Genomic DNA, 288,358 nt, shown 5'->3' on the forward strand with positions numbered 1-288,358 from the left:
TTATATGTATTCGTATATATATTTTGAAACAAATTTACATTGTTTTATATATATTTTTGAATATCTCTTTCAATACAAATTTACCTTACTGTATATGCATTTTGTATATTTATTTCAATACAAATTTAAATATTTTATGTGTATTTTGGTATTTATATTTTTATAAAAAATGGGATATTTTTTGGGAATTTTGCATCTTTATTTTCATAAAAATTTACATTATTTTATTGATATTCTGTGTATTTATTTTGATACGATTTTACATTATTCTATTTGTTTTTTGTATATATTTTTTATACACATTTACATTATTTAATGTGTATCTTGCATATATATTTTATACAAATTTACGTTATTTTAAGTGTATGTGTTTATATATTTTCATTCAAATTTACATTATTTGATGTGTATTCTGTATATGTATTTCAATACAAATTTACCTAATTTTATGTGTATTTTGTATATTTCTTTTCATACAAATTTAAATTATTTTTGTGTATTTTTGTATATAGTTTTATACAAATTTAGGTTATTTTATGTACGCATTTACATTATTTAATGTGTGTTTTGTATATATATTTTGATGCAAATTTACTTTATTTTATGTGCTTTTTTGTACATATATTTTTATAGAAATTTGCGTTATTTGTATATGTTTTCTCATACAAATTAACATTATTTTATTGCTATTTCTTTTATTTATTTTGATACGAGTTACATGAAAATATGAGTATTTTGTACATATTTTTTATACGTATTTACATTACTTAATGTGTATTTTGTTTATATATTTTTAAACAAATCTACGTTATTATATGTATTTGTATATTTTGATACAAATTTACATCCTTTTATGTATTTTGTATGTACATTTCAATTCAAATTTAGTTTATTTTAGCTGTATTTTGTATATCTATTTTTATACAAATTTAATTACTTCTGTGTATTTTTGTATATAGTTTTATACAAATTTACGATATTTTATGTGTATTTTGTATATTTATATTTATACAAATACACATTCTTTTATTGGTATTTTGTTTATTAATTTTGATATGATTTTACATTATTTTATGTGTATTTTGTATTCATTTTTTTTATACGTATTTACTTCATTTTATGAGTATTTTGTATATATTTTTAATAGAAATCTACGTTATTTTATGTGTATTCGTATATATATTTTGAAACAAATTTACATTGTTTTATATGTATTTTGCATATCTATTTCAATACAAATTTACCTTATTGTATGTGCATTTTTTATATTTATTTTAATACAAATTTTAATATTTTATGTGTATTTTGGTATATATATTTTAAAAAAAAAGCGTTATTTTACGGCTATTTTGCATCTTTATTTTCATACAAATTTACATTATTTTATTAATATTCTGTGTATTTATTTTTGATACAATTTTACATTATTCTATTTGTGTTTTGTATATATTTTTTTATACATATTTACATTTTTTAATGTGTATTTTGTATATATATTTGATACAAATTTACGCTATTTTAAGTGTATATGTTTATATATTTTCATTCAAATTTTTATTATTTTATGTGTATTTTGTATATGTATTTCAATACAAATTTACCTAATTTTATGTGTATTTTGTATATTTATTTTCATACAAATTTAAATTATTTTTGTGTATTTTTGTATATAGTTTTACACAAATTTAGGTTATTTTATGTGTATTTTGTATATCTAATTTCATACAAATATACATTCTTTTTTTGATATTTTAATTATTTCTTTTGACGCGAATTTACATTATTTAATGTGTATTTTGTAAATATATTTTTTCATGTATTTACATCATTTCATGTGTATTTTTTATATATATTTCTATAGAAATCTAGGTTATTTTATGTGTATTCGTATATAGATTTTTAAACAAATTTACACTTTTATGTGTATTTTGCATATTTTTTCAATACAAATTTACCTTATTGTATATGCATTTTGTATATTAATTTTAATACAAATTTAATTATTCTATGTGTATTTTTGTATATGTATTTTTATAAAAATATGCTTTATTTTATGGGTATTTTGCATCTTTATTTTCATACAAATTTACATTATTTTATTGATATTCTGCTCATTCATTTTGATACGATTTGACATTATTCTATGTGTATTTTGTATATATTTTTCATACAAATTTACGTTATTTTATGTGTATTTGTTTATATATTTTAACACAAATTTACAATATTTTATGGGTATTTTGTATATATATTTCAAAAGAAATTTACCTAGTTTTATGTGTATTTTGTATATCTATTTTCATACAAGCTCAAATTATTTTTATGGGTATATTTCAATACAAATTTTACTTATGTTATGTGTATTTTGTAAATTTATTTTCATTTAAATATATATTATTTTATTTGTATTTTGTTGATTTATACTGATACGAATTTACATTATTTTATATGTACTTTGTATATATATTTTTATACGCATTTACATTATTTAATATTTATTTTGGATATTTATTTCTATACAAATTCATGGCATTTTATGTGTATTTGTATATATTTTTTCACATAAATTTACATTATTTTATGTGTATTTTGTACATATATTTCATTACAAATTTACCTTATTTTATGTTTATTTTGTATGTGTATTTTGTACATTTATATTTATACAAATACACATTCTTTTATTGGTATTTTGTTTATTTATTTTGATTCGAATTTACATTATTTTATGTGTATTTTGTTTACAATTTTCTATAGGTATTTACTTAATTTTATGTGTATTTTGTATATATATTTTTATAGAAATCTACGTTATTTTATGTGTATTCGTATATATATTTCGAAACAAATTTACATTGTTTTATATGAATTTTGCATATCTATTACAATACAAATTTACCTTTTTGTATGTGCTTTTGTATATTTATTTTAATACAAATTCAAATATTTTATGTGTATTTTGTTATATATATTTTTATAAAAAAATGCTTTATTTTATGGGTTTTTTGCATCTTAATTTTCATACAAATTTACATTATTTTATTAATATTCTGTGCATTTATTTTTAAACGATTTTACATTATTCTATTTGTCTTTTGTATATATTTTTTTATACATATTTACATTATTTAATGTATATTTTGTATATATAGTTTATACAAATTTACATCATTTTAAGTGTATTTGTTTATATATTTTCATTCAAATTTACATTATTTTAAGTGTATTTTGTATATGTATTTAAATAAAAATTTAACTAATTTTATGTGTATTTTGTATATTTATTTTCATACAAATTTAAGTTATTTTTGTGTATTTATGTATATAGATTTATACAAATTTAGGTTATTTTATATGTATTTTGTATATCTATTTTCATACAAATACACATTCTTTTATTGATATATTGTTTATCTATTTTGAAGCGAATTTACATTATTTAATGTGTATTTTGTATATATATTTTTATACGTATTTACATCATTTCATGTGTATTTTGTACATATATTTCTATAGAAATCTACGTTATTTTATGTGTATTCGTATATATATTTGAAACAAATTTACAGTTTTATTTGTATTTTGCATATTTTTTCAATACAAATCTACCTTATTGTATGTGCATTTTGTATATTAATTTTAATACAAATTTAATTATTCAAAGTGTATTTTTATATATGTATTTTTATTAAAATATGCTTTATTTTATCGGTATTTTGCATCTTTATTTTCATATACAAATTTACATTATTTTATTGATATTCTGTTTATTTATTTTGATACGATTTTACAATATTCTATGTGTACTTTGTATATATATTTCATACATATTTACATTATTTAATGTATATTTACGTTATTTTATGCGTATTTTTTATATTTATATTTATATGAATACACATTCTTTTTTTGGTATTTTGTTTATTTATTTTGATAAGAATTTACATTATTTTATGTGTATTTTGTATACATTTTTTTATTCGTATTTACTTCATTTTATGTGTATTTTGTATATATATTTTCATAGAAATCTACGTTATTTTATGTGTATTCGTATATATATTTTGAAACAAATTTACATTGTTTTATATGTATTTCAATACAAATTTAAATTAGTGAATGTGCATTTTGTATAATTATTTTAATACAAATTTAAATTTTTTATGTGTATTTTGGTATATATTTTTATAAGAAAATGCGTTATTTTATGGGTATTTTTCTTCTTAATTTTCATACAAATTTACATTATTTTATTAATATTCTGTGTATTTATTTTGATACGATTTTACAATATTCTATTTGTGTTTTCTCTATATTTTTTTTATACATATTTACATTACTTAGTTTGTATTTTGTATATATATTTTATACAAATTTACGTTATTTTAAGTGTATTTGTTTATGTATTTTCATTCAAATTTACATTATTTTATGTGTATTTTGTATACGTATTTCAACACAAATTCACCTAATTTTATGTGTATTTTGCATATTTATTTTCATACAAGTTTAAATTAATTTTGTGTATTTTTGTATATATTTTTATACAAATTTAGGTTATTTTATGTGTATTTTTTATATCTATTTTCATACAAATACACATTCTTTTATCGATATTTTGTTTATTTATTTTGACGCGAATTTACATTATTTAAAGTGTATTTTGTATAAATATTTTTATACGTATTTACATCATTTCATGTGTATTTTGTATATATATTTCTATAGAAATCTACGTTATTTTATGTGTGTTCGTATATATATTTTGAAACAAATTTACACATTATTCTATTTGTTTTTTGTATATAATTTTTTAAACATATTTACATTATTTAATGTGTATCTTGCATATATATTTCATACAAATTTATTATCTATTATCTATTTTCATACAAATACACATTCTTTTCATGATATTTTGTTTATTTATTTTGACACGAATTTACATTATTTAATATGTATTTTGTATATATATTTTATACGTATTTACATAATTTCATATGTATTTTGTATATATATTTCTATAGAAATCTACGTTATTTTATGTGTATTCGTATATATATTTTGAAACAAATTTACATTGTTTTATATGTATTTTTGAATATCTCTTTCAATACAAATTTACCTTACTGTATATGCATTTTGTATATTTATTTCAATACAAATTTAAATATTTTATGTGTATTTTGGTATATATATTTTAATAAAAAATGCGCTATTTTATGGGAATTTTGCATCTTTATTTTCATACAAATTTACATTATTTTATTGATATTCTGTGTATTTATTTTGATACGATTTTACATTATTCTATTTGTTTTTTGTATATATTTTTTTATACACATTTACATTATTTAATGTGTATCTTGCATATATATTTTATACAAATCTACTTTATTTTAAGTGTATTTGTTGATATATTTTCATTCAAATTTACATTATTTGATGTGTATTTTGTATATGTATTTCAATACAAATTTACCTAATTTTATGTGTATTTTGTATATTTCTTTTCATACAAATTTAAATTATTTTTGTGTATTTTTGTATATAGTTTTATACAAATTTAGGTTATTTTATGTACGCATTTACATTATTTAATGTGTGTTTTGTATATATATTTTTATGCAAATTTACTTTATTTTATGTGCATTTTTGTACATATATTTTTATAGAAATTTTCGTTATTTGTATATGTTTTCTCATACAAATTTACATTATTTTATTGCTATTTTGTTTATTTATTTTGATACGAATTACATGATTATATGTGTATTTTGTACATATTTTTTATACGTATTTAACTTACTTAATGTGTTTTTTGTTTATATATTTTCAAACAAATCTACTTTATTATATGTATTTGTATATATATTTTGATACAAATTTACATTAATTTATGTATTTTTTATATACATTTCAATTCAAATTTAGCTTATTTTAGCTGTATTTTGTATATATATTTTCACACAAATTTAACTATTTTGTATATAGTTTTATACAAATTTACGATATTTTATGAGTATTTTGTATATTTATATTTATACAAATACACATTCTTTTATTGGTATTTTGTTTATTTATTTTGATAAGTTTTTACATTATTTTATGTGTATTTTGTATTCATTTTTTTATACGTATTTACTTCATTTTATGTGTATTTTGTATATATTTTTATAGAAATCTACGTTATTTTATGTGTATTCGTATATGTATTTTGAAACAAATTTACATTGTTTTATATGTATTTTGCATATCTATTTCAATACAAATTTACCTTATTGTATGTGCATTTTTTATATTTATTTTAATACAAATTTTAATATTTTGTGTATTTTGGTATATATATTTTTATAAAAAATGCGTTATTTTATGGCTATTTTGCATCTTTATTTTCATACAAATTTACATTATTTTATTAATATTCTGTGTATTTATTTTGATACGATTTTACATTATTCTATTTGTGTTTTGTATATATATTTTTTTTATACATATTTACATTATTTAATGTGTATTATGTATATATATATTTGATACAAATTTACGTTATTTTAAGTATATATGTTTATATATTTTCATTTAAATTTCCATTATTTTATGTGTATTTTGTATATGTATTTGAATACAAATTTACCTAATTTTATGTGTATTTTGTATATTTATTTTCATACAAATTTAAATTATTTCTGTGTATTTTTGTATATAGTTTTATACAAATTTAGGTTATTTTATGTGTATTTTGTATATCTATTTTCATACAAATACACATTCTTTTATTAATTTTTTGTTTATTTATTTTGACGCGAATTTACATTCTTTAATGTGTATTTCGTATATATATTTTTATACGTGTTTACATCATTTCATGTGTATTTTGTATATATATTTCATTAGAAATCTACGTTATTTTATGTGTATTCGTATATACATTTTTAAACAAATTTACACTTTTATGTGTATTTTGCATATTTTTTCAATACAAATTTACCTTATTGTATATGCATTTTGTATATTAATTTTAATACAAATTTAATTATACTATGTGTATTTTTGTATATGTATCTTTATAAAAATATGCTTTATTTGATGGGTATTTTGCATCTTTATTCTCATACAAATTTACATTATTTTATTGATATTCTGCTCATTCATTTTGATACGATTTGACATTATTCTATGAGTATTTTGTATAAATTTTTCATACAAATTTAAGTTATTTTATGTGTATTTGTTTATATATTTTGACAGAAATTTCAATATTTTATGGGTATTTTGTATATATATTTCAAAAGAAATTTACCTAGTTTTATGTGTATTTTGTATATCAATTTTCATACAAATTTAATTACTTTCAATATAGTTTTATACAAATTTACGATATTTTATGAGTTTTTTGTATATTTTTATTTATACAAATACACATTCTTTTATTGGTATTTTTTTTATTTATTTTGATACGTTTTTACATTATTTTATGTGTATTTTGTATTCATTTTTTATACGTATTTACTTCATTTTATGTATATTTTGTATGTATTTTTATAGAAATCTACGTTATTTTATGTGTATTCGTATATATATTTTGAAACAAATTTACATTGTTTTATATGTATTTTGCATATCTATTTCAATACAAATTTACCTCATTGTATGTGCATTTTTTATATTTATTTTAATACAAATTTTAATATTTTATGTGTATTTTGGTATATATATTTTTATAAAAAATGCGTTATTTTATAGCTATTTTGCATCTTTATTTTCATTCAAATTTACATTATTTTATTAATATTCTGTATATTTATTTTTGATACGATTTTGTTTATTTTTTATATTTATTTCATTCAATTTTCTATTATTTTATGTGTATATTTGTATTTGTATTTAGGTTATTTTGTGTATTTTCTTTATATATTTTCATCCAAAATTACATTATTTTATTGGTATTTTCTTAATTTAATTCTATACGAATTTAGATTATTTCATAGGTATTTTGAAAACATATTTTTTTATTCATTTAAATTATCTAATGTATGTTTTGTATATATATTTTTATGGAAATTTACTTTATTTTATGTGCATTTTTGTACATAATATGTACAAAAATACACATAAAATAACGCAAATTTCTATAAAAACATATTATATTTTTATAGAAATTTGCGTTATTTTATGTGTATTTTGTATATGTTTTCTCACACAAATTTACATTATTTTATAGGTATCTCGTTTATTTATTTTGATACGAATTACAAGATTATATGTGTATTTTGTACATATTTTTTTATACGTATTTACATTTTTTAATTTGTATTTTGTTTATATATTTTATATTATATTATATATTATATTATATATATTATATTATATTATATATTATATTATATTATATATTATATATTATTATATATTATTATATATTATATTATATTATATATTATATGTGTATTTGTATAAATATTTTGATACAAATTTACATTATTTTATGTATTTTGTATATATATTTCAATTCAAATTTGCCTACATTTTTATAAAATATATATACAAAATACACATAGAATAATGTAAAATTGTATCAAAATAAATACACAGAATGTCAATAAAATAATGTAAATTTGTACAAAATACAGAAAGAATAATTAAATTTGTTTCAAAATTAATATACAAAATAAACAATCTATATGGTAAATTTGTATTGAAATAGATATGCAAAACACACGTAAAACAAGGTAAATTTATTTCAAAATATATATACGAATACACATAAAAAAACGTAATTTTCTATAAAAATATATATAAGAAATACATATAAAAAACACACAAATAATTTAAATTTGTATATAGTTTTATACAATTTTACGTTATTTTATGTGTATTTTGTATATTTATATTTATACAAGTACACATTCTTTTATTGACATTTTGTTTATTTATTTTGATACGAATTTACATTATTTTATGTGTATTTTGTATACATTTTCTTATACGTATTTACTTCATTTTATGTGTATTTTGTATATATATTTTTATAGAAATCTACGTTATTTTATGTGTATTCGTATATATATTTTGAAAGAAATTTACATTGTTTTATATGTATTTTGCATATCTATTTCAATACAAATCTACCTTATTGTATGTGCATTTTGTATATTTATTGCAATACAAATTTAAATATTTTATGTGTATTTTGGTATATATATTTTCATAAAAAATGCGTTGTTTTATGGGTATTTTGCATCTTTATTTTCATACAAATTTACATTATTTTAATAATATTCTGTGTATTTATTTTGATACTATTATACATTATTCTATTTGTCTTTTGTATATATTTTTTTATACATATTTACATTATTTAATGTGTATTTTTTATATATATTTCATACAAATTTACGCTATTTCAAGTGTATTTGTTTATATATTTTCATTCAAATTTATATTATTTTATGTGTATTTTGTATATATACTTCAATACAAATTTACCTAATTTTATGTGTATTTTGTATATTAATTTTCATACAAATTTTTAAAAAAAATTTGTGTACTTTTGTATAGAGTTTTATACAAATTTACAATATTTAATGTGTATTTTGTATATCTATTTTCATACAAATACACATTCTTTTATTGATATTTTGTTTATTTTTTTTGACACGAATTTACATTATTTAATGTGTATTGTGTATATATATTTTTATACGTATTTACGTCATTTCATCTATTTTTTGTATATATATTTCTATAGAAATCTACGTTATTTTATGTGTATTCGTATATATATTTTGAAAGAAATATACATTGTTTTATGTGTATTTTGCATATTCTTTCAATACAAATTTACCTTATTGTATGTGCATTTTGTATATTAATTTTAATACAAATTTAATTATTATATGTGTATTTTTGTATATGTAATTTTAAAAAAATATGCTTTATTTTATGGGTATTTTGCATCTTTATTTTCATACAAATTTACATTATTTTATTGATATTCTGTGTATTTAATTTGATACGATTTTACATTATTCTATGTATATTTTGTATATATATTTTATACAAATGAACGTTATTTTATGTGAATTTGTTTTAATTTCATACAAATTTACATTATTTTATGTGTATTTTGTACATCTATTTAAATACAAATTTAACTTATCATATGTGTATTTTGTATATATATTTTCATAGAAATTGAGATTAATTTTGTTTATTTTTGTATATATTATCATTCAAATTTTCCTTATTTTATGTGTATTTTGTATATTTATTTTCCTACAAATATTCGTTCTTTAATCGGAATTTTGTTTATTTATTATGATACGAATCTACATTATCTTAGGTGTATTTAGTATATATATTTTCTTCATTTTATGTGTATTTTGTATATATATTTTCATTCAAAATTACAATATTTTATATGTATTTTCTTAATTTAATTCGATACGAATTTAGATTATGTCATAGGTATTTTGTATAAATATTTTTATACTCATTTACATTATCTAATGTGTGTTTTGTATAAATATTTTTATGCAAATTTATTTTATGTGCATTTCTGTACGTATATTTTTATAGAAATTTACGTTATTTTATGTGTATTTTGTATATGTTTTCTCATACAAATTTACATTATTTTATTGGTATTTTGTTTATTTATTTTCATACGAATTACATGATTATATGTGTATTTTGTATATATTTTTTTATACGTATTTACATTATTAATGTGTATTTTGTTTATATATTTTTATACAAATTTACGTTATTATATGTGTATTTGTATAAATATTTTGATAAAAATTTGCTTTATTTTATGTATTTTGTATATATATTTCAATTCAAATTTAGCTTATTTTGTGTGTATTTTATATATCTATTTCCATACAAATTTAATTATTTCTGTGTATTTTTGTATATAGTATTATATAAATTTACGTTATTTTATGCGTATTTTTTATATTTATATTTATACAAATACACATTCTTTTATTGGTATTTTGTTGATTTATTTTGATACGAATTTACATTATTTTATGTGTATTTTGTAACCATCTTTTTTTATACGTATTTACTTATTTATGTGTATTTTGTATATATATTTTCATAGAAATCTACGTTATTTTATGTGTATTCGTATATATATTTTGAAACAAATTTACATTGTTTTATATGTATTTTGCATATCTATTTTAATACAAATTTAAATTAGTGTATGTGTATTTTGTATAATTATTTTAATACAAATTTAAATTTTTTATGTGTGTTTTGGTATATATATTTTTATAAGAAAATGCGTTATTTTATGGGTATTTTTCTTCTTTATTTTCATACAAATTTACATTATTTTATTAATATTCTGTGTATTTATTTTGATACGATTTTACAATATTCTATTTGTGTTTTCTATATATTTTTTTTTATACATATTTACATTATTTAGTTTGTATTTTGTATATATATTTTATACAAATTTACGTTATTTTAAGTGTATTTATTTTGATACAATTTTACATTATTCTATATACAAAATACATATAAAATGATGTAAAAAAGTATAAAAATATATATACCAAATACACCTAAAATAATGTAAATTCGTATCAAAATAAATAAACAAAATTCCGATAAAAGAACGTATATGTGTAGGAAAATAAATATAGAAAATACACATAAAATAACGAAAATTTGTATAAAAATATATACAAAAAAAAACACAGCAATAATTTCAATTTGTATGAAAATAGATATACAAAATACACATATAATTAGTTAAATTTGTATTTAAATACATTACATTACATTATTTTAGGTGTATTTGGTATATATATTTTTATACTATTTACATCATTTTATATGTAAATTTGTGTGGGGGGGCTCCACTCACACAGCTCTTCTGGACATAGTGGAGGCAAAGGCTCTTCGTCTCATCAGCTCTCCTCCTCATACTGATAGTCTTCTACCTCTTAAATTCCGCCGCAATGTTGCCTCTCTTTCTATCTTCTATCGATATTTCCACGCTGACTGCTCTTCTGAACTTGCTAACTGCATGCCTCCTCCCCATGGCCCCGCTGCACTCGACTTTCTACTCATGCTCATCCCTATACTGTCCAAACCCCTTATGCAAGAGTTAACCAGCATCTTCACTCTTTCATCCCTCACGCTGGTAAACTCTGGAACAATCTTCCTTCATCTGTATTTCCTCCTGCCTACGACTTGAACTCTTTCAAGAGGAGGGTATCAGGACACCTCTCCTCCCAAAACTGACTTATCTTTCGGCCACCTCTTTGGATTCTTTTTAGGAGCAGCGAGTAGCGGGCTTTTTTTTTATTAATGTTTACTTTTTTGTGCCCTTGAGCTGTCTCCTTTGCTGTAAAAAAAAAAAAAAAAAAAATTCATATGTATATTTTGCTTCTTTATTTTCATACAAATTTACATTATTTTATTAATATTCTGTGTATTTATTTTGATACGATTTTACATTATTCTATTTGTGTTTTGTTTATATTTTTTTATACAAATATACGTTATTTCAAGTGTATTTGTTTATGTTTTTTTATTCAAATTTACATTATTTTATGTGTATTTTGTATATGTATTTAAATACAAATTTACCTAATTTTATGTGTATTTTGTATATTTATTTTCATACAAATTTAAATTATTTTTATGTATTTTTGTATATAGTTTTATACAAATTTAGGTTATCTTATGTGTATTTTGTATATCTATTTTCATACAAATACACATTGTTTTATTGATATTTTGTTTATTTATTTTGACGCGAGTTTTCATTATTTAATATGTATTTTGTATATAGATTTTTATACGTATTTACATCATTTCATGTATATTTTGTATATATATTCCTATAGAAATCTACGTTATTTTATATGTATTCGTTTATATATTTTGAAACAAATTTACACTGTTTTATGTGTATTTTGCATTTTTTTTCAATACAAATTTACCTTATTGTATGTGCATTTTGTATTTTAATTCTAATACAAATTTAATTATTCTATACAAAATACACATAAAATTAAGTAAATACGTATAAAAAAAATGTATACAAAATACACATAAAATAATGTAAATTCGAATCAAAATAAATAAACAAAATACCAATAAAAGAATGTGTATTTGTATAAATATAAATATGCAAAATACACATACAAAATAAACATAAAATAAGGTAAATTTGTAATGATATATATGTACAAAATACACATAAAATAATGTAAATTTATATGAAAATATATATACAAATACACATAAAATACCATGAATTTGTATAAAAATATATATTCAAAATAAATATTAAATAATGTAAATGCGTATAAAAATATATATACAAAGTACATATAAAATAATGTAAATTCGTATCAATATAAATCGATAAAACACCAATAAAATAGTATATATTTGAATGAAAATAAATTTACAAAATACAAATAACATAACTAAAATTTGTATTAAAATATATACAAAAATACATAGAAATAATTTGAGTTTGTATGAAAATAGATATACAAAATACACATAAAACTAGGTAAATTTCTTTTGAAATGTATATACAAAATACCCATAAAATATTGCAAATTTGTGTGAAAATATATAAACATATACACATAAAATAACTTAAATTCGTGTGAAAAATATATACAAAATACACATAGCATATTGTCAATTCGTATGAAAATGAATGAGCAGAATATCAATAAAATAATGTAAATTTGTATGAAAATAAAGATGCAAAATACCCATAAAATAAAGCATATGTTTATGAAAATACTGATACAAAAATACACATCGAATAATTAAATTTGTATTAAAATTAATATACAAAATGCGTATATAATAAGGTAAATTTGTATTGAAAAAATATGCAACATACAGGTTTACTCATACAAATTTATATTATTTTATTGGTATTTTGTTTATTTATTTTGATACGAATTACATGGTTATATGTGTATTTTGTACATATTTTTTTATACGTATTTACATTATTTAATGTGTATTTTGTTTATATATTTTCATACAAATTTACGTTATTATATGTGTATTTGTATAAATATTTTGATACAAATTTACTTTATTTCATGTATTTTGTATATATATTTCAATTCAAATTTAGTTTATTTTGTGTGTATTTTGTATATCTATTTTCATACAAATTTAATTACTTCTGTGTATTTTTGTATATAAATTTATATAAATTTACGTTATTTTATGTGTATTTTGTATATTTATATTTAAACAAATACACATTCTTTTATTGGTATTTTGTTTATTTATTTTGATACGAATTTACATTATTTTATGTGTATTTTGTATACATTTTTTATACGTATTTACTTCATTTTATGTGTATTTTGTATATATATTTTTATAGAAATCTACGTTATTTTATGTGTATTCGTATATATATTTTGAAACAAATTTACATTGTTTTATATGTATTTTGCATATCTATTTCAATACAAATTTACCTTATTGTATGAGTTTTTTGTATATTTATTTTAATACCAATTAAATTTTTTTATGTGTATTTTGCAATATATATTTTTATAAATAAAAAAAATACTTTATTTTATGGGTATTTTGCTTCTTTATTTTCATACAAATTTACGTTATTTTATTAATATTCTGTGTATTTATTTTGATACGATTTTACATTATTCTATTTGTGTTTTGTACATATTTTTTTATACAAATTTACGTTATTTGTATGAAATATATATAGAAAATACACATTAAATATTTATTTTATGTGTAAATTTGTATTTGTAAATACGTAGAAATACGTAGAAAAATACGTAGAAAAATATATATACAAAATACACATAAAATAATGTAAACTCGTATCAAAATAAATAAACAAAATTATAATAAAAGAATGTATATTTGTAGGAAAATATATTTTCAAAATACAAATAAAATAACTAAAATCTGTATAAAAATAAATACAAAAATACAGAAAAATAATTTCAATTTTTTTGAAAATAGATATGCAAAAGACACAAAGTTGGGCAAATTTGTATTGAAATACATATACAAAATACACATAAAATAATGTAAATTTGTATGAAAATAAATAAACAAATACACATAAAATAACGTAAATTTGGATAAAATATATATATAAAGTATACATTAAATAATGTAAATATGTATAAAGATATATATACAAAAAACACATAGAATAATGTTAAATCGTATCAAAATAAATCAACAGAATATCAATAAAATGATTTAAATTTGTATGAAAATAAAGATGCAAAATATCCATATAATAACGTATATATGCATAAAAATATATATACAAAAATACACATGAAATAAATAAATTTGTATTGAAATAAATATACAAAATGCATATACAATAAAGTAAATTTGTATTGAAATACATATGCAAAATACACATCAATAATGTAAATTGTATCAAAATATATATACGAATACACATAAAATAGAGTAAATTTCTATGAAAATATACACACAAAATACATACAAAATGATGTAAATAGTATAAAAATATATATACGAAATACACCTAAAATAATGTAAATTCGTATCAAAATAAACAAACAAAATTCCGATAAAAGAACGTATATTTGTAGGAAAATAAATATACAAAATACACATAAAATAACGCAAATTTGTATAAAAATATATACAAAAAAAAATCAATTTTTATGAAAATTGATATACAAAATACACATATAATTAGTTAAATTTGTCTTTAAATACATGTACAAAATACACATAAAATAATGAAAATTTGTATGAAATGAAAACAAATACACATAAAATAACGTACATTTGTATTAAATATATATACAAAATACACATAGAATAATGTAAAATCGTATCAAAAATAAATACACAGAATATTAATAAAATAATGTAAATTTGTATGAAAATAAAGATGCAAAATACCCATAAAATAACGTATTTTTTATAAAATTATATATACAAAAATACACATAAAATATTAAAATTTGTATTAAAATAAATATAAAAAATGCACATACAATAAGGTAAATTTGTATTGAAATAGATATGCAAAATACATATAAAACAATGTAAATTTGTTTCAAAATATATATACGAATACAAATAAAATAACGTAGATTTCTATAAAAATATATTCAAAATACACATAAAATGAAGTAAATACGTATAAAAAAAATGAATACAAAGTACACATAAAATAGTGTAAAATCGTATCAAAATGAATAAACAAAATACCAATAAAAGAATGTGTATTTGTATAAATATAAATATACAAAATACACATAGAATATCGTAAATTTGTATAAAACTATATACACAGAAATAATTAAATTTGTATGAAAATAGATATACAAAATACAGCTAAAATAAGCAAAATTTTAATTGAAATGTATATACAAAATACATGAAATAATGTAAATTTGTATCAAAATATTTATACAAATATATATAATAACGTAGATTTGTTTAAAAATATATAAACAAAATACAAATTAAGTAATATAAATACGTATAAAAAATATGTAAAAAATACACATATAATCATGAAATTCGTATCAAAATAAATAAACAAAATAGCAATAAAATAAAGTAAATTTGTATGAGAAAACATATACAAATAACGGAAATTTCTATAAAAATATATGTACAAAAATGCACATAAAATAAAGTAAATTTGCATAAAAATATATATACGAAACACACATTAAATAATGTAAATGCGTACATAAAATAAATTAAAGTTGTATAAAACTATATACAAAAATACACAAAAATAATTTAAATTTGTATGAAAAGAAATATACAAAATGCACATAAAATTAGGTAAATTTGTATTGAAATACATATACAAAATACATATCAAATAATGTAAATTTGAATGAAAATATATAAACAAATACACATAAAATAAAGTAGATTTGTATAAAATATATATGCAAGATACACATTAAATAATGTAAATGTGTATAAAAAAATTTATACAAAAAACAATTAGAATAATGTAAAATCGTATCAAAATAAATACACATAATATCAATAAAATAATGTAAATTTGTATGAAAATAAAGATGCAAAATTCCCACAAAATAGCGCATTTTTTATTAAAATATATATACCAAAATACATATAAAATATTTAAATTTGTATTGAAATAAATATACAAAATGCATATACAGTAAGGTAAATTTGTATTGAAAGAGATATTCAAAAATACATATAAAACAATGTAAATTTGTTTCAAAATATATATACGAATGCACATAAAATAACGTAGATTTCTATAGAAATATATATACAAAATACATATGAAATTATGTAAATACGTATAAAAATATATATACAAAATACATATTAAATAATGTAAATTCGTGTCAAAATAAATAAACAAAATATCATGAAAAGAATGTGTATTTGTATGAAAATAGATAATAGATAATAAATTTGTATAAAATATATATGCAAGATACACATTAAATAATGTAATTATGTATAAAAAAGTATATACAAAAAACAAATAGAATAATGTGTAAATTTGTTTCAAAATATATATACGAATATAAATAATGTAAATTTGTATCAAAAGATATATACGAATACACATAAAATAGAGTAAATTTCTATGAAAATATGCATACAAAATACATATATAATGATGTAAATAAGTATAAAAATATATATACCAAATACCCCTAAAATAATGTAAATTCGTATCAAAATAAATAAACAAAATTCCGATAAAAGAACGTATATTTGTTGGAAAATAAATATACAAAATACGCATAAAATAGCGAAAATTTGTATAAAAATATATACAAAAAAACAAAACAAAAATAATTTCAATTTGTATGAAAATAGATATACAAAATACACATATTATTAGTTAAATTTGTATTTAAATACATGTTCAAAATACACAAAAAATAATGTAAATTTGTATGAAATGAAAACAAATACACATAAAATAACGTACATTTGTATAAAATATATATACAAAATACACATAAAATAATGTAAAATGGTATCAAAACAAATACATTGAGTATCAATAAAATAATGTAAATTTGTATAAAAATAAAGATGCAAAATACCCATAACATAAAGCATATTTTAATAAAATTACATTTACAAAAATACACATAGAATAATTAAATTTGAATTAAAATTAATATACAAAATGCACATACAATAAGGAAAATTTGTATTGAAAAAATATGCAAAATACACATAAAACAGTGTAAATTTGTTTCAAAATATATATACAAACACACATAAAATAACGTAGATTTCTATAGAACTATATATACAAAATACACATGAAATGATGTAAATACGTATAAAAATATATATGCAAAATACACTTTAAATAATGTAAATTCGCGTCAAAATAAATAAACAAAATATCGATGAAAGAATGTGTATTTGTATGAAAATAGATATACAAAATACACATAAAATAACCTAAATTTGTATAAAAATATATACAAAAATACACAAAAATAATTTAAACTTGTATGAAAATAAATATACAAAATACACATAAAATTAGGTAAATTTGTGTTGAAATACGTATACAAAATACAAATAAAATAATGTGTATTTTCTATATATATTTTCATCCAAAATTACATTATTTTATTGGTATTTTCTTTATTTAACTCGATACGAATTTAGATTTTTTCATAGGTATTTTGTATACATATGTTTATACTCATTTACATTATGTAATGTGTGTTTTGTATATATTTTTTAATGCAAATTTATTTTATGTACATTTTTGTACATATATTTTTATAGATTTTTTTTTATTTTATGTGTATTTTCTATATGTTTTCTCATAAAAATTTACATATTTTTAAAGAAATTTACATAGTTTTATATGTATTTTGCATATCTATTTCAATACAAATTTACCTTAATGAATGTGCATTTTGTATATTTATTTTAATACAAATTTAAATATTTTATGTGTATATATATATATATATATATATATATATATATATATATATATATATATATATATAGATTGATATATATATATATAGATTTATAGATTTATATATATATATATTTTGTTTTTTTTTTTTTCAAAAGAATGCCTTATTTTATGAGTATTTTGCATCTTTATTTTCATACAATTTTACATTATTTTACTAATATTCTGTGTATTTATTTTGATATGATTTTACCCTTATATAATGAAATGAAAATAGATACAAAATACACACAAAATAAGCTAAATTTGAATTGAAATATATATACAAAATACATGAAATTAAGTAAATTTGTATCAAAATATTTATGCAAATACACATATAATAACGTAAATATGTATGAAAATATATAAACAAAATACACATTAAATAATGTAAATAGGTATAAAAAAATATGTTCAAAATACACATATAACCATGTAATTCGTATCAAAATAAATAAACAAAATACCAATAAAATAATATAAATTTGTATGAGTAAACGTGTATGTTGCATTTTTTTTCAATACAAATTTACTATATTATATACGGATTTTGTATGTTAATTTTAATACAAATTTAATTATTCGATGTGTATTTTTGTACCAGTATTTTCATAAACATATGCTTTATTTTATGGGTATTTTGCATCTTTATTTTCATACAAACTTACATTATTTTATTGATATTCTGCTCATTCATTTTGATACGAATTGACATTATTCCATGTGTATTTTGTATATATTTTTCATACGAATTTACGTTATATTATGTGTATTTGTTTATATATTTTGACACAAATTTGCAATATTTTATGGGTATTTTGTATATACATTTCAAAAGAAATTTACCTAGTTTTATGTGTATTTTGTATATCTATTTTCATACAAACTCAAATTATTTCTATGTATTTTTGTATATATTTTAATACAAATTTTAGTTACGTTATATGTATTTTGTAAATATATTTTCATTCAAATATATACTATTTTATTGGTGTTTTGTTGATTTATATTGATACGAATTTACATTATTTTATATGTACTTTGTATATATATTTTTATACGCATTTACATTATTTAATATTTATTTTGAATATATATTTTTATACAAATTCATGGTATTTTATGTGTATTTGTATATATATTTTCATATAAATTTACATTATTTTATGTGTATTTTGTACATATATTTTATTACAAGTCTACCTTATTTTATGTTTATTTTGTATGTGTATTTTGTATATTTATATTTATCCAAATACACATTTTTTATTGATATTTTTTTATTTATTTTAATTCGAATTTACATTATTTTATGTGTATTTTGTATACATTTTTTTTATACGTATTTACTTAATTTTATGTGTATCTACGTTATTTTATTTGTATTCGTATATATATTTTGAACCAAATTTACATTGTTTTATATGTATTTTTGCATATCTCTTTCAATACAAATTTACCTAATTGTATGTGCATTTTGTATATATATTTCAATACAAATTTAAATATTTTATGTGTATTTTGGTATATATATTTTTATAAGAAATGCGATATTTTATGGGAATTTTGCATCTTTATTTTCATACAAATTTACATTATTTTATTAATATTATGTGTATTTATTTTGATACGATTTTACATTATTCTATTTGTTTTTTGTATATACTTTTTTTATACACATTTACATTATTTAATGTGTATCTTGCATATATATTTTATACAAATCTACTTTATTTTAAGTGTATTTGTTTATGTATTTTCATTCAAATTTACATTATTTTATGTGTATTTTGTATACGTATTTCAACACAAATTTACCTAATTTTATGTGTATTTTGTATATTTATTTTCATACAAGTTTCAATTACTTTTGTGTATTTTTGTATATATTTTTATACAAATTTAGGTTATTTTATGTGTATTTTGTATATCTATTTTCATACAAATACACATTCTTTTATCGATATTTTGTTTATTTATTTTGACGCGAATTTACATTATTTAAAGTGTATTTTGTATATATATTTTTATACGTATTTTCATCATTTCATGTGTATTTTGTATATATATTTCTATAGAAATCTACGTTATTTTATGTGTGTTCGTATATATATTTTGAAACAAATTTGCACATTATTCTATTTGTTTTTTGTATATAATTTTTTATACATATTTACATTATTTAATGTGTATCTTGCATATATATTTTATACAAATTTATTATCTATTATCTATTTTCATACAAATACACATTCTTCTCATGATATTTTGTTTATTTATTTTGACACGAATTTACATTATTTAATATGTATTTTGTATATATATTTTTATACGTATTTATATAATTTCATATGTATTTTGTATATATATTTCTATAGAAATCTACGTCATTTTATGTGTATTCGTATATATATTTTGAAACAAATTTACATTGTTTTATATGTATTTTTGAATATCTCTCAATAAAATTTACCTTACTGTATATGCATTTTGTATATTTATTTCTATACAAATTTAAATATTTTATGTGTATTTTGGTATATATATTTTAATAAAAAATGCGCTATTTTGTGGGAATTTTCCATCTTTATTTTCATACAAATTTACATTATTTTATTGATATTATGTGTATTTATTTTGATACGATTTTACATTATTCTATTTGTTTTTTGTATATACTTTTTTTTATACACATTTACATTATTTAATGTGTATCTTGCATATATATTTCATACAAATCTACTTTATTTTATGTGTATTTGTTTATATATTTTCATTCAAATTTACATTATTTGATGTGTATTTTGTATATGTATTTCAATACAAATTTACCTAATTTTATGTGTATTTTGTATATTTCTTTTTATACAAATTTAAACTATTTTTATGTATTTTTGTATATAGTTTTATACAAATTTAGGTTATTTTATGTACGCATTTACATTATTTAATGTGTGTTTTGTATATATATTTTTATGCAAATTTACTTTATTTTATGTGCATTTTTGTACATATATTTTTATAGAAATTTGCGTTATTTGTATATGTTTTCTCATACAAATTTACATTATTTTATTGCTATTTTGTTTATTTATTTTGATACGAATTACATGATTATGTGTATTTTGTACATATTTTTTTATACGTATTTACATTACTTAATGTGTATTTTGTTTATATATTTTTAAACAAATCTATGGTATTATATATATTTGTATAAATATTTTGGTACAAATTTACATTATTTTATGTATTTTGTATATACATTTCAAATCAAATTTAGCTTATTTTAGCTGTATTTTGTATATGTATTTTCATACAAATTTAATTACTTCTGTGTATTTTTGTATATAGTTTTACAAATTTACGATATTCTATGTGTATTTTGTATATTTATATTTATACAAATACACTTTCTTTTATTGGTATTTTGTTTATTTATTTTGATACGATTTTACATTATTTTATGTGTATTTTGTATTAATTTTTTTATACGCATTTACTTCATTTTATGTGTATTTTGTATATATTTTTATAGAAATCTACGTTATTTTATGTGTATTCGTATATATATTTTGAAACAAATTTACATTGTTTTATATGTATTTTGCATATCTATTTCAATACAAATTTACCTTATTGTATGTGCATTTTTTATATTTATTTTAATACAAATTTTAATATTTATGTGTATTTTTGTATATATATTTTTATAAAAAATACATTATTTTATGGGTATTTTGCATCTTTATTTTCATATAAATTTACATTTTTTTATTAATATTCTGTGTATTTATTTTTGATACGATTTTACATTATTCTATTTGTGTTTTGTATATATTTTTTTATACATATCTACATTATTTAATGTGTATTTTGTATATATATTTGATACAAATTTACGTTATTTTAAGTGTATATGTTTATATATTTTCATTCAAATTTACATTATTTTATGTGTATTTTGTATATGTATTTCAATACAAATTTACCTAATTTTATGTATATTTTGTATATTTATTTTCATACAAATTTAAATTATTTCTGTGTATTTTTGTATGTAGTTTTATCCAAATTTAGGTTATTTTATGTGTATTTTTGTATATCTATTTTTATACAAATACACATTCTTTTATTAATATTTTGTTTATTTATTTTGACACGAATTTACATTATTTAATGTCTATTTTGTATATATATTTTTATACGTATTTACAGCATCTCAAGTGTATTTTGTATATATATTTCTATAGAAGTCTCCGTTATTTTATGTGTATTCGTATATATATTTTGAAACAAATTTACATTGTTTTATGTGTATTTTGCATTTTTTTTAATAAAAATTTACCTTATTGTATGTGCATTTTGTATATTAATTTTACTACAAATTTAATTATTGAATGTGTATTTATGTATATGTATTTTTATAAAAATATGCTTTATTTTATAGGTATTTTGCATCTTTATTTTCATACAAATTTACATTATTTTATTGATATTTTGTGTATTTATTTTGATACGATTTTACATTATTCTATGTGTATTTTGTATATATATTTAATACAAATGTACGTTATTTTATGTGTATTTGTTTTCATTTCATACAAATTTTCATTATTTTATGTGTATTTTGTACATGTATTTAAAGACAAATTTAACTAATTATATGTGTATTTTGTATATCAATTTTCATGAAAATTGATTTTTTTATGTTTTTTTTGTATATATTTTCATACAAATTTTCGTTATTTTATGTGTATTTTGTATATTTATTTTCCTACAAATATACGTTCTTTTATCGGAATTTTGTTTGTTTATTTTGATACGAATTTACATTATTTTAGGTGTATTTCGTATATATATTTTTATATTATTTACATCATTTTATATGTATTTTGTATGTATATTTTCATAGAAATTTACTCTGTTTTATGTGTATTCGTATATATATTTTGATACAATTTACATTATTGATGTGTATTTTGCATATGTATTTCAATACAAATTTACTTTATTGTATATGCATTTTGTATATTTATTTCAATACAAATTTAATTAGTTCATGTGTATTTTTGTATATATATTTTTATGCATATATGCGTTATTATATGGGTATTTTGCATCTTTATTTTCATACAAATTTAAATTATTTTATTGATATTCTGTTTATTTATTTATTTAATTAAATTTGTATGGAAATAGATATATAAATATTTATACAAATATATACATAAATTTATGTAATTTGTATATATATAAACAAAATACGTTAAATAATGTAAATTTGTATATATTTTATACAAAATACATAATATTTCATGTATTTTGCATATATATTTTAATACAAATTTACATAAAATAAATTTGTATAAATATATATACAAAACACATTAGATAATGTAAATGAGTATAAATATTTTATACAAAATTATTTTATGAAATAATCTAAATTCGTATCGAATAAATTTATATTGAAAAAATATTCAACATACACGTTTACTCATACAAATTTATATTATTTTATTGGTATTTTGTTTATTTATTTTGATACGAATTACATGATTATATGTGTATTTTGTACATATTTTTTTATACGTATTTACATTATTTAATGTGTATTTTGTTTATATATTTTCAACAAATTTACGTTATTACATACAAGTTTAAATTATTTTTCTGTATTTTAGTATATATTTTTATACAAATTTAGGTTATTTTATGTGTATTTTGTATATCTATTTTCATACAAATACACATTCTTTTATCGATATTTTGTTTATTTATTTTGACGCGAATTTACATTATTTAATGTGTATTTTGTATATATATTTTTACACGTATTTACATCATTTCATGTGTAATTTGTATATATATTTCTATAGAAATCTTCGTTATTTTATGTGTGTTCGTATATATATTTTGAAACAAATTTACACTGTTTTATGTGTATTTTGCATATTTTTTCAATACAAATTTTCCTTATTGTATGTGCATTTTGTATATTAATTTTAGTTCAAATTTAATTATTCTATGTGTATTTTTGTATATGTAATTTTATTACAATATGCTTTATTTTATGGGTATTTTGCATATTTATTTTCATACAAATTTACATTATTTTATTGATACTCTATGTATTTGTTTTGGTACGATTTTACATTATTTTATGTGTATTTTGTATATATATTTTATACAAATGTACGTTATTTTATGTGTATTTGTTTTCATTTCATACAAATTTACATTATTTTTTGTGTATTTTGTACATGTATTTAAATACAAATTTAACTAATAATATGTGTATTTTGTATATCTATTTTCATACAAATTGAATTTTTTTTTTTTTTGTATATATTTTTATACAAATTTTCGCTATTTTATGTGTATTTTGTATATTTATTTTCCAACAAATATACGTTCTTTTATCGGTATTTTGTTTATTTATTTTGATACGAGTTTACATTATTTTAGGGGTATTTGGTATATATTTTTATACTTATTTACATCATTATATATGTATTTTGTATGCATATTTTCATAGAAATTTACTCTATTTTATGTGTATTCGTATATATCTTTTGATACAAATTTACATTATTTATGTGTATTTTGCATATCTATTTTAATATAAATTTACTTTATTGTATGTGCATTTTTTATATTTATTTGAATACTAATTTAATTATTTCATGTGTATTTTTGTATATTTATTTTTATTACATTTACATTATTTTATTGATATTCTGTTTATTTATTTTTATATGAGTTAACATTATTCTATGTGTATTTTGTATATATATATATATATATATATATATATATATATATATATATATATATATATATATATATATATATATATATATATATATATATATATATATATATATATATATATATATATATATATATATATATATATATATTTATACATATTTACATTATTTAATGTTTATTTTGTATATATATTTTATCCAAATTTACGTTATTTTATGTGTATTTCTTTATATATTTTCATACAAATTTACATTATTTTATGTGTATTTTGTATAATTATTTCAATACAAATTTGCCTAATTTTATGTGTATTTTGCATATCTATTTTCAAACTAATTTAACTTATTTTTGTGTATTTTTGTATATATTTTTATACAAATTTTAGTTATTTTATTTGTATTTTGTATATATATTTTCCTACAAATATACATTCTTTTATTGGAATTTTGTCTATTTATTTTGATACGAATTTACATTATTTTATGTGTGTTTTGTATATATACTTTTCTACGTATTTAAATTGTTTTATGTGTATTTTGTATATACATTTTCATAAAAATTTACGTTATTTTCTTGTGTGTATTCGTATATATTTAGATACAAATTTTATACAAATTCATGTTATTTTATGTGTATTTGTATAAATATTTTCATACAAATTTAGATGTGTATTTTATATATATTTTTTTATTCGTATTTACTTAATTTTATGTGTATTTTGTGTATATATTTTTATAGAAATCTACGTTATTTTGTGTATTCGTATATATATTTTTTAACAAATTTACATAGTTTTATATGTATTTTGCATATCTATTTCAATACAAATTTACCTTAATGAATGTGCTTTTGTATATTTATTTTAATACAAATTTAAATATTTTATGTGTATTTTGTTATATATATATTTTTTCTAAAAAATGCGTTATTTTATGGGTATTTTGCATCTTTATTTTCATACAATTTTACATTATTTTATTAATATTCTGTGTATTTATTTTTGATACGATTTTACATTATTCTATTTGTGTTTTGTATATATATTTTTTTATACATATTTACATTATTTAATGTGTATTTTGTATATATATATATTTGATACAAATTTACCTAGTTTTATGTGTATTTTGTATATTTATTTTCATACAAATTTAAATTATTTTTGTGTATTTTTGTATATAGTTTTATACAAATTTAGGTTATTTTATGTGTATTTTGTATATCTATTTTCATACAAATACACATTCTTTTATTGATATTTTGTTTATTTATTTTGACGCGAGTTTACATTATTTAATGTGTATTTCATATATATATTTTTATACGTATTTACATCATTTCATGTGTATTTTGTATATATATTTCTATAGAAATCTACGTTATTTTATGTGTATTCGTATATACATTTTTAAACAAATTTACACTTTTATGTGTATTTTGCATATTTTTTCAATACAAATTTACCTTATGGTATATGCATTTTGTATACTAATTTTAATATAAATTTAATTATACTATGTGTATTTTTGTATATGTATTTTTATAAAAATATGCTTTATTTGATGAGTATTTTGCATCTTTATTTTCATACAAATTTACATTATTTTATTGATATTCTGCTCATTCATTTTGATACAATTTGACATTATTCTATGTCTATTTTGTATATATTTTTCATACAAATTTACGTTATTTTATGTGTATTTGTTTATATATTTTGACACATTTACAATATTTTATGGATATTTTGTATATATATTTCAAAAGAAATTTACCTAGTTTTATGTGTATTTTGTATATCTATTTTCATACAAACTGAAATTATTTTTATGTATTTTTGTATATATTTCAATACAAATTTTAGTTATGTTATGTGTATTTTGTAAATTTATTTTCATTCAAATATATATTATTTTATTGGTATTTTGTTGATTTATATTGATACGAATTTACATTATTTTATATGTACTTTGTATATTTATTTTTATACGCATTTACATTATTTAATATTTATTTTGAATATATATTTTTATACAAAATCATGGTATTTTATGTGTATTTGTATATATATTTTCATATAAATTTACCTTATGTTATGTGTATTTTGTACATATATTTCATTACAAATTTACCTTATTTTATGTTTATTTTGTATGTGTATTTTGTACATTTATATTTATACAAATACACATTCTTTTATTGGTATTTTGTTTATTTATTTTGATTCGAATTTACATTATTTTATGTGTATTTTGTTTACATTTTTTTATACGTATTTACTTAATTTTATGTGTGTTTTGCATATATATTTTATAGAAATCTACGTTATTTTATGTGTATTCGTATATATATTTTGAAACAAATTTACATTGCTTTATATGTATTTTTGCATATCTCTTTCAATACAAATTTACCTTATTGTATGTGCATTTTGTATATGTATTTCAATACAAATTCAAATATTTTATATGTATTTTGTTATATATATTTGAGAAAAAAAAATGCGTTATTTTATGGGTATTTTGCATCTAAATTTTCATACAAATTTACATTATTTTATTAATATTCTGTGTATTTATTTTTAAACGATTTTACATTATTCTATTTGTGTTTTGTATATATTTTTTTATACATATTTACATTATTTAATGTATATTTTGTATATATAGTTTATACAAATTTACATCATTTTAAGTGTATTTGTTTATATATTTTCATTCAAATTTACATTATTTTAAGTGTATTTTGTATATGTATTTAAATACAAATTTACCTAATTTTATGTGTATTTTGTATATTTATTTTCATACAAATTTAAGTTATTTTTGTGTATTTATGTATATAGATTTATACAAATTTAGGTTATTTTATATGTATTTTGTATATCTATTTTCATACAAATACACATTCTTTTATTGATATTTTGTTTATTTATTTTGAAGCGAGTTTACATTATTTAATGTGTATTTTGTATATATATTTTTATACGTATTTACATCATTTCATGTGTATTTTGTACATATATTTCTATAGAAATCTACGTTATATTATGTGTATTCGTATATATATTTGAAACAAATTTACAGTTTTATTTGTATTTTGCATATTTTTTCAATACAAATCTACCTTATTGTATGTGCATTTTGTATATTAATTTTAATACAAATTTAATTATTCAAAGTGTATTTTTGAATATGTATTTTTATTAAAATATGCTTTATTTTATCGGTATTTTGCATCTATTTTCTTATACAAATTTACATTATTTTATTGATATTCTGTTTATTTATTTTGATACGATTTTACAATATTCTATGTGTACTTTGTATATATATTTCATACATATATACATTATTTAATGTATATTATGTATATATATTTTATGGAAATTTACTTTATTTTATGTGCATTTGTTTATATATTTTCATACAAATTTACATTTTTTTATGTGTATTTTGTATACGTATTTCAATACAAATTTGCCTAATTTTATGTGTATTTTGCATATCTATTTTCAAACAAATTTAAATTATTTTTGTGTATTTTTGTATATATTTTTATACAAATCTTAGTTATTTTATTTGTATTTTGTATATATATTTTCCTACAAATATACATTCTTTTAGTGTAATTTTGTTTATTTATTTTGATACGAATTTACATTATTTTATGTGTATTTTGTATATATATTTTTCTACGTATTTACATTATTTTATGTGTATTTTGTATACATATTTTCATTAAAATTTACGTTATTTTATTGTGTGTATTCGTATATATTTTGATACAAATTTACATTATTATTTTATGTGTATTTTCCCTATACAATTTCATCCAAAATTGCATTATTTTATTGATATTTTCTTAATTTAATTCGATACGAGTTTGATTATTTCATAGGTATTTTGTATACATATTTTTATACGCATTTACATTATTTAATGTGTTTTTTGTATATATATTTTTATGCAAATTTACTTTATTTTATGTGCATTTTTGTACATATATTTTTATAGAAATTTGCGTTATTTTATGTGTATTTTGTAGATGTTTTCTCATACAAATTTACATTAATTTATTGGTATTTTGTTTCTTTATTTTGATACGAATTACATGATTATATGTGTATTTTGTACATATTTTTTTATACGTATTTACATTATTTAATGTGTATTTTGTTTATATATTTTTAGACAAATTTAAGTTATTATATATGTATTTGTATAAATATTTTGATACAAATTTACATTATTTTATGTATTTTGTATATATATTTCAATTCAAATTTAGCTTATTTTGTGTGTATTTTGTATATCTATTTTCATACAAATTTTCTTACGTATGTGTATTTTTGTATATAGTTTTATATAAATTTACGTTATTTTATGTGTATTTTGTATATTTATATTTATACAAATACATATTTTTTTATTGGTATTTTGTTGATTTATTTTGATACGAATTTACATTATTTTAAGTGTATTTTGTATACATTTTTTTATATGTATTTCCTTCATTTTATGTGTATTTTGTATATATATTTTTATAGAAATCTACGTTATTTTATGTGTACTCGTATATATATTTTGAAACAAATTTATATTGTTTTATATTTATTTTGCATATCTATATCAATACAAATTTACCTTATTGTATGTTCATTTTGTATTTTTATTTTAATACAAATTCAAATATTTTATGTGTATTTTGGTAATATATTTTAATAAAAAATGTGTTATTTTATGCTTATTTTGCATCTTAATTTTCATACAAATTTACATTATTTTATTAACATTCTGTGTATTTATTTTGATACGATTTTACATTATTCTATTTGTGTTTTGTAAATATTTTTTTTATACATATTTACATTACTTAATGAGTATTTTGTATATATATTTATACAAATTTACGTTAATTTAAGTGTATTTGTTTATATATTTTCATTAAAATTTACATTATTTTATGTGTATTTTGTATATGTATTTCAATACAAATTTACCTAATTTTATGTGTATTTTGTATATTTATTTTCATACAAATTTAAATTATTTTTGTGTGTTTTGTGTGTAGTTTTATACAAATTTACGTTATTTTATGTGTATTTTGTATAAGTATTTCAAATGAAATTTACCTAGTTTTATTTGTATTTTGTATATCTATTTTCATACAAACTCAAATTATTTTTATGTATTTTTGTATATATTTTAATACAAATTTTTAGTTATGTTATGTGTATTTTGTAAAGTTATTTTCATTCAAATATTTATTATTTTATTGGTGTTTTGTTGATTTATATTGATACGAATTTACATTATTTTATATGTACTTTGTATATATATTTTTATACGCATTTACATTATTTAATATTTATTTTGAATATATATTTTTATACAAACTCATGGTATTTTATGTGTATTTGTATATATATTTTCATATAAATTTACATTATTTTATGTGTATTTTGTACATATATTTTATTACTAATTTACCTTATTTTATGTTTATTTAGTATGTGTATTTTGTATATTTATATTTATCCAAATACACATTCTTTTATTGGTATTTTGTTTATTTATTTTAATTCGAATTTGCATTATTTTATGTGTATTTTGTATACATTTTTTTATACGTATTTACTTAATTTTATGTGTATTTTGTATATATATTTTTATAGAAATCTACGTTTTTTTATGTGTATTCGTATATATATTTTGAAACAAATTTACATTGCTTTATATGTATTTTTGCATATCTCTTTCAATACAAATTTACCTTATTGTATGTATACACGTGAGTTGGAGGTGGGCGGAGAGTTAGGAAATAGTGATCACAGAACGGTTCGTTTTAGCTTAGACTGGGCGGTAACCCGCGAACCAAACCCAGTGTTAGTGCCAGATTTTAGAAGAGCAAACTACGAGGGGCTTCGAAGACATCTTGAAGGGGTAAACTGGGATAATTTAGGGATTCATGAGGGCCAGAACTGCGGATTGGAGAGCCAGGAGAACCAGGTAGAAATGTCTTACAATAATTTAGTTAGAGTAATAGTAGAGGGGCAAGAACAGCATATACCACAGCGAACACTTAGAAAAGAAAACAATGATCCTAAGTGGATGACTCGTGGACTAAAACACGAGATTGGGCTAAAGAAGGGAATTTATCAGAAAATAAAGAATGGGGAAACACATCTCAGGGGCCGGTACGTCGAACTATCTAGATTAGTTAAGAAAAACACCAGGATAGCAAAAAGGAACTATGAGATCAAAGTAGCAAATGAGGCGAAAAGTAATCCTAAGGGCTTCTTTCAGATGTATAGAACAAAAACACGGGAGAAAATTGGACCGCTGAAAACAAACACAGGGGAGCTAGTAGAAAATTACGAAAATATGAGCACATTGTTGAACGACTACTTCCTTTCAGTATTCACACAGGAGGATCGAACGACTATACCGGAAAGAGTTCAGGTGTACGAGGGCGGGGATGGCGATAAATTGAGGGATATAATCATTACCAGGCAAGTAGTTCAGGATGAGATAGATAAGCTTAAGAAGAACAAGTCGCCAGGTCCTGACGGGATATTTCCGAGGGTATTAAAGGAGTTAGGTGATGTAATCAGTGACCCACTAACCGACATCTTTAAGATGTCGGTAAATACTGGCTATGTGCCGAGCCTATGGAAAGTAGCTAATGTGACGCCGATATTTAAAAAGGGGGACAGGTCAGTTGCTTCAAACTATCGCCCAATTAGCTTAACATCGGTTATAGGGAAGATGCTGGAGTCCATAATAGCCAGGAACATTCGGGAGCATTTAGAGAAACACAGCTTAATTCACGACTCGCAGCATGGGTTCACAAAAGGTAGGTCATGCCTCACCAATCTCTTGTCCTTCTACAATAAAGTATTTGAGGCGGTTGACAGAGATGAAAATTATGATGTAATCTATCTTGATTTTAGTAAAGCGTTTGACAGAGTTCCTCACCAACGACTGTTGCTTAAATTACAGGCTCACGGAGTAGAGGGTAAAGTTTTGAACTGGGTCAAGGCGTGGCTTAGCAATAGGAAGCAAAGAGTGCAAATCAATGGTAAAAGATCTGACTGGGGATGTGTTACGAGTGGGGTCCCACAAGGTTCGGTATTAGGTCCACTTTTGTTTATTATTTATATCAATGACTTAGATACAGGAATTAGTAGTGATGTTAGTAAATTTGCAGATGATACCAAGATCGGTAGAGTAATTGAGTCGGATCAGGACGCTAGTATTCTCCAAGGTGAACTCAACAGATTATATGACTGGGCGGATAAATGGCAGATGGAGTTCAATGTAGGGAAGTGCAGTATTCTGAGTGTAGGTAGGAACAATAACTATTGCATAACTATTGCTTAAATGACACGCTCATAAGTAGGTCTGGGTGCGAGAGGGATTTAGGGGTCTTAGTGAGCTCTGATCTCCGTCCAAGGGCACAATGCATTCAAGCTAGAAATCGAGCTAATAGGGTACTGGGATTTATTTCAAGGAGCGTAAGCAACAGAAGCCCCGAAGTCTTCCTCAAACTATATTTAGCATTAGTTAGACCTCATCTTGACTATGCGGTTCAGTTCTGGTCACCTTACTATAGAATGGATATCAAAATGTTAGAATCGGTGCAGAGGAGAATGACTAAGATGATTCAGGGGTTGAGAAACTTGCCATACGAGGGAAGACTCAAACAGTTAAACTTGCATTCTCTAGAAAGGCGAAGGGTGCGTGGAGACATGATCGAGGTTTATAAATGGATGAAGGGCTTTAATAAGGGAGACATTCATAAGGTTTTGTTGGTAAGAGAACCGGGTAGGACACGAAGTAACGGATTTAAACTGGATAAATTCAGATTCAACAGGGACATAGGCAAAAATTGGTTTACTAAGGGTGGTGGATGAGTGGAATAGGCTTAGCAGTCATGTGGTGAGTGCCAATACAATTGTCACATTCAAAAATAGACTAGATAAATTCATGGAGCTTAGGGTCAAAGGAGCTGCCTCGTACAGGCCTACCGGCCTCTTGTAGACTCCTGCGTTCTTATGTTCTTATGTGCATTTTGTATATGTATTTCAATACAAATTTAAATATTTGAAGTGTATTTTGGTATATATATTTTTATAAGAAATGCGCTATTTTATAGGAATTTTGTATCTTTATTATCATAGAAATTTACATTATTTTATTAATATTCGGTGTATTTATTTTGATACGATTTTACATTATTCTATTTGTTTTTTGTATATACTTTTTTATACATATTTACATTATTTAATGTGTATCTTGCAAATATATTTTATACAGATTTATTATCTATTATCTATTTTCATACAAATACACATTCTTTTCATGATATTTTGTTTATTTATTTTGACACGAATTTACATTATTTAATATGTATTTTGTATATATATTTTTATACGTATTTACATAATTTCATATGTATTTTGTATATGTATTTCTATAGAAATCTACGTTATTTTATGTATATTCGTATATATATTCTGAAACAAATTTACATTGTTTTATATGTATTTTTGAATATCTCTTTCAATACAAATTTACCTTACTGTATATGCATTTTGTATATTTATTTCAATACAAATTTAAATATTTTATGTGTATTTTGGTATATATATTTTAATAAAAAATGCGCTATTTTATGGGAATTTTGCATCTTTATTTTCATACAAATTTACATTATTTTATTGATATTATGTGTATTTATTTTAATACGATTTTACATTATTCTATTTGTTTTTTGTATATTATTTTTTTATACACATTTACATTATTTAATGTGTATCTTGCATATATATTTTATACAAATCTACTTTATTTTAAGTGTATTTGTTTATATATTTTCATTCAAATTTACATTATTTGATGTGTATTTTGTAAATGTATTTCAATACAAATTTACCTAATTTTATGTGTATTTTGTATATTTTTTTTCATACAAATTTAAATTATTTTTGTGTATTTTTGTATATAGTTTTATACAAATTTAGGTTATTTTATGTACGCATTTACATTATTTAATGTGTGTTTTGTATATATATTTTTATGCAAATTTACTTTATTTTATGTGCATTTTTGTACATATATTTTTATAGAAATTTCCGTTATTTGTATATGTTTTCTCATACAATTTTATATTATTTTATTGCTATTTTGTTTATTTATTTTGATACGAACTACATGATTATATGTGTATTTTTTACATATTTTTTATACGTATTTACATTACTTAATGTGTATTTTGTTTATATATTTTTAAACAAATCTACGTTATTATATATATTTGTATAAATATTTTGATAAAAATTTACATTATTTTATGTATTTTGTATATACATTTCAATTCAAATTTAGCTTATTTTAGCTGTATTTTGTATATCTATTTTCATACAAATTTAATTATTTCTGTGTATTTTTGTATATAGTTTTATACAAATTTACGATATTCTATGTGTATTTTGTATATTTATATTTATACAAATACACATTCTTTTATTGGTATTTTGTTTATTTATTTTGATACGATTTTACATTATTTTATGTGTATTTTGTATTCATTTTTTTTATACGTATTTACTTCATTTTATGTGTATTTTGTATATATTTTTATAGAAATCTACGTTATTTTATGAGTATTCGTATATATATTTTGAAACAAATTTATATTGTTTTATATATATTTTGCATTTCTATTTCAATACAAATTTACCTTATTGTATGTGCATTTTTTATATTTATTTTAATACAAATTTTAATATTTTATGTGTATTTTTGTATATATATTTTTATAAAAAATACGTTATTTTATGGGTATTTTGCATCTTTATTTTCATACAAATTTACATTATTTTATTAATATTCTGTGTATTTATTTTTGATACGATTTTACATTATTCTATGTGTATTTTGTATATATATTTAATACAAATGTACGTTATTTTATGTGTATTTGTTTTCATTTCATACAAATTTTCATTATTTTATGTGTATTTTGTACATGTATTTAAAGACAAATTTAACTAATTATATGTGTATTTTGTATATAAATTTTCATAAAAATTGAATTTTTTTTTGTATATATTTTTATACAAATTTTCGTTATTTTATGTGTATTTTGTATATATATTTTCCTACAAATATACGTTCTTTTATCGGAATTTTGTTTGTTTATTTTGATACGAATTTACATTATTTTAGTTGTATTTGGTATATATATATATATATATATATATATATATATATATATATATATATATATATATATATATATATATATATATATATATATATATATATATATATATATATATATATATATATATATATATATATATATATATATATATATATATATATATATATATATATATATATATATATATATATTTATACTATTTACATCATTTTATATGTATTTTGTATGTATATTTTCATAGAAATTTACTCTATTTTATTCGTATATATATTTTGATACAAATTTACATTATTGATGTGTATTTTGCATATGTATTTCAATACAAATTTACTTTATTGTATATGCATTTTGTATATTTATTTCAATACAAATTTAATTATTTCATGTGTATTTTTGTATATATATTTGTATGCATAAATGCGTTATTATATGGGTATTTTGCATCCTTATTTTCATACAAATTTAAATTATTTTATTGATATTCTGTTTATTTATTTTGAGAATATATAAAAATATAATCTGTGTATTTTCTATATATATATATATATATATATATATATATATATATATATATATATATATATATATATATATATATATATATATATATATATATATATATATATATATATATATATATATATATATATATATATATATATATATATATATATATATATATATATATATATTTTTTTTTTTACAAAGGAGACAGTTCAAGGGCACACAAAAGCAAACATTAATAAAAAAAAGCCTGCTACTCACTGCTCCTAAAAAGAATCCAAAGAGGTGGCCGAAAGAGAGGTCAGTTTTGGGAGGAGAGATGTCCTGATACTCTCCTCTTCAAAGAGTTTAAGTCGTAGGCAGGAGGAAATACAGATGAAGGAAGATTGTTCCAGCGTTTACCAGCGTGAGGAATGAAAGAGTGAAGATGCTGGTTAACTCTTGCATAAGGGGTTTGGACAGTATAGGGATGAGCATGAGTAGAAAGTCGAGTGCAGCGGGTCCTCGGGATTGGTGGAGGCATGCAGTTAGCAAGTTCAGAAGAGCAGTCAGCGTGGAAATATCGATAGAAGATAGAAAGAGAGGCAACATTGCGGCGGAATTTAAGAGGTAGAAGACTATCAGTATGAGGAGGAGAGCTGATGAGACGAAGAGCCTTAGCCTCCACTCTGTCCAGAAGAGCTGTGTGAGTGGAGCCCCCCCACACATGAGATGCATACTCCATACGAGGGCGGACAAGGCCCCTGTATATGGACAGCAACTGTGCAGGGGAGAAGAACTGGCGGAGACGGTACAAAACGCCCAGCCTCGAGGAAGCTGATTTAGTAAGAGATGAGATATGAAGTTTCCAGTTGAGATTTTGAGTTAAGGATAGACCGAGAATGTTTAGTGTTGAGGAAGGTGATAGCTGGGTGTTGTCAAAGAATAGGGGATAGTTGTTTGGAAGATTGTGTCGAGTGGATAGGTGGAGAAACTATGTTTTTGAGGCGTTGAAGGACACCAGGTTCTTCTTGCCCCAATCGGAAATAATAGTAGGTCTGAAGCTAAGCGTTCTGCAGTCTCCAGCCTTGAGTCGTTAAGTTCCTGAAGGGTGGGTCTTCTATTAAAATAAGTTGAATAATGCAGAGTGGAATCATCGGCGTAGGAATGGATAGGACAGTTCGTTTTGGAAAGAAGATCATCAATGAACAACAGAAAAAGAGTGGGAGATAGGACAGAACCCTGTGGGACACCACTGTTAATAGATTTAGGAGAAGAACAGTGACCGTCTACCACGGCAGAAATAGAACGGTCAGATAGGAAACTGGAGATAAAGGTACAGAGAGAAGGATAGAAACCGTAGGAGGGTAGTTTAGAAAGCAAAGATTTGTGCCAGACCCTATCAAAAGCTTTTGATATGTCCAGCGCAATAGCAAAAGTTTCACCGAAACGGCTAAGAGAGGATGACCAAGAGTCAGTTAAGAAGGCTAGGAGATCACCAGTAGAACGCCCCTTGCGGAACCCATACTGGCGATCAGATAGAAGGTCAGAAGTGGAAAGGTGCTTTTGAATCTTCCGGTTAAGGATTGATTCAAAAGCTTTAGATAGACAAGAAAGTAAAGCAATAGGACGGTAGTTTGAGGGATTGGAGCGGTCACCCTTCTTAGGTACAGGCTGTATGAAGGCATACTTCCAGCAAGAAGGAAAGATAGATGTTGACAGGCAGAGGCGAAAGAGTTTGACCAGGCAGGGTGACAGCACGGAGGCACAGTTTTGAAGGACAATAGGAGGCACTCCATCAGGTCCATAAGCCTTCTGAGGATTGAGGCCAGAGAGGGCATAGAAAACATCATTTTGAAGAATCTTTATAACAGGCATAAAGGAGTCAGAGGGGGGATGAGTAGGAGGAATATGCCCAGAATCGTCCAGAGTGGAGTTTTAGAAACAGTTTGAGAGAAGAGTTCAGCCTTAGAGATAGATGAGACGGCAGTGTTGCCGTCAGGACTGAGGAGTGGAGGGAAAGATGAAGAAGTGAAGTTGGAGGAGATGTTTTTGGCTAGATGCCAGAAGTCACGGGAAGAGTTAGAGAAAGCAAGGTTTTGACATTTTCTATTAATGAAAGAATTTTTGGTTAGTCGGAGAATAGATTTGGCACGATTTCGGGCAGAAATGTAAAGTTCATAATTAGCATTAGTTTGAAGGCTCTGGTACCTTTTGTTAGCTACCTCTCTATCATTAACAGCACGAGAACAAGCGTGATTAAACCAAGGCTTTTTGCGTGAGGAGTAGAGAAAGAACGAGGAATGTATGCCTCCATTCCAGAGACAATCACCTCTGTGATGCGCTGAGCACACACAGAGGGTCTCTATCCTGGAAGCAATAATCATTCCACGGGAATGGAAAAGTACATCTCAGGTCGTCCCACCGAGCTGAAGCAAAATGACAGAAGCATCGCCTCTTCGGTGGGTCCAGAGGAGGTACAGGAGCGATAGGACAGGATGCAGAAATAAGATTGTGATCGGAGGAGCCCAACGGAGAGAACAGTTTGACAGAATAAGCAGAAGGGTGTGAGGTAAGGAAGAGGTCTAGAATGTTGGGCCGATCTCCAAGACGGTCAGGAATACGGGTAGGGTGCTGGACCTACTGGTCTAGGTCGTTGAGGATAGCAAAGTTGTAGGCTTGTTCACCAGGATGGTCAGTGAAAGAGGATGAAAGCCAAAGCTGGTGAACATTGAAATCTCCTAGGATGGAGATCTCAGCGAAGGGAGTGGGTCAAGATGTGCTCCACTTTAGAATTCAAATAGTCAAAGAATTTTACATAGTTGGTAGAGTTAGTGAGAGATAAACAGCACAGATGTATTTAGTAATAGAATGACAGTGAAGTCTTAATATATATATATATATATATATATATATATATATATATATATATATATATATATATATATATATATATATATATATATATATATATATATATATATATATATATATATATATATATATATATATATATATATATACATATATTAGATTATTTTATGTATATTTTGTATATATATTTTATCCAAATTTACGTTATTTTATGTGTATTTGTTTATATATTTTCATACATATTTACATTATTTTATGTGTATTTTGTATATGTATTTCAATACAAATTTGCCTAACTTTATGTGTATTTTGCATATCTATTTTCAAACAAATTTAAATTATTTTTGTGTATTTTTGTATTTATTTTTATACAAATTTTAGTTATTTTATTTGTATTTTGTATATATTTTCCTACAAATATACATTCTTTTATTATAATTTTGTTTATTTATTTTGATACGAGTTTACATTATTTTATGTGTATTTTGTATATATATTTTTCTACGTATTTACATTATTTTATGAGTATTTTGAATATATATTTTAATAAAAATTTACATTATTTTATTGTGTGTATTCGTATTTATTTTCATACAAATTTTATACAAATTCATGTTATTTTTGTATATATATTTTCATACAAATTTATATTATTTTATGTGTATTTTTACATATTTTTCATTACAAATTTACCTTATTTTATGATTATTTTGTATATTTATTTCATTCAATTTTTAATTATTTTATGTGTATATTTGTATTTTTATTTACGTAGTTTTATGTGTATTTTCTATATATATTTTTATCCAAAATTACATTATTTTATTGGTATTTTCTTTATTTAACTCGAAACGAATTTAGATTTTTTCATAGGTATTTTGTATACATATGTTTATACTCATTATACAAATTTACATTATTTTATATATATATATATATATATATATATATATATATATATATATATATATATATATATATATATATATATATATATATATATATATTTATATATATATATATATATATATATATATTTAAATGCCTTATTTTATGGGTATTTTGCATCTTTATTATCATACAATTTTACATTATTTTACTAATATTCTGTGTATTTATTTTGATACGATTTTACCCTATTCTATTTGTGTTTTGTTTATACTTTTTTCATTCATATTTGCATTATTTAATGTGTATTTTCTATATGTATTTTATACAAATTTACGTTATTTAAAGTGTATTTGTTTATATATTTTCATTCAAATTTACATTATTTTATGTGTATTTTGTATGTGTGTTTTAATACAAATTTACCTAATTTTATGTGTATTTTGTATATTTATTTTCATACAAATTTAAGTTATTTTTGTGTATTTTTGTATGTATTTCTTATATATATTTTTATAGAAAATTACGTTTTTTTTGTGTGTATTCATATATATATTTTGAAATAAATTTACCTTGTTTTATGTGTGTTTTGCATATCTATTTCAATACAAATTTACCATATTGTTTGTTCATTTTGTATATTAATTTTGAAACAAATTTTATTATTCTTTCTGTATTTTTGTATATGTATTTTTATAAAAATATGTTTTATTTTAGGGGTATTTTGCATCTTTATTTTCATACAAATTTACATTATTTTATTGACATTCTGTGTATTTATTTTGATACAATTTTACATTATTCTATGTGTATTTTGTATATATATATTATAAAAATGTAAGCAAATTTGAATTGAAATATATATACAAAATACATAAAATAATGTAAATTTGTATCAAAATGCTTATACAAATACACATATAATAACGTAAATTTAAAAAAAAATATATAAACAAAATACACATTAAAAAATGTAAATACGTATAAAAAAATATGTACAAAATACACATATAATCTTGTAATTCGTATCAAAATAAATAAACAAAATACCAATAAAATAATGTAAATTTGTGTGAGAAAACATATACAAAATACACATAAAATAACGCAAATTTCTATAAAAATATATGTACAAAAATGCACATAAAATAAAGTAGATTGGCATAAAAATATATATACAAAACATACATTAGATAATGTAAATGAGTAAAAAAATACGTATTCAAAATACCTGTGAAATAATCTAAATTCGTATCGAGTTAAATTAAGAAAATACCAATAAAATAATGTAATTTTGGATGAAAATATATAAAGAAAATACTCATAAAATAACCTAAATACAAAAACAAATATACACATAAAATAATAGAAAATTGAATGAAATAAATATAAGAAATAAACAAAATCGTATCAAAAATAAATACACAGAATATTAATAAAATAATGTAAATTTGTACGAAAATAAAGATGCAAAATAGCTATAAAATAACGCATTTTTGATAAAAATATATATACCATAATACACATAAAATATTAAAATTTGTATTAAAATAAATATAAAAAATGCACATAAAATAGGGTAAATTTGTATTGAAATAGATATGCAAAATACATATAAAACAATGTAAATTTGTTTCAAAATATATATACGAATACACATAAAATACCGTAGATTTCTAAAAAAATATATACAAAATACACATAAAATGAAGTAAATACGTATAAAAAAATGAATACAAAATACATATAAAATAATGTAAAAACGTATCAAAATAAATAAACAAAATACCAATAAAAGAATGTGTATTTGTATAAATATAAATATACAAAATACTCATAAAATATCGTAAATTTGTATAAAACTATATACAAAGTAATTAAATTTGTATGAAAATACATATACAAAATACAGCTAAAATAAGCTAAATTTGAATTGAAATGTATATACAAAATACACATTAAGTGAAGTAAATACGTATAAAAAATATGTTCAAAATACACATATAATCATGTAATTCGTATCAAAATAAATAAACAAAATAGCAATAAAAATAATGTAAATTTGTATGAGAAAACATATACAAATAACGCAAATTTCTATAAAAAATATATGTACAAAAATGCACATAAAATAAATTTGCATAAAAATATATATACAAAACACACATTAAATAATGTAAATGCGTACATAAAATAACCTAAATTTGTATAAAACTATACACAAAAATACAAAAATAATTTAAATTTGTATGAAAAGAAATATACAAAATACACATAAAATTAGGTAAATTTGTATTGAAATACATATACAAAATAATTCGTATATAAACATATATACGAATACACATAAAATAACGTAAATTTGTATGAAAAATATATACAAAATACACGTAGAATAATGTCAATTCGTATCAAAATGAATGAGAGGAATATCAATAAAATAATGTAAATTTGTATGAAAATAAAGATGGAAAATACCCATAAAATAAAGCATATGTTTATAAAAATACTGATACAAAAATACACTTCGAATAATTAAATTTGTATTAAAATTAATATACAAAATGCGTATATAATAAGGTAAATTTGTATTGAAAAAATATGCAACATACACGTTTACTCATACAAATTTATATTATTTTATTGGTATTTTGTTTATTTATTTTGATACGAATTACATGATTATATGTGTATTTTGTACATATTTTTTTTATACGTATTTATATTATTTAATGTGTATTTTGTTTATATATTTGCATACAAATTTACGTTATTATATGTGTATTTGTATAAATATTATGATACAAATTTACTTTATTTCATGTATTTTGAATATATATTTCAATTCAAATTTAGCTTATTTTGTGTGTATTTTATATATCTATTTTCATACAAATTTAATTACTTCTGTGTATTTTTGTATATAGTTTTATACAAATCTACGTTATTTATATTTATACAAATACACATTCTTTTATTAGTATTTTGTTTATTTATTTTGATAGGAATTTACATTATTTTATGTGTATTTTGTATACATTTTTTTTATACGTGTTTACTTCATTTTATGTGTATTTTGTATATATATTTTTATAGAAATCTAAGTTTTTTTATGTGTATTTGTATATATATTTTGAAACAAATTTATATTGTTTTATATGTATTTTGCATTTCTCTTTCAATTCAAATTTATCGTATTGTATGTGCATTTTGTATATTTATTTTAATACAAATTCAAGTATTTTATGAGTGTTTGGTATATATATTTTTATAAAAAATGTGTTATTTTATGGGTATTTTGCATCTTAATTTTCATACAAATTTACATTATTTTATTTATATTCTGTGTATTTATTTTGATACGATTTTACATTATTCTATTTGTGTTTTGTATATATTTTTTTATACATATTTACATTATTTAATGTGTATTTTGTATATATATTTGATACAAATTTACGTTATTTTAAGTGTATTTGTTTATATATTTTCATTCAAATTTACATTATTTCATATGTATTTTGTATATGTATTTCAATACAAATTTACCTAATTTTATGTGTATTTTATATTTTTTTTTTCATACAAATTTAAACTATTTTAGTGTATTTTTTTATATAGTTTTATACAAATTTAGGTTACTTTATGTACGCATTTAAATTATATAATGTGTGTTTTGTACATATATTTTTATGCAAATTTACTTTATTTTATGTGCATTTTTGTACATATATTTTTATAGAAATTTGCGTTATTTTATATGTATTTGTATATGTTTTCTCATACAAATTTACATTATTTTATTGCTATTTTGTTTATTTATTTTGATACGAATTACATGATTATATGTGTATTTTGTACATATTTTTTATACGTATTTACATTGCTTAATGTGTATTTTGTTTATATATTTTTAAACAAATTTACGTTATTATATGTATTTGTATAAATATTTTGATACAAATTTACATAATTTTATGTATTTTGTATATACATTTCAATTCAAATTTTGCTTATTTTATCTGTATTTTGTATATCTATTTTCATACGAATTTAATTACTTCTGTGTATTTTTTTATATAGTTTTATACAAATTTACGTTATTTTATGTGTATTTTGTATATTTATATTTATACAAATACACATTCTTTTATTGGTATTTTGTCTATTTATTTTGATACGAATTTACATTATTTTATGCGTATTTTTTATGCATTTTCTTATACGTATTTACTTCATTTTATGTGTATTTTGTATATATATTTTTATAGAAATCTACGTTATTTTATGTGTGTTCGTATATATATTCTGAAACAAATTTACACTGTTTCATGTGTATTATGCATATTTTTTCAATACAAATTTACCTTATTGTATGTGCATTTTGTATATTAATTTTAATACAAATTTAATTATTCCATGGGTATTTTTGTATATGTATGTTTATAAAAATATGCTTTATTTTATGGGTATTTTGCATCTTTATTTTCATACAAATTTACATTATGTTATTGATACTCTGTGTATTTATTTTGATACGATTTTACATTATTCTATTTGTATTTTGTATATATATTTTATACAAATGTATGATATTTTATGTGTATTTGTTTTCATTTCATACAAATTTACATTATTTTATGTGTATATTGTACATGTATTTAAATACAAAACTAACTAATTACATGTGTATTTTGTATATCTATTTTCATACAAATTCAAAATATTTTTGTGTTTTTTTTGTATATATTTTTATACAAATTTTCGCTATTTTATGTGTATTTTGTATATTTATTTTCCTAAAAATATACTTTCTTGTATGGGAATTTTGTTTATTTATTTTGATACGAGTTTACATTATTTTAGGGGTATTTTGTATATATATTTTTATATTTATTTGCATTATCTTATATGTATTTTGTATGCATATTTTCATAGAAATTTCCTCTATTTTATGTGTATTCGTATATATCTTTTGATACAAATTTACATTATTTATGTGTATTTTGCATATCTATTTTAATACAATTTACTTTATTGTATGTGCATTTTGTATATTTATTTTAATACAAATTAAATTATTTTATGTGTATTTTTGTATATATATTTTTACGCAATAATGCGTTATTATATGGGTATTTTGCATCTTTATTTTCATACAAATTTACATTATTTTATTGATATTTTGTTTATTTATTTTGATACGATTTAACATTATTCTATGTGTATTTTGTATATATTTTTTTATACATATTTACATTATTTAATGTTTATTTTGTATATATATTATATCCAAATTTACGTTGTTTTATGTGTATTTGTTAATATATTTTCAATCATATTTACATTATTTTTTGTATTTTAATACAAATTTGCCTAATTTTATGTGTATTTTGCATATCTATTTTCAAACTAACTTAAACTGTTTTTGTGTATTTTTGTATATATTTTTATACAAATTTTAGATATTTTATTTGTATTTTGTATATGTATTTTCCTACAAATATACATTCTTTTATTGGAATTTTGTCTATTTATTTTGATACGAGTTTACGTTATTTTATGTGTATTTTGTATATATACTTTTCTACGTATTTAAATTATTTTATGTGTATTTTGTTTATACATTTTCATGAAAATTTACGTTATTTTCTTGTGTGTATTCGTATATATTTTGATACAAATCTTATACAAATTCATGTTATTTTATGTGTATTTGTATAAATATTTTCATACAAATTTAGATGTGTATCTTGTATACATTTTTTTATACGTATTTACTTAATTTTATGTGTATTTTTTATATATATTTTTATAGAAATCTACGTTATTTTGAGTATTCGTATATATATTTTTAAACAAATTTACATAGTTTTATATGTAAATTTGCATGAAAATATATAAACAAATATACATAAAGTAACGTATGTTTGTATAAAATATATATAGAAAATGCACATTAAATAATGTAAATATGTAAAATAAAATATATACAAAATACACATAGAACAATGTAAAATCGTATGAAAATAAATGCAAAATACATATAAAACAATGTAAATTTGTTTCAAAATATTTATACGAATACACATAAAATAACGAAGATTTCTATAAAAATATATATACAAAATACACATAAAAGGAATTAAATACGTATAAGAAAATGCATAAAAAATACACATAAAATAATGTAAACTCGTATCAAAATAAATAAACGAAAAAACAATAAAAGAATGTATATTTGTATAAATATAAATATACAAAATACACATAAAATAACGTAAATTTGTATAAAACTATTTAAAAAAATACACAGAAGTAATTAAATTCGTATGAAAATAGATATACAAAATACAGATAAAATAAGCAAAATTTGAATTGAAATGTATATACAAAATACATAAAATTATGTAAATTTGTATCAAAATATTTATACAAATACATATAATAACGTAAATTTGTTTAAAAATATATAAACAAAATACACATTAAGTAATGTTAATACGTATAAAAAATATGTACAAAATACACATATAATCATGTAACTCGTATCAAAATAAATAAACAAAATAGCAATAAAATAATGTAAATTTGTATGAGAAAACATATACAAATACATATAAAATAACGCAAATTTCTATAAAAATATATGTTCAAAAATGCACATAAAATAAAGTAAATTTGCATAAAAATATATGTACAAAACACACATTAAATAATTCAAATGCGTACATAAAATAACCTAAATTTGTATAAAACTATATACAAAAATACACTAAAATAATTTAAATTTGTATGAAAAGAAATATATAAAATACACATAAGATTAGGTAAATTTGTATTGAAATACATATACAAAATACATATAAAATAATGTAAATTTGAATGAAAATATATAAACAAATACACTTAAAATAATGTAAATTTGTATCAAATATATATACAAAATACACATTAAATAATGTAAATATGTATAACAAAAAATATATACAAAACACAAATAGAATAATGTAAAATCGTATCAAAATAGATACACAGAATATTAATAAAATAATGTAAATTTGTATGAAATTAAAATGCAAAATACCCATAAAATAACGCATTTTTTATAAAAATAGTTATACAAAACACTCATAAAATACTTGAATTTGTATTAAAATAAATATACAAAATGCACATACAATACGATAAATTTGTATTGAAAGAGATATGCAAAATACATATAAAACAATATAAATTTGTTTCAAAATATATATACGAATACACATAAAAAAACTTAGATTTCTATAAAAATATATATACAAAATACACATAAAATGAAGTAAACACGTATAAAAAAATGTATACAAAATACACATAAAATAATGTAAATTCGTATCAAAATAAATAAACAAAATACTAATAAAAGAATGTGTATTTGTATAAATATAAATAACGTAAATTTGTATAAAACTATATACAAAAATACACAGAAGTAATTAAATTTGTATGAAAATAGATATACAAAATACACACAAAATAAGCTAAATTTGAATTGAAATATATATACAAAATACATGAAATAAAGTAAATTTGTATCATAATATTTATACAAATACACATATAATAACGTAAATTTGTATGCAAATATATAAACAAAATACACATTAAATAATGTAAATACGTATAAAAAAAGGTACAAAATATACATATAATCATGTAATTCGTATCAAAATAAATAAACAAAATACCAATAAAATAATATAAATTTGTATGAGTAAACGTGTATGTTGCATATTTTTTCAATACAAATTTACCTTATTATATACGCATTTTGTATATTAATTTTAATACAAATTTAATTATTCGAAGTGTATTTTTGTATCAGTATTTTTATAAACATATGCTTTATTTTATGGGTATTTTGCATCTTTATTTTCATACAAATTTACATTATTTTATTGATATTCTGCTCATTCATTTTGATACGAATTGACATTATTCTACGTGTATTTTGTATATATTTTTCATACAAATTTACGTTATTTTATGTGTATTCGTATATATATTTTGAAACAAATTTATATTGTTTTATATTTATTTTGCATATCTATTTCAATACAAATTTACCTTACTGTATGTTCATTTTGTAATCTTAGTTTAATACAAATTCAAATATTTTATGTGTATTTTGGTGATATATTTTAAAAAAAAATGCGTTATTTTATGTAAGTCAATAATGTAGATTTTTATCAAAATATATATACGAATACACATAAAATAGTGTAAATTTCTATGAAAATATACATACAAAATACACATACACTTATGTAAATAGTAAAAAATATATATACCAAATACACCTAAAATAATGTAAATTCGTATCAAACTAAATAAACAAAATTCCGATGAAAGAACGTATATTTCTAGGAAAATAAATATACAAAAAAACATAAAATAACGAAAATTTGTATAAAGATTTATACAAAAAAAACACAAAAATAATTTCAATTTGTATGAAAATAGATATACAAAATACACATATAATTAGTTAAATTTGTCTTTAAATACATGTACAAAATACAAATAAAATAATGTAATTTTTTTATGAAATGAAAACATATAAACATAAAATAACGTACATTTGTATAAAATATATATACAAAATACACATAGAATAATGTAAAATCGTTTAAAAAAAATAAACAGAATATCAATATAATAATGTAAATTTGTATGAAAATAAAGATGCAAAATACATATAAAATAAAGCATATTTTAAAAAAAATACATATACAAAAATACACATTGAATAACTAAATTTGTATTAAAACTAATATACAAATTGCACATACAATAAGAATGTGTGTTTTGTATATATATTTTGATGCAAATTTACTTTATTTGATGTGCATTTTTGTACATATATTTTTAAAGAAATTAGCGTTATTTTATGTGTATTTTGAATATGTTTTCTCATACAAATTTACATTATATTATTGGTATTTTGTCTATTTATTTTGATACGAATTACATGATTATATGTGTATTTTGTACATATTTTTTTTATACATATTTACATTATTTAATGTGTATTTTGTTTATGTGTTTTTATACAAATTTACGTTATTATATGTGTATTTGTATAAATATTTTGATACAAATTTACATTATTTGATGTATTTTGTATATATATATATATATATATATATATATATATATATATATATATATATATATATATATATATATATATATATATATATATATATATATATATATATATATATATATATATATATATATATATATATATATATATATATATATATATATATATATATATATATATATATATATATATATATATATATATATATATATATATATATATATATATATATATTTCAATTCAAATTTATTTTATTTTATGTGTATCTTGTATATCTATTTTCTTACAAATTTAACTACTTTTGTGTATTTTTGTATATAGTTTTATATAAATTTACGTTATTTTATGTGTATTTTGTATATTTATTTTTATAAAAATACACATTTTTTTGTGGTATTTTGTTTATTTATTTTGATACGAATTTACATTATTTTATGTGTATTTTGTATACATTTTTTTATACGTATTTACTTCATTTTATGTGTATTTTGTATATATATTTTTATAGAAATCTTCGTTATTTTATGTGTATTCGTATATATATTTTGAAACAAAATTTACATTGTTTTATATGTATTTTGCATATCTATTTCAATTTTTATGTGTATTCCTTTATATATTTTGAAACAAATTTACATTGTTTTATATGTATTTTGCGTATCTATTTCAATACAAATTTACCTTCTTGTATGTGCATTTTGTATTCTTATTTTAATACAAAATCAAATATTTTATGTCTTTTCGTATATATATTTAAAAAAAAAATGCGTTATTTTATGGGTATTTTGCATCTTAATTTTCATACAAATTTACATTATTTTATTAATATTTTGTGTATTTTGATACGATTTTACATTATTCTATTTGTGTTTTGTATCTATCTTTTTATACATATTTACATTATTTAATGTGTATTTGTATATATATTTGATACAAATTTACGTTATTTTAAGTGTATATGTTTATATATTTTCATTCAAATTTACATTATTTTATGTGTATTTTGTATATGTATTTCAAAACAAAATTACCTAATTTTATGTGTTTTTTGTATATTTATTTTCATACAAGTTTAAACTATTTTTGTGTATTTTTGTATATGGTTTTATACAAATTTAGGTTATTTTATTTGTATTTTGTATATCTATTTTCTACAAATACACATTCTTTTCATGATATTTTGTTTATTTATTTTGACACGAATTTACATTATTTAATGTGTATTTTGTATATATATTTTTATACGTATTTACATCATTTCATGTGTATTTTGTATATATATTTCTATAGAAATCTACGTTATTTTATGTGTATTCGTATATATATTTTGAAACAAATTTACATTGTTTTATGTGTATTTTGCATATTTTTTCAATACAAATCTACCTTATTGTATGTGCATTTTGTATGTTAATTTTAATACAAATTTGATTATTCTATGTTTATTTTTGTGTATGTATTTTTATAAAAATAAGCTTTATTTTCTGGGTATTTTGCATCTTTATTTTCATACAAATTTACATAATTTTATTGATATTCTGTGTATTTATTTTGATATGATTTTACATTATTCTATGAGTATTTTGTATATATATTTTATATAAAATATACGTTATTTTATGTGTATTTGTTTTCTTTTCAAACAAATTTACATTATTTTATGTGTATTTTGTACATGTATTTAAATACAAATTTAACTAGTTATATGTGTATTTTGTATATCTATTTTTTATGTATATTTTCATAAAAATTTACTCTATTTTATGAGTATTCGTATATATATTTTCATACAAATTTATATTATTGATGTGTATTTTGCATATCTATTTCAATACAAATTTACTTTATTGTACGTGCATTTTGTATATTTATTTTAATACAAATTTAATTATTTTATATGTATTTTTGTATATATATTTTTATACAAATATGCGTTATTATATGAATATTTTGCATCTTTATTTTCATACAAATTTACATTTTTTTATTGATATTCTGTTTATTTATTTTGATACGATTTAACATTATTCTATGTGTATTTTGTTTATATTTTTTTATACAATTTACATTATTTAATATTTATCTTGTATATATATTTTATCCAAATTTACATTATTTTATGTGTATTTGTTTATATATTTTCAAACAAATTTAAATTATCTTATGTGTATTTTGTATATATATTTTTCTACGTATTTAAATTATTTTATGTGTATTTGATATACTTGTACTTAAAATAATGGAAATTTGAATGAAAATATATAAACATATACACTTAAAATAACGTAAATTTGTATCAGATATATATACAAAATACACATTAAATAATGTAAATATGTATAAAAAAAAATATATATACAAAACACAAATGGGTGCCGAAATGGTAGCGTACTGGGCCCACATTCACCGCGTGATGGACGACGCGGGTTCGAATCCCCACGCTACCACTCGGATTTTTCAGTCACCGCCGAGTGGCTTAAAAAACAACCCACATGCTCTCCTGAAGACCACCCATCAACCCGGACTCTAGAGGAAGTCGTCCAAGCGAATCAAGAACGAGTTCCGGGGGGGCAGCATGAGCCAATGCAAGATGGCGACACTATAAACACTCGCCTGCGCCAGAACGGGCTGGGCCGACCATCAGGCCCCACCTGGAAGAAGCCTTGGGCCGACCATCAGGCCCCACCAGGAAGATGCCTACCGGCGCAACAGGCAGCGACGTAAAAAAAAAAATACACATAAAATAATGTAAATTTGAATGAAAATACTTAAACAAATGCTCTTAAAATAACGTAAATTTGTATAAAAAAATATATAAAAACACAAATAGAATAATGTAAAATCGTATAAAAAAAAAATACACAGAATATTAATAAAATAATGTAAATTTGTATGAAAATAAAGATGCAAAATAGCCATAAAATAACGCATTTTTTATAAAAATATATATACCAAAATACACATAAAATATTAAAATTTGTATTAAAATAAATATAAAAAATGCACATACAATAAGGTAAATTTGTATTGAAATAGATATGCAAAATAACGCATTTTGTATATATATTTTATACAAATGTACGTTATTTTATGTGTATTTGTTTTCATTTCATACAAATTTACATAATTTTATGTGTATTTTGTACATGAATTTAAATACAAATTTAACTAATTATATGTGTATTACAAATACACATTCTTTTATTGGTATTTTGTTTATTTATTTTGATACGAATTTACATTATCTTATGTGTATTTTGTATACTTTTTTTTATACGCATTTGCTTCATTTTATGTGTATTTTGTATATATATTTTTATAGAAATCTACTTTATTTTATGTGTATTCGTATATATATTTTGAAACAAATTTACATTGTTTTATATGTATTTTGCATATCTATTTCAATACAAATTTACCTTATTGTATGTGTTTTTTATATATTTACTTTAATACAAATTTAATTTTTTTATGTGTATTTTGGTATACATATTTTTATAAAAAAATGCGTTATTTTATGCGTATTTTGCCTCTTTATTTTCATACAAATTTACATTATTTTATTAATATTCTGTGTATTTATTTTGATACGATTTTACATTATTCTATTTGTGTTTTTTATATATTTTTTTATACAAATTTACGTTATTTTAAGAGCATTTGTTTAAGTATTTTCATTCAAATTTACATTATTTTATGTGTATTTTGTATATGTATTTCGATACAAATTTACCTAATTTTATGTGTATTTTGTATATTTATTTTCATACAAACTTCAAATATTTTTGTGTATTTTTGTATTTAGTTTGATACAAATTTAGGTTATTTTATGAGTATTTTGTATATCTATTTTCATACAAATACACATTCTTTTATTGATATTTTGTTTATTTATTTTGACACGAATTTACATTATTTAATGTGTATTTTGTATATATATTTTTATACGTATTTACATCATTTCATGTGTATTTTGTATAGTTTTAAACAAATTTACATTATTTAATGTGTATTTTGTATATTAATATTTATACATATACACATTCTTTTATTGGTATTTTGTTTATTTATTTTGATACGAATTTACATTATTTTATGTGTATTTTGTATACATTTTTTTATACGTATTTACTTAATTTTATGTGTATTTTGTATATATCTTTTTATAGAAATCTACCTTATTTCATGTGTATTCGTATATATATTTTGAAACAAATTTACATTGTTAATATGTATTTTTCATATCTATTTTTGTGTATTCTGTATTTATTTTTGTTATACATATTTACATTATTTAATGTTTATTTTGTTTATACATTTTATTCAAATTTACGTTATTTTATGTGTATTTGTTTATATATTTTTAAACAAATTTATTTATTTAAGAGTATTTTGTATATGTATTTCAATACAAATTTTCCTAATTTTATATGTATTTTGCATATCTATTTTCAAACAAATTTAATTTTTTTTTGTGTATTTTTGTATATATTTTCATACAAATTTTAGTTCTTTTATACGTATTTTGTATATATATTTTCCTATAAATATACATTCTTTAATTGGAATTTTGTTCATTTATTTTGATACGAATTTACATTATTTTATGTGTATTTTGTATATATAATTTTCTACGTATTTAAATTATTTTATGTGTATTTTGTATATACATTTTCATAAAAATTTACGTTATTTTGTTGTGTGTATTCGTATATATTTTGATAGAAATTTTATACAAATTCATGTTATTTTATATTTAATTGTATATATATTTTCATACAAATTTATATTATTTTATATGTAATTTTACATTTATTTCATTATTAATTTACCTTTTTTTATGTTTATTTTGTATATTTATTTCATTAAATTTTTAATTATTTTATGTGTATATTTGTAATTGAATTTAGGTTATTTTATATTTATTTTCTATATATATTTTCATTCAAAATTACAATATTTTATTGGTATTTTCTTAATTTAATTCGATACGAATTTAGATTATTTCATAGGTATTTTGTATACATATTTTTATACTCATTTACATTATCTAATGTGTGTTTTGTATATATATTTTTATGCAAATTAATTTTATGTGCATTTCTGTACATATATTTTTATAGAAATTTACGTTATTTTATGTGTATTTTGTATATGTTTTCTCATACAAATTTACATTATTTTATTGGTATTTTGTTTATTTATTTTCATAGGAATTACATGATTATATGAGTATTTTGTATATACTTTTTTTTACGTATTTACATTATTTAATGTGTATTTTGTTTAAATATTTTTATATTAATCTACGTTATTATATGTGTATTTGTATAAATATTTTGATACAAATTTGCTTTATTTTATGTATTTTGTATATATATTTCAATTCAAATTTAGCTTATTTTGTGTGTATTTTATATATCTATTTCCATACAAATTTAATTATTTCTGTGTATTTTTGTATATAGTATTATATAAATTTACATTATTTTATGCGTATTTTTTTATATTTATATTAATACAAATACACATTGTTTTATTGGTATTTTGTTTATTTATTTTGATACGAATCTACATTATTTTTTGTGTATTTTGTATACATTTTTTTATACGTATTTACTTCATTTTATGTGTGTTTTGTATATATATTTTCATTCAAAAATACAATTTTTTATTTGTATTTTCTTAATTTAATTAGATACGAATTTAGATTATTTCATTGGTATTTTGTATAGATATTTTTATACTCATTTACATTATCTAATGTGTGTTTTGTATATATATTTTTATACAAATTTATTTTATGTGCATTTCTGTACATGTATTTTTATAGAAATTTACGTTATTTTATGTGTATTTTGTATATGTTTTCTCGTGTATTTTGTATATATATTTTTATACGTATTTACATCATTTCATGTGTATTTTGAATAGTTTTAAACAAATTTACATTATTTAATGTGTATTTTGTATAAATATATTTATACAAACCCACATTCTTTTATTGGTATTTTGTTTATTTATTTTGATACGAGTTTACATTATTTTATGTGTATTTTGTATACATTTTTTTATACGTATTTACTTAATTTTATGTGTAGTTTGTACATATATTTTTATAGAAATCTACCTTATTTCATGTGTATTCCTATATATATTTTGAAACAAATTTACATTGTTTATATGTATTTTTCATATCTATTTTTGTGTATTCTGTATTTATTTTTGTTATACATATTTACATTATTTAATGTTTATTTTGTTTATATATTTTATTCAAATTTACGTTATTTTATGTGTATTTGTTTATATATTTTCAAGCAAATTTACTTTATTTAAGAGTATTTTGTATATGTATTTCAATACAAATTTTCCTAATTTTATGTGTATTTTGCATATCTATTTTCAAACAAATTTAATTTATTTTTGTTTATTTTTGTATATATTTTCATACAAATTTTAGTTCTTTTATGTGTATTTTGTATATATATTTTCCTACATATATACATTCTTTTATTGGAATTTTGTTCATTTATTTTGATACGAATATACATTATTTTATGTGTATTTTGTATATATTATTTTCTACGTATGTAAATTATTTTATGTGCATTTTGTATATATATTTTCATAAAAAAATTACTTTATTTTATTGTGTGTATTCGTATATATTTTGATACAAATTTAATACAAATTCAAGTTATTTTATGTTTATTTGTATATATATGTTCATACAAATTTATAATATTTTATGTGTATTTTTACATTTATTTCATTATTAATTTACCTTTTTTTTATGTTTATTTTGTATATTTATTTCATTAAATTTTAAATTATTTGATGTGTATATTTGTAATTGTATTTAGGATATTTTATATTTATTTTCTATATATATTTTCATTCAAAATTACAATATTTTATTGGTATTTTCTTAATTTAATTCGATACGAATTTAGATTATTTCATAGGTATTTTGTATAAATATTTTTATACTCATTTACATTATCTAATGTGTGTTTTGTATATATATTTTTATTCAAATTTATTTTACGTGCATTTCTATACATATATTTTTATAGAAATTTACGTTATTTCATGTGTATTTTGTATATGTTTTCTCATACAAATTTACATTATTTTATTGATATTTTGTTTATTTATTTTCATACGAATTACATGATTATATGTGTATTTTGTATATATTTTTTTTTACATATTTACATTATTTAATGTGTATTTTGTTTATATATTTTTATACAAATTTACGTTATTATATGTGTATTTGTATAAATATTTTGATACAAATTTGTTTTATTTTATGTATTTTGTATATATATTTCAATTCAAATTTAGCTTCTTTTGTGTGTATTTTATATATCTATTTCCATACAAATTTAATTATTTCTGTGTATTTTTATATATAGTATTATATAAATTTACATTATTTTATGCGTATTTTTTATATTTATATTTATACAAATACACATTCTTTTATTGGTATTTTGTTTATTTATTTTGATACGAATTTACATTATTTTATGTGTACTTTGTATACATTTCTTTTATACGTATTTACTTCATTTTATGTGTATTTTGTATATATATTTTTTATAGAAATTACTTTATTTTATGTGTATTCGTATATATATTTTGAAACAAATTTTACATTGTTTTATATGTATTTTGCAAATCTATTTCAATATAAATTTACCTTATTGTATGTGCATTTTGTATATTTATTTTAATACAAATTTAAATTTTTTATATGTATTTTGGTATATATATTTTTATAAAAAAATGCGTTATTTTATGGGTATTTTGCTCCTTTATTTTCATACAAATTTACTTTATTTTATTAATATTTTGTGTATTTATTTTGATACGATTTTACATTATTCTATTTGGGTTTTGTATATATTTTTTTTATACATATTTACATTACTTAGTGTGTATTTTCTATATATATTTTATACAAATTTACGTTATTTTAAGTGTATTTGTTTATGTATTTTCATTCAAATTTACATTATTTTATGTGTATTTTGTAAATGTATTTCAATACAAATTTACCTAATTTTATGTGTATTTTGTATATTTATTTGCAAACAAATTTAAATTATTTGATGTATTTTTTATATATATATATATATATATATATATATATATATATATATATATATATATATATATATATATATATATATATATATATATATATATATATATATATATATATATATATATATATATATATATATATATATATTTCAATTCAAATTTAGTTTATTTTATGTGTATTTTGTATATCTATTTTCATACAAATTTAACTACTTTTGTGTATTTTTGTATATAGTTTTATATAAATTTACGTTATTTTATGTGTATTTTGTATATTTATTTTTATACAAATACACATTTTTTTATTGGTATTTTGTTTATTTATTTTGATACGAATTTACATTATTTTATGTGTATTTTGTATACATTTTTTATACGTATTTACTTCATTTTATGTGTATTTTGTATATATATTTTTATAGAAATCTTCGTTATTTTATGTGTATTCGTATATATATTTTGAAACAAATTTTACATTGTTTTATATGTATTTTGCATATCTATTTCAATTTTTATGTGTATTCCTTTATATATTTTGAAACAAATTTACATTGTTTTATATGTATTTTGCGTATCTATTTCAATACAAATTTACCTTATTGTATGTGCATTTTGTATACTTATTTTAATACAAAATCAAATATTTTATGTGTTTTCGTATATATATTTTTATAAAAAAATGCGTTATTTTATGGGTATTTTGCATCTTAATTTTCATACAAATTTACATTATTTTATTAATATTTTGTGTATTTTGATACGATTTTACATTATTCTATTTGTGTTTTGTATCTATTTTTTTATACATATTTACATTATTTAATGTGTATTTGTATATATATTTGATACAAATTTACGTTATTTTTATATTATGACACAAATTTACTTTATTTCATGTATTTTGTATATATATTTCAATTCAAATTTAGCTTATTTTGTGTGTATTTTGTATATCTATTTTCATACAAATTTAATTACTTCTGTGTATTTTTGTATATAGTTTTATATAAATTTACGTTATTTTATGTGTATTTTGTATATTTATATTTATACAAATACACATTCTTTTATTGGTATTTTGTTTATTTATTTTGATACGAATTTACATTATTTTATGTGTATTTTGTATAGTTTTTTTTATACGTATTTACTTCATTTTAGGTGTATTTTGTATATATATTTTTATAGAAATCTACGTTATTTTATGTGTATTCGTATATATATTTTGAAACAAATTTTACATTGTTTTATATGTATTTTGCATATCTATTTCAATACAAATTTACCTTATTGTATGTGTTTTTTGTATATTTATTTTAATACAAATTTAATTTTTTATGTGTATTTTGGTATATATATTTTTATAAATAAAAAAAATGCGTTATTTTATGGGTATTTTGCTTCTTTATTTTCATACAAATTTACATTATTTTATTAATATTCTCTATTTATTTTGATACGATTTTACATTATTCTATTTGTGTTTTGTACATATTTTTTTATACAAATTTACGTTATTTTAAGTGTATTTGTTTATGTATTTTTATTCAAATTTACATTATTTTATGTGTATTTTATATATGTATTTCAATACAAATTTACCTAATTTATGTGTATTTTGTATATTTATTTTCATACAAATTTCAAATATTTATGTGTATTTTTGTATATAGTTTGATACAAATTTAGATTATTTTATGTGTATTTTGTATATCTATTTTCATACAAATACACATTTTTTTTATTGATATTTTGTTTATTTATTTTGACTCGAATTTACATTATTTAATGTGTATTTTGTATATATATTTTTATACGTATTTACATCATTTCATGTGTATTTTGTATAGTTTTAAACAAATTTACATTATTTAATGTGTATTTTGTATATTTATATTTATACATATACACATTCTTTTATTGGTATTTTGTTTATTTATTTTGATACGAATTTACATTATTTTATGTGTATTTTGTATACATTTTTTTATACGTATTTAATTAATTTTATGTGTATTTTGTATATATATTTTCATAGAAATCTACCTTATTTCATGTGTATTCGTATATATATTTTGAAACAAATTTACATTGTTTATATGTATTTTGCATATCTATTTTTGTGTATTCTGTATTTAATTTTGTTATACATATTTACATTATTTAATGTTTATTTTGTTTATATTTTTTATTCAAATTTACGTTATTTTATGTGTATTTGTTTATATATTTTCAAACAAATTTACTTTATTTAAGAGTATTTTGTATATGTATTTCAATACAAATTTTCCTAATTTTATGTGTATTTTGCATATCTATTTTCAAACAAATTTAATTTATTTTTGTGTATTTTTGTATATATTTTCATACAAATTTTAGTTCTTTTATATGTATTTTGTATATATATTTTCCTATAAATATACATTCTTTAATTGGAATTTTGTTCATTTATTTTGATACGAATTAACATTATTTTATGTGTATTTTGTATATATAATTTTCTACGTATTTAAATTATTTTATGTGTATTTTTTATATACATTTTCATAAAAATTTACGTTATTTTATTGTGTGTATTCGTATATATTTTGATACAAATTTTATACAAATTCATGTTATTTTATATTTAATTGTATATATATTTTCATACAAATTTATATTATTTTATATGTAATTTTACATTTATTTCATTATTAATTTACCTTTTTTTATGTTTATTTTGTATATTTATTTCATTAAATTTTAAATTATTTTATGTGTATATTCGTAATTATATTTAGGTTATTTTACATTTATTTTCTATATATATTTTCATTCAAAATTACAATATTTTATTGGTATTTTCTTAATTTAATTCGATACGAGTTTAGATTATTTCATAGGTATTTTGTATAAATATTTTTATACTCATTTACATTATCTAATGTGTGTTTTGTATATATATTTTTATGCAAATTTATTTTATGTGCATTTCTGTACATATATTTTTATAGAAATTTACGTTATTTTATGTGTATTTTGTATATGTTTTCTCATACAAATTTACATTATTTTATTGGTATTTTGTTTATTTATTTTCATAGGAATTACATGATTATATGTGTATTTTGTATATATTTTTTTTACGTATTTACATTATTTAATGTGTATTTTGTTTAAATATTTTTATACAAATTTACGTTATTATATGTGTATTTGTATAAATATTTTGATACAAATTTGCTTTATTTTATGTATTTTGTATATATATTTCAATTCAAATCTAGCTTATTTTGTATGTATTTTATATATCTATTTATATACAAATTTAATTATTTCTGTGTATTTTTGTATATAGTATTATATAAATTTACGTTATTTTTTGCGTATTTTTTTATATTTATATTTATACAAATACACATTGTTTTATTGTTTTTTTGTTTCTTTATTTTGATACGAATCTACATTATTTTTTGTGTATTTTGTATACATTTTTTTATACGTATTTACTTCATTTTATGTGTATTTTGTATATATATTTTCATTCAAAATTACAATTTTTTATTGGTATTTTCTTAATTTAATTACATACGAATTTAGATTATTTCATAGGTATTTTGTATAAATATTTTTATACTCATTTACATTATCTAATGTGTGTTTTGTATATATATTTTTATACAAATTTATTTTATGTGCATTTCTGTACATATATTTTTATAGAAATTTACGTTATTTTATGTGTATTTTGTATATGTTTTCTCGTGTATTTTGTATATATATTTTTATACGTATTTACATCATTTCATGTGTATTTTGTATAGTTTTAAACAAATTTACATTATTTAATGTGTATTTTGTATAAATATATTTATACAAACCCACATTCTTTTATTGGTATTTTGTTTATTTATTTTGATACGAATTTACATTATTTTATGTGTATTTTGTATACATTTTTTTATACGTATTTACTTAATTTTATGTGTAGTTTGTACATATATTTTTATAGAAATCTACCTTATTTCATGTGTATTCGTATATATATTTTGAAACAAATTTACATTGTTTATATGTATTTTGCATATCTATTTTTGTGTATTCTGTATTTATTTTTGTTATACATATTTACATTATTTAATGTTTATTTTGTTTATATATTTTATTCAAATTTACGTTATTTTATGTGTATTTGTTTATATATTTTCAAACAAATTTACTTTATTTAAGAGTATTTTGTATATGTATTTCAATACAAATTTTCCTAATTTTATGTGTATTTTGCATATCTATTTTCAAACAAATTTAATTTATTTTTGTTTATTTTTGTATATATTTTCATACAAATTTTAGTTCTTTTATATGTATTTTGTATATATATTTTCCTACAAATATACATTCTTTTATTGGAATTTTGTTCATTTATTTTGATACGAATATACATTATTTTATGTGTATTTTGTATATATAATTTTCTACGTATTTAAATTATTTTATGTGCATTTTGTATATAAATTTTCATAAAAAATTACCTTATTTTTTTGTGTGTATTCGTATATATTTTGATACAAATTTTATACAAATTCAAGTTATTTTATGTTTATTTGTATATATATTTTCATACAAATTTATATTATTTTATGTGTATTTTTACATTTATTTCATTATTAATTTACCTTTTTCTATGTTTATTTTGAATATTTATTTCATTAAATTTTAAATTATTTGATGTGTATATTTGTAATTGTATTTAGGTTATTTTATATTTATTTTCTATATATATTTTCATTCAAAATTACAATATTTTATTGGTATTTTCTTAATTTAATTCGATACGAATTTAGATTATTTCATAGGTATTTTGTATAAATATTTTTATACTCATTTACATTATCTAATGTGTGTTTTGTATATATATTTTTATTCAAATTTATTTTATGTGCATTTCTATACATATATTTTTATAGAAATTTACGTTATTTCATGTGTATTTTGTATATGTTTTCTCATAAAATTTACATTATTTTATTGGTATTTTGTTTATTTATTTTCATACGAATTACATGATTATATGTGTATTTTGTATATTTTTTTTTACATATTTACATTATTTAATGTGTATTTTGTTTATATATTTTTATACAAATTTACGTTATTATATGTGTATTTGTATAAATATTTTGATACAAATTTGCTTTATTTTATGTATTTTGTATATATATTTCAATTCAAATTTAGCTTATTTTGTGTGTATTTTATATATCTATTTCCATACAAATTTAATTATTTCTGTGTATTTTTGTATATAGTATTATATAAATTTACATTATTTTATGCGTATTTTTTATATTTATATTTATACAAATATACATTCTTTTATTGGTATTTTGTTTATTTATTTTGATACGAATTTACATTATTTTATGTGTACTCTGTATACATTTCTTTTATACGTATTTACTTCATTTTATGTGTATTTTGTAAATATATTTTTATAGAAATTACTTTATTTTATGTGTATTCGTATATATATTTTGAAACAAATTTTACATTGTTTTATATGTATTTTGCATATCTATTTCAATATAAATTTACCTTATTGTATGTGCATTTTGTATATTTATTTTAATACAAATTTAAATTTTTTATATGTATTTTGGTATATATATTTAAAAAAAAATGCGTTATTTTATGGGTATTTTGCTCCTTTATTTTCATACAAATTTACATTATTTTATTAATATTTTGTGTATTTATTTTGATACGATTTTACATTATTCTATTTGGGTTTTGTATATATTTTTTTTATACATATTTACATTACTTAGTGTGTATTTTCTATATATATTTTATACAAATTTACGTTATTTTAAGTGTATTTGTTTATGTATTTTCATTCAAATTTACATTATTTTATGTGTATTTTGTAAATGTATTTCAATACAAATTTACCTAATTTTATGTGTATTTTGTATATTTATTTGCAAACAAATTTAAATTATTTTTGTGTATTTTTGTATATAGTTTTATACAAATTTACGTTATTTCATGTGTATTTTGTATATCTATTTTCATACAAATTCACATTCTTTTATTGATATTTTGTTTATTTATTTTGACACGAATTTACATTATTTAATGTCTATTTTGTATATATATTTTTATACGTATTTACAGCATCTCAAGTGTATTTTGTATATATATTTCTATAGAAATCTGCGTTATTTTATGTGTATTCGTATATATTTTGAAACAAATTTACATTGTTTTATGTGTATTTTGCATATTTTTTTAATAAAAATTTACCTTATTGTATGTGCATTTTGTATATTAATTTTACTACAAATTTAATTATTGAATGTGTATTTATGTATATGTTTTTTTTATAAAAATATGCTTTATTTTATGGGTATTTTGCATCTTTATTTTCATACAAATTAACATTATTTTATTGATATTTTGTATATTTATTTTGATACGATTTTACATTATTCTATGTGTATTTTGTATATATATTTAATACAAATGTACGTTATTTTAAGGGTATTTTTTTTCATTTCATTCAAATTCTCATTATTTTATGTGTATTTTGTACATGTAAAATACACATATAATTAGTTAAATTTGGCTTTAAAGACAAATTTAACTAATTATATGTGTATTTTGTATATCAATTTTCATAAAAATTGAAATTATTTTTGTTTATTTTGATACGAATTTACATTATTTTAGGTGTATTTGGTATATATATTTTTATACTATTTACATCATTTTATATGTATTTTGTATGTATATTTTCATAGAAATTTACTCTATTTTATGTGTATTCGTACATATATTTTGATACAAATTTACATTATTGATGTGTATTTTGCATATGTATTTCAATACAATTTTACTTTATTAATATGTTAAATCGTATCAAAATAAAAAAATAGAATATCAATAAAATAATGTAAATTTGTATGAAAATAAAGACGCAAAATACCCATATAATAACGCATATTTGCATAAAAATATTTTTTCAAAAATACACATAAAATACTTTAATTTGTATTAAAATAAATATTCAAATTGCACATACAATAAAGTTAATTTGTATTGAAATAGATATGCAAAATACACATAAATAATGTAAATTTGTATCAAAATATATATGCGAATACATATAAAATAGAGTAAATTTCTATGAAAATATACATACAAAATACATATAAAATGATGTAAAAAAGTATAAAAATATATATACCAAATACACCTAAAATAATGTAAATTCGTATCAAAATAAATAAACAAAATTCCGATGAAATAACGTATATGTGTAGGAAAATAAATATAGAAAATACACATAAAATACCGAAAATTTGTATAAAAATATATACAAAAAAAAACCACAACAATAATTTCAATTTGTATGAAAATAGATATCCAAAATACACATATAATTAGTTAAATTTGTATTTAAATACATGTACAAAATACACATAAAATAATGTAAATTTGTATGAAATGAACACAAATACACATAAAATAACGTACATTTGTATAAAATATATAAACAAAATACACATAGAATAATGTAAAATCGCACCAAAATATATACACAGAATATTAATAAAATAATATAAATTTGTATGAAAATAAAGATGCAAAATAACCATAAAATTAAACATATTTTTATAAAAATACAAATACAAAAATACACATAGAATAACTAAATTTGTATTAAAATTAATATAAAAAATGCAGATACAATAAGGTAAATTTGTATTGAAAAAATATGCAAAATACACATAAAACAGTGTAAATTTGTTTCAAAATATATATACGAATACACATAAAATAACGTAGATTTCTATAGAAATATATATACAAAATACACATGAAATGATGTAAATACGTATAAAAATATATATACAAAATACACATTAAATAATGTAAACTCGCGTCAAAATAAATAGACAAAATATCAATAAAAGAATGTGTATTTGCATGAAAATAGCTATACAAAATACACATAAAATAACCTAAAATTATATAAAACTATATACAATAATACACAAAAATATTTTAAATTTGTATGAAAATAAATATACAAAATACACATAAAACTAGCTAAATTTGTATTGAAATACATATACAAAATACACATAAAATAATGTAAATTTGAATAAAAATACATAAACAAATACACTTAAAATAACGTAAATTTGTATAAAATATATATACAAAATACAAATTAAATAATGTAAATATGTATAAAAAAATATATACAAAACACAAACAGAATAATGTAAAATCGAATCAAAATAAATACACAGAATATTAATAAAATAATGTAAATTTGTATGAAAATAAAGAAGCAAAATACCATATAAATAACGCCTTTTATTATAAAAATATATATACTAATATACACATAAAAAATTTAAATTTGTATTAAAATAAATATACAAAATACACATACAATAAAGTAAATTTGTATTAAAATAGATATGCAAAATACATATAAAACAATGTAAATTTGTTTCAAAATATATATACGAATACACATAAAATAACGTAGATTTCTATAAAAATATATATACAAAATACACATAAAATGAGGTAAATACGTATAAAAAATGTATACAAAATACACATAATTTAATGTAAATTCGTATAAATAAACAATATACCAATAAAAAAAGTGTATTTGTATTAATATAAATATACAAAATACACATAAAATAACGTAAATTAATATAAAACTATATACAAAAATACACAGAAGTAATTAAATTTGTATGAAAATAGATATACAAAATACACACAAAATAAACTAAATTTGAATTGAAATATATATACAAAATACATAAAATAAAGTAAATTTGTATCAAAATATTTATACAAATACACATATAATAACGTAAATTTGTATAAAAATATATAAACAAAATAGACATTAAATAATGTAAATACGTATAAAAAATATGTACAAAATACACATATAATCATGTAATTCGTATCAAAATAAATAAACAAAATACCAATGAAATAATATAAATTTGTATGAGAAAACATATACAAAAAACACATAAAATAACGCAAATTTCTATTAAAATATATGTACAAAAATGCACATCAAATAAATTTGCATAAAAATATATATACAAAACACAGATTAGATAATGTAAATGAGTATAAAAATATGTATACAAAATACCTATGAAATAATCTAAATTCGTATCGATTTAAATTAAGAAAATACCAATAAAATAATGTAATTTTGGATGAAAATATATATAGAAAATACACATAAAATAACCTAAATACAAATACAAATATACACATAAAATAATTTAAAATTGAATGAAATAAATATACAAAATAAACATAAAATAAGGTAAATTTGTAATGAAATATATGTAAAAATACACATAAAATAATATAAATTTGTAAGAAAATATATATACAAATACACATTAAATAGCAAGAATTTGTATAAAATTTGTATCAAAATATATACGAATACACACAATAAAATAACGTAAATTTTTTATGAAAATGTATATAAAAAATACACATAAAATAATCTAAATGCGTAGAAAAATATATATACAAAATACCAATAAAATAATGTAATTTTGTATGAAAATATATAAACAAGTACACATAAAATAATATAAATTTGGATAAAATATATATACAAAATAAACATTAAATAATGTAAATATGTATAAAAAAATATATACAAAATACACATAGAATAATGTTAAATCGTATCAAAATAAATAAACAGAATATCAATAAAATAATGTAAATTTGTATGAAAATAAAGATCCAAAATATCCATATAATAACGCATATTTGCATAAAAATATATATGCAAAAATACAATATACCAAAATAAACATACAAAATGCACGTAAAATAAAGTAAACTTGTATTGAAATAGATATGCAAAATGCACATCAATAATGTAAATTTGTATGAAAATATATATACGAATACTCATAAAATAGAGTAAATTTCTATGAAAATATACATAAAAAATAGATATACAAAATACACATATAACTAGTTAAATTTGTATTTAAATACATGTACAAAAAACGCATAAAATTATGTAAATTTGTATGAAATGAAAACAAATACACATAAAATAACGTATATTTTATATAAAATATATATACAAAATACACATAGAATAATGTAAAATCATATCAAAATAAATACACAGAATATCAATAAAATAATGTAAATTTGTATGAAAATAAAGATGCAAAATACCCATAAAATAAAGCATATTTTTATAAAAATACATATACAAAAATAAACATAGAATAATCAAATTTGTATTAAAATTAATATACAAAATGCACATACAATAAGATAAATTTGTATTGAAAAAATATGCAAAATACACATAAAACAATGTAAATTTGTTTCAAAATATATATACGAATACACATAAAATAACGTAGATTTCTATAGAAATATATATACAAAATACACATGAAATGATGTAAATACGTATAAAAATATATATACAAAATACACATTAAATAATGTAAATTCGTGTCAAAATAAATAAACAAAATATCATGAAAAGAATGTGTATTTGTATGAAAATAGATATACAAAATACAAGTAAAATAACCTAAATTTGTATAAAACTATATACAAAAATACACAAAAATAATTTAACCTTGTATGAAAATAAATATACAAAAAACACATAAAACTAGGTAATTTTGTTTTGAGATACATATACAAAATACACATAAAATAATGTAAATTTGAATGAAAATATATAAACATATACACTTAAAATAACGTAAATTTGTATCAAATTTATATACAAATACACATTAAATAATGTAGATATGTATAAAAAAAAATATATACAAAACCCAAATAGAATAATATAAAATCGTATCAAAATAAATACACAAAATATTAATAAAATAATGTAAATTTGTATGAAAATTAAGATGCAAAATACCCATAAAATAACGCATTTTTTATAAAAATCTTCTTCTTCTTCCCAGCTTTTCCCTATTCGGGGTCGCCGTTGTGAATGAGCCTTCTCCACGTATTTCTGTTGTTGGCCATCTCTGGGTTTAAATTCTTCTCCCTTAGATCTCCGTTTATGCTATCAATCCACCTTCGTTTGGGCCTTCCTCTTCTTCTATTTCCCTGCACTTCCATTTCCATGACTTCCCTTCCTACATGATCTTCCCCAACTCTTCTTCTCAAGCGTCCATACCACCTCAATCTTGACTCCTGGATCTTCTTGGAGATTTCAATTACTTTCACTGTTCCTCTTATATATTCATTCCTAATTCGATCTCTTCTGGTGACTCCTACCATCCATCTCAACATCTTCATTTCCGCCACATCCATCTTCTTTTCTTCGTTCTTCTTCAGAGGTGCTGCTTCAAGCCCATACGCCATTGCAGGTCTGACCACTGCTTTGTGAACTTTACCCTTCACTCTTACTGGTACCCTCCTATCACATATCACACCAGAAACTTTCCGCCAGTTATTCCAGCCACATTGGATCCGGAAATTCACTTCTTTTTCCATCTCCACTGTCTCGTCTACCATTGATCCCAAGTACTTAAATGTTTTCACTCTCTTCAACATTTCACCATTTAGTCTAATTGTGGCCTGTTGGTCGCCACTTGTATCTGTTGTGAAGTATTCCGTTTTGGACCTACTAATCTTCATTCCTCTGCTTTCCAAAGCAACTCTCCATTCTTCTAGTTTTATTTCCAGCTGTCTTCTCTCCTCTGTCACCAAGACGATGTCATCAGCATATAATACACACCAGGGTGGTTCCTCTCTGACATTTTCTGTAATGACATCGAACACTATATTGAAAAGTAATGGACTTAGTGCCGATCCTTGGTGTAAGCCGACTTTCACATGGAAACTGTCAGTTGTACCAACCGTACTCGAACTCTAGTTGTAACATTCTTGTAGCATTCTTGGACAATTCTGACATACTTTTCTGGCACTCCTCTTTCTTTAGGCTTCTCCATACTTCTTGCCGTGGGACCCTATCGTATGCTTTCTCCAAGTCAATAAAACCATATGTAGTACTTTCTGCTTTTCCCGATGTTTTTCCATATTCTGTCGAAGTGAGAAAATTCCGTCAACCGTTCCAAGTCCTTCATAAATCCTAGTTGTTGCCTACCGATATGTACCACCTGTCTCAATCTATCATCCAACACCCTTTCGAATAGTTTAAGGGTGTGAGACATTAGTTTATCCTCGATAGTTCTCACAGCCCTGGATGTCTCCTTCTCTTTGAAGATCGGTATCAGTGTGCTTTCTCCACTTTTCTGGTATAACTTCCTTCTCCATTATTCCTCTGATCAGTTGGTGCAACATGTCAACTCCTTCTCTTCCTAAGGCTTTCCATACTTCTACTGGTATTCCGTCGGGCCCTATTGACTTGCCATTTTTCATTTTCTTCAGTGCTCTTTCTACCTCTTGTCTTGTCACCTCCCCTACTAATTGGTCGTTCGGTTCTCCATCATCTCTAATAAGTCTCTCATTTTCTTCATTTAGCAGCTTCTCAAAGTAGTCCTTCCACCTTATTATGATATCTCTTTCCTTTCGTATCACAACCCCTCTTTCATCCTTGATCTGTCGAATATGTGTAATGTCTTTTGTACTCTTGTTTCTCGTCTTGGCCAACTTGAATACTTTTTGTTGTCCTTCCTTGGTATCCAACTCTTTATACAGGTTGTCATGCGCTTCTGACTTTGCAATTGCTACCGTTCTTTTTGCTTCCTTGCTGCACTGTTTGTAATGCTCTTTATCACCGTCCAACTTTGTTACTTCCCATCTTTTCTTCGCAATCTTCTTTGCTTGAACTTTCTGCCGTACCTCTTCATTAAACCACCATGTTTCTTTATTTTCCCATATCTTGCCACTACTTTCACCGAGGATTTCTTTTCCAGCTCTCAAGATGTTTTCACTCATTCTGTTCCACCATCCATTTACATCTTCCATTTCCATGTCCATATCTCTTAGCACTCTTTCTTTGAAAGCCTGCTTATGATCTTGATTTCATTTTTTATAAAAATATATATACGAAAACACATAAAATATTTGATTTTGTATCAAAATAAGTATACAAAATGCACATACAATAAGATAAATTTGTATTGAAATAGATACGCAAAATACATATAAAACAATGTAAATTTGTTTCAAAATATATAAAGGAATACACATAAAACAACGTAGATTTCTATAAAAATATATATACAAAATACACATATAATTAAATTTATATTTATACAAATACACATTCTTTTATTGGTATTTTGATTATTTATTTTGATACGAATTTACATTATTTTATGTGTATTTTGTATACATTTTTTTATACGTATTTACTTCATTTTATGTGTATTTTGTATATATATTTTCATAGAAATCTACGTTATTTTATATGTATTTGTATATATATTTTGAAACAAATTTACATTGTTTTATATGTATTTTGCATATCTATTTCAATACAAATTTAAATTAGTGTATGTGTATTTTCTATAATTATTTTAATACAAATTTAAATTTTTTATGTGTATTTTGGTATATATATTTTTATAAGAAAATGCGTTATTTTATGGGTATTTTTCTTCTTTATTTTCATACAAATTTACATTATTTTATTAATATTCTGTGTATTTATTTTGATACGATTTTACAATATTCTATTTGTGCTTTCTATATATTTTTTATATATATTTACATTATTTAGTTTCTATTTTGTATATATATTTTATACAAATTTACGTTATTTCAAGTGTATTTGTTTATGTATTTTCATTCAAATTTACATTATTTTATGTGTATTTTGTATACGTATTTCAATAAAAATTTACCTAATTTTATGTGTATTTTGTATATTTATTTTCATACAAGCTTAAATTATTTTTGTGTATTTTTGTATATATTTTTATACAAATTTAGGTTATTTTGTGTGTACAAATTTACATTATTACAATATTTTATGTGTATTTTGTATATCTATTTTCATACAAATACACATTCTTTTATTGAAATTTTGTTTATTTATTTTTACTCGAATTTATATTATTTAATGTGTATTTTGTATATATATTTTTATACGTATTTACATCATTTCATGTGTATTTTGTATATATATTTCTATAGAAATCTACGTTATTTTATGTGTGTTCGTATATATATTTTGAAACAAATTTACACTGTTTTATGTGTATTTTGCATATTTTTTCAATACAAATTTTCCTTATTGTATGTGCATTTTGTATATTAATTTTAATACAAATTTAATTATTCTATGTGTATTTTTGTATATGTAATTTTATAAAAATATGCTTTATTTTATGGGTATTTTGCATATTTATTTTCATACAAATTATTTTATTAATACTCTGTGTATTTGTTTTGATAAGATTTTACATTATTCTATGTGTATTTTGTATATATATTTCATACAAATGTACGTTATTTTATGTGTATTTGTTTTCATTTCATACAAATTTACATTATTTTATGTGTATTTTGTACATGTATTTAAATACAAATTTATATTTATATAATTTATATAATTAGTTAAATTTGTATTTAAATACATGTACAAAACACACATAAAATAATGTAAATTTGTATGAAATGAAAACAAATTCACATAAAATAATGTACATTTGTATGAAATATATATACAGAATATACATAGAATAATGTAAAATCGTATCAAAATAAATACACAGAATATCAATAAAATAATGTAATTTTGTATGAAAATAAAGATGCAAAATACCCATAAAATAAAGCATATTTTTATAAAATACATATACAAAAATACACATAGAATATTTAAATTTGTATTAAAATTAATATAAAAAATGCACGTACAATAAGGTAAATTTGTATTGAAAAAATATGCAAAATGCACATAAAACAATGTATATTTGTTTCAAAATACATATACGAATACACATAAAATAACGTATATTTCTATAGAAATATATATACAAAATACACATGAAATGACGTAAATACGTATAAAAATATATATACACAATACACATTAAATAATGTAAATTCGCATCAAGATAAATAAACAAAATTTCAATAAAAGAATGTGTATTTGTATGAAAATAGATATACAAAATACACATAAAATATTGTAATAATGTAAATTTTTATCAAAATATATACGAATACACACAATAAAATAACGTAAATTTTAATGAAAATATGTATACAAAATACACATAAAATAATGTAAATACGTAGAAAAATATATATACAAAATACACATAAAATAATGTAAACTCGTATCAAAATAAATAAACAAAATTACACTAAAAGAATGTATATTTGCAGGAAAATATATATACAAAATGCAAATAAAATAACTAAAATTTTTATAAAAATATATACAAAAATACACAAAAATAATTTAAATTTGTTTGAAAATAGATATGCAAAATACACATAAAATTAGGCAAATTTGTATTGAAATACATATACAAAATACACATAAAATAATGTAAATTTGTATGAAAATATATAAACAAATACACATAAAATAAAGTAAATTTCCATAAAATATATATACATAATATACATTTAAAAATGTATATATGTATGAAATATATATACAAAGTACACATAGAATATTATAAAATCGTATCAAAATAAATAAACAGAATATCAATAAAATAATGTAAATTTGTATATGAAAATAGATGCAAAATACCGATAAAATGAAGCATATTTTAATAAAAATACATATACAAAAATATACTTTGAATAATTAAATTTGTATTAAAATTAATATACAAAATGCAAATACAATAAAGTAGATTTGTATTGAAAAAATATACAAAATACAAATAAAACTGTAAATTTGTTTCAAATATATATACGAATACACATAAAATAACGTAGATTTCTATAGAAATATATGTACAAAATACACATGAAATGATGTAAATACGTATAAAAATATATATACAAAATACACATTAAATAATGTAAATTCGCTTCAAAATAAATAAACAAAATATTAATAAAAGAATGTGTATTTGTATGAAAATAGATATACAAAATACATATAAAATAACCTAAATTTGTATAAATCTATATACATAAATACACAAAAATAACTTAAATTTGTATGAAAATAAATATACAAAACACACATAAATTTAGGTAAATTTGTATTTAAATACATATACAAAATACACTTAAAATAATGTAAATTTGAATGAAAATATATAAACAAATACACTTAAAATTATGTAAATTTGTATAAACTATATATACAAAATATACATTAAATAATGTAAATATGTATAAAAAAATATATACAAAACACAAAGAGAATAATGTAAAATCGTTTAAAAATAAATACACAGAATATTAATAAAATAATGTAAATTTGTATGAAAATTTAGATGCAAAATACCCATAAAATAACGCATTTTTTTTTAAATATATATAACAAAATACACATAAAATATTTGAATTTGTATTAAAATAAATATACAAAAACACATACCATAAGGTAAATTTGTATTGAAATAGATATGCAAAATACATATAAAACAATGAAAATTTCTTTCAAAATATATATACAAATACACACAAAATAACGTAGATTTCTATAAAATATATATACAAAATACACATAAAATTAAGTAAATACGTTTAAAAAAATGCAAACAAAATACACATAAAATAATGTAAACTCGAATCAAAATAAATAAACAAAATACCAATAAAAGAATGTATATTTATATAAATATAAATGTACAAAATAAACATACAAAATAAACATAAAATAAGGTAAATTTGTAATGAAATATATATACAAAATACACATAAAATACATATAAAACAATGAAAATTTGTTTCAAAATATATATACAAATACACATAAAATAACGTAGATTTCTATAAAATATATATACAAAATACAAATAAAATTAAGTAAATACGTATAAAAAATGTAAACAAAATACAAATAAAATAATGTAAATTCGAATCAAAATAAATAAGCAAAATACCAATAAAAGAATGTATATTTGTATAAATATAAATGTACAAAATACACATACAAAATAAACATAAAATAAGGTAAATTTGTAATGAAATATATATTCAAATACACATAAAATACCATGAATTTGTATAAAAATATATATTCAAAATAAATATTAAATAATGTAAATGCGTATAAAAAAATATATACAAAGTACATATAAAATAATGTAATTCGTATCAATATAAATCAACAAAATACCAATAAAATAATATATATTTGAATGAAAATAAATCTACAAAATACACATAACATAACTAAAATTTGTATTGAAATAATTCAAAATACATAAAAATCATTTGAGTTTGTATGAAAATAGATATACAAAATGCACATAAAACTAGGTAAATTTCTTTTGAAATATATATACAAAATACCCATAAAATATTGTAAATTTGTGTCAAAATATATAAACAAATACACATAAAATAACGTAAATTTGTATGAAAAATATATACAAAATACACATAGAATAACGTCAAATCGTATCAAAATGAATGAGCAGAATATCAATAAAATAATGTAAATTTGTATGAAAATAAAGATGCAAAATACCCATCAAGTAAAGCATATTTTTATAAAAATACATATACAAAAAAAACACTTCGAATATTTAAATTTGTATTAAAATTAATATACAAAATGCGTATATAATAAGGTAAATTTATATTGAAAAAATATTCAACATACACGTTTACTCATACAAATTTATATTATTTTATTGGTATTTTGTTTATTTATTTTGATACGAATTACATGATTATATGTGTATTTTGTACATATATTTTTATACGTATTTACATTATATATTTTCATACAAATTTACGTTATTATATGTGTATTTGTATAAATATTTTGATACAAATTTACTTTATTTCATGTATTTTGTATATACATTTCAATTCAAATTTAGCTTATTTTGTGTGTATTTTGTATATCTATTTTCATACAAATTTAATTACTTCTGTGTATTTTTGTATATAGTTTTATATAAATTTACGTTATTTTATGTGTATTTTGTATATTTATATTTATACAAATACACATTCTTTTACTGGTATTTTGTTTATTTATTTTGATACGAATTTACATTATTTTATGTGTATTTTGTATAGATTTTTTTATACGTATTTACTTCATTTTAGGTGTATTTTGTATATATATTTTTATAGAAATCTACGTTATTTTATGTGTATTCGTATATATATTTTGAAAGAAATTTACATTGTTTTATATGTATTTTGCATATCTATTTCAATACAAATTTACCTTATTGTATGAGTTTTTTGTATATTTATTTTAATACAAATTTTATTTTTTTATGTGTATTTTGGAACATATATTTTTATAAATAAAGAAATGCGTTATTTTATGGGTATTTTGCTTCTTTATTTTCATACAAATTTACATTATTTTATTAATCTTCTGTGTATTTATTTTGATACGATTTTACATTATTCTATTTGTGTTCTGTACATATTTTTTTATACAAATTTGCGTTATTTTAAGTGTATTTGTTTATGTATTTTCATTCAAATTTACATTATTTTATGTGTATTTTGTATATGTATTTCAATACAAATTTACCTAATTTTATGTGTATTTTGTATATTTATTTTCAAACAAATTTAAAATATTTTTGTGTATTTTTGTATACAGTTTGATACAAATTTAGGTTATTTTATGTGTATTTTGTATATCTATTTTCATACAAATACACATTCTTTTATTGATATTTTGTTTATTTATTTTGACGCGAATTTACATTATTTAATGTGTATTTTGTATATATATTTTTATACGTATTTACATAATTTCATGTGTATTTTGTATAGTTTTAAACAAATTTACATTATTTAATGTGTATTTTGTATATTTATATTCATACAAACCCACATTCTTTTATTGGTATTTTGTTTATTTATTTTGATACGAATTTACATTATTTTATGTGTATTTTGTATACATTTTTTTATACGTATTTACTTAATTTTATGTGTATTTTATATATATATTTTTATAGAAATCTACCTTATTTCATGTGTATTCGTATATATATTTTGAAACAAATTTACATTGTTTATATATATTTTGCATATCTATTTTTGTGTATTCTGTATTTATTTTTGTTATACATATTTACATTATTTAATGTTTATTTTGTTTATATATTTTATTCAAATTTACGTTATTTTATGTGTATTTGTTTATATATTTTCAAACAAATTTACTTTATTTAAGAGTATTTTGTATATGTATTTCAATACAAATTTTCCTAATTTTATGTGTATTTTGCATATCTATTTTCACAGAAATTTAATTCATTTTTGTGTATATTTGTATATATTTTCATACAAATTTAGTTCTTTTATATGTATTTTGTATATATTTTTTCCTACAAATATACATTCTTTTATTGGAATTTTGTTCATTTATTTTGATACGAATTTACATTATTTTATGTGTATTTTGTATATATAACTTTCTACGTATTTAAATTATTTTATGTGCATTTTGTATATACATTTTCATAAAAATTTACGTTATTTTATTGTGTGTATTCGTTTATATTTTGATACAAATTTTATGCAAATTCAAGTAATTTTATGTTTATTTGTATATATATTTTCATACAAATTTGTTATTTTATGTGTATTTTTACATTTATTTCATTATTAATTTACCTTTTTTTATGTTTATTTTGTATATTTATTTCATTAAATTTTAAATTATTTGATGTGTATATTTGTAATTGTATTTAGGTTATTTTATATTTATTTTCTATATATATTTTCATTCAAAATTACAATATTTTATTGGTATTTTCTTAATTTAATTCGATATGAATTTAGATTATTTCATAGGTTTTTTGTATAAATATTTTTATACTCAATTACATTATCTAATGTGTGTTTTGTATATATATTTTTATTCAAATTTATTTTATGTGCATTTCTATAGATATATTTTATAGAAATTTACGTTATTTTATGTGTATTTTGTATATGTTTTCTCATACAAATTTACATTATTTTATTGGTATTTTGTTTATTTATTTTCATACGAATTACATGATTATATGTGTATTTTGTATATATTTTTTTATACGTATTTACATTATTTAATGTGTATTTTGTTTATATATTTTTATACAAATTTACGTTATTATATGTGTATTTGTATAAATATTTTGATACAAATTTGCTTTATTTTATGTATTTTGTATATATATTTGAATTCAAATTTAGCTTATTTTGTGTGTATTTTATATATCTATTTCCATACAAATTTAATTATTTCTGTGTATTTTTGAATATAGTATTATATAAATTTACGTTATTTTATGCGTTTTTTCTATATTTATATTTATACAAATACACATTCTTTTATTGGTATTTTGTTTATTTATTTTGATACGAATTTAGATTATTTTATGTGTATTTTGTATACATTTTTTTATACGTATATACTTAATTTTATGTGTATTTTGTATATATATTTTTATAGAAATCTTCGTTATTTTATGTGTATTCGTATATATATTTTGAAACAAATTTTACATTGTCTTATATGTATTTTGCATATCTATTTCAATATAATCTTACCTTATTGTATGTGCATTTTGTATATTTATTTTAATACAAATTTAAATTTTTTATATGTATTTTGGTATGTATATGTAAAATCGTATCAAAATAAATACACAGAATATTAATAAAATAATGTAAATTTGTATGAAAATAAAGAAGAAAAATACCCATAAAATAACGCATTTTTTTTTTAAATATATATTCCAAAATACACATAAAAAAATTAAATTTGTATTAAAATAAATATACAAAAAAGTCATACAATAAGGAAAATTTGTATTGAAATAGATATGCACAATGTAAATTTCTTTCAAAATATATATACGAATACACATAAAATAACATAGATTTCTATAAAAATATATATACAAAATACACATAAAATGAAGTAAATACGTATAAAAAATGTATACAAAATACACATAAAATAATGTAAATTCGTATCAAAATAAATAAACAAAATACCAAGAAAAGAATGTGTATTTATAGATATAAATATACAAAATACACATAAAATAACGTAAATTTATATAAAACTATATACAAAAATACACAGAAGTAATTAAATTTGTATAAAAATAGATATACAAAATACACACAAAATAATCTAAATTTGAATTGAAATATATATACAAAATACATGAAATAAAGTAAATTTGTATCAAAATATTTATACAAATACACATATAATAACGTAAATTTGTATGAAATTATATAAACAAAATACACATTAAATAATGCATATAACCACATATACACATAAACACATATAACCATGTAATTCGTATCAAAATAAATAAACAAAATACCAATAAAATAATATAAATTTGTATGAGTAAACGTGTATGTTGCATATTTTTTCAATACAAATTTACCTTATTATATACGCATTTTGTGTATTAATTTTAATACAAATTTAATTATTCGATGTGTATTTTTGTATCAGTATTTTCATAAACATATGCTTTATTTTATGGGTATTTTGCATCTTTATTTTCATACAAATTTACATTATTTTATTGATATTCTGCTCACTCATTTTGATACGAATTGACATTATTCTATGTGTATTTTGTATATATTTTTCATACGAATTTACGTCATTTTATGTGTATTTGTTTATATATTTTGACACAAATGTGCAATATTTTATGGGTATTTTGTATATACATTTAAAAAAAAAATTACCTAGTTTTATGTGTATTTTGTATATCTATTTTAATACAAACTCAAATCATTTCTATGTATTTTTGTATATATTTTAATACAAATTTTAGTTATATGTAGTTATATGTAGTTTATATGTACTTTGTATATATATTTTTATACGCATTTACATTATTTAATATTTATTTTGAATATATATTTTTATACAAATTCATAGTATTTTATGTGTATTTGTATATATATTTTCATATAAATTTACATTATTTTATGTGTATTTTGTACATATATTTTATTACAAATCTACCTTATTTTATGTTTATTTTGTATGTGTATTTTGTATATTTATATTTATCCAAATACACATTCTTTTATTGATTTTTTTTATTTATTTTAATTCGAATTTACATTATTTTGTGTGTATTTTGTATACATTTTTTTATATGTATTTACTTAATTTTATGTGTATTTTGTATATATGTTTTTATAGAAATCTACGTTATTTTATTTGTATTCCTATATATATTTTGAAACAAATTTACATTGTTTTATATGTATTTTGCATATCTATTTCAATACAAATTTACTTTATTGTATGTTCATTTTTTATATTTATTTTAATACAAATTTTAATATTTTATGTGTATTTTGGTATATATATTTTTATAAAAAATGCGTTATTTTATAGCTATTTGGCATCTTTATTTTCATACAAATTTACATTATTTTATTAATATTCTGTGTATTTATTTTTGATACGATTTTGTTTATTTTTTATATTTATTTCATTCAATTTTATATTATTTTATGTGTATATTTGTATTTGTATTTAGGTTATTTTATGTGTATTTTCTTTATATATTTTCATCCAAAATTACATTATTTTATTGGTATTTTTTTAATTTAATTCGAAACGAATTTAGATTATTTCATAGGTATTTTGAATACATATTTTTTTACTCATTTAAATTATCTAATGTATGTTTTGTATATATATTTTTATGCAAATTTACTTTATTTTATGTGCATTTTTGAACATATATTTTTATAGAAATTTGCGTTATTTTATGTGTATTTTGTATATGTTTTCTCACATAAATTTATATTATTTTATTGGTATTTTGTTTATTTATTTTGATACGAATTACAAGATTATATGTGTATTTTGTATATATATTTTTTTATACGTATTTACATTTTTTAATGTGTATTTTGTTTATATATTTTTTAAAAAGTTTACGTAAATTATATGTGTATTTGTATAAATATTTTGATACAAATTTACATTATTTTATGTATTTTGTATATACATTTCAATTCAAATTTGCTTATATTTTTATAAAATATATATACAAAATACACATAAAATAATGTAAAATTGCATCAAAATAAATACACAGAATGTCAATAAAATAATGTAAATTTGTATGAAAATAAAGATGCAAAATACCCATAAAATAAAGCACATTTTTATAAAAATACATATACAAAAATACAGAAAGAATGATTAAATTTGTTTAAAAATTAATATACAAAATGAACAAACAATATGGTAAATATGTATTGAAATAGATATGCAAAACACACATAAAACAAGGTAAATTTATTTCAAAATATATATACGAATACACATAAAAAAACGTAATTTTCTATAAAAATATATATAAGAAATACATATAAAAAACACAAAAATAATTTAAATTTGTATATAGTTTTATACAATTTTACCTTATTTTATGTGTATTTTGTATATTTATATACAAGTACACATTCTTTTCTTGACATTTTGTTTATTTATTTTGATACGAATTTACATTATTTTATGTATATTTTGTATACATTTTCTTATACGTATTTACTTCATTTTATGTGTATTTTGTATATATATTTTTATAAAAATCTACGTTATTTTATGTGTATTCGTATATATATTTTGAAAGAAATTTACATTGTTTTATATGTATTTTGCATATCTATTTCAATACAAATTTACCTTCTTGTATGTGCATTTTGTATATATATTGTAATACAAATTTAAATATTTTATGTGTATTTTGGTTATATATTTTCATAAAAAATGCGTTGTTTTATGGGTATTTTGCATCTTTATTTTCATACAAATTTACATTATTTTATTAATATTTTGTGTATTTATTTTGATACTATTTTACATTATTCTATTTGTCTTTTGTATATATTTTTTTATACATATTTACATTATTTAATGTGTATTTTGTATATATATTTCATACAAATTTACGTTATCTTAAGTGTATTTGTTTATATATTTTCATTCAAATCTACATTATTTTATGTGTATTTTGTATATGTATTTCAATACAAATTTACCTAATTTTATGTGTATTTTGTATATTAATTTTCATACAAATTTAAATAATTTTTTGTGTATTTTTGTATAGAGTTTTATACAAATTTACAATATTTAATGTGTATTTTGTATATCTATTTTCATACAAATACACATTCTTTTATTGATATTTTGTTAATTTTTTTTGACACGAATTTACATTATTTAATGTGTATTGTGTATATATATTTTTATACGTATTTACGTCATTTCATCTATTTTGTGTATATATATTCCTATAGAAATCTACGTTATTTTATGTGTATTCGTATATGTATTTTGAAAGAAATATACATTGTTTTACGTGTATTTTGCATATTCTTTCAATACAAATTTACCTTATTGTATGTGCATTTTGTATATTAATTTTAATACAAATTTAATTATTATATGTGTATTTTTGTATATGTAATTTTATAAAAATATGCTTTATTTTATGGGTATTTTGCATCTTTATTTTCATACAAATTTACATTATTTTATTGATATTCTGTTTATTTAATTTGATACGATTTTACGTTATTCTATGTATATTTTGTATATATATTTTATACAAATGAACGTTATTTTATGTGAATTTGTTTTAATTTCATACAAATTTACAATATTTTATGTGTATTTTGTACATCTATTTAAATACAAATTTAACTTATCATATGTGTATTTTGTATATCTATTTTCATAGAAATTGAATTTAATTTTGTGTATTTTTGTATATATTTTCATACAAATTTTCCTTATTTTATGTGTAGTTTGTATATTTATTTTCCTACAAATATACGTTCTTTAACTGGAATTTTGTTTATTTATTATGATACGAATTTACATTATTTTAGGTGTATTTAGTATATATATTTTCTTCATTTTATGTGTAATTTGTATATATATTTTCATTCAAAATTACAATATTTTATTGGTATTTTCTTAATTTAATTCGATACGAATTTAGATTATTTCATAGGTATTTTGTATAAATATTTTTATACTCGTTTACATTATCTAATGTGTGTTTTGTATATATATTTCTATGCAAATTTATTTTATGTGCATTTCTGTACATATATTTTTATAGAAATTTACGTTATTTTATGTGTATTTTGTATATGTTTTCTCATACAAATTTACATTATTTTATTGGTATTTTGTTTATTTATTTACATACGAATTACATGATTATATGTGTATTTTGTATATATTTTTTTATACGTATTTACATTATTTAATGTGTATTTTATTTATATATTTTTATACAAATTTACGTTATTATATGTGTATTTGTATAAATATTTTGATACATATTTGCTTTATTTTATGTATTTTGTATATATATTTCAATTCAAATTTAGCTTATTTTGTGAGTATTTTATATATCTATTTCCATACAAATTTAACTATTTCTGTGTATTTTTGTATATAGTATTATATAAATTTACGTTATTTTATGCGTATTTTTTATATTTATATTTATACAAATACACATTTTTTTATTGGTATTTTGTTGATTTAGTTTGATACGAATTTACATTATTTTATGTGTATTTTGTATACATTTTTTTTATACGTATTTACTTCATTTTATGTGTATTTTGTATATACATTCTCATAGAAATCTACGTTATTTTATGTGTATTCGTATATATATTTTGAAAGAAATTTACATTGTTTTATATGTATTTTGCATATCTATTTTAATACAAATTTAAATTAGTGTATGTGTATTTTGTATAATTATTTTAATACAAATTTAAATATTTTATGTGTGTTTTAGTATATATATTTTTTTAAGAAAATGCGTTATTTTATGGGTATTTTTCTTCTTTATTTTCACACAAATTTACATTATTTTATTAATATTCTGTGTATTTATTTTGATACGATTTTACAATATTCTATTTGTGTTTTCTATATATTTTTTCATACATATTTACATTATTTAGTTTGTATTTTGTTTTAAATTTTATACAAATTTACGTTATTTTAAGTGTATTTGTTTATGTATTCTCATTCAAATTTACATTATTTTATGTGTTTTTTGTATACGTATTTCAACACAAATTTACCTAATTTTATGTGTATTTTGTATATTTATTTTCATACAAGTTTAAATTATTTTTGTGTATTTTTGTATATATTTTTATACAAATTTAGGTTATTTTATGTGTATTTTGTATATCTATTTTCATACAAATACACATTCTTTTATCGATATTTTGTTTATTTATTTTGACGCGAATTTACATTATTTAATGTATTTTGTATATATATTTTTATACGTATTTACATCATTTCATGTGTATTTTGTATATATATTTCTATAGAAATCTACGTTATTTTATGTGTGTTCGTATATATATTTTGAAACAAATTTACACTGTTTTATGTGTATTTTGCATATTTTTTCAATACAAATTTTCCTTATTGTATGTGCATTTTGTATATTAATTTTAATTCAAATTTAATTATTCTATGTGTATTTTTGTATAAGTAATTTTATTAAAATATGCTTTATTTTATGGGTATTTTGTATCTTTATTTTCATACAAATTTACATTATTTTATTGACACTCTATGTATTTGTTTTGATACGATTTTACATTATTCTATGTGTATTTTGTATATATATTTTATACAAATGTACGTTATTTTATGTGTATTTGTTTTCATTTCATACAAATTTACATTATTTTTTGTGTATTTTGTACATGTATTTAAATACAAATTTAACTAATAATATGTGTATTTTGTATAGTGTATTTTGTATATATTTTTATAGAAATCTACGTTATTTATGTGTATTCGTATATATATTTTGAAACAAATTTACATTGTTTTATATGTATTTTGCATATCTATTTCAATACAAATTTACCTTATTGTATGTGCATTTTTTATATTTATTTTAATACAAATTTTAATATTTTATGTGTATTTTGGTATATATATTTTTATAAAAAATGCGTTATTTTATAGCTCTTTTGCATCTTTATTTTCATACAAATTTACATTATTTTATTAATGTTCTGTGTATTTATTTTTGATACGATTTTGTTTATTTTTTATATTTATTTCATTCAATTTTTTATTATTTTATGTGTATATTTGTATTTGTATTTAGGTTATTTTGTGTATTTTCTTTATATATTTTCATCCAAAATCACATTATTTTATTGGTATTTTCTTAATTTAATTCGAAACGAATTTATATTATTTCTTGGGTATTTTGAATACATATTTTTTTACTCATTTAAATTATCTAATGTATGTTTTGTATATATATTTTTATGCAAATTTACTTTATTTTATGTGCATTTTTGTACATATATTTTTATAGAAATTTGCGTTATTTTAAGTGTATTTTGTATGTTTTCTCACACAAATTTACATTATTTTATTGGAATTTTGTTTATTTATTTTGATACGAATTACAAGATTATGTGTATTTTGTACATATTTTTTTATACTTATTTACATTTTTTAATGTGTATTTTGTTTATGTATTTTTTTTTAAATTTACGTTATTATATGTGTATTTGTATAAATATTTTGATACAAATTTACATTATTTTATGTATTTTGTATATATATTTCTATTCAAATTTGCTTACATTTTTATAAAATATATACAAAATACACATGGAATAACGTAAAATTGTATCAAAATAAATACACAGAATGTCAATAAAATAATGTAAGTTTGTATGAAAATAAAGATGCAAAATACCCATAAAGTAAAGCATATTTTTATAAAAATTCATATACAAAAATACAGAAAGAATAATTAAATTTGTTTCAAAATTAATATACAAAATGAAGAAACAATATGGTAAATTTGTATTGAAATAGATATGCAAAACACACATAAAACAAGGTAAATTTATTTCAAAATATATATACGAATACACATAAAAAAACGTATTTTTCTATAAAAATATATGTAAGAAATACATACAAAAATACACAAAAATAACTTAAATTTGTATGAAAATAAATATACAAAATACACGTAAAATTAGATAAATTTGTATTAAAAAACATATACAAAATACACATCAAATAATGTAAATTTGAATGAAAATATATAAACAAATATACTTTAAATAACGGAAAATTGTATAAAATACATATACAAAATACACATTAAATTATGCAAATATGAATGAAAAAAATATAAACAAAACACAAATAGAATAGGGTAAAATCGTATACAAATAAATACACAGAATATTAGTAAAATAATGTAAAATTGTATGAAAATAAAGATGCAAAATACCCATAAAATAAGGCATTTTTTTGAAAAAAAAAAATATATATATATATATATATATATAGATATATATATATATATATATATATATATATATATATATATATATATATATATATATATATATATATATATATATATATATATATATATATATATATATATATATATATATATATATATACCAAAAATACATTAAATATTTAAATTTGTATTAAAATAAGTATACAAATGCACATTCATTAAGGTAAATTTGTATTGAAATAGATATGCAAAATACATATAAAACTATGTAAATTTGTTTAAAAATATGTAAATTTTTATGAGAAAACATATAGAAAATACACATAAAATAAATAAATTTCTATAAAAATATATGTACAAAAATGTTCATAAAATAAATGTGCATTAAAAAATATATACAAAACACACATTACATAATGTAAATGAGTATAAACATATGTATACAAAATACCTATGAAAAAATCTAAATTCGTATTCAGTTAAATAAAGAAAATACCAATAAAATAATGTAGTTTTGGATGAAAACATATATAGAAAGTACACATAAAACTACGTAAATAAAAATACAAATATACACATAAAATAATTTAAAATTGACTGAAATAAATATACAAAATAATCATAAAATAAGGTAAATTTGTAATGAAAATACACATAAAATAATATAAATTTGTATGAAAATATATATACAAATACACATAAAATAACATGAATTTGTATAAAATTTGTATCAAAATAAATACGAATACACACAATAAAATAATGTAAATTTTTATTAAAATATATATACAAAATACACATAAAATAATGTAAATACGTAGAAAAATATATATACAAAATACACATAAAATAATGTAGACTCGTATCAAAATAAATAAACAAAATTATGATAAAAGAATGTATATTTTTAGGAAAATATATATACAAAATACAAATAAAATAACTAAAATTTGTATAAAAATAAATAAAAAAATACAAAAAATGAATTAAATTGTTTGAAAATAGATATGGAAAATACACATAAAGTTAGGTAAATTTGTATTGAAATACATATACAAAATACACATAAAATAATGTAAATTTGTATGAAAATATATATACAAATACACATAAAATAACGTAAATTTGGATAAAATATATATTCAAAATATACATTAAATAATGTAAATATATATATATATATATATATATATATATATATATATATATATATATATATATATATATATATATATATATATATATATATATATATATATATATATATATATATATATATATATATATATATATATATATATATATATATATATATATATATATATATATATATATATATATATATATATATATATATATATATATATATATATATATATAAAATATGTTAAATCGTATCAAAATAAATAAACAGAATATCAATAAAATCATTTAAATTTGTATGAAAATAAGGATACAAAATACTCATATTATAACGCATATAAGCATAAAAATACATATACAAAAATACACATGAAATAATTAAATTTGTATTGAAATAAATATAAAAATGCATATACAATAAAGTAAATTTGTATTGAAATACATATGCAAAATACACATCAATAATGTAAATTTGTATCAAAATATATATACGAATACACATAAAATAGAGTAAATTTCTATGAAAATATACATACAAAATACATATAAAATGATGTAAATAGTATAAAAATATATATACCAAATACAACTAAAGTAATGTAAATTCGTATCAAAATAAACAAACAAAACTCCGATAAAAGAACATATATTTGTAGGAAAATATATATACAAAATACACATAAAATAACGAAAATTTGTATAAAAATATATACAAAAAAAAAAAAGTAATTTCAATTTTTATGAAAATTAATATACAAAATACACATATAATTAGTTAAATTTCTCTTTAAATACATGTACAAAATACACATAAAATAATGAAAATTTGTATGAAATGAAAACAAATACACATAAAATAACGTACATTTGTATTAATATATATACAAAATACACAAAGAATAATATAAAATCGCATCAAAATAAATACACAAAATATCAATAAAATAATGTAAATTTGTATGAAAACAAAGATGCAAAATACCCATAAAATAAAGCATATTTTTATAAAAATACATATACATAAATATACATTCAATAACTAAATTTGTAGTAAAATTAATATACAAAATACACATAAAATAAGGTAAATTTTTATTTAAAAAAATATGCTAAATACACATAAAACTATGTAAATTTGTTTCAAAATATATATACGAATACACATAAAATAACGCAGATTTCTATAGAAATATATATACAAAACACACTTGAGATTCTGTAAATACGTATAAAAATATATATACAAAATAGACATTAAATAATGTAAATTCGTGTCAAAATAAATAAACCAAATATCAATAAAAGAATGTGTATTTGTATGAAAATATTAATACAAAATACACATAAAATAACGTAAATTTGTATAAAACTATATACAAAAATAACCAAAAATAATTTAAATTTGTTTGAAAATAAATATACAAAATACACATAAAATTAGGTAAATTTGTATTGAAATACATTTACAAAATACACATAAAATAATGTAAATTTAAATGAAAATACATAAACAAACACACTTAAAATAACGTAAATTTGTATATAATATATATACAAAACACACATTAAGTAATGTAAATATGTATAAAAAAAAATATATACAAAACCCAAATAGAATAATGTAAAATCGTATCAAAATAAATACTCAGAATATTAGTAAAATAATGTAAATATGTATGAAAATAAAGGAGCAAAATACCCATAAAATAACTCTTTTTTTTTTAAATATATATACCAAAATACATATAAAAAATTTAAATTTGTATTAAAATAAATATACAAAATGCACATACAATAAGGTAAATTTATATTGAAATAGATATGCAAAATACATATAAAACAATGTAAAATTTGTTTAAAAATATATATACAAAATACACATAAAATGAAGTAAATACGTATAAAAAAAATGTATACAAAATACACATAAAATAATGTAAATTCGTATCAAAATAAATCAACAAAATACCAATAAAAGAATGTGTATTTGTATAAATATAAATATAGAAAATACGCATAAAATAACGTAAATTTATATAATACTATATACAAAAATACACAGAAATAACTAAATTTGTATGGAAATAGATATATAAAATACACACAAAATAAGCTAAATTTGAATTGAAAAATTTGTATCAAAATATTTATACAAATACACATATAATAACGTAAATTTGTATAAAGATATATAAACAAAATACACATTAAATAATGTAAATACGTATAAAAAATATATACAAAATACACATATAATCATGTAATTCGTATGAAAATAAATAAACAAAATACCAATAAAATAATGTAAATTTGTATGAGAAAACATATACAAAATACACTAAAAATAACGTAAATTTCTATAAAATATACGTATAGAAATGCACATAAAATAAATTTGAATAAAAATATATATACAAAACACACATTAGATAATGTAAATGAGTTTAAAAATATTTATTCAAAATACCTATGAAATAATCTAAATTCGATTCGAATTAAATTAAGAAAATACCAATAAAATATTGTAATTTTGAATGAAAATATATATAGAAAATAATATAAAATAACCTAAACACAATTACAAATATACACATCAAATAATTTAAAATTTAATGAAATAAATATACAAAATAAACAAAAAAAAGGTAAATTAATAATGAAATAAATGTAAAAATACACATAAAATAATATAAATTTGTATGAAAATATATATACAAATAAGCATAGATTAACTTGAATTTGTATAAAATTTGTATCAAAATATATACGAATACACACAATAAAATAACGTAAATTTATATGAAAATGTATATACAAAATGCACATAAAATAATTTAAATACGTAGAAAATTATATATACAAAATACACATAAAATAATGTAAATTCGTATCAAAATAAATGAACAAAATTCCAATAAAAGAATGTATATTTGTAGGAAAATATATATACAAAATACATATAAAAGAACTAAAATTTGTATGAAAATATATACAAAAATACACAAAAATAAATTGAATTTGTTTGAATATAGATATGCAAAATACACATAAAATTAGGAAAATTTGTATTGAAATACATATAGAAAATACTCTTAAATAAAGTAAATTTGTTTGAAAATTTGTAAACAAATAAACATAAAATAACGTAAATTTGAATAAAATATATAAACAAAATAAACATTAAATAATGTAAATATGTATAACAAAAATAAATACAGAATACACAAAAATAGATATGCAAAATATATATAAACAATGTAAATTTGTTTAAAAATATATATACGAATACACATGAAATAAGGTAGATTTAAGTAAATACGTATAAAAAAAAATGTATACAAAATACACATAAAATAATGTAAACTCGTATCAAAATAAATAAAGAAAATACCAATAAAAGAATGTGGATTTGTATGAATATAAATATACAAAATACACATTGAATAATGCAAATTTGTTTAAAACTATACAAAATACACATGAAATATGTAATAAAATAATGTAAATTTGTATGAAAATAAATAAACAAATAATAATAAAAATAATGTATTTGTATGAAATTAGATATAAAATACATAAATTACCTAAATTTGTATCAAAATGTATACTAAAATACACAAAAATATTTTATATTTGTATTAAAACAAATATATAAAATGTACATACAATAAGGTAAATTTATATTGAAATAGATATGCAAAATACACATAAAATAATGTAAATTTGCATCAAAATATATACACGACTACACATAAAATAACCTAAATTTCTATAAAAATATATATACAACTACACATAAAATGATGTAAATACGTATAAAAAATTTTATACATAATACACATAAAATAATAGAAATTCGTATCAAAATAAATAAACAAAATGCCAATAAAAGAATGTGTATTTGAATAAATATAAATATACAAAATACACATAAAATAACGTAAATTTATATAAAACTATATACAAAAATACATAGAAGTAATTAAATTTGTATGAAAATAGATATACAAAATACACACAAAATAAGCTAAATTTGAATTGAAATATATATACAAAATACATGAAATAAAGTAAATTTGTATCAAAATATTTATACAAATACACATATAATAACGTAAATTTGTATGAAAATATATAAACAAAATACACATTAAATAATGTAAATACGTATAAAAAAATATGTACAAAATACATATATAATCATGTAATTCGTATCAAAATAAATAAACAAAATACCAATAAAATAATATAAATTTGTATGAGTAAACGTGTATGTTGAATATTTTTTCAATATAAATTTATTCGATACGAATTTAGATTATTTCATAGGTATTTTGTATAAATATTTTTATACTCATTTACATTATCTAATGTGTGTTTTGTATATATATTTTTATGCAAATTTATTTTATGTGCATTTCTGTACATATATTTTTATAGAAATTTACGTTATTTTATGTGAATTTTATTATTTTATTGGTATTTTGTTTATCTTTCATACGAATTACATGATTATATGTGTTTTTTGTATATATATTTTTTATACGTATTTACATTATTTAATGTGTATTTTGTTTATATATTTTTATACAAATTTACGTTATTATATGTGTATTTCTGTAAATATTTTGATACAAATTTGCTTTATTTTATGTATTTTGTATATATATTTCAATTCAAATTTAGCTTATTTTGTGTGTATTTTATATATCTATTTCCATACAAATTTAATTATTTCTGTGTATTTTTGTATATAGTATTATATAAATTTACGTTATTTTATGCGTATTTTTTATATTTATATTTATACAAATATACATTCTTTTATTGGTATTTTGTTGATTTATTTTGATACGAATTTACATTATTTTATGTGTATTTTGTATACATTTTTTTATACGTATTTACTTCATTTTATGTGTATTTTGTATATATATTTTCATAGAAATCTACGTTATTTTATGCGTATTCGTATATATATTTTGAAACAAATTTACATTGTTTTATATGAATTTTGCATATCTATTTTAATACAAATTTAAATTAGTGTATGTGTATTGTGTAAAATTATTTTAATACAAATTTAAATTTTTCATGTGTATTTTGGTATATATATTTTTATAAGAAAATGCGTATTTTATGGGTATTTTTCTTATTTATTTTCATACAAATTTACATTATTTTATCAATATTCTGTGTATTTATTTTGATACGATATTACAATATTCTATTTGTGTTTTCTATATATTTTTTTTATACATATTTACATTATTTAGTTTGTATTTTGTATATATATTTTATACAAATTTACGTTATTTTAAGTGTATTTGTTTATGTATTCTCATTCAAATTTACATTATTTTATGTGTGATTTGTACACGTATTTCAACACAAATTTACCTAATTTTATGTGTATTTTGTATATTTATTTTCATACAAGTTTAAATTATTTTTGTGTATTTTAGTATATATTTTTATACAAATATAGGTTATTTTATGTGTATTTTGTATATCTATTTTCATACAAATACACATTCTTTTATCGATATTTTGTTTATTTATTTTGACGCGAATTTACATTATTTAATGAGTATTTTGTATATATATTTTTATACGTATTTCCATCATTTCATGTGTATTTTGTATATATATTTCTATAGAAATCTACGTTATTTTATGTGTGTTCGTATATATATTTTGAAACAAATTTACACTGTTTTATGTGTATTTTGCATATTTTTTCAATACAACTTTTCCTTATTGTATGTGCATTTTGTATATTAATTTTAATTCAAATTTAATTATTCTATGTGTATTTTTGTATATGTAATTTTATTAAAATATGCTTTATTTTATGGGTATTTTGCATCTTTATTTTCATACAAATTTACATTATTTTTTTGATACTCTATGTATTTGTTTTGATACGATTTTACATTATTCTATGTGTATTTTGTATATATATTTTATACAAATGTACGTTATTTTATGTGTATTTGTTTTCATTTCATACAAATTTACATTATTTTTTGTGTATTTTGTACATGTATTTAAATAAAAATTTAACTAATAATATGTGTATTTTGTATATCTATTTTCATACAAATTGAAATTATTTTTGAGTTTTTTTTTTGTATATATTTTTATACAAATTTTATTTTCGCTATTTTATGTGTATTTTGTATATTTATTTTCTAACAAATATACGTTCTTTTATTTTGTTTATTTATTTTGATACGAGTTTACATTATTTTAGGGGTATTTGGTATATATATTTTTATACTTATTTACATCATTATATATGTATTTTGTATGCATATTTTCATAGAAATTTACTCTATTTTATGTGTATTCGTATATATCTTTTGATACAAATTTACATTATTTATGTGTATTTTGCATATCTATTTTAATATAAATTTAGTTTATTGTATGTGCATTTTTTATATTTATTTTAATTCAAATTTAATTATTTCATGTGTATTTTTGTATATTTATTTTTATTACATTTACATTATTTTATTGATATTCTGTTTATTTATTTTTATACGAGTTAACATTATTCTATGTGTATATATATATATATATATATATATATATATATATATATATATATATATATATATATATATATATATATATATAGATATATATATATATATATATATATATATTATACATATTTACATTATTTAATGTTTTTTTGTATATATATTTTATCCAAATTTACGTTATTTTATGTGTATTTCTTTATATATTTTTATACATATTTACATTATTTTATGTGTATTTTGTATAATTATTTCAATACAAATTTGCCTAATTTTATGTGTATTTTGCATATCTATTTTCAAACTAATTTACTTATTTTTGTGTATTTTTGTATATATATTTATACAAATTTTAGTTATTTTATTTGTATTTTGTATATATATTTTCCTACAAATATACACTCTATTATCGGAATTTTGTCTATTTATTTTGATACGAATTTACATTATTTTATGTGTGTTTTGTATATATACTTTTCTACGTATTTAAATAGTTTTATGTGTATTTTGTATATACATTTTCATAAAAAATTACGTTATTTTCTTGTGTGTATTCGTATATATTTAGATACAAATTTTATACAAATTCATGTTATTTTATGTGTATTTGTATAAATATTTTCATACAAATTTAGATGTGTATTTTGTATACATTTTTTTTTATACATATTTACTTAATTTTATGTGTATTTTGTGTATATATTTTTATAGAAATCTACGTTATTTTGTGTATTCGTATATATATTTTTTAACAAATTTACATAGTTTTATATGTATTTTGCATATCTATTTCAATACAAATTTACCTTAATGAATGTGCTTTTGTATATTTATTTTAATACAAATTTAAATATTTTATGTGTATTTTGATATATATATATATATATATATATATATATATATATATATATATATATATATATATATATATATATATATATATATATATATATATATATATATATATATATATATATATATATATATATATATATATATATATATATATATATATATATATATATATATATTCTATAAAAATGCGTTATTTTATGGGTATTTATTTTCATACAATTTTACATTATTTTATTAATATTCTGTGTATTTATTTTGATACGATTTTACCCTATTCTATTTGTGTTTTGTATATATTTTTTCATTCATATTTGCATTATTTAATGTGAATTTTGTATATATTTTTTATACAAATTTACGTTATTTAAGGTGTATTTGTTTATATATTTTCATTCAAATCTACATTATTTTATGTGTATTTTGTATATGTATTTCAATACAAATTTACCTAATTATATGTGTATTTTGTATATTTATTTTCATACAAATTCAAACTATTTTTGTGTATTTTTGTATGTATTTTTTATATATATTTTTATAGAAAATTACGTTTTTTTATGTGTATTCGTATATATATTTTGAAATAAATTTACCTTGTTTTATGTGTGTTTTGCATATCTAATTCAATACAAATTTACCATATTGTTTGTTCATTTTGTATATTAATTTTAATACAAATTTAATTATTCTATGCGTATTTTTGTATATGTATTTTTATAAAAATATGCTTTATTTTATGGGTATTTTGCATCTTTATTTTCATACAAATTTACATTATTTTATTGACATTCTGTGTATTTATTTTGATACAATTTTACATTATTCCATGTGTATTTTGTATATATATTTTATAAAAATGTAAGCTAAATTTGAATTGAAATATATATACAAAATACATAAAATAATGTAAATTTGTATCAAAATATTTATACAAATACACATATAATAACGTAAATTTTTTAAAAAATATATGAACAAAATACACATTAAATAATGTAAATACGTATAAAAAAATATGTACAAAATACACATATAATCATGTAATTCGTATCAAAATAAATATATAAACAAAATACACATTAAATAATGTAAATACGTAAAAAAAGATATGTACAAAATATACAAATAATCATGTAATTCGTATCAAAATAGATAAACAAAATACCAATAAAATAATGTAAATTTGTATGAGAAAACATATACAAAATACACAAAAAATAACGCATATTTCAATAACAAAATATGTACAAAAATGCATATAAAATAGAGTAAATTTGCATAAGAATAAATATACAAAACACCCATTAAATAATGTAAATGCTTATAAAAATATGTATACAAAATAATATGTATTTTGTTTATATATTTTTATACAAATTTACGTTATTATATGTGTATTTGTATAAATATTTTGATACAAATTTACTTTATTTTATGTATTTTGTATATATATTCTAATTCAAATTTAGCTTATTTTGTGTGTATTTTGTATATCTATTTTCATACAAATTTAATTACTTTTGTGTATTTTTGTATATAGTTTTATATAAATTTACACGGACCTAAAACAAATCTTAACCCAAATTTAGATATTTTATGTGTATTTTGGTATATATATTTATATAAGAAATGCGCTATTTTATGGGAATTTTGCATCTTTATTTTCATACAAATTTACATTATTTTATTAATATTCGGTGTATTTATTTTGATACGATTTTACATTATTCTATTTGTTTTTTGTATATACTTTTTTATACATATTTACATTATTTAATGTGTATCTTGCATATATATTTTAAACAAATTTATTATCTATTATCTATTTTCATACAAATACACATTCTTTTCATGATATTTTGTTTATTTATTTTGACACGAATTTACATTATATAATATGTATTTTGTATATATATTTTTATACGTATTTACATAACTTTATATGTATTTTGTATATATATTTCTATAGAAATCTACTTTGTTTTATGTGTATTCGTATATATATTTTGAAACAAATTTACATTGTTTTATATATATTTTGAATATCTCTTTCAATACAAATTTACCTTACTGTATATGCATTTTGTATATTTATTTCAATACAAATTTAAATGTTTTAAGTGTATTTTGGTATATACATTTTTATAAAAAATGCGATATTTTTTGGGAATTTTGCGTCTTTATTTTCATAAAAATTTACATTATTTTATTGATATTCTGTGTATTTATTTTGATACGATTTTACATTATTCTATTTGTTTTTTGTATATATTTTTTGATACACATATACATTATTTAATGTGTATCTTCCATATATATTTTATACAAATTTACGTTATTTTAAGTGTATTTGTTTATATATTTTCATTCAAATTTACATTATTTGATGTGTATTTTGCATATGTATTTCAATACAAATTTACCTAATTTTATGTGTATTTTGTATATCTCTTTTCATACAAATTTAAAATATTTTTGTGTATTTTTGTATATAATTTTATACAAATTTTGGTTATTTTATGTATGCATTTACATTATTTAATGTGTGTTTTGTATATATAATTTTATGCAAATTTACTTTATTTTATGTGCATTTTTGTACATATATTTTTTTAGAGAAATTTGCGTTATTTGTATATGTTTTCTCATACAAATTTATATTATTTTAATGCTATTTTGTTTATTTATTTTGATACGAATTACATGATAATATGTGCATTTTGTACATATTTTTTATACGTATTTACATTACTTAATGTGTATTTTGTTTATATATTTTTAAACAAATCTACGTTATTATATGTATTTGTATAAATATTTTTATACAAATTTACATTATTTTATGTATTTTGTATGTATATTTCAATTCAAATTTTGCTGATTTTAGCTGTATTTTGTATATCTATTTTCATACAAATTTAATTACTTCTGTGTATTTTTGTATATAGTTTTATACAAATTTACGATATTTTTTGTGTATTTTGTATATTTATATTTATACAAATACACATTCTTTTATTGGTATTTTGTTTATTTATTTTGACACGATTTTACATTATTTTATGTGTATTTTGGATTCATTTTTTTATACGTATTTACTTCATTTTATGTGTATTTTGTATATATTTTTATAGAAATCTACGTTATATTATGTGTATTCGTATATATATTTTGAAACAAATTTACATTGTTTTATATGTATTTTGCATATCTATTTCAATACAAATTTACCTTATTGTATGTGCATTTTTCATATTTATTTTAATACAAATTTTAATATTTTACGTGTATTTTGGTATATATATTTTTTTAAAAAATGCGTTATTTTATGGCTATTTTGCATCTTTATTTTCATACAAATTTACATTATTTTAATAATATTCTGTGTATTTATTTTTGATACGATTTTACATTATTCTATTTGTGTTTTGTATATATATTTTTTTATACATATTTACATTATTTAATGTGTATTTTGTATATATATATATATATATATATATATATATATATATATATATATATATATATATATATATATCTATATATATATATATATATATATATATATATATATAGATATATATATATATATATATATATATATATATATATTTGATACAAATTTACGTTATTTTAAGTATATATGTTTATATATTTTCATTGAAATTTCCATTATTTTATGTGTATTTTGTATATGTATTTGAATACAAATTTACCTAATTTTATGTGTATTTTGTATATTTATTTTCATACAAATTTAAATTATTTTTGTGTATTTTTGTATATAGCTTTATACAAATTTAAGTTATTTTATGTGTATTTTGTATATCTATTTTCATACAAATACACATTTTTTTTATTGATATTTTGTTTATTTATTTTGACGCGATTTTACATTATTTAATGTGTATTTCGTATATATATTTTTATACGTATTTACATCATTTCATGAGTTTTTTGTATATATATTTATATAGAAATCTACGTTATTTTATGTGTATTCGTATATACATTTTTAAACAAATTTACACTTTTATGTGTATTTTGCTTATTTTTTCAATACAAATCTACCTTATTGTATATGCATTTTGTATATTAATTTTAATACAAATTTAATTATACTATGTGTATTTTTGTATATGTATTTTTATAAAAATATGCTTTATTTGATGGGTATTTTGCATTTTTATTTTCATACAAATTTACATTATTTTATTGATATTCTGCTCATTCATTTTGATACGATTTGACATTATTCTATGTGTATTTTGTATATATTTTTCATACAAATTTACGTTATTTTATGTGTATTTGTTTATATATTTTGACACAAATTTACAATATTTTATGGGAATTTTGTATATATATATTTCAAAAGAAATTTACCTAGTTTTATTTGTATTTTGTATATCTATTTTCATACAAACTCAAATTATTTTTATGTATTTTTGTATATATTTCAATACAAATTTTAGTTATGTTATGTGTATTTTGTAAAGCTATTTTCATTCAAATATATATTATTTTATTGGTGTTTTGTTGATTTATATTGATACGAATTTACATTATTTTTTATGTACTTTGTATATATATTTATATACGCATTTACATTATTTAATTTTTATTTTGAATTTATATTTTTATACAAATTCATGGTATTTTATGTGTGTTTGTATATATATTTTCATATAAATTTACATTATTTTATGTGTATTTTGTACATATATTTTATTACAAATTTACCTTATTTTATGTTTATTTAGTTTGTGTATTTTGTATATTTATATTTATCCAAATACACATTCTTTTATTGGTATTTTGTTTATTTATTTTAATTCGAATTTGCATTATTTTATGTGTATTTTGTATACATTTTTTTATACGTATTTACTTAATTTTATGTGTATTTTGTATATATATTTTTATAGAAATCTACGTTTTTTTATGTGTATTCGTATATATATTTTGAAAAAAATTTACATTGCTTTATATGTATTTTTGCATATTTCTTTCAATACAAATTTACCTTATTGTATATGCATTTTGTATATGTATTTCAATACAAATTAAAATATTTGATGTGTATTTTGGTGTATATATTTTTATAAGAAATGCGCTATTTTATTGGAATTTTGTATCTTTATTATCATAGAAATTTACATTATTTTATTAATATTCTGTGTATTTATTTTGATACGATTTTACATTATTCTATTTGTTTTTTGTATATACTTTTTTATACATATTTAAATTATTTAATGTGTATCTTGCATATATATTTTATACAAATTTATTATCTATTATCTATTTTATACAAATACACATTCTTTTCATGATATTTTGTTTATTTATTTTATGACACGAATTTACATTATTTAATATTTATTTTGTATATATATTTTTATACATATTTACATAATTTCATATGTATTTTGTATATATATATTTTTATAGAAATCTACGTTATTTTATGTATATTCGTATATATATTTTGAAACAAATTTTCATTGTTTTATACGTATTTTTGAATATCTCTTTCAATACAAATTTACCTTACTGTATATGCATTTTGTATATTTATTTCAATACAAATTTAAATATTTTATGTGTATTTTGGTATATATATTTTAATAAAAAAAGCGCTATTTTATGGGAATTTTGCATCTTTATTTTCATACAAATTTACATTATTTTATTGATATTCTGTGTATTTATTTTGATACGATTTTACATTATTCTATTTGTTTTTTGTATATATTTTTTTATACACATTTACATTATTTAATGTGTATCATGCATATATATTTTATACAAATTTACGTTATTTTAAGTGTATTTGTTTATATATTTTCATTCAAATTTACATTATTTGATGTGTATTTTGTATATGTATTTCAATACAAATTTACCTAATTTTATGTGTGTTTTGTATATTTCTTTTCATACAAATTTAAATTATTTTTGTGTATTTTTCTATATAGTTTTATACAAATTTTGGTTATTTTATGTACGCATTTACATTATTTAATGTGTGTTTTATATATATATTTTTATGCAAATTTACTTTATTTTATGTGCATTTTTGTACATATATTTTTATAGAAATTTGCGTTATTTGTATATGTTTTCTCATACAAATTTACATTATTTTATTGCTATTTTGTTTATTTATTTTGATACGAATTACATGATTATATGTGTATTTTGAACATATTTTTTATACGTATTTACTTTACTTAATGTGTATTTTGTTTATATATTTTTAAACAAATCTACGTTATTATATGTATTTGTATAAATATTTTGATACAAATTTACATTATTTTATGTATTTTGTATATACATTTCAATTCAAATTTAGCTTATTTTAGCTGTATTTTGTATATCTATTTTCATACAAATTTAATTACTTTGTATATAGTTTGATACAAATTTACGATATTTTATGACTATTTTGTATTTTGATACGAATTTACATTATTTTAGGGGTATTTGGTATATATATTTTTAAACTTATTTACATCATTATATATGTATTTTGTATGCATATTTTCATAGAAATTTACTCTAATTTATGTGTATTCGTGTATATCTTTTGATACAAATTTACATTATTTATGTGTATTTTGCATATCTATTTTAATACAAATTTATTTTATTGTACGTGCATTTTTTATATTTATTTTTATACAAATTTAATTATTTCATGTGTATTTTTGTATATTTATTTTTATTACATTTACATTATTTTATTGATATTCTGTTTATTTATTTTTATACGAGTTAACATTATTCTATGTGTATTTTGTATATATATATATATATATATATATATATATATATATATATATATATATATATATATATATATATATATATCTATATATATATATATATATATATATATATATATATATATATATATATATATATATATATATATATATATTTATTTATTTATTTATTTATTTATACATATTTACATTATTTAATGTTTATTTTGTATATATATTTTATCAAAATTTACGTTATTTTATGTGTATTTCTTTATATATTTTCATACAAATTTACATTATTTTATGTGTATTTTGTATAATTAATTCAATACAAATTTGCCTAGTTTATGTGTATTTTTCAAAATAATTTAACTTATTTTTTTGTATTTTTGTATATATTTTTATACAAATTTTAGTTATTTTATTTGTATTTTGTATATATATTTTCCTACAAATATACATTCTTTTATTGGAATTTTGTCTATTTATTTTGATACGAATTTACATTATTTTATGTGTGTTTTGTATATATACTTTTCTACGTATTTAAATTGTTTTATGTGTATTTTGTATATACATTTTCATAAAAATTTACATTATTTTCTTGTGTGTATTCGTATATATTTAGATACAAATTTTATACAAATTCATGTTATTTTATGTGTATTTGTATAGATATTTTCATACAAATTTAGATGTGTGTTTTGTATACATTTTTTTATACGTATTTACTTAATTTTATGTGTATTTTGTGTATATATTTTTATAGAAATCCACGTTATTTTGTGTATTCGTTTATATATTTTTTAACAAATTTACATAGTTTTATATGTATTTTGCATATCTATTTCAATACAAATTTACCTTAATGAATGTGCTTTTGTATATTTATTTTAATACAAATCTAAATAATTTATGTGTATTTTGGTATATATCTATATTTTCTAAAAAATGCGTTATTTTATGGGTATTTTGCATCTTTATTGTCATACAATTTTACATTATTTTATTAATATTCTGTGTATTTATTTTGATACGATTTTACCCTATTCTATTTGTGTTTTGTATAAATTTTTTTTCATTCATATTTGCATTATTTAATGTGTATTTTGTATATATAATTTATACAAATTTACGTTATTTAAAGAGTATTTGTTTATATATTTTCATTCAAATTTACATTATTTTATGTGTATTTTGTATATGTATTTCAATACAAATTTACCTAATTATATGTGTATTTTGAATATTTATTTTCATACAAATTTAAACTGTTTTTGTGTATTTTTGTATGTATTTTTTATATATATTTTTATAGAAAATTACGTTTTTTTATGTGTATTCGTATATATATTTTGAAATAAATTTACATTGTTTTATGTGTGTTTTGCATATCTGTTTCAATACAAATTTACCATATTGTTTGTTCATTTTGTATATTAATTCTAATACAAATTTAATTATTCTATGTGTATTTTTGTATATGTATTTTTATAAAAATATGCTTTTTTTTATGGGTATTTTGAATCTTTATTTTCATACAAATTTACTTTATTTTATTGACATTCTGTGTATTTATTTTGATACAATTTTACATTATTCCATTTGTATTTTGTATATATATTTTATAAAAATGTAAGCTAAATTTGAATTGAAATATATATATTTTACATAAAATAATGTAAATTTGTATCAAAATATTTATACAAATACACATATAATAACGTAATTTTTTAAAAAAATATATGAACAAAATACACATTAAATAATGTAAATACGTATAAAAAAAATATGTACAATATACACATAAATTCATGTAATTCGTATCAAAATAAATATATAACAATAAATAACAATATATGTACAAAAATGCATGTAAAATAGTGTAAATTTGCATAAAAATAAATATACAAAACACCTATTAAATAATGTAAATGCTTATAAAAATATGTATACAAAATAGTGTATTTTGTTTATACATTTTTATACAAATTTACGTTATCATATGTGTATTTGTATAAATATTTTGATACAAATTTACTTTATTTTATGTATTTTTTATATATATTTTAATTGAAATCTAGCTTATTTTGTGTGTATTTTGTATATCTATTTTCATACAAATTTAATTACTTTTGTGTATTTTTGTATATAGTTTTATATAAATTTACACGGACCTAAAACGAATCTTAACCCAAATTTAAATATTTTATATGTATTTTGGTATATATATTTTTATAAGAAATGCGCTATTTTATGGGAATTTTGCATCTTTATTTTCATACAAACTTACATTATTTTATTAATATTCGGTGTATTTATTTTGATGCGATTTTACATTATTCTATTTGTTTTTTGTAAATACTTTTTTATACATATTTACATGATTTAATGTGTATCTTGCATAATTATTTTATACAAATATATTATCTATTATTTATTTTCATACAAATACACATTCTTTTCATGATATATTGTTTATTTATTTTGACACGAATTTTCATTATATAATATGTATTTTGTATACATATTTTTATACGTATTTACATAATTTCATATGTATTTTGTATATATATTTCTATAGAAATCTACTTTATTTTATGTGAATTCGTATATATATTTTGAAACAAATTTACATTGTTTTATATATATTTTTGAATATCTCTTTAAATACAAATTTACCTTACTGTATATGCATTTTGTATATTTATTTCAATACAAATTTAAATATTTTATGTGTATTTTGGTATATATATTTTTATAAAAAATGCGATATTTTTTGGGAATTTTGCATCTTTATTTTCATAAAAATTTACATTATTTTATTGATATTCTGTGTATTTATTTTGATACGATTTTACATTATTTTATTTGTTTTTTGTATATATTTTTTTATACACATATACATTATTTAATGTGTATCATGCATATATATTTTATACAAATTTACGTTATTTTAAGTGTATTTGTTTACATTTTTTCATTCAAATTTACATTATTTGATGTGTATTTTGTATATGTATTTCAATACAAATTTACCAAATTTTATGTGTATTTTGTATATTTCTTTTCATACAAATTTAAACTATTTTTGTGTATTTTTGTATATAATTTTATACAAATTTAGGTTATTTTATGTATGCATTTACATTATTTAATGTGTTTTGTGTATATATTTTTATGCAAATTTACTTTATTTTATGTGCATTTTTGTACATATATTTTTATAGAAATTTGCGTTATTTGTATATGTTTTCTCATACAAATTTACATTATTTTATTGCTATTTTGTTTATTTATTTTGATACGAATTACATGATAATATGTGCATTTTTTACATATTTTTTATACGTATTTACATTACTTAATGTGTATTTTGTTTATATATTTTTAAACAAATCTACGTTATTATATGTATTTGTATAAATATTTTGATACAAATTTACATTATTTTATGTATTTTGTATGTACATTTGAATTCAAATTTAGCTTATTTTAGCAGTATTTTGTATATCTATTTTCATACAAATTTAATTACTTCTGTGTATTTTTGTATATAGTTTTATACAAATTTACTATATTCTATGTGTTATTTTTTTATATTTATATTTATACAAATACACATTTTTTTATTGGAATTTTGTTTATTTATTTTGATATGATTTTACATTATTTTATGTGTATTTTGTATTCCTTTCTTTTATACGCATTTACTTCATTTTATGTGTATTTTGTATATATTTTTATAGAAATCTACATTATTTTATGTGTATTCGTATATATATTTTGAAACAAATTTACATTGTTTTATATGTATTTTGCATATTTATTTCAATACAAATTTACCTTATTGTATGTGCATTTTTTATATTGATTTTGATACAAATTTTAATATTTTATCTGTTTTTTGGTATATATATTTTTTATAAAAAATGCGTTATTTTATGGCTATTTTGCATCTTTATTTTCATACAAATTTACATTATTTTATTAATATTCTGTGTATTTATTTTTGATACGATTTTACATTATTCTATTTGTGTTTTGTATATATATTTTTTATACATATTTACATTATTTAATGTGTATTTTGTATATATATATTTGATACAAATTTACGTTATTTTAAGTATATATGTTTATATATTTTCATTGAAATTTCCATTATTTTATGTGTATTTTGTATATGTATTTGAATACAAATTTACCTAATTTTATGTGTATTTTGTATATTTATTTTCATACAAATTTAAATTATTTTTGTGTATTTTTGTATATAGTTTTATACAAATTTAGGTTATTTTATGTGTATTTTGTATATCTATTTTCATACAAATACACATTCTTTTATTGATATTTTGTTTATTTATTTTGACGCGAATTTACATTATTTAATGTGTATTTCGTATATATATTTTTATACGTATTTACATCATTTCATGTGTATTTTGTATATATATTTCTATAGAAATCTACGTTATTTTATGTGTATTCGTATATACATTTTTAAACAAATTTACACTTTTATGTGTATTTTGCATATTTTTTCAATACAAATTTACCTTATTGTATATGCATTTTGTATATTAATTTAATACAAATTTAATTATACTATGTGTATTTTTGTATATGTATTTTTATAAAAATATGCTTTATTTGATGGGTATTTTGCATCTTTATTTTCATACAAATTTACATTATTTTATTGATATTCTGCTCATTCATTTTGATACGATTTGACATTATTCTATGTGTATTTTGTATATATTTTTCATACAAATTTACGTTATTTTATGTGTATTTGTTTATATATTTTGACACAAATTTACAATATTTTATGGGTATTTTGTATTTATATTTCAAAAGAAATTTACCTAGTTTTATGTGTATTTTGTATATCTATTTTCATACAAACTCAAATTATTTTTATGTATTTTTGTATATATTTCAATACAAATTTTAGTTATGTTATGTGTATTTTGTAAATTTATTTTCATTCAAATATATATTATTTTATTGGTATTTTGTTGATTTATATTGATACGAATTTACATTATTTTATATGTACTTTGTATATATATTTTTATACGCATTTACATTATTTAATATTTATTTTGAATATATATTTTTATACAAATTCATGGTATTTTATGTGTATTTGTATATATATTTTCATATAAATTTACATTATTTTATGTGTATTTTGTACATATATTTCATTACAAATTTACCTTATTTTATGTTTATTTTGTATGTGTATTTTGTACATTTATATTTATACAAATACACATTCTTTTATTGGTATTTTGTTTATTTATTTTGATTCGAATTTACATTATTTTATGTGTATTTTGTTTACATTTTTTTATACGTATTTACTTAATTTTATGTGTATTTTGTATATATATTTTATAGAAATCTACGTTATTTTATGTGTATTCGTATATATATTTTGAAACAAATTTACATTGTTTTATATGTATTTTGCATATCTATTTCAATACAAATTTACCTTATTGTATGTGCTTTTGTATATTTATTTTAATACAAATTCAAATATTTTATGTGTATTTTGTTATATATATTTTTATAAAAAATGCGTTATTTTATGGGTATTTTGCATCTTAATTTTCATACAAATTTACATTATTTTATTAATATTCTGTGTATTTATTTTTAAACGATTTTACATTATTCTATTTGTGTTTTGTATATATTTTTTTATACATATTTACATTATTTAATGTATATTTTGTATATATAGTTTATACAAATTTACATCATTTTAAGTGTATTTGTTTATATATTTTCATTCAAATTTACATTATTTTAAGTGTATTTTGTATATGTATTTAAATACAAATTTACCTAATTTTATGTGTATTTTGTATATTTATTTTCATACAAATTTAAGTTATTTTTGTGTATTTATGTATATAGATTTATACAAATTTAGGTTATTTTATATGTATTTTGTATATCTATTTTCATACAAATACACATTCTTTTATTGATATTTTGTTTATTTATTTTGAAGCGAATTTACATTATTTAATGTGTATTTTGTATATATTTTTATACGTATTTACATCATTTCATGTGTATTTTGTACATATATTTCTATAGAAATCTACGTTATTTTATGTGTATTCGTATATATATTTGAAACAAATTTACAGTTTTATTTGTATTTTGCATATTTTTTCAATACAAATCTACCTTATTGTATGTGCATTTTGTATATTAATTTTAATACAAATTTAATTATTCAAAGTGTATTTAATTATTTAAAGTGTATTATTAAAATATGCTTTATTTTATAGGTATTTTGCATCTATTTTCATATACAAATTTACATTATTTTATTGATATTCTGTTTATTTATTTTGATACGATTTTACAATATTCTATGTGTACTTTGTATATATATTTCATACATATATACATTATTTAATGTATATTATGTATATATATTTTATGGAAATTTACTTTATTTTATGTGTATTTGTTTATATATTTTCATACAAATTTACATTATTTTATGTGTATTTTGTATATGTATTTCAATACAAATTTGCCTAATTTTATGTGTATTTTGCATATCTATTTTCAAACAAATTTAAATTATTTTTGTGTATTTTTGTATATATTTTTATACAAATTTTAGTTATTTTATTTGTATTTTGTATATATATTTTCCTACAAATATACATTCTTTTAGTGTAATTTTGTTTATTTATTTTGATACGAATTTACATTATTTATGTGTATTTTGTATATATATTTTTCTACGTATTTACATTATTTTATGTGTATTTTGTATACATATTTTCATTAAAATTTACGTTATTTTATTGTGTGTATTCGTATATATTTTGATACAAATTTACATTATTATTTTATGTGTATTTTCCCTATACAATTTCATCCAAAATTGCATTATTTTATTGATATTTTGTTAATTTAATTCGATACGAGTTTAGATTATTTCATAGGTATTTTGTATACATATTTTTATACGCATTTACATTATTTAATGTGTTTTTTGTATATATATTTTTATGCAAATTTACTTTATTTAATGTGCATTTTTGTACATATATTTTTTGTAGAAATTTGCGTTATTTTATGTGTATTTTGTAGATGTTTTCTCATACAAATTTACATTAATTTATTGGTATTTTGTTTATTTATTTTGATACGAATTACATGATTATATGTGTATTTTGTACATATTTTTTTATACGTATTTACATTATTTAATGTGTATTTTGTTTATATATTTTTAGACAAATTTAAGTTATTATATATGTATTTGTATAAATATTTTGATACAAATTTACATTATTTTATGTATTTTGTATATATATTTCAATTCAAATTTAGCTTATTTTGTGTGTATTTTGTATATCTATTTTCATACAAATTTTATTACTTCTGTGTATTTTTGTATATAGTTTTATATAAATTTACGTTATTTTATGTGTATTTTGTATATTTATATTTATACAAATACACATTTTTTTATTGGTATTTTGTTGATTTATTTTGATACGAATTTACATTATTTTAAGTGTATTTTGTATACATTTTTTTATATGTATTTCCTTCATTTTATGTGTATTTTGTATATATATTTTTATAGAAATCTACGTTATTTTATGTGTATTCGTATATATATTTTGAAACAAATTTATATTGTTTTATATTTATTTTGCATATCTATTTCAATACAAATTTACCTTATTGTATGTTCATTTTGTATTTTTATTTTAATACAAATTCAAATATTTTATGTGTATTTTGGTAATATATTTTAATAAAAAATGCGTTATTTTATGCTTATTTTGCATCTTAATTTTCATACAAATTTACATTATTTTATTAACATTCTGTGTATTTATTTTGATACGATTTTACATTATTCTATTTGTGTTTTGTAAATATTTTTTTATACATATTTACATTACTTAATGAGTATTTTGTATATATTTTATACAAATTTACGTTAATTTAAGTGTATTTGTTTATATATTTTCATTCAAATTTACATTATTTTATGTGTATTTTGTATATGTATTTCAATACAAATTTACCTAATTTTATGTGTATTTTGTATATTTATTTTCATACAAATTTAAATTATTTTTGTGTATTATTGTATATAGTTTTATACAAATTTACGTTATTTTATGTGTATTTTGTATAAGTATTTCAAATGAAATTTACCTAGTTTTATTTGTATTTTGTATATCTATTTTCATACAAACTCAAATTATTTTTATGTATTTTTGTATATATTTTAATACAAATTTTAGTTATGTTATGTGTATTTTGTAAAGTTATTTTCATATATATTATTTTATTGGTGTTTTGTTGATTTATATTGATACGAATTTACATTATTTTATATGTACTTTGTATATATATTTTTATACGCATTTACATTATTTAATATTTATTTTGAATATATATTTTTATACAAATTCATGGTATTTTATGTGTATTTGTATATATATTTTCATATAAATTTACATTATTTTATGTGTATTTTGTACATATATTTTATTACAAATTTACCTTATTTTATGTTTATTTAGTATGTGTATTTTGTATATTTATATTTATCCAAATACACATTCTTTTATTGGTATTTTGTTTATTTATTTTAATTCGAATTTGCATTATTTTATGTGTATTTTGTATACATTTTTTTATACGTATTTACTTAATTTTATGTGTATTTTGTATATATATTTTTATAGAAATCTACGTTATTTTATGTGTATTCGTATATATATTTTGAAACAAATTTACATTGCTTTATATGTATTTTTGCATATCTCTTTCAATACAAATTTACCTTATTGTATGTGCATTTTGTATATGTATTTCAATACAAATTTAAATATTTGATGTGTATTTTGGTATATATATTTTTATAAGAAATGCGCTATTTTATGGGAATTTTGTATCTTTATTATCATAGAAATTTACATTATTTTATTAATATTCGGTGTATTTATTTTGATACGATTTTACATTATTCTATTTGTTTTTTGTATATACTTTTTTATACATATTTACATTATTTAATGTGTATCTTGCATATATATTTTATACAAATTTATTATCTATTATCTATTTTCATACAAATACACATTCTTTTCATGATATTTTGTTTATTTATTTTGACACGAATTTACATTATTTAATATTTTTTTTGTATATATATTTTTATACGTATTTACATAATTTCATATGTATTTTGTATATATATTTCTATAGAAATCTACGTTATTTTATGTATATTCGTATATATATTTTGAAACAAATTTACATTGTTTTATATGTATTTTTGAATATCTCTTTCAATACAAATTTACCTTACTGTATATGCATTTTGTATATTTATTTTAATACAAATTTAAATATTTTATGTGTATTTTGGTATATATATTTTAATAAAAAATGCGCTATTTTATGGGAATTTTGCATCTTTATTTTCATACAAATTTACATTATTTTATTGATATTATGTGTATTTATTTTGATACGATTTTACATTATTCTATTTGTTTTTTGTATATTTTTTTATACACATTTACATTATTTAATGTGTATCTTGCATATATATTTTATACAAATCTACTTTATTTTAAGTGTATTTGTTTATATATTTTCATTCAAATTTACATTATTTGATGTGTATTTTGTAAATGTATTTCAATACAAATTTACCTAATTTTATGTGTATTTTGTATATTTCTTTTCATACAAATTTAAATTATTTTTGTGTATTTTTGTATATAGTTTTATACAAATTTAGGTTATTTTATGTACGCATTTACATTATTTAATGTGTGTTTTGTATATATATTTTTATGCAAATTTACTTTATTTTATGTGCATTTTTGTACATATATTTTTATAGAAATTTCCGTTATTTGTATATGTTTTCTCATACAAATTTACATTATTTTATTGCTATTTTGTTTATTTATTTTGATACGAATTACATGATTATATGTGTATTTTGTACATATTTTTTATACGTATTTACATTACTTAATGTGTATTTTGTTTATATATTTTTAAACAAATCTACGTTATTATATATATTTGTATAAATATTTTGATACAAATTTACATTATTTTATGTATTTTGTATATACATTTCAATTCAAATTTAGCTTATTTTAGCTGTATTTTGTATATCTATTTTCATACAAATTTAATTATTTCTGTGTATTTTTGTATATAGTTTTATACAAATTTACGATATTCTATGTGTATTTTGTATATTTATATTTATACAAATACACATTCTTTTATTGGTATTTTGTTTATTTATTTTGATACGATTTTACATTATTTTATGTGTATTTTGTATTCATTTTTTTATACGTATTTACTTCATTTTATGTGTATTTTGTATATATTTTTATAGAAATCTACGTTATTTTATGTGTATTCGTATATATATTTTGAAACAAATTTACATTGTTTTATATGTATTTTGCATATCTATTTCAATACAAATTTACCTTATTGTATGTGCATTTTTTATATTTATTTTAATACAAATTTTAATATTTTATGTGTATTTTTGTATATATATTTTTATAAAAAATACGTTATTTTATGGGTATTTTGCATCTTTATTTTCATACAAATTTACATTATTTTATTAATATTCTGTGTATTTTTTTTATACGATTTTACATTATTCTAATTTGCATTATTTAATGTGTATTTTGTATATATATTTAATACAAATGTACGTTATTTTATGTGTATTTGTTTATACATTTTCATACAAATTTACATTATTATATGTGTATTTTGTAATTGTATTTCAATACAAATTTACCTAATTTTATGTGTATTTTGTATATCAATTTTCATACAAATTTAAATTATTTTTGTGTTTTTGTATATATTTTTATACAATTTATTTATTTATTTATGTGTATTTTGTATATTTATTTTCCTACAAATCTACATTCTGTTATTGGAATTTTGTTTATTTGTTTTGATACGAGTTTACATTATTTTATGTGTATATACATATTTTCATAGAAATTTACCTTATTTTATGATTATGCGTATATATATTTTGATACAAATTTACATTATTTTATGTGCATTTTACATATCTATTTCAATACAAATATACCCTTTTGTATATGCATTTAGTATATATATTTAAATATCAATTTAATCCTTTTATGTGTAATTTTGTATATAAATTTTTACTCATATATACGTTATTTTATGGGTATTTTGCATCTTTATTTTCATTCAAATTTACATTATTTTATTGATATTCTGTGTATTTATTTTGATACGATTTTACATTATTCTCTATGTATTTTGTATATATATTTCATTACAAATTTACCTTATCTTATGTTTATTTTGTATATTTATTTTCATACAATATTACATTATTTTATGTGTATTTTGTATATGTATTTCAATGCAAATTTGCCTAACTTTATGTGTATTTTGCATATCTATTTTCAAACAAATTTAAATTATTTTTTTGTATTTTTGTGTTTATTTTTATACAAATTTTAGTTATTTTATTTATATTTTGTATATATATTTTCCTACAAATATACATTCCTTTATTATAATTTTGTTTATTTATTTTGATACGAGTTTACATTATTTTATGAGTATTTTATATATATATTTTATATACAAAATACACATAAAATAAATAAATGTGTATAATATATGTATACAAATAACGTAAATTTGTATGAAAAAATTATACAAATACACATAAAATAGAATAATTTGTATAAAATTTGTATCTAAATATATACAAATACACACAAGAAAATAACGTAAATTTTATGAAAATGTATATACAAAATACACATAAAATAATTTAAATATTTATAAAAATATATACAAAATAGACATAAAATTATGTAAATTTGTATGAAAATAAATATACAAAATTCCAATAAAATAATGTAAATTTGTAGGAAATATATATACAAAATACATATAAAATAACTAAATTTGTATCAAAATATATACAAAATACACAAAAATAATTTAAATTAGTTTGAAAATATATATACAAAATACACATAAATTAAGCAAATTTATTGAAATACATATACAAAATACACATAAAATAATGTAAATTTGTATCAAAATATATAAAGAAATACATAAAATAACGTAAATTTGTATAAAATATAAATTCAAAATAAACATAAAATAATGTAAATAAGTATAAAAAAATATATACAAAATACACATAGAATAATGTTAACTCGTAAAAAATATATGAACAGAATATCAATGTAAATGTAATAAAATAAATATACAAAATACACATGAAATAATTAAATTTGTATTAAAATGAATATAAAAATACATACAATAAAGTAAATTTATATTAAAATAGATATGGAAAACACACATAAATAATGTAAATTTGTATCAAAATATATATACGAATACACATAAAAAAGTAAATTTCTCTGAAAATATGTACAAAATACATATATAATGATGTAAATAAGTATAAAATATATATACCAAATACCCTAAAATAATGTAAATTGTATAAAAAATAAAAAATTCCGATAAAAGAACGTATATTTGTTGGAAAATAAATATACAAAATACACATAAAATAGCGAAAATTTGTATAAAAATATATACAAAAAAAAATTTCAATTTGTATGAAAATAGATATACAAAATACACATATTATTAGTTAATTTTGTATTTAAAAATGTGTACAAAATACACATAAAATAATGTAAATTTGTATGAAATGAAAATAAATACACATAAAATAACGTACATTTGTATAAAATATATATATACAAAATACACATAGAATAATGTAAAATCGTATCAAAACAAATACACAGAGTATCAATAAAATAATGTAAATTTGTATGAAAATAAAGATGCAAAATACCCATAAAATAAAGCATATTTTTATAAAATTACATATAGAAAAATACACATAGAATAATTAAATTTGTATTAAAATTAATATACAAAATGCACATACAATAAGGAAAATTTATATGGAAAAAATATGCAAAATACACATAAAACAGTGTAAATTTGTTTCAAAATATATATACAAACACACATAAAATAACGTAGATTTCTATAGAAATATATATACAAAATACACATGAAATGATGTAAATACGTATAAAAATATATATACAAAATACACATTAAATAATGTAAATTCGCGTCAAAATAATTAAACAAAATATCGATAAAAGAATGTGTATTTGTATGAAAATAGATATACAAAATACACATAAAATAACCTAAACTTGCATAAAAATATATACAAAAATACACAAAAATAATTTAAACTTGAATGAAAATAAATATACAAAATACACATAAAATTAGGTAAATTTGTGTTGAAATACGTATACAAAATACACATAAAATAATGTAAATATGAATGAAAATACATAAACAAATACATTTAAAATAACGAAAATTTGTATAAAATATATATACAAAATACAAATTAAATAATGTAAATATGTATAAAAAATATATTCAAAACACATATAGAATAATGTAAAATCGTATGAAAATTAATACACAGAATATTAATAAAATAATGTAAATTTTCATGAAAAATACCCATAAAATAACGCATTAAAAAAAAAAGATATACCAAAATACACATAAAAAATTAAAATTTGTATTAAAATAAATATACAAAATACACATACACTAATTTAAATTTGTATTGAAGTAGATATGCAAAATACATATAAAACAATGTAAATTTGTTTCAAAATATATATACGAATACACAAAATAAGGTAGATTTCTATGAAAATATATTTACAAAATACACATAAAATGAAGTAAATACGTATAAAAAAATGTATACAAAACACACATAAAATAATGTAAATTCGTATCAAAATAAATAAAGAAAATACCAATAAAAGAATGTATATTTGTATAAAATAAATTTGCATAAAATATATATACAAAACACACATTACATATGTAAATGAGTATAAAATATGTATACAAAATACCTATGAAATAATCTAAATTGTATCAAATTAAATTAAGAAAATACCAATAAAATAATGTAATTTTGAATGAATATATATATATATATATATATATATATATATATATATATATATATATATATATATATATATATATATATATATATATATCTATAATATATATATATATATATATATAGAAAATACTTAAATACAAATACAAATATACACATAAAATAATTTTAAATTGAATGAAATAAATATACAAAATAAACATAAAATAACGTAAATTTGTAATGAAATATATGTAAAAATACACATAAAATAATATAAATTTGTATGAAAATATATATACAAATACACATAAAATAACATGAATTTGTATAAAATTTGTATCAAAATATATACGAATACGCACAATAAAATAACGTAATTTTTTTTTATGAAAATGTTCATACAATATACACATAAAATAATTTAAATACGTAGAAAAATATATATACAAAATACACATAAAATAATGTAAATTCGTATCAAAATAAATAAACAAAATTCCAATAAAAGAATGTATATTTGTAGGAAAATATATATACAAAATACAAATAAAATAACTAAAATTTGTATAAAAATATATACAAAAATACACAAAAATAATTTAAATTTGTTTGAAAATAGATATGCAAAATACACATAAAGTTAGGCAAATTTGTATTGAAATACATATACAAAACACACATAAAATAATGTAAATTTGTATGAAAATATATAAACAAATACACATAAAATAACTTAAATTTGTATAAAATATATATACAAAATATTCATTAATTATTTTAAATATGTATAAAAATATATATACAAATTACTCATAAAATAATGTTAAATCGGATCATAATAAATAAACAGAATATCAATAAAACAATGTAAATTTGTATGAAAATAAAGATGCAAAATACCCATATAATAACGCACATTTGTGTAAAAATATATATACTAAAATACATATAAAAAATTAAATTTGTATTAAAATAAATATACAAAATGCACATATAATAAAGTAAATTTGTATTGAAATAGATATGCAAAATACACATCAATAATGTAAATTTGGATATAAATATTTATACGAATACTCATAAAATAGAGTAAATTTCTATGAAGATATACATACAAAATACATATAAAATGATGAAAATAAGAATAAAAAAAATATATACCAAATATACCTGAAATAATGTAAATTCGTATCAAAGTAAATAAACAAAATTCCAATAAAAGAGTGTATATTTGTAGGAAAATAAATATACAAAATACACATAGAGTAACGAAAATTTATATAAAAATATATACAAAAATACACAAAAATAATTTCAATTTGTATGAAAATAGATATTCAAAATATACATATAATTAGTTAAATTTGTATTTAAATACATGTACAAAATTCACATAAAATAATGTAAATTTGTATGAAATGAAAACAAATACACATAAAGTAACGTACATTTGTATAAAAAAAAAAATATATATATATATATATATATATATATATATATATATATATATATATATATATATATATATATATATATATATATATATATATATATATATATATATATATATATATATATATATATATATATATATATATATATATATATATATATATATATATATATATATATATATATATATATATATATATACAGAATACATATTAGAATAATGTTAAATCGAATCAAAATAAATACACAGAATATCAATAAAATAATGTAAATTTGTATGAAAATAAAGATGCAAAATACCCATAAAATAAAGCACATTTTAATAAAAATACATATACAAAAATACACATAGAATAATTAAATTTGTATTCAAATTAATATTTAAATTGCACTACAATAAGGGAAATTTGTATTGAAAAAATTTGCAAAATACACATAAAACAGTGTAAATTTATTTCAAAATATATATACGAATACACATAAAATAACGTAGATTTCTATAGAAATATATCTACAAAATACACATGAAATGATGTAAATACGTATAAAAATATATATATATATATGTAAATATATATATATATATATATATTTACATATATATATATATATATATTTATATATATATATATATATATATATATATATATATATATATATATATATAAATAATGTAAAATCACAAAATAAATAAACAAAATATCAATAAAAGAATGTGTATTTGTATGAAAATAGATATACAAAATACATATGAAATAACCTAAATTTTTATAAAACTATATACAATAATACACAAAAATAATTTAAATTTGTTTGAAAATAAATATACAAAATACACATAAAATTAGGTAAATTTGTATTTAAATACATATACAAAATACACTTAAAATAATGTAAATTTGAATGAAAATATATAAACAAATACACTTAAAATAATTTAAATTTGTATAAAATATATATACAAAATACACATTAAATAATGAAAATATACATAAAAAAATATATACAAAACACAAATAGAATAATGTAAAATCGTATCAAAATAAATACACAGAATGTTAATAAAATAATGTAGATTTGTATGAAAATAACGCATTTTTTATAAAAATATATATACCAATATACACATAAAATAATTGAAATTGTATTAAAATAAATATACAAAATGCACATACAATAAGGTAAATCTGTATTTAAATAGATATGCAAAATACATATAACCAATGTAAATTTTTTTCAAAATATATATACGAATACACATAAAATAAGGTATATTTCTATAAAAAATATATATACAAAATAAACATAAAATTAAGTAAATACGTATTAAAAAATGTATACAAAATACACATAAAATAATGTAAATTCGTATCAAAATAAATAAACAAAATACCAATACAAGAATGTGTATTTGTATAAATATAAATATACAAAATACACATTAAATAACGTAAATTTGTATAAAACTATACACAAAAATACACAGAAGTAATTAAATTTGGATGAAAATGGATATAAAAAATACACATAAAATAAGCTAAATTTTAATTGAAATATATATACAAAGTACATAAGATAATGTAAATTTGTATCAAAATATTTATAAAAATACACATTTAATAAAGTGGATTTGTATAAAAATATATAAACAAAATACTCATTAAATAATGTAAATACGTATAAAAAATTGTACAAAATACACATATAATAATATAATTCGTATCAAAATAAATAAACAAAATACCATTAAAATAATGTAAATTTGTATGAGGAAACATATACAAAATACACATAAAATAACGCAATTTTTTTTATAAATATATGTACAAAAATGCACATAAAATAAAGTAAATTTGCATAAAAATATCTACAAAACACACATTAAATAATGTACATGTGTATAAAAATATGAATACAAAATACCAATGAAATAATCTAAATTCGTATCGAATTAAATTAACAAAATACCAAAAAAATAATGGAATTTTGGATGAAAATATATATAGAAAATGCACATAAAATAACCTAAATACAAATACAAATATACACAAAATAATTTTAAATTGAATGAAATAAATATTAAAATAAACATAAAATAAGGTAAATTTGTAATGAAATATGTACAAAATACACATAAAGCAATATAAATTTGTAATGAAATATATGTACAAAATACACATAAAATAATATAAATTTGTATGAAAATATATATATTCAAAATAAACAGTAAATAATGTATAAAAAATATATATACAAAGTACATATAAAATAATGTAAATTCTTATTAAAATAAATCAACAAAATACCAATAAAATAATATATTTGAATGAAAATAAATTTACAAAATACACATAACATAAGTAAAATTTGTAATAAAATATATAAAAAAATACCCAGAAATAAGTTGAATTTGTATGAAATTAAATATACAAAATACACATACAACTAGGTAAATTTCTTTTGAAATATATATACAAAAAACCCATAAGATATTGTAAATTCATATCAACATATATCAAGAAATACACGTAACGTATCGTAACGTAACGTAACGTAAATTTGTATAAAATATATATACAAAATACACATTAAATTAAGGAAAAATGTATAAAAAATATATACAAAATACACATAGAATAATGTAAAATCGTATCAAAATAAATGAGCAGAATATCAATAAAATAATGTAAATTTCTATGACAATAAATATGCAAAATCCCCATGAAATAAAGCATATTTTTATAAAAAATATATATACAAAAATACACATAAAATAATTAAATTTGTATTAAAGTAAATATACAAAATGCACATACAATAAGGTAAATTTGTATTGAAATAGATAAGCAAAATACACATCAAATAATGTAAATTTGTATTAAAATATATATACGAAAACACATAAAATAGCGTAAATTTCTATGAAAATATATATATACAAAATACACTTAAAATAAGGTAAATTCGTATCAAATTCAATAAAACAGATTTCAATAAAAAAAATGTATATATGTAGGAAAATCAATATACAAAATAATATATAAAAAACCTAATATTTGTATTAAAATACATACAAAAAAAACAAAAATAGTTTCAATTTGTATGAAAATAGATATACAAAATCCACATAAAATAAGGTAAATTTGTATTGAAATACATATACAAAATACACATAAAATAATGTAAATTTGTATGAAAATATATAAACAAATAGACATAAAGTAACGTATGTTTGTATAAAATATATATAGAAAATGCACATTAAATAATGTAAATATGTTAAATAAAATATATACAAAATACACATAGAACAATGTAAAATAGTATCAAAATAAATGCAAAATACATATAAAACAATGTAAATTTGTATCAAAATATTTATACGAATACACATAAAATAACGTAGATTTCTATAAAAATATATATACAAAATACGCATAAAATGAAGTAAATACGTATAAGAAAATGCATAAAAAATACACATAAAATAATGTAAATTCGTATCAAAATAAATAAACAAAATACCAATAAAAGAATGTGTATTTGTATAAATATAAATATACAAAATACACATTCAATAACGTAAATTTGTATAAAACTATATAAAAAAAATACACAAAAGTAATTAAATTCGTATGAAAATAGATATACAAAATACAGATAAAATAAGCAAAATTTGAATTGAAATGTATATACAAAATACATAAAATAATGTAAATTTGTATTAAAATCTTTATACAAATACATAAAATAACCTAAATTTGTATAAAACTATATACAAAAATACACTAAAATAATTTAAATTTGTATGAAAAGAAATATACAAAATACACATAAAATTAGGAAAATTTGTATTGAAATACATATACAAAATACACATAAAATAATGTAAATTTGAATGAAAATATATAAACAAATACACTTAAAATAACGTAAATTTGTATAAAATGTATATATACAAAATACACATTAAATAATGTAAATATGTATAAAAAAAATATATACAAAACACAAATAGAATAATGTAAAATCGTATCAAAATAAATACACAGAATATTAATAAAATAAAGTAAACTTGTATGAAAATTAAGATGCAAAATACCCATAAAATAACGCATTTTTTATAAAAATATATATACCAAACACACATAAAATATTTGAATTTTTATTAAAATAAATATACAAAATGCACATACAATACGACAAATTTGTATTGAAAGAGATAACCAAAATACATATAAAACAATATAAATTTGTTTCAAAATATATATACGAATACACATAAAATAACGTAGATTTCTATAAAAATATATATACAAAATACACATAAAATGAAGTAAACACGTATAAAAAAAGTATACAAATACACATAAAATAATGTAAATTCGTATCAAAATAAATAAACAAAATACTAATAAAAGAATGTGTATTTGGATAAATATAAATATACAAAATACATAAAATAACGTAAATCTATATAAAACAATATACAAAAATCCACAAAAGTAATTAAATTTGTTTGAAAATAGAGATACAAAATACACATAAAATAAGCTAAATTTGAATTGAAATATATATGCAGCATACATAAAATAATGTAAATTTGTATCAAAATATTTATACAAATTTGTCTAGAAATATATAAACAAAATACACATTAAATAATGTAAATACGTAAAAAAAGATATGTACAAAATATACAAATAATCATGTAATTCGTATAAAAATAGATAAACAAAATACCAATAAAATAATGTAAATTTGTATGAGAAAACATATACAAAATACACAAAAAATAACGCAAATTTCAATAACATTATATGTACAAAAATGCACATAAAATAAAGTAAATTTGCATAAAAATAAATATACAAAACACCTATCAAATAATATAAATGCTTATAAAAATATGTATAAAAAATACCTATGAAATAATCTAAATTCGTATCGAATTAAACTAACAAAATACTAATAAAATAATGTAATTTTGGATGAAAATATATATAGAAAATACACATAAAATAACCTAAATACAAATACAAATATACACATAAAAAAAATTAAAATTGAATGAAATAAATATACAAAATAAACATAAAATAAGGTGAATTTGTAATGAAATATATGTAAAAATGCACATAAAATAACGTAAATTTGTATGAAAATATATATACAAATACACATAAAATAACATGAAATTTAATAAAATTTGTATCAAATTATATACGAATACACACAATAAAATAAGGTAAATTTTTTTGAAAATAGATATACAAAAATACACGTAAAATAATGTAAATACGTAGAAAAATATATATAAAAAATACACATAAAATAATGTAAATTCGTATCAAAATAAATAAACAAAATTCCAATAAAAGAATGTATATTTGTAGGAAAATATATATACAAAATACAAATAAAATAACTAAAATTTGTATAAAAATATATACAAAAATACACAAAAATAATTTAAATTTGTTTCAAAATAGATATGCAAAATACACATAAAACTAGGCAAATTTGTATTGAAATACATATACAAAACACACATAAAATAATGTAAATTTGTATGAAAATATATAAACAAATACACTTAAAATAACGTAAATTTGGATAAAATATATATACAAAATATACATTAAATAATTTAAATATGTATAAAAATATATTTACAAAAAACACATAGAATAATGTAAAATCGTATCAAAATAAATAAACAGAATTTCAATCAAATAATGCAAATTTACTTTATTTTACATTCATTTTTGTACATATATTTTTATAGAAATTTGCCGTATTTTATATGTATTTGTATATGTTTTCTCATACAAATTTACATTATTTTATTGCTATTTTCTTTATTTATTTTGATACGAATTTACATTATTTTATGTGTATTTTGTATACATTTATTTATACGTATTTACTTCATTTTATGTGTATTTTGTATATATATTTTTACAGAAATCTCCGTCATTTAATGTGTATTCGTATATATATTTTGAAACAAATTTACAATGTTTAATATGTATTTTGCATATCTATTTCAATACAGATTTACCTTATTGTATGTGTATTTTGTATATTTATTTTATTAGAATTTTTTTTTATGTGTATTTTGGTATATATATTTAAAAAAAATGCGTTATTTTATTGGTATTTTGCTACTTTATTTTCATACAAATTTACATTATTTTATTAATATTCTGTGTATTTATTTTGATACGATTTTACATTATTCTATTTGTGTTTTGTATATATTTTTTTATACAAATTTACGTTATTTTAAGTGTATTTGTTTATGTATTTTCATTCAAATTTACATTTTTTTATGTGTATTTTGTATATGTATTTAAATACAAATTTACCTAATTTTATGTGTATTTTGTATATTTATTTTCATACAAATTTAAATTATTTTATGTATTTTTGTATATAGTTTTATACAAATTTAGGTTATCTTATGTGTATTTTGTATATCTATTTTCATACAAATACACATTCTTTTATTAATATTTTGTTTATTTATTTTGACACGAATTTTCATTATTTAATGTGTATTTTTTATATATATCTTTATACGTATTTACATCATTTTATGTGTATTTTGTATATATATTCCTATTTTATTGATAATCTGCTCATTCATATCGATACGATTTGATATTATTCTCTGTGTATTTTGTATACTATTTTCATAGAAATTTACGTTATTTTATGTGTATTTGTTTATATATTTTGACACAAATTTAAAATATTTTATGGGTATTTTGTATATATATTTCAAAAGAAATTTACCTAGTTTTATGCGTATTTTGTATATCTATTTTCATACAAACTCAAATTATTTCTATGTATTTTTGTATATATTTTAATACAAATTTTAGTTATGTTATGCGTATTTTTTAAATCTATTTTCATCCAAATATATATTATTTTATTGTTGTTTTGTTGATTTATACTGATACGAATTTACATTATTTTATATGTACTTTGTATATATATTTTTATACGCATTTACATTATTTAATATTTATTTTGAATATATATTTTTATACAAATTCATGGTATTTTATGTGTATTTGTATATATATTTTCGTATAAATTTACATTATTTTATGTGTATTTTGTACATATATATCATTACAAATTTACCTTATTTTATGTTTATTTTGTATGAGTATTTTGTATATTTATATTTATCCAAATACACATTCTTTTATTGGTATTTTGTTTATTTATTTTGATTCGAATTTACATTATTTTATGTGTATTTTGTATACATTTTTTTATACGTATTTATTTAATTTTATGTGTATTTTGTATATATATATTATAGAAATTTACGTTATTTTATGTGTTTTCGTATATATATTTTGAAACAAATTTACATTGTTTTATATGTATTTTGCATATCTCTTTCAATACAAATTTACCTTATTGTATGTGCATTTTGTATATGTATTACAATACAAATTTAAATATTTTATGTGTATTTTGGTATATATATTTTTATAAGAAATGCGCTATTTTATGGGAATTTTGCATCTTTATTATCATAAAAATTTACATTATTTTATTAATATTCAGTGTATTTATTTTGATACGATTTTACATTATTCTATTTGTTTTTTGTACATTATTTTTTTATACATATTTACATTATTTAATGTGTATCTTGCATATACATCTTATAAAAAAATTATTATCTATTATCTATTTTCATACAAATACACATTCTTTTCATATTTTGTTTATTTATTTTGACACGAATTTACATTATTTAATATGTATTTTGTATATATATTTTTATACGTATTTACATAATTTCATATGTATTTTGTTTATATATTTCTATAGAAATCTACGTTATTTTATGTGTATTCGTATATATATTTTGAAACAAATTTACATTGTTTTATATGTATTTTTGAATATCTCTTTCAATACAAATTTACCTTACTGTATATGCATTTTGTATATTTATTTCAATACAAATTTAAATATTTTATGTGTATTTTGGTATATATATTTTAATAAAAAATGCGCTATTTTATGGGAATTTTGCATCTTTATTTTCATACAAATTTACATTATTTTATTGATATTATGTGTATTTATTTTGATACGATTTTACATTATTCTATTTGTTTTTTGTATATATTTTTTTTATGCACATTTACATTATTTAATGTGTATCTTGCTTATATATTTTATTCAAATCTACTTTATTTGAAGTGTATTTGTTTATATATTTTCATTCAAATTTACATTATTTGATGTGTATTTTGTATATGTATTTCAATACAAATTTACCTAATTTTATGTGTATTTTGTATATTTCTTTTCATACAAATTTAAATTATTTTTGTGTATTTTTGTATATAGTTTTTTACAAATTTAGGTTATTTTATGTACGCATTTACATTATTTAATGTGTGTTTTGTATATATATTTTTATGCAAATTTAATTTATTTTATGTGCATTTTTGTACATATATTTTTATAGAAATTTGCGTTATTTGTATATGTTTTCTCATACAAATTTACATTATTTTATTGCTGTTTTGTTTATTTATTTTGATGCGAATTACATGATATTATGTGTATTTTGTACATATTTTTTATACGTATTTACATTAATTAATGTGTATTTTGTTTGTATATTTTTAAACAAATCTACGTCATTATATATATTTGTATAAATATTTTGATACAAATTTACATTATTTTATGTATTTTGTATATACATTTCAATTCAAATTTAGCTTATTTTCGCTGTATTTTGTATATATATTTTCATACAAATTTAATTACTTCTGTATATTTTTATATATAGTTTTATACAAATTTACGATATTCTATGTGTATTTTGTATATTTATATTTGTACAAATACACATTCTTTTATTGGTATTTTGTTTATTTATTTTGATACGATTTTACATTATTTTTATGTGTATTTTGTATTCATTTTTTTATACGTATTTACTTCATTTTATGTGTATTTTGTATATATTTTTATAGAAATCTACGTTATTTTATGTGTATTTTGTATATGTTTTCTCATACAAATTTACATTATTTTATTGGTATTTTATTTATTTTGATACGAATTACATGATTATATGTGTATTTTGTACATATTTTTTTCTACGTATTTACATTATTTAATGTTTATTTTGTTTATATATTTTTATACAAATTTACGTTATTATATGTGTATTTCTTTAAATAGTTTGATACAAATTTACATTATTTTATGTATTTTGTATATATATTTCAATTCAAATTTAGCTTATTTTATGTGTATTTTGTATATCTATTTCCATACAAATTTAATTACTTTTGTGTATTTATGTGTATTTTGTATATCTATTTTTACACAAATTTAATTACTTTTGTGTATTTTTACATAAAGTTTTATGTAAATTTACGTTATTTTATTTATATTTTGTATATTTATATATATACAATACATATTCTTTTATTAATATTTTGTTTATTTATTTTGATACGAGTTTACATTATTTTATGTGTATTTTGTATACCTTTTTTTATGCGTATTTACCTCATTTTATGTGTATTTTGTATATTTATTTTCATAGAAATCTACGTTATTTTATGTGTATTCGTATATATATTTTGAAAAAAATTTACATTGTTTTATATGTATTTTGCATATCTATTTCAATACAAATTTACCTTATTGTATGTGCATTTTGTATATTTATTTTAATACAAATTCAAATATTTTATGTGTATCTTGGTATATATATTTTTATAAAAAATGCGTTATTTTATGGGTATTTTGCATCTTAATTTTCATACAAATTTACATTGTTTTATTAATATTCTGTGTATTTATTTTGATACGATTTTATATTATTCTATTTGTGTTTTGTATATATTTTATTATACATATTTACATTATTTTATGTGTATTTTGTATATATATTTTATACAAATTTACGTTATTTTAAGTGTATTTGTTTATATATTTTCACTGAAATTTACATTATTTTATGTGTATTTTGTAAATGTATTTCAATACAAATTTACCTGATTTTATGTGTATTTTGTATATTTATTTTCATACAAATTAAAATTATTTTTGTGTATTTTTGTATATAGTTTTATACAAATTGAGTTGATTTTATGTGTATATTGTATATCTATTTTCATACAAATACACATTCTTTTATTGATATTTTGATTATTTATTTTGACGCGAATTTACATTATTTAATGTGTATTTTATATAAATATTTTTATACGTGTTTACATCATTTGATGTGTATTTTGTATATATATTTCTATAGAAATCTTCGTTGATTTATGAGTATTCGTATATAGATTTTTAAAGAAATTTACAGTGTTTTATGTGTATTTTGCATATTTTTTCAATACAAATTTACCTTATTGTATATGCATTTTGTATATTAATTTTAATACAAATTTAATTATGCTATGTGTATTTTTGTATATGTATTTTTATAAGAATATGCTTTATGTTATGGGTATTTTGCATCTTTATTATTATTATTATTATTATTATTATTATTATTATTATTATTATTATTATTATTATTATTATTATTATTATTATTATTATTATTATTATTATTATTATTATTATTATTATTATTATTATTATTATTATTATTATTATTATTATTATTATTATTTATTATTATATTATTATTTTTTAATCTAAATTCTCTTTAGTTTTTTTTTATACAATTTTACATTATTCTATATGTATTTTGTATATCTATTTATATACATATTTAAATTATTTAATATATATTTTGTATATATATTTAATGCACGTTATTTTATATGTATTTGTTTATATATTTTATATATTTTATATATTTTATATTACATTATTTAATGTGTATTTTGTATATGTATTTCAATTAAAATTTGCCTAATTTTATGTGTAGTTTGTATATCTATTTTCAAACAAATTTATATTATTATTGTGTATTTTGTATATATTTTATACAAATTTTATCTATTTTATTTGTATTTTGTATATATATTTTCCTAAAATATACATTCTTTTATTGAATTTTGTTTATTCATTTTGATACAGTTTACTTTATTTTATGTGTATTTTGTATATATATTTTCATAAAAATTTACGTTATTCTATTTTGTGTATTCGTATATGTTTTGATAAAAATTTATATTATTTTATGTGTATTTAGCATATCTATTTCAATAAAAATTTATTTTATTGTATGTGTATTTTGTATATTTATTTTAATACAAATTAAATTATTTGATGTGTATTTATGAATATATATATTTTTTTTAAATGAGTAATTTTATTGGTATTTTACATCTTTGTTTTCATTTTTACATTACTTTAATGATATTCTGTACATTTATACTGATACAATTTTAAATTATTCTAGGTGTATTTTGTATATATTTTCTTTACATTTTTACATTATTTTATGTGTATTTTGTATATATATATATATATATATATATATATATATATATATATATATATATATATATATATATATATATATATATATATATATATATATATATATATATATATATATATATATATATATATATATATATATATATATATTTCTACGTATTTACATTATTTTATGTGTATTTTGTATATATATTTTCATAAAAAATTACGTTATTTTATTGTGTGTATTCGTATATATTTTGATACAAATTTTATACAAATTCATGTTATTTTATGTGTATTTGTATATATATTTTCATAAAAATTTATATTATTTTATGTGTATTTTTACATATATTTCATTGCAAATTTACCTTATTTTATGTTTATTTTTTATATTTACTTCATTTAATTTTAAATTATTTTGTGTATATTTGTATTTGTATTTAGGTTATTTATTTTGTATTTTCTATATATATTTTCATCCAAAATTACATTATTTTATTGGTATTTTCTTAATTTAATTCGATACGAATTTAGATTATTTCATAGGTATTTTGTATACATATTTTTTTTACTCATTTACATTATCTAATGTGTGTTTTGTATATATATTTTTATGCAAATTTACTTTATTTTATGTGCATTTTTGTACATATATTTTTATAGAAATTTGCGTTATTTTATGTGTATTTTGTACATGTTTTCTCATACAAATTTACAATATTTTATTGGTATTTTGTTTATTTATTTTGATACGAATTACATGATTATATGTGTATTTTGTACATATTTTTTTATACGTATTTACATTATTTAATGTGTATTTTGTTCATATATTTTTTTTAAAAATTACGTTATTATATGTGTATTTGTATAAATATTTTGATACAAATTTACATTATTTTATGTATTTTCTATATATATTTCAATTCAAATTTAGCTTACATTTTTATAAAATATATATACAAAATACACATGGAATAATGTCAAATTGTATCAAAATAAATACTCAGAATGTTTATAAAATAATGTAAATTTGTATGAAAATAAAGATGCAAAACACCCATAAAATAAAGCATATTTTTTAAAAAATACATATACAAAAATACACATAGAATAATTAAATTTGTATTAAAATTAATATACAAAATGAACAAACAATATGGTAAATTTGTATTGAAATAGACATGCAAAACACACATAAAACAAGGTAAATTTATTTCAAAGTATATATTCGAATACATAAAAAGCATAATTTTCAATAAAAATAAATATAAAAAATACATACAAAAATACACAAAAATAATCTAAATTTGTATGAAAATAAATATACAAAATACACATAAAATTAGGTAAATTTGTATTGAAATACATATACAAAATACACATAAAATAATGTAAATTTGAATGAAAATATATAAACAAATACACTTTAAATAACGTAAATTTGTATAAAATATATATACAAAATACACATTAAATAATGCAAATATGAATAAAAAAAATATATACAAAACACAAATAGAATAGGGTAAAATCGTATCAAAATAAATACTCAGAATATTAATAAAATAATGTAAAATTGTATGAAAATAAAGATGCAGAATACCCATAAAATAACGCGTTTTTTAGAAAATATATATATACCAAAACACACATAAAATATTTAAATTTGTATTAAAATAAATATACAAAATGCACATTCATTAAGGTAAATTTGTATTGAAATAGATATGCAAAATACCTATAAGACTATGTAAATTTGTTTAAAAATATATTTACGAAGACACAAAATAACGTAGATTTCTATAAAAATATATATACAAAATACACATCTAAATTTGTATGAAATATATACGAATACACACAAGAAAATAACGTAAACTTTTATGAAAATGTTTATACAAAATACACATAAAATAATGTAAATTCGTATCAAAATAAATAGACAAAATTCCAATAAAAGAATGTATATTTGTAAAAAAATATATATACAAAAAACAAATAAAATAACTAAAATTTGTATAAAAATATATACAAAAATACACAAAGTTAAATTAGTTTCAAAATAGATATGCAAAATACACATAAAATTAGGCAAATTTGTATTGAAATACATATACAAAATACACATAGAATAATGTAAAATTGTATGAAAATATATAAAGAAACACACATAAAATAACGTAAATTTGGATAAAATGTATATACAAAATAAACATTAAATAATGTAAATATGTATAAAAAAATATATATACAAAATACACATAGAATAATGTTAACTCGTATTAAAATAAATAAACAGAATATCAATAAAATAATGTAAATGTAATAAAAATAAATATTAAATACTTCACATAAAATTTCACATAAAATAATTAAATTTGTATTAAAATAAATATAAAAAATGCACATACAATAAAGTAAATTTATATTAAAATAGATATGCAAAATACACATCAATAATGTAAATTTGTATCAAAAGATATATACGAATACACATAAAATAGAGTAAATTTCTATGAAAATATGCATACAAAATAAGAATAAAAATATATATACCAAATACCCCTAAAATAATGTAAATTCGTATCAAAATAAATAAACAAAATTCCGATAAAAGAACGTATATTTGTTGGAAAATAAATTTACAAAAAACACATAAAATAGCGAAAATTTGTATAAAAATATATACAAAAAAAAAAGTTTTAATTTGTATGAAAATAGATATACAAAATACACATATTATTAGTTAAATTTGTATTTAAATACATGTACAAAATACACATAAAATAATGTAAAATTGAATGAAATGAAAACAAATACAAATAAAATAACATACATTTGTATAAAATATATATACAAAATACACATACAATAATGTAAAATCGTGTATAAAATATGTATAAAAAATATATAGAAAACACAAATAGAATATTGTAAAATCGTATCAAAATAAATACACAGAATATTAATAAAATAATGTAAATTTGTATGAAAATAAAGAAGAAAAATACCCATAAAATAACGCATTTTTTTTATAAAAATAGATATACCAAAATACACATAAAAAATTTAAATTTGTCTTAAAATGATTATACAAAATACACATACACTAATTTAAATTTGTATTGAAATAGATATGTAAAATACATATAAAACAATGTAAATTTGTTTCAAAATATATATACGAATACACATAAAATAACGTAGATTTCTATGAAAATAAATATACAAAATATACATAAAATGAAGTAAATACGTATAAAAAATGTATACAAAATACACTTAAAATAATGTAAATTCGTATCAAGATAAATAAACAAAATACCAATAAAAAAATGTGTATTTGTATAAATATAAAAAATACGCATAAAATAATGCAAACTTATATTATACTATATGCAAAAATACACAGAAATAATTAAATTTGTGTGGAAATAGATATATAAAATACGCACAAAATAAGCTAAATTTGAATTGAAATATATACACAAAATACATCAAATAAAGCAAATTTGTATCAAAATATTTATACAAATACAAACAATAACGTAAATTTGTATAAAAATATATAAACAAAATACACATTAAATAATGTAAATACGTATAAAAAAATATATACAAAATACATATATAATCATGTAATTCGTATGAAAATAAATAAACAAAATACCAATAAAATAATGTAAATTTGTATGAGAAAACATATACAAAATACACATCAAATAACGTAAATTTCTATTAAAATATATGTACAGAAATGCACACAAAATAAATTTACATAAAAATATATATACAAAACACACATTAAATAAAGTAAATGAGTATAAAAATATTTATACAAAATACCAATGAAATAATCTAAATTCGTATCGAATTAAATTAAGAAAATACCAATAAAATATTGTAATTTTGGATGAAAATATATTTAGAAAATAAATATAAAATAACCTAAATCAAATTACAAATATACACATAAAATAATTTAAAATTTAATGAAATAAATATACAAAATAAACATAAAAAAGGTAAATTAATAATGAAATAAATGTAAAAATACACATAAATTAATGTAAATTTGTATGAAAATATATATACAAATAAACATAAAATAACATGAATTTGTATAAAACTTGTGTCAAAATATATACGAATACACACAATAAAAGAACGTAAATTTTTATGAAAATGTATATACAAAATGCACATAAAATAATTGAAATACGTAGAAAATTATATATACAAAATACACATAAAATAATGTAAATTCGTATCAAAATAAATGAACAAAATTCCAATAAAAGAATGTATATTTGTAGGAAAATATATATACAAAGTACATATAAAAGAACTAAAATTTGTTTGAAAATATATACAAAAATACACAAAAACAAATTAAATTTGTTTGAAAAGAGATATGCAAAATACACATAAAATTAGGAAAATTTGTATTGAAATACATATATAAAATACTCTTAAATAAAGTAAATTTGTTTGAAAATATATAAACAAATGCACATAAAATAACGTAAATTTGAATAAAATATAAAAACAAAATAAACATTAAATAATGTAAATATGTATACCAAAAATAAATACAGAATACACAAAAATAGATATGCAAAATACATATAAACAATGTAAATTTGTTTCAAAATATATATACGAATACACATGAAATAAGGTAGATTTCTATAAAAATATATATACAAAAAACACTTAAAATTAAGTAAATGCGTATAAAAAAGTATCAAAAAACATAAAATAATGTAAATTCGTATCAAAATAAATAAACAAAATACCAATAAAAGAATGTGTATTTGTATAAATATAAATATACAAAATACACATTAAATAATGTAAATTTGTTTAAAACTATACAAAATACACATGAAATGATGTAAATACGTATAAAAATATATATACAAAATACACTTTAAATAATGTAAATTCGCGTCAAAATAAATAAACAATATATCAATAAAAGAATGTGTATTTGTATGAAAATAGATATACAAAATACACATAAAATAACCTAAATTTGTATCAAACTATATACAAAAATACACAAAAATATTTTAAATTTGTATGAAAATAAATACACAAAATACACATAAAATTAGGAAAATTTGTATTGAAATACATATACAAAATACACATAAAATAATGTAAATTTGAATGAAAATATATAAACAAATACACTTAAAATAACGTAAATTTGTATAAAAAAAAATATGTACAAAACAGAAATAGAATAATGTAAAATCGTATCAAAATAAATACACAGAATATTAATAAAATAATGTAAATTTGTATGAAAATAAAGAAGCAAAATATCCATAAAAGAACGCATTTTTTTTATTTATGAAAATATATATACCAAAATACACATAAAAAAATTAAATTTGTATTAAAATAAATATACAAAAAACACATACAATAAGGTAAATTTGTATTGAAATAGATATGCAAAATACATATAAAACAATGTAAATTTTTTTCAAAATATATATACGAATACACATAAAATAACGTAGATTTCTATAAAAATATATATACAAAATACACATAAAATGAAGTAAATACGTATAAAAAATCTATACAAAATACACATCAAATAATGTAAATTCGTATCAAAATAAATAAACAAAATACCAATAAAAGAATGTGCATTTGTATAAATATAAATATGCAAAATACACATAAAATAACGTAAATTTGTATTAAACTATATGCAAAAATACATAGAAGTAATTAAATTTGTATGAAAATAGATATACAAAATACACACAAAATAAGGTAAATTTGAATTGAAATATATATACAAAATACATGAAATAAAGTAAATTTGTATCATAATATTTATACAAATACACATATAATAACGTAAATTTGTATGAAAATATATAAACAAAATACACATTAAATAATGTAAATACGTATAAAAAAATATGTACAAAATACTCATATAATCATGTAATTCGTATCAAAATAAATAAACAAAATACCAATAAAATAATATAAATTTATATGAGTAAACGTGTATGTTGCATATTTTTTCAATACAAATTTACCTAATTATATACGCATTTTGTATATTAATTTTAATACAAATTTAATTATTCTATGTGTATTTTTGTATATGTATTTTTATAAAAATATGCTTTATTTTATGGGTATTTTGCATCTTTATTTTCATACAAATTTACATTATTTTATTGATATTCTGCTCATTCATTTTGATTCGATTTGACATTATTCTCTGTGTATTTTGTATTTATTTTTCATACAAATTTACGTTATTTTATGTGTATTTGTTTATATATTTTGACACAAATTTACAATATTTTATGGGTATAATTTACCTAGTTTTATGTGTATTTTGTATATATTTTCAAACAAACTCAAATTATTTTTATGTATTTTTGTATATATTTCAATACAAATTTTAGTTATGTTATGTGTATTTTGTAAATTTATTGTCATTCAAATATATATTATTTTATTGGTATTTTGTTGATTTATATTGATACGAATTTACATTATTTTATATGTACTTTGTATATATATTTTTATACGCATTTACATTATTTAATACTTATTTTGAATATATATTTTTATACAAATTCATGGTATTTTATGTGTATTTGTATATATATTTTCATATAAATTTACATTATTTTATGTGTATTTTGTACATATATTTCATTACAAATTTACCTTATTTTATGTTTATTTTGTATGTGTATTTTGTACATTTATATTTATACAAATATACAGTCTTTTATTGGTATTTTGTTTATTTATTTTGATTCGAATTTACATTATTTTGTGTGTATTTTGTTTATATTTTCTTATAGGTATTTACTTCATTTTATGTGTATTTTCTATATATATTTTTATAGAAATCTACGTTATTTTATGTGTATTCGTATATATATTTTGAAACAAATTTACATTGTTTTATATGTATTTTGCATATATATTTCAATAAAAATTTACCTTACTTTATGTGCATTTTGTATATTTATTTTAATAAAAATTGAAATGTTTTATGTGTAGTTTGTTATATACATTTTTATAAAAAAATGCGTTATTTTATGGGTATTTTGCATCTTAATTTTCATACAAATTTACATTATTTTATTAAAATTCTGTGTATTTATTTTTAAACGATTTTACATTATTCTATTTGTGATTTGTATATATTTTTTTATACATATTTATATTATTTAATGTATATTTTGTATACATAGTTTATACAAATTTACATCATTTTAAGTGTATTTGTTTATATACTTTCATTCAAATTTTCATTATTTTAAGTGTATTTTGTATATGTATTTAAATACAAATTTACCTAATTTTATGTGTATTTTGTATATTTATTTTCATACAAATTTAAGTTATTTTTGTGTATTTATGTATATTGATTTATACAAATTTAGGTTATTTTATATGTATTTTGTAGATATATTTTCATACAAATACACATTCTTTTATTGATATTTGGTTTTTTATTTTGAAGCGAATTTACATTATTTAATGTGTGTTTTGTATATATATTTTTATATGTATTTACATCATTTCATGTGTATTTTGTACATATATTTCTATAGAAATCTACGTTATTTTATGTGTATTCGTATATATATTTGAAACAAATTTACAGTTTTATTTGTATTTTTCATATTTTTTCAATACATATTTACCTTATTGTATGTGCATTTTGTATATTAATTTTAATACAAATTTAATTATTGAAAGTGTATTTTTGTATATATATTTTTATTAAAATATGCTTTATTTTATCTGTATTTTGCATCTTTATTTTCGTTTACAAATTTACATTATTTTATTGATATTTTGTTTATTTATTTTGACATGATTTTACAATATTCTATGTGTACTTTGTATATATATTTCATACATATTTACATTATTTAATGTATATTATGTATATATATTTTATGGAAATTTACTTTATTTTATGTGTATTTCTTTATGTGTTTTCTTACATATTTACATTATTTTATGTGTATTTTGTATATGTATTTCAATACAAATTTGCCTAATTTTATGTGTATTTTGCATATCTATTTTCAAACAAATTTAAATTATTTTTGTGTATTTTTGTATATATTCTTATACAAATTTTAGTTTTTTTATTTGTATTTTGTATATATTTTCCTTCAAATATACATTCTTTTAGTGTAATTTTCTTTATTTATTTTGATACGAGTTTACATTATTTTATGTGTATTTTGTATATATATTTTTCTACGTATTTACATTATTTTATGTGTATTTTGTATATATATTTTCATTAAAATTTACGTTATTTTATTGTGTGTATTCGTATATATTTTGATACAAATTTACATTATTATTTTATATGTATTTTCCCTATACAATTTCATCCAAAATTGCATTATTTTATTGATATTTTGTTAATTTAATTCGATACGAGTTTAGATTATTTCGTAGGTATTTTTTATACATATTTTTATACGCATTTACATCATTTAATGTGTTTTTTTTATATATATTTTTATGCAAATTTACTTTAATTTATGTGCATTTTTGTACATATATTTTTATAGAAATTTGCGTTATTTTATGTGTATTTTGTAGATGTTTTCTCATACAAATTTACATTAATTTATTGGTATTTAGTTTATTTATTTTGATACGAATTACATGATTATATGTGTATTTTGTACATATTTTTTTATACGTATTTACATTATTTAATGTGTATTTTGTTTATATATTTTTAGACAAATTTAAGTTATTATATGTGTATTTTTATAAATATTTTGATACAAATTTACATTATTTTATGTATTTTGTATATATATTTCAATTCAAATTTAGCTTATTTTGTGTGTATTTTGTATATCTATTTTCATACAAATTTTATTATTTCTGTGTATTTTTGTATATAGTTTCATATAAATTTACATTATTTTAAGTGTATTTTGTATACATTTTTTTTATATGTATTTCCTTCGGTTTATGTGTATTTTGTATATATACTTTTATAGAAATCTACGTTATTTTATGTGTATTCGTATATATATTTTGAAACAAATTTATAGTGTTTTATATTTATTTTGCAAATACAAATTTACCTTATTGTATGTTCATTTTGTATATTTATTTTAATACAAATTCAAATATTTTATGTGTATTTTGGTAATATATTTTAATAAAAAATGCGTTATTTTATGGGTATTTTGCATCTTAATTTTCATACAAATTTACTTTATTTTATTAACATTCTGTGTATTTATTTTGATACGATTTTACATTATTCTATTTGTGTTTTGTAAATATTTTTTTTATACATATTTACATTACTTAATGAGTATTTTGTGTATATATTTTATACAAATTTACGTTAATTTAAGTGTATTTGTTTATATATTTTCATTCAAATTTACATTATTTTATTTGTATTTTGAATATGTTTTTCAATACAAATTTACCTTATTTTATATGTATTTTGTATATTTATTTTCATACAAATTTAAATTATTTTTTGTGAATTTTTGTATATAGTTTTATACAAATTTACGTTATTTTATGTGTATTTTGAATATGTATTTCAAAAGAAATTTACCTAGTTTTATGTGTATTTTGTATATCTATTTTCATACAAACTCAAATTATTTTTATGCATTTTTGTATATATTTTAATACAAATTTTAGTTATGTTATGTGTATTTTGTAAATTTATTTTCACTCAAATATATATTATTTTATTGGTGTTTTGTTGATTTATATTGATACGAGTTTACATTATTTTATATGTACTTTGTATATATATTTTTATACGCATTTACATTATTTAATATTTATTTTGAAAATATATACCCATAAAATAAAACATATTTTTATAAAAATACATATACAAAAATACACATAGAATAATTAAATTTGTATTAAAATTAATATACAAAATGCATATACAATAAGATAAATTTGTATTGAAAAAATATGCAAAATACTTATAAAACAGTGTAATTTTGTTTCAAAATCTATATATATACACATAAATCAATTATAAATATATAAATATATATATATATATATATATATATATATATATATATATATATATATATATATATATATATATATATATATATATATATATATATATATATATATATATATATATATATATATATATATATATATATATATAAATACACATTAAATAATGTAAATTGCGTTAAAATAAATAAACAAAATATCAATAAAAGAATGTATTTGTATGAAAATATATATACAATATACACATAAAATCACCTAAAATTGTATAAAACTATATACAAAATGCACAAAATAATTTAAATTTGTATGAAAATAAATACAAAATACACATAAAATTATGTAAATTTGTATTTAAATACATATACAAAATACACATAAAATAATGTAATTTGAATAAAAATACATAAACAAATACACTTAAAATAACGTAAATTTGTATAAAAATATATATACAAAATACAAATTAAATAATGTAAATACGTATAAAAAATATATATACCAAACACAAATAGAATAATGTAAAATCGTATCAAAATAAATATACAGAATATTAATAAAATAATGTAAATTTGTACGAAAACAAAGAAGCAAAATACCCAATAAATAACGCCTTTTTAAAAAAAAAATATACAAATATACACATAAAAAAATTAAATTTGTATTAAAATAAATATACAAAATACACATACAATAAGGTAAATTTGTATTGAAATAGATATGTAAAATACATATAAAACAATGTAAATTTGTTTCAAAATAAATATACGAATACACATAAAATAACGTAGATTTCTATAAAAATATATATACAAAATACACATAAAATGAAGTAAATACGTATAAAAAATGTGTACAAAAAACACATAATTTAATAATTGTATCAAAATAAATAAATAAAATACTAATAACAGAATGTTTATTTGTATAAATATGAATATACAAAATACACATAAAATAACGTAAATTTATATAAAACTATATATACAAAAATACACAAAAGTAATTAAATTTGTTTGGAAATATATATACAAAATACACATTAAATAAGCTAAATTTGAATTGAAATATATATACAAAATATATAAAATAATGTAAATTTGTATGAAAATATTTATACAAATACATATATAATGTAAATTTGTATAAAATATATAAACAAAATACCTATGAAATAATCTAAATTTGTATAAAAATATGTACAAAATACACATATAATCATGTAATTCGTATCAAAATAAATAAACAAAATACCAATAAAATAATGTAAATTTGTATGAAAAAATGTATACAAAAAAACACATAAAATAACGATAATTTTTATTAAAATATATGTACAAAATGCACATCAAATAAATTTATAAAATATATATACAAAACACAGATTAGATAATGTAAATGAGTATGAAAATATGTATACAAAATACCTATGAAATAATATGAATTCGTATCGATTTAGATTAAGAAAATACCAATAAAATAATGTAATTTGGATGAAAATATATATAGAAAATACATATAAAATAACCTAAATACAAATACAAATATACACATAAAATAATTTAAATCTGAATGAAATAAATATACAAAATAAACATAAAATAAGGTAAATTTGTAATGAAATATATGTAAAATACATAAAATAATATAAATTTGTAAGAAAATATATATACAAATACACGTTAAATAACAAGAATTTGTATAAAATTTGTATCAAAATATATAAGAATACACAATAAAAAATATGTAAATTTTTATGAAAATATATAAAAATACACATAAAATAATTTAAATACATATAAAATATATATACAAATACATAAATAAAGTAAATTTGTATGAAAATATATAAACAAATACACATAAAATAATGTAAATATATATATATATATATATATATATATATATATATATATATATATATATATATATATATATATATATATATATATATATATATATATATATATATATATATATATATATATATATATATATATATATATATATATATATATACAAATAAACATTAAATAATGTAAATTTGTATAAAAATATATAAAACTACACATAGAATAATGTTAAATCGTATCAAAATAAATAAACAGAATATCAATAAAATAATGTAAATTTGTATGAAAATAAAGATGCAAAATATCCATATAATAACGCATATTTGTATAAAAATATATATACAAAAATACATATAAAAATATACAATATGCGCATACAATAAAGTAAATTTGTATTGAAATAGATATGCAAAATACACATCAATAATGTAAATTTGTATGAAAATATATATACGAAAACACATAAAATAGAGTAAATTTCGATGAAACTATACCAAAAAAATAGATATACAAAATACATATAACTAGTTAAATTTGTATTTAAATACATGTACAAAACACATAAAATAATGTAAATTTGTATGAAATGAAAACAAATACACATAAAATAACGTATATTTTATATAAAATATATATACAAAATACACATAGAATAATGTAAAATCATATCAAAATAAATACACAGAATATCAATAAAATAATGTAAATTTGAATGAAAATAAAGATGCAAAAAACCCATAAAATAAAGCATATTTTATAAAATACATATACGAAAATAAACATAGAATAATCAATTTTGTATTAAAATTAATATACAAAATGCACATACAATTAGGTAAATTTGTATTGAAAAAATATGCAAAATACACATAAAACAATGTAAATTTGTTTCAAAATATATATACGAATACACATAAAATAACGTATATTTCTATAGAAATATATATACCAAATACACATGAAATGATGTAAATAGGTATAAAAATATATATACAAAATACACATTAAATAATGGAAATTCGTGTCAAAATAAATAAACAAAACATCATGAAAAGTGTGTATTTGTATGAAAATAGATATACAAAATACAAATAAAACTATATACAAAAATACACAGAAGTAATTAAATTTGTATGAAAGTAGATATACAAAAAACACACAAAATTACTTAATTTTGTTTTGAGATACATATACAAAATACAAATAAAATAATGTAAATTTGAATGAAAATATATAAACAAATACACTTAAAATAACGTAAATTTGTATCAAATTTATATACAAACACATTAAATAATGTAGATATATAAAAAAAATAGATACAAAACACAAACAGAATAATGTAAAATCGTATCAAAATAAATACACAAAATATTAATAAAATAATGTAAATTTGTATGAAAATTAAGATGCAAAATACCCATAAAATAACGCATTTTTTATAAAAATATATATACGAAAGCACAAAATATTTGATTTTGTATTAAAATAAGTATACAAAATGCACATACAATAAGGTAAATTTGTATTGAAATAGATACGCAAAATACATATAAAACAATGTAAATTTGTTTCAAAATATATAAAGGAATACACATAAAACAACGTAGATTTCTATAAAAATATATATACAAAATACACATATAATTAAGTAAATACGTATAAAAAATGTATTCAAAATATACATAAAATAATGTAAACTCGTATCAAAATAATTAAACAAAATACTTATAAAAGAATGTGTGTTTGTATAAATATAAATATACAAAATACACATAAAATAACGTAAATTTATATAAAACTATATACAAAAATACATAGAAGTAATTAAATTTGTATTAAAATAGATATACAAAATACACATAAAATAAGCTAAATTTGAATTGAAATATATATACAAAATACATAAATATGTATTTTGGTATATATATTAAAAAAAATGCGCTATTTTATGGGAATTTTGCATCTTACTTTTCATACAAATTTACATTTTATTATTGATATTCTGTGTATTTATTTTGTTTCGATTTTACATTATTCTAATTCTTTTTTGTATATATTTTTTTATACACATTTACATTATTTAATGTGTATCTTGCATATATATTTTATACAAATTTACGTTATTTTAAGTGTATTTGTTTATATATTTTCATTCAAATTTACATTATTTTATGTGTATTTTGTATATGTATTTCAATACAAATTTACCTAATTTTATGTGTATTTTGTATATTTCTTTTCATACAAATTTTGATTATTTTTGTGTATTTTTGTATATAGTTTTATTCAAATTTAGGTTATTTTATGTACGTATTTACATTATTTAATGTGTTTTGTATATATATTTTTATGCAAATTTACTTTATTTTATGTGCATTTTTGTACATATATTTTTTTTTAAATTTGCGTTATATTATGTGTATTTGTATATTATTTTATTGCTATTTTGTTTATTTATTTTGATACGAATGAATATAGATATACAAAATATACATAAAATAAACTAAATTTGTATTGAAATATATATACAAAATACATGAAATAATGTAGATTTGTATGAAAATATTTTAACAGATGCGCATAAAATAACGTAAATTTGTTTTTAAATATACAAAATACACATTAAATAATGTAAAAATGTATAAAAAAAATATATGCAAAACACAAATAGAATAATGTAAAATCGTATCAAAATAAATACACCGAATATTAATAAAAAAATGTAAATTTGTATGAAAATAAAGATGCAAAATACCCATTAAATAACGCATTTAAAAAAATATATATATACACCAAAATACACATAAAATATTTAAATTTGTATTACAATAAATATACAAAATGCACATACAATAAGGTAAATTTGTATTCAAATAGATATGCAAAATACATATTATATATATATATATATTATATATATATATATATTATATATATATATATATATATATATATATATATATATATATATATATATATATATACAAAATACACATAAAATGAAGTAAATACGTATAAGTAAATGTATACAAAATACACATAAAATAATGTAAATTCATATCAAAATAAATAAAGAAAATACCAATAAAAGAATGTGTATTTGTATAAATATAAATATACAAAATACACATAAAATAACGTAAATTTGTTTAAAACTATATACAAAAATACACAGATGTAATTAAATTCATATGAAAATCTTTGTACAAAATACAGATAAAATAAGCTAAATTTGAATTGAAATGTATATTCAAAATACATAAAATAATGTAAAATTGTATCAAAATATTTATAAAAATACATATAATAACGTAAATTTGTTTAAAAATATATAAACAAAATACACATTAAGTTATGTAAATACGAATAAAAAATATGTTCAAAATACACATATAATCATGTAATTCGTATCAAACTAAATAAACAAAATAGCAATAAAATAATGTAAATTTGAATGAGAAAACATATACAAATACATATAAAATAGCGCAGTTTTTTAAAAAAAATATATGTACAAAAATGCACGTAAAATAAAGTAAATTTGCATAAAAATATATATACAAAACACACATTAAATGATGTAAATGCGTACATAAAATGACCTAAATTTGTATAAAACTATATACAAAAATACACAAAAATAATTTAAATTTGTATGAAAAAAATATACAAAATACACATAAAATTAGGTAAATTTGTATTGAAATACATATACAAAATACACATGAAATAATGTAAATTTGAATGAAAATAAATAAACAAATACACATAAAATAACGTAAATTTATATGAAATATATATTCAAAATACACATTAAATAATGTAGAAATGTATAAAAAATACATACAAAGCACAAATAGAATAATGTAAAATCGTATCAAAATATATACACAGAATATTAATAAAATAATGTAAATTTGTATGAAAATTAAGATGCAAAATACCTATAAAATAACGCATTTTTTATAAAATTATAGATACCAAAATACACATAAAATATTTGAATTTGTATTAAAATAAATATATAAAATGCACATACAATAAGGTAAATTTGTATTGAAATAGATATGCAAAATACATATAAAATAGTGTAAATTTGTTTCAAAATATATATACGAATACACATAAAATAACGTAGATTTCTATAAAAATACATATACAAAATACACATAAAATTAAGTAAATACGTATAAAAAAATGTATACAAAATACACACAAAATAATGTAAATTCGTATAAATATAAATAAACAAAATACCAATAAAAGAATGTGTATTTGTATAAATATAAATATACAAAATGCACATAAAATAAGGTAAATTTATATAAAACAATATACAAAGATACACAGAAGTAATTAAATTTGTATGAAAATAGATATACAAAATACACAAAATAAGCTTAATTTGAATTGAAATATATGTACAAAATACATAAAATAAAGTAAATTTGTATCAAAATATTTTTACAAATACACATATAATTACGTAAATTTTATATAAAAATATATAAACAAAATACACATTAAATAATGTAATTACGTATAAAAAATATGTACAAAATACACATATAATCATGTAATTCGTATCAAAATAAATAAACAAAATACCAATAAAATAATGTAAATTTTTATGAGAAAACATATACAAAATACACATAAAATAAATAAATTTCTATAAAAATATATGTACAAAAATACACATAAAATAAATTTGCATTAAAAAATATTTACAAAACACACATTACATAATGTAAATGAGTATAAACATATGTATACAAAATACCTATGAAAAAATCTAAATTCGTATCGAGTTAAATAAAGAAAATACCAATAAAATAATGTAATTTTGGATGAAAATATATATAGAAAAAACACAAAAATTACGTAAATACAAATACAAATATACACATAAAATAATTTAAAATTGAATGAAATAAATATACAAAATAATCATAAAATAAGTTAAATTTGTAACGAAAAATATGTAAAAATACTCAAAATAATATAAATTTGTATGAAAATATATATACAAATACTCATAAAATAACATGAATTTGCATAAAATTTGTATCAAAATAAATACGAATACACACAATAAAATAATGTAAATTTTTATTAAAATATATACAAAATACACATAAAATAATGTAAATACGTAGAAAAATATGTATATACAAAATACACATAAAATTATGTAAACTCGTATCAAAATAAATAAACAAAATTATAATAAAAGAATGTATATTTTTTGGAAAATATATATACAAAATACAAATAAAATAACAAAAATTTGTATAAAAATATATACAAAATACACAAAAATAATTTAAATTTGTTTGAAAATAGATATGCAAAATACACATAAAATTAGGCAAATTTGTATTGAAATACATATACAAAATACACATAAAATAATGAATATTTGTATGAAAATATATTAACAAATACACATAAAATAAAGTAAATTTCCATAAAATATATGTAAAATCTTATCAAAATAAATACAAAATATCAATACAACAATGTAAATTTGAATGAAAATAAAGATACAAAATACCCATAAAATAAAGCATATTTGTTTTTAAAATATATATACAAAACACATAAAATAACGCAGATTTCTATAGAAATATATATACAAAATACACTTGAGATGCTGTAAATACGTATAAAAATATATATACAAAATAGACATTAAATAATGTAAATTCGTGTTAAAATAAATAAGCAAAATATCAATAAAAGAATGTGTATTTGTATGAAAATAGATATACAAAATACACATAAAATAACGTAAATTTGTTTAAAACTATATACAAAAATACACAAAAAATAATTTAAATTTGTTTGAAAATAAATATACAAAATACACATAAAATTAGGTAAATTTGTATTGAAATACATTTACAAAGTACACATAAAATAATGTAAATTTCAATGAAAATACATAAACAAATACACTTAAAATAACGTAAATTTGTATAAAATATATATACAAAACACACATTAAGTAATGTAAATATGTATAAAAAAAATATATACAAAACCCAAATAGAATAATGTAAAATCGAATCAAAATAAATACACAGAATATTAATAAAATAATGAAAATTTGTATGAAAATAAAGGAGCAAAATACCCATAAAATAACCCATTTTTTTATAAAAATATATACCAAAATACATATAATTTTTTTAATTTGTATTAAAATAAATATACAAAATCCATATACAATAAGGTAAATTTATATTTAAATAGATATGCAAAATACATATAAAACATTGTTAAATTTGTTTCAAAATATATATACGAATACACATAAAATAACAAAGATTTCTATAAAAATATATATACAAAATACACATAAGATGAAGTAAATACGTATAAAAAATGTATACAAAATACACATAAAATAATGTAAATTCGTATCAAAATAAATAAACAAAATACCAACAAAAAAATGTGTATTTGTATAAAAATAAATATACAAAATACACATAAGGTATCGCAAACTTCTATAAAAATATATGTACAAAAATGCACATAAAATAAAGTAAATTTGCATAAATATATATATATATATATATATATATATATATATATATATATATATATATATATATATATATATATATATATATATATATATATATATATATATATATATATATATATATATACAAAAAACACATTAAATGTGTAAATGCGTATAAAAATATGTATACAAAATACCTATGAAATAATCTAAACTAGTATCGAATTAAATTAACAAAATATCAATAAAATAATGCAATTTTGGATGAAATTATATAGGGAAAATACATATGAAATAATAATGTAAATTTGTATCAAAATATATACGAATACACACAATAAAATAACGTAAATTTTAATGAAAATATATATACAAAATACACATAAAATAATGTAAATACGTAGAAAAATATATAAACAAAATACACATAAAATAATGTAAATTCGTATCAAAATAAATAAACAAAATTACACAAAAAAGAATGTATATTTGTAGGAAAATATATATACAAAATACAAATAAAATAACTAAAATTTGTATAAAAATATATACAAAAATACACAAAAATAATTTCAATTTGTTTGAAAATAGATATGCAAAATACACATAAAATTAGGGAAATTTGTATTGAAATAAATATACAAAATACACATAAAAAAATGTAAATTTGTATGAAAATATATAAACAAATACACATAAAATAAAGTAAATTTCCATAAAATATATATACATAATATACATTAAATAGTGTAAATATGTATGAAATATATATACAAAGTACACATAGAATATTGTAAAATCGTATCAAAATAAATAAACAGAATATCAATAAAATAATTAAAATTTGTATATGAAAATAAAGATGCAAAATACCGATAAAATAAAGCATATTTTAATAAAAATACATATACAAAAATACACTTTGAATAATTAAATTTGTATTAAAATTAATATACAAAATGCACATACAATAAGGTAAATTCGTATTGAAAAAATATGCAAAATACAAATAAATAAAACTGTAAATTTGTTTTAAATATATATACGAATACACATAAAATAACGTAGATTTCTATAGAAATATATGTACAAAATACACATGAAACGATGTAAATACGTATAAAAATATATATACAAAATACACATTAAATAATGTAAATTCGCTTCAAAATAAATAAACAATATATCAATAAAAGAATGTGTATTTGTATGAAAATAGATATACAAAATACATATAAAATAACCTAAATTTGTATAAATCTATATACATAAATACACAAAAATAACTTAAATTTGTGTGAAAATAAATATACAAAATACACATAAGATTAGGTAAATTTGTATTTAAATACATATAGAAAATACACTTAAAATAATGTAAATTTGAATGAAAATATATAAAGAAATACACTTAAAATGATGTAAATTTGTATAAACTATGTATACAAAATATACATTAAATAATGTAAATATGTATAAAAAAATATATAAAAAACACAAATAGAATCATGTAGAATCGTTTAAAAATAAATACACAGAATATTAATAAAATAATGTAAATTTGTATGAAAATTAAGATGCAAAATACCCAAAAAATAACGCATTTTTTATAAAAATATATATAACAAAATACACATAAAATATTTGAATTTGTATTAAAATAAATATACAAAATGCACATACAATAAGGTAGATTTGTATTGAAATAGATATGCAAAATACATATAAAACAATGTAAATTTGTTTCAAAATATATATACGAATACACATAAAATAACGTAGATTTCTATAATAATATATTTACAAAATACACATAAAATGAAATAAATACGTATAAAAAAATGTAAACAAAATACACATAAAATAATGTAAATTCGAATCAAAATAAATAAACAAAATACCAATAAAAGAATGTGTATTTGTATAAATATAAATGTACAAAATACACATACAAAATAAACATAAAATAAGGTAAATTTGTAATGAAATATATGTACAAAATACACATAAAATAATGTAAATTTATATGAAAATATATATACAAATGCACATAAAATACCATGAATTTGTTTAAAAATATATATACAAAATAAATATTAAATAATGTAAATGCGTATAAAATATATATACAAAGTACATATAAAATAATGGAAATTTGTATCAATATAAATCTACAAAATACCAATAAAATAATATATATTTGAATGAAAATAAATTTACAAAATACACATAACATAACTAAAATTTGTATTGAAATATACACAAAAATACATAAAAATAATTTGAGTTTGTATGAATAGTATGTATAGATATACAAAATACACATAAAACTAGGTAAATTTCTTTTGAAATATATATACAAAATACCCATAAATTATTGTAAATTTGTGTCAAAATATATAAACAAATACACATAAAATAACGTAAATTTGTATGAAAAATATATACAAAATACACATAGAATAATGTCAAATCGTATCAAAATGAATGAGCAGAATATAAAAAAAATAATGTAAATTTGTATGAAAATAAAGATGCAAAATACCCATATAATAAAGCATATTTTTATAAAAATGCATATACAAAAATTCACATAGAATAATTAAATTTGTATTAAAATTAATATACAAAATGCATATACAATAAGGTAAATTTGTATTGAAAAAATATGCAAAATACACATAAAAGTGTAAATTTGTTTAAAAATCTATATACGAATACACATAAAATAACGTCGATTTCCATGAAAACATATATACAAAATACACATGAAATGATGTAAATACGTGTAAAAATATATATACAAAATACACATTAAATAATGTAAATTCACGTCAAAATAAATAAACAAAATATCAATAAAAGAATGTGCATTTGTATGAAAATAGATATACAAAATGCACATAAAATATCCTAAATTTGTATAACCCTATATACAAAAATACACAAAAATAATTTAAATTTGTATGAAAATAAATATACAAAATACACATAAAATTAGGTAAATTTGTATTGAAATACATATACAAAATACACATAAAATAATGGAAATTTGAATGAAAATATATAAACATATACACTTAAAATAACGTAAATTTGTATCAAATATATACAAAATACACATTAAATAATGTAAATATGTATAAAAAAATATATACAAAACACAAATAGAATAATGTAAAATCGTATCAAAATAAACACACAGAATATCAATAAAATGATGTAATTTTGTATGAAAATAAAGATGCAAAAGCCATAAAATAACGCATTTTTTATAAAAATATATATACCAATATACACATTAAATATTAAAATTTGTATTAAAATAAATATGAAAAATGCACATACAATAAGGTAAATTTGTATTGAAATAGATATGCAAAATACATATGAAACAATGTAAATTTGTTTCAAAATATATATACGAATACACATAAAATTACGTAGATTTCTATAAAAACATATACAAAATACACATAAAATGAAGTAAATACGTATAAAAAATGAATACAAAATACACATAAAATAATGTAAAATCGTATCAAAATAAATAAACAAAATATCAATAAAAGAATGTGTATTTGTATAAATATAAATATACAAAATACACATAAAATATCGTAAATTTGTATAAAACTATATACAAAAATACACAGAAGTAATTAAACTTGTATGAAAATAGATATACAAAATACAGCTAAAATAAGCTAAATTTGAATTGAAATGTACATACAAAATACATAAAATAATGTAAATTTGTATCAAAATATTTATACTAATACATATAATAACGTAGATTTATTTAAAAATATATAAACAAAATACACATTAAGTAATGTAAATACGTATAAAAAATATGCACAAAATACACATATAATCATGTAATTCGTATCAAAATAAATAAACATAATAGCAATAAAATAATGAAAATTTGTATGAGAAAACATATACAAATAACGCAAAGTTCTATAAAAAATATTTGTACAAAAATGCACATAAAATAAAGTAAATTTGCATAAAAATACATATACAAAACACACATTAAATAATGTAAATGCGTACATAAAATAACCTAAATTTGTATAAAACTACATACAAAAATACACAAAAATAATTTAAATTTGTATGAAAAGAATTATACAAAATACATATTAAATTAGGTAAATTTGTATTGAAATACATATACAAAATACACATCAAATAATGTAAATTTGAATGAAAATATATAAACAAATACACTTAAAATAACGTAAATTTGTATAAAATATATATGCAAGATAAACATTAAATAATGTAAATGTGTATAAAAAAAATATACAAAAAACAAATAGAATAATATAAAATCGTATAAAAATAAATACACAGAATATCAATAAAATAATGTAAATGTGTATGAAAATAAAGATGCAAAATTCTCAAAAAATATATCTTTTTTCTTTTAAATATATATACCAAAATACACATGAAATATTTGAATTTGTATTGAAATAAATACACAACCCGCATATACAGTAAGGTAAATTTGTATTGAAAGAGATATTCATAAATACATATAAAACAATGTAAATTTGTTTCAAAATATATATACGAATACACATAAAATAAAGTAGATTTCTATAGAATTATATATACAAAATACATATGAAATTATGTAAATACGTATAAAAATATATATACAAAATACATATTAAATAATGTAAATTCGTGTCAAAATAAATAAACAAAATATCATGAAAAGAATGTGTATTTGTATGAAAATAGATAATAGATAATAAATTTGTATAAAATATACATGCAAGATACACATTAAATAATGTAAATATGTATAAAAAAGTATATACGAAAAACAAATAGAATAATGTAAAATCGTATCAAAATAATTACACCGATTATTAATAAAATAATGTAAATTTGTATGAAAATAAAGATGCAAAATTCCCATAAAATAGCGCATTCCTTATAAAAATATATATACCAAAATACACATAAAATATTTAAATTTGTATTGAAATAAATATACAAAATGCACATACAATAAGGTAAATTTGTATTTAAAGAGATTTGCAAAAATACATATAAAACAATGTAAATTTGTTTCAAAATATATATACGAATACAAATAAAATAACGTAGATTTCTATAAAAATATATATACAAAATACACATAAAATGAAGTAAATACGTATAAAAAAATGTATACAAAATACATATAAAATAATGTAAATTCGAATTAAAATAAATAAACAAAATACCAATAAAACAATGTGTATTTGGATAAATATAAATATACAAAATACACATACAAAATAAACATAAAATAAGGTAGATTTGTAATAAAATATATGTACAAAATACACATAAAATAATGTAAATTTATATGAAAATATATATACAAATACACATAAAATACTATGAATTTGTCTAAAAATATATATTCAAAATAAATAGTAAATAATGTAAATGCGTATAAAAATATATATACAAAGTACATATAAAATAATGTAAATTCGTATCAGTATAAATCAACAAAACACCAATAAAATAATATATATTTAAATGAAAATAAATTTACTAAATACACATAACATAACTAAAATTTATATTAAAATGTATACAAAAATACATAGAAATAATTTGAGTTTGTATGAAAATAGATATACAAAATACACATAAAACTAGGTAAATTTCTTTTGAAATATATATACAAAATACCCATAAAATATTGTAAATGTGTCAAAATATATAAAGAAATACACAAAATAACGTAAATTTGTATGAAAAATATATACAAAATACACATAGAATAATGTCAATTCGTATCAAAATGAATGAGCAGAATATCAATAAAATAATGTAAATTTGTATGAAAATAAAGATGCAAAATGCCCATAAAATAAAGCATATGTTTATAAAAATACTGATACAAAAATACACATCGAATAATTAAATTTGTATTAAAATTAATATACAAAATGCGTATATAATTAGGTAAATTTGTATTGAAAAAATATGCAACATACACGTTTACTCATACAAATTTATATTATTTTATTGGTATTTTGTTTATTTATTTTCATTCGAATTACATGGTTATATGTGTATTTTGTATATATTTTTTATACGTATTTACATTATTTAATGAGTATTTTGTTTATATATTTTTATACAAATTTACGTTATTATATGTGTATTTGTATGAATATTTTGATACAAATTTGCTTTATTTGATGTATTTTGTATATATATTTCAATTCAAATTTATCTTATTTTGTGCGTATTTTATATATCTATTTCCATACATATTTAATTATTTATGTGTTTTTTTGTATATAATATTATATAAATTTACGTTATTTTATGAGTATTTCTTTTATATATATTTTATAAATTACATTCTTTTATTGGTATTTTGTTTATTTATTTTGATACAAATTTACATTATTTTATATGTATTTTGCATATCTATTTCAATACAAATTTAAATTAGTGTATGTGTATTTTGTATAATTATTTTAATACAAATTTAATTTTTAATGTGTATTGGTATATCTATTTTATAAGAAAATGCGTTATTTTATGGTATTTTCTTCTTTATTTTCATACAAATCTACATTATTTTATAAATATTCTGTATTTATTTTGGTACGATTTTACAATATTCTTTGTGTTTTCTATATATTTTTATACATATTTTATACACGATTTTACATTATTCTATGTGTATTTTGTATATATATTTTATACAAATGTATGTTATTTTATGTGTATTTGTTTTCTTTTCATAATTATTTACATTATTTTATGTGTATTTTGTACATGTATTTAAATACAAATTTAACTAATAATATGAGTATTTTGTATATCTATTTTCATACAAATTAATTTTTTTTTTGTATATATTTTTATACAAATTTTCGCTATTTTATGTGTTTTTTGAATATTTATTTTCCAACAAATATACGTTCTTTTATCGGAATTTTGTTTATTTATTTTGATACGAATTTACATTATTTTAGGGGTATTTGGTATATATATTTTTATTCTTATTTACATCATTATAAATGTATTTTGTATGCATATTTTCATAGAAATTTACTCTATTTTATGTGTATTCGTATATATATTTTGATACAAATTTACATTATTTATGTGTATTTTGCTTATCTATTTTAATATAAGTTTACTTTATTGTATGTGCAATTTTTATATTTATTTTCATACAAATTTAATTATTTTATGTGTATTTTTGTATATTTATCTTTATTACATCTACATTATTTTATTGAAATTCTGTTTATTTATTTTAATACGAGTTAACATTGTTCTATGTGTATTTTGTATATATATATATTTTTTATACATATTTACATTATTTAATGTTTATTTTGTATATATATTTTATTAAATTTACGTTATTTTATGTGTATTTCTTTATATATTTTCATACAAATTTACATTATTTTATGTGTATTTTGTATATGTATTTCAATACAAATTTGCCTAATTTTATGTGTATTTTGCATATCTATTTTCAAACTAATTTAACTTATTTTTGTGTATTTTTGTATATATTTTTATACAAATTTTAGTTATTTTATTTATTTTGTATATATATTTTCCTACATATATACATTCTTTTATTGGAATGTTGTCTATTTATTTTGATACGAATTTACATTATTTTATGTGTGTTTTGTATATATACTTTTCTACGTATTTAAATTATTTTATGTGTATTTTGTATATACATTTTCATAAAAATTTACTTTATTTTCTTGTGTGTATTCGTATATATGTTCATTCAAATTTTATACAAATTCATGTTATTTTATGTGTATTTGTATAAATATTTTCATGCAATTTTAAATTTGTATTTTGAATATATATTTTTATAGAAATCTACGTTATTTTGTGTATTCGTATATATATTTTTAAACAAATATTCATAGTTTTATATGTATTTTGCATATCTATTTCAGTACAAATTTACCTTAATGAATGTGCATTTTGTATATTTATTTTAATACAAATTTAAATACCAAATCAACAAAATACCAATAAAATAATATATATTTGAATGAAAATAAATTTTACAAAATACACATAACATAACTAAAATTTGTATTGAAATATACACAAAAATACATAAAAATAATTTGAGTTTGTATGAATAGTATGTATAGATATGCAAAATACACATAAAACTAGGTAAATTTCTTTTGAAATATATATACAAAATACCCATAAAATATTGTAAATTTGTGTCAAAATATATAAACAGATACACATAAAATAACGTAAATTTGTATGAAAAATATATACAAAATACACATAGAATAATGTCAAATCGTATCAAAATGAATGAGCAGAATATCAATAAAATAATGTAAATTTGTATGAAAATAAAGATGCAAAATACCCATATAATAAAGCATATTTTTATAAAAATGTATATACAAAAATACACATAGAATAATTAAATTTGTATTAAAATTAATATACAAAATGCATATACAATAAGGTAAATTTGTATTGAAAAAATATGCAAAATACACATAAAAATTAATATTTGTTTAAAAATCTATATACGAATACACATAAAATAACGTAGATTTCTATAAAAATATATATACAAAATACACATGAAATGATGTAAATACGTGTAAAAATATATATACAAAATACACATTAAATAATGTAAATTCGCGTCAAAATAAATAAACAAAATATCAATAAAAGAATGTGCATTTGTATGAATATAGATATACAAAATACACATAAAATATCCTAAATTTGTATAAAAATATATACAAAAATACACAAAAATAATTTCAATTTGTTTGAAAATAGATATGCAAAATACACATAAAATTAAGCAAATTTGTATTGAAATAAATATACAAAATACACATAAAATAATGGAAATTTGAATGAACAAATACACATAAAATAAAGTAAATTTCCATAAAAAATATATACATAATATACATTAAATAATGTAAATATGTATGAAATATATATACAAAGTACACATAGAATATTGTAAAATCGTATCAAAATAAATAAACAGAATATTAATAAAATAATTAAAATTTGTATATGAAAATAAAAATGCAAAATACCGATAAAATAAAGCATATTTTAATAAAAATACATATACAAAAATACACTTTGAATAATTAAATTTGTATTAAAATTAATATACAAAATGCACATACAATAAGGTAAATTCGTATTGAAAAAATATGCAAAAAACAAATAAATAAAACTGTAAATTTGTTTCAAATATATATACGAATAAACATAAAATAACGTAGATTTCTATAGAAATATATGTACAAAATACACATGAAATGATGTAAATACGTATAAAAATATATATACAAAATACACATTAAATAATGTAAATTCGCTTCAAAATAAATAAACAAAATATCAATAAAAGAATGTGTATTTGTATGAAATTAGATATACAAAATACATATAAAATAACCTAAATTTGTATAAATCTATATACATAAATACACAAAAATAACTTAAATTTGTATGAAAATAAATATACAAAATACACATAAAATTAGGTAAATTTGTATTTAAATACATATAGAAAATACACTTAAAATAATGTAAATTTGAATGAAAATATATAAAGAAATACACTTAAAATGATGTAAATTTGTATAAACTATGAATACAAAATATACATTAAATAATGTAAATATGTATAAAAAAATATATAAAAAACACAAATAGAATAATGTAGAATCGTTTAAAAATAAATACACAGAATATTAATAAAATAATGTAAATTTGTATGAAAATTAAGATGCAAAATACCCAAAAAATAACGCATTTTTTATAAATATATATATAACAAAATACACATAAAATATTTGAATTTGTATTAAAATAAATATACAAAATGCACATACAATATGGTAGATTTGTATTGAAGTAGATATGCAAAATATATATAAAACAATGTAAATTTGTTTCAAAATATATATACGAATACGCATAAAATAACGAAGATTTCTATAATAATATATATACAAAATACACATAAAATGAACTAAATACGTATAAAAAAAATGCAAACAAAATACACATAAAATAATGTAAATTCGAATCAAAATAAATAAACAAAATACCAATAAAAGAATGTGTATTTGTATAAATATAAATGTAGAAAATACACATACAAAATAAACATAAAATAAGGTAGATTTGTAATGAAATTTATGTACAAAATACATATAAAATAATGTAAATTTATATGAAAATATATATACAAATACACATAAAATAGCATGAATTTGTTTAGAAATATATATACAAAATAAATATTAAATAATGTAAATCCGTTTAAAATATATATATACAAAGTACATATAAAACAATGGAAATTCGTATCAATATAAATCAACAAAATACCAATAAAATAATATATATTTGAATTAAAATAAATTTACAAAATACACATAACATAACTAAAATTTGTATTGAAATATACAAAAAATACATAAAAATAATTTGAGTTTGTATGAATAGTATGTATAGATATACAAAATACACATAAAACTATGGAAATTTCTTTTGAAATATATATACAAAATACCCATAAAATATTGTAAATTTGTGTCAAAATATATAAACAGATACACATAAAATAACGTAAATTTGTATGAAAAATATATATAAAATACACATAGAATAATGTCAAATCGTATCAAAATAATGGAGCAGAATATCAATAAAATAATGTAAATTTGTATGAAAATAAAGATGCAAAATACCAATATAATAAAGCATATTTTTATAAAAATGTATATACAAAAATACACATAGAATAATTAAATTTGTATTAAAATTAATATACAAAATGCATATACAATAAGGTAGATTTGTATTGAAAAAATATGCAAAATACACATAAAAGTTTATATTTGTTTAAAAATCTATATACGAATACACATAAAATAACGTAGATTTCTATAAAAATATATATATACAAAATACACATGAAATGATGTAAATACGTGTAAAAATATATATACAAAATACACATTAAATAATGTAAATTCGCGTCAAAATAAATAAACAAAATATCAATAAAAGAATGTGCATTTGTATGAAAATAGATATACAAAATACACATAAAATATCCTAAATTTGTATAAAACTATATACAAAAATACACAAAAATAATTTAAATTTGTATGAAAATAAATATAAAAAAATACACATAAAATTAGGTAAATTTGTATTGAAATACATGTACAAAATACACATAAAATAATGGAAATTTGAATGAAAATATATAAACATATACACTTAAAATAACGTAAATTTGTATCAAATATATATACAAAATACACATAAAATAATGTAAATATGTATAAAAAAAATATATACAAAACACTAATAGAATAATGTAAAATCGTATCAAAAATAAATACACAGAATATTAATAAAATAAAGTAAATTTGTATGAAAATAAAGATGCAAAATAGCCATAAAATAACGCATTTTTTATAAAAATATATATACCAATATACACATTAAATATTAAAATTTGTATTAAAATAAATATGAAAAATGCACATACAATAAGGTAAATTTGTATTGAAATAGATATGCAAAATATATATGAAACAATGTAAATTTGTCTCAAAATATATATACGAATACACATAAAATAACGTAGATTTCTATAAAAACATATACAAAATACACATAAAATGAAGTAAATACGTATAAATAAATGAATACAAAATACACATAAAATAATGTAAAATCGTATCAAAATAAATAAAAAAAATATCAATAAAAGAATGTGTATTTGTATAAATATAAGTATACAAAATACACATAAAATATCGTAAATTTGTATAAAACTATATACAAAAATACACAGAAGTAATTAAACTTGTATAAAAATAGATATACAAAATACAGCTAAAATAAGCTAAATTTGAATTGAAATGTACATACAAAATACATAAAATAATGTAAATTTGTATCAAAATATTTATACTAATACATATAATAACGTAGATTTATTTAAAAATATATAAACAAAATACACATTAAGTAATGTAAATACGTATAAAAAATATGTACAAAATACACATATAATCATGTAATTCGTATCAAAATAAATAAACATAATAGCAATAAAATAATGAAAATTTGTATGAGAAAACATATTCAAATAACGCAAAGTTCTATAAAAAATATTTGTACAAAAATGCACATAAAATAAAGTAAATTTGCATAAAAATATATATACAAAACACACATTAAATAATGTAAATGCGTACATAAAATAACCTAAATTTGTATAAAACTACATACAAAAATACACAAAAATAATTTAAATTTGTATGAAAAGAATTATACAAAATACATAATAAATTAGGTAAATTTGTATTGAAATACTAATGTAAATTTGAATGAAAATATATAAACAAATACACTTAAAATAACGTAAATTTGTATAAAATATATATCCAAGATAAACATTAAATAATGTAAATGTGTATAAAAAAAATATACAAAAAACAAATAGAATAATGTAAAATCGTATAAAAATAAATACACAGAATATCAATAAAATAATGTAAATTTGTATGAAAATAAAGATGCAAAATTCTCAAAAAATATCGCATTTTTTATAAAAATATATATACCAAAATACACATGAAATATTTAAATTTGTATTGAAATAAATATACAAAACGCATATACAGTAAGGTAAATTTGTATTGAAAGAGATATTCATAAATACATATAAAACAATGTAAATTTGTTTCAAAATATATATACGAATACACATAAAATAAAGTAGATTTCTATTGAAATATATATACAAAATACATATGAAATTATGTAAATACGTATAAAAATATATATACAAAATACATATTAAATAATGTAAATTCGTGTCAAAATAAATAAACAAAATATCATGAAAAGAATGTGTATTTGTATGAAAATAGATAATAGATAATAAATTTGTATAAAATATATATGCAAGATACACATTAAATAATGTAAATATGTATAAAAAAGTATATACAAAAAACAAATAGAATAATGTAAAATCGTATCAAAATAAATAAACAGAATATTAATAAAATAATTAAAATTTGTATATGAAAATAAAGATGCAAAATACCGATAAAATAAAGCATATTTTAATAAAAATACATATACAAAAATACACTTTGAATAATTAAATTTGTATTAAAATTAATATACAAAATGCACATACAATAAGGTAAATTCGTATTGAAAAAATATGCAAAATACAAATAAATAAAACTGTAAATTTGTTTCAAATATATATACGAATAAACATAAAATAACGTAGATTTCTATAGAAATATATGTACAAAATACACATGAAATGATGTAAATACGTATAAAAATATATATACAAAATACACATTAAATAATGTAAATTCGCTTCAAAATAAATAAACAAAATATCAATAAAAGAATGTGTATTTGTATGAAATTAGATATACAAAATACATATAAAATAACCTAAATTTGTATAAATCTATATACATAAATACACAAAAATAACTTAAATTTGTATGAAAATAAATATAGAAAATACACATAAAATTAGGTAAATTTGTATTTAAATACATACAAAATACACTTAAAATAATGTAAATTTGAATGAAAATATATAAACAAATACACTTAAAATGATGTAAATTTGTATAAACTATGTATACAAAATATACATTAAATAATGTAAATATGTATAAAAAAATATATAAAAAACACAAATAGAATAATGTAGAATCGTTTAAAAATAAATACACAGAATATTAATAAAATAATGTAAATTTGTATGAAAATTAAGATGCAAAATACCCCAAAAATAACGCATTTTTTTATAAATATATATATAACAAAATACACATAAAATATTTGAATTTGTATTAAAATAAATATACAAAATGCACATACAATATGGTAGATTTGTATTGAAGTAGATATGCAAAATACATATAAAACAATGTAAATTTGTTTCAAAATATATATACGAATACGCATAAAATAACGAAGATTTCTATAATAATATATATACAAAATACACATAAAATGAAGTAAATACGTATAAAAAAATGTAAACAAAATACACATAAAATAATGTAAATTCGAATCAAAATAAATAAACAAAATACCAATAAAAGAATGTGTATTTGTATAAATATAAATGAACAAAATACACATACAAAATAAACATAAAATAAGGTAAATTTGTAATGAAATTTATGTACAAAATACATATAAAATAATGTAAATTTATATGAAAATATATATACAAATACACATAAAATACCATGAATTTGTTTAGAAATATATATACAAAATAAATATTAAATAATGTAAATGCGTATAAAATATATATACAAAGTACATATAAAATAATGGAAATTCTTATCAATATAAATCAACAAAATACCAATAAAATAATATATATTTGAATGAAAATAAATTTACAAAATACACATAACATAACTAAAATTTGTATTGAAATATACACAAAAATACATAAAAATAATTTGAGTTTGTATGAATAGTATGTATAGATATACAAAATACACATAAAACTATGTAAATTTCTTTTGAAATATATATACAAAATACCCATAAAATATTGTAAATTTGTGTCAAAATATATAAACAGATACACATAAAATAACATAAATTTCTATGAAAAATTTATATAAAATACACATAGAATAATGTCAAATCGTATCAAAATGAATGAGCAGAATATCAATAAAATAATGTAAATTTGTATGAAAATAAAGATGCAAAATACCCATATAATAAAGCATATTTTTATAAAAATGTATATACAAAAATACACATAGAATAATTAAATTTGTATTAAAATTAATATACAAAATGCATATACGATAAGGTAAATTTGTATTGAAAAAATATGCAAAATACACATAAAAGTTTATATTTGTTTAAAAATCTATATACGAATACACATAAAATAACGTAGATTTCTATAAAAACATATATATACAAAATACACATGAAATGATGTAAATACGTGTAAAAATATATATACAAAATACACATTAAATAATGTAAATTCGCGTCAAAATAAATAAACAAAATATCAATAAAAGAATGTGCATTTGTATGAAAATAGATATACAAAATACACATAAAATATCCTAAATTTGTATAAAACTATATACAAAAATACACAAAAATAATTTAAATTTGTATGAAAATAAATATAAAAAATACACATAAAATTAGGTAAATTTGTATTGAAATACTTGTACAAAAAACACATAAAATAATGGAAATTTGAATGAAAATATATAAACATATACACTTAAAATAACGTAAATTTGTATCAAATATATATACAAAATACACATAAAATAATGTAAATATGTATAAAAAAAATATATACAAAACACAAATAGAATAATGTAAAATCGTATCAAAAATAAATACACAGAATATTAATAAAATAAAGTAAATTTGTATGAAAATAAAGATGCAAAATAGCCATAAAATAACGCATTTTTTATAAAAATATATATACCAATATACACATTAAATATTAAAATTTGTATTAAAATAAATATGAAAAATGCACATACAATAAGGTAAATTTGTATTGAAATAGATATGCAAAATACATATGAAACAATGTAAATTTGTCTCAAAATATATATACGAATACACATAAAATATTACAAAATACACATATAATCATGTAATTCGTATCAAAATAAATAAACATAATAGCAATAAAATAATGAAAATTTGTATGAGAAAACATATACAAATAACGCAAAGTTCTATAAAAAATATTTGTACAAAAATGCACATAAAATAAAGTAAATTTGCATAAAAATATATATACAAAACACACATTAAATAATGTAAATGCGTACATAAAATAACCTAAATTTGTATAAAACTACATACAAAAATACACAAAAATAATTTAAATTTTTCTGAAAAGAATTATACAAAATACATATTAAATTAGGTAAATTTGTATTGAAATACATATACAAAATACACATCAAATAATGTAAATTTGAATGAAAATATATAAACAAATACACTTAAAATAACGTAAATTTGTATAAAATATATATCCAAGATAAACATTAAATAATGTAAATGTGTATAAAAAAAATATACAAAAAACAAATAGAATAATGTAAAATCGTATCAAAATAAATACACCGAATATTAATAAAATAATGTAAATTTGTATGAAAATAAAGATGCAAAATTCCCATAAAATAGCGCATTCCTTATAAAAATATATATACCAAAATACACATAAAATATTTAAATTTGTATTGAAATAAATATACAAAATGCACATACAATAAGGTAAATTTGTATTTAAAGAGATTTGCAAAAATACATATAAAACAATGTAAATTTGTTTCAAAATATAAATACGAATACAAATAAAATAATGTAGATTTCTATAAAAATATATATACAAAATACACATAAAATAAAGTGAATACGTATAAAGAAATGTATACAAAATACATATAAAATAATGTAAATTCGAATTAAAATAAATAAACAAAATACAAATAACAGAATGTGTATTTGGATAAATATAAATATACAAAATACACATACAAAATAAACATAAAATAAGGTAGATTTGTAATAAAATATATGTACAAAATACACATAAAATAATGTAAATTTATATGAAAATATATATACAAATACACATAAAATACTATGAATCTGTCTAAAAATATATATTCAAAATAAATATTAAATAATGTAAATGCGTATTAAAATATATATACAAAGTACATATAAAATAATGTAAATTCGTATCAGTATAAATCAACAAAACACCAATAAAATAATATATATTTAAATGAAAATAAATTTACAAAATACACATAACATAACTAAAATTTATATTAAAATATATACAAAAATACATTGAAATAATTTGAGTTTGTATGAAAATAGATATACAAAATACACATAAAACTAGGTAAATTTCTTTTGATATGTATATACAAAATACCCATAAAATATTGTAAATTTGTGTCAAAATATATAAAAAAATACACATAAAATAACGTAAATTTGTATGAAAAATATATACAAAATACACATAGAATAATGTCAATTCGTATCAAAATGAATGAGCAGACTATCAATAAAATAATGTAAATTTGTATGAAAATAAAGATGCAAAATGCCCATAAAATAAAGCATATGTTTATAAAAATACTGATACAAAAATACACATCGAATAATTAAATTTGTATTAAAATTAATATACAAAATGCGTATATAGTTAGGTAAATTTGTATTGAAAAAATATGCAACATACACGTTTACTCATACAAATTTATATTATTTTATTGGTATTTTGTTTATTTATTTTCATACGAATTACATGATTATATGTGTATTTTGTATATATATTTTTTATACGTATTTACATTATTTAATATGTATTTTGTTTCTATATTTTTATACAAATTTACGTTATTATATGTGTATTTGTATTAATATTTTGATACAAATTTGCTTTATTTGATGTATTTTGTATATATATTTCAATTCAAATTTATCTTATTTTGTGCGTATTTTATATATCTATTTCCATACATATTTAATTATTTCTGTGTTTTTTTGTATATAATATTATATACATTTACGTTATTTTATGCGTATTTCTTTTATTGATATATATACAAATTCACATTCTTTTATTGGTATTTTGTTTATTTATTTTGATATAAATTTACACTATTTTATGTGTATTTTGTATACATTTTTTATACGTATTTAATTAATTTTATGTGTATTTTGTATATATATTTTCATAGAAATCTACGTTATTTTATGTGTAGTCGTATATATATTTTGAAACAAATTTACATTGTTTTATATGTATTTTGCATATCTATTTCAATACATATTTAAATTAGTGTATGTGTATTTTGTATAATTATTTTAATACAAATTTTATTTTTTAATGTGTATTTTGGTATATCTATTTTTATAAGAAAATGCGTTATTTTATGGGTATTTTTCTTCTTTATTTTCATACAAATTTACATTATTTTATTAATATTCTGTGTATTTATTTTGATACGATTTTACAATATTCTATTTGTGTTTTCTATATATTTTTTTATACATATTTTATACACGATTTTACATTATTCTATGTATATTTTGTATATATATTTTATACAAATGTATGTTATTTTATGTGTATTTGTTTTCTTTTCATAAATATTTACATTATTTTATGTGTATTTTGTACATGTATTTAAATACAAATTTAACTAATAATATGAGTATTTTGTATATCTATTTTCATACAAATTAATTTTTTTTTGTATATATTTTTATACAAATTTTCGCTATTTTATGTATTTTTTTGTATATTTATTTTCCAACAAACATACGTTCTTTTATCGGAATTTTGTTTATTTATTTTGATACGAATTTACATTATTTTAGGGGTATTTGGTATATATATTTTTATTCTTATTTACATCATTATATATGTATTTTGTATGCATATTTTCATAGAAATTTACTCTATTTTATGTGTATTCGTATATATATTTTGATACAAATTTACATTATTTATGTGTATTTTGCTTATCTATTTTAATATAAATTTACTTTATTGTATGTGCATTTTTTATATTTATTTTCATACAAATTTAATTATTTTATGTGTATTTTTGTATATTTATTTTTATTACATTTACATTATTTTATTGAAATTCTGTTTATTTATTTTAGTACGAGTTAACATTGTTCTATGTGTATTTTGTATATATATATTTTTTTATACATATTTACATTATTTAATGTTCATTTGGTATATATATTTTATCCAAATGTACGTTATTTTATGTGTATTTCTTTATATGTTTTCATACAAATTTACATTATTTTATGTGTATTTTGTATATGTATTTCAATACAAATTTGCCTAATTTTATGTGTATTTTGCATATCCATTTTCAAACTAATTTAACTTATTTTTGTGTATTTTTGTATATATTTTTATACAAATTTTAGTTATTTTATTTATTTTGTATATATATTTTCCTACATATATACATTCTTTTATTGGAATTTTGTCTATTTATTTTGATACGAATTTACATTATTTTATGTGTGTTTTGTATATATACTTTTCTACGTATTTAAATTATTTATGTGTATTTTGTATATACATTTTCATAAAAATTTACTTTATTTTCTTGTGTGTATTCGTATATATGTTCATACAAATTTTAAACAAATTATTGTTATTTTATGTGTATTTGTATAAATATTTTCATACAATTTTAGATGTGTATTTTGTATATATATTTTTACAGAAATCTACGTTATTTTGTGTATTCGTATATATATTTTTAAACAAATATTCATAGTTTTATATGTATTTTGCATATCTATTTCAATACAAATTTACCTTAATGAATGTGCATTTTGTATATTTTATTTAATACAAATTTAAATATTTTATGTGTATTTTGGTATATATATATATTCTAAAAAATGCGTTATTTTATGGGTATTCTGCATCTTTATTTTCATACAATTTTACATTATTTTATTAATATTCTGAGTATTTATTTTGATACGATTTTACCCTATTCTGTTTGTGTTTTGTATATATTTTTTTCATTCATATTTGCATTATTTAATGTGTATTACGTTTTTTTATGTGTGTTCGTATATATATTTTTAAATAAATTTACTTTGTTTTATGTGTGTTTTGCATATCTATTTCAATACAAATTTACCATATTGTTTGTTCATTTTGTATATTAATTTTAATAGAAATTTAATTATTCTATGTGTAATTTTGTATATGTATTTTTATAAAAATATGCTTTATTTTATGGGTATTTTGCATCTTTATTTTCATACAAATTTACATTATTTTATAGACATTCTGTGTATTTATTTTGATACAATTTTACATTATTCCACGTGTATTTTGTATATATTTTTTATAAAAATGTAAGCTAAATTTGAATTGAAATCTATATAGAAAATACATAAAATAATGAAAATTTGTATCAAATTTTTTATACAAATAAAAAAAAAATATATGAACAAAATACACATTAAATAATGTAAATACGTATAAAAAAATATGTACAAAATACACATATAATCATGTAATTCGTATCAATATAAATAAACAAAATACCAATAAAATAATGTAAATCTGTGTAAGAAAACATATACAAAATACACATAAAATAACGCAAATTTCTATAAAAATATATGTACTAAAATGCACATAAAATAAAGTAAATTTGCATAAAAATATATATACAAAACACACATTAGATAATGTAAATGAGTAAAAAAATATGAATACAAAATACCTATGAAATAATCGAAATTCGTATCGAATTAAATTAAGAAAATACCAATAAAATAATTTAATTTTGGATGAAAATATATATAGAAAATACATATAAAATAACCTAAATACAAATACAAATATACACATAAAATAATTTAAAATTAAATGAAATAAATATAAAAAATAAACATAAAATAATGTAAATTTGCAATGAAATATATGTAAAAATACACATAAAATAATATAAATTTGTATGAAAATATATATACAAATACACATAAAATAACGAGTTTGTATAAAATTTGTATCAAAATATATACGAACACACACAATAAAATAACGTAATTTTTTATGAAAATATATATACAAAATACACATAAAATAATGTAAATACGTAGAAAAATATATATACAAAATACACATAAGATAATGTAAAATTGTATCAATATAAATGTACAGAATATCAATAAAGTAATGTAAAAATGAAAACAAAGATGTAAAATACCCATAAAATTACTCATTTAAAAAAAAAATATATATATATATATATATATACAAAAATACACATCAAATAATTAAATTTGTATTAAAATAAATATACAAAATACACATACAATAAGATAAATTTTTATTGAAATAGATATGCTAAATACACATAAAATAATATAAATTTGTATCAAAACATATACGAATACACAAAATAAAATAACGTAAATTTTTATGAAAATATATATAAAAATACACATAAAATAATGTAAATACGTAGAAAAATACATATTTAAAATACACATAATATAATGTAAATTCGTATCAAAATGAATAAACAAAATTCCAATAAAAGAATGTATATTTGTAGGAAAATATATATACAAAATACAAATAAAATAGCTAAAATTTGTATAAAAATATATACAAAAATACACAAAAATAATATAAATTTGTTTGAAAATAGATATGCAAACTACACATAAAATTAGGCAAATTTTAATTGAAACACATGTAATATCTATTTTCATACAAATTTAATTATTTTTGTTTATTTTTGTATATAGTTTTATACAGTTTTACGTTATTTTATGTGTATTTTGTATATTTATATTTATACAAGTACACATTCTTTTATTGGCATTTTGTTTATTTATATTTATACGAATTTACATTATTTTATGTGTATTTTGTATACATTTTTTTTATACGTATTTAATTCATCTTATGTGTATTTTGTATATATATTTTTATAGAATTCTACGTTAATTTATGTGTATTCGTATATATACATTGTTGTATATTTATTTTCCATATCTATTTCAATACAAATTTAACTTATTGTATGTGCATTTTGTATATTTATTGTAATACAAATTTAAATATTTTATGTGTATTTTGGTATATATATTTTCATGAAAAATGCGTTGTTTTATGGGTATTTTGCATCTTTATTTTCATACAAATTTACATTATTTTTTTTATATTCTGTGTATTTATTTTGATACGATTTTACATTATTCTATGTGTATTTTGTATATATTTTTTTATTCATATTTACATTATTTAATGTGTATTTTCTATATATATTTTATACAAATTTCCGTGATTTTATTTGTATTTTTTTTCATTTCACACAAATTTATATTATTTTATTTGTATTTTGTACATGTATTTCAATACAAATTTATTTAATTTTATGTGTATTTTGTATATCTATTTGCAACAAATTTAAATTATTTTTGTGTATTTTTGTTTATAGTTTTATACAAATTTACGTTATTTCATGTATATTTTGTATATTTATATATATTTTAAAACAAATTTACGTTATTTTATGCGTATTTGTTTAATTATTTTGATAAAGATATACATTATTTTATGTATTTTTTATATATATTTCAATACAAATTTATTTTATTTTATACATATTTTGTATATCTATTTTCATACAAATTTAAATTATTTTTGTGTATTTTGTATAGAGTTTTATACAAATTTACGTTATTTTATGTATATTTTTGTATATTTATTTTCATACAAATTCACATTCTTCTATTAGTATTTTGTTTATTTATTTTGGTACGAATTTACATTATTTTATGTGAATTTTGTATATATATTTTTATACGTATTTACATCATTTTATGTGTATTTTTTTATATATATTTTTATAGAAATTTACGTTTTTTATGTTTATTCGTATATATATTTTGCAACAAATTTACATTGTTTGATGTGTGTTTTGCATATCTATTTCAATACAAATTTACCATATTGTATGTGTATTTTGTATATCTATTTTAATACAAATTTAACTATTTAATATGTATTTTTGTATATATATTTTCATAAAAATATGCTTTTTATATGATTATTTTGCATCTTTATTTTCTTACAAATTTACATTATTTTATTGATATTCTGTGCATTTATTTTGATACGATTTAACATTATACCCATTAAATAACGCATTTTTTATAAAAAAATATATATACCAAAATACACATAAAATATTTAAATTTGTATTACAATAAATATACAAAATGCACATACAATAAGGTAAATTTGTATTGAAATAGATATGCAAAATACATATAAAACGATGTAAATTTGTTTCAAAATATATATAAGAATACACTTAAAATAACGTAGATTTCTATAAAAATATATACAAAATACACATAAAATGAAGTAAATACGTAAAAGAAAATGTATACAAAATACACATAAAATAATGTAAACTCGTTTCAAAATAAATAAAAAATACTAATAAAAGAATGTGTATTTGTATAAATATAAATATACAAAATACACATAAAATGACGTAAATTTATATAAAACTATATACAAAATACAGAGAAGTAATTAAATTCGTGTGAAAATAGATATACAAAATACACATAAAATAAGCTCAATATCAATTGAAATATATGTAACAAATACATAAAATAAAGTAAATTTGTATCAAAATATTTTTTCAAATACACTTATCATTACGTAAATTTTATATAAAATATATAAACAAAATACACATTAAATAATGTAAATACGTATAAAAAATATATACAAAAAATACATATAATCATGTAATTCGAATCAAAATAAATAAACAAAATACCGATAAAATAATGTATATTTTTATGAGAAAATATATACAAAATACACATAAAATAACGCAAATTTGTATAAAAAATATGTACAAAATGCATATCAAATAAATTTGCATTAAAATTATATACAAAATACACATTACATAATGTAAATGAGTATAAACATATGTATACAAAATACCTATGAAATAATCTAAATTCGTATCGAAAAATTCAGAAAATAACAATAAAATAATGTAATTTTGGATGAAAATATTTATAGAAAATACACATAAAACAACCTAAATACAAATTCAAATATACACATAAAAGAATTTTAAATTGAATGAAATAAATATACAAAATAAACATAAAATAAGGTAAATTTGTATTAAAATATATGTAAAATACACATTAAATAATACAAATTTGTATTAAAATATATATACAAATACATATAAAATAAAATGAATTTGTATAAAATTTGTTTCAAAATATATATACGAATACACATAAAATAACGTAGATTTCTATGGAAATATATATAAAAAATACACATGAAATGATGTAAATACGTATAAAAATATATATACAAAATACACATTAAATAATGTAAATTCGCGTCAAAATAAATAGACAAAATATCAATCAAAGAATGTGTATTTGTATGAAAATAGCTATACAAAATACACATAAAATAACCTAAAATTATGTAAGACTATATACAAAGATACTCAAAAATAATTTAAATTTGTATGAAAATAAATATACAAAATACACATAAAACTAGCTAAATTTGTATTGAAATACATATAAAATATACACATAAAATAATGTAAATTTGAATAAAAATACATAAACAAATACACTTAAAATAACGAAAATTTGTGTAAAATATATATACAAAATACAAATTAAATAATGTAAATATGTATAAAAAAAATATATACAAAACACAAATAGAATAATGTAAAATCGTATCAAAATAAATACACAGAATATTAATAAAATAATGTAAATTTGTATGAAAATAAAGAAGCAAAATACACAATAAATAACGCCTTTTTTTTATAAAGATATATATACAAATATACAAATAAAAATATTAAATTTGTATTAAAATAAATATACAAAATACACATACAATAAAGTAAATTTGTATTAAAATAGATATGCAAAATACATATAATACAATGTAAATTTGTTTCAAAATATATATACGAATACATATAAAATAACGTAGATTTCTATAAAAATATATATACAAAATACACATAAAATGAGGTAAATACGTATAAAAAATGGATACAAAATACATATTAAGTAATGTAAATTCGTATCAAAATAAATAAACAATATATCAATAAAAAAAAAGTGTTTATGTATTAATATAAATATACAAAATACACACAAAATAACGTAAATTTATATAAAACTATATACAAAAATACACAGAAGTAATTAAATTTGTATGAAAATAGATATACAAAATACACACAAAATAAGCTAAATTTTAATTGAAATATATATACAAAATACATAAAAGTAAGTAAATTTGTATCAAAATATTTATACAAATACACATATAAGAACGTAAATTTGTATAAAAATATATAAACAAAATACACATTAAATAATGTAAATACGTATAAAAAATATATACAAAATACACATATAATCATATAATTCGTATCAAAATAAATAAAAAAAATACCAATGAAATAATATAAATTTTTATGAGAAAACAAACACAAAAAACATAAAATAACGCAAATTTCTATTAAAATATATGTACAAAAATGCACATCAAATATATTTGCATAAAAATATATATACAAAACTCAGATTAGATAATGTAAATGAGTATAAAAATATGTATACAAAATACCTATGAAATAATGTAAACTCGTATCGATTTAAATTAAGAAAATATCAATAAAATAATGTAATTTTGGATGAAAATATATATTGAAAATACCTATAAAATAAAGCATATTTTTATAAAAATACATATACAAAAAATATGCAAAATACACATAAAACAATGTAAATTTGTTTCAAAATATATATACGAATACACATAAAATAACGTAGATTTCTATAGAAATATATATACAAAATACACATGAAATGATGTAAATACGTATAAAAATATATATACAAAATACACATTAAATAATGTAAATTCGTGTCAAAATAAATAAACAAAATATCATGAAAAGAATGTGTATATGTATGAAAATAGATATACAAAATACAAATAAAATAACCTAAATTTGTATAAAACTATATACAAAAATACACAAAAATAATTTAAACTTGTATGAAAATAAATATACAAAAAACACATAAAATTAGGTAATTTTGTTTTGAGATACATATACAAAATACACATAAAATAATGTAAATTTGAATGAAAATATATAAACATATAAAGTTAAAATAACGTAAATTTGTATCAAATTTATATACAAATACACATTAAATAATGTAGATATGTATAAAAAAATAGATACAAAACACAAATAGAATAATGTAAAATCGTATCAAAATAAATACACAAAATATCAATAAAATAATATAAATTTTGATGAAAATTAAGATGCAAAATACCCATAAAATAACGCATTTTTTTTTATAAAAATATATATACGAAAACACATAAAATATTTGATTTTGTATCAAAATAAGTATACAAAATGCACATACAATAAGGTAAATTTGTATTGAAATAGATACGCAAAATACATATAAAACAATGTAAATTTGTTTCAAAATATATAAAGGAATACGCATAAAACAACGTAGATTTCTATAAAAATATATATACAAAATACACATATAATTAAGTAAATACGTATAAAAAATGTATACAAAATATACATAAAATAATGTAAACTCGTATCAAAATAAATAAACAAAATACTAATAAAAGAATGTTTGTTTGTATAAATATAAATATACAAAATACACATAAAATAACGTAAATTTATATAAAACTATACACAAAAATACATAGAAGTAATTAAATTTGTATTAAAATAGATATACAAAATACACATAAAATAAGCTAAATTTGAATTGAAATATATATACAAAATACATAAAATAATATAAATTTTTATCAAAATACTTATAAAAATGCACATATAATAACGTAAGTTTGTATAAAAATATATAAACAAAATACACATTAAATAATGTAAATACGTATAAAAAATATGTTCAAAATACACAAATAATCACGTAATTCGTATCAAAATAAATACACAAAATACCAATAAAATAATGTAAATTTGTATGAGAAAACATATACAAAATACACATAAATAAGGCAAATTTCAATAAAAATATATATAATATTATATATTTTTATACATATTTAAAATATTTTGTATATATATTTTTTCCAAATCTACGTTATTTTATGTGTATTTGTTTATATATTTTCATACAAATTTACATTATTTTATGCGAGCTTTGTATATGTATTTCAATACAAATTTGCCTAACTTTTTGTGTATTTTGAATATCTATTTTCAAACAAATTTAAATTATTTTTGTGTATTTTTGTATATATTTTTATACAAATTTGGTTATTTTATTTGTATTTTGTATATATATTTTCCTACAAATATACATTCTTTTATTGGAATTTTGTGTATTTATTTTTCTACGAATTTACATTATTTTATGTGTATTTTGTATATATATTTTTCTACGTATTTAAATTATTTTATGTGTATTTTATATATACATTTTCATAAAAATTTACGTTATTTTATGGTGTGTATTCGTATATAATTTGATACAAATTTTATACAAATTCATGTTATTTTATGTGTATTTCTATATATATTTTCATACAAATTTTAATTATTTTATGTGTATTTTTACATATATTTCATTACAAATTTACCTTATTTTATGTTTATTTTGTATATTCATTTTATTCAATTTTAAATTATTTAATGTGTATATTTGTATTTGTATTTAGGTTATTTTTGTGTGTTTTCTATATATATTTTCATCCAAAATTACATTATTTTTTTGGTATTTTCTTAATTTAACTCGATACGAATTTAGATTATTTCATAGGTATTTTGTATACATATTTTTATACTCATTTACATTATCTAATGTGTGTTTTGTATATATTTTTTTATGCAAATTAATTTGATGTGCATTTTGGTACATATATTTTTATAGAAATTTGCGTTATTTTATGTGTATTTTGTATATGTTTTCTCATACAAATTTACATTATTTTATTGTTTTTTTGTTTATTTATTTTGATACGAATTACATGATTATATGTGTATTTTGTACATATTTTTTTATACGTATTTATATTACTTAATGTGTATTTTGTTTATATATTTTTTTACAAATTTCGATACAAATTTACTTTATTTTATGTATTTTGTATATATATTTCAATTCAAATTTAGCTTATTTTGTGTTTATTTTGTATATCTATTTTCATATAAATTTAATTACTTTTTTGTATTTTTGTATATAGTTTTATATAAATTTACGTTATTTTATGTGCATTTTGTATATTTATATTTATACAAATACACATTCTTTTATTGGTATTTTGTTTATTTATATTTATACGAATTTACATTATTTTATGTGTATTTTGTATACATTTTTTATACGTATTTACTTCATTTTATGTGTATTTTGTATATATATTTTCATAGAAATCTACGTTATTTTATGTGTATTCGTATATATATTTTGAAACAAATTTACATTGTTTTATATGTATTTTGCATATCTATTTCAATACAAATTTAAATTAGTGTATGTGTATTTTGTATATTTACTTTAATACAAATTTAAATTTTCTATGTGTATTTTGGTATATATATTTTTTTTAAAACGCGTTATTTCATGGGTATTTTTCTTTATTTTCATACAAATTTACATTATTATATGTGTATTTTGTATACGTATTTCAACAAAAATCTACCTAATTTTATGTGTATTTTGTATATTTATTTTCATACAAGTTTAAATTATTTTTGTGTATTTTTATTATTTTTTTATTATTTAAATAACGTAAATATGTATAAAAATATATAAACGAAATACACATTATATAATGTAAATACGTATAAAAAATATATACAAAATACACATATAATAATGTAATTCGTATCAAAATAAATAAAAAAAATACCAATAAAATAATGTAAATTTGTATTAGAAAACATATACAAAATACACATAAATATCGCAAATTTCAAAAATATATATAATATAATATATTTTTATACATATATAAAATGTTTTATATAATTTTAGGTTATTTTATGTGTATTTTGTATATCTATTTTCATACAAATACACATTCTTTTATTGATATTTTTTTTATTTATTTTGACGCAAATTTACATTATTTAATGTGTATTTTGTATATATATTTTTATACGTATTTACATCATTTCATGTGTATTTTGTATATATATTTTTATAGAAATCTATGTTATTTTATGTGTATTCTTATATAGATTTTGAAACAAATTTACTCTTTTATGTGTATTTTGCATATTTTTTCAATACAAATTTACCTTATTGTATATGCATTTTGTATATCAAATTTAATACAAATTTTATTATTCTATGTGTATTTTTGTATATGTATTTTTATAAAAATATGCTTTATTTCATGAGTATTTTGCATCTTTATTTTCGTACAAATTTACATTATTTTATTGATAATCTGCTCATTCATATCGATACGATTTGACATTATTCTATGTGTATTTTGTATATTATTTTCATACAAATTTACGTTATTTTATGTGTATTTGTTTATATATTTTGACACAAATTTACAATATTTTATGGGTATTTTGTATATATATTTCAAAAAAAATTTACCTAGTTTGATGCGTATTTTGTATATCTATTTTCATACAAACTCATATTATTTCTATGTATTTTTGTATATATTTTAATACAAATTTTAGTTATGTTATGTGTATTTTGTAAATCTATTTTCATTCAAATATATATTATTTTATTGGTGTTTTGTTGATTTATATTGATACGAATTTACATTATTTTATATGTACTTTGTATATATATTTTTATACGCATTTACATTATTTAATATTTATTTTGAATATATATTTTTATACAAATTCATGGTATTTTATGTGTATTTGTATATATATTTTCATATAAATTTACATTATTTTATGTGTATTTTTTACATATACAAAATACACATAAAATAACGTAAATTTATATAAAACTATATACAAAAATACACAGAAGTAAGTAAATTTGTATGAAAATAGATATACAAAATACACACAAAATAAGCTAAATTTGAATTGAAATATATATACAAAATACATAAAATAAAGTAAATTTGTATCAAAATATTTATACAAATACACATATAATAACGTAAATTTGTATAAAAATATATAAACAAAATACACATTACATAATGTAAATACGTATAAAAAATATGTACATAACACACATAAAATCATGTAATTCGTATCAAAATAAATAAACAAAATACCAATGAAATTAAATAAATTTGTATGAGAAAACATATACAAAAAACACATAAAATAACGCAAATTTCTATTAAAATATTTGTACAAAAATGCACATCAAATAAATTTGCATCAAAATATATATACAAAACACAGATTAGATAATGTAAATGAGTATAAAAATATGTATACAAAATACCTATGAAATAATCTAAATTCGTATCGAGTTAAATTAAGAAAATACCAATAAAATAATGAAAATGTATATAGAAAATATACATAAAATAACCTAAATACAAATACAAATATACACATAAAATAATATAAAATTGAATGAAATAAATATACAAAATAAACATAAAATAAGGTAAATTTGTAATGAAATATATGTAAAAATATTCATAAAATAATATAAATTTGTATGAAAATATATATACAAATACCCATTAAATAACAAGAATTTGTATAAAATTTGTATCAAAATATATACGAATACACACAATAAAATAACGTAAATTTTTATGAAAATGTATATACAAAATACACATAAAATAATATAAATACGTAGAAAAATATATATACAAAATACACATTAAATAATGTAAATTTGTATGAAAATATATAAACAAATACACATAAAATAATGTAAATTTGGATAAAATATATATACAAAATATACATTAAATGATATAAATATGTATAAAAATATATATACAAAATACACAGGGAATAATGATAAATCGTATCAAAATAAATAAACAGAATATCAATAAAATAATGAAAATTTGTTAGAAAATAAAGATAAAATACTCATATAATAACGCATATTTGTATAAAAAATATATATAGAAAAATACTTGTAAAAAAATTTAATTTGTATTATAATAAATATACAAAATGCACATACAATAAAGTAAATTTGTTTTGAAATAGATATGCAAAATACACATCAATAATGTAAATTTGTATCAAAATATATTTACGAATATTCATAAAATAGAGTAAATTTTTATGAAAATATACAAACAAAATACATATAAAATGAAGTAAATAAGAATAAAAATATATATACTAAATATACCTCAAATAATGTAAATTAGTATCAAAATAAATATAAAAAAATTTCGATAAAAGAACGTATATTTATAGGAAAATAAATATAAAAAATACACATAAAATAAAGAAAATTTATATAAAAATATATACAAAAATACACAAAAGTAATTTCAATTTGTATGAAAATAGATATACAAAATACACATATAACTAGTTAGATTTGTATTTAAATACATGTACAAAATACACATAAATAATGTAAATTTGTATGAAATGAAAAAAAATACACATAAAGTAACGTACATTTGTATAAAATATATATACAAAATACACTTAGAATAATGTAAAATCCTATTAAAATAAATACACAGAATAACAATAAAATAATGTAATTTTGTATGAAAATAAAAATTCAAAATACCCATAAAATAAAGCGTATTTTTATAAAAATACATATACAAAAATACTCATAGAATAATTAAATTTGTATTAAAACTAATATACAAAATGCACGTACAATAAGGTAAATTTGTATTGAAAAAATATGCAAAATGCACATAAAACAATGTATATTTGTTTCAAAATACATATACGAATACACATAAAATAACGTATATTTCTATAGAAATATATATACAAAATACAAATGAAATGACGTAAATACGTATAAAAATATATATACACATAAACATTTAATAATGTAAATTCGCATCAAAATAAAGAAACAAAATATCAATAAAAGAATGTGTATTTGTATAAAAATAGATATACAAAATACACATAAAATATTGTAAATTTGTATAAAACTCTATACAAAAATACACAAAAAATAATTTTAATTTGTATAAAAATATATATACAAAATACACATAAAATTAGGTAAATTTCTATTGAAATACATATACAAAATACATATAAAATAATGTAAATTTGAATGAAAATATATAAACAAATACACTTAAAATAACGTAAATTTGTATGAAATATATATAGAAAATACACATTAAATATCTATTTTATGTGTATATTTGTATTTGTAAATACGTAGAAATACGTAGAAAAATACGTAGAAAAATATATATATACAAAATTAACATAAAATAATGTAAACTCGTATCAAAATAAATGAACAAAATTATAATAAAAGAATGTATATTTGTAGGAAAATATATATACAAAATACAAATAAAATAACTAAAATTTGTATAAAAATAAATACAAAAACACACAAAAAATAATTTAAAATTGTTTGAAAATAGATATACAAAATACACATAAAGTTAGGCAAATTTGTATTTAAGTACATATACAAAATACACATAAAATAATGTAAATTTGTATGAAAATATATAAACAAATACATAAAATAACGTAAATTTGGATAAAATATATATACAAAATATACATTAAATAATGTAAATATGTATAAAAATATACATACAAAATACACAGAATAATGTTACATCGTATCAAAATAAATAAACAGAATATCAATAAAATAATTTAAATTTGTATGAAAATAAAGATGCAAAATACCCATATAAAAACGCATATATGCATAAAATATATATACAAAAATAAACATGAAATAGTTAAATTTGTATTGAAATAAATATACAAAATGCATATACAATAAAGTAAATTTGTATTGAAATACATATGCAAAATACATATCAATAATGTAAATTGTATCCAAATATATATACGAATACACATAAAATAGAGTAAATTTCTATGAAAATATACATACAAAATACATATAAAATGATGTAAATAGTATAAAAATATATATACGAAATACACCTAAAATAATGTAAATTCGTATCAAAATAAACAAACAAAATTTCGGTAAAAGAACGTATATTTGTAGGAAAATAAACATACAAAATACACATAAAATAACGTAAATTTGTATAAAAATATATACAAAAAAAAATAATAATAATAATTTCAATTTTTATGAAAATTGATATATAAAATACACATATAATTAGTTAAATTTGTCTTTAAATACATGTACAAAATACACATAAAATAATGAAAATTTGTATGAAATGAAAACAAATACACATAAAATAACGAACATTTGTATTAAATATATATACAAAATCGTTTCAAAATAAATACACAAAATATCAATAAAATAATGTAAATTTGTATGAAAATAAAGATGCAAAATACCCATAAAATAATGCATATTTTTATAAAAATACATATACATAAATACACATAATACCAATGAAATAATGTAATTTTGTATGAGGAAACATATACAAAATACACATAAAATAACGCAAATTTCTTTAAAAATATATGTACAAAAATGCACATAAAATAAAGTAAATTTGCATAAAAATATATATACAAAACACACATTAAATAATGTAAATGCGTATATAATATGTATACTAAATACCTATCAATTAATCTAAATTCGCATCGAATTAAATTAACAAAATACCAATAAAATAATGAAATTTTGGATGAAAATATATATAGAAAATACACATAAAATAACCTAAATACAAATACAAATATACACATAAAATAATTTAAAATTGAATGAAATTAATACACAAAATAAACATAAAATAAGGTAAATTTGTAATGAAATATATGTACAAAATACACATAAAATAATGCAAATTTGTATGAAAATATATATACAAATACACATAAAATAACATGAATTTGTATAAAAATATATTTTCAAAATAAACATTAAATAATGTAAATGCGTATAAAAATATATATACAAAGTACATATAAAATAATGTAAATTCGTATCAAAATAAATCAACAAAATACAAATAAAATAATATATATTTGAATGAAAATAAATTTACAAAATACACATAACATAAGTAAAATTTGTATTAAAATATATACAAAAATACCCACAAATAATTTCAATTTATATGAAAATAGATATACAAAATACACATAAAACTGGGGTAAATTTCTTTTGAAATATATATATATATATATATATATATATATATATATATATATATATATATATCTATATATATATATATATATATATATATATATATATATATATATATATATATATATATATATATATATATATATATATATATATATATATATATATATATATATAATACCCATAAAATATTGTAAATTTGTGTCAAAATATATCAACAAATAAACAAAAAATATCGTGAATTTGTATAAAATATATATACAAAATACACATTAAATAATGGAAAAGTGTATAAAAATATATATACAAAATACGCATAGAGTAATGTAAAATCATATCAAAATAAATGAACAGAATATCAATAAAATAATATTAATTTCTATGAAAATAAAGATGCAAAATACCCATAAAATAACGCATATTTGTATAAAAATATATATACAAAAATACACATAAAATAATTAAATTTGTATTAAAACATATGCAAAATGCACATACAATAAGATAAATTTGTATTGAAATAGATATGCAAAATACACATCAAATAATCTAAATTTGTATTAAAATAAGTATACGAAAACACATAAAATAGCGTAAATTTCTATGAAAACATATAAAAAAATAGACATAAAATGATGTAAATACGAATAAAAATATATATACAATATACACCTAAAATAATGTAAATTCGTATGAAATTCAATAAACTAAATTTCAATAAAAGAATGTATATATGTGGGAAAATAAATATACAAAATAATATATAAAATAACTAACATTTGTATAAAAATACATACAAAAATACACAAAAATAATTTCAATTTGTATGAAAATACAAATACAAAATACACATAAAATCAGATAAATTTGTATTGAAATACGTATAAAAAATACACATAAAATAATGTAAATTTGTATGAAAATATACAAACAAATAGATATAAAGTAAAGTATATAAGTATAAAATATATATAGAAAATGCACATTAAATAATATAAATATGTAAAATAAAATATATACAAAATACACATAGAACAATGTTAAATCGTATCAAAATAAATGCACAGAATATAAATAAAATAATGTAAAATTGTAAGAAAATAAAGATGCAAAATAATCATATAAAAAGCATATTTTTATGAAAATATATATACAAAAATACATATCAAATATTTAAATTTGTATCAAAATAAATATACAAAATACACATACAATATGGTAAATTTGTATTGAAATAGATATGCAAAACACACAACAAACAATGTAAATTTGTTGCAAAATATATATACGAATAAACATAAAAAAAACGTAAATTTCTCTAAAAATATATATAAAAAATACACATATTATGATGTAAATACGTATAAAAATATATATATACAAAATACACATAAAATAATGTAAATTCGTACCAAAATAAATAAACAAAATACCAATAGAAGAATGTGAATTTGTATTAAAATAAATATACAAAATATACATAAAATAACGTAAATTTGTATAAAACTCTATACAAAAATACACAAAAGTAATTTAAATTTGTATGAAAATATATATACAAAATATGTATAAAATAAAATAAATTTGTATTGAAATATATATAAAAAATACATAAAATAATGTATATTTTTATCAAAATAATTAAACAAATACGCATAAAATAACGTAAATTTGCTTTGAAATATATATAAATATACAAAATATACATAAAATAAAGTAAATTTGTATAAAACTCTATACAAAAATACACAATAAATAATTTAAATTTGTATGAAAATTAATATACAAAATACACATAAAATTAGGTAAATTTGTATTGAAATACATATACAAAATACACATAAAATAATGTAAATTTGAATAGAAATATATAAACAAATACACTTAAAATAACGTAAATTTGTTTGAAATATATATACAAAATACACATTAAATAATGGAAAATATGTATTAAAAAATAAATACAAAACACAAATAGAATAATGTTAAATAGTATCAAAATAAATACACAGAATATTAATAAAATAATGTAAACTTGTATGAAAATAAAGATGCAAAATACCCATAAAACAACGCATTTTTTTATGAAAATATATATACCAAAAAACACATAAAATATTTAAATTTGTATTACAATAAATATACAAAATGCACATACAATAAGGTAAATTTGTATTGAAATAGATATGCAAAATACATATAAAACAATGTAAATTTGTTTCAAAATATATATACGAATACACATAAATTAACGTAGAATTCTATTAAAATATATATACAAAATACACATAAAATAAAGTAAATACATATAAGAAAATGTATAAAAAATACACATAAAATAATGTAAATTCGTATCAAAATAAATAAACAAAATGCCAATAAAAGAATGTGTACTTGTATAAATATAAATATACAAAATACACATAAAATAACGTAAAATTGTAAAAAACTATATACATAAATAAACAAAAATAATTAAATTTGTATGAAAATAGATATTATATGTATTTCAATTAAAATTTGCCTACTTTTATGTGTAGTTTGCATATCTATTTTCAAACAAATTTATATTATTTTTGTGTATTTTTGTATATATTTTTAAACAAATTTTAGCTATTCTATTTGTATTTTGTATATATATTTTCCTACAAATATACATTCTTTTATTGGAATTTTGTTTATTCATTTTGATACGAATTTACATTATTTTATGTGAATTTTAAATATGTATTTTTCTACGTATTTACATTATTTTATGTGTATTTTGTATATATATTTTCATAAAAATTTACGTTATTTTATTTAGTGTATTCGTATATGTTTTGATACAAATTTATATTATTTTATGTGTATTTAGCATATCTATTTCAATAAAAATTTATCTTATTGTATGTGTATTTTGTATATTTATTTTAATACAAATTTAATTATTTGATGGGTATTTTTGTATATATATATTTTTTTTAAATGAGTAATTTTATGGATATTTTACATCTTTGTTTTAATTTTTCATTACTTTATTGATATTCTGTACATTTATATTGATACAATTTCACATTATTCTAGGTGTATTTTGTATATATTTTCCTTACATATTTACATTATTTTATGTGTATTTTGTATATATATTTTTCTACGTATTTACATTATTTTATGTGTATTTTGAATATATATTTTTCACATACAAATTCATGTTATGTTATGTGTATTTGTATATATATTTTCATACTAATTTATATTATTTTATGTGTATTTTTACATATATTTCATTACAAATTTACCTTATTTTATGTTTATTTTTTATATTTATTTCATTTAATTTTAAATTATTTTATGTGTATATTTGTATTTGTATTTAGGTTATTTTATATGTATTTTCTATATATATTTTCATCCAAAATTTCATTATTTTATTGGTATTTTCTTAATTTAATTCGATACGAATTTAGATTATTTCATAGGTATTTTGTATACATATCTTTTTACTCATTTACATTATCTAATGTGTGTTTTGTATATATTTTTTTTATGCAAATCTATTTTATGTGCATTTTTGTTCATATATTTTTATAGAAATTTGCGTTATTTTATGTGTATTTAGTATATGTTTTCTCACACAAATTTACATTATTTTATTGGTATTTTGTTTATTTATTTTGATACGAGTTTCATGATTATATGTGTATTTTGTACATATTTTTTTATACGTATTTACATTATTTAATGTGTATTTTGTTCATATATTTAAAAAAAAAATTACGTTATTATATGTGTATTTGTATAAATATTTTGATTCAAATTTACATTATTTTATGTATTTTGTATATATATTTCAATTCAAATTTAGCTTACATTTTTATAAAATATATATACAAAATACACATGGAATAATGTAAAATTGTATCAAAATAAATACACAGAATGTCAATAAAATAATGTAAATTTGTATGAAAATAAAGATGCAAAATACCCAGAAAATAAAGCATACTTTAATAAAAATACATATACAAAAATACATATAGAATAATTAAATTTATATTAAAATTAATATACAAAATGAACAAACAATATGGTAAATTTGTATTGAAATAGATATGCAAAACACACATAAAACAAGGTAAATTTATTTCAAAATATATATACGAATACACATAAAAAAAAGTAATTTCCATAGAAATAAATATAAAAAATACATTCAAAAATACACAAAAATAATTTAAATTTATATGAAAATAAATATACAAAATACACATAAAATTAGGTAAATTTGTATTAAAATACATATACAAAATACACATAAAATAATGTAAAATAACGTAAATTTGTATAAAATATATATACAAAATAAACATTAAATAATGCAAATATGAATGAAAAAAATATATACAAAACACTAATAGAATAGGGTAAAATCGTATCAAAATAAATACTCAGAATATTAATAAAATAATGTAATATTGTAAGAAAATAAAGATGCAAAATACCCATAAAATAACGCTTTTTTTTTTAGAAATTATATATATATATATATATATATATATATATATATATATATATATATATATATATATATATATATATATATATATATATATATATATATATATATATATATATATATAACAAAAAACGCATAAAATATTTAAATTTGTTTTAAAATAAATATACAAAAAGCACATTCATTAAGGTAAATTTGTATTGAAATAGATATGCAAAAAACATATAAAACAATGTAAATATGTTTTGAAAATATATAGACGAATACAGAAAATAACGTTGATCTCTATAAAAATATAAAATATAAATACAAAATACACATAAAATGAAGTAAATACGTATAAAAAAATGAATACAAAATACATATATAAATTTGTATGAAACAATATATACACAAATACACATAAAATAACATGAATTTGAGGAAAATTTGTATCAAAATATATACGAATGCACACAATAAAATAACGTTAATTTTTATGAAAAGGTATATACAAAATACACATAAAATAATTTAACGACGGAGAAAAGTATATATACAAAATACACATAAAATAATGTAAATTCGTATCAATATATAGATATATATATATATATATATATATATATATATATATATATATATATATATATATATATATATATATATATATATATATATATATATATATATATATATATATACAAAGTACAAATAAAATATCTGAAATTTGTATAAAAATATATACAAAAATACACAAAAATAGTTTAAATTAGTTTGAAAATAGATATGCAAAATACGCATAAAATTAGGCAAATCTTTATTAAAATACATATACAAAATACATATAAAATAATGTAAATTTGTATGAAAATATATTAACAAATACACATAAAACAACGTAAATTTGGAAAAAATATATATACAAAATAAACATTAAATAATATAAATATGTATAAAAAATATATATACAAAATACACATAGAATAATGTTAAATCGTATCAAAATAAATAAACAGAATATCAATAAAGTAATGTAAATTTGTATGAAAATAAAGATGAAAAATACCCATATAATAACGCATATCTGCATAAAAATATATATAAAAAAATACACATCAAATAATTTAATTTGTATTAAAATAAATATACAAAATGCACATGCAATAAAGTAAATTTGTATTAAAATAGATATGCAAAATACACATAAATAATGTAAATTTGTATCAAAAGATATATACGAATACACATAAAATAGAGTAAATTTCTATGAAAATAGGCATACAAAATACATAAAAAATTATGTAAATAAATATAAAAATATATATACCAAATACCCCTAAAATAATGTAAACTCGTATCAAAATAAATAAACAAAATTCCGATAAAAGAAAGTATATTTGTAGGAAAATAAATGTACAAAATACACATAAAATAGCGAAAATTTGTATAAAAATATATACAAAAAAACACAAAAATACTTTCAATTTGTATGAAAATAGATATACAAAGTACACATATAATTAGCTAAATTTGTATTTAAATACATGTACAAAATACACATAAAATAATGTAAATTTGTATGAAATGAAAACAAATACACATAAAATAACATACATTTGTATAAAATATATATACAAAATACACATAGAATAATGTAAAATCGTATCAAAATAAATACACAGAGTATTACTAAAATAATGTAAATTTGTATGAAAATAAACATGCAAAATACCCATTAAATAAAGTATATTTTTATAAAAATACATATACAAAAATACACATAGAATAATTAAATTTGTATTAAAATTAATATACAAAATGCACATACAATAAGGTAAATTTGTATTGAAAAAATATGCAAAATACACATAAAATAGTGTAAATTTGTTTCAAAATATATATACGAACGCATAAAATAACGTAGATTTCTATAGAAATATATATACAAAATACACATGAAATGATGTAAATACGTATAAAAATATATATACAAAATACACATTAAATAATGTAAACTCGCGTAAAAATAAATAAACAAAATATCGATAAAAGAATGAGTATTTGTATGAAAATAGATATACAAAATACACATGAAATAACCTAAATTTGTATAAAAATATATACAAAAATACACAAAAATAATTTAAACTTGTATGAAAATAAATAAACAAAATACACATAAAATTAGGTAAATTTGTGTTGAAATACGTATACAAAATACACATATAATAATGTAAATTTGAATGAAAATACATAAACAAATACACTTAAAATAACGTAAATTTGTATAAAATATATATATAAATTACAAATTAAATAATGTAAATATTAATAAAAAAATATATACAAAACACAAATAGAATAATGTAAAATCGTATCAAAATAAATACACAGAATATTAATAAAATAATGTAAATTTGTTTGAAAATAAAGAAGAAAAATACCCATAAAATAGCGCATTTAAGAAAAAAATAGATATACCAAAATACACAGAAAATTTGATTTTGTATTAAAATAAATATACAAAATAAACGTACACTAATTTAAATTTGTATTGAAATAGATATGCAAAATACATATAAAACAATGTAAATTTGTTTCAAAATATTTATACGAATACGCATAAAATAACGTAGATTTTTATGAAAATATTTTTAAAAAATACACATAAAATGAAGTAAATACGTATAAATAATGTATTCAAAATACACATAAAATAATGTAAATTCGTATCAGAATAAATAAACAAAATACCAATAAAAGAATGTGTATTTGTATAAATATAAATATAAAAAATACGAATAAAATAACGTAAATTTATATAATACTATATACAAAAATACACAGAAGTAATTAAATTTGTATATAAAATATATATAAAATACACAAAATAAAGTAAATATGAATTGATATATATATATATATATATATATATATATATATATATATATATATATATATATATATATATATATATATATATATATATATATATATATATATATATATATATATATATATATATATAAATATATAAATACACATAAAATAATGTAAATACGTATAAAATATCTATACAAAATACACATATATTTAAATATGTATAATTAAATATACAAAATACCAATTAAATAATGTAAATTTGTATGAAAATATATACAAAATACATAAAATAAAAATACACAAATATATAATAAAATAATAAAATAATGAAATAAATATACAAAATAAACATAAAATAATGTAAATTTGTAATGAAAACATATACAAAATACACATAAAATAACGTAAATTTTATAAAATATATGTACAGAAATGAACATAAAATAAATTTGCATAAAAATATATATACAAAACACACGTTAGATAATGTAAATGCGTATAGAAATATATATACATAGTACATATAAGATAATATAAATTAGTATCAAAATAAATCAACAAAATACCAATAAAATAATATGTATTTGAATGAAATTAAACTTACAAAATACACATCACCTAATTAAAGTTTGTATTAAAATATATAGAAAACTTCCCAGAAATAATTTGAATTTGTATGAAAATAGATATACAAAATACACATAAAAGTAGGTAAATTTCTTTTGAAATATATATACAAAATATCCATAAAATTTTGTAAATTTGTGTCACAATATATAAACAAATACACATAAAATAACGTATAATTGTATAAAATATATGTACAAAAAACACATAATAATGTAAAACCATATCAAAATAAATACGCAGAAGATCAATAAAATAATATAAATTTGTTTGAAAATAAAGATGCAAAATACCCATAAAATAAAGTGTATTTTTATATTTATACATATACAAAAATACACAGAATAGTTAAATTTGCATTAAAATTAATATACAAAATGCACATAAAATAAGGTAAATTTGTATTGAAAAAATATGCAAAATACACATAAAATAATGTAAACTTGTTTCAAAATATTTATACGAATACACATTAAATAACGTAGATTTCTATAGAAATTTATATACAAAATACACCTGAAATGATGTAAATACGTATAAAAATATATATACAAAATACACATTAAATAATGTAAATTCGTGTCAAAATAAGTCAACAAAATATCAATTAAAGAATGTTTATTTGTATGAAAATATATATTCAAAATACATATAAAATAACCAAATTTTTATAAAACTATATGGAATAATACACATAAATAACTGAAATTTGAATGAAAATAAATATACAAAATACACAAAAAATTAGGTAAATTTGTATTGAAATACATATACAAAATACCCCTAAAATAATGTAGATTTGAATGAAAACATATAAAGAAATACACTTAAAACAACGAAAATTTGTATAAAATATAAATATAAAATACACATCAAATAATGTAAATATGTATAAAAAAAAATATATACAAAACACAAACAGAATAATGTAAAATCCTATCAAAATAAATACACAGAATATTGATAAAATAATGTAAATTTGTATGAAAATAAAGATGTAAAATACCCATAAAATAACGCATTTAAAAAAAAAAAAATATATATATATATATATATATATATATATATATATATATATATATATATATATATATATATATATATATATATATATATATATATACCAAAATACACATAAAACATTTGAATTTGTATTAATATAAATATACAAAACACCCATACAATAAGGTAAATTTGAAATGAAATAGATATGCAAAATACATATAAAACAATGTAAATTTGTTTCAAAATATATATACGAATACACATAAAATAACGTAGATTTCAATAAAAATATATATACAAAATACACATAAAATGAAGTGAATCGTTATAAAAAAAATGTATACAAAATACACAAAAAATAATGTAAATTCGTATCAAAATAAATAAACAAAATGCCAATAAAGAAATGTGTATATGTATAAATATAAATATACAAAATACACATAACATAACATAAATTTGTATAAAACTATATAAAAAATACACATAAAATAATTAAATTTGTATGAAAATAGATATACAAAATACATATAAAATAAGTTGAATTTGAATTCAAATATATATACAAAATACATATAATAATGTAAATTTGTATCAAAATATTTATACAAATACACATATAATAACGTAAATTTGTATAAGAATATATAAACAAAATACACATTAAATATTGTAAATACATATAAAAAATATGTACAAAATACATATATAATAATGTAATTTTTATCAAAATAAATAAACAAAATGCCAATAAAATAATGTATATTTCTATGAGAAAACATATTCAAAATACACATAAAATAACGCAAATTTCTGTAAAAATATATGTACAAAAATGCACATAAAATAAAGTATATTTGCATAAATATATATATATATATATATATATATATATATATATATATATATATATATATATATATATATATATATATATATATATATATATATATATATATATATATATATATATATATATATATATATATATTGAGTATATATGGGCAGGAGATTTTCTCTTAAACATGTCTGGTTAAACGTGATAGTCAGTTCAATGTTGACTATTTTCTTTAGAAAATTCTCTTTCTCTCGGATAATAGTCCTATTCTCTTTTGTCAATTTGGTGATGACTTCACCGTAAGTGGTCATCTTTGTATCCAGATCGCGATTTCGGGTTTCTTAACCCTTCTTCAGTGGCTTGAAGTGTTCGGTGGAGGAGTAGTTTTCTGCTCGCTGGTGGAGAGAGAATGGCTGGTGCACGCCGGGTGCCCGGTATTTAAGGCGTGTCGTCTCCTCCCGTGTTGCGCACCGGCTGCTGATTGGTTAGGCTGGTGCGCAGCACTCCTGCGCATACTCGGAGAGCCTGTAGATCTAGGGCCTGCTTGTTTGTTGGGCCCATTTCTTTAAGTTGAGGGCTTCTAGAATCGGGAGGCGTCGTTCGTCGGGGCTTTGCGATTATGTCTGTGTTTTCTTCTAAAATTTTCCTTGTTAGCACTGTATTGTGTTTCTGTAGTAGGTGTTATGCGGGGCTCCGGATGTCAGGTGGTAGCTCATTCGCCTGCTCAGCTTCATCGTTGTCATGCCGATGTAGGTTGAGGGAGGGCTTCGCAGATCCCTCGTTTACAACAAACCTATAAACGACATGCGACTCCTGTGTAGGCGTCTTTTCTTCTTGGGGCTGTTTCTCATAATTAGGTGGCTTGTTTTCTCTTGTAGTATATGACGATGTTCAGTTTCTTCTCGGGTCTGTTGGTGTGACGTTTCTTCTTATGATTTGTTTCATTATTCTTTCATCTTCTTTATACGCAGTAGAGAAGTGTGATTTGTAGTAAATATTAATGTTATTTTTCTCCTCGGTTGTGTTGCTGGTTGCAGCGTGCCATTGATCCATTATTTTCCTGGTTTGCCTGTAGATGTCTTCTTTGTCAAAACCGTTGTTGAGTAGTACCTGGGTAGACCGATCTATATATATATATATATATATATATATATATATATATATATATATATATATATATATATATATATATATATATATATATATATATATATATATATATATATATATATATATATATATATATATATATATATATATATATATATATATATATATATATATATATTTATACAAATACACATGAAATAACGTAAATTTGTACAAAAATATATAAACAAAATACACATTAAATAATGTAAATACTTGTAAAAAATATTTACAAAATACTCATATAATCATGTAATTCGTATCAAAATAAATAAAAAAATACCAGTAAAATAATGTAAATTTGTATGAGAAAACATATACAAAATAGACATAAAATAACGCAAATTTATATGAAAATATATGTACAAAAATGCACATAAAATAAAGTAAATTCCCATTAAAATATATATGCAAAACACACATTAAATAATGTAAATGCGTATTAAAATATGTATACAAAATAACTATGAAATAATCTAAATTCGTATCGAGTTAAATTAACAAAAAAACAAAAAAATAAAGTAATTTTGAATGAAAATATATAAAGAAAATACACACAAAATAACCTAAATACAAATACAAATATACACAAAAAATAATCTAAAATTGAATGAAATAAATATACAAAATAAACATAAAATAAGGTAAATTTGTAATGAAATATATGTACAAAATACACATAAATTAATGTAAATTTGTATGAAAAAATATATACAAATACACGTAAAATAACATGAATTTGTACAAAAATATATATTAAAAATAAACATTAAATGATGTAAATGCGTATAAAAATATATATACAAAGTACATATAAAATAATGTAAATTCGTATCAAAATAAATCAACAAAACACCAATAAAATAATATATATTTGAATGAAAATAAATATACAATATACACTTCACATAACTAAAATTTGTATTAAAATATATACGAAAATAACCAGAAATAATTTGAATTTCTATGAAAATAGATATACAAACACACATAAAACTAGGTAAATTTCTTTTGAAATATATATACAAAATGCCCATAAAATATTGTAAATTTGTTTCAAAATACATCAAAAAATACACATAAAATAACGTAAATTTGTATAAAATATATATACAAAATACAAATTAAATAATGGAAAAATGTATAAAAAAATATACACAAAATACACATAGAATAATGTAAAATCGTATCAAAATAAATGAACAGAATATCAATAAAATAATGGTAATTTCTATGAAAATAGAGATGCAAAATACCCATAAAATAACGTATATTTGTATAAAAATATACATACAAAAATACACATAAAATAATTAAATTTGTATTAAAATAAATATACAAAATGCCCATACAATAAGCTAAATTTGTATTAAAATAGATATGCAAAATAAACATCAAATAATGTAAAATTGTATTATAATACATATACGAAAACACATAAAATAACGTAAATTCCTATGAAAATATATATAAAAAATACATAAACTAAATTTCAAGAAAAAAATGCATTTATGTAGCAAAATAAATTTACAATATAATACATAAAATAGCTAAAACTTCTATAAAAATACATACAAAAATACACAAAAATAATTTCAATTTGTATGAAAATAGATATACAAAATATACATAAAATTAGGTAAATTTGTATTGAAATACATATACAAAACACACATTAAATAATGTAAATTTGTATGAAAATATATAAACAAATAGACATAAAGTAATGTATATTTGTATAAAATATATATAGAAAATGCACATTAAATAATGTAAATATCTAAAATAAAATATATATAAAATACACATAGAACAATGTAAAATCGTATCAAAATAAATACACAGAATATCAAAACAATAATGCAAATTTGTATGAAAATAAAGATGCAAAATACCCATAAAAAAGCATATATATATATATATATATATATATATATATATATATATATATATATATATATATATATATATATATATATATATATATATATATATATATATATATATATATATATATATACACAAAAATACACATCAAATAATTAAATTTTTATTAAAATAAATATACAAAATGCACAGACAATATGGTAAATTTGTATTGAGTAAAATATGCAAAACACACATAAAACAATGTAAGTTTTTTTCAAAATATATATACAAATACACATAAAAAACGTAAATTTCCATAAAAATATATATAAAAAATACACATAAAATGATGTAAATACGTATAAAAATATATATACAAAATACACATAAAATAATGTAAATTCGTACCAAAATAAATAAAAAAATACCAATAGAAGAATGTGAATTTGTATGTAAATAAATATACAAAATACACATAAAATAGCGTAAACTTGTATAAAACTATATACAAAAATAAACAGAGGTAATTTAAATTTGTATGAAAATAGATATACAAAATATTCATAAAATAAACTAAATTTGTATTGAAATATATATACAAAATACATAAAATAATGTAAATTTGTATCAAAATATTTAAAGAAATACGCATAAAATAACGTAAATTTGTTTTAAAATATATAAACAAAACATATATTAAATAATGAAAATACGTATACAAAATATATACAAAATACACATATAGTAATGTAAATTAGTATCAAAATACATAAACAAAATACCAATAAAAAAATATAAAAATTTTAATGAAAAAATATATACAAAATACATATAAAATAACGCAAATTTCGTTAAAAATATATGTACAAAAATGCACATAAAATAATTTAAATTTGTATGAAAATAAATAAACAAAATACACATAAAATAAGGCAAATTTGTAGTAAAAAAAGTACTGAATACACTTAATATAATGTAAATTTGTAAAAAAAAACGCAAATGCGCATTAAATAAAGTGAAATTGTATAAAAAATATATATACAAAACACACATTAAATAATGTATATGTGTATAAAAATATGCACAGAAAATACATATGAAATAATCTAAATTCGTATCGAAATAAATGAACAAAATACCGATAAAATAATGTAATTTTGAATGAATATATATAGAGAAAATACACATAAAATAACGTAAATACAAATAAATATATACACATAAAATAATTTAAATTTGAATTAAAATAAATATGAAAATGAACATTAAATAAGACAAATTTGTAATGAAATATATAAACAAAATACACACAAAATGATGAAGATTTGTGTCAAAATATGTATACAAATACACGTAAAATAACATAATTTGTATAAAAATATATATACAAAATACACATTAAATAATGTTAATACGTATAAATATATATATATATATATATATATATATATATATATATATATATATATATATATATATATATATATATATATATCTATATACAAAAAAAACATCAAACACTGTAAATTAGTATAAAAAAAAAACAAAAAAATAAAAATATAATAAAATATATTTGTGTGAAATTAAATTTACAAAATACACATAACATAACTAAAATTTATATTAAATTCTAAAAAAAAACTGAAGTAATTTAAATTTGTATGTAAATAGATATACAAAATACACAAAATACGTATTTATATCATTCATGGGTATATACAAAATACCCATAAGATGTTGTAAATTTCTATCAAAATATATAAACAAGTAAACATAAAATAACGTAAATTTGCATATATAAATATATATATATATATATATATATATATATATATATATATATATATATATATATATATATATATATATATATATATATATATATATATATATATATATATATATATATATATATATATATATATATATATATATATATATATATATATATACAAAATATACATTAAATAATGTAAATATGTAAGGAAAATATATTAAAAGTACACAGAGAAAAATGTAAAATTGTATCAATATAAATATACAGAATATCAATGAAGTAATGTAAAAATTTATGAAAATAAAGATGCAAAATACCCATTAAATAAAACATATTTAAAAAAATATATATACAAAAATACACATAAAATAATTAGATTTGTATTAAAATAAATATACAAAATACAAATAAAATAAGGTAGATTTTTATTGAAATAGATATGCAAAATACACATAAAATAATGTAAATTTGTATCAAAATATATACGAATACACACAATGACATAGCGTAAATTTTTATGAAAATATATATACTAAATACACATAAAATAATGTAAATACGTTGAAAATATATATACAAAATACACATAAAATAATGTAAATTCGTATCAAAATAAATAAACAAAATTCCAATAAAAGAATGTATATTTGTAGGAAAATATATATACAAAATACAAGTAAAATAACTAAAATTTGTATAAAAATATATACAAAAATACACAAAAATAATTTTAATTTGTTTGAAAATAGATATACAAAATACACATATAATTAGTTTAGCTTTTATTTAAATACATGTACAAAATACACATAATATAATGTAAATTTGTATGAAATGAAAACCAATAAACATAAAATAACGTAAATTTGTATAAAATATATATACAAAATACACATGGAATAATGTAAATTTGTATCAAAATAAATACACAGAATATCAATAAAATAATGTAAATTTGTATGAAAATAAAGATGCAGGATACCCATAAAATAATGAATATTTTTTATAAAAAAACATATACAAAAATAAATATAAAATAATTAGTATTGAAAAAATATGCCAATTACACATAAAATAATGTAAATTTGTTTCAAAATATATATACGCATACACATAAAATAACGTAGATTTTTTTAGAAATACATATACAAAATACTCATGTTATGATGTAAATACGTATAAATATATATATACAATGTAAATTAAACAATGTAAATTCGTGTAAAAATAATTAATAAAATATCAATAAAGGAATGTGTATTTGTATCAAAATAGATATACAAATTACACATAAAATAACGTAAATTTGTATAAAACTATATACAAAAATACACAAAAATATTTCAAATTTGTGTGAAAATAAATATACAAAATACACATGAAATTAGGTCAATTTGTATTGAAATACATAAACAAAATACACAAAAAATAATGTAAATTTGGATAAAAATATATAAACAAATTCACTTAAAATAACGTAAATTTGTATAAAATATATATATATAAAATACACATTAAATAATGTAAATATGTATAACAAAATATATACAAAACACAGAGAGAACAATGTAAAATCGTATCAAAATAAAAACACATAATATTAATAAAATAATTTAAATTTGTATGAAAATAAAGATACAAAATACCCTTAAAATAACGCTTTTTTTTTTTATATATATACCAAAATACACATCACATATTTAAATTTGTATTAAAATAAATATACAAAATGCACATACAATAAGCTAAATTTGTATTGAAATAGATATGCAAAATACATATAAAACAATGTGAATTTGTTTCAAAATATATATACGAATACACATAAAATAACGTAGATTTCTATAAAAATATATACACAAAAAAACACATAAAATGAAATATATACGTATAAAAAAAGGTATACAAAATACATATAAAATAATGTAAATTCGTATCAAAATAAATAAACCAAATACCAATAAAAGAATGTGTATTTGTATAAATATAAATATACAAAACACACATAAAATAACTTAAATTTGTATAAAACTATATTCAAAAATACACAAAAGTAATTAAATTTGTATGAAAATAGATATACAAAAACACATAAAATAAGCTAAATTTGAATTGAAATATATATACAAAATACATAAAATAATATAAATTTGTATTAAAATATTTAAAAAAATATGCACATAATAACGTAAATTTGTATACACATTAAATAATGTAAATACGTATAAAAAATATGTACAAAATACTCATATAATCATGTAATTTGTATCAAAATAAGTAAACAAAATACCAATAAAATAATGTAAAGTTGTATGAGAAAACATATACAAAATACACATAAAGTAACGGAAATTTTTATATAAATATATGAACAAAAATGCACATATAATAAATTAAAAGCGAATATACGAATACAAATAAAAAACGTAATTTTCTATAAAAATATATATAAAAATACACATAAAAGGAGTAAATACGTATAAAAAATATATATAAAAAATACACATAAAATAATGTAGTAAAAAAAGGACAGAATACACTTAAAATAATATAAATTTGTATAAAAACAACAACACAAATGCACATAAAATGAAGTAAAATTATATAAAAAATATATATACAAAAAAAAAACATTAAATAATGTAAATGAGTATAAAAATATGTATAGAAAATACACATGTAATAATCTAAATTCGTATCGAAATAAATGAACAAAATACCGATAAAATAATGTAATTTTGAATGAAAATATATATAGAAAATACACATAAAATAACGTAAATACAAATAAATATATACACAAAATTATTTAAATTTGAATGAAAATAAATATAAAAATAAACATAAAATAAGACAAATTTGTAAGTATTCTGTATTTTTTTTACTACAAATTATTTTATGTGTATTTTGTTTATTTATTTACATACAAATTTAAATTATTTTCTGTGCATCTTTGTACATATATTTTTATAGAAATTTACGTTATTTTATGTGTATTTTTTATATATTTTTTCATATAAATTAAAAAAATTTTAGTGGTATTTTGTTTATGTATTTTGATACGAATTTACATTATTATATGTGTATTTTGTATATATTTTGTATACGTATTTTTATTATTTAATATGTATTTTGCTTATATATTTAAAAAAAAATCACGTTATTTTATGCGTATTTGCTTAAATATTTTGATACGATTTTACAATATTTTATGTATTTTGTATATATATTTCAATACAAATGAAGTTTATGTTATGTATATTTTGTATATCTAATTTCATACAAATTTAAATTACTTTTGTGTATTTTTTATATAGTTTTATACAAATTTACGTTATTTTATGTGTATTTTGTATATTTATTTTCATACAAATTCACATTCTTCTATTGCTATTTTGATTATTTATTTTGGTACGAATTTACATTATTTTATGTGTATTTTGTATACATATTTGTATACGTATTTACATGATTTTATGTGTGTTTTTTATATATGTTTTTATAGAAATCTACGTTTTTTTATGTGTATTCATATATATATTTTGAAATAAGTTTACATTGTTTTAAGTGTGTTTTGCATATCTATTTCAATACAAATTTACCATATTATATGTGCACTTTGTATATTTATTTTAATACAAATTTAATTATTTGATGTGTTTTTTGTACATATTTTTTATAAAAATATGCTTTTTTATGTGTATTTTGTATCTTTATTTTCGTACAAATTTACATTATTTTATTGATACTCTGTGTATTTATTTTGATACGATTTTACATTTTTCTATGTGTATTTTGTATATATTTTATTTTACATATTTACATTATTTAATGTGTTTTCGTATATATATTTCAATACAAATTTACATTGTTTGATGTGTATTTTGCATATCTATTTCAATACAAATTTACCTTATTGTATGTGCATTTTGTATATATATTTTACTCCAAATTTAATAATTTTATGTGTATTTTTGTATATATATTTTTATACAAATATGCATTATTTTATGGTTATTTTGCATCTTTATTTTCATAGAAATTTACCTTATTTTATGATAGTCTGTTCATTTATCTTGATACGATTTTCCATTATTCTGTGTATTTTGTATATATTTTATAAAAAAAATTCCATTATTTAAAATGTATTTTGTATATGTATTTCAATACAAATTTGCGTTATTTTATGTGTATTTTGTATATATTTTTTCATACAAATTTACATTTTTTTATAGGTATTTTTGCATATATATTTTATATATATATATATATATATATATGTATATTTATATCTATATATATATATATATATATATATATATATATATATATATATATATATATATATACATATACATAGACATATATATATATATATATATATATATATATATATATATATATATATATATATATATATATATATATATGTATATGTATATGTGTATATATAGATATATATATATATACACAGATACATATACATATATATATATATATATATATATATATATAAATATATATATATATATATGAATACACATAAAATATCGTAAATTTCTACAAAAATATATATACAAAATATATTGATAAAATGATGTAAATGCGTATAGAAATATATATACAAAATATACATTAAATAATGTAAATTCGTATCAAAATAAATAAACAAAATACCAATAAAAGAATGTGCATTTGTATGTAAATAAATGTACAAACTACTAAAAAATAACCTAAATTTATATAAAACTATATATAAAAATACACAAAACTAATTTAAATTTGTATGAATATAGATATACAAAATACACTTAAAATATGCAAAATTTTTAGTATATATATATATATATATATATATATATACATATATATATATATATATATATATATATATATATATATATATATATATATATATAAAATAATGTAAATTTGTATCAAAATATGTACAAAATACACATGTAATAATGTAAATTCGTATCAAAAAAATAAACAAAAAAAACATTAAAATAATGTATATTTGTATGAAAAAATATATACAAAAAACACATAATATAACGCAAGTTTCTATAAAAATATATGTGCTAAAATGCACATAAAATAATTGAAATTTGAATGAAAATAAATATAAAAAAAACACATAAAATAAGTCAAATTTCTATTAAAAAAATACAGAATACACATAAAATAATGTAAATTTGTATAAAAAAAACCATATTCCGATGAAATAAAGTAAAATTGTATATAAATATATCTACAGAACACATATTAATTATTGTACGTTCGTATAAAAATATGTATACAAAAAACACATGAAATAATCTAAATTCGTATCGAAATATATAAACAAAATACCAATAAAATGATGTAATTTTGAATGAAAATATATATAGAAAATACCTATAAAAAAACGTAAATAGAAATACAAATATACGCATAAAATATTTTAAATTTGAATGAAAATAATATACCAAATAAACATAAAATAAGGTAAATTTGTGATGAAATACATATATACGAAATACACAAACAAAATAATGCAAATTTGTATCAAAATATATATATATATATATATATATATATATATATATATATATATATATATATATATATATATATATATATATATATATATATATATATATATATATATATATATATATATATATATATATATATATATATATATATATATATATATATATATATATATATATATATATATATATATATATATATATATATATATATATATATATATATATATATATATATATATATTTATATATATATACATATATATATATATATATATATATATATATATATATATATATATAAGTTTAGCAGGTTTGGAGTTAAAGTCTTTGCTTAAATTGTCCTTTTACTGGTTTTGTGGTTTACACGGAGCGTGTGATGCGAACTCTATCGAGACGAAATGATGACTGCCCTCGGCAGCCGCACAAGCTATGTGCGTCATCGTTCGTTCATGAGGTTGCCTAGTCTAAAAGGATTTATACAGATAGAGGAAGAAGTGGAAACGGATAGATATTTAGGAGTAATATTTACATGTTTACAATGCTCGGTCAGGCTAGCGTGGCGCCCACGCCACGATGAAAGTAAAACTCTATGTACAAGGATGGCCAAAAATGAGGTATAGAAAGTATGAAGACGAGAAAGGAAGTACACAGTATAAGGGAATGGGAAAAAAAATAATGAATGGGTTACAGGATTATAAGCCCATAAGGGACAAATAGCAGTTAAATGTAAGTTAAACAATTGTCACATGGGTACATTACCTAGAGTAATGGTGTATAAACAAATAAAGACAAGTGCACAAAAAAAAATTCCTAATATCTAAACTCCCGGGAGAATGAGCTATTAACGAAATATAATATGAGAAATAATATATAATAGAAAATACTATCATGATCATGTATTAAATGGGATGGTTATACATACATGGTTTAGTTAAGTTAAAATATGGAAAAAAAAATGGTGGTATATGGATATATAGGTGTATATAGAAATGGCAAATAGATACCTATCACAGAGGACTTGCATGTTATTTAGTTATTGTAAAGAAATTATCCTGTCCTCGGGTTAGGGATAAATGGCATATGAAGATATTTATGCTCAAGGAGAAAAAGATATTATAGGACAATGGGAACATGGTCTATGCCGTTGCTGGCTGTAAGGTGCGCTGGAGGATGGCTCGACGCAGGAAGGCGTAGCGGCGGTGGAAGACACAAATGAGTAGGGTAGCTAGGATCACAGTGAGCGTGAGTACTGTAGTCAGTGACGCGAGGATGGGGTATACAGTGTCGGGGCGAAGGTCTGGCCATATGGTGAGAGATGAAATGGGTTGTAGGGTGATGTTTGGTGCAATGAATTTGGGTAAGGTGTCTCCTAGCGGGTGTAAGGGTTTGAGTTGTAGGGGAGTTGTTGGTGCCGGCAAGTTGAAGGGTTTGAGGTTGTAGGTATGAAAGGTTTGGTTGAGCAATAGATGGTTAGATTGTTTAGTTGTCAGGTTGTGGGATGTGAGACTGCAGGCCTCCAAGATGACAAAGGAGCCGTGGACAGCGGTGTTGCTAGGTCGGGATCCAGGGCAAGTGAATGTAAGAGCATTGGAATGATGGAAATAGAAGTACCGCCAGGGTTTCACTCTAAGGTGGAAGATGGTGGTATCCTCGACTGGGGTGAAAACACACAGAGATTCAATTGGGGAGTTTCTAACTAGACCCATCTCACAAGGATAATTGCTGGTAGGCAAAAAGACGTACTGGTAAGCAGGGCAAAGGTACATCTGGAATCGGGTGATATGGCAATCATGAAAGTCAGCTGGAAAAGCAATGTGCATGAAATCTGATGAAACCAAGAGAGTGGTATGAGATGTAGATAGTTGGTAGATGGAAGAATTGACAACTGTAGGGAATGGATGAATGTGATAGATAGTGAACATATCTGGCGACCTAAAGGGTATATGCACTAAGATACCATCTGTAGTCAATGTTGCCTCCATGTAGGGATAATAATATTGAACCTGGGTCTCACTGAAAACAGGAGTTAAGCCTTTTTCTGTTCTGGCCCAATCAATGACATGCATAAGTTCGGTAGGGGTGAGAAGGGAAGGGTTACAACACCATCTAACACGTCTCTGAGCAGTGTAAATGTGTCCTGCAGTGCTAATTTAAAATTTGTGATTGCAAGGTAGACAGCTCTGAGGTTTGCTGCCATTAAAGCCAAATGGTGAGCCAATAAGTACTGGTGTTGGACCTGCTGAAGCTGGGTTACGAGGGATGTGAAGTTGTTGAGGCGGTCTATGATAACTTTTTGAGTCCTAACAACCGTCTCAATAGCTTTGTTTTGGGAACTGAGAACAATGGCCTGGTTATTCAAAATAGTACCCCATTTGTCTAACTGATCGTGAACTTCAGCAACATCGGCTTCTGTAGCTGTACCAATGAGGCCTTTTAACAATCTCCCACCAATGTCGATGAGACCACGCTTGGACCTGGCGTGGGCTACTGGTGTTTTAAGGTAAGTTGAAAAAGGGGTCCATTCTAGCAGACTATCAAATGATTGTTGGATATTTAGGAAAGATAGCATGAGAGTAGAGAAATATGTCAGCGTGAGTGGATAGTTTAGTTTATGAACTGTGTCCGATGTCTGCTGGAGAACCGCTTCCGCTTGCCGGATCTGGCGCCGGAACTGGGGTATATGGAGTCGCTCCAGCTTTTGAAAATCGCATAGGGTAATGCGGACATCGACCACGTCCTCCACCACCATCACGGGGCCGTCTGGCTCCACGATTGCCCCCACACGTAGGTGTTGTTCATATGAGGGCTGCTTCGTGGCATTTGTGGGGAGGACCAGGAGAACACATCCCAAGACACATAGGCAAGGGAGTAGCATCGCAACTGGGTGAGAGAATAGAAAGTGGTTAGTGGATGGATAAGGTAAAAAAAAGGTGTGAGAGAAGAGAAGGGACACTAAGGGATGAAGATGGTTCTCCGTACAAATGCATCAGTTTGCAGATGTGTATGATCTTAGTTTCTTCCTGTAGTCGTTGGTAGTGTCCACCTCAGCTGGGCCTGGAGTATTTGTCGGTGTCGTTGGAGGGTCGTCAGGCGCAGGGGTCGACGCCTCACAGGTTGAGGAAGAAGGTCGGTTAGTGCGTTTTAGGTGGTCTAGGTGTGCAAGCTTTGTTTCCAAGGTAATCAGGTGGCGGATCTTGACCTTATTCCCCTTGTCGTAGGCCAGTACGCGGTATGGTCCCTCAAAGCGAGGTGCTAGTTTGTTTTTGGGTTCCTGAATTTTTAAATAGACAATGTCCCCTATGACCAATAATTTGTCGGTTGCTGATTTCCATTGTGACGCATTCATGGCAGCCTTGCTATCCTCGATGTTGGAGGTAACCCGTTTATAGATCTTCTGGAAGTCTGTCCCTCTGACTCGAACGTAGTCATCAAAATTATAGATGGGTGTGTCCTCTTTGAGGAGGAATGAGTACGGCAATCGATGGTCCTGGCCAAAAATGACATAGTGAGGTGTGTCACCTATTGATTTATGGAGAGATGAGTTAAGAGAAGCCATTACCTGAGGCATCCATTCGTGCCAAGTTACTGAGACATCACCGACCAGAGAGCGAAGTGTCTGAATGATTTTGCGATTATGTCGCTCGACCATGCCATTGGAAGCTGGATGATAAGCCATGGTATTTACCTTATCAACTTGGTATTCCCTGCAGATTGCCTCCAAGATTTTATTGTTAAATTCTGTGACATTATCTGAGATGAGGACTTTAGGGGTGTTATATTTACAAAAGACTTCATCAATGAGAGCTTTAGCCACAGTAGTTGCTTGCTTGTCCACTATGGGAACTAGAACCGAGAAACGACTGAAATGATCAATGGCAACCAATAGGTATTTGTGGCCTTCAGTAGTTTGGGGTAATCTCAATAGGTCAATAGCAATGGTATCCCATGGCTCGAAAGGTATGGGATAGCTTTTGATGGGGACTTGCTGAGTAATAGATCCATAATTTTCTGCACAAGTGTGGCAGTTGTTGATGTAATCAATGATGTCGAGCCGCATACGTGGCCAATAATATAACAAACGGGCTTGCATCAAAGCTCTACTTTTTCCAGGATGTCCTGCATGAGAAGAAGAATGTATGTTATGCAAGATCATAGAGACTAGGCTTTCTGGTACGACGATTTGTGTAACATCCCTATGCGGACCGTATTTAGTTGTGATGTATGTATTCCTGACGAGGATGCCGTCGTTGAGATCAAAGTCAGTTAAGGGTACAGGTAGCGTTGGCAAGGAATTGGGGTCGCCACTCTGCAGATAGTATAGGATGGGTTGACAGAAGTTATCTGTTTGTTGCGCTGCGCGTATGGAATCATTCAAAGTTGGGTCATGAGTTCGACTTGGGGCATCAAAATGATCTACATCCATGTCCATTATCGCGCCGATATTTCTGGATAGGGCGTCCGCTACATGATTTACTGCTCCAGGGACATGAGCAAATGAGGGATTAAAGTCTTGGACAATGAGGCTCCATCGGGCCAATTTCCCGTGAGGGTTTTAGTATTGAATAATTCCACCACGGCTGCGTGGTCGGTTCTGACATGGATATTGTAGCCATAAATGATGTCACGAAAATGACGTAATGCCCACACGACCGCAAGGGCCTCAAGGTGGGTAGTACTGTAGTTTGATTCTGCTTTGTTGAGCGTGCGACTTGCATATGCTAGAGGTTGTAATTTATTTCTAACATCATATTGCATGAGAGCGGCTCCTAGGCCCTTGCCACAAGCGTCTGTGTACAGGAAAAAGTCTTTTGTGTGGTCTGGGTAGGCCAGGACAGGCGGGGATGTTAGTGTTGTTCTAAGGTAATCAAAAGCTTCCTGATGTTCCGCCCCCCATGTTAATGTGGAGTCTTTGCGTAAAAGTTGAGTGAGGGGTCTTGCAATGCGTGAATAGTCCTTGATAAAGGATCGATAGTACCCGGACAGTCCTAGGAAGGAGCGGACAGATTTCACGTCTGTTGGCACAGGATAGTTAAAAATAGCCTTGACTTTGTCAGGAGTCGTATGTACACCATTCTGATCTAGTACATGGCCTAAGTATGTGATGCTTGGACGCAAAAAATGACATTTTGGGAAACGCAGAGTTAGACCTGCCTGGTAAAGGCGATTAAATACTTCTTGTAGTAAGGTAATGTGTGAGTCGACATCCTGTGACACTATGATGATGTCATCTATAAAGGCGAAAACCTGTTTGCCAAGGAGGCCATGCAAGACTTTGTTGACTAGCCTTTGGAACGTTAGTGGCGCACCACTAACTCCAAAGGGGAGTTTACGAAACTGCCAGTGACCCGAAGGGGTAGAGAAGGCTGTAAGCGGTTTACTATGCTCATCGAGGTCTACCTGCCAATAGCCACTTGCTAAATCTAAGGTCGTGAAAACCTTGTTGTTGGTGCCCATGCTGCACAAAATATCCTGCAAGTGAGGTAAGGGGTATCTTTGAGGGTGCGAAACAGCATTTAGTTTCCTGTAGTCAACAACTGGCCGAAATTGGCCGTTTTTCTTCTTCACAAGGAAAATGGGAAAGTTCCAGGGAGAAGTAGTGTGTTCTATGATACCTGATGCTAACATGTCTTTAACTGCAGTATCTAGGATAGCTCTTTGAGAGTGTGGTGTTTTGTATGCAGGCACATAGATGGGGTTGGTATTGGGATCAACCGGTATTGTATGTGTTAAAACATTTGTGGATCCAATAGGATCATCCGGCAGACTGACAATGGAGTGGTATGTCTCTAGTAGGTTGTGCAATTTCTCCCTTGCTTCTGGAAAAGCCAGATCTTCGAGATGAGTAGCTAGATAATCATTTACGTTTTGTTTATGATGATCACTCCGCAAGATCTCAGAGGGGGAGATGATCTCTGATTCCTGTACGCTACCTAAGCGTTCAGGTAGAACTTCAAAGTCAACGACGCATGTCCCTTGACGGAACTTGCGTACGTATGGGGAGGAGTTGTGCATTATTAGGAAGGTTTGACCATCTTTATCTACTTTGCAAAGTGCATCCTCCATAGTCATGGCTTTCATCTTCAAGCTCTCACTCATACAGATAGCCTCACATTCATCACTTATACCAGCAAGACGCATTTGAAGCATAGCTGATCCACGTCCTTCTAACGTGACGTCATTCGCCAGAACGCCGTGGACCCTTAAATGCTCTTGCGAAGAGGAAGAAGAGGGAGAGGGAGGTAATGTATTGGAGGATGATGCACTTTGTTCCTTAATAACATGCACTGCTGGAGATGAATTATCAACCAGTGACCGCTGGGCCACGCTAGAAAGATGAGTATATTCTCCATCGGCGGAGGGAGAAGTGCACAATAATGGCTTTGGGGCCGTGAGTGTTCTAATTGGTGTTTCATGTTGGTAAACACAATCTTCTGCTGGAGCTAGGGATAAGCAGTGTTCCCGCATAGATTGAAGACCCAAAAGAATATCACCTGGGATATTCAAACCATGACACACATGAAAGGTGGCTGTAATCGGGGACAGGGAGTTAGCCAACTGGATAGACAAGGGGGTGTGTCCAACTACTTTAAATGATGTGTCATCTAGTCCACTTAATTTTAGGCAGGGAGGTTCCAATACCAAGGTTGTCTTTGCGTCATGTAAGGCACGCAATGTTCCGATGTTTATGATATTGGGACATGCCCCTGTGTCCATGAAAACACTAATTTGGTGACCATTACACTGAGCAGGGACAGTCATGGCAAGGGAGGATTGGGGATAAAGAGCGAGGCGATGGTGTTTCATGGTAGTGGTTTCAACATCCGTAGGTTGGGTTTCAATGTCAAAATGAGCTGTGGATGTACTTGGTTTGTTTAAAGGTGTGCGGGTTGGGGGTGTTGTATGAATACCACACACCTGGTGTGATTTTGTACCTGAGCCTATGTTATTGCGGGAGACGTGGCGCGAGGCTTCCCCGACGAGGTACCTCCCCGGGGCCTCGCGCGGCAATCCTTGGTGTTATGGCCTGATGTCTTACGGTAGGAACAATATTGATTTGACTGTTGGGTGTTGCTGCCGTACCAGCAATTACGTGTATGGTGTCCTGTGATTCTGCAGTTGTAACAATATTGAGTGTTATAGCCACGCCCGCGACCCCTGCCGCTCTTGTAAGGGCGGCGGCCGCAGGGTGTGGCAGAGCGGTTCCTAGGGGTCTGAGCTCCGGCCGGGGAGCGACTTTGGGGACGCCCCCTCTGAATGTTGACGCCCCTCACCGCTGAGGATGTGGGTTCTGTTGGTGGCTCTCGTCCCGACAGGGGACTGATGTGTTTGAAAAGGGTTCTACCTTTTGGAAGGGGTTCTTCCTTTTGTAACTCTTTGAAGAGTGTCTCCGTGCAATTGAGGAGAAAGATAAAGTATGAGAAAAGGCGGCACACATCCTCAAGGTTCATTTTCTCATCGGTAGTCCACGGGGAGTGACGGAATTGGGTTTCAAACTCTGTGAAGGCTCCACCCGCGACGCCTAAACAGTCATCCACTGCAATATTAGCCTTTATTTTGGGACGGTAGGTAGCCGCTAGGCGGAACAAGACTGACAGGGCACCCTGTTTGCATGTGGAGCCGAAATGGCTGATGAGATTTGCTTTCGCTTCATCATATGTTTCGGCTTTCTTGAATGCGTCACTTTTTATAATGGATTGAGCCCGACAAGGGCCCGTGTGGATGCTGTCGTAAAGGTGGGCCAATTTCTCCTTTTCATTCGTATATTGGAATTTGGTAAAAGCATCCTCTACCCTCTGAAGGTGAGTTAGGAGGTCGGGGCCGGTCTCCTCTGAGCCCGTATATTTTGGATTTTTATCCTCGCCCCTTAAAATGACGTTTCGAGGTTTGTCACTCATGGTTGTGTCACTTTGGTGCTGTTCTGTCTGGGAAGAGGAAGTAGTCTGGGAAGGCTCTGGTGAAAAGTTTGAGGGGAGCTTCTTTGCAGGAGGTAATGGGGGTGCTGGGGGAATAGGTTTTGGATAAGCAGCTGCTGAACGGAGGACTGTGTGATGGGGATTACCAAACGTTAAACCGCTGAAGTCAGAGGATAGAGCCTCTTCCAATTTTCGATCCTGGGACATGGGGAGTTAGACGGGGGAGTCACTTAGCTGCGTCCGATGCATTTGTAAGGAGACCAGAGCAGGATGGTATGGCTGATGTATGGTGAGGGGGGAGACTGGGTCGCAGGAGATGTGGTTTAACTCACTTCTCTCTGCTCTCCGGCACAAGCAAAATTGTGCGGCGTGTTCCTCTAGCCGGGGGCGGGTGTTGCCGATGTTTTGATTGACGGCACGCTGACGCAGACTGCTGACGCACTTGAATTGAGCTGCCTGGCCGCGGCTACTACCTTGTCACTACGAATATGGCTTCCTCTTCCTCCTCTTGTGACTGTGAAGATACAGGGTTGGGGGAGTTCGGCAGGGGTTAATCCCGTTAATTGAGGTGGGATTTTTGGGTAGACTGGTTACGGACGTTTGCTGAGTGGTGGCACAGATTGTTGTTTTGGTGATACAATGTAGGTGGTGACATGACGTAGGTGCAAGTACTAGCTATGGGGCTTGTAGTCGTCTCATAGGGAGTGTAGTAATCCCGTAATTGTAGAGAGGTTGTGCTTGAGTTCACACTGGTTCACTGAGTCGTTGCCACTAAGGAGTCACCACGTAATTTGAGGCGCTTTGTGTAGGCCAGGATTATTTTATGAGAAATCCTTTGTAATCGCTTTATAATCGCTGCCACCAATATAAGTTTAGCAGGTTTGGAGTTAAAGTCTTTGCTTAAATTGTCCTTTTACTGGTTTTGTGGTTTACACGGAGCGTGTGATGCGAACTCTATCGAGACGAAATGATGACTGCCCTCGGCAGCCGCACAAGCTATGTGCGTCATCGTTCGTTCATGAGGTTGCCTAGTCTATGAGGATATACAGAGAGAGGGAGAAGTAGAGGAAACGGATAGATATTTATGAGTAATATTTACATATATATATATATATATATATATATATATATATATATATATATATATATATATATATATATATATATATATATATATATATATATATATATATATATATATATATATATATATATATATATATATATATATATATATATATATATATATATATATATATATATATATATATATATATATATATATATATATATATATATATATATATATATATATATATATATATATATATATATATATATATATATATATATATATATATATATATACACACATTAAATAATGTAAATACGTATAAAAAAATACATTCAAAGAGCACATAAAATAATGTAAACTCGAGCCAAAATAAATCAACAAAATACCAATAAAATAATATAAATTTTTGTGAAAATAAATTTACAAAATACACTTAACATAACTAAAGTTTGTGTTAAAATATATACAGATATACACAGAAATAATTTAAATTTGTATGAAAATAAAAATACAAAATACACAAAAATCTGGTAAATATGTTTCGATATATCTATACAAAATACCAATAAAATATTCTAAATTTGTATCAAAATATATAGACAAATACACATAAAATAACGTAAATTTGTATAAAATATATATACAAAATACACATTAAATAATGTAAATATGTATAAAAATATATGCAAAATACACATAGAATAATGTAAAATCGTAAAAAAATAAATACACAGAATATCAATTAAATAATGTAAATTTTTATGAAAATAAAGATGCAAAATACCCATAAAATAACGCATATTTCTATAAAAATATATATACAAAAATACATATAAAATAATTAAATTTGTATGAAAATAACCATACAAAATGCATACACAATAAGATAAATTTGTATTGAAATAGATATGCAAAATACAAATAAAATAATGTAAATTTGTGTCAAAATATGTATAGGATTACATCTAAAATAACATAAATTTCTATAAGAATATATATACAAAATTTACATAAAATGATGTAAATACGTATAAATAAATAAATAAATGAATATATATATATATATATATATATATATATATATATATATATATATATATATATATATATATATATATATATATATATATATATATATATATATATATATATTATTACTGCAACCAGACTATCTCTGTTGCTAACTACTGAATTATCAATTATTGTACCTGTTGCTCCCTGAGCTAGCTTCGGCTAAGGCTTTAGGCTTATCAAATAGCCTTGGGCTATTTCAGAGGCATTGTCGAAACCTCCACAAAGTGTGAGAGTTAGTCTCATCTCAAAGGCCAAAGTGTACTCATCTCCTGAGGGTTCGGCTAGCAGCAACAACAACTCTCACGTCATCAGCCGAGTCAGTGAGTCAGTAACCACTTACAAAGTGACCAGTGAACTATAGGAGGTGAACAATACTATGTTTCTCATATCTCATCATTTCTGTGTCCATCTTATCTTTTCATTCATCCATTCATCAGTGATTATCATCCATTTATTCATTGGTGGTGGTTATTATTATCTATTATTATTGTGTGTCATTGTGTGGGTTTCTTGTGTTTTCTTTTCTCATTGTTATCTGTGTGTCATTTTGTCTTTGGTTTAATCTTCGTTTTGGTATATTATCTTGTTATTTTCCATACTAGTATTGAACTATTTTGTGCTTAATGACCTTCACACCATTTACTTGATTTAAACGACCATAAGGTCTTAAGAGCAAGTAACGTAATTACTCTCACTTGCTACAGGTGTTGTTAATATTGTTGTTTCTTACTTATACATTAAATTTATGTTAAGGACTATCTTCGTATTTTCATCACCTCATTTAATAACCAGTTTCTTAAATTATCACCCTAGACAAAACTACTGTGTCGCTCGTAACATTATTGGGGGCCTGTCCGGGATCATATGTAGTGGATTATTATAACTAATTCATTGTTATTTTCCACCACTTCATCTTCGCTAATCATTTATTGTTTCATGTATGTTCGTTCACCCCTAGTATCACTCCTATTACTTTTGTAATCACTGTGTCACTGTGTTTGTTGGTGCTGTTTCATGTGCAACGTGATTGAGTGTAGGGATTGACTGTGCCTTTAATAACTAACCACGCAAAGGCCTAGCGTGGAGACTTTATCAGTTCCTCATACTCTTAATTACGTTTTGCTCTGTTCGAATCTTTCCTGTGAGACACTTTCTCCCCATAGCCTACGAGACTCATTTTCTTTAGGAACCACTGACGTTCCGAATCAATTCAATACTTCACTCGACTCATAACTTGACCAGCTCAAACTCAAACGAGTACTTAATGCCAGATCCTGTTTGCAGATGTGGGTATTGCATTCTCTGGTCATTCTCCACTGGCTCGTTATCTTCGTCGAAGTGTTATCTCTTCAGGGGTCGCTCCCCTATCAATTAATCTCATGCCAGGATTGTGAACTAGTTAATAGTTCAGGAGATTACTGTGTCACATTCCAAGCATCACTTTTAACCATTAGTGGTTACTAACAACTTTCGTACAACCGTTAAATCGACTTGTACATCAATCAAAATGGTGTTCAACGTAGAAGAGTTTGTCGGTAATCCATCTGTGGAGGAACTTAAAACAGCAACTGTAACTGTGGAACAACTTAAATATATTGCTACAAACTATAATATTCCCTTCACTAGTCAAACAAGAAAACCCGAGTTGATGTCCCTAATTCTAGCTCATCTGGGTGACCCTGAGGAGGAGGCTGACCACCTCATGGAAAGCCCTACCTCTTTGGGTTCTGCAAACCCCGCAATCGCCCTAGAGATAGAGAGGGTGAAAATGCAGGCACTCCAGATGAAGCTAGAATATGAAAAAGAAGCAAGAGCACTTGAACACGAACGAAATGAAGAAAGTAAAACACGTGAAAGGGAAGAGAAAGCACGTGAACGTGAACATCAACTCAGCGTGCTTCAGCTGCAGTCCTCAGACGGGGGGACTCGAACCCCTAATAGGTTGCAGATAACCAAATTTCTTCCTCTTATGCCTCAATTCTCGGATTACGATCCAGAAGCATTCTTTCGGGAATTTGAATCCTCTGCCATTCACTTCGATCTACCTAAGGAGGACTGGACATGGCTAGTCAAGCCCAAACTCAACGGTAAGGCCTTGGCAGTCCTAGACAATATCGAAGACAACTCAGATTACGAGGTAGTAAAAAGCGCTATTTTAGCAGCTTATGCAGTCACCACAGAGATATATCGACAAACCTTCCGCAACATGAACAAGACATCTGGTCAAACATACTTGGAGTTTGCATCAGAGAAACCTGAGCTTTGAGACACTGGCTTAAGTCGGCAGCTGTAACCACATATGACGATCTGGTAAACCTTGTAGCTCTAGAGGAATTCAAAAGGAAGATACCATACTCAATCATGTTGCACATCACTGATAAGGATGAGACTGAACTCTTAAAAGCCGCCAAATTGGCGGATGTCTTTTCACTAATACATCGCTCTATGCCCTCAGGAGACAAGAAACTTCAGCCTGTGGGTAAGTCAGGTGCAAGCTATAGCAAGGATGTAAAACCCGCAGAGAGTAGTGGTAGTGCCAAGTCTTTTCCCTCTTGCAGTTTTTGTAAGGTGGGCCATCTCAAAGAATTCTCCTGATCCTAGGTGTAAAGTAGCAAAGACCTCTACATTCTCTAAACCAGTCGCCTCTCTCAACACTCCTTCAGTACTTCCTCCCACTGACCCTTTTCAACCCTTCAGGTCTCAAGGTACTGTGGCTCTCAACATGGACTCTGAAGGGCACCCTCCAGATTATGCGGGATACTGCCTCTGCCCAATCTATCATTTTAAAATCCGCTCTTCCAGGATTGAGCAGCAGTACACGGGGAGAAGGTACTCCTTAAAGATTTTCATCAAACCTTTCCCATACCTCTGGCTAGGTGCACTTAAACTGTCCGTTGGTTGTGGGAGCAGTTACCATTGCTGTCAGTGAGGATAATTCTCTTCCTATCCCTAATGCTAATTTCCTGTTGGCTAATGATCTGGCTGGGGACTAGTCGTTCCACCTATCATAACTAATGTCTCCCATTGCATTACAACCCTACAGCTGACATGGAAAAGGAGCAGCCTAACATTTTCCTGAATGTGCAGTCACTGAGCACAGTCTGTTGCCGCTGCTCCAGAGCCACCTCAGCCTTACCAACCACCTCCATCCTACGCCTCACGTTGGGGTTGGTAAGGTATTCACTGACCAATTACTTGCTGAGGCTCAAAAGACGATACCACCCTGTCTCGAGTTCATACCCAAGCTATACCTAAAGACCAGATCACTTCCTCACCTTCTTTCTATTACCAGGATAAAATTCTTATGAGATTGTATAAACCACCTCAACTTTTAGATGATGCCACTTGGGCTGAGCTCCATCAAGTAGTCCTACCTGTCACCTTAAGAGAGCCAGTGATGGAGATCGCTCATGGGACCCTAGCTGGCCATCATGGGATCAGGAAAACTTGTGAGAAGCTACTTAATGAGTTTTATTGGCCCGGTCTTAGGAAGGATGTTGCCTCATTTGTTAATTCTTGCCACACTTGCCAGGTAATGGGGAAACCCAAACAGAATATCCTCCTTATCCTCTTCAGCCCATCCAGGTGCCTGAAGAACCATTCTCAAAATCATCATTGACATCGTGGGCCCATTACCCAAAACAAAGAAAGGTAACCAATACATCCTCACTGTCATGTGCCCTACCACCCGTTACCCAGAAGGTTTCCTATCAAATCATCTCTGCCAAAACTGTTGTATCCAAACTTACACACTTGTTTACCACTTTTGGCATCCCCAGGGAGATTCAGAGTGACCGTGGCACTAATTTCACGAGCGATCTCTTCACGGCAGTTCTCACCGAGCTTGGCATCACACAAACTTTATCTACGGCGTACCATCCACAGTCACAGGGAGCTTTAGAAAGATGTCACCAAACACTGAAGGCTCTTCTTCGTAAATTTTGTCACAATCAGGACCAGGACTGGGACGAGGCTCTATCTTACGTCCTGTTTGCCATAAGAGAGACCCCTAACGAGTCCCTTGGAGTCTCCCCCTTTGAGTTACTGTATGGCCATAAGGTAAGAGGTCCCCTTAAAGTCATCAAGGACCAATTGCTTAATAACACCTCAAGCAAACTTGTCACTGTCACCCAGTATTTAGTTAAACTTAAAGACACACTAACCAAAGTTCGCTCCTTTGCCCGTGACAACCTCAAACAAACTCAAGGAGACATGAAGAAACACTTTGACACTAGAGCTAAAGTTAGAGAGTTCAAACCAGGTGATAAAGTCCTTGTCTTTATTCCAGTCCCAGGATCACCCCTGCAAACTAAATACCATGGTCCCTATACAGTCAATGAGAAGATCAGTGAACAAAATTACATTATAGACACTCCTAACCGCCGGAAAAGTACCCAGAAAATACACATTAACTTACTTAAATTATATAAAACTAGAGCTGGCCTTGCACCTGGCTCACCAGAGAGACCTGTATGTTCTATTTCGTTAGAAACCACCACCACTCATGCAGAAGGGACAAATAATTCATCCATATTATGTAACCCATCTAATTACCTGTCCCATCTCTCATCCTCTCAATCAAAAGACATCCTATCCATCCTTCACCAGTTTAATGTGTTCAATGATCATCCAAACCTGTGTACCCTCACCTCTCATGACGTCAAGCTCCTCCCCGGCACCTCTCCTCTTCGTCACCCTCCATATCGCATAAGCCCCAGGAAACGTGACCAGATGAGGCAAGAGGTGGACTATCTACTCGAGCAGGGGCTGGCGAAACCCAGCCAGTCTCCTTGGGCGTCACCTTGTCTACTCGTCCCCAAGGAAGATGGACAGCTGCGTCTCTGCACCGACTACCGCAGGGTCAACGCTGTGACAGTCCCAGACGCCTACCCCTGCCACGGATAGACGACTTGATCGATGAGGTGGGAAGGTCCCATTATATAAAAAAGCTGGATTTATTGAAGGGCTATTATAAAATTCAACTCACAGAGAGAGCACAAGAGATATCCGCTTTCATCACTCCCTTTGGGCTCTACCAATATAATGTAATGCCTTTTGGGATGAGGAATGCCCCTTCAACCTTCCAGAGAGCCATGGATTATCTGTTACAGGATCTTATTGGAGTGTCCGTTTACCTAGACGACATTCTAATTTCTACAGAGCATTGGGAGCAGCACCTTACGAGACTCAGGGATGTGCTGACAAGGCTGCAGGCAGCCCACTTCACCGTGAAGCTGGCTAAGACTACCTTCGGCCGAGCAACGGTGACGTACCTGGGCCACGTGGTGGGCAATGGCAGAGTACGACCCAAGGAAGCCAACATCTCCATCCTTGAATACCCTGCCCCACTACTGGAAGGCCCTGCGGCGCTTTCTGGGCATGGCAGGGTATTACAGGAGGTTCTGCCCTAACTTCGCGGCCGCCACTGTCCTCTCACACGGCTCACGCGTGGAGCCGTACACGCCGCCTGGACAGAGGATTGCCAGGCCGCCTTCGACCAACTCAAGAACTTCCTGGCCCAGGGTCCTGTACTCATCGCCCCAGACTTCACTCAGCCCTTTGCCCTGCAGACTGATGCCAGTGATGCCGCTCTTGGTGCTGTATTACTGCAGGAGGTGGAGGGTATCCTTCATCCAGTGGCGTACCACTCCAGCAAACTTAATATCCACCAGAGAAGATACAGCACCATTGAGAAAGAGCTCCTGGCCATCGTCTCAGCAATCCAGAAATTCGAATGCTACATACAGCCTGCTCAAGAACCACTCCAAGTCTACACAGACCACAATCCATTGGCCTTCCTCAATCGCAGCAAGTTTACCAATCAGCGACTTCTCAGATGGTCCCTGTTTCTCCAGCCCTACAACCTGAATGTCAACCACTTAAAGGGAGGGAGAACATCATCGCCGACGCCCTATCTCGCATCTAAAAACTCGACTTGACCAGAAGTCAACCACTACGACTCCACTGGGCAACAACGGCTACCTACAACTACAAATCAACCCAGTGGTGTCGTCTTCAGGGGGGAGGTATTACTGCAACCAGACTATCTCTGTTGCTAACTACTGAATTATCAATTATTGTACCTGTTGCTCCCTGAGCTAGCTTCGGCTAAGGCTTTAGGCTTATCAAATAGCCTTGGGCTATTTCAGAGGCATTGTCGAAACCTCCACAAAGTGTGAGAGTTAGTCTCATCTCAAAGGCCAAAGTGTACTCATCTCCTGAGGGTTCGGCTAGCAGCAACAACAACTCTCACGTCATCAGCCGAGTCAGTGAGTCAGTAACCACTTACAAAGTGACCAGTGAACTATAGGAGGTGAACAATACTATTTTTCTCATATCTCATCATTTCTGTGTCCATCTTATCTTTTCATTCATCCATTCATCAGTGATTATCATCCATTTATTCATTGGTGGTGGTTATTATTATCTATTATTGTGTGTCATTGTGTGGGTTTCTTGTGTTTTCCTTTTCTCATTGTTATCTGTGTGTCATTTTGTCTTTGGTTTAATCTTCGTTTTGGTATATTATCTTGTTATTTTCCATACTCGTATTGAACTATTTTGTGCTTAATGACCTTCACACCATTTACTTGATTTAAACGACCATAAGGTCTTAAGAGCAAGTAACGTAATTACTCTCACTTGCTACAGGTGTTGTTAATATTGTTGTTTCTTACTTATACATTAAATTTATGTTAAGGACTATCTTCGTATTTTCATCACCTCATTTAATGTTCGGGTAACCAGTTTCTTAAATTATCACCCTAGACAAAACTACTGTGTCGCTCGAAATATTATATATATATATATATATATATATATATATATATATATATATATATATATATATATATATATATATATATATATATATATATATATATATATATATATATATATATATGTATGTATGTATATATATATATGTATATATATATATATATATATATATATACATACATACATATATATATATATATATATATATATATATATATATATATATATAGATACATAGATATATATATATATATATATATATATAGAGAGAGAGAGAGAGAGAGAGAGAGAGAGAGAGAGAGAGAGAGAGAGAGAGAGAGAGAGAGAGAGAGAGAGAGAGAGAGAGAGAGAGAGAGTGGGGTAATCGGGCCACACTTTTTGGAGTTTTTAGGTTATTGCAAACACAGATGTAAAGGAAATGAAACTTTTATTTCTTCAATTTGGACACCTGTGCTGACACTTTCAGCGATAAAACATAAACTGTATTTCTCCCAAAATTAATGGTGTGACATTGGAAAATATATGGTGGCCCATTTGCCCCATCATTTTGTCTAAATGGGCCAACGCATGTTAAATCATGAGATAACGATACTAACATTTTTTTTTTTTTTTTTTTTTACGTTGTTGCCTTTTGCGCCGGTAGACATCTTCCCGGTGGGGCCTGATGGTCGGCCCAAGGCTTCTTCCAGGTGGGGCCTGATGGTCGGCCCAGCCCGTTCTGGCGCAGGCGAGTGTTTATAGTGGCGCCATCTTGCATTGGCTCATGCTGCCCCCCGGAACTCGTTCTTGATTCGCTTGGACGGCTTCCTCTAGAGTCCGGGTTGATGGGTGGTCTTCAGGACAGCATGTGGGTAGTTTTAAGCCACTCGGCGGTGACTGAAAAATCCGAATGGTAGCGTGGGGATTCGAACGCGCGTCGTCCATCACGCGGTGCACGTGGGCCCAGTACGTTACCACCTACGCCACCGCCTACCCCACATAAACATTCATGAACTGTATATGCTACCACACGTCTTGTGCGGTCTTATAAGAAAAATAAAACCTTTAAACATAAATTTTGTGTGTTCATCAGCAGGCAAACATACCTCTCTACCTGACAAGAAGATCACCAAACTCCGATTTATTGAAAACTACTTTGCCCTTAACAATTGTTGGCAATGGCAGCCTCTTCACAATGGCATCTTTATCAGTGACAAATAAATCTGGAATGTCAGGTGTCTTAAACATGAAAAAATCATTACCAGACTCACACACCCGTCTGAAATACTCAATCTCGACAGTGTCTCTACTGATACCCGGACCACACACTTTGCCAACATAATGAAAATTCTGCTTTTTTGCAAGAAACTTTACTAGCACATAGTCCCCTGTGTTTATTTCAAGATTTGTTTCCTGCTCTTCTTCTATGATGGGTACATTTTTCTTCTCAGTTTCTTGTATGTTTACAGTTACTGTTAAATCATCAGTTGCGCACTCCTCATCCTGACTAGCGTTTGCACTTTCTCCCGGTAGTTCTACCTGTAGTTTTGCTTCCTCATCTACACTAGAGTCTTCAGGGACCTTGTTCATTCAGTCTGAAAGCAAGAATATAAAAGCAATGTTCCACAGTTGAATTCCAGGTGGATAAATACAAATTAAATCATAAAAATTTAAATGGCCCGTTTACCCCAACTCAATTGGCCCAATTACCCCATCAGTGGAGTAATGGCTGTAGCTTGGACAGTTATTTCCTTACATGTCTAATATTTTATCCAGATGTACCTTAGAATATGACTAATTAATCAACAGAGTTTGAATAGTGTAGGTTGTTTTGCTGCCTCAGAGTAACCCTTAGCGTTTCCCTATGTCGGAAACATGAAAAACTTGGCTTTATCTAAAAAATATAATATAAACATAACCATAAGCAATTAGAAGCTGAAACTTGGCAAAAATATTATACTTTTACTCAGAAATAAAAAGCATACCTCCAATTTTACTAAAGTTTTTACTGCTTATCTCCATTTCAATAAAATGAAACATAACTTAGCATTGGCCCGATTAACCCACTCTACATATATATATATATATATATATATATATATATATATATATATATATATATATATATATATATATATATATATATATATATATATATATATATATATATATATTATATATATATATATATATATATATATATATATATATATATATATATATATATATATATATATATATATATATATATATATATATATATATATATATATATATATATATATATATATATATATATATATATATATATATATATATATATATATATATATATATATATATATATATATATATATATATATATATATATATACAAAATACACCTAAAATAATGTGAATTCGTATCAAAATAAATAAACAAAAAGCCTATAAAATAATTTTTATTTGTAGGAAAATAATTATACAAAATACACATAAAATAACAAAAAATTGTATAAAAATATGTACAAAAATACACAAAAATAGTTTAAATTTGTATGAAAATAGATATACAAAATGCACGTAAAATTAGTTAAATTTGTATTGAAATACATATACAAAATACACGTAAAATAATGGAAATTTGTATGAAAATATATAAACAAATACACGTCAAAAAACGTAAATTTGTATAAAGCATATATATACAAAATACACATTAAATAATATAAATATGTATAAAAAATATATATAAAAAAATACACAGAGAATGACATAAAATCGTATCAAAATAATTCCACAGAATATCAATAAAATAATGTAAATTTGCATGAAAATAAAGATGTAAAATACCCACAAAATAACGCATATTTGTATAAAAATATTTATACAAAAATACACATCAAATAATTAAATTTCTATTAAAATAAATATACAATAAGGTAAATTTCTATTGAAATAGATATGTAAAATACACATCAAATAATGTAAATTTTTATCAAAATATATATGCGAATACACATAACATAACGTATATTTCTATGAAAATATTTATACAAAATACACATCAAATGATGTAAATACGTATAAAAAATATATACAAAAAACAAAATACAAAATAATGTAAATTCGTATCAAAATAAATAAACAAAATTCCCATAAAAGATCGTATATTTGTTGGAAAATAAATATACAAAATACTCATAAAATAAAATTTATATAAAAATATATACAAAAATACACAAAAATCATTGAAATTTGTATGAAAATAGATATGAAAGACACACATAAAATTAGGTAAATTTGTATTGAAATACATATACAAAATACACATAAAATAATGTAAATTCGTATGAAAATGTATACAAAAATACATATAAAATAATACAGATTTGTATAAAATATGTACACAAAATACACATTAAATAGTGTAAGTATGTATAAAAAAACATATACAAAATACACATAGAATAATGTAGAATCGTATCAAAATAAATACAAAGAATATCAATAAAATAATGTAAATTTGTATGAAAATATGATGCAAAATACCCATAAAATATCGCATAATTGTATAAAAATATATATACAAGAATACACATAAAATAATTAAATTTGTATTAAAATAAATATACAAAATGCACACACAGTAAGGTAAATTTGTATTGATATAAATATGCAAAATACACATAAAACAATGTAAATTTATTTCAAAATGTTTATTCGAATACATACGCATAAAAAGTATATACAAATAAACATATAATAATGTAAATTCGTATCAAAATACATAAACGAAATACCATTAAAATAATAGATATTGTATGAGAAAATATATACAAAATACTCATAAAATAACGCATATTTCTAAAAAAATTTATGTACAAAAATGCACATAAAATAATTAATTTTTTTTATGAAAATATACAAAATACAAATAAAATAAAGCAAATTTTTATTAAAAAATACAGAATGTACATAAAATGATATAAATTTTTTGAATGAAACAAAAAATGTACTTAAAATAAACTAAATTTGTACAAAAATATATATTGAAAACACACATTAAATAATGTAAATGCGTATAAAAATATGTATACAAAATAAATATGAAATAATCTAAATTCGTATCAAAATAAATAAACATATAATATATATATATATACAACATAAACATAAAATAACGTAAATACAAATACAAATATATCCTTAAAATAGTTTAAATCTGAAAGAAAAATGAAAATTAATATACAAAATAAACATAAATAAGGTAAATTTGTAATGAAATATGTATACAAAATACGTAAAAGTTCATGTATATTTGTATCAAAATATATATACAAATACACATGAAATAACGTAAATTTGTATAAAAATATATATACAAATTACACATAAAATAATGTAGATTCGTATCAAAATAAATTAACAAAATACCAATAAACTAATATAAATTTGTGTGAAAATAAATTTACAAAATACACATAATATAACTAAAATTTGTATTAAAATATATACAAAAATACAGAGAAATAATTTAAATTTGTTTGAAAATAGATATAGAAAATGCACATAATATTAAGAATATCTCTTTTGAAATATATATACAAAATACCCATAAAATATTGTAAATTTGTATTAAAATATATAAACAATTACACATAAAATAACGTAAATTTGTATAAAAATCTATTTAAAAAATATACATTAAATAACATAAATATGTGTAAAAAAATATACAAAATACACATAGAATAAAGTAAAATCGTATCAAAATATATAAACAGAATATCAATAGAATAATATTAATTTGTATAAAAATAAAGATGCAAAATACCCATAAAGTAAGGCATAATTGTATATAAATTTATAAACAAAAATACACATAAAATAATCAAATTTGTATTAAAATAAATATACAAAATGCACATATAAAAAGGTAAATTTCGATTGAAATAGATAAGCAATATACACATAAAATAATGTAAATTTTTATAAAAAAAAAAAAAAATAATATATATATATATATATATATATATATATATATATATATATATATATATATATATATATATATATATATATATATATATATATATATATATATATTTTTTTTTTTGATAAAAATTTACATTATTTTATGTGTATATTGAAACAAAATAAACATAAAATTATGTAAATCCGTAGAAAACTATATATACAAGATACATCTATAATAATGTAAATTCGTGTCAAAATAAATAAAATAAATATGTGTAAAAAAATATACAAAATACACATAGAATAATGTAAAATCGTATCAAAATATATAAACAGAATATCAATAGAATAATGTAAATTTGTATAAAAATAAAGATGCAAAATACCCATAAAGTAAGGCATAATTGTATATAAATTTATATACAAAAATACACATAAAATAATAAAATTTGTATTAAAATAAATATACAAAATGCACATATAAAAAGGTAAATTTCGATTGAAATAGATAAGCAATATACACATAAAATAATGTAAATTTTTATCAAAATATATATATGAATACATATAAAATAAGGTAAATTTCTATGAAAATTTTTAAACAAAATAAATATAAAATTATGTAAATCCGTAGAAAACTATATATACAAGATACATCTATAATAATGTAAATTCGTGTCAAAATAAATAAACAAAATTCGAATAAAAGAATGTATATTTGTAGGAAAATAAATCTACAAAATACACATTAGATAATGTAAATATGTATAAAAAAATACATACAAAATACACATAGAATAAGGTAAATTATTAAAATAAATACAAAAATATCAATAAAATAATGTACGTTTGTATGAAAATAAAGATGCAAAATACCCATGAAATAACGCACATTTTTTTCATAAAAATATATATACAAAAATACACATAAAATATCTAAATTTGTATTAAAATAAATATACAAAATGCACATACAATAAGGTAAATTTGTATTGAAATAGATATGCAAAATACACATAAAACAATGTAAATTTGTTTCAAGATATATATACGAATATTCATAAAATAAAATTAGTCTCTATAAAAACATATATACAAAATACACATAAAATGGTGTAAATACGTATAAAAATATATATACAAAATACAAAAAATAAGGTAAATTCGTATCAAATTAAATAAACAGAATACCAATAAAAGAATGTGTATTTGTATGAAAATTAATATACAAAATACACATCAAATAAATAAATTTGTATAAAACTATATAGAAAAAACAGAAAATTTATTTAAATTTATATGAAAAAAGATATACAAAATACACATAAAATAAGCAAAATTTGACTTGAAATATATATACAAAATACATAAAATAATGTATATTTGTATCATAATATTTCAAAAAATACACATAAAATAACTAAGTTTTCATAAAAATATATATACAAAAAACACATTAAATAATGTAAATGCGTATCAAAATATGTATACAAAATACATATGAAATAATCTAAATTCATATCGAAATAAGTAAACAAAATACAAATAAAAAAGTTGTAATTTTGAATAAAAATATATATAGAAAATACACATAAAAAACGTCAATACAAATACAAATATACAGATAAAATAATTTAAATTTGAATGAAAATAAACATCCAAAGTAAACATAAAATAAGGTAAATTTGTAATGAAATACATATACAAATTAAACATAAAATAATGTAAATTTGTATCAAAATATATATACAAATACACATAAAATATCATAAATTTGTTTAAAAATATATACACAAAATACACATTAAATAATGTAAATAAGCATATATATATATATATATATATATATATATATATATATATATATTTATATATATATATATTTTTTTTATATTTATATTTATATACATATATATATATATATATATATATATATATATATATATATATATATATATATATATATATATATATATATATATATATATATATATATATATATATATATATATATATATATATATATATATATATATATATATATATATATATATATATATATATATATATAAAATAATGTAAATTCCTATAAAAAAATCAACAAAATACCAATTAAATAATATAAATTTGGGAGAAAATAAATTTACAAAATACACATAACATAACAAAAAATTGTATTAAAATCTATACAAAAATACACAGAAATAATTTAAATTTGAATGAAAATAGATATACAAAATTACACATAAAATTAGGTAAATTTGTTTTGAAATATATATACAAAATAACAATAAAATGCTGTAAATATGTACAGAAAATATAAACAAATACACAGAGAGTAATGTATAATCGTATCAAAATAATTAAACAGAATATCAATAAAATAATGTAAATTTGTATCAAAATATATATACGAATACACATAAAATAACGTAAATTTCTATGAAAATATATATACAAAATACACATAAAATAATGTAATTACGTAAAAAAATATATATACAAAATACACCTAAAATAATGTAAATTCGTATCAAAATAAATAAACAAAATTCCATTAAAAGAATGTATAATTGTAGGAAAATATATATACAAAATACTCATAAAATAACTAAAATTTCTATAGAAATATATACAAAAATACACAAAAATAATTTAAATTTCGATGAAAACAGATATACAAAATACACATAAAATTAGGTAAATTTCAATTGAAATACATATACAAAATATATGTAAAATAATAACATAAATATATATATACAAAATACATAATGAAAAATGTAAATATGAATAAATATATATATATATATATATATATATATATATATATATATATATATATATATATATATATATATATATATATATATATATATATATATATATATACACATAGAATAAGGTAAATCGTATCAAGATAAATACACAGAATATCAATAATATAATATAAATTTTGTATGAAAATAAAGATGCAAAATACCCATATAATAACGTATTTATATATATATATATATATATATATATATATATATATATATATATATATATATATATATATATATATATATATATATATATATATATATATATACAAAGATACATATAAATAATAAAATTTGTATTAAAATAAATGTACAAAATGCACATACAATAAAGTAAATTTGAATTGAAATAGATATGCAAAATACACATAAAACAATGTAAATTTGTTTCAAAATATATATACGAATAAACTTAAAATAACGTAAATTTCTATAGAAATATATATACTAAATACACATAAAATTATATAAATACGTATAAAACTATATATACAAAATACACTTAAAACAATAAAATTTGTATCAAAATAAATAAACAAAATACAAATAAAAGAATGCGTATTTGTATGAATATAAATAAACAAAATAAAAATCATGTAACGTAAGTTTATATAAAACTATATACAAAAATTCACAAAAATAATATAAATTTGTATGAAAATAGATATACAAAAAACACATAATACAACGTAAATTTGTATAAAAATATATATACAAATACACATAAAATAACATAAAATTGTTTAAATATATATATATATATATATATATATATATATATATATATATGTATATATATATATATATATATATATATATATATATATATATATATATATATATATATATATATATATATATAAAGTAAACATAAAATAATGTAAATTAGTCTCAAAATAAATCAACAAAATACCAATAAAATAATACAAATTTGTGTGAAAATAAATTAACAAAATACACATAACATAACTAAAAATTTTACAAAAATCTATAGAAGAATACACAGAAATTATTTAAATTTGAATGAAATTAGATATGGAAAATACACATAAAATTAGGTAAATTTGTTTTGAAATATATATACAAAATACCCATAATATATATTAAATTTGCATCAAAATATCTAAAAAATACACATAAAATAACGTAAATTTGTATAAAAATATATATACAAAATATACATTCAATAATGTAAATATGTATAGAAAACATATATAAAATACACATAGAATAATGTAAAATCGTATCAATATAAATCAACAGAATATCAATTAAATAATGTAAATTTGGCTGCCTTGTATACTCCTTACGTTCTTATGTTCTTATGTTCTGATGAAAATAAAGATGCAAAATTCCTATAAAATAACGCATATTTGTATAAAAATATATATACAAAAATACACATGAAATAATTAAATTTGTATTAAAATATATATACTAAAAGCACATACTATAAGGTAAATTTGTATTGGAATAGATAAGCAAAATACACATAAAATAATGTAAATTAGTATCAGAATATATATACGAATACACATAAAATGATGTAAATACATTTTAATATATGTATGCAAAATACACATATAATAATGTAAATTCGTACAAAATAAATAAACAAAATTTCAATAAAAGAATATATATTTGTTGGAAAATATATATACAAAATGTATATAGAATAACTAGAATTTGTAAAAAAAAAAATACAAAAATACGGAAAAATAATTTAAATTTGTATGAAAATAGATATACAAAATAAAAATAAAATTAGGTAAATTTATATTGAAATACAAATAAAATAATTTAAATTTGTATGAAAATGTATAAACAAATACAACAAAAAAAATAACGGATATTTTTATCAAATATATATACAAAATACACATTAAACAATGTAAATATGTAAAAAAAATATATACAAAATAAAAAAAGAATATTATATAATCGTATCAAAATAAATACACAGAATGTCAATAAAATAATGTAAATTTGTATGAAAATAATGATGCAAAATACCCATAAAATAACGCATATTTTTATAAAAATATATATACAAAAATACATTTAAAATAATTAAATGTGTATTAAAATAAATATACAAAATACACATGCAATAAGTGAAATTTGAATTGAAATAGATATGCAAAATACACATAAAACAATGTAAATTTATTTCATAATATATAAGCGAATACACATAAAATAACGTAAATTTCTATAAATATATATATACAAAATACATAAAATATATATATATATATATAAATATATATATATATATATATATATATATATATATATATATATATATATATATATATATATATATATATATATATATATATATATATATATATATATATATATATATATATATATATATATATATATATAAATATGTATAAAACTATATAAAAATACAAAATAGTTTTAATTTTTATGAAAATAGATATAATAAACACGTAAAATATATATATATATATATATATATATATATATATATATATATATATATATATATATATATATATATATATATATATATATATATATATATATATATATATATATATATATATATATATATATATATATGAATCAAAATATATATTTAAAATATACATATATATAACGTAAATTTGTATAAACACATATAAACAAAAAACACATTAAATAATGAAATTATTTATAAAAAATATATAGAAAATACACATATAATAATGTAAATTCGTATCAAAATAAATAAACAAAATACCAATGAAATAATGTCAATTTGTATAAAAAAAAATATATACAAAATACACAAAAAATAACGCAAATTTCTAAAAAAAATATATGTACAAAAATGCATATAGAATAATTAAAATTTGTATGAAAATAAATATACAAAATACACATAAAATAAGGCACAATTGTATTAAAAAAGTACAGAATACATATAAAATGATTAAATAAAAAAAAAAAGAAAACACAAATGCACAAAAAATAAAGTAAATATGTATAAAAACATATTTACAAAACACGCATTAAATAATGTAATTGCGTATAAAAATATGTATATAAAATACACATGTAATAATCTAAATTCGTATCGAAATAAATAAACAAAATACCTGTAAAATAATGCAATAATGCAAAAAATATATATATATATATATATATATATATATTATATATATATATATATATATATATATATATATATATATATATATATATATAATATATATACAGAAATACACATATATATAATATTAATATTTATGAAAATATATACAAAATAAACATACAATAAGGTAAATTTGTATAAATAAATATATAAAAATACATACAATAATATAAATTTGTATATAAATATATATATATATATATATATATATATATATATATATATATATATATATATATATATATATATATATATATATATATATATATATATATATATATATATATATATATATATATATATATATATATATATATACAAAATACACATTAAATAATGTAAATTCGTATCAAAATAAATCAACAAAATACCAATAAAATAATAAATTTGTGTGAAAATAAATTTATGAAATACACATGACATAACTAAAATTTGTATTAAAATATATACAAAAATACACAGAAATATTTTAAATTTGACTTAAAATAAATATACAAAATGCACTTACAATAAGATAAATTTGTATTGAAATAAATATGCAAAACACACATAAAATAATGTAAATATGTATCAAAATATATTTACGAATATTCATAAAATAGCGTAAATTTCTATGAAAATATATATACAAAATACTCAGAAAATGATGTAAATACGTATAAAAATATATATACAAAATACACATAAAATAATGTAAATTCGTATCAAAGTAATAAACAGAATTACAATAAAATAATATATATTTGTAGGAAAATAAATATACAAAATACAAATAAAATAGCTAAAATTTGTATAAAAATATATAAAAAAAATACACAAAAATAGTTTAAATTTATAGAAAAATAGATATACAAAATTCATATAAAATTAGGTAAATTTGGATTGAAATACATGTACAAAATACACATAAAATAATGTAAATTTGTATGAAAATATATATACAAATACACATAAAATAACATGTATTTTTATACAATATATATACAAAATACACAGTAAATAATGTAAATATGTATAAAATATATATATATATATATATATATATATATATATATATATATATATATATATATATATATATATATATATATATATATATATATATATATATATATATATATATATATATATATATATATATATATATATATATATATATATATATATATATATATATATATATATACAAAATACACATAGAATAATGTAAAATCGAAGCAAAAAACACACACAGAATATCAATAAAATAATATAAATATGTATGAAAATAAAGATGCTAAATACCCATAAAGTAACGCATATTAATATAAAACTATATATACAAAAATACACATAAAATAATTAAATTTGAATGAAAATAAATATACAAAATGCACATAAAATAAGGTAAATTTGAATTGATATAGATAAGCAAACTACACACAAAAACAATGTAATTTTTTTTTCAAAATATATATATGAATACACATAAAATAACGTAAATTTCTAAAAAAATATATATATACAAAATACACATAAAATGATGTAAATACGTACAAAAATACATAACAAAAAATACACATAAATTAATGTAAATTCATATCAAAATACGCAAACAAAATACCAATAAAAGAATGTGTGTTTGTATGAAAATATATATACAAAATACATATAAAATAACATAAATTTGTATAAAACTATATACAAAAATACACAAAAAATAATTTAAATTTGTATGAAAATATATATACAAAATACACATAAAAAAAAGATAAAATTTGTATTGAAATACATGTACAAAATACATAAAATAATGTAAATTTGTATCAAAATATTTAAAAAATATATATATAAGATAACTTAAATTTGTAAAAAAATATATAAACAAAATACACATATAATAATGTAAACTCGTATCATAATATAAAAACAAAATACCAATAAAATACATACCGAACGGGCGCAAGCCACTCCCGGTGAGGTATATATGGGAGGTGAGAAGGGAGCTGAAGCCCTCCAAAGACCCTTCCCATGTCCTCACTAACCGTTTCCCTATTGTCTCACCAACACCGGTTCAGCATGCTCTCTAAAGACAGATCCTCTCTTTATCCACACCACACTACATTCACACAACATATACACGTTTTCCCAAAATTGAAATTTCAAAATGGCGCACCTACAACAAGCCTCGGAGTCCCCGCCTGGGGGGGGCCACAACAAATTCCCCCAGGGAGGACTCCCCTTCTGGCTGCCGACCCGAGAGGTGTCTTGATAACTCCTCGAACCTCTTTCTTATCAATTTCTGCAACATTCGCGGTCATCGCTCTAATTTTCATTCTGTGGAACATCATCTCTCCTCCTCTAAACCTCACCTTCTCTTCCTTACTGAAACACAGGTTGCTGAGGCTACTGACAGCAATCTCTACTCTGTTCCCTCCTACTATCTCTATCCTAAATTTCAATCCAAAGCTGGATGTTGCGCCGACGTGCGCAACGACATCACTTGCTCTCGTTCCCACGACCTTGACTCTTCTGAATTTTCTACCATCTGGCTAAGACTTCATTGTCATTCTATTACTAAATACATCTGTGCTGTTTATCTCTCACCTAACTCTACCAACTATGTAAAATTCTTTGACTATTTGAATTCTAAAGTGGAGCACATCTTGACCCACTCTCCCTTCGCTGAGATCTCCATCCTCGGAGATTTCAATGTTCACCACCAGCTTTGGCTTTCATCCTCTTTCACTGACCATCCTTGTGAACAAGCCTACAACTTTGCTATCCTCAACGACCTAGAGCAGTTGGTCCAGCACCCTACACGTATTCCCGACCGTCTTGGAGACCGGCCCAACATTATAGACCTCTTCCTTACCTCAAACCCTTCTGCTTATTCTGTCAAACTGTTCTCTCCGTTGTGCTCCTCCGATCACAAACTTATTTCTGCATCCTGTCCTATCGCTCCTCTACACCCTCTGGACCCACCGAAGAGGCGATGCTTCTGGCATTTTGCTTCAGCTCGGTGGGACGACATGAGGATGTACTTTTCCGATTTCCCGTGGAATGATTATTGCTTCCAGGATAGAGACCCCTCTATGTGTGCTCAGCGCATCACAGAGGTGATTGTCTCTGGAATGGAGGCATACATTCCTCGTTCTTTCTCTACTCCTCATGCTAAGAAGCCTTGGTTTAATCACGCTTGTTCTCGTGCTGTCAATGATAGAGAGGCAGCTCACAAAAGGTACCAGAGCCTTCAAACTAATGCTAATTATGAACTTTACATTTCTGCCCGAAATCGTGCCAAATCTATTCTCCGACTAACCAAAAATTCTTTCATTAATAGAAAATGCCAAAACCTTGCTTTCTCTAACTCTTCCCGTGACTTCTGGCATCTAGCCAAAAACATCTCCAACTTCACTTCTTCATCTTTCCCTCCACTCCTCAGTCCTGACAGCAACACTGCCGTCTCATCTATCTCTGAGGCTGAACTCTTTCTCAAACTTTTTCTAAAAACTCCACTCTGGACGATTCTTGGCATATTCCTCCTACTCATCCCACCTCTGACTCCTTTATGTCTGTTATAAAGATTCTTCAAAATGATGTTTTCTATGCCCTCTCTGGACTTAATCCTCAGAAGGCTTATGGACCTTATGGAATGCCTACTATTGTCCTTAAAAACTGTGCCTCCGTGCTGTCACACTGCCTGGTCAAACTCTTTCGCCTCTGCCTGTCAACATCTACCTTTCCTTCTTGCTGGAAGTATGCCTTCATACAGCCTGTGCCTAAGAAGGGTGACCGCTCCAATCCCTCAAACTACCGTCCTATAGCTTTACTTTCTTTTCTATCTAAAGCTTTTGAATCAATCCTTAACCGGAAGATTCAAAAGCACCTTTCCACTTCTGACCTTCTATCTGATCGCCAGTATGGGTTCCGCAAGGGGCGTTCTACTGGTGATCTCCTAGCCTTCTTAACTGACTCTTGGTCATCCTCTCTCAACCGTTTCGGTGAAACCTTTGCTATTGCACTGGACATATCAAAAGCTTTTGATAGGGTCTGGCACAAATCTTTGCTTTCCAAACTACCCTCCTACGGTTTCTATCCTTCTCTCTGTACCTTTATCTCCAGTTTCCTTTCTGACCAGTCTATTTCTGCTGTGGTAGACGGTCACTGTCCTATCTCCCACTCTTTTTCTGGTGTTCATTGACGATCTTCTTTCCAAAACAAAATGTCCTATCCATTCCTACGCCGATGATTCCACTCTGCATTACTCAACTTCTTTTAATAGAAGACCCACCCTACAGGAACTTAACGACTCAAGGCTGGAGGCTGCAGAACGCTTAGCCTCAGACCTTACTATTATTTCCGATTGGGGCAAGAGGAACCTGGTGTCCTTCAACGCCTCAAAAACACAGTTTCTCCACCTATCCACTCAACACAATCTTCCAAACAACTATCCCCTATTCTTTGACAACACCCAGCTATCACCTTCCTCAATGCTCAACATCCTCGGTCTATCCTTAACACAAAATCTCAACTGGAAATTTCATATCTCATCTCTTACTAAATCAGCTGGGCGTTCTGTACCGTCTCCGCCAGTTCTTCTCCCCCGCACAGTTGCTGTCCATATCCAGGGGCCTTGTCCGCCCTCGTATGGAGTATGCATCTCATGTGTGGGGGGGCTCCACTCACAAAGCACTTCTGGACAAAGTGGAGGCTAAGGCTCTTCGTCTCATCAGCTCTCCTCCTCATACTGATAGTCTTCTACCTCTTAAATTCCGCCGCAATGTTGCCTCTCTTTCTATCTTCTATCGATATTTCCACGCTGACTGCTCTTCTGAACTTGCTAACAGCATGCCTACCCCCCTCCCGCGGCCCCGCTGCACTCAACTTTCTACTCATGCTCATCCCTATACTGTCCAAACCCCTTATGCAAGACTTAACCAGCATCTTAACTCTTTCATCCCTCACGCTAGTAAACTCTGGAACAATCTTCCATCATCTGTATTTCCTCCTGCCTACGACTTGAACTCTTTTAAGAGGAGGGTATCAGAACATCTCTCCTCTCGTATTTGACCTTGCTTTTGGACACCTCTTTTGTTTCTTTTTTAGGAGCAGCGAGTAGCGGGCCTTTTTTTTATTGTTTTCTTTTTTGTGTGTGCCCTTGAGCTGCCTCCTTTGTTGTAAAAAATTTATATATATATATATATATATATATATATATATATATATATATATATATATATATATATATATATATATATATATATATATATATATATATATATATATATATATATATATATATATATATATATATATATATATATACAAAACACATATTAAATAAGGTTAATGCGTATAAAAATATGTATACAAAATACAAATGAATTAATCTAAATTCGTGTCGAAATCAATAAACAAAATACCATTAAAATAATGCTATTTTGAATGAAAATACATATACGAAATATTCATAAAATAACATAAATAAAAACTCAAATATACACATAAAATAGTTTAAATTTAAATGAAAATAAATATACAAAATAAACATAAAATAAGGTAAATTTGTAATTAAATATATATACAAAATACACATAAAATAATGTATATTTGTATACAAATACATATACAAGTACAAATAAAATAACATAAATTTGTATAAAAATATATAGGTACTCAAAATACGTATAAAACTAAATATATAAAGTACACATAAAATAAAGTAAATTCGTATCAAAATAATCAGCAAAATACCAATAAAATAATATAAATTTGTGTGAAAATAAATTTTCATAATACACGTAATATAACTAAAATTTGTATTAAAATATATACAAAATACGCATAAAATATTGTAAATTTGTAACAAAATATATAAAGAAATACAAATAAAATAACGTAAATTTGTATAAAAAAATATATTCAAAATATACATCAAATAATGTAAATATGTATTGAAAATATATACAAAATACACATAGCATAATGTAAAATCGTATCAATATAAATAAACAGAATATCAATAAAATAATGGAAATTTGTGTGAAAATAAAGATGCAAAATACACATAAAATAACGCATATTTGTATATATATATATATATATATATATATATATATATATATATATATATATATATATATATATATATATATATATATATATATATATATATATATATATATATATATATATATATATATAAAATAATTAAATTTTTTTTTAAATATATATAAAAATTGCACAAACAAAAAGGTAAATTTTTATTTAAATAGAATGCAAAATACAAAAAATAATCTAAATTTGAATCAAAATATATATACGAAAACACATAAATAACCTAAATTTCTGTGAAAAAAAAAAAAAAAAAATATATATATATATATATATATATATATATATATATATATATATATATATATATATATATATATATATATATATATATATATACAAATACACATAAAATTATATAAATACATATAAAAATATATATACAAAATACACATAAAATAATGTAAATTCGTATTAAAATAAATAAACAAAATTCCAATAAAAAAATGTATATATGTTGGAAAATAAATATACAATACACAAATGAATTTAAATTTGTTGTAAAATAAATATACAAAATATATTTAAATATAAAAATATATATATATATATATATATATATATATATATATATATTTATATATATATATATATATATATATATATATATACATACATATATATATATATATATATATATATATATATATATATATATATATATATATATATATATATATATATATATATATATATATATATATATATATATATATATATACACATAAAATAACTTAAATTTCTTTAAAAATATATATACAAAATACATATAAAATTATGAAAATACGTACCAAAACACATAACAAAAAATACACATAAATTAATGTAAATTCATGTCAAAATACGTAAACAAAATACCAATAAGAGAATGTGTATTTCTATGAAAATAAATATACAAAATACACATAAAATAATGTAAATTTGTTTAAAACTATATACAAAAATACACAAAAATAATTTAAATTTGTATGAAAATAAATATACAAAATGCACATAAAATAAGCTAAATTTGTATTGAAATACTTGTACAAAATACATAAAATAATGTAAATTGGTATCAAAATATTTAAAGAAATACATATAAGATAACTTAAAGTTGTAAAAAAATATATAAACAAAATACACATATAATAATGTAAATTCGTATCATAATATAAAAACAAAATACCAATAAGATAATGTAAATTTGTATAAAAAATATAGACAAAATACACATATAATAACGCAAATTTCTAAAAAAATATCTTTACAAAAATGAACATAAAACAATTTAACTTTGTATGAAAATAAAATATACAAAATACACGTAAAATAATGCAAATTTGTATTAAAAAAAGACAGAATACACATTAAATAATGTAAATTTGTAAAAAAAAAATGCACATGTAATTTTGATTGAAAATTTATATAAAAAACACTCATAGAATAACATAAATACAAATTCAAATATACACATAAAATAATTTAAATTTGAATGAAAATAAATATACAAAATAAAAATAAAATAAGGTAAATACAAATACATATAAAATAACAAATTTGTATAAAAATATATATTCAAAATATACATCAAATAATGTAAATACGTATAAAACTAAAAATTAGATAAATTCGTATCAAAATAAGTCAACAGAATACCTCTAAAATAATATAAATTTCTTTGAAAATTAATTTTCAAAATACACATAACATTACTAAAATTTGAATTAAAATATATACAAAATATCCCTAAAATATTGTAAATTTGTATCAAAATATATAAAGAAATACACAAAAAATAACGTAAACTTGTATAAAAATATATATTCAAAATATACATCAAATAATGTAAATATGTATAGAGAATATATAAAAAATACCCTTAGAATAATTTAAAATCGTATCAATATAAATAAACAGAATATCAATAAAATAAAGGAAGTTTGTATAAAAATAAAGATGCAAAATACCTAAAAAATAACGCATATTTGTATATATATATATATATATATATATATATATATATATATATATATATATATATATATATATATATATATATATATATATATACACACACATAAATAAATTAAATTTGTATAAAATAAATATACAAAATCCACATACAATAAGTTAAATTTGTATTGAAATAGAATGCAAAATACACAAAAAATAATCTAAATTTGAATCAAAATATATATACGAAAACACATAAAATAACCTAAATTTCTGTGAAAATATATATACAAAATACAAAAAAAATTATGTAAATAGCTATAAAAATATATATACAAAATACACATACAATAATGTTAGCTCGTATCAAAAAAAAAAAAAAGTCCAATACAAAATATATATATGTTGGAAAATAAATATACAATGTACAAATAAATTAACTAAGATTTGTATAAAAACATATACAAAAAAAATATTAATTAAAATTTGTATGAAAATAGATATACAAAATATACATAAAATTAGGTAAATTTGTATTGAAATACATATAAAAATACAAAATAAAATAATGTAAATTTCTATGAAAAAAAAAATATACACATAAGATAACGTATATCTTTATAAAATCTATTTACAAAATAGACATAGAATAATGTAAAATCGTATCAAAATAAATACACAGAATAGCAATAAAATAATATAAATTTGTATGAAAATAAAGATGCAAAATACCCATAAAATAACGCATATTTTTATATAAATATATATACAATAATACACATAAAATAATTAAATTTGTATTAAAATAAATATAAAAAATGCACATACAATGAGGTAAATTTGAGTTGAAATAGATATGCAAAAAACACGTAAAACAATGTTAATTTGTTTCAAAATATATACGAACACATAAATAATATATATATACATATATATATATATATATATATATATATATATATATATATATATATATATATATATATATATATATATATATATATATATATATATATATATATATATATATATATATATATATATATATATATATATATATATATATATATATATATATATATATATATATATAATACACATAAAATGATGTAAATACGTATAAAAATATATATACAAAATACTCCTAAAATAATGTAAATTCGTATAAAAATGAATAAACAAAATACCAATAAAAGAATGCGTAGTGTATGAAAAAATATACAAAATACACATAAAACAACGTAAATTTGTTTAAAACTACATACAAAAATAGACAAAAATCATTTAAATTTTTATGAAAATAGATATACAAAAAGCACATAAAATAAGCTAAATTGTATTGAAATCTAAATCTATATCTATCTATCTATCTATCTATTCATTCATTCATCTATCTATCTATCTATATATATCTATTATCTATTCATATATATATCTATATATATATATATATATATATATCTATATATATATATATATATATATATATATATATATATATATATATATATATATATATATATATATATATATATATATATATATATATTTTTTTTTATATATATATATATATAAATATATACACAAAATAATGTAAATAAGTATAAAAATATATTTACAAAATCAATAATGTAAATTCGTATCTAAATAAATAAACAAAATACCATTAATAAAATGCGTATTTGTATGAAAATAAATATACAAAATACGCATAAAATAACGTAATTTTTTAAAAAAACTATATACAAAAATACACAAAAATCATTTAAATTTGTATGAAATAGATATACAAAATACACATAAAATAAGCTATTTTTCTTTTAATATATGTACAAAATACATAAAATTATTTAAATTTGTATCAAAATATTTAAACAAATACACATAAATAACGTAAATTTGTATAAAAATATAAAAACAAAATTCACATTAAATAATGTAAATACGTATAAAAAATATACATACAAAATACACATATAATAAAGTAAATTCGTATCAAAAAAATTAAACAAAATACCAATAAAATAATGAAAATTTGTATGAAAAAATGTATACAAAAATAAACATAAAATAACACAAATTCCTATAAAAATATATGTACAAAAATGCACATAAAATAATTTTTAATTTGTATGAGAATAAATAAACAAAATACACGTAAAATAAGGCAAATTTGTATTAAAAAAACATGCAGAATACACATAAAATTATGTTAATTTGTATAAAACAAAAAGACAAATGCACCTAAAATAAAGTAAATTTCTATAAAAATATATATACAAAACACACATTTAATAATGTAAATGCGTATAAAAATATGTAAACAAAATACATATCAAATAATCTAAATTCGTATCGAAATAGATAAAGAAAATACCAATAAAATAATGTAATTTTGAATGAAAATATAAATACAAAATACACATAAAATAACGTAAATAAAAATACAAATATACATATAAAATAACTTCAATTTGAACGAAAATAAATATACAAAATAAACATAGAATAAGGTAAATACGTAATGAAATATATATAAAAAATACACATAAAATAATGTAAATTTGTATCAAAATATATATATAAATGCACATAAAATAAGAAAAAAAATATATATTAAAAAAACACATTAAATAATGTAAACACGTATAAAAATATATAAACAGTGTACACATAAAATAATGTAAATTCGTATCGAAATAAATCAACAAACTACCAATAAAATAATATAAATTTGTGGGAAATGAATTTACAAAATCCACATAAAATAAGTAAAATTAGTATTAAAATACATATAAAAATACCCAGAAATAATTTAAATTTGTATGAAAATAGATATACAAAATACACATGAAATTAAGTACATTTGTTTTGAAATATATATACAAAATAGCCATAAAATATTGTAAATTTGTATAAAAATATATAAACAAATACACATATATAACGTAAGTTTGTATAAAAAATTTAAAGCAAATATATATATATATATATATATATATATATATACATATATTCATATATATATATAAAGTTCATATATAATATATATATATATATATATATATATATATATATATATATATATATATATATATATATATATATATATATATATATATATATATATATATATATATATATATATATATATATATATATATATATATAATCTAATTTGTATCAAAATAATTGAATAAAATACACATAAAATAATGTAAATACGTATAAAAATAAATAAAAATACACATATTATAATGTAAACTCGTATCAAAATATATAAACAAAATAACAATATATATATATATATATATATATATATATATATATATATATATATATATATATATATATATATATATATATATATATATATATATATTTCCATTAAGGTCTATTGCGCCGGTAGGCTTCTTCCCGGAGTCCAATGCCTCCTTCCGGTGGGTCCTGATGGTCGGCCCAGCCCGTTATTGTGCAAGCGAGTCTTTATAGAGTCGCCATCTTTAATTGGCTCATGCTGACATCCCGGACTTCATCTTTGATCCTAGAATCTAGAGTCCGGGTTGATAGGTGGTCTTCTGGACAACATGTGGGTAGTTTTAAGCCACTCGGCGGCGGCTGAAAAATCCTAGCTTGGTGGCACCGGTCAGGGATTGAACTCTCGTCCTACTAAACGCGGGGCCGTCTCGCTATCTCTCCACCGCCATTGCATTAAATAATGTAATTGCGTATAAAAATATTTACACCAAATACACATGAAATAATCGAAATTCGTATCGAAATAAATAAAGAAAATACCAATAAAATAATGTAATTCTGAATGAAAATATATATACAAAATACACATAAAATAACGTAAATACAAATACAAATATACACGTAAATAAATTTAATGAAAATAAATATAAAAAATAAACATGAAAAAACGTAAATTTTTAATGAAAAAAAAAAAAAAATACACATAAAATAATTGAAATTTATATAAAAATATATATATATATATATATATATATATATATATATATATATATATATATATATATATATATATATATATATATATATATATATATATATATATATATATATATATATATATATATATATATATATATATATATATATATATATATATATATATATATATATATATATATATATATATATATATATATATATATATATATATATATAAATACACGCAAAATAATGTAAATTCGTATGAAAATAAATCAACAAAACAGTAATAAAATAATATAATTTTGTGTGAAAATAAATTTACAAAATACACAAAATATAAATAAACTTTCTTTTAAAATATATAAAAAATACACACAAATAATTTAAATTTTTATGAAAATAGATTAACAAAATACACATAAAATTAGGTAAAGTTTTTTAAATATATATACAAAATATCCATAAAATACTGTAAATTTGTATCAAAATATATAAACAAATACACATAAAATAAAGTAAATTTGTTTACAAATATATATACAAAATATACATTCAATAATGTTATTATGTATAAAAAATATTTACAAAATACAAGTAGAATAACGTAAAATCGTATCAATATAAATCAACAGAATATCAATAAAATAATGTAAATTTGTATGAAAAAAAAATGCAAAATAACGCATATTTGTATAAAAATATACCTTAAAAAATTTATATAAAATAATTAAATTTGTTTTAAAATAAATATACAAAATGCACATAAATTAAGGTAAATTTGTATTGAAATAGATATGCAAAATACACATAAAATAATGTAAATTTGTATCAAAATATATATACGAATACATAAAAAATAACGTAAATTTTTATGAAAATATATATACAAAACACACATAAAATTATGTAAATACGTATCAAAATATATATATACAAAATACACATAAAATAATGTAAATTCGTATCCAAATAAATAAACAAAATTCCAATAAAAGAATATATATTTCTTGGAAAATAAGTATACTAAATACAAATAAGATAACTAAAATTTGTATAAAAATATATACAAAAATTTACATAACTTATTTAAATTTGTATGAAAGTAGATATACAAAATACACATAAAATTCGGTAAATTTCTATTTCAATACATTACAAAATACACATGAAATAAAGTAGATTTGTATGAAAATATATAAAGAAATACACAAAATAACGTATATTTTTAAAAAAAGTATATATACAATATACGAATTAAATACTGTAAATATATATAAAAAAAAACAAATATAAAATATACATAGAATAATGTAAATCGTATCAAAATAAATACTCAGAATATCAATAAAATAATATAAATTTGTATGAAAATAGATATGCAAAATTCCCATTAAATAACGCATATTTAAAAAAAAAAATACAAAAATACACATAAAATAATAAAATTTGTTTTAAAATAAATATACAAAATGCATATAAATTAAGGTAAATTTGAATTGAAATATTATGCAAAATTCACATAAAACAATGTTAATTTGTTTCAAATTATATATACGAATACACATAAAATAACGTAAATTTCTATAAAAATATATATACAAAATACACTTAAAATGCTGTGAATACATATTAAATTATATATATAAAATACACATAAAAAAAAACGAACATTCTTATCAAAATAAATAAGCAAAATACCAATAAAAGAAAATGTATTTGTGTGAAAAAAATATACAAAATCCACATAATATAAGATAAATTTGTATTGAGAAATATATATAAAATACATAAAATAATGTAAATTTGTATCAAAATATTTAAACAAATTCGCTTAAAATAAAATAAAATTATATAAAAATATATAAACAAAATAAACATTAGATAATGTAAATACGTATAAAAAATATATACAAAATACATGTAAAATAATGCAATTTTTAAAAAAATATATTTACAAAAATTCGCATACAAAATTAAAATTTGTATGGAAATAAATGTACAAGATACACATAAAATATTGTAAATTTGTATCAAAATATATATTAAAATACAGATACAATAACATAAATTTGTATGAAAAAATATATACAAAATACACATTAAATAACGTAAATACGTATAAAATATATATACAAAAAACATATCAAATAATGTAAATTCGTATCAAAACAAAACAGCAATAAAATAATAAAAAATTGTGTGAAAATAAATTTATAAAATACACATGACTTAACTAAAATTTGTATTAAAATCTATACAAAAATACCCAGAAATAGTTTAAATTTGTATGAAAATAGATATACAAAATACACATAGAATTAGGAGAATTTGTTTTGGAATATATATATATATATATATATATATATATATATATATATATATATATATATATATATATATATATATATATATATATATATATATATATATATATATATATATATATATATATATATATATATATATATATATATATATATATATATATATATATATATATATATATATATATATATATATATATATATATATATATATATATATATATATATATATATATATATATATAAAATATGCATTCAAAAATGTAAATATGTATAAAAAAAATCTATACAAAATACACATAGAATAATGTAAAATCGTATCAAAATAAGTATACAGAATAAAAAAAAATAATGTAAATTTGTATGAAAATAAAGATGCAAAATACAAATAAAATAACGCAAATTTGTATAAAAATATATACAAAAATACACATGAAATAATAATTTTTTTATTAAAATAAATATAAAAAATTAATATACAATAATGTAAATTTGTATTGAAATAGATATGCAAAATACTCATAAAATGATGTAAATTTGTATCAAAATATATACACGAGTACACACACAAAAAAGTAAATTTCTATGAAAATACATATACAAAATACACATAAAATGATGTAAATACATAGAAAAATATATGTACAAAATACACCTTAAATAATGTAAATTCGTATCAAAATAAATGAACAAAATTCTTATAAAAGAATGTATATTTGATGGAAAATAAATATACAAAATACACATAAAATAAGTAAATTTTGTATAAAAAATATACAAAAATTAACAAAAATTGTTTAAATTTGAATGAAAATAGATAAACAAATACACATCAAATTAGGTAAATTTATATTAAAATACAAATACAAAATACACATAAAATAGTGTAAATTTGTATGAAAATGAATAAACAAATACACATAAAATAACGTAATTTTTTTTTTAATATTTATACAAAATACACATTAAATAATGTAAGTATATAAAAAATATATATAAAAAATACACATAGAATAATGTAAAATCGTATCAAAATAAATACACAGAATATCAATAAAAAAATATAAATTTGTATGACAATAAAGATGCAAAATACCCATATAATAACGCATATATTTATAAAAGTATGTATACAAAAATACACATAAAATAATTAGATTTGTATGAAAATACATATACAAAATGCACATACAATAAGGTAAATTTGTATTGAAATAGATATGCAAAATACAAATACAACAATGTAAATTTGTTTCAAAATATATATACGAATACATATAAAATAACGTAAATTTCAATAAAAAAATATATATATACAAAATACACATAAAATGATGTAAATGCGTATAGAAATATATATACAAAATACACTCAAAATAATATAAATTCGTATCAAAATAAATAAACAAAATACCAATAAAAGAATGTGAATTTGTATGAAAATAAATCTACAAAATACACATAAAATAACATAAATTTGCATAAAACTACATACAAAAATACACAAAAATAATTTAAATTTGTATGAAAACAGATATACAAAATACACCTAAAATAAGCTAAATTTGTATTAAAATATATATACAAAATACATAATATAATTTAAATTTGTATCAAAATATTTATACAAATACACATAAAATAACGTATTTTTTTTATAAAAATACATAAACAAAATACACATTAAATAATGTAAATACGTATACAAAATATTAAAAAAATACACATATAATAATGTAAATTCCTATCAAAATAAATAAACAAAATACCAATAAAATAATGTTAATTTGTATGAAAAAATATTTACAAAATACACATAAAATAACGCAAATTTCTATTAAAATATATGTACAAAAATGCATATGAAATAATTTTAATTTGTATGCAAATAAATATACAAAATACTCATAAAATAAGGCAAGTTTGTATTAAAAGAATACAGAATACACATAAAATAATGTAAATTTGTATAAAAAACAACACAAATGCACATAAAGTAAAGTAAATTTGTATAAAAATAGATATACAAAACACACCTTAAATAATATAAATGCGTATAAAAATATGTATACAAAATATACATGAAATAATATAAATTCCTATCGAAATAAATAAAATAAGTACTGTAATTTTGAATGAAATTAAATATACAATATACACATAAAATAACATAAATACAAATACAAATATAAACATAAAATAATGTTAATTTGAATGAAAATAAATATACAAAATAAACATAAAATATGGTAAATTTGTAATGAAATATATACACAAAATACCAATAAAATAATGCAATTTTGAATGAAAATATATATTCAAAATACACATAAAGTAACGTAAATACAAATATACTCATAAAATCCTTTAAATTTGAATGAAATTAAATATACAAAAAAACATAAAACAAGGTAAATTAGTAATGAAATATAAATACAAAATACACATAAAATAATGTAAATTTGTATGAAAATACATATACAAATACACATTAAATAACATAAGTTTCTATGAAAATATTTATACAAAATACACATTAAGTAATGTAAATACATATAAAAATATATATACAAAGAACACATAAAATATTGTAAACTCGTATCAAAACAAATCAACAAAATACCAATAAAATATTATTTTTTTTTGTGAAAATACATTTACAGAATACACATAACATAACTAAAATTTGTATTAAAATCTATACAAAAATACACAGAAATAATTTAAATTCATATGAAAATAGATATAGAAAATACACATAAAATTAGGTAAATTTGTTTTGAAATATATATACAAAATACTCATAAAATATTGTAAATTTGTATCAAAATATATAAACAAATACACATAAAATAACAAATTTGTATAGAAAAATACATTAAATAATGTAAATATGTATAAAAAATATATACAAAATACACAACAATGTAAAATCGTATCAATATGAATTAACAGAATATCAATAAAATAATGTAAATTTGTATGAAAATAAAGATGCAAAATACACATAAAATAACGCATATTTGTATGAAAATATTTATACAAAAATACACATAAAATAATTAAATTTGTATTAAAATAAATATACAAAATGCACATAAATTAATGTAAACTTATTTTGAAATAGATATGCAAAATACACCTAAAATAATGTAAATTTGTATCAAAATATATATACGAATACACGTAAAATAACGTAAATTTCGATAAATATATATGTACAAAATACACATAAAATGATGTAAAAACGTATAAAAATATATATATAAAATACCCCTAAAATAATGTAAATTCGTATCAAAATAAATCAACAAAATACTAATAAAATAATATTTGTGAAAATATATTCTAAAAATACACACAACATAACTAAAATTTGTATTAAAATATATACAAAAATACACAGAAATAGTTTAAATTTGTATGAAAATAAATGTACATAATACATATAGAGTTAGGTAAATATGTTTTGAAATATATATATAAAATACAAATAAAATATTGTAAACTTGTATCAAAAGATATAAACAAATACACTTAAATTAACGTAAATTTGTATAAAAATATATAAACAAAATATATATTAAATAATGTATATATGTATAAAATAAATGTATACAAGATACACATAGAATAATGTAAAATCGTATCAAAATAGATACACAGAATAGCAATAAAATAATGTAAATTTGTATGAAAATAAAATACCCATAAAATAGCGCATATTTCTAAAAAAAATCTATATACAAAAATACACATAAAATAATTTAATTTGTATTAAAATAAATATACAAAATACACAACCAATAAGGTAAATTTGTATTGAAATAGATATGGAAAATACACATAAAATAATGTCGTTTGTCTCAAAATTTATATACGAATACACTTAAAATAACGTAAATATCTATAAAAATATATATACAAAACTCACATAAAATGATGTAAATACGTATAAAAATATATATACAATATACACATAAAATAATGTAAATTCGTATCAAAATAAATAAACAATATACCAATAATCTTTTATTGGTATTTTGTTCATTTATTTTGAAACGAATTTACATTATTTTATGTGTATTTTGTATATATATTTTTATACATATTTACATCATTTTATGTGAGTTTTGTATATATATTTTTATAGAAACTTACGTTATTTAATTTAATTATTATTATGTGTATTTGTATAAAAATAAATATACAAAATACACAAAAAATAAGGGAAATTTGTATAAAAAATACAAAATACACATAAAATAATGTAAATTAGTATAAAAAATAACACAAATGCACATTAAATAAAGTAAATTTGTATAAAAATATATATACAAAACACACATTAAATAATGTAAATGCGTATAAAAATATGTATACAAAATGCACATGAAATAATCTAAACTCGTATCGAAATAAATAAACAAAATACCAATAAAATAATGTAATTTTGAATGAAAATATGTATAGGAAATACACATGAAATAACGTAAATACAAATACAAATATACACATAGAATAATTTGAATTTGAATAAAAATAAATATACAAAATAAACATTAAATAAGGTATATTTGTAATGAAATATCTATACAAAATACACATAAAATAATGTAAATTTGTATCAAAATATATATACGAATACACATAAAATAACATAAATTTCTATAAAAATATACATACAAAATACACATTAAATAATGTAAATACGTATAAAAATATATACAAAGTACACATAAAATAATGTAAATTCGTATCAAAATAAATCAACAAAATACCAATAAAATGATATAAATTTGTATGAAAATAAATTTACAAAATACACATAACATAAATAAAATTTGTATTAAAATCTATAAAAAATACACATAAATAATTTAAATTTGTATGAAAATTGATATACGAAATACACATAAAATTAGGTAAATTTGTTTTGAGATATATACAAAATACCCATAAAGAGGAGTAGGTAGGAAGACACCTACCGAACGGGCGTGAACTACTCCCGGTGAGGATATATGGGAAGCGAGAGGGGGGGGGGGGTGGAACCCCCTCAAATACCCGTCCCATGTCCTCACTAACCGTTTCCCTTTTGTCTCATTAACACCAGAGAGCAGTTCAGCATGCTCTCTAAAGACAGTTCCTCTCTCTTTCTACACCATACTACATTCACACAACACACACACCTTTTCCCAAAATTCAAAATTTAAAATGGAGGACTCCCCTTCAGGCTGCCGACTTGAGAGGTGTCCTGATAACTCCTCGAACCTCTTCCTTATCAATTTCTGCAACATTCGTGGTCTTCGTTCTAATTTTCATTCTGTGGAGCACACTCTCTCCTCCTCTAAACTTCAACTTCTCTTCCTCACCGAAACACAGGTTTCTGAGGCTACTGACAGCAACCTCTACTCTGTTCCCTCCTACTATCTCTATCCTAAATTTCAATCCAAAGCTGGATGTTGCGCCTACGTGCGCAACGACACCACTTGCTCACGTGCCCACGACCTTGACTCTTCTGAATTTTCCACCATCTGGCTAAGACTTCATTGTCATTCTATTACTAAATACATCTGTGCTGTTTATCTCTCACCTAACTCTACTAACTATGTAAAATTCTTTGACTATTTGAACTCACTCTCCCTTCGCTGAAATCTCCATCTTGGGAGATTTCAGTGTTCACCACCAGCTTGGGCTTTCATCCTCTTTCACTGACCAGCCTGGTGAACAAGCCTACAACTTTGAACTCCTCATCGACCTAGAACAGTTGGTTCAGCACCCTACTCGTATTCCCGACCGTCTTGGAGACAGGCCCAACATTCTAGACCTTTTCCTTACCTCTTATCCTTTTGCTTACTCTGTCGAACTGTTCTCTCCGTTGGGCTCCTCCGATCATAACCTTATTTTTGTATCCTGTCCTATCGCTCCTGTACATCCTCTGGACCCAACGAAGAGGCGATGCTTCTGGCATTTTGCTTCAGCTCGGTGGGACGACCTGAGGTTGTACTTTTCCGATTTCCCGTGGAATGATTACTGCTTCCAGGAGACATTCATTCCACGTTCTTTCTTTACTCCTCATGCTCAAAAGCCTTGGTTTAATCATGCTTATTCTCGTGCTATTAAAGATAGAGGCAGCTCACAAAAGGTTGAAGAGCCTTCGAACTCCCGCTAATTTTGACCTTTACATTTTAGACCGGAATCGTGCCAAATCTATTAACCGACTTACCAAAACTTCTTTTATCAATAGAAAATGTCAACACCTTGCTTCTAATTCTTTCCGCGACTTCTGGCATCTAGCCAAAAATATCTCCTCCAATTTCACTTCTTCCTCTTTCCCTCCTCTCCTTAACCCTGACGGCAGCACTGCCGTCTCATCTATCTCTAAGGCTGAACTCTTCGCTCAAACTCTCTGTAAGAACTCCACCCTGGACGATTCTAGGCATTTTACTCCTACTCATCTACCCTCTGACTCCTTTATGCCTACTATTAAGATTCTTCCAAATGATGTTTTCTATGCTCTCTCTGGCTTCAACTCTCAGAAGGCTTTTGGACCTGATGGAGTGCCTCCTATTGTCCTTAAAAACTGTACTTCCGTGCTGACACCCTGCCTGGTCAAACTCTTTCGCCTCTGCCTAACAATATCTACCTTTCGGTCCTGCTGGAAGTATGCCTTTGTACAGCCTGTACCTAAGAAGGGTGACCGTTCCAATCCCTCAAACTACCGCCCTATAGCTTTACTTTCCTGTCTATCTAAAGTTTTTGAATCATTCCTTAACTGGAAGATTCAAAAGCACCTCTCCACTTCTAACCTTCTATCTGATCGCCAGTATGGGTTCAGCAAGGGGCGTTCTACTGGTAATCTTCCTGCTCTCTTAACTGACTCTTGGTCATCCTCTCTTAGCCGTTTCGGTGAAACTTTCTCTGTTGCGCTAGACATATCGAAAGCCTTCGATAGAGTCTGGCACCATTCTGTCCTATGGAGTATGCATCTAATGTGTGGGGAGGCTCCATACTCACAGCTCTTCTGGACAGAGTGGAGTCTAAGGCTCTTCGACTCATCAGCTCTCCTCCTCCTACTGATAGTCTTCTACCTCTTAAATTTCGTCGCGATGTTGCCTCTCTGTCTATCTTCCATCGATATTTCCACGCTGACTGCTCTTCTGAACTTGCTAACTGCATGCCTCCCCCCACTCCCACTGCCCCGCTGCACACAACTTTCTACTCATGCTCATCCCTACACTGTCCAAATCCCTTATGCAAGAGTTAACCAGCATCTTCAGTCTTTCATCACTCACGCTGCTAAACTCTGTAACAATCTTACTTCATATTTATTTCCTCCTGCCTACGACTTAAACTCTTTCAAGAGGAGGGTATCAGGACACCTCTCCTCCCGAAACTGACGTCTCTTTCGGCCACCTCTTTCGATTCTTTTTTGGGGAGCAGCGAGTAGCGGGCTTTTTTTATTATTGTTTCCATTGTTGTACCCTTGAGCTGTCTCCTTTGTTGTAAAAAAAAAATGTAAATTTGAATCAAAATATATAAACAAATACACATAAAACAACGTAAATTTGAATAAAAAATATATAAAAATATACATAAAATAATGTAAATATGTATAGAAAATATATACAAAAATACATAGAATAATGTAAAATGGTACAAATATATATAACCAAAATATAAATATAATAATGTATATTTGTATGAAAATAAATATGAAAAATACCCATAAAATAACGCATATTTGAATAAAAATATAAAAAAGAAAAAAAAAAACTATATATATATATATATATATATATATATATATATATATATATATATATATATATATATATATATATATATGTATATATATATATATATATATATATATATATATATATATACATATATACAAAATACACATAAAATAATTACATTTATATTAATATAAATATACAAAATACAAATTCAATAAGGTAATTTTGTATTGAAATAGATTTGGAAAATACACATGAAACAATGTAAATTTGTCAAAATATATAGAAGAATACACATAAAATAACATTTCTTTGAAAATATATATACAAAATATACAAAAAAAATGTAAATACGTATAAAATATATATACAAAAACACCTTAAATAATGTAAATTCATCAAAAGAAAAAACTAAATTACAATAAAAGTACGTATATTTGTAGGAAAATAAATATACAAAATACATAAAATAACAAAATTTGTATAAAATATATAAAAAATACACAAAATAATTAAATTTGTATGAAAATAGATATACAAAATAAACATAAAATTAGGTAAATTTGTATTAAAATACATACACAAAATACACATCAAATAATGTAAATTTGTATCAAAATATATAAACAAATACACATAAAATAGCGTAAATTTGAATAAAATATATACAAGATACACATTAAATAATATAAATATGTATTAAAATATATACAAAATACACGTACAATTATGTAAATCGCATCAAAATAGATACAAAATATTAATTAAATAATGTAAATTTGTATGAAAATAACGATGCAAAATACCCATAAAATAACGCATATTTTATAAAATATATATACAAAATACACATAAAATAATTAAATTTGTATGAAAATAAATGTACAAAATGCACATACAATAAGGTAAGTTTGAATTGAAATAGATATGGAAAATACACATAAAGAATGTAAATTTGTTTCGTATACATAAAATAACGTAAATTTCTATAAAATATATTTAACAAAATGCATATAAAATTAAGTAAATATGTATAAAATAAATGAACAAAATACCAATAAAAGAATGCTTATTTGTTTGAAAATAAATATACAAAAAACACATAAAATCACGAAAATTTGTATTAAACTATGTATAAAAAAACACTAAAGTAATTTAAATTTGTATGAAAATATATATACAAAATACACATAAAATAACGTAAATTTGTATAAAAATATATATACAAATACACATAAAATAACATAAATTTCAATAAAAATATGTATACAAAATACACATTATATAACGTAAATACGTATAAAATTATATACAAAATACATATAATAATGTAAATTCATATCAAAATAAATAAACAATATACCAATAAAATATATGTAAATTTGTATGAAAAAATATATACAAAATTCACATAAATAACGCAAATTTCTATAAAAATATATGTACAAAAATGCGCATAAAATAATTTGAATTTGTATGAAAATAAATATACAAAATACCCATAAAGAGGAGTAGGTAGGAAGACACCTACCGAACGGGCGTGAACTACTCCCGGTGAGGATATATGGGAAGCGAGGAGGGGAACCCCTCAAATACCAAATCCCATGTCCTCACTAACCGTTTTCCTTTGTCTCATTAACCAGAGAGCAGTTCAGCATGCTCTCTAAAGACAGTTCCTCTCTTTCTACACCATACTACATTCACACAACACACACACCTTTTCCCAAAATTCAAAATTTAAAATGGAGGACTCCCCTTCTGGCTGCCGACTTGAGAGGTGTCCTGATAACTCCTCGAACCTCTTCCTTATCAATTTCTGCAACATTCGTGGTCTTCGTTCTAATTTTCATTCTGTGGAGCACACTCTCTCCTCCTCTAAACTTCAACTTCTCTTCCTCACGGAAACACAGGTTTCTGAGGCTACTGACAGCAACCTCTACTCTGTTCCCTCCTACTATCTCTATCCTAAATTTCAATCCAAAGCTGGATGTTGCGCCTACGTGCGCAACGACACCACTTGCTCACGTGCCCACGACCTTGACTCTTCTGAATTTTCCACCATCTGGCTAAGACTTCATTGTCATTCTATTACTAAATACATCTGTGCAGTTTATCTCTCACCTAACTCTACTAACTATGTAAAATTCTTTGACTATTTGAACTCTCCCTTCGCTGAAATCTCTATCTTGGGAGATTTCAATGTTCACTACCAGCTTTGGCTTTCATCCTCTTTCACTGACCAGCCTGGTGAACAAGCCTACAACTTTGAACTCCTCATCGACCTAGAACAGTTGGTTCAGCACCCTACTCGTATTCCCGACCGTCTTGGAGACAGGCCCAACATTCTAGACCTTTTCCTTACCTCTTATCCTTTTGCTTACTCTGTCGAACTCTACTCGGCTCCTCCGGTCACAACCTTTTTTCTGTATTCTGTCCTATCGCTCCTGTACATCATCTGGACCCACCGAAGAGGCATTTTGCCGCAGCTCGGTGGGACGACCTGAGGATGTACTTTTCCGATTTCCCGTGGACTGATTACTGCTTCCAGGAGACCTTCATTCCACGTTCTGTCGTTACTCCTCATGCTCAAAAGCCTTGGGTGAATCAGGCTTATTCTCGTGCTATTAAAGATAGAGGCAGCTCACAAAGGTTGAAGAGCCTTCGAACTCCCCGCTAATTTTGACCTTTACATTTTAGACCGGAATCGTGCCAAATCTATTAACCGACTTACCAAAACTTCTTTTATCAAGCGAAAATGTCAACACCTGGCTTCGTCTAATTCTTTCCGCGCCTTCTGGCATCTAGCCACAACTATCTCCTCCAAGTTCACTTCGTCCTCTTTCCCTCCTCTCCTTAACCCTGACGGCAGCACTGCCGTCTCATCTATCTCTAAGGCTGAACTCTTCGCTCAAACTCTCTGTAAGAACTCCACCCTGGACGATTCTAGGCATTTTACTCCTACTCATCTACCCTCTGACTCCTTTATGCCTACTATTAAGATTCTTCCAAATGATGTTTTCTATGCTCTCTCTGGCCTCAACTCTCAGAAGGCTTTTGGACCTGATGGAGTGCCTCCTATTGTCCTTAAAAACTGTACTTCCGTGCTGACACCCTGCCTGGTCAAACTCTTTCGCCTCCGCCTAACAATATCTACCTTTCGGTCCTGCTGGAAGTATGCCTTTGTACAGCCTGTACCTAAGAAGGGTGACCGTTCCAATCCCTCAAACTACCGCCCTATAGCTTTACTTTCCTGTCTATCTAAAGTTTTTGAATCATTCCTTAACTGGAAGATTCAAAAGCACCTCTCCACTTCTAACCTTCTATCTGATCGCCAGTATGGGTTCAGCAAGGGGCGTTCTACTGGTAATCTTCCTGCTCTCTTAACTGATTCTTGGTCATCCTCTCTTAGCCGTTTCGGTGAAACTTTCTCTGTTGCGCTAGACATATCGAAAGCCTTCGATAGAGTCTGGCACCATTCTGTCCTATGGAGTATGCATCTAATGTGTGGGGAGGCTCCATACTCACAGCTCTTCTGGACAGAGTGGAGTCTAAGGCTCTTCGACTCATCAGCTCTCCTCCTCCTACTGATAGTCTTCTACCTCTTAAATTTCGTCGCGATGTTGCCTCTCTGTCTATCTTCCATCGATATTTCCACGCTAACTGCTCTTCTGAACTTGCTAACTGCATGCCTCCCCCCACTCCCACTGCCCCGCTGCACACAACTTTCTACTCATGCTCATCCCTACACTGTCCAAATCCCTTATGCAAGAGTTAACCAGCATCTTCAGTCTTTCATCACTCACGCTGCTAAACTCTGTAACAATCTTACTTCATATTTATTTCCTCCTGCCTACGACTTAAACTCTTTCAAGAGGAGGGTATCAGACACCTCTCCTCCAGAAACTGACGTCTCTTTCGGCCACCTCTTTAGATTCTTTTTTGGGGAGCAGCGAGTAGCGGGCTTTTTTTATTATTGTTTCCATTGTTGTACCCTTGAGCTGTCTCCTTTGTTGTAAAAAAAAAATGTAAATTTGAATCAAAATATATAAACAAATACACATAAAACAACGTAAATTTGAATAAAAAAATATATAAAAAATATACATAAAATAATGTAAATATGTATAGAAAATATATACAAAATACACATAGAATAATGTAAAATGGTAGCAATATATATAAACAAAATATCAATAAAATAATGTAGATTTGTATGAAAATAAAGATGCAAAATACCCAAAAAATAACCCATATTTTAATAAAAATATATAAAAAAAAAAAAAATATATATATATATATATATATATATATATATATATATATATATATATATATATATATATATACATATATACAAAAATACTTATAAAATAATTACATTTATATTAATATAAATATACAAAATGCACATACAATAAGGTAAATTTGTATTGAAATAGATTTGGAAAATACACATGAAACAATGTAAATTTGTCTCAAAATATATAGAAGAATACACATAAAATAACTTAAATTTCTTTGAAAATATATATACAAAATATACAAAAAAATTATGTAAATACGTATAAAAATATATATACAAAATACACCTAAAAAAATGTAAATTCGTAAGAAAAAAATTCCAATAAAAGAATGTATATTTGTCGGAAAATAAATATACAAAATACACATAAAATATCTAAATTTAGTATAAAAATATATACAAAAATACACAAAAATATTATAAATTTGTATGAAAAGAGATAAACAAAATAAACATAAAATTAGGTAAATTTGTCTTGAAATACATACACAAAATACACATCAAATAATGTAAATTTCTATCAAAATATATAAACAAATACACATAAAAAAGCGTAAATTTGAATAAAATATATATACAAGATACACATTAAATAATATAAATATGTATTAAAAATATATACAAAATACACGTACAATTATGTAAAATCGCATCAAAATAGATACACAAAATATTAATTAAATAATGTAAATTTGTATGAAAATAACGATGCAAAATACCCATAAAATAACGCATATTTTTATAAAAATATATATACAAAAATACACATAAAATAATTAAATTTGTATGAAAATAAATGTACAAAATGCACATACAATAAGGTAAGTTTGAATTGAAATAGATATGGAAAATACACATAAAAGAATGTAAATTTGTTTCGTATACATAAAATAACGTAAATTTCTATAAAAATATATTTAACAAAATGCATATAAAATTAAGTAAATATGTATAAAAATAAATAAACAAAATACCAATAAAAGAATGTATATTTGTATGAAAATAAACATACAAAATACACATAAAATAACGTAAATTTGTATAAAACTAAATACAAAAAAACACAAAAATTATTTAAATTTGTATGAAACTAGATATACAAAAAACACATAAAATAACGTAAGTTTGTATCAAAATATTTAAACATATACACATAAAATAACGTAAATTTGTATAAAAAATATATAAACAAAATACACATTAAATAACGTAAATACGTATAAAAATTATATACAAAATACACATATAATAATGTAAATTCATATCAAAATAAATAAACAAAATACCAATAAAATATATGGAAATTTGTATGAAAAAATATATACAAAATACACATAAAAAAACGCAAATTTCTATAAAAATATATGTACAAAAATGCGCATAAAATAATTTGAATTTGTATGAAAATAAATATACAAAATACCCGTAAAGAGGAGTAGGTAGGAAGACACCTACCGAACGGGCGTGAACTACTCCCGGTGAGGATATATGGGAAGCGAGAGGGGGAACCTCAAATACCATGTCCTCACTAACCGTTTCCCTTTGTCTCATTAACACCAGAGAGCAGTTCAGCATGCTCTCTAAAGACAGTTCCTCTCTCTTTCTACACCATACTACATTCACACAACACACACACCTTTTCCCAAAATTCAAAATTTAAAATGGAGGACTCCCCTTCTGGCTGCCGACTTGAGAGGTGTCCTGATAACTCCTCGAACCTCTTCCTTATCAATTTCTGCAACATTCGTGGTCTTCGTTCTAATTTTCATTCTGTGGAGCACACTCTCTCCTCCTCTAAACTTCTCTTCCTCACCGAAACACAGGTTTCTGAGGCTACTGACAGCAACCTCTACTCTGTTCCCTCCTACTATCTCTATCCTAAATTTCAATCCAAAGCTGGATGTTGCGCCTACGTGCGCAACGACACCTCTTGCTCACGTGCCCACGACCTTGACTCTTCTGAATTTTCCACCATCTGGCTAAGACTTCATTGTCATTCTATTACTAAATACATCTGTGCTGTTTATCTCTCACCTAACTCTACTAACTATGTAAAATTCTTTGACTATTTGAACTCACTCTCCCTTCGCTGAAATCTCCATCTTGGGAGATTTCAGTGTTCACCACCAGCTTGGGCTTTCATCCTCTTTCACTGACCAGCCTGGTAAATAAGCCTACAACTTTGATCTCCTCATCGACCTAGAACAGTTGGTTCAGCACCCTACTCGTATTCCCGACCGTCTTGGAGACAGGCCCAACATTCTAGACCTTTTCCTTACCTCTTATCCTTTTGCTTACTCTGTCGAACTGTTCTCTCCGTTGGGCTCCTCCGATCATAACCTTATTTTTGTATCCTGTCCTATCGCTCCTGTACATCCTCTGGACCCAACGAAGAGGCGATGCTTCTGGCATTTTGCTTCAGCTCGGTGGGACGACCTGAGGTTGTACTTTTCCGATTTCCCGTGGAATGATTACTGCTTCCAGGAGACATTCATTCCACGTTCTTTCTTTACTCCTCATGCTCAAAAGCCTTGGTTTAATCATGCTTATTCTCGTGCTATTAAAGATAGAGAGGCAGCTCACAAAAGGTTGAAGAGCCTTCGAACTCCCGCTAATTTTGACCTTTACATTTTAGACCGGAATCGTGCCAAATCTATTAACCGACTTACCAAAACTTCTTTTATCAATAGAAAATGTCAACACCTTGCTTCTTCTAATTCTTTCCGCGACTTCTGGCATCTAGCCAAAAATATCTCCTCCAATTTCACTTCTTCCTCTTTCCCTCCTCTCCTTAACCCTGACGGCAGCACTGCCGTCTCATCTATCTCTAAGGCTGAACTCTTCGCTCAAACTCTCTGTAAGAACTCCACCCTGGACGATTCTAGGCATTTTACTCCTACTCATCTACCCTCTGACTCCTTTATGCCTACTATTAAGATTCTTCCAAATGATGTTTTCTATGCTCTCTCTGGCCTCAACTCTCAGAAGGCTTTTGGACCTGATGGAGTGCCTCCTATTGTCCTTAAAAACTGTACTTCCGTGCTGACACCCTGCCTGGTCAAACTCTTTCGCCTCTGCCTAACAATATCTACCTTTCGGTCCTGCTGGAAGTATGCCTTTGTACAGCCTGTACCTAAGAAGGGTGACCGTTCCAATCCCTCAAACTACCGCCCTATAGCTTTACTTTCCTGTCTATCTAAAGTTTTTGAATCATTCCTTAACTGGAAGACTCAAAAGCACCTCTCCACTTCTAACCTTCTATCTGATCGCCAGTATGGGTTCAGCAAGGGGCGTTCTACTGGTAATCTTCCTGCTCTCTTAACTGACTCTTGGTCATCCTCTCTTAGCCGTTTCGGTGAAACTTTCTCTGATGCGCTAGACATATCGAAAGCCTTCGATAGAGTCTGGCACCATTCTGTCCTATGGAGTATGCATCTAATGTGTGGGGAGGCTCCATACTCACAGCTCTTCTGGACAGAGTGGAGTCTAAGGCTCTTCGACTCATCAGCTCTCCTCCTCCTACTGATAGTCTTCTACCTCTTAAATTTCGTCGCGATGTTGCCTCTGTCTATCTTCCATCGATATTTCCACGCTGACTGCTCTTCTGAACTTGCTAACTGCATGCCTCCCCCCACTCCCACTGCCCCGCTGCACACAACTTTCTACTCATGCTCATCCCTACACTGTCCAAATCCCTTATGCAAGAGTTAACCAGCATCTTCAGTCTTTCATCACTCACGCTGCTAAACTCTGTAACAATCTTACTTCATATTTATTTCCTCCTGCCTACGACTTAAACTCTTTCAAGAGGAGGGTATCAGGACACCTCTCCTCCCGAAACTGACGTCTCTTTCGGCCACCTCTTTCGATTCTTTTTTGGGGAGCAGCGAGTAGCGGGCTTTTTTTATTATTGTTTCCATTGTTGTACCCTTGAGCTGTCTCCTTTGTTGTAAAAAAAAAATGTAAATTTGAATCAAAATATATAAACAAATACACATAAAACAACGTAAATTTGAATAAAAAAATATATAAAAAATATACATAAAATAATGTAAATATGTATAGAAAATATATACAAAATACACATAGAATAATGTAAAATGGTAGCAATATATATAAACAAAATATCAATAAAATAATGTAGATTTGTATGAAAATAAAGATGCAAAATACCCATAAAATAACGCATATTTGAATAAAAATATAAAAAACACAACAAACAGAAAAAAAAAATATATATATATATATATATATATATATATATATATATATATATATATATATATATATATATATATATATATATATATATACATATATACAAAAATACACATAAAATAATTACATTTATATTAATATAAATATACAAAATGCACATACAATAAGGTAAATTTGTATTGAAATAGATTTGGAAAATACACATGAAACAAAGTAAATTTGTATCAAAATATATAGAAGAATACACATAAAATAACTTAAATTTCTTTGAAAATATATATACAAAATATACAAAAAAATTATGTAAATACGTATAAAAATATATATACAAAAAACACCTTAAATAATGTAAATTCGTATCAAAAGAAAAAAACTAAATTACAATAAAAGTACGTATATTTGTAGGAAAATAAATATACAAAATACACATAAAATAACAAAAATTTGTATAAAAATATATAAAAAAATACACAAAAATAATTAAATTTGTATGAAAATAGATATACAAAATAAACATAAAATTAGGTAAATTTGTATTAAAATACATACACAAAATACACATCAAATAATGTAAATTTGTATCAAAATATATAAACAAATACACATAAAATAGCGTAAATTTGAATAAAATATATATACAAGATACACATTAAATAATATAAATATGTATTAAAAATATATACAAAATACACGTACAATTATGTAAAATCGCATCAAAATAGATACACAAAATATTAATTAAATAATGTAAATTTGTATGAAAATAACGATGCAAAATACCCATAAAATAACGCATATTTTTATAAAAATATATATACAAAAATACACATAAAATAATTAAATTTGTATGAAAATAAATGTACAAAATGCACATACAATAAGGTAAGTTTGAATTGAAATAGATATGGAAAATACACATAAAAGAATGTAAATTTGTTTCGTATACACATAAAATAACGTAAATTTCTATAAAAATATATTTAACAAAATGCATATAAAATTAAGTAAATATGTATAAAAATAAATAAACAAAATACCAATAAAAGAATGTATATTTGTATGAAAATAAACATACAAAATACACATAAAATAACGTAAATTTGTATAAAACTAAATACAAAAAAACACAAAAATTATTTAAATTTGTATGAAACTAGATATACAAAAAACACATAAAATAACGTAAGTTTGTATCAAAATATTTAAACATATACACATAAAATAACGTAAATTTGTATAAAAAATATATAAACAAAATACACATTAAATAACGTAAATACGTATAAAAATTATATACAAAATACACATATAATAATGTAAATTCATATCAAAATAAATAAACAATATACCAATAAAATATATGTAAATTTGTATGAAAAAATATATACAAAATACACATAAAATAACGCAAATTTCTATAAAAATATATGTACAAAAATGCGCATAAAATAATTTGAATTTGTATGAAAATAAATATACAAAATACCCATAAAGAGGAGTAGGTAGGAAGACACCTACCGAACGGGCGTGAACTACTCCCGGTGAGGATATATGGGAAGCGAGAGGGGGGGGGGGAACCCCCTCAAATACCCGTCCCATGTCCTCACTAACCGTTTCCCTTTTGTCTCATTAACACCAGAGAGCAGTTCAGCATGCTCTCTAAAGACAGTTCCTCTCTCTTTCTACACCATACTACATTCACACAACACACACACCTTTTCCCAAAATTCAAAATTTAAAATGGAGGACTCCCCTTCTGGCTGCCGACTTGAGAGGTGTCCTGATAACTCCTCGAACCTCTTCCTTATCAATTTCTGCAACATTCGTGGTCTTCGTTCTAATTTTCATTCTGTGGAGCACACTCTCTCCTCCTCTAAACTTCAACTTCTCTTCCTCACCGAAACACAGGTTTCTGAGGCTACTGACAGCAACCTCTACTCTGTTCCCTCCTACTATCTCTATCCTAAATTTCAATCCAAAGCTGGATGTTGCGCCTACGTGCGCAACGACACCACTTGCTCACGTGCCCACGACCTTGACTCTTCTGAATTTTCCACCATCTGGCTAAGACTTCATTGTCATTCTATTACTAAATACATCTGTGCTGTTTATCTCTCACCTAACTCTACTAACTATGTAAAATTCTTTGACTATTTGAACTCACTCTCCCTTCGCTGAAATCTCCATCTTGGGAGATTTCAGTGTTCACCACCAGCTTGGGCTTTCATCCTCTTTCACTGACCAGCCTGGTGAACAAGCCTACAACTTTGAACTCCTCATCGACCTAGAACAGTTGGTTCAGCACCCTACTCGTATTCCCGACCGTCTTGGAGACAGGCCCAACATTCTAGACCTTTTCCTTACCTCTTATCCTTTTGCTTACTCTGTCGAACTGTTCTCTCCGTTGGGCTCCTCCGATCATAACCTTATTTTTGTATCCTGTCCTATCGCTCCTGTACATCCTCTGGACCCAACGAAGAGGCGATGCTTCTGGCATTTTGCTTCAGCTCGGTGGGACGACCTGAGGTTGTACTTTTCCGATTTCCCGTGGAATGATTACTGCTTCCAGGAGACATTCATTCCACGTTCTTTCTTTACTCCTCATGCTCAAAAGCCTTGGTTTAATCATGCTTATTCTCGTGCTATTAAAGATAGAGAGGCAGCTCACAAAAGGTTGAAGAGCCTTCGAACTCCCGCTAATTTTGACCTTTACATTTTAGACCGGAATCGTGCCAAATCTATTAACCGACTTACCAAAACTTCTTTTATCAATAGAAAATGTCAACACCTTGCTTCTTCTAATTCTTTCCGCGACTTCTGGCATCTAGCCAAAAATATCTCCTCCAATTTCACTTCTTCCTCTTTCCCTCCTCTCCTTAACCCTGACGGCAGCACTGCCGTCTCATCTATCTCTAAGGCTGAACTCTTCGCTCAAACTCTCTGTAAGAACTCCACCCTGGACGATTCTAGGCATTTTACTCCTACTCATCTACCCTCTGACTCCTTTATGCCTACTATTAAGATTCTTCCAAATGATGTTTTCTATGCTCTCTCTGGCCTCAACTCTCAGAAGGCTTTTGGACCTGATGGAGTGCCTCCTATTGTCCTTAAAAACTGTACTTCCGTGCTGACACCCTGCCTGGTCAAACTCTTTCGCCTCTGCCTAACAATATCTACCTTTCGGTCCTGCTGGAAGTATGCCTTTGTACAGCCTGTACCTAAGAAGGGTGACCGTTCCAATCCCTCAAACTACCGCCCTATAGCTTTACTTTCCTGTCTATCTAAAGTTTTTGAATCATTCCTTAACTGGAAGATTCAAAAGCACCTCTCCACTTCTAACCTTCTATCTGATCGCCAGTATGGGTTCAGCAAGGGGCGTTCTACTGGTAATCTTCCTGCTCTCTTAACTGACTCTTGGTCATCCTCTCTTAGCCGTTTCGGTGAAACTTTCTCTGTTGCGCTAGACATATCGAAAGCCTTCGATAGAGTCTGGCACCATTCTGTCCTATGGAGTATGCATCTAATGTGTGGGGAGGCTCCATACTCACAGCTCTTCTGGACAGAGTGGAGTCTAAGGCTCTTCGACTCATCAGCTCTCCTCCTCCTACTGATAGTCTTCTACCTCTTAAATTTCGTCGCGATGTTGCCTCTCTGTCTATCTTCCATCGATATTTCCACGCTGACTGCTCTTCTGAACTTGCTAACTGCATGCCTCCCCCCACTCCCACTGCCCCGCTGCACACAACTTTCTACTCATGCTCATCCCTACACTGTCCAAATCCCTTATGCAAGAGTTAACCAGCATCTTCAGTCTTTCATCACTCACGCTGCTAAACTCTGTAACAATCTTACTTCATATTTATTTCCTCCTGCCTACGACTTAAACTCTTTCAAGAGGAGGGTATCAGGACACCTCTCCTCCCGAAACTGACGTCTCTTTCGGCCACCTCTTTCGATTCTTTTTTGGGGAGCAGCGAGTAGCGGGCTTTTTTTATTATTGTTTCCATTGTTGTACCCTTGAGCTGTCTCCTTTGTTGTAAAAAAAAAAAATGTAAATTTGAATCAAAATATATAAACAAATACACATAAAACAACGTAAATTTGAATAAAAAAATATATAAAAAATATACATAAAATAATGTAAATATGTATAGAAAATATATACAAAATACACATAGAATAATGTAAAATGGTAGCAATATATATAAACAAAATATCAATAAAATAATGTAGATTTGTATGAAAATAAAGATGCAAAATACCCATAAAATAACGCATATTTGAATAAAAATATATAAAAAATATATATATATATATATATATATATATATATATATATATATATATATATATATACATATATATATATATATATATATATATATATATATATATATATATATATATATATATATATATACAAAAATTACACATAAAATAATTACATTTATATTAATATAAATATACAAAATGCACATACAATAAGGTAAATTTGTATTGAAATAGATTTGGAAAATACACATGAAACAATGTAAATTTGTATCAAAATATATAGAAGAATACACATAAAATAACTTAAATTTCTTTGAAAATATATATACAAAATATACAAAAAAATTATGTAAATACGTATAAAAATATATATACAAAAAACACCTTAAATAATGTAAATTCGTATCAAAAGAAAAAAACTAAATTACAATAAAAGTACGTATATTTGTAGGAAAATAAATATACAAAATACACATAAAATAACAAAAATTTGTATAAAAATATATAAAAAAATACACAAAAATAATTAAATTTGTATGAAAATAGATATACAAAATAAACATAAAATTAGGTAAATTTGTATTAAAATACATACACAAAATACACATCAAATAATGTAAATTTGTATCAAAATATATAAACAAATACACATAAAATAGCGTAAATTTGAATAAAATATATATACAAGATACACATTAAATAATATAAATATGTATTAAAAATATATACAAAATACACGTACAATTATGTAAAATCGCATCAAAATAGATACACAAAATATTAATTAAATAATGTAAATTTGTATGAAAATAACGATGCAAAATACCCATAAAATAACGCATATTTTTATAAAAATATATATACAAAAATACACATAAAATAATTAAATTTGTATGAAAATAAATGTACAAAATGCACATACAATAAGGTAAGTTTGAATTGAAATAGATATGGAAAATACACATAAAAGAATGTAAATTTGTTTCGTATACACATAAAATAACGTAAATTTCTATAAAAATATATTTAACAAAATGCATATAAAATTAAGTAAATATGTATAAAAATAAATAAACAAAATACCAATAAAAGAATGTATATTTGTATGAAAATAAACATACAAAATACACATAAAATAACGTAAATTTGTATAAAACTAAATACAAAAAAACACAAAAATTATTTAAATTTGTATGAAACTAGATATACAAAAAACACATAAAATAACGTAAGTTTGTATCAAAATATTTAAACATATACACATAAAATAACGTAAATTTGTATAAAAAATATATAAACAAAATACACATTAAATAACGTAAATACGTATAAAAATTATATACAAAATACACATATAATAATGTAAATTCATATCAAAATAAATAAACAATATACCAATAAAATATATGTAAATTTGTATGAAAAAATATATACAAAATACACATAAAATAACGCAAATTTCTATAAAAATATATGTACAAAAATGCGCATAAAATAATTTGAATTTGTATGAAAATAAATATACAAAATACACATAAAATATGGCAAATTTGAATTAAAAATACAGAACACACATAAAATAATGTAAATTTGTATAAAAAACAACACAAATGCACATTAAATAATGTAAATGCGTATAAAAATATGTATACAAAATACTCACATGAAATAATCATAATTCGTATCGAATTAAATAAACAAAATAACAATAAAATAATTTAGTTTTGAATGAAAAAATATATATAGAAAATACACAAAACAACGTAAATACAAAAACAAATATTCAATTAAAATAATTTAAATTTGAATGAAAATAAATATACAAATACACATAAAATAACATAAATTTGTATAAAAATGTATATACAAAGTACATATTAAATAATGTAAATACGTATAAAAATATATATACGAAGAACACATGAAATAATGTAAATTCGTAATGAAATATGTATACAAAATACACATAAAATAACATCAATTTGTATAGAAATATATATACAAAGTACACATTAAATGATGTAAATACATACAAATATATATACAAAGTACACATAAAATGATATAAATTGGTATCAAAATATCTCAAAAAAATACCAATAAAATAATATAAACTATTGTGAAAATAAATTTACAAAATACACATAACATAACTAAAATTTGTATTAAAATATATACAAAAATACACAGAAATAATTTAAATTTGAATGAAAATAGATATACAAAATACACATAAAATTAGGTAAATTTGTTTTGAAATACATATTCAAAATACCGATAAAATATTGGAAATTTGTATCAAAATTTATAAACAAATGCACTTAATATAACGTTAATTTGTATATACATTAAATAATGTATATATGTATAGAAAATATATAAAAAATACACATAGAATAATGTAAAATCGCATCAGTATAAATAAACAGAATATCAATAAAATAATGTAAATTTGTATGAAAATAAAGATGCAAAATAACCATATAATAACGCATATATGTATAATAATATATATATACAAAAAATACACATCAAATAATTAAATTTGTATTAAAATAAACATACAAAATGCACATACATTAAATTAAATCTGTATTGAAATATATATGTAAAACACATAAAATAATGTAAATTTGTATCAAAATATATATACGAATACACTTAAAATAACGTAAATTTTTATGAAAATATATATACAAAATACACATAAAATGATGTAAATACGTATAAAAATATATATACAAAATACACCTAAATAATGTAAATTCGTATCAAAATAAATAAACAAAATTCAAATAAAAGAATGTATATTTATAGGAAAATAAATATACAAAATAAATATAAAACAACTAAAAAAATTATAAAAAAAGATTAAAAAATACACAAAAATAGTTTAAAATTGCATGAAAATAGATATACAAAAATCACTTAAAATTAGGTAAATTTATATTGAAATATATATTCAAAATACACATAAAATAGTGTAAATTTGTATGAAAATATATAAACAAATACACATAAAATAACGTAAATTTGTATAAAATGTAAATACAAAATTCACAATGAATAATGTAAATATGTATAAAAAATATATACAAAATACACAGAGAATAATGTAATATCGTATCAAAATAAATACACAGAATATTAATAAAATAATATAAATTTGCATGAATATAAAGATGCAAAATACCCATAAAAACGCATATTTTTATGAAAATATATATACAAAAAAACACATAAAATAATTAAATTTGTACTAAAATATATATACAAAATGCACATACAATAAGCCAAATTTGTGTTGAAATAGATATGCAAAATACACATAAAACAATGAAAATTTGTTTCAAAATATATACGATTACACATAAAATAACGTAAATTTCTATAAAATATATATACAAAATACGCATAAAATTATGTAAATACTTATGAAAATATATATACAAAATACATATAAAACAATTTAAATTCGTATCAAAAAAATAAAAAAATACCAATAAAAGAATGTGCATTTGTATGAAAATAAATATACAAAATACGCATAAAATAACATAAATTTGTATAAAACTATATATAAAAATACACAAAAATAATTTTAATTTATAGGAGAATAGATATACAAAATGCACATAAAATAAGCTAAATTTGCATTGAAATATATAAACAAAATACATAAAATAATGTAAATTTACATCAAAATATTTAAAGAAATACACATAAAATAACGTAAATTTGTACAAATATATATAAATAAAATACACATGAAATAACGTAAATACGGATACAAAATAATACAAAATCCACATATAATAATGTGAATTCGTATCAAAATAAATGAACAAAATACCAATGAAATAATGTAAATTTGTATGAAAAAATATATACAAAATACGTATAAAATAACGCAAATTTATAAAAAAAAATATATGTACAAAAATGAACATAAAATAATTTAAATTTTTATAAAAAAATATATACAAAATACATATAAAATAAGGCAAATTTGTATTAAAAAATACAAAATACACATAAAATAATTTAAATTTGTAAAAAAAAAACAAATAAATTAAAAAATAAAGTAAATTTGTATAAAAAATATATATACAAAACACACATTAAATAATGTAAATACGATTAAAAATATGTATACTAAATACTCATGAAATAATATACAATTCGTATCGAAATAAATAAACAAAATACCAATAAAATAATGTAATTTTGAATGAAAATATATATTCAAAATACACATAAAATTACGTAAACACAAATACAAATATACACATAAAATCATTTAAATTTGAATGAAAATAAATATACAAATACATAAAATAATTTAAATTTGTAATAAAATATATATGCAAAATAAACATAAAATAATGTAAATTTGTCTCAAAATATATATACAAATACACATATAATAACATAAAATTGTATAAAAATATATATACAAAATACACATTAAATAATGTAAATACTTATAAAAATATATATACAAAACACATAAAATAACGTAAATTCGTATCAAAATAAATCAACAAAATATCAATAAAATAATATAAATTTGTGTGAAAATAAATTGACAAGATACACAACATAATTTAAATTTGTATTAAAATATAAACAAAAATACCCCAAAATAATTTAAATTTGTATGAAAATAGATATACAAAATGCACATAAAATTTGGTAAATTTGTTTTGAAATATATATACAAAATACACATAAAATATTGTAAATTTGTATCAAAATATATAAACTAATACACATAAAATAAGGTTAATTTGTATAAAAATATATATACAAAATATACATTAAATAATGTATATATGTCAAATTTGTATTAAAAAAAATACGGAATACACATAAAATAATGTGCACATAAAATATAGTAAATTAAAAAAAAAAAAATATATATATATATATATATATATATATATATATATATATATATATATATATATATATATATATATATATATATATATATATATATATATATATATACAAAACACACATTAATTAATGCAAATGCTTATAAAAATATGTATACAAAATAATCATGAAATAATCAAAATTCGTATCGAAATAAACAAAATACCAATAAAATAATGCAGTTTTTAGTGAAAATATACATACAAAATACACTATTTTATGTGTATTTTTGTATATATATTTTTATAAGAAAGATGCGTTATTTTATGGGTATTTTGCATCTTTATTTTCATAAAAATTTATATTATTTTATTGATATTTTGTGTATTTATTTTGATACGATTTTGCATTATTCTATGTATTTTGTATATATATTTTTTATACATATTTACATTATTTAATGTGTATTTTGTATATATTTTTTTTATAAAAACATACGTTATTTTATGTGTATTTGTTTATATATTTTCATACGAATTTATATTATTTTATGTGTATTTTGTATATCTATTTCAGTACCAATTTACCTAATTTTATGTGTATTTTGTATATCTATTTTCATACAAATTTAAATTATTTATGTGTATTTTTGTGTATATTTTTATACAAATTTTAGTTATTTTATTTGTATTTTGTATATTTATTTTCCTACAAATATACATTCTTCTATTGGAATTTTGTTCATTTATTTTGATACGAATTTACATTTTTTTATGTGTGTTTTGTATATATATTTTCATAGAAATTACGTTCTTTTATGTGTATTCGTAAATATATTTTGATACAAATTTACATTATTTCATGTGTATTTTCCATATCTATTTCAATACAAATTTACCTAAATGTATGTGCATTTTGTATATTTATTTTAATACAAATTTTATTATTTTATGTGTATTTTTGTATATATACATTTTTATACAAATATACATTATTTTATTCTGTTGATTTATATTGATACATTTTACATTATTCTTCTTGTGTTTTGTATATATTTTTTATACATATTTACATTATTTAATGTATATTTTGTATATATATTTTTATACAAATTTACGTTATTTTATGTGTATTTGTTTATATAGTTTGATACAAATTTACAATATTTTATGGGTATTTTGTATATATATTTCAAAACAAATCTTGCTAATTTTATGTGTATTTTGTATACTTATTTTCATACATATTTAAATTATTTCTGGGTATTTTTGTACAGATTTTAATATTAATTTTAGTTATATATGTTATGTGTATTTTGTAAATTTATTTACACACAAATTCATATTATTTTATTGCTATTTTGTTAGTTTATTTTGATACGCAATTACATTATTTTATGTGTACTTTGAATATACATTTTGATGCAAATTTATGTTATTTTATTTGTATTTCTATATATATTTTGAAACAAATTTACATTATTCTATGTGTATTTTGTATATATATATCAAAGCAAATTTACTTTATTTTCTGTTTATATTGTAAATTTTTTTTTATTTTTCATTCAAATTTAAATTATTTCATGTGTATTTTTGTATTTGTATTCACATTATTTTATTTTTATTTTGTATATATATTTTCATTCTAAACTACATTCTTTTATTGGTATTTTATTTATTCATTTCAATACGAATTTACATTATTTAATGTATGTGTTGTATATACATTTTTATAAAAATTTACTTTATTTTATGTGCATTTTTTTTATTTACGTTATTTTATGTGTATTCTGTATTTTATTTTTTTAAATATGCTTTATTTTACGTGTACTTTGTATATTTATTTTCATAAAAATTTAAATGATTTCATGTGCATTTTTGTATATATATTTTTTATGGAAATTTGCGTTATTTTATATGTATTTTGTATATATTTTTTTATACAAATTTACATTATTTTATTGGTATTTTCTTCATTTATTTTGATACAAATTTGCAGTATTATATGTGTATTTTGTACATATTTTTTATACGTATTTGCATTATTAATGTGTATTTTATTTATATATTTTGATACAAATTTATGTTATTTTATATGTTTAAATATTCTGATACAAATTTACATCATTTTATGTATTTTGAATATGTATTTCATTTCAAATATAGCTTTTTTATGTGTATTTTGTATATCTCTTTTCATACAAATTTAAATTACTTTTGTGTATTTTTGTATATAGTTTTATACAAATTTTGCGTTATTTTCATACAAATACACCTTCTTTTAATGGTATTTTGTTTATTTATTTTCATACGAATTTACATTATTTTATGTGTATTTTGTATATATATATATATATATATATATATATATATATATATATATATATATCTATATATATATATATATATATATATATATATATATATATATATATATATATATATATATATATATATATATATGTATATCCTTTATTTGCATACCAATTAACATTATCATATTGATATTCTGTGTATTTATTTTGATACGATTTTACATTATTCTATGTGTATTTTGTATATATTTTTTATACATATTTACATTATTTAATGTATATTTTGAATATATATATATATATATATATATATATATATATATATATATATATATATATATATATATATATATATATATATATATATATATATATATATATATATATATATATATATATATATATATATATATATATATATATATATATATATATATATATATATATATATATATATATATATATATATATATATATATATATATATATATATTTTTATATATATATATATATATTTTGATACAAATTTACACCATTGAATACAAATTTACCTTATTGTGTATGCATTTTGTATATTTATTTTAATACAAATTTAATTATTTTATGTGTAATTTTGTATATATATTTTTATACAAATATGCGTTATTTTATGGGTATTTTGCATTTTTATTTTTTATACAAATTTACATTATTTTATTGATATTCTGTTTATTTATTTTGATACGTTTTTAAATTATCCTATGTCTATTTTGTATATATTTTATATACATATTTACATTATTTAATGTATATTTTGTATATATATTTTATACAAATTTACGTTATATTATGTGTATTTGTTTATATATTTTGATACAAATTTAAAATATTTTAAGGGTATTTTGTATATATATTTCAAAACAAATTTACCTAATTATATGTGTATTTTGTATATCTATTTTCATTTAAATTGAAATTATTTCTGTGTGTTTTTGTATAGATTTTAATACAAATTTTATTTGTTATTTTGTAAATTTATTTTCACACAAATTTATATTATATTTTCTGGTATTTTGTTGATTTATTTTGATACGAATTTACATTATCTGATGTTTACTTTGCATATATATTTTTATACGTATTTACATTATTTAATGTGTATTTTTTATATATATTTTTATACAAATTTATGTTATTTTATGTGTATTTGTATATGTATTTTTATTCAAATTTACATTATTTATGTGTATATTCTATATTTATGTTCATACAAATTTAACTTATTTATATGCATTTTTGTACATATATTTTTATAGAAATTTGCTTTATTTTGTTTTTTTTTGTATATATTTTTTCATACAAATTTACAATATTTTATTGGTATTTTGTTTTTTTTTATTTTGATGAGAATTTAAATTATTATATGTGTATTTTGTATATATTTTTTTGTTAATAATTTTTTTACAAATTTACGTTATGTTATGTGTATTTGTTTAAATATTTTGATACAAATTTTCATTATTTTATGTATTTTGTATATATATTTCAGTACAAATTTAATTTATTTTATGTGTAATTTGTATATTAATTTTCATACAAATTTAATTTATTTTTGTGTATTTTTGTTTAAAGTTTTATACAAATTTACGTTATTTTATGTGTATTTTGTATATTTATTTTTATACAAATACATATACTTTTATTGGTATTTTGTTTATTGATTTTCATATGAATTTACATTAATTTATGTATATTCTGTGCATATATATTTTTATACGTATTTACAGAGTTTTATGTGTTTTTTGTATATATATTTTTTTTAAATTTACGTTATTTTATGTGTATTCGTATATATATTTTGAAACAAATTGACATGGTTTTATGTGTATTTTGCATATGTATTTCAATTCAAATTTACCTTATTGTATGTGCATTTTCTATATTTATTTTAATACAAGTTAAAAAAATTATATGTATTTTTGTATACATATTATTATAAAAATATGCGTTATTTTTTGGGTATTTTGCATCTTTATTTTCATACAAATTTACATTATTTTATTGATATTCAGTGTATTTATTTTGATACGAATTTACATTATTTTTTGTGTACTTTGTATATATTTTTATACATATATACATTATTTAATGTGTATTTTGTATATATAATTTATAAAAATTTACGTTATTTTATGTGTTTTTGTTTATATTGTTTCATACAAATTTACATTATTTTCTGTGTATTTTGTATATGTATATCAATACAAATTTACCTAATTTTATGTGTATTATGTATATCTATTTTCATACAAATTTAAATTATTTTTTGTGCATTTTTGTATATATTTTATACAAATTTTAGTTATTTTATGTGTATTTTGTATATTTTTTCAAAAAAAAATTACATTCTTTTATTGGAATTTTGTTTATTCATTTTGATACGAATTTACATAATTCTAGGTGTATTTTCTATATATATTTTTATACGTATTTACATCATAGAAATTTACGTTCTTTTTTGTTTATTCGTATATGTATTTTGATAAAAATTACATTATTCAATACAAATTTACCTTATTTTATGTGCATTTTATATATTTATTTTCATACAAATTTAATTATTTTATGTGTATTTTTGTATATATATATATATATATATATATATATATATATATATATATATATATATATATATATATATATATATATATATATATATATATATATATATATATATATATATATATATATATATATATATATATATATATATATATATATATATATATATATATATATATATATATATATATATATATATATATATATATATATATATATATATATATATATTTTTTATTTTTATACAAATATGCGTTATTATATGGGTATTTTGCATCTTTATTTTTATACAAACTTACATTATTTTATTGATATTCTGTTTATTTATTTTGATACGATTTTACTTTATTTTATATGTATTTTGTATATATTTTTTATACATATCTACGTTATTTAATGTATTTTTTGTATATATGTTTATATACAAATTTACGTTATATTATGTGTATTTGTTTACATATTTTGGTAGACATTTAAGATATTTTATGGATATTTTGTATATATATTTCAAAACAAATTTACCTAATTTTATGTGTATTTTGTATATCTATTTTCATATAAATTTAAATTATTTTTTGAATATTTTTGTATTGATTTTCATACAAATTTTATTTGTTAATTTGTAAACTTATTTTCACATAAATTTATATTATATTTTTGGTATTTTGTATTTTTGAATTTATACGTATTTACATTATTTAATGTTTATTTTGTATATATATTTTGATACAAATTTTCATTATTTTATGTACTTTGTATATATATTTCAATACAAATTTAGCTTATTTTATGTGTATTTTTTATATCTATTTTCATACAAATTTAAATTATTTGTGTGAATTTTCGTATATAGTTTTATACAAATTTACGTTATTTTATGTGTATTTTGTATATTTATTTTCATACAAATACGCATTCTTTTCTTGGTATTTGATATGAATTTACATTATTTTATGTGTATTTTGTATATATATTTTTATACGTATTTACATCATTTTATGTGTATTTTGTATATATATATATATATATATATATATATATATATATATATATATATATATATATATATATATATATATATATATATATATATATATATATATATATATATATATATATATATATATATATATATATATATATATATATATATATATATATATATATATATATATATATATATATATATATATATATATATATATATATATATATATATATATATATTTATAGAAGTTTACGTTATTTTATGTGTATTCGTGTAAACCTTTTGAATCAAATTTACACTGTTTTTTTTAGTATTTTGCATATCTATTTCAATTCAAATTTGCCTTATTGTATGTGCATTTTATATATTTATTTTAATACAAATTTAATTATTTTATGTGTATTTTTGTATATATATTTTTACAAAAATATGAGTTATTTTAAAGGTATTTTGCATCTTTATTTTCATACAAATTTACATTATTTTATTGATATTCTTTGTATTTATTTCGATACGATTTTACATTATTCTATGTGTATTTTGTATATATTTTTTTTTTATATTTACATTATTTAATGGGTATTTTTATATATGCTTTATATAAATATACGTTTTTTTATGAGTATTAGTTTATATATTTTCATTCAAATTTACATTGTGTTATGTGTATTTTGTGTATATATTTCAATACAAATTTACCTAATTTGATGTATATTTTGTATATGTATATTCATACAAATGTAAGTTATTTTGTATATATTTTTATACAAATTTTAGTTATTCTATTTGTATATTGTATATTTATATACATTCTTTTATTGAAATTTTGTTTATTTATTTTGATACGAATTTACATTGTTTTATGTGTATTTTGCATATCTATTTCAATACAAATTTACCTTATTGTATGTGCATTTTGTGTATTTATTTTACAACAAATTTAATTATTTTATGTGTATTTTTGTATATATATTTATATAAAAATTTGCGTTATTTTAAGGTTATTTTGCATCTTTATTTTTATACAAATTTATATTAATTTATTGATATTCTGTGTATTTATTTCGATACGATTTTACATTATTCTATGTGTATTTTGTATATATTTTTTATACATATTTACATTATTTAATGGGTATTTTTTTATATACATTATATAAAAATATACGTTATTTCATGTGTATTTGTTTATAGATTTTCATTCAAATTTACATTATTTTATGTGTATTTTTTATATGTATTTCAATACAAATTTACCTAATTTTATGTGTATTTTGTATATGTATTTTAATACAAATTTAAATCATTTTTGTATATGTTTTTATACAAATTTTTGTTATTTTATTTGTATTTTGTATATTTATTTTCCTATGTATATACTTTCTTTTATTAGAATTTTGTTTATTTATTTTAAAACGAATTTACATTATTTTATGTGTATTTTGAATATATATTTTTATACGTATTTACATCATTTTATATGTATCTGATATATATATATATATATATATATATATATATATATATATATATATATATATATATATATATATATATATATATATATATATATATATATATATATATATATATATATATATATATATATATATATATATATAGATAGATAGATAGATAGATAGATGAATAGATAGATGAATATAGATATATATATATATATATATATATATATATATATATATATATATATATATATATATATATATATATATATATATATATATATATATATATACACATAAATTTACGTAATTTTATGTGTTTTCGTATATATATCTATATATATATATATATATATATATATATATATATATATATATATATATATATATATCTATATATATATATATATATATATATATTTTGATACAAATTTACATTATTTTATGTGCATTGTGTATATCTATTTCAATACAAATTTACCTTATTGTATGTGCATTTTGTATATTTGTTTTAATACAACTTTAATTATTTAATGGGTATTATTGTATATTTATTTTAATACAAATATGCGTTATTTTATGGGTATTTGGCTTCTTTATTTTCATACAAATTTACATTATTTTATTGATATTCTGTTGATTTATATTGATACGATTCTACATTATTCTATGTGGATTTTGTATATATTTTCTATATATATTTACATTATTTAATGTATATATATATATATATATATATATATATATATATATATATATATATATATATATATATATATATATATATATATATATATATATATATATATATATATATATATATATATATATATATATATATATATATATATATATATATATATATATATATACTTTACAAATTTACGTTATTTTTAGTGTATTTTTTTATATATTTTGATACAAATTTACAATATTTTATGGGAATTTTGTATATATATTTGAAAACAAATTTACCAAATTTTATGTAGTATACATTGTATATCAATTTTCATACAAATTTTATTTATTTCTGGGTATATTTGTATATATTTAAAAAAAATACTTATTTTATGTTTATTTTATAGATTTATATTCACACAAATATTATTTTATTGGTATTTTCTTGATTCATTTTGACACGAATTTACATTATTTTTTGTGTACTTTGTATATATTTATTATACGTATATACATTATTTAATGTGTGTTTTGTATATATATTTTTTTACAAATTGATGTTTTTTGATGTGTATTTGTATATATTTTTATACAAATTTACATTATTTTATGTGTATTTTGTATATATATTTAATTACAAATTAACCTTATTTTATGTATATTTTGTATGTTTATTTTCATTCAAATTCTTATTATTTTATGTTTATATATTTCGATACGAATTTATATTATTTCATGTGTATTTTATATACATATTTTTATACGCATATACATTATTTAATGAGTGTTTTGTATATATAATTTAATACAAATTTACTCTATTTTATGTGCGTTTGTGTAGTTTTTTTTATACTGATTTACATTAATTTATGTGTATTCTGAATTTTTTTAAACAATTTTGCCATATTTTACGTGTATTTTGTATATTTATTTTCATACAAATCTAAATTATTTTATGTGCATTTTTGTACTTATGTTTTTATAGAAATTTGCTTTATTTTATGTGTATTTTGTATATATTTTTACAACCAAATTTACATTATTTTATTGTTATTTTATTTATTTATTTTGATAAGAGTTTACATTATTATATGTGTATTTTGTATATATTTTGTATACGTATTTACATTATTTAATGTGTATTTTGTTTATATATTTTCATACAAGTTTACGTAATTTTATGTGTATTTGTTTAAATATTTTGATACAAATTTATATTATTTTATGTATATTGTATATATATTTCAATACAAATTTAGCTTATTTTATGTGTATTTTGTATATCTATTTTCATAAAAATTTATATTATATTTGTGTACATATATATATATATATATATATATATATATATATATATATATATATATATATATATATATATATATATATATATATATATATATATATATATATATATATATATATATATATATATATATATATATATATATATATATATATATATATATATATATATATATATATATATATATATATATATATATATATATATATATATATATATATATATATATATATACATTATATATATTTATTGAAAATCTGTGTATTTATTTTGATGCGGTTTTACATTATTCAATATGTAATTCGTATATATATTTTTATATGTATTAACATTATTTAATGTGTATTTTGTATATATATATTATAAAAATGTACGTTATTTTATGTGTATTTTGTTAACATTTTCATACAAATTTACATTATTTTACGTGTATTTTGTATATATGTATTTCAATACAAATTTACCTAAATTTATGTGTATTTTATATATCTATTTGCATATAAATTTAAATTATTTTTATGTATTTTTTTATATATTTTTAAACAATTTTTAGTTAATTTCTTTGCATTTTGAACATTTATTTTCCAACAAATATACATCCTTTTATTGGAATTTTGTTTATTTATTTTTATACGTATTTACATGATTTTATGTGTATTTTGTATATATATTTTCATAGAAATTTACGTTATTTAATGTGTATTCGTATATATATTTATGTGTATTTATATATATATATATATATATAGAAATTTACATTATATATATATATATTTTGCATATATATTTCAATTCAAATTTACCTTATTTTATGTGCATTTTGTATATTTATTTTCATACAATTTAAATTATTTATGGGTATTTTTGTATATATTTTATACAGATTTCCGTTATTTATGTATATTTATAAATTTATTTTCATACAAATTTATATTACTTTATGATTTATATATCGATATATATATATATATATATATATATATATATATATATATATATATATATATATATATATATATATATATATATATATATATATATATATATATATATATATATATATATATATATATATATATATATATATATATATATATATATATATATATATATATATATATATATATATATATATATATATATATATATATATATATATATATATATATATATATATATATATATATATATATATATATATATATATATATAAATATATATATGTATATATATATATATATATATATATATATATATATATATATATATATATATATATATATATATTTACAAATTATGTTATTTTGTGTATTTATTTGATACATTTACATTTATTTTATATATATATTTTGTATATATATATATATATATATATATATTTTATATATATATATATATATATATATATATATATATATATATATATATATATTATATATATATATATATATATATTTACATTATTTATTGTATATATATATATACAAATTTACATTATATATATATATATATATATATATATATATATATATATATATATATATATATATATATATATATATATATATATAAATATATATATATGTATATATATATATAGATATATATATATATGTATATATATATATCTATATATATATATATACATATATATATATATCTATATATATATATACATATATATATTTATATATTTATTTTACATTATTTATATGTATTTTGTATATATATTTTCATACAAATTTATTTTTATGTATATTATTTTATATATATATATATATATATATATATATATATATATATATATATATATATATATTTATATATATATATATATATATATATATATATATATATATATATATATATATATATATTTTGATGCAATTTTTCATTATTTATGCGTATTTTGTATATATATTTCAAAATTAATTTTATGTTTATATTTTATATATTATATTTTCATATATATATATATATATTATATATATATATATATATATATATATATATATATATATATATATATATATATATATATATATATATATATATATATATATATATATATATATATATATATATATATATATATATATATATATATATATATATATATATATATATATTTTTTTTTTTTTTTAATTTAAAAATACATTATTGTATTGGTATTTTGTTTATTTATTTCGATACGAGTTTAGATTATTTCATTTGTCCTTTGTATAAATATTTTCATACGCTTTTATATTATTTAATGTGTGTTTTGTATATTTATTTTTATACAAATTTTCTTTATTTTATGTGCATTTGTGTTGTTGTTTTTATACAAGTTTGCATTGTTTTATGAGTATTCTGTATTTTTTCATAGAAATTTGTCTTATTCTATGTGCATTTTGTATATATTTATTTATACATATTTATATTATTTTATGCGCATTTTGTATATCTATTTTCATACAAATTAAAATTATTTTTGTGTATTTTTGTATATATTTTATAATTTTTTTTGTTATTTTGTGTATTTTATATATTTATTTTCCTACAAATATACATTCTTTTACTGGAATTTCGTTTATTTATTTTGATACGAGTTTACATTATTTCAAATGTATTTTGTATATATATATATATATATATATATATATATATATATATATATATATATATATAAATATATATATATATATATATATATATATATATATATATATATATATATATATATATATATATATATATATATATATATATATATATATATACTATATATATATATATATATATATATATATATATATATATATATATATTATATATATAATATATATTATAAATATATATATATAAATATATAAACAAATACACATAAAATAACGTAAATTTGTATAAAAATATATATACAAAATATACATTAAATAATGTAAATATGTATAAAAAATATACAAAATACACATAGAATAATGTAAAATCGTATCAAAATAAATAAACAGAATATCAATAAAATAATGTTAATTTGTATAAAATAATATATATATATATATATATATATATATAAAATATATATATATATATATATATATATATATATATATATATACAAAAATACACATAAAATAATTAAATTTTTATTAAAATAAGTATACAAAATGCACATACAATAAGGTAAACTTATATTGAAATAGATATGAAAAATACACATAAAATAAAGTAAATTTGTATCAAAATATTTATACGAATATACATAAAATAATGTAAATTTGTATGAAAATATATATACAAAATACACATAAAATGATGAAATAGGTATAAAAATATTTTTATAAAATACATATAAAATAATGTAAATACGTATCAAAATAAATAAACAAAATTACAATTAAAGAATGAGTATTTGTAGTAAAATAAATATACACATAAATTTACTAAAATTTGTATAAAAATATTTACAAAAATACACACAAAAAAATTCAATTTCTATGAAAATAAATATACAAAATACACATAAAATTAGGTAAGTTTGTAATGAAATATATATACAAAATACACAAACAATAATGTAAATTTGTATCAAAATATATATACAAATACACATAAATAACATAAATTTGTTTAAAAATATATATACAAAATACACATAAAATAATGTAAATAAGTATAAAAATATATATACAAATTAAAATTTATATGAAAATAGATACACAAAATACACATAAAATTAGGTAAGTTTGTATTGAAATACATATACAAAATACACATAAAATAATGTAAATTTGTATGAAAATATATAAACGAATACACATAAAATAACGTAAATTTGAATAAAATATATATACCAAATCCACATTAAAAAATGTAGTTATGTATAAAAATATATTCAAAATACACATAGAATAATGTAAAATCGTATCAAAATAAATACACAGAATATCAATAAAATAATGTAAATTTGTATGAAAATAAAGATGCAAAATACCTATAAAATAACGCTTTTTTTTTAAATAAATATATAAAAAATACACATAAAATAATTAAATTTATATTAAAATAAATATACAAAATGGACATACAATAAGGTATATTTGTATTGAAATAGATATGCAAAATACACATAAAACAATGTAAATTTGTTTCAAAAAATATATACGAATACACATAAAATAACGTAAATTTAAATATATATATATATATATATATATATATATATATATATATATATATATATATATATATATATATATATATATATATATATATATATATATATATATATATATATATATATATATATACAAAATACACATAAAATTATGTAAATAAGTTTAAAAATATTAACACAAAATACACATAAAATAATGTAAATTCGTATCACAATAAATAAACAAAATACCAATAAAAGAACGTGCATTTGTATGAAAATAAATATAGAAAATACACATTAAATAACGTAAATTTGTGTGAAACTATATACAAATTTGCACAAAAATAATGTAAATTTGTATGAAAATAGATATACAAAATACACATAAAATAAGCTAAATTTGTATTGAAATATATATACAAAATACGTAAAATAATGTAAATTTGTATTAAAATATTTAAACAAATACAGATAAAATAACGTAAATTTGTATAAAAATATATAAACAAAATACACATTAAATAATGTAAATACGTATACAAAATATATACAAAATACACATATAATAATGCAAATTCGTATCAAAATAAATAAACAAAATACAATTAAAATAATGTAAATTTTATGAAAAAATATGTACAAAAATGCACATAATATAGTTTAAATTCGTATGAAAATAAATGTACAAAATACACATTAAATAAAGCAAATTTGTTTTATAAAAATACTGAATACACATAAAATAATGTAAATTTGTATAAAAAAAACAACACAAATGCACATAAAATAAAGTGAATTTGTATAAAAATATATATACAAAACACACATCAAATAATGTAAATGCGTATAAAAAATATGTATACAAAATACACATGAAATAATCTAAATTCGTACTATCGAAATAATTAATAAAAATACCAATAAAATAATGTAGCTTTGAATGAAAATATATATACAAAATACACAAAAAATAACGTAAATCATGGAGGTAGGATTAAGAGGAGGCGGCGCGCGGTAGGAAAAAGTGAAGTAGAGTCCGCCATCTTGGGACTGGCAAGAAGCAAGTGTCGGCCTCTTCCAGCCTCACCTAGGTTTAGCTTTGACCTGATTGCGCCCTACCTAGACCTCACTATAGACATGAATCACTGCATTCAGTCATTCGTCAAAGTCAATGGACTGTGTGTGGACGTGCCTCGCGGGCTGCTCACGATGCCAGTGTCCTGTGATGCATACGGCTGCAGCGCGAGGTTTGATAAGGAAAAATACCCTACACTTACATTGCACAACTAAGTAAGATTATGTGTAATCGAAAACTAAACTGAAGTGAAGATAAACTACGCAGTAACTGATAAATGGAGTAAGATTTCATACTTAAACTACAGACTTCAGCCTACTGAGTGTGGTGTTATAGCTTCTTATTAGGTATTATGGAATGAAATTTTCTTAAAAGTAGTTGTCTTACCAATGGTGAATCTAGATAAAAAAATAAACTTCTATCGTCAAAATAGACATTCCTTGACACTTATTATAAAATCTTAGTTATATACGACACCATAACTAATCACATGTATGACACAAATCCTCAGGAAAACCACCTGCGTCTGATAGTTAAGGCAGTTGCTGAGACATATTTGCAGGTACGGTTTATGTATGATGCTACACAGATAACTAATAAATTAATAAGTAATGTTAAGTTAAGGAGCTGTCAGTTGTACACCGAACTTATTCATTTCAGTGGCCAATAAATACAAACCAAACATACTTACAATTTCTCTTGCTAAATTTAGGATGGATGATTTTATAATAGTGTACTTATAATTATGTACTTTACAATTAACTAATAAATCAAGTATTATTAGTTGTGCTATGAACATTTATTATCCACAAAAAAATATAAAATCAGGGTTAAGGTTACTTGAAAAATGGTCGTTAAGGCATGTACGTATATTTGTATTTCTAGTATGTAGCTCATCGCACTAAAAATATTTATTTTCGCGAATGATTACTTGTTTTGATACAATTAAACACGAATTTGAAAGGTACTTCAAAGAATAATAAAAATGCCTTAGTCTAAAAGCAAGAAAAAAGTTGTAGTGCATTAACAGATAGCGAAACATTTTGATAAAATCTTTTAATAAAGCTACTGATACGAAAGGTTGGCGCGGCCATCCTGCCAGTACTGGGCGTTGCAAAGCGCGGGCAAACTGGCTTCACTTTCCTGGGACACCTCACCCAGCTCGCGTAAATACAAATACAATTATATATATATAGATATATATATATATATATATATATATATATATATATATATATACAACATAAAATAATATATATATATATATATATATATATATATATATATATATATATATATATATATATATATATATATATATATATATATATATATATATATATATATATATATATATATATATATATATATATATATATATATATATATATATATATATATATATATATATATATATATATATATATATATATATATATATATATATATATACCCGAATACACGATAAAACATAAATTTGTATAAAAATATATATACTAAATATACATTATATAATGTAAATACGAATAAAAATATATATACAAAGTACACATAAAATAAAGTAAACTCGTATCAAAATAAATCAACAAAATACCTATAAAATAATATAAATTTGTGAGAAAATATATTTAAAAAATATACATAACATAAATAAAATTTGTATTCAAATTTTTACAAAAATACCCAAAAATAATTTAAATTTGTATAAAAATATATATACAAAATACACATAAAAGTAGGTAAATTTGTTTTGAAATATATAAACATATACACATAAAATACCGTAAATATGTATAAAAATACATATCCAAAATACACATTCAATAATGTAAATATGTATAAAAAATATATACAAAATACTCATAGAATAATGTAAAATCGTATCAAAATAAATAAACAGAATATCAATAAAATAATTTAAATTTGTATGAAAATAAAGATGCAAAATACCCATAAAATAACGCATATTTGTATAAATATATAAATATATATATATATATATATATATATATATATATATATATATATATATATATATATATATATATATATATATATATATATATATATATATATATATATATATATATACAAAAACACATAAAATAATTAAATTTGTATTAAAATATATATACAAAATGCACATACAGGGAAGTAAATTTGTATTGAAATAGATAAGCAAAATACACATAAAATAATGAAAATTTGTATCAAAATATATAAAGGAATAGACATGAAATAACGTAAATTTCTATGAAAATATATATACAAAATACACATAAAATGATGTAAATAGGTATAAAAATATATTTACAAAATACACCTAAAATAATGTAAATTCGTATCAAAATAAAAAAATTCCAATAAAAGATTTGTAGGAAAATAAATATACAAATTACACATAAGATAACAAAAATTTGTATAAAAATATATACAAAAATACACAAAAATAGTTTCAATTTGTATGAAAATAGATATACAAAATACACATCAAATTAGGTAAATTTGTATTGAAATACATGTACAAAATACACATAAAATAATGTAAATTTGTATGAAATGAAAACATATACACATAAAATAACGTAAATTTGTATCAAATATATATACAAAATACACATTAAATAATGTAAAAATGTATAAGAAAAATATATATACAAAATACATATAGAATAATTTAAAATCGTATCAGAATAAATACACAGAATATTAATAAAATAATGTAAATTTGTATGAAAATAAAGATGCAAAATACATATATATATATATATATATATATATATATATATATATATATATATATATATATATATATATATATATATATATATATATATATATATATATATATATATATATATATATATATATATATATATATATATATATCACACACAAAAATACACATAAAATAATTAAATTTGTATTGGAATATATATACAAAATGCACATACAATAAGGTAAATTTGTATTGAAATAGATATGCAAATTACACATAAAACAATGTAAATTTGTTTCAAAATATATCTACGAATAAACAAAAAATAATGTAAATTTCTATGAAAATATATTTACAAAATACACATAAAATTATGTTAATACGTATAAAAATATATATACAAAACACACATCAAATAATGTAAAATCGTATCAAAATAAATAAACAAAATACCAATAAAAGAATGTGTATTTGTATGAAAATAAATATACAAAATACACATAAAAAAAACGTAAATTTGTATAAAACTATATAAATAAAAGCATATAAATAATATTAAATTTGTATGAAAATATATATACAAAATACACATAAAATAAGCTAAATTTGTTTCGAAACATATAAACAAAATACATAAAATAATGTAAATTTGTATCAAAACATTTAAACAAATACACATAAAATAACGTAAATTTTTTTTTAAATATTTAAACAAAATACTGATTAAATAATATAAATACGTATAAAAAATATACAAAACACACATATAATAATGTAAATTCGTATCAAAATAAATAAACATCATACCAATAAAATAATGTAAATTTATATAAAAAAATCTATAAAAAATACAAATAAAATAACGCAAATTTCTAAAAAAATATAAGTACAAAAATGCATATAAAATAATTTAAATCTGTATGAAAATAAATATACAAAATACACATAAAATAAGGCAAATTTGTATTAAAAAAATAAGGAATACACATAAAATAATGTAAATTTGTATTAAAAAAACACAAATGCACATAAAATAAAGTAAATTTGTATAAAAATATATATACAAAACACACATTAAATAATGAAAATGCGTATAAAAATATGTATACAAAATACACATGAAATAATCTAAATTCCTGTCGAAATAAATAAACAAGATAACAATAAAATAATGTAATTTTGAATGAAAATATATATAGAAAAAACACATAAAATAACATAAATACAAATACAAATATGCACATATAATTATTTTAATTTGAATGAAACTAAATATACAAAATAAACATAAAATAAGGTAAGTTTGTAATGAAATATATATACGAATTACACATCAAATACTGTAAATTTCTTTCAAAATATATATACAAATACACATAAAATAACAAATTTGTATAAAAATATATATTCAAAATACACATTAAATAATTAAAATACGCATAAAAATAAATATACAAAGTACACATATAATAATGTAAATTCGTATCAAAATAAATCAACAAAATACCAATAAAATAATATAAATTGTGTAAAAATAAATTTACACAATACACATAACATAACTAAATTTTATTTTAAAATCTATACAAAAATACGGAGAAAAAGTTTAAATTTGTATGAAAATAGATATACAAAATACACATAAAAGTAGGTAAATTTGTTTTGAAATATAGATACAAAATACCCATAAAAAATTGTAAATTTGTATCAAAATATATACACAAATACACATAAAATAACGCGAATTTCTATACAACGATATATACAAAATATACATAAAATAATGTAAATATGTATAAAAATATATACAAAATACACATAGAATAATGTAAAATCGTATCAAAATAAATAAACAAAATATCAATAAAATAATGTAAATTTCTATGAAAATAAAGATGCAAAATATCCATACAATATCGCACATTTGTATAAGAATATATATACGAAAAAAAAAACATAAAATAATCAAATTTGTGTTAAAATAAATATACAAAATGCACACACAATAAGGTAAATTTGTATTGAAATAGATATGGAAAATACACATAAAATAATGTAAATTTGTATCAAAAATATATATAAGAATACACATAAAATAACGTAAATTTCTGTGAAAATATATATCCAAAATACACATAAAATAATGTAAATACGTATGAAAATATATATACAAAATACACCTAAAATAATGTAAATTTTGTGTAAAACTATATACAAAGATACACAAAAATAATTTAAATTTGTATGAAAATAGATATACAAAATTCACATAAAATAAGCTAAATTTGTATTGAAATATATATACAAAATACATTAAATAATGTATATTTGTATCAAAATATTTAAACAAATACACATAATATAACTAAAATTTGTATCAAAATATATACAAAAATACCCCAAAATAATTAAAATTTGTATGAAAATAGATATACAAAATACACATAAAACTAGGTAAATTTGTTTTGAAATATATATACAAAATATCCATAAAATATTGTAAATTTGTATCAAAATATATAAACAAATATACATAAAATAACGTAAATTTGTATCAAAATAT

This window comes from Eriocheir sinensis, unplaced genomic scaffold, assembly GCF_024679095.1.
Source record: "Eriocheir sinensis breed Jianghai 21 unplaced genomic scaffold, ASM2467909v1 Scaffold17, whole genome shotgun sequence".
NCBI classification, from domain to species: domain Eukaryota; kingdom Metazoa; phylum Arthropoda; class Malacostraca; order Decapoda; family Varunidae; genus Eriocheir; species Eriocheir sinensis.